The 288,358-nt window shown below is 37.6% G+C and overlaps 1 protein-coding gene across 2 annotated transcripts; it reads right to left on the bottom strand.

Annotated features, from left to right (window-relative positions):
- Positions 1-24,942: 24,942 nt before the first annotated feature.
- ARID5B (AT-rich interaction domain 5B) lies at positions 24,943-223,238 on the bottom strand. Of its 2 annotated transcripts, XM_075216337.1 has the most exons (10): positions 223,132-223,238; positions 222,605-222,859; positions 185,893-186,118; positions 145,713-145,943; positions 74,865-74,977; positions 73,007-73,226; positions 66,023-66,075; positions 62,778-62,875; positions 34,162-34,357; positions 24,943-28,596 (listed from the first exon to the last, which is right to left on the bottom strand). In XM_075216337.1, exons 1-10 carry the CDS (start codon positions 223,150-223,152, stop codon positions 26,434-26,436), a joined length of 3,576 nt encoding a protein of 1,191 aa, XP_075072438.1. In that variant the 5' UTR covers positions 223,153-223,238; the 3' UTR covers positions 24,943-26,433. The 2 variants fall into 2 exon arrangements, with proteins under 2 accessions (XP_075072438.1, XP_075072439.1); XM_075216338.1 differs by lacking the exons at positions 145,713-145,943; positions 185,893-186,118; positions 222,605-222,859; positions 223,132-223,238 and adding an exon at positions 80,213-80,317.
- Between the last annotated feature and the right edge of the window lie 65,120 nt (positions 223,239-288,358).

Consider the following 288,358-nt stretch of genomic DNA (forward strand, 5'->3'; position numbering starts at 1 on the left):
GCACCCTGTGGCCTATTTGAGCAGAAAACTGCTAAACCGGGAGGTGGGGTATGCCACAATTGGGAAGCAATGTTTGGCCATTGTTTGGGCAGTAAAAAAACTTCAACCTTATTTGCATGGATGACATTTTACTGTGGTGACTGATAATAATAATCCTTTTAAGTGACTACAACACACCTCAGGGGAAAATGGCAGATTGTTGCGCTGGAGCCTTGCCCTTCAAATTTAGCTGGAGCTCAATGAGCTTCAACTAGCGACAGGAAGGGGATGCTGCCCTGGGACCTGATCTCTCTCTCTCTGGTAGTATATTTGGCCAGGAGGGAGAGCCAGACCCCGGAGTCCAGTCCCTGGAAGTAAATTTGGGCGGGAGATTTAAAAGATAAATCTCTCGCCCCAGACAGACATTCACCAGGGGACAAGAGTGGGCTGAGCCCCCCTCTCCCTGGCAGTTCGTGGGTAGGGGGGGGAAGTATATTCCCCCCTGCCACTAGCAGCAATGTTAAAAGGTGTTAAACTCTGTTGATTCACGTGCAGGCTGCATGAATCAACCCAGATTGGTTAAAGGGACAGGAGGACAGATTACCTCCTGCTAAGACTAGTCTCCAAATGTGTATAAAAAAGGCACTGTTTTGTATTAAAAATTATTCTTTCTTCTGACCTCTTGATCACTGGTACCTTAAACTAGTGTGAACTGTCCTTTTTAGGACTACTGGAGCTAATGAAACATCACTTGCTTCAAAGACCTGCTTGACAACTTCTTCTATGCTGAACTCCCTGTGACCTATAGATGACCCAACTCTAATCTGTTCCTGGCTGTTCTGAGGTATGGACCCAGCTTTCCGGTACCACCTCTCTGCACGCTACCCAGCAGCTCTAGACAGTGTGATAGGCCAGGGGGGATCCATCCACAGCAACCCTGATCTATAGGAAGAGGTCAGGGGTATCATCCCAGGTGCACCAGCAAGGGGGTAAACTAGTAACAACAGTTGGACGTTCTTGGGCACCTTGAAGCCTTCTTTACAACTATTGATCCTTGTTATTTTTGGGATAAAGTTCATTGTCATGGCAAAGAGGGACTTTGAAATTAATTGCAATTCATCTGATCACTCTTCATGACATTCTGGAGTATATGCAAATTGCTATCATAAAAACAGAGAAAAATAATATTTGTGTCTCAAAACTTTTGGTCATGACTGTACTTATTGACTAATCTTTGCAGGCAACAATGTGTAAAGTTTTTAACAAATTATTCTCCTCTTCTGATTGTTGGAGGTGGTGTGACCACAGGGGCACAATGCTACATGTTTGATGGACATGTCCGGTTATTGTTCCCTATTGTGACAAGATTCACCGTCTCTTGAACAGCTCTTGAAGCCCCGGTTCCACAGGACCCATGGATATTTCGCTTATGTAAACCCCCAAGATATTGATAAGATATTTTCATATAACTGCCATCACCCCAGTAGTGACACAGATAGAAGTCCATATGTACTTGCTAAGCCCCCAGAATTCAGCCATTAGGAAAATTGATAACATTAACAGGATTAACGAAAATCATACTCCTAACAGATATTATATGTATCTCTCAAAGCCGATTGTCTGCTTTCCAGGGATATTGTGACTAGTAATTCCAGTACGTTCTAGAACATGTTGCCATAAATAAAAGTCACTTCCTGTAGTTGTGTGGCAGCTCCTGCACAAATTCCCACGTAAATAGCTTCATTCGCAATACCGGCTGTCTCTATGTTCATTACAGCAGCTCCCTTCAAAATATTGGCTGACTCTATGTTCCATACAGCAGCTCCCTTCACAATATGAGCTGTCTCTGTGTCTCACAAAATCAAGCTTCACAATATTAGCTGTATTTGTGTCTCACAGCAGCTCCCTTCATAATATTAGCTGTGTCTCACAGCAGCTCCCTTCACAATATTAGCTGTCTATGTGCCTCACAACAGCTCTTTTCACAATATTATCTGTCTTTGTGTCTCACAGTAGCTTCCTTCACAATATTAGCTATCTATTTGTGTCTTACAGCAACTTCCTTCACAATCTTAGTAATCTCTCTGTGCCTCACAGCAGCTGCTTTCAAATATTAGTTGTCTATATATACCCCAATACAGCACTCATCAAACTACAAGGAGATGCGTCTAACAAGCAGTTCAAGGCAGCAACAGTCAGTATACTGGAGCACAGCTCCCTTTACAATTCAACCCTTTAAAGCTATATTAACCTGCTGGCACTTTTACTGCAGGAAGTTGTTAAATGTAAGACTGAATCCAGGAATGGTAATGCAATAAAACAATCAATATTACCAACTGGAAGAACCTGTTAATAATAATCCCCTCAGAACAGGACATTACTGGTCAATAATACCTTGGCTAGTTTAAAGTCCCTCATTGTTGGCTCAGGCCTTCAACTCCCTCAGCCTGGGATTAGTCAAACTAATTTTATATTAATGTGCAAGAAACAGTAGAGCACAACAAAAGTCAAATATGACTTCTGGACCCAAAACAAAAATTTGAAGGGTTACAATCTGAACAGAGATTTGCTCCATCCTGGGGCAGATTCGGAACTTAAAGAGACCCTGGAAACTTTTGCGAAAGTGGTTTAATGTAGTAGGATGGGACAAACTGTATGTAGGAAGGATCAAATCTACCAAATGCGGAGCCATTTATGTGTTGCTGGGATGGGTGTGGCAAGCATGCAAAGGGCATGGCTATCTCTTTAGACAACACTAGGTCACTCTTCACACACTGGCAAGGTGGTATTTATCACTTTTATATGTGTACGTTCCTTCCCCCAACCTGTCCCAAAATTAAATCAATTAATAAATGTAATAATTAGGCAGATCTCCCAAACCAGCCCCAACATTTACATTTCTTGGTTAAAGTTCCCCCAATGAGCCTTAATATTAAATTATTAGCCCCACATTTGATGTTGAGGCCCCACATTGCATTAATATCCTTTATGGTATCTTAAAAGCTTCCAATAGCACCACATTAAGTTAATACTTCACATGTTTAATGAAGAGCCACACTAAACCATTAAAATGTCCATACCAGTCCCCAGGGCTGACCCCCAATAGGCCTGGACTGCTCATACCATGGTTCCTGACCTCCCCTTTCTTCCTAGGTTTAAAAAAATTAATTAATTCCTCAGGCATGACATCATGGGGGACCACCGGCCTCCCAGTATGGCCTATAGCCAATCTGAGCTGGCTCTGTCCTAAAACAATACTGATCTGACTCAAGTTCTTTAATTATGTAGATAATTGTTTTGTTCTTCACTGACTCTGAAAGATTAAATTAGTGTGCCACAAGGCTGAGCTTGCCTTGGTTGTTCTACATATTCTATGTGTTTAGGGCCTATAGTGGTTCCATAATCTGATATAGCTATTGTTATACCATTGTTGAGACAATTGAAAATAAAGAATAAGGATGAATGTTTAAACTGAATATGCATTTGTATATTGTAAACTATTTTATATGTAATCTGTGTTGCAATAAGATGTGAGCAAAGAGTATAAAATTATATACTGTAGAATATTTAATGTGGCAGATTGATCGCTCCACTTATTTTATTTAACGTTGATGTATAGACTAAATGCTGTAGTTTAAATGGAGCGACTTACAGTCTAACTCTACATAAACATCTTGCAGCTGTGGAATGTAAGCTTGGTGCTGATTCCAGGTATTTCATGTTGTTCTGCATAAGCATTTTATTATGATCTTATCTGCAATCTTTCATTTCTTTCACCACCTGTTTTGTACCATGGCTATCAATGATTAGTTTGACCTTCTGTAATATGACTGGAGGTACTATATACATGTTATCCATACAACTGTTTATGTTTTGGTAAGTTGCGGTTTATAGCCTATTTATAAGTCCTGATTCTGTATTCTGTATTTGAACATTCTAAATTAGGACATTGGGTGATGTTACTGAGACTAGACGTGTAGTTCTCAAAAAAGTTTATTTTTCAAAAAAGTTAGACATTGTTGCAACATCCACAGTACATTAAGATACAACGTTGTTATAAAGATTACTAAAAAATAAATAAATAAGAATGATCATTAGAAACTAGCTGCATGGTAGTTTTCTTAGATGCATACAGTCTGCCACCAAATAAATTAGACACTGGCAGGTCTAATGCTCTGAATTCCCTGTAGCAAAACATTAATTTGTTTCTTTCAATAGGTTGGTCTCCTTTGGTAACAGGACAGACCAGAGTTTACCAGCAAGAAAGAGGTAACAGCAGAAACCAGGTAATTGTGAGCAATTGTTTTATCAAATAGCTAACTCAGGGGCGTAACAGATGTTTGTGGACCCCATAGCAAAATCTTGTATCATCATCATCAACATTTATTTATATAGCGCCAGCAAATTCCGTAGCGCTTTACAATTGGGAACAAATATTAATAAGACAATACTGGGTAATACATACAGACAGAGAGGTAAGAGAACCCTGCTCGCAAGCTTACAATCTATAGGACAATGGGAGTTTGAAACACAAGGGCATGTGCTACATCATATTGCACAATGGACCAGCTAGAATGCAAAGGTAAAAGTATTGAGTGGGCTGTGTGTGTTGCAATGTTGGTCAGAGGGTTGTTATCTTGCGTTAACAGTGTAGAGGATGGTAATAGGGTAATCTAGGGAATTAAGATGGTGGTTGAGGAATATCATAACCTTGTCTGAAGAGGTGGGTTTTCAGTGAACGCTTGAAGGTTTGTATCCCCATGCACCAACCAATAGTGGAAACTCGCATATACACAAGGGGCTTTGACTACAAAGACGGGCCCTCTCAGCTGTGGACCCCATAGCAGCTGCACCCCCTGCATCTATGGTAGTTTCGTCTTTGAGCTACCTCATTGACCAATGGTGGGTGGTTTGTTTCCTGAACCATTGTACCAGCGGCAATTGCTTCAACATAATTATCCATATATGCCTGAGCTTTTCTTGCTCATTCATAGTCTCTTCCAGATGTCTTCCATGAAGATAATGTTTTCTAACTATATATAAAGAGTAAGCAGCATAACACATGATATAATAAAATACACAGCTCATTTGATGCCTAGCTCAATCAAGCTTTGCTTATAGAGCATCAGGCATGACAATGGATATATATTTGGTATTTAATGTTTTCTTTTTCCTCGCCTTGCTTTACAAATCGCATATTGTAATATAGTTTACATACTCCTTACTCAAAGCAGGAACAGCAAGTGACAACAATCCATTCTATTCCATTTAGTTTTGTTAACCTATAATTGAACTGATGTGATGTCACAGCAGCTAATTAAGTATATGTCAGATTAAACTCTACACTTCCTGTAGGTATTTTTTGTCCCATCAATAATTTTGATTGAAAAGATTTTACAAAGTAAATGGGGTACAGAAAATAGGAAGGAAGTTAGACATGGGGGGGGGATACAAGGGTAATACAGAGGTGGGGGCAGTGGCTCAGTGAGTAATATAACATATATGTATCCACAGATTGCAAGAACTGAAAATCTAAAGTAATGCAGAAAAAAGAGACATGTCGATTCCACAATGTAGTCACGTTAACCTTCTACGATGCATCAGTCATTGGGGGGGGGGGGGGAGTCCAGCAAAGCTAAGAGTGAGTGGGAGAAGAAGAGGAGGTTCCTCCAGTTGCACCTGCCCTCTCTGTGGTATACATATGCCACTTTAACCACTTCATGATAGGAGCCGAAGCAGAGGTGGAGTAAGTCTATCATCTCCATTTCAAAGCTGTGTTGGATTTTAGAGATGATTCTAGGCAAAGTAGGAGGGGCAGTAGATTTCCAATTTTGGGCTACCGCGGCCCTAGTTGCTATCAGAGTATGGAGCAGAAAGTAGTGATCATATTTAGGGACTGAGCTGGGATAGGGGTGAAGCAATGCACAGCCGGGTCAACAGTGCACCCCCCCCCCCCCAAGACTAGATATATAAAATTGAATATCTCCCGCCAGTGCGGTTGTTTGAGTGGGCATGCCTAAAAGACATGGAATACATCAGCTATTTGAGCGCATTGACGCCAACAAAAGTTTGTTTGGGAGGGCCAGATGACACGGAACCTAGCAGGGGTAAGATAGAGCCTATTAACTAAGTTAGCATGAATCTCAGTGTGGTTAATACACTTGGACATATGACGCAAGGTAGTGTAAATGGTCTCCCACTGCTGGGGGTAGAGTGGGAGATCAAAGTTCGACTCCCAATGTACTTGAGTGGGGGCCTTGGGCAGTAGAGTAAAAGTTTGGAGGTACTGATACCAGAAAGTTATCACCACCTATTAGGGCCTTTCATAAGTCTGTCCTCCTGTAGGTATTTACAAAAGAGTCCTTGATCCTAAATGCAAATAAACTTATATAACAGACAAAATGTAAGAATGTTTTTGATTTTAGTGTAGTTTTGCAAGGAATATATCAATACTGATTGTGTTTAATTTTAATTGCAGTACAGGTCTATAGGTGAAAATTAAATAAAATTTACACAGTGGAGGGGGGCTGGCTGGTTGGCAGACTTTAGCCTGGGGGACAAGCACACAGCACTGGCCCATAAATAGCGGCCCATCCTTAAAGGGTGGTTTTCGATACAATATATATTTATCAATATAAAAAGAGGCTATTTTACTGTTGCTTAATCCAGCGATACTTTATTACTATACTATTATATATATTTTTACATACCTGGCTAATTATAATGGGATTTATCAAAATGCAAAAAGCCTGCTTTAAAAACCTGATGTTTTTGCCAGCAAAAGGGCTTGTTTTTGCACTGTCCTATATACTAACAGGGTTATTAATTGTTTTAGGGTTAACCTAAGCCAAATAATATTAGGGATGGTACTGGGAGGAGTATAACACTAGGTGTCAATCTGACACCCTGGCCCAGAGCTGGATTAAGGCTCTGGGGGGGCTGGGCACTTTAGGGGGCCCCTATGATGTAACATGGTTATCATTGTAGACAAATACACAGGCAATACTGTGTGCACTACTGTTAGGTACACACAGTTCTGCCTTCACAAGCAGTACAGCGTAAAGCGGGACATACCTTCCAACTGTCCTAAATGAAACAGTCACCCAAATTCGGGATTGTCCCACCTGATTCAGGACAGTTAAAGACTGTCCTGGTCTCTCCTACTTGTCCTTGTCACTTTCACCACTTGTGGCTGCTGGTTGCTTTAGCTCATTTGCTGGTTGTCTGGATCCTGGAATGTTGGATGCCCTATTTGGAAAAAAAAATGGGTTCATAAAATTTAGAAAACTCCAACCAGCCCCGGTGTTAAATCAATAGGACCCCCATTTTATAATTAATTACAACTTTAAAATAATAATATTCACATTGCTAAATAGATCTATTTCCCTCCAACCAAACCCAACTTAAATTATCAGTATTCCCATTTAATATATAAACCTATTTCCCTCCCCTAAACAGCCCCAGTAGTAAATTAAATTGCACTTACGTTTAATAACCATTTTACACAACCATGACCGGCATTAAATAATTCATGTTCACATTTAATAAATAGTCATCCTCCCCAAAATCAGCCCCATATTCAATTAATAGCCCCCAAACCACCCCAGCATTAAAGGTCCCTAACCTTAAATTAATATGCCTCACTACTAAATTAAATAGTCCCACCATCACCCCACAAATAATTAGCCGACACCTGCATTTAAATAGTCTCCCTCCCCCTTCCCACACACACTACATTAACACACTGGCCCCCACTCTCTCTCACACACACACACACACTACATTAACACACTGGCCCCACTCTCACGTACACACTACATTGACACACTGGCCTCCAGTCACACTATATTAACACACCGGCCTCCACTCACACTAAATTAACACACTGGCCTCCATTCACACAATATTAACACACTGACCCCCACACTCACACGCACACTATATTGACACACTGGCTCCCACTCACTCTATATTGACACACTGGCACCCACTCACACTATATTGACACACTGGCCCTCGCACACACTCAGGGCCGGATTAAGGGGATGGAGGCCCCTGGGCTAAGGGGGCCTCCATTTCCCCATGAGGGCCCCCCCCCCCGTGATCTGAGCAGCTCCCCCGTTGATCAGAGCCTCCCCCAAGCGACTTACCTCCTTTCACGGCGCGCTGTACGCTCTTTACTGAGATCTCGTGAGAGTGAGACTCATGAGATCTCCTCAGTAAGGAGAATACAGCTGGTCAGGGAAGGACCGTAGTGAAATTGCTCAGCAGCAGTGATCGCGCCGGGGGCGCCCCCGTTCCCGACAGATTAATAATGTTGCTGAGCACTTTCAAGGGCCCCCTGGATGCCCGAGGCCCTTGGGCTGTAGCCTAGTTAGCCCTAGGGTTAATCCGGCCCTCACACACACTATACACACAGTCACACACAATTCCCCCCACACTTACCTTGTTCCCTCCGCGCGCTGTCTGCAGCACTTCTCACATGGGACAACACCTGTCATGTGGTGCACGTCCCATGTGACAGCTGCCTTTTCACTGATAGGCCACTTGTAGAAAGGGGGGGGGACAGATCAGCAGGATCTGCGGCCAACATGAAAGGTGGCTGGTCCCGGAGGAGGGGCCAGCCACCGGACAGTCCATTGGCCCAAAATAGGATATTGCAGTCCGGCCCGGCCCAGCCCGCCCCTGAGCTCCAATAAGGCAGGGACTGATATGAGTGAGTTCTCTGTACAGCGCTGCGGAATTAGTGGCGCTCTATAAATGTCTGATGATGATGATTGGTAAATATAAAACACACTTTTTTACTGTGATTCACTCTTATGTTTATATAACACTTTTATATATCTGCACATTTATTTTCTGTTCAAAGGAAATCACTTTCAAATAAATATGACTATTACATTGTACATTGTTTCAGTTTTATTTGATCAAATGTTAGTAAAATATGTTTGCTGACGTGTTGCCAATACACCACTTTTCTTAAGTAATCATTTGTCCTGTTCATGGTGTTACAGAGAATGGAATGTTACTTTTAATGCTTTTTCCCCAAAGCTGCAGTGTTGGGCCAACAAGTGGAAAGCCTCACACAGCTATCTCCTCTCTCTCTACGCATGTTCAGAATACCTCTGGAAATATTCAGCAAATGAAGACTGAAGTAAAAGGTAAATAACCTTGTTATAATTAATAGCTATGTTTTATTTACTTCTCAGGTATTTAAAACATATCTTGGTTTGAATGGGACGCCAGGTCCTATGTTTTCTTAAATAAGACATTTTTTATTGGGCAGCACAGTGGCCTAGTGGTTAGCACTTCTGCCTCATAGCACTAGGGTCATGAGTTCGATTCCCGACCATGGCCTTATCTGTGTGGAGTTTGTATGTTCTCCCTGTGTTTGCGTGGGTTTCCTCCGGGTGCTCCGGTTTCCTCCCACACTCCAAAAACATACTGGTAGGTTAATTGGCTGCTATCAAAATTGACCCTAGTATCTCCCTCTCTGTCTGTCTGTCTGTCTGTGTCTGTATGTGTGTGTGTGTCTATATTAGGGAATTTAGACTGTAAGCTCCAATGGGGCAGGGACTGATATGAGTGAGTTCTCTGTACAGCGCTGCGGAATTAGTGGCGCTATATAAATAAATGATGATGATGATGATGATGATGATATTGTACCAATAATTTCGCTCCCAATCCCTTTATTAAACCACATTTGAATACAATTGATATTTGGTTCAGTTTATTTACTTATTTTATAAAATTCTATTTAACTTTAATGTACCAATTTTACCACAGTGTCTATTTTTGGTTAGCATGCAAAAAAACACCCAAAAACAATTATTTACTTTTTTAAACACAGAGGGCCTGATTCAAAACCATGTTACAATGCAAGGGGTGCAAATTTGTTTTTTTTATTTCGGCTGTTTTTCATGTAGCACACAAATAATTGATAACTTATCTGTACACTGAAATTTAAAGTTCATCTAGACAATGCCCTACCCCGACTATAAATCACATTTTAAATTTACCTCCCCCTCCAATGCAACATGGTTTTGCCAATTTGCAAATTTATTCATTTTTTTTTGCTTTACTTTCCTTAATGAATCAGGCCCAGGAAGTCTAACACCCCAGGATGAACATATGTCCAGGATATGATTTTTATTTTTTATTTTTTTAAATAATAACATTTATGTGACGCTAATATGTGACTTTGGGTTATATTTACTAAACTGCGGGTTTGAAAAAGTGGAGATGTTGCCTATAGCAACCAATCAGATTCTAGCTGTCATTTTGTAGAATGCACTAAATAAATGAAAGCTAGAATCTGATTGGTTGCTATAGGCAACATCTCCACTTTTCCAAACCAGAAGTTTAGTAAATCTAGCCCTTTGTCTTATGCCAAATACATACTTAACAGGTCAGCAGGCTAGAGTAGCGTAAGGCAACCACAGCAAATTGTAGTGTTTATTAAATCACCTTGCAACTTTTTGAACATTTTAAAGATAAACATGCCTCAAACCATTAATAAAGCAGGCCGCAATGGATCGTTAGATTAGGATTTACAATTACTTATTTTGCTGAAGTCATAAATTGCCTTTCAAAGTTCACTTTGAATATAATTGGTAAAATGTTTTCTTATTACTGTAACATAGGTTAAAGGATCACTAAGGACTTCAGCAAAAGCAGGCTAAACGAGGCTGGCTGCAGTGTAGATACCTGCCATCAGCCCAAGGGAGTGCAGCCTATCGGGAACATTTTAAAGGAAAAAAAAAAAATGCAAGTAGCCCACTATGGGACCGGGTTATTATTTGCTACCTTCTGGTAAGCAGGATATAAGGAGAGGGGTTGGTCCAAAAGTGACCAACTTCTTTAAATCACAACATTGTCAGAAATAAAACAGTGCCCCCTTGTGGTGATATTGTAAAATGCTGGTCTGGCACTACCTAAGACTTGAAGGAAACAAGTACTAAATCACATAATTTATAATATATATATATATATATATATATATATATATATATATATATATATATATATATTACTAGATAAATCAATAAAGAAACACCAGAGACAGGTTCATAGCAATGTTTTATTAAATATTACAGTGGATCAAAAAGTACAAAATATCTTTTTGTCTGCTGTGTGACTGGGGACACTTCTCGCACATCGGAGTATCAAAAGCAATTGGATAAGTACAATTTGGAAAACATACAAAAATTGAGTGTCAGCGGTTGGCTCAGCTTTTTTCTGTCATGGGAAGTGATGAGACTGGCGCAAGGTTACTGAATAATCTTTCATCTTAAAATGGAAATCAGACCTATAACATTAGTGACCCACTATACTATGTACAGATATTCACCTTACACTGCTTTTAAGCTACATAACAAAATGATACAATATTTACAGCATATTATTGGTTTTAATTTTTTTTAAAAATATACACAACCAGCAATATATGAACAGACGTCTTTAAATCTAAGTAAGAAACACATGTACAGTAAAGTCTCTTTTGTAAGTGCTTGCAGAAAGTAAAACTTGTAATTCCAATTGTACAAAATGAGGATTTACTGGACAAAACACAAAATGGAAAATAAAATTTAAAGGGACATTATATATATATATATATATATATATATATATATATATATATATATATATATATATAAATACACACACACACATACACACATACACACACACACACATACACATACTTGCTCTACACTGGGAATAAGGAACCAGTGACAATCTAGTAGTATTAACTACAACTTTCAGAATGAGCATACTCGGCGTTGATGGCCCATATCTAGAGAGGCACAAATTTCGAAAACAGTACATTTTTGCAAACTACACAGCTATTCTTGTTAATATTGCATCGTCCCCAAAAAAATGGCTGCATCCACTGCGTTTAGGTAACATGCACTCATTAGACTGCCATGAATGTGTGTGTAAGCCATAGACAGACACTTATGTATAGTTTGTCTCTGTGTGCCTGCATACACACACATGTACATATACAATGCCACATACAGTGCCGTAACTAGACATTTTAGTGCCCTGGGCGAGACAAGGCACCGGCGCCCCCCATCTAAGTGGGAGTGGCATTTTACAAGTGGGTGTGGCCAACCTAATGTGGGGGTGTGGCTAGCACCTTACTGAAATAACTCTGTTACACATATTTGCAAATGCATGAGATATATATATATATATATATATATATATATATATATATATATATATATATATATATATATATATATATATATATATATATATATATATAGACCAATGGGACACCCCAGTCCCCATTGAGTATTATGGGGACTGCTGGATTGTGCGATAATTTGCTTAATGAGGAAGATATCTCCGATATCTCCTGTTAGACTTTTGTTAAATGGCCACATTACTTAAAAATGTCTAAGCCATTCAGAAAAATCCATTTCGCATAGTTTAGGGCTCTGTGATTGTACAATTCATTATCCTTTATTGGATATTAATTACATATTACTTCAAATGTTTGGTTAAATTCAACTTACATAATGTACAATTCTGTCCAGAAAAAAACCATACATAAAACACAATTGTATACATTTATAAATCTCTGTAATATTATGCACCACATGTAATGAAAGTTATTTCTTATCAGTGTTCAGCACTTAGGCAAACATGTGAAATGGTTAAAAGATGATAACCAGTTAAAATTCACAAAGCTTCTATTTATAAACAATGTCCTGAATGAACATTCCTCCTAATGTTTGTAAATCCTGAATATTGGCATAGGTGTCCAGGAATAGTGGAAACGTTCACTTACAGTTAGTGGCAGTATATCCCTTTCCGTGTCCGGTTTCTATCTGCAGAGCTTGTTACCTCTCCTATATAAATTGGAGGGTGATTAACTCCTGGATCTGGCGTGACTGCAGCATTCCATCCAGCTTCTGAAAGGGACTAATACACACGGACGTCATGAGAGAGAGAGATTAACTTTCCACAGTGGAACGCATGTGCGTTCCACCGACAGGAAGTTCGGCATTTGGAACGCTTTGCGTTCCAAATGCCGAACTTCCTGTCGGTGGAACACACATGCGTTCCACTGCGGAAAGTTAATCTCTCTCTCTCTCTCATGATGTCCGTGTGTGGACGGTAAAAAGGCAGAAGATAGGGCTAGGTAGCGGGCGGCTGCTGCGCCCACTTGGGCTTGCGCCCGGGGCGACGGCACCGTCCGCACCACCCTAGTTACGGCTCTGGCCACATACATACAGTATATAATAAACACATACAAAACAAACATATATTACAAATAACAGAAAAGGGCGCGGTTTCATGTTGGAAGCAAAAGCCTAAATACAGACTATATCACTTTTATATTATGTGCTAGAACAACACATGGATAAAGCAAACATGAACAGCTATGGTACACTAGATGTGCTCAGGGCAAAAGTCAGTACTCATTAACGACACAACTGTACACAAGAATGAGTGGACATTTATAATTCTGAGTAATGAGCATCAGTATACAGGGTACTGTACTTTTAAAAGAGGTCATGCTTAATTTGTTTATTAAGGAGGTTGAAATATATTTGGTTTACCGTACTTTAGAACTTGATATTGTTTTGAGATAAAGTGTTTGCTTTTGCAAAATATATTTTTAGCCAGTTGTGTGACCACGTCTTAGCTGGGTATGTATTTCCGAGGACATCAGCTGTTCTCTGCTGTTTGTGATTTAAGTTCACTGAACACAAACTGTTCCCAATCTTGCCAGAGGTTATAAGAATGTTTTATCTTGCAACCTTGAGAACTCATAATGAATGACTAACGCCGCAGAATTTTGTGTTACAACATTTCTTGGAAGAGAACGTGCTCCATAGATTTATGAAGATTGCCAATTAGACTCCAGAGTGTAAGGTGGTTTTTTTTTCACTTCAAACAACAATGCTTTAATTGCACAAAAAAGACTTGTGCAATTCGGTTTTAAATCCTCTTGAACTCTCACAATTCAAACAAAGCCCCTTTTAAAACATTTTTTTTTTAAATCTGCTCTTAGCTAAGCAAGAATTCAACTGTCTTTTTGAAATGTATCCAAGATTCCTGTAAGCCGTCTTTAAACAAATAATGCAGTGGGGGTTGATGGCAGTAGTGTTCATTTAGAAGTCTGTCTATCCGCTGCCTGCTTTGAAAACACTTTTAGTAGAATCAATAATTTACAAAGAAACATTTTGAAAAATGAAACATAATGATTTTGAAGTGAATAGGATTTGCTGCATGACACTGCCTAATGCTGATTAAAACTAGGGGGCTTGCTTTTAATGTGAGATGTAAACTTAACATTTTATTGATGAGACAGCAAATGTTTTAAAATTCAGTTGAGCTGCTGTATACAATCACATCCTTGTCTAGTGATGTTCTAGTCCTTAATATATGTGTGTGTGTGTGTGTGTGTATGTGTATGTATGTATATATATATATATATATATATATATATATATATATATATATATGCATTTATACATAGATACATGGATATCAAAGTTGCCTACTCTCCCAGAATGTCCGGGAGATGCCCAAATTTTTGGGACTAACGGGAGAGCAGGGAAACCTTCCGCAACCTGTCCTCTTCATTGGTGAAGTGGGTGGAGGTGGGGCTAAATGCGTCATCCTGTGATAGCCTGAAATTTGGCAAAGGTTAGCAGGGTGGGGCCTAATGATGCAATTCGCAAGGCCATGCCCCCATGACTGAGCACCCTTCCGAAGATCTTGTTGGCAAGTATGATAGATATATATATATATATATATATATATATATATATATATAAAATCTAGAAATGTAGATTTAGTTATTCATTTAGCAATATTGTACAGGCGTCAATTTTTAGACAGAGGTCATTAAAGTCTTACCATTAATTTCAAGTGTTGCTCCATGAATGAGCAAATAATAATTATATTATGTTTTCCTACTGTCTTCAGCTAGGTTACGCAATCACCTTTTATCAAAGGCAAGAACATATTTTGCGCACTCGTTACTGGTCGGACCATAATCATGTAACAATAGGTCCCATTCACCCATCAGTAACTTGCTAGTGTGATGTTTGTTACTTTGTATTGTGTTTGAACCTGAACCAGGTGTGTGTACCTATACTGTCAGTTTTGATCCAGTATGCTTAGAGGAGTCTTAAAGGGTTTTCCTCCTTCAGAAAACGTTAATTGATTAGCTTGTTCGCATTCTCCTGCACATTGTCATTTCAAAGGGCAAGGAAAGGCTGCCTAATGACATGGATACATGGCCAAAAGCCCTTAATGGAGGCTAGAAAGGAATAAAAACAATGTATTTTGTAATACGGTAGTTACAAGTGGACATGAAGAAGCCAATAATGTAACGTTAATACCTGCAGATAACCTTTGAGTGCCAATTTGCAGATGAATGAAATGTGAAATTGCTCTACAAGAAATAGTGAATAACATTCAAAACTTCCTCCTGACATGACAGGCAATAGATCTGCTTAATTAGAAGATATTTATCTAGGCACTTTGAAACCAAATTCTATTTTTTTTAAGGATGTTTACAAATGAGTTACATTTACAATGGTTGATTCTTTTCGTAAACAGATCACCTGGGCTGTAGTTGAAATGGCTGCTGTAACTGAGGATAGAGAGAGCATGAGGATTTACACACATAGATTCTCTCTCCATTTATTTTCAGCCATGAGTACAGATAATCAGTTTATTTAAGTGATCAATGTGCAAAGTTTCAATCCAGTCCACTAGATGATTGCATTTCTATAAGGGTCAGCAGCTCAAGTGCACAAACCAAATACAAACAAGATTTGGCCCAATCATTCTGTTGCCTGAGATAGCAACTTACACATATGATCACATATCTCATACATCATGATAGACAAATTTGAACACTTTACTCATTATAAGATCAACAAGTAGAAACCACCGATTTAAAACCCTACATTTGTTGCTTTAGACAACTGCCCCAATTGGCGTCATTATAGGCACCCCGTGTTTACAACAATATATTTGCAATATTTTGGACCCGCTCTAGTTGTTTCTTTTGCCATGTGATATGATGGTTGATACCTAAAATTATTATCATTTATTTATATATCGCCACTAATTCCGCAGCGCTGTACAGAGAACTCACTCACATCAGTCCCTGCCCCATTGGGGCTTACAGTCTAAATTCCCTAACACAGACAGACAGACAGACAGACAGGCACACAGACAGGCACACAGACTAGGGTCAATTTTGTTAGCGGCCAATTAACCTACCAGTATGTTTTTGGAGTGTAGGAGGAAACCGGAGCACCGGGAGGAAACCCACGCAAACACGGGGAGAACATACAAACTCCTCACATATAAGGCCATGGACGGGAATTGAACTCATGACCCCAGTGCTGTAAGGCAAAAGTGCTAACCACCTCTATGGTATTCCTGGCATAAGTTAGATTTAGTAGCAAGAAAGAAAAAAAAAAAAAATTCACAACTATCCATAACGCTGACTTTGATGTAAGTTTAATATAATGGGAAGATTATACTGTATGAGGAGGAAAGCACAAGATGAACAAACACTTGTCACCTACAGCTGGTGGAGCCAGTCATTTTGTGGGTTAATCCAAAATTTATAAGAATGCAAACTACCAATACACTGTTGACCAGAGACGTATGAATATTGGTTCTGCTTCAAGGCTACAGTGCCACAGTGATTTCACAGGTTCCTAGTGAATTTTGTTGGCGTTGAGTTTATATGTTCACCGCATTAAGAAAGACATTTACTACACATTAGGACCGAAGGTGGGTGAAAAGATTTAAAACATGTGCCCGGTCCCAATGATCTAGTGGCACAATGGTCCATGAACCAGAAATGTATTACTGCTTAAAGGGCAGCTCAACCTGCAGTCACGATAGTATCTGATTTATTTCAATACGATTTTCCTTGGATATGGCAACAGCAAAATGTGTGCTATGCATTGGATACAACAGTATCTACATAGATTTATTTACATAGGACAATAGATTGAACTGAAAAACATTTTTGTCTGAATGTGAAATCGCTCTTTAATGTTTAACGAGTGTAGGAATAGACCCAAGAATTTAGTTTCACGAAAGACTGGTCTATACATTTATGATGTGCAAACCGTCTTCCAAATTCACTATAACTGTTAGTTTGACTCTCTCAACTTTGCTATTACCAAATAAAGTGATTAGTAGAGTGCAGATGCAGCAGTTTTATCTTATAATTGATGGATGTAATGGTGCGTATTTTTGCAAACTCTGTAATAGAGTACAAAGTGTGTAACTACATTGGTAGTTTCTTTATCTGTTAAAACTACAACCATTTCTGTCAACCCTTCTGTCAAGCATCAATGCCTTCTGATTGACTGTAATGTATGAAACACAGAGTATAATGTCAGTAAAATAATTTTAAGAAGAGGTAACAGAAAAGAATTAACATTATTGTAAGATACACTTTATACCCTTTCACACAGAGGGATGCACCTGGGAATAACCCAGCTCGTATGTCTGCGTGAATGGGGCGACCCTGGTCAATGACCTTGGTCGCGACCAGAGTTATTCCCATGTGGGAGCCGGATACGCTGCCAATTGAAAGGTGTTCCCAGGTTATTAGACCTGGGTTCAGTTAAAAGCCGCTCATTAGAGGTTCTCAACTTGAAAATACAGGGCAGACATGGGATATACCCGGGACCAAAGTGTGGTGTAAATGGTTGCAACATTGCTTGAAACTGTGTTCATTACCCTGTGTGTGACCTTGGATTTTGGTGAGAAAGGGGTTGTAGAAGCAGATAGATGGTTTTATGAAAGGTTTAAAGCAGGCCTGTCCAACCTGCGGCCCTCCAGATGTTGTGAAACTACAAGTCCCAGCATGCCCTTCCAGCTATCAACAGGTTGTCTACTGGCAAAGCATGCTGGGGCTTGTAGTTTCACAACACCTGGAGGGCCGCAGGTTGGACAGGCCTGCTTTAAAGGAAAGTTGCCTATTGCAGGTTATTACATGATTGTCGCACTAAACTACATGTATCTGTTGAATTTGCCAATGTCTAAAGTAGTTAACTGAGAATTTAAAGTGCTATAGGTAATAGTGGTGCTCAACTTTTTTATTTTAAATCAATGACCCAAAGGGTAAGCGTCCCATTAACCTTGTACCCCACAAGAGTTGACACACAATAGAAATGATTGTATATCAAGCAATCACTGGTATAAAAAAATAACAAATGGTTGTATCCTATAGATTCTAATTATTAACCATGATCTGGCAATGTGCAATCAGTGTGTATCATCTACCCACCTGTTCCGCAAGTTCAGACTGACTGGATCGGACCCGATAAGACGATGTTTGGTAGTGATGGTCATTACATGCCCAGACATGCAGTAATTTGCAGGCACTTGGAGCTAACACTCCCACATTGGCCATCTAAATTGCTGCGAGTATAGGCAGAAAGGCTGTGAGGCTAATACACTAGAAATTGAGTCAGCAAAGATAAACTGAGATTCTTTTTACCAGTGCATACACTTTCTATGTTATTATGTGCAGCCTGTTCACTACAGCTATATAAAGTGCTTGTACACACATAGCCAGGATGAGATTATCTCTCTCAGTAAATAGGATATTTTGATTTTGAATGAAAATGATGAAATGCTTCATCTGTTCTGCATTAATCGGTTTATATATGAAACCATGTTTTGTTTTATTTCCCATTATTGGAATGTTCTGACTTTTCTGTAAATGTTATTGAGACAATGGAAGAGAGGCTTTGGTTCATTGGAGGCAGCCAGTCAGTAAGCCACTGATGTAACCAGGACTGTAAGTAGTTATATGGCAGTGCCTCTTTCATTTTTAATAAATGCTCTCACTATTCACATACCCAAACAGATGTGAGTTGTGAGTGTTTAGACCTTGAGCAAAGAGCAGCCAATCAGGTTTTAGCTTACAGAACTCTGATTGCACTAGAATATTAAAAGCAGATATTTAATTGGGTTACAGCATATCATTGCACTTTGCTATTTAATAAGCCCCATAGACATAGAGAAATTATTTTTTTCTTGAAATATTGCTATTCGTTCAGTGATGGCCCATATCGATTTCAGTGCAGTCGCCTAGAGAAGGGACTTACTTTCAGTACACGTTTGAGCCCAGAGTGTCGCATGAGCTGACTGGATGGCTGCCAGGGGGAGGGATTGCAAATTTTAGCCCAGGGGACATGACCTGACTCAGCAGCCTATTTGAATGGGAAAAAAAATGCAGGTGACCCAGCTCAAGTCAGCCCACTATGGGACCGGCCCGGTGGGCAGTTGCCTCCCTGCCCCCCTGTCCATCCTCTGCCCCTCATGGCTACCACAGTATTTTGTCTGTGCTGTTATTTAGTCTACTGAAGTGTAAATGGTGACTTTGTACAATGTATACTGATGTTTTTACCTCATGAATTAGACCTCAGTCTAATAACTTAAAAAAAACAAAAAACTAACATAACTCTACATACCTGCAAACCGATTTTACACTACACAAGAAACCAATACATGATGTTAAATTTGCCTTTAATTTTTTATTCTCTACAAAACTCTTGTAATTTCTAAAATATCACGTATTCCTATAGAATGTGCTTAGTGTGGTTTTATTTTTCAAATATTTACATCAAAATGATTAGAGCACAAAGGAACTGGTTTATTAATATATTTCTAGCTAGCGATATGGAAGTACTTACATTTGTTTTCATTTGAATAAAAAATAATTCATGGCAGTTTATATTATGCACGCAGCTAAATTTGCTTGCCCACTGAGAAAGATAATCAAGCTGTTTTATATATTACATCTTATGTGAACAGCTTTATGGCTTTGTTAAGCTTGAGTACAGCTTTGTGTTTTTTTATGTTTAACCAGGCTATTAAAAAAATGAATACGCAATGTAATTTAAATCTTTGGATTACTTCAGTCTAAAAATATATATTAGCCCCCTATAGCTTCTGTTGTAATGTTTTATTCTTAAAGAGCACCTGTCACCTACTGGCAGCCATTTTGTGAGATGAACCAATATTTATTAGTATATAGAGCCTATCAATTCACTATAAACCAGTGAAACATCACAGAGTAATATTAATAAAGCCTCATAACACCTTATTTTGGCATGAGAATGAAATGATAGTATGTAAGTTACTTTAAGTAAATACATGTCACAGAAGAATACACCAATCTGGATCACATAGTAAACACACATTTTTACTAGCATGTTTGATCTTTTTCAAACCATCACGACTGGAAGAGCCAAACCTCAATTAATTTGTAAACGAGTGTAGAAAATAAAAGCATTAACCTTATTAAAGGTTTTATAGCCGAGAGAAAATATGCATTGTTTCAACAAGCTTATCCTTGGGACCAGTTAGTAACGTGTCAGCAATTATATTTGTGGAAGGGGATTAAAATATATAAAAAAAATGTACTGGGCTCTTAGCCGTGAACATTAATTGCTGACAAAACAAGGACTATATTTTAAATAAGGACTCTGAATTTTGCTTTAATGCACAAAGGAGCCCTTTCATTGGGGGAGACTGTCTTTGCTAATGAATTATTGTTTATAATCTTTAAATGGCAGTGTCAGAATACAAAGACCAGTTATGATAGAAAGAAACGTAAAGAACAGAGGCTAAAATAGTTACTAAGGTGTCCATGTATAGTGACCACGCGTACAGCCTCAAGACTTATGTCAGTTCACTATGAACTTGTAGCCCGACTGTTTTATACTAATGAAAACTGATTTAATACACAAAATGGCTGCAGACACTGTGTGTGTGCACAACGGGTGTACACTGTGTACACTGTGTGCGAGCGCGCAGCGGGTGTACACCGTGTGCGTGCACGAGCGCGCAGCGGGTGTACACTGTGTGCGTGCACGAGCGCGCAGCGGGTGTACACCGTGCACCAGCGCGCGACGGGTGTACACCGTGTGCGAGCGCGCGACGGGTGTACACCGTGTGTGCGCGCGAGCACACTGCGTGTGCGCAACGGGTGTTGAGTGTGTGTGTGTGTGTGCCTGCGCGCAACGGGTGTACACTGTGTGTGCGTGCGCGCAACGGGTGTACACTGTGTGTGTGCGTGTGCAACGGGTGTACACTGTGTGTGCGCGCGCAGCGCGCGCAACGGGTGTACAGTGTGTGTGTGTGCACGTGCACAACGGGTGTACACTGTGTGTGTGCACGTGCACAACGGGTGTACACTGTGTGTGTGCACGTGCACAACGGGTGTACACTGTGTGTGTGCGAGCGCGCACAACGGGTGTACAATGTGTGTGCGTGCATGCAACGGGTGTACACTGTGCGCGCGCAATGGGTATACTTTTACAAGTGGGGAAAAAAATTACATTTGCTGGTGCTAACAAAGATACTAAACCAGCACCATACCAAAACAACAGATATAATCACTATAAATAAATTAAAAATAATATTGTTTTATTGAAACAATATAAAGATGTATATTTTGATGTAATATATTGTCCTGCATTCAGAAACAAATGTTACATTTTAATTCACAATAACAATTGGACAAGGAAGCCAGTGAGCCCCATCTTGTAAACAATTAAATGAACATCCAGGAACCGTGGGTCCTAATTAATGGCTCATGTTAATAAATCACGAGTTTAGTTATAACAGCTTAAAGAGCAAGTACTGTCCATTGTTGGCCACTAATAGACAACAAAGCCTTTGTATCTACTGAGCTACATAATATATCTCAATGTATTAATCACCTTTGTGCAGACACATTCTTCATATGAAAATATGCTTATGACAGCAGAAAGTGTCTGTATTGTATCTTGCAGAAGCCTGTGTACAAGTGACCGGCAGCATAAGTGCTCTATGTATGGTCATTTGTGTCACTGAAAGCTTAAGTCAACATCTAATATACTTATCATGCACACTCATCCCCTACTCCCTCCACCGGGTGCAGGGCATTTTTCGGGCTGCACCCACCTTGCTGAATGCCCTCTAGCACGACGTTCCTCTAGCCTCCAAACCTTTAAACGTGTCCCGAAAACTCACCTCTTCAGACGAGCGTATCAAATCCCCAAACTACCCTCCTAACCTGCATAGGGTACTCTACCCTATTACCATCCCTCTACACAGTTCACACAAAGTTACATGTGTTCACCTTCTGTGCTCAAACAAACCTCTGACACCCAGATTACATTTTCTGTGTGAATGGAACACTTAACCCCACAACGTACTTTTTACCCTTACAATCTGGCTGCACCAATATACAATATGTATCATTTAAGCTCACATATCAAACTCCTATTGTCCTATAGATTGTAAGCATGCGAGCAGGGCCCTCTTACCTCATTTGATTACCAGGTTTGTTTCTAATTGTACAGCACTACAGAATAAGCTGGTGCTATATTAATAAATGTTAATGATAATAATAATCATCATGTGATAGCAGCGCTCTGCCATCACTGTGGTGATCCATACAATGTGATTTTAGAGATGGTGGAAGGAAGTATACTAGTTACATCTTAAAAGATCTGTATTGGAATGTAAGGGTAAAGCTGAGCAGTGAATGTTACCAACATGCATTATACATGAATAAACTACTTGTATATAGTTCATACTTGCCTACTCTCCCGGAATTCCTGGGAGGCTCCCGAATTTTGGGGAGTCCGCCCGAAACAGTAAGCAAACCTCCGGGATTCACCGAAATTCACGCCATTGAATGGTTGGGGTGGGGCTTAATCGCATCATTAAGGCCCACCCCCGCTATTCAATGCCGTGAATGTCGGCATTTTATAGTGGGGCGGAGCTATGGTTGTCACCACTCCCCCTCCTACTCCCTGTCACATGACTTCTCCCCCGGGATCCCCCAGGGGAGAAGCTTTGAAAGTTGGCATGCGGCATGTGCGGTATTGTTGCTGGTGTGTAATCTGATTCTTGTGTTGCACAATACTACACAGATGGTAATGTAGATTTGTACATGAATACACAGGCAAGGATGTTATACACAAACATGTACAACTGTACAAATAACACACAGAAATAGCACATTGTCTGGTTGGCAGGTATTTCCTGTATTCTGTAAATATAGACAGCCACATTCTTGTTCAGTAAATATGTCCAATATAAAAATCTGCTGATTATAATAAGCCTTGGGGCACAAGACTGTACAATGTGCTTTGATTAAAGTATATTTTGAGTCAATTATGTACATCTATCATTTTTCATTCACCTCTCCTGACAACAGGTCAATGATATGAACAGGTACTTACAAGGCTATTTAGCAAAGTGTTCTTTTTACCTGTTTAACAGTAGTTATTGTTCTCATCTCAAACAGTATGTTTGCTACATGGTTCAAGCTCAAATAGAAAAAGCCCCTCTGTGACACAACCTGTACTACTCTTCCCTACCACTAGGGGGGGGGGGGGGTGTTTATAATGAAGCCAGTTGAGAGGACAGGAAGGTGAGTGAGATGTCAAGTATTGTGAATGTTCTTACAGCAAACGTTGAGTGGTTTCTACAAGATCATATAATGAATAAAGTTGCACGATTTGACTTGTATATTGTACACAAAGGGGGTACTGTATCCCTACTATTGATTACATGCTTATTCGTACTATATTAGATTTTAATCTCCTTTGGGCAGATCCATCTTTACCTTCTGTTTCATGTCATTTATTCGTATCCAGATCCCCTCAAAGTACAGCACTGTGTAATATGTCAGCGCTTTATAGATAAAGGGTAATAATACTAATACTGTAAATCACCAGGGGCCTTTCCTAATTTTAAGTATTGCGCAGTAAGCCTGAGGACTACTGTGCACCCTTAAGTCATCCACTGTGATAAATCGTGTTATATAGTACATGGATGAAGATCTCTGCCGTCTTGGTCCATTGTCCACAATAAAGCAGATAGCAAAAAGGCAGAAACTGTTCAGACCAACCTCCATGTGAATGGGATTTAATGCACCAGGGACCTGATTTATTAAGGATCTTAACTTGAGAAACTTCTTATTTCAGTCTCCTGGACAAAACCATGTTACAATGCAAGGGGTGCAAATTAGAGTTTCTGTTTTTTCATGTAGCACACAAATATCATCTTTAAATTTCGGTGTACAAATAAGCTATCAAGTATTTGTGTGCTACATGAAAAAACAGTCAGTATTTAACTTATGTGCAAAACAGAATACTAATTTGCACCCCTTGCATTGTAACATGGTTTTGTCCAGGAGACTGAAATGAGAAGTTTCTCAAGTTAAGATCCTTAGTGAATCAGGCCCCAGATCTTTAACAGGGCGCAATGGTGCTAAGGAGCCCTAATTAACAGATGGCAGTAACAGGGTTTCTAACAATGAATATGGAAATTATCTTGCTACTGACAATTTCAAAAATAATAATTAAAGCAGAATTCCGTCAACATTTGTTTTTTTTGTAATTAATCCCCTCCACCTGGCAACACGTAAATCCACTGGGCACCCATGCTCATAACTTCAGGTGATGATTCTCCAGGGCTAGCAGCCTGGATAAGTACGAATGTCAAGTGTAGTGTAAGATTGTCAGCCGTTAGTGAATTGGACAAGCTGTGTTTATACTATATTCATGTCAGTGGTCTTCCATTCCATGTCATTAACTGTGAAATCCTGCTCATAGTCAACTTGTTATGGAAGGAACCTTTGTAAATGTATACAAGTAATACATGTCCTTAAAAACCCTTAAGTGTACAAATATATATTTATCAATCTTAAATGTGCAGTATTTGTACCAAACGGTGGCAGAAGTCCACAGCTGTTACATTCTGACTCAGGAAGGCGTACTTGTAAATTTGTACATTTCCAGACTTACTAAAGTAGAAGGGAATTGTGTACAGAACAATTTTGTGCACATGATAAACAATTTCATAAATAGAATTCGGAATGATTTGACTGCTCTTCCAGACAGAAATGTCCTGTAGTGGAGGGAAAAGATTAAAAATGCACCATTTTAACTTTCATATCACTGTATTTAAACTCCTAAAACAACATTGAGTGTACATACTAATATTGATGACAGAATCACAACAGGAGTAGTGCACTACAGCCACACATAGACAAGAGAGCATTTGGAAGTGTTCTAGCCATATACACATTGGAGATCGTTTTGACGGCTGGACCAATCAATATGAATGAGAATGTAGCCTAACAAATCACTAGGAACTCGTGATATCACGTGGACATGAGGCACTAATTGTCTAATGCTTCTTCCATATTATTAATTCTACCAAGTTATCAGTACTTCTAACCACTTGGTAGGCTGCATTTTCCTTAATACGTACTTGCCATCTTTAAACACCTCCCTTCCAGGAGATCCTAGTTGGGAGGTCAAGTGGTAAGTGCAGGGGGGATATGGCACTGCAAATTCAGTCACTTTGGAAAATGTTATTACGTCACGCTATTGCGTTGTAAGGGCAACAATAGATGCGAATAGCGTCATTGAAGCCCCTGTTCCACACTCTTCATTAGGAAGTGAGCAGTATGCGGAAGAAAGGCCTGCTCTCAGTGGCGGAACTACCATTGGTACAACAGGTGCAGTGCTCCAGGGACAATGGGGCCACTGCACGGGGAATTAGCGAGCTGTGAGCCCTGGGTTCCCTTCTCCCCGCCTCCCTGCACCGGAGCCCACAGCTCGCTAGTTCTACCTTTGCCTGCTCTCACATGGGGTATGGGAGATCCTACCCAAGTATGGATTAATATTTGTTTAGCTCCCAAGGATGGCTGCCTCCAGGGTGCAGGTATGCTTTTAATTTGTGTCTGTAAACAACAGGATGAAAATAAATAAAAGCTGCTTGTTAAGGTATAAATCTAAACACGCACTCAATCAACCTCTCAACATGGCCTTGCAGTTAACACATAATTGTTTAATACAAAAAAAAAAGATAAAAAAAAGCACGGAAATCAACTGAAAGATTAATCCATATAAATTAGGTGAACAGACAGTGACACTGGAACTTTTAAGAGCAGATATGTACAGTCGATTGAACAGTGTTTACCTTTCCACCATTAATAGTGTTAAAATTTCTTAAATTGATTGACTTGTTACTATACATTGCATTGATTGAACCTTTAACAGTAAAAAAAAAACATAAAGCAAAAGCATTTTCTCCAGAGTGAACATAAGTTCCAATATTTCAACCTACGACATTCCAGCCTCTTTATGGCCAACTTTCCCACACGTGTGCAACACACTAGGTTCTTTAGATTTATCGATGATGTTAAAATCGTGTTGTGCAAATGTCAACTGTTCCCATTACAAAAATTGTGAGCGACTCCAGCCAAAGTGGGATCTGAAATCCATTGTTCTTACCTCTAACATATTACTTTACAGTTATAGTGTGGCTCACACAGTAGACAAGGGTATTGTATGCAGTATATTGTGCTAGGCAAGGAATGTAGCTAAAGTATTAACATTTTGCTTGTAGTCACAGGGAAATTGCTTAAAGTTTTGTGCTAGGGTGTACAGATGACAGCTGGGAGGATGGAAAAGGGGACTGTGGATTCATAGCAGTTAAAGGATAAAGGTTGTTGTGTAGGAGGTCACCATAAGAAGATCCTACAGGGGCAGCTGAAGCCAAATGTCTGTACAGATGCTGGGAGTTAGTAGAGTTAGTTAGATATTGTCTTTGCATCATCAAGGAATGGAGGGCTAAGGGTTGCATTAGTGGTGAAAGCACACTCTGGTTTTTCAAGTACTGCAGTTGATGAGAATAGGCAGCTGGTATGCGCGCGCTTAGCCCACTACATAAACCTCCATGGTAGATCCCGGGAAAGATTGGTGTTGAAAGTGGATACTTGTGGCTCTCCATCATACCACCAGGGTGAATGTCATGCAGTGACTTGCTGCTTTCACCCTCTTGACCAGCAAATGTCTCTTTCCCAGGCATCTCCTTTGGTACATTTAGAGGAGACACAGCTCGTACTTTTTTCTCACAGATAGAACTGTCCATATCATCTAGGTTTCTTTTCAAAGATCGTGAGGTCCCAAAGTTCTGAGGATTGGCTTTACCAATTGTAATAGGATGGACCGTGCTTTCCATCTTTCTTAAATTATCAAGTCTTACGTTATGAGTCTTAACGGGCCTGTGAGCTGACTCTGTATGTCTCTTTGATACCGGTATCGTCATCGGTGAAACTCTACAGGCTTTTGGGTTACAGTCTATGCCCATCTTTTTGTTATTTGGGACGTGAAATGGGCTTTGATGAGTTTTGCTTTCTTGCTGTAATAAGTGATGAGACAGGTTCGTTCCTGGCATTTTTGCAGTGTGCTTGTGCATAGATTTGGGAAGGCTCAAATCGGTTGGCTGGTCGTCCATGTTATCAGAGACATTTTGTTTTTCGTGTTGGTGCAATGAGTGGTGGTAGTGAAGTTTCTCTTGATGTTTGTGTGGAGAAGACACATTTTCAGTTTCTCTAAACATTTCCCGAGCGTGATATTTGGATGAATGTTCGTTATGAAGATGATGTTCCGTTTGCCTGTAAAGCCTGTGCAGGTGAGGTGATGAGTAGAACTCGGCCAAGAAGCTGGGCACATTGGAGTGCTGTGCAGTTCTCTTCTCGGCCATTTGCTCTTTGCATTCAAGCATACTGGACTTCAAGGAGTACGACTCGGCCAGCACATTCTGATGGTGCTTTGCAAAGTCGCAGCGGTAAGAATCTGCTTTGCTTAATGCATTGCTTTTGTAAACTTCGTTCATGTTCTTTTTGTCATCTGGAGCTTTTTGCTTAAAGCTCTGAACATGTTGTATGACAGAAGGTCTGTTTACCGCCACTGTTTCGGAGCTGCCTGACTGATGCGTTTGTACTAAAGGTGGAGAGATTTCGGTTTTGGAGTTTGATTTTTTTTTGCTAATTAAGGGTGGTGGCGACCCATAAGGGGGGTAACCTCCAGAAGCCCCGCTGACCTGTGACAAAAGCTTCTTTTTAGCCAACGGTGACATAATTCCTGGGTTTCCCCTTGAATAAAGCAGAGGCGTATAACTGAATGACGATTCTTCGTTAGAAGAGGATGACATATCCTTCTCCTTCAACATGTCAAGTGTCTGCACCAAATACACTTTGGGAGTCTGATTCAGTGCATTTTGTAAAACGTTGCTGTCCAGAGGATTGTTCAGGTCCTCTGGGACCAGTGGGTCCACCTTAACAGTACAGTTTGCAATATAATCTGGAATATCTGGAATTTTTTCATCTTCCACGTGGATTTCATGCTGCAGTTGCACTTGAATTGTGGGAAACACATTGTAATGTCCTTCACCTGCTTCCCTTTCCGATGTGTCTAGCAGTTCTTGTTTGCTTTGCTCTTGTTTTATTATTGTTGAGTTTTCTATGTGAGTTTGTGGTTGTTCATCTGCTGGACTGGAATTAATCTCCTTTATTACATGGGTGAGTGGGTCAGTGGGAATAGGTTCCGAGTGCATTTTATCATCTTCTTTCAGGTGGCACGTGTTAGGAGCTGCCTCCTCCGGTTCTTCTGTTTCCAGAGGTGGAGACTGTCTGACGTCTGTCAGGTCAGAGCAATCTACAGATGGCTTGGTCTCCTCGGAATCGTAGACGACAGACACACTTTTCTCATCTACTTCCAGATGAGTCTCGTCTAATGAAACCTAAAAAAACACAGACTGTTTTAGTATTTATTCTTTAAACAGACACTTAATATCAGGCCTGAATGAAAGGAAGTGTCCGCCTTTTAAGAACTGCAAGTAAAATAAGTTTAGAATCATTCTGCACCAATAATCAATTACCTTACCATTTGGCAATTGTCTACTCAATGCAGCATCTCTGTTGAAATAGTTTCCCTCATTATTGAAACAACCGTAGACTGCGTGCCGGGCAGATTGAATCAAGTTCAGGCTGCTCCACATTGTCACATGCTAGTTGACGGTTTCATCGTTATTACCACGGTTAGTGTTGGAACAGTTCATCAAAGTATTATGCGGCTCACAGCATACACTTCTGACACTCAGGGATAATATTTTAACAGCGTGGAGACAAAATTGTAACTAACACACTGTTACTGCCAGGTAGGTGATTATTAGGGGCTGATTCAATTCCTCACAATGTCCGTCAGACCCTTGTGCGATGTGTTTCCGCTGAATGTTGAGTACCATAAATACCGCTGATTTTTCCTCATACCTAGTAGAGGTGCATGCAAAAATCAGCACAGTTTAGGCTACTGTAATACTCAGAAGTGTGCGCGGTCGCACATTGTGTGAATCGTCTACTGGACCTCATGCTGACTTGAATTCTCCCCCCTTGCAACACAATGGACTAATTTGTTGTGTTGAAACAGTGAACATGTTCTGAAAATAAACCAGGAATTTCTCTTAATGATCACATTTGCAAATGTTTATTTTTAAATAGGTCTGTGCACCAGAGGACAAGTGACTGAACAGGCATTTATAAAATAGAGAATTTCGATATATTATGCTTCTGTTAACGATAAGCTAAATCCATGAAATTGGACTTCATCTTGCATAAGCTATGCAAAGAAGAAAGTAAAATATTCCTTTGCACTCTAAGGACCTGAGTCGTTAAGGAAAGTAAAGCATGAAAAAGGAGTAACTTTGCACCTGGATGAAATCATGTTGCATTGGAGGGGGAGGTAAATCTAAAATGTGGGGACAGATTTATAGTTGGGATAGTGCATGCTCTAGATAATTTTTAAATTTCAGTGTAAAAATAAAGTGTAAAAATCAAGTATGTGCGCTACATGAAAAAAACAGCCAGTATTTAACTTATGTGCAAAATAATAAACTAATTTGCATCCCTTGCATTGTAACATGGTTTGCCCAGGACCTTACTCTTTTGCTTTGCTTTCCTTAATGACTCGGGCCCTAAATATCCCATACTGTTGGTGAGCATTTTCTGATAATCTTTTACTAAAAATGTTAACACTGAGGTAAGTCCATGTGGGTTAATAATGGAAAAGGAGTCCAAGGGCTAGATTTACTAAGCTGCGGGTTTTGAAAAAGTGGAGATGTTGCCTATAGCAACCAATCAGATTCTAGCTGTCATTTTGTAGAAGGTACTAAATAAATGAAAGCTAGAATCTGATTGGTTGCTATAGGCAACATCCCCACTTTTTCAATCCCGCAGCTTAGTAAATCTAGCCCCTTTGTTCAGTCTGCAGGGTTGGCAATAATTTTCCTTTTGATTTGAATCCATATCATGCAGCTATTTTTATTAAATCAATTCAGTGTTCACAATTCACTCTATTATGTTGTCTAGTAACCCTAACGACCTTAAGGGTCAGTGGCATGTTCAGCCCGTGATACTGCAGACTGAGGAATGAATAATAGATTATGTTATTCGCTTGTGAGAAAGACGTATTTTTTAAACATTGTGTGAAATCTTCTCTCTTGGTAGATAACAGGCATTGAGGTAACAAAGAAATATATTATCTAAATGCTGTACTGCTGATCATTACTTTAAGGTGACTATAAAGAGACTAATGATTGAAGATGTTTTGAAGCTGGCTTTCCGTAGTCTATCTGTATTTGGTTTTCAATAGTTACAGGGTTTTATTGAAGTCCTATTCAGTGTGTTTTTTTTTTTCATTCCTAATAACAGCTCTTTTCAGCTAGAATGCCATCATTAGTTGTTTAATAAGTATTGCTCTATCAGTGGTCTCCTGAGCTTATTCCATTACATGAAAATTCCAGACAGATGAGAAAAGCTGGAGAAAGAGGGAGCTGAATTAAATAAGATTTTAAAAAATTCCATCATTTGTTTATATTCATTAACTGCTTTCTTGACTTCTCAAACCGGTGTACTTTGTACCAAATAGGAATATATAAAAAATATATATATATATATATATATATATATATATATATATATATACACATATATATAGATTTTTTTGTAAGAAAAGAGGTGCCGGAACTCATATCACATAGTCAATCACTGTACACACACTCACACACGTTAGTTGTGTAACGAAACATAACGGTCGCCGCCCGCAGTAAACTCTCAGTGCGCAACCAATCACAAGCTGAGCAGCGCCACAAGCCGAGCAGCGCCATCACAACCAGCGTGGACGAAGTACGCATGCACCGGACTCGACACACAAGCAGCCCGCATGCACCGTTTTAGTGATTTTGCCGCCAACCTGCTGCGCTCGACAGGGAGATTCAAGTCCACGTGGACCAAACATCCAATGTTCACAAGTTACTTTTAAAACTTGGAAAATCCATTGAAAAAAGGTAGTCAGTTCCAGTGTGTTATATTACAAAAAAAAGCACTGTATACATAATATATATATATATATATATATATATATATATACACATACATATATACACACATACACACATATATATATATATATATACATACATATATACACACATACACACACATATATATATATATATATATATATATATATATATATATATATATATATATATATATATACACATATACATACAAACACACATACATACAAACATACATATATATACACATATACATACAAACACACATACATGCACACTCATACATACACACACACACACACACACACACTTCAATTTGGAACGGAATAGCACTCATGTATAGCCAGTAATAACAATGTACTGACCCATGTACATGGCAGACTATCTTGCGAAAAACTTAGTGTATTGAAAATAGGAGTTTTGTGAAATGACTGATAATCATTTGTGCTACAAAAAAAAATGTGGAGGACCTAATAGACCGGTTATATTTTCCTATTATACTTTTGTACATTTCTTTCTGCACTGTACCGCTCAGATTGTATTGGTACACTTTTATTTCAGAAACTCAATGGAACTCCATGGAAAAGGTTTTTAAGTGCAAATTGACATTTTTGAATTTGAAGAACAAATGCGCTTGTTGTGCTACTTAACCTGAGACGATTCATCTCCGCTGCTCCAAGCTGTCATTATTTACTATACATCAACAATAATTCTCAGATGTTTCTTTCAGAACTCAAGAATGGCCTAGTTAAAGCTGACTTTCCAAAAAATATGCAGACTTCAGAGTAAAGAATGCTGCACTTATGGATTACATCTGTATTCAATGTTCTACCAACAAAATATGTGCCTCTGTTAAGATAACATCCTACACTAAGTACAAACATTCTGAAATTCGTTTCAGAGAAGAAACTATTCACAAACATGCACACAATCTCCCTCCTTTGTGATGTGTATAGTCCTATTCATTGGTCTCAAAATGACACTACGAGCAAGTTAGTAATAATAGCATTAAAATCAGAAACGCCATCTTCCTTCAATGTTCAACAGGAAAAATAACTCTAATTAAATGCATGTTTTAATGTTTTCCTGAGCTATATATTTAAAATATATAAGATGGCCATAATGTATATTACTGATTATCTTTTTTTTTTCCCTTTAAATTTTTTTGGTGGAGGGGGGCGGTGCAGAAAGATGAGGGTTGTTAGTTCTGTTCAGTAGAAGACCAAGTGACCTGATGCCAAGCCATGGGTGACAATGTACGTCTGATTGGCAGGCATGGGTCTAATCCAGTGATGGCTAACCTGTGACTCTCCAGGTGTTGTGAAACTACAAGCCCCAGCATGCTTTGCCAGTAGATAACTAGCTAATAGCTGGCAAGGCATGCTGGGGTCTGTAGTTTCACAACACGTGGCGTGTCACAGGTTAGCTATAACTGGTCTAATCGATTCGGTTCAAAAGACAACTCTAAATACAGTTTGATAACATGTTTTATAAAATGTTATCTAAATTTTTTTAAATAACATTTAATAAAACATGGCCCTTCTGGAGGATATGAATGATACTTATTATGATGTACTGTATTAACAATCACTATTGCAGTCTAAAAGGAGGTTTAATAAATTGGAGTAATATCTCTCCAGTCTGTAACAATGCAAATATAGATATGGTGTAATATACTAAAGTAGAAAATGATAAAATCTAGCAATGCATATAACCGATTGTATGCAATTGCCAGCAAAATAATTTGCATAACTAAATTCTATGTAAATATATATATATATACCAAGTGCAAAATTAAGATTTTTAGTCCGGGTCCCCATTGATCTGTCATGTACACTGACAGTCAGTGCAGCCTACACAGCTAATTATTATTATATCCAATAACAGGTCCATTATACTGTGGCACAATTACAAGCGTTTTCTCACCTTTTTATGAACAACGCTAAACTAAGCTCAATGCTAAATGTTTTCCTTTATAAAGCTGCATTACCCTTTGCACCCTGTCTTCTTCATCTACACTATACGATGAGTAATGTTCAACCGCACGGCTATTATTCATAAAATGTACATTATACATCGCACAAAAACCACACAATGAAATGTCATTTTTCGGTCAAACATAATGATTAAAGCTAAATCCCAATAATACAGACTTGTCTCTTCTTGTTTAAGTGTTACAGTACTCAAAATACTACAGAACAAAGACTCCAAAATGTTGCGTCTCCTCTTGACCCACAAAAATATCTAACACGATTCTATAGAGGACGGAAAAACATTTGGTTGGTGTAGTGAAACCTTTACATACACCAAATTAAAAAAATTGTTGTAAATATAATAAATTGGATATAATTCCACACAGTTCACAAATAAAATAGCCTCCGAGGTTGGAGAGGCCTCTGTTTTGTTAAATCCTTGAGTATTAATTATAATATTTATTTCTACACAACACACGGCCTTTGTACCACTTATACCCATTGTGGGAAGCTTCTCCATTGTTGTTTTGGTTTTTTAGTGCTTTTTTATTGAATATGACCATCTGCTCTGCCCTTGATAGAGCCTTGTTTGTTTTTGCTTTTTTTCTTTCATCCAGAAATATCCTAAAGTTCCCATTTGGGAATGTCGGAAGCTATGCCAAGGTGGCATCCATGCTTGTTGTTCCTTATAACATTAAGTACAGCTTCCTGTTGGAAAACATCAAAGGTGTTCAGACAACTAGATCTCCGCCAAGGAACTGTGGGAGGCCACCTTTACTGTTAAGTTACTTAAACGCAGGATTCATTTTTAATGATAACTAAAGATATATATAAATATCTAATGTCAAATATATAGCATTATATACAGTCTGAGTGATCTACTCTTGAATCAAATTAATGCATGGTAAAATGTCCACTTCAATAATTACCCTGAATATTTATTAAGAAAATAGGTTATGAAGAAATCACAGGTTACCTCCGTATCCTCGGCTTTTACGGACATATCTCTCTCCTTCTTCGTCTTCTGGCCTTCGTGTTTAGAGCGTTTTGTGCTACACAGTTTGGTTTTTATCTCTACCTCTGGGGAATTGGTATCTGGTTTCCGAGGCTTCACTGGCGGTAGCGGTTTGTCCTCCTCTCCTTTGATAAACCTTTCGTAGGGCAGGATTAATCTGAATGGTGAAGAAGAACAAATTAGTTGCTCGGTTTCAAATTCATCTTCCAGAGTGATATTAAAAATGTACTTCAGATACTTGAACCCACAAAATGACATCAGGATGTTAGTTTTCCAGCTTGTGTAAAGAAAGCAATATTGGGAATATTACAGGAAGCAACTTTTGAGAACTACATTCAAATATTCTCCAACAATATTATTAAAATATGCATTACACCCAAACAACAATAATAATAATAATAATAATTGTATTTTGGAGACATATCTTGACATCACTACGTTTTGTGGATGGTAAAATACACTTCTTGATTGTGATTCGCCTTTTGGTTAATTAACCCTTTTTGTGGAATTAAACACTGTCTCGCTGCACCCCTTGACCAAGTCGTATCAGGCTGAGGAGAGTACACATATAGAGCCTGATTCATTAAGGAAAGTTAAGCAAAAGTAAGCAAGTAAGGCAAAACCATGTTGCATTGGAGGGGGAGGTAAATTTTAAATTTGATGGCAGATTTATAGTTGGGGTAGGGCATGTCCTACATCAACCTTAAATTTCAGTGTACAAATAAGCTATCAAATATTTGTGTGCTACATGAAAAAACAGACAGTTTTTTCCTTATGTGCAACATAATAAACTCATTTGCACCCCTTGCATTGCAACATGGTTTTGTCCAGAAAACTTGAGTAAGAAAACCTACTCAATTTTTTGCTTAACTTTCCTTAATGAATCAGGCCCATAGATCCTATTCTATTATTTGGAGATATTTGTTGGTATAACAATAATATCTATCTAGCAATATCTACCATTATTCTTATCCATAAAAACTATTACATTTGACAAGAGACATGTTCTCTTACATCTGTAACCAAAGCATGAGCAATTACAAACATTAAAACTTTTAATTGCAATGCGATTTTTTTTTTTTTTTTTCAGGCCAAAGCACCTCAAATTTCTTTACAAAAAAATGACACATCAAACAATGTACGTTTTAATAATCTGGTTTCCAGTCATAGCTTAGCTTTTGATCTTAAAGGAGAACATAACTGTGTTATAATTAGAAGAGATGGATTATATTACAATCTTGGTTTTCAACTTCAATGATGAAGTTATTTTTTTTTTTCCTTCTTCCAAATGCATTTGGCATGATTAATGACTCCCTGTCGGATTAATGCACAACTCAGCAACTTCAAAATATGGGGACTCTTACAGAGAACATTTTGTTGTTTTAAAGACAAATTAATTTAGTGGAACCAAAGCTTTTTGTTATATATATATATATATATATATATGTATTCGGTTACTATGGAAGAATGTTTTTACTTGGAGAGACAATTGTTTTTAACAATTGTAGCTCAAGTGTTGAATAACGCAGACTTTTATTATTTTTTGAGAACAGGCTAAAGGTAGTGTTTGATTTGTAAAAAAAAATCCCAATGTTTCAGAGAAACGCCACCAGTGTGACAAAAATATGATCTTAGAATTCCGTTCGCTGGAAATAAAATTCATTTACATCATGGTCTGACATCGTATGTGCAGAAAAACATGAATAATGTTCTGAAGCCCCAGGATTGGCCGTCAGCCAGTAACGAAGCTAAACAGAGCCCATGGGGAATATTCATCCTCAGATCCCATTACAAACAGAGTTTAAACATGTTACAGCTGCTGAAACTGTAAACTGCTCCCTCAATGAGGACTTTCCAAAATAATATATGGTTGCCAAATACCTGCCTCCCGCTGTAATATTACAGTTAATGTTTACATAATAAAGAGAAAGGGAAAAAAAAAAAATCAGACTGTGGCAGGTTTAACATTGCTGTGGCCAGATAAATAGCAATAATGCAATCTAAGGGGCCGTTTCAAGTGCGGGAGCATACATAACCAATACATCGCTTCTACATGTTCTCACGGAGAGGTGGATGCTTATAATACACATCAGGATGGAATGGAGGAGGCCAAAGAGTATTCACTCTCTATGATTGGCTCCTATAAATCATGTGATCTATTCTTCCATGCCCTTTGTGGTAAGTGCCAAGAATCTATCTGGCCTTCTCTGTGCCCATCCTTAATTCAATTATTTCATTGTGCAATGTATCCAGTACAAGTATGAATTGACCCTAAAAGGGAATAGGGAGAATTGTTTATTTTTTTTTAAAAAAAAAAGTAGTTAAAAAAACATGACATCAGCCCCAGCCACATTTCCTATCCCCCATGACTGTGGCCCTTTGGTTGTGGGAACAACCACATCTGATAGATGTTGTGATCAAAACAGTTATTTCTCAGTAAGCTATGAAGAGGTCTGTTTGTCATAATAATTAGTCCACAGGACGGAAATCTTCTATGATCATTTAAATTGCCAGAACAATTCAAATCCATATATGTGGATCTAGTATGCAAACAAATATGGTTCACTGTGAAGAATAATTTATGCCTAGATGTGTGTTACAGAGTCTTTATATGAAATATATGTGAAAATAATCCTGAAAAGCAGGATAGTGTTGTCTTCTTGAAATATTGTGGCATTAAAAATAAAGCTAGCTTCTGAGAACCTTTTCCCATCATTGACTTGTGATTTATGTGACACATAAATGAGACAACCATGAAAATAAACTAAAATATCCCTTACTACCCCCAAGTAGTAGAACAAAATGGAACTCTGGGATGTCCATGAATTTGGAAACACCAATACCTGTAGAGTTATATTATTGTTCTGCAAAGCATTGTCTGCTGTGAGCCTGAAGGATCATGGGAGCCAAGGTCATTGGTTCCAGGCATGACAAACCTGTGATTTTACTACTGGGTAGAGGGATTTCCATGGGGCAGTAACTTTTTTTATTTTACTGATATCTTCTATCTCCTGTGTCAGACAGGGACTCGTAGCCAAAAAAAACAACTAAGCACAATTTGTTAACTCTATATGAAAATAAATATTATATTAACAAAATGGCACAATTAATGTACATTCTGATTAAACGGCATTACAGGATCATGACCATTGGGCATATTGAGCAGCACAGAACATTTTCGGTCTCATTAGGGTTCTAAATGATAGCGTCACGCAAGAAAATACTTCACCCCGTTCATCTTCCTAAATGTTTAAATTCCATTGTAATGTAAGTGGATTTTTGCAATCCTAATTATCAGCTTAATAGGATAACTCAACTTAATGTGCCTTTTCATCTCCTGGCATTCATTTTCAATATTTTAATGCATGTATTTCATCAGAGAAAATATTCAACAACTCCTCTATATTAAATAATGATAGCAGTTAGTGACCCTGAAGTAATGTTACTGACCACACACTGGTACAGCTTGGAAAGTAAGTTGGATCAGATAATATGTGGCTGTGATACACAATTCGTGTATGTTCCAGTCATTTCTCATTCAGATAACTGTCCCTCTGCATCATTATTTAGCTAGATGCTAATAGGGTCCCTCTATCCCGTTCTACCAAACATGGAACAGTTCCTGAAGCAGAAAAACATTTTCATTTTGAGCTTCTTTTTTTTTTTTCACTGAGCTCAGCAGTTGGCAGCAAGACAGCAGCAGAAATACATTTCACACAGCTGGTCAAAGGCCTAGAGCCAAGAGCTGGAAATGTGGAATTAAATGTTTCTTGTATCTAAAAAGAGCCATGACTAAGGTAAAGCTGAATGAAAACACAATACTTCCATGTTTATGTTCTTAGTTCAGTATATCGCACAATAAAGGATTATAGACATGTTATTTAGTATGTAAACACACTATGGTCAAAATCATTTCCTGCCTTGTTAATATTACAAATCCTAAGATTATTGGGAATGCTGCGTTTATAAATATGTAATAAATCCAATAGTCTGTATTTTTTAATTGTAACAACAAACTCTCTCGTTGGGATTTCTGTGCCTCTCATTAACAGCTTTCTACCTTTGTACCTTTACAAAATGCAGACATCATCATCATTTATTTATATAGCACCACTGATTCCACAGCGCTGTACAGAGAACTCACTCACATCAGTCCCTGCCCCATTGGAGCTTACAGTCTAAATTCCCTAACACACACACAGACAGACAGACATAAAGAGAGACTAGGGTCAATTTTGAGAGCAGCCAATTAACCTACCAGTATGTTTTTGGAGTGTGGGAGGAAACCGGAGCACCTGGAGGAAACCCATGCAAACACGGGGAGAACATACAAACTCCACACAGATAAGGCCATGGTCAGGAATTGAACTCATGACGCCAGTGCTGTGAGGCAGAAGTGCTAACCACTTGGCCACCGTGCTGACATCATGGAGGAAGTGTGGTCTGCGGTGACATCACAACTGTAACTACATCTACCGTCAAGCAATGTATGCAATACTGCAGCAAGAAACGGTATGATCACCAAGATGGCTATAGCTTGATTCCACCAGCTAGTGTCTGAATCCTGTCTGCACAGAGCTAACATTTGTAAAGAAGGTAACACAGAATGTAAGTTGGATGGATGAGCCACAAAGGCCGAAGTCTGCATAATAGGGTGCATTATTCACAGCTCAACAAGATCACTCCACAGTGCCAGGCAGTGTCGTGCATTTCAAACTAAATTTCAGAGATACTTTGTTGAATAGGCAAATATACATGTTTGGGCCAAATAGATTTAATGAAATCTGCTCGTTTGAAAGTGGAAGTTTCCTTTAAAGGATAACTCCACCCAAAATGAACCCTGCCGATACCAATCACTGGGTGCCCCAACTCCTCTCGAAGCTTTGCCACAGGCCAAGCGGATTTCATTTCTCCTCCAACACAAACTTCTTATTCATGTGGAAAGAGACCTGTTCTTGAGGTTCAGCTTTATGAAAGCAATACCTATAATTACCAGTAGGGGCACTGTAGGTCACTGCTATCTATGATGAGCTCATTGCTTACTCATAGGGGGGGGATTCAATTGGCCGCGTTACTGACGAAAGTAACACCACCTAGGCACTATTATGCTACTACGGTAAAGTGTGCATTATTACATCTACTACGGTAATAGTGCGCATTATAACATCTACTACGGTAATAGTGCGCATTATTACAGCTACTATGGTAATAGTGTGCATTATTACAGCTACTACGGTAATAGTGCGTATTATTACAGCTACTACGGTAATAGTGTGCATTATTACAGCTACTACGGTAATAGTGCGCATTATTACAGCTACTACGGTAATAGTTGGCAATATTAGTGTTAGTACAGTAATTTTTAACACTGATTTTTGCTCCCTGAGCCGTGAGCAGAAATTACCGTTAACGGTATTTGAGCGCAAACCATGTTACTTTCAGCAGTAATGCAGCCAACTGAATCCCTCCCATAGATGGAGATACTCTTGTAGCAGTGCAACTAAAACACTTCTAATTTAGCTTACATGTGAAATAGTAAACAGTATATATGATGAGCTGACTACTAGCCAATAGTCCAACAGGTAATGGTTTAAAAGTAATGCAATATTAGATAAAGCTAATATTAATATTTCTTTGTAAAATAAAGTAAAAAATAGTATACACTATATAAACACAGACATGTTCTAATAAAATAGGATTACACCTTTAAATGTCATATACTCTCATTCTTTGCAAGGTTTTATTCAGATTAATACAGTACACTGTTCCATTAATAATAAAGAACATACATATTTACTGCGCTGCCCCAGGGAGTACATGGAATTCTAAAACGACATGAACAATAGCCATCTCAGAAAGGTCTCTGCAATTTTCTCTAAAAGTTTATTTTTTCTTCAGCCATCCTAGTAACGGTGCAACACAAATGCCCAAAGGATGTGATCTTATCATTTGATTATAAGGGAGGTTGTATTTTCTGGTTACTCTTAACAACACAAGAGTGATTCTTAATGGATTTCTGGTAAGTTCATGCTGCAACACTAAAGACTCGGAAAAGGGGATCGTAAACCCCCCTCCTCCATGTATGAACACTTAATGAGGGCTACATTTAATGAACAAGCAAGAAAAAATATTTTGGGATTGTAATATAAGAAAAGTAGGATGGGAATACAGTGTAGTAGCACTAATACATATACTCTAATTGTGAGGTGGATTAGCCAATGACTACTTGATGTTAGCTGTGATCGTAATAGTGATATCATAACCGCCAAAAGGCTCATTATATGATGGCAGAAAGGGGTGTGGCAACACCAACATGGCCATGATTGGGTGGATCCTGGCAAGGCTTAGGCAGACCATGGGGTGGGGGCTCATTTTGTTTTCATATATGTAACATAAAAGAACATACTACTCTATGTGAATGTGTACATAGAGTAGTATGTTACCTCCTGTCTCCATACCTGTTCTTATGCTCCGTCTTTACTGCATTAGCCTGCCTGGAGTTTCTGAAGTATTGGTATTTTTTTGGTTTATTGTTCAGTAATGTTTCACCCTGTATAGTCTACTGTTTGTGCTGTGTACGGCTCTGCGGAACTCTTGTGGCGCCTAACAAATAAAGGATAATAATAATATATAATAATAATATTTACTATTCCTATATTATCCCACATCCCAACTTTTAGATGGCCCAAATTGGGACTGTGTGTGTGTATCCTTTGAAAGTTTCCAATGGAACTGTTCCCATTGTCACTAGTGCTTCAGAACAATTTAGTCAGTGGGCAAAGAACACCACAGACACCAACGCTGCCACAGAAAACCAAAACTAGTCACTGAAGCATCACTGTAGTAATGTTCGCTCAATAAAAAGGTAAGAACGAAAAATAAATCCCATCCTATGATTCATTTTGAAAATCTAAATGTAGAAGTGACATGACATGAAAGCACTTGTATGACACATTTTCCGAATGAACATTTAAACAAATCACAGATGGGCTTAGTGATGTGATTTTAGCCTCCGTTAATTCTGTGAATCCCATCAGTGTAACACATCTTAAAATTGTCTTCCAAAGTACATACATAAAGACCATGCTTCCAAATATTCCTGACTGCACATACATTTGGGACATTTTAGACTACTTCCCTGAACCACCCAACGCTGTATCACTAAATCAAAGCTTCATAACCCCCATTCAGCAGTGAAAATCGGAAGTAGGCAAACATAACAGGTGTCTCTGTCCATTGACTAAATACATTTAAAACAAATAAAATGAGCTGGAGTTACTGGTACAAACTGCACTGAAACCACAGCACCCAATCAGCCTCGTGCTTGCATCAGACAGATGAAAGCAAACAGCAAATTGATTGCCATAGATTTAGTGCTGATTTGCACCCTTGAGCGATGTTAGCAAATGAGTTAACAAGAACAAAGGAAAGATTTTCTGTATGCAACATTGCAAATAGTGTGTCTGTGTTGTATGTAACAATACAATGTGTCTTCTCACTTGTCTGTCTGTTACAGTAATAAAGTGACGGACATAGTAAACATTACTGCATTCATACTGGGAATGTTGGATGTTACAGGCGTGGTCACACTATACGGTGTATGGTCATATCACATTGGGGTGTGTCACATCCAACTGGGGGCGGAAGCACTGGACCAGCCTGACTTTGAAGATGTACAATTTTCTATTGTTCTGGAATTCCTGGGATAATCCCCTTAAATACGGTTTGTCCTACCTAAATCGGGACAGTTGGGATATATGCATTATATATGTTTTTGCTTTTCTCTAAATTGATCATAAAAAAAATTAAAGCTACAGATATGGGCAAACTTGAAAAATATAACCCAGCACCAAAGTTATGTTTATTCCCACTTTTATTTGTCTGCCTCTGATCCAAAGGGGTAACAATGGGTTTTCTACTTACAGTGGTCAGGACCAGTGTCATATTAGTAGGTCTTAGTAGAGCACCATTGTAGCAGCCTATTGGATCATGTAAATAGCACAAAATTAAGAATGGTCACTTCAGAGCGTCCCCAAATCTGCAAAATATGGGTAAATTTATATTTGGAAAAAAAAATGCTCACCTTGAGTTCCCCCCACTCCCCCCAAACTCACCCCAGGATGAGTATGTAAAAATACAGTGTAAACCGGGAACAAAGATATATAGTTGTTTAGTGATGACAAATTATCTTTGTTGAAAAAATAAGCTACTAGTGAAGGATTTCAAAGTGAAAATAACCCCCAAAAAATAAAAATACTAACACATATACTAAGCTAAGTACTAATACTAAGGTAATCTTAATCCGTGACAGCAAGCAAATCGGCCAAAAAAAATAATAATGTGATAATACAAACACTGGAGAAATATATTTTTACTACCATCATAACTGAATTTCTATATTGAAGTCGAGACATATATTTTTAGTTTTCGGAATATATTAGTAGCTGGCCTTGATGAAGTATTCTCTGTGTGCACTAATGAGTTATGTCAAGTGATCAGTTTTTCAGAAAGGATAATGTCATTTTTGAAGCTTGTATCAAAAGCCGGAATTAAGATTTATAAAATTGAGCATCTCATAGATCCAGAGTATATATATGTTATAAAGAAAATATTCTATTCATGTACAGCAGTTATATCCTTTTATTTTCTTTAATACCGTAATATGAGATTAACATTAGAGAGGAAAAAAAGAAGTTGAAAACAGTAGGTGGTTCAACTTCCTCCCCCCCTCTGGCGACAAAGCTTCTACTTAAATTACTTCAGTTTCTGCTCGTGGAAAGTCTGTTTGAAGCATAGGCCTGTTTCAATCAATAAAAGTAAAGCAAATTAACAATTCGCCAAGTCATTTCACATATCAATAGTTATGTTTTCATATTAATACTTGGGAAATGTATTTTTCCTTGCTGAACTAACACTGACTCATACCACAATTCATCTACATAGAAACATGTTTCAGACACTGCTCTGAAATTAAATAAAGGTGCAGAGAGAATACAGGCTTTAGTTTTCCAGTAGAATTTATGAAAATCCAATGCACGGCTTCAGCAAAGGTCATACATCTATTACAGTAAGTAATCTGGACTCCTGCCAGTGGGTCTAGGAAAGACGGAGGAGGACAATTTTACATTTGCAAATTGTAAAACTCACAAGGGATATCATTTCTTTCTCAATCAAAATCACAGTATTAGAAAAAAGGTTATTTTCAGGAAAATTTTATTTTATGGCAAGATCACACATGTCCTTCAAAACACTTATGCACAATATTTATTTTAATCAGTAACACTGCTTATTATTTTGCTAGTCAAAGGAGAAATATACTGTGTATATATTCAAACGTGTATTTAATATATTCTTCTATTAATGGTCAGAAAACCTATGTGCAGAGTCTGCAAAAATGTGACTTATTGTTAATTTCCTTGTTCCTTTCCTTTACCTTTAGGAGTATTATTGAGAGCTCTTGTAATGCTTACTGCTGTCAAACCTATTGTAAAAAATTAAATATTGTATTATTGGGACCATTGTCGTATTCAGGAATAAGAGCTGTACATATGTTATACATGTACAGCTATTACAGTGTGGATATCTTTATCACATCTTGTTGCTCCCATTGTGGGTAAGAAGTTGAGCTACAACTTGAATGGATGATATAATATCTGCTGTTTCTCCATGAAAGGTGTCTGCCTGCTATTCTGCCCTCCTGCTGGGGAGATGTGTCATTAATAATAGAGGCACATATTGAGAAATACTTCACTTCATTGAGTTGTATTTCCTTTGTATAACCTACAGGCATTATTGTTATTATTTCAATTTTGAAAAGATCTCCAAAAGTGGACACCCACCCGCCACATCGAGCTTTGGTATAGGTTGTCTACTCCCTCTATCTCTGGTACCACATTATAAAGGAATTGCAAGAGCTTCCACCGCTAGTGGACTAAGCCCAGTGTTAGAACTTCCACTACTATGGCCCACTATGGGGGCCAGAGGTCAAAGGGAGTGCTGGCAATGACAGTCCAGTTCCCCCAGACCCATCACCTTGTTCTTCTGAGCATATGTGCCTTGGTTGGGCATTACTGGGACTATCCAAGTTTTCCCTAGGGATGCAGTGTTTCCAGCCTGACTAAACCCATCCCAGAAAATCGGTCTGCTAGAACAGGAAGTGAGACATGGACCTGGCACCTGACTGGATGGCTGTGATTCCTGCCGAATAAGGCCACAGTCACTACAAACCAAATTCCAGGAATATTAATTTCCTACTCACTCTCCTCTGTCAATATCAAGGCTTATCCTCTAAAGCCTCTCACTGACTATCGTGTGTGTTCAGATAGTGGTGGCAGTCCTGTGTGAAAGGGGACTATCCAGAGAGGACAAGTGGTCAAAAAAGAAAGTAGGTCTAAACCACATACAGAATTAAACTAGTAGACATCTGCTTGAAGATTATAAAAGGTAATTTGCAAAGTTAAAACAAATCTTTCTATATAAATAGAGAATAAGGGGTATATTTACTGATCTGTTTTTGAAAGTGGAGATGTTGCCTAAGCAACCAATCAGATTCTTGCTGTCATGTATTTAGTACATTCCACAAAATGACAGATGGAATCTCATTGGTTGCTATAGACAACATCTCCACTTTTTCAAACACTTGTATCATCATTTATAGATATTTTTAGTCCGGTTATAAAATCAAATGAAATGATACAAAGTTCTACGAAACAATAAAACAGGATCGTGGGAAGCGTACACACTAATAACAGTCGTCTATCATTTAATTGGCACGATAATTGGGTGAACAACCTGTAGTGTGTACCCAGCTTAAGTTGCATTATATCCTTCAGGAAGAACTGAGCACACAATATATAGGTTGTTTGTACCTTTCATTTGTGTACGCAACTTGCCAAACAGGTTTTTTTGAGTACATTTCTTCTTGTTCTTTTTTTGTGTGAAAAACAATTGGGAAACAGTTGGGCAGGGATCTTCAGAAGTAAGTCATTTAATAGCTTGTTTAATAGAAGTCATTTGGAGGTCACTTATCTGTATTACAGTGCTTTAATGTAGTAATCGTTACCAAATGATTCACCAAGCAATCCTTTAAGCCCGGCTATCGGATGAAACATTTTTTTCACTATATTTGACTTTGCAACACATTCTGCAATGCAATTTTACTGAAATAAATTAGCTCAGATAACCTGTAGCACTCCATTATTCCCATTCTGGAATCAGTAGTTCCACAACAGCTGGATGCCTACCTCTGTTAAACATTTTAAAATAGCACATTAGTAAAGGAACTATCATTTAGAGGATGACTTGCAATGATACTTGTATTTAGGAGAGTTGCGGCATTACGTGTTTTTCCAAATGTTGCATTCTCCATTCATTGACTGTTAGTGCCAGTGGATGCACTGGGAAAAACTAGGAGACCTGGGGGTAAATGTATCAATCTGCGCGTTCTGCAAGTCGCCGGTATTCGGCAACTTTGCAGGGCAGATTTACAAGTTTTGCCTGTAAAAACATTCCGTTTTAAATCTGCCCTGCAATGTTCCTGAATATCAGATACATTTATTCCCTGATGTTTTGTATTTGCAATTTTTAATGCAAAAAGAAGCCAAAAAAAAAACAAACAAAAAAACAGTGGGTAGAAGTCCTTAGGTTAAGAGTTTTCATTATAAGCTGTTACAATGTGTCTTCTTTTTGCTTAAATTTCGTAGGGCAGAGCGCGTTACCTTTGCACACGTAACTCCTACAATCGCTTTTCAAAGTTATCATACGGCTAATAAATTGAGACATACAAAAGGCAGCAGTATTTATGTGTTTACGTTTATTTATATAGCGCCAGCATATTCCTTTGCACTTTAAAACCTGATAGTAATAAATGCACATAAACCTAAGATATCGCCTTGTATATAATGTCAATTTTATCATTCAGTGACAGCTAACAAGATCAATCATCCACCATGACAGTTCCTTTGTTTTCATAGTCAGTACATAAAAAGCCATAAGATTTATTGTTCTTTAACCAATTTCATATATTCCAGGGTTCCAAAGAGAGCAGATAGTGTATTTTTCACCAGTCAGCATCACGTTCTGCTCTTTATAACTGACTGATTACGGTTTCTCAGAGTCACTTAAATCCTGGTTCACATTATTTTGCCAAACAAACTGTAAGCTTTAGAGTCACAAACACACACTTGGGTGTGTATTTCCCACACTGTAACATATATATGAATGCAGAAAAAGAATAACTGAATGCCTTGCATTCGTGGCATATTCAGATAAGAGGCCTGCTGGTGGTATAAGTATCATACAGATCATATTACAACACAAGTAAAACCTCTGTCCATGAGGTTTAATGGATATCAAATGTTCCACTAAAGTCCTACATCATTATTATTATTATATTATTATTATTATTATTATTATATTATTATTATTAAATCAGTATATTGAAATGAACAAGTGCACTATTTTAATTATATTAGCCCATGACCAGTCCACCCCAAGAAGTATTTGTGGTCACTAGGTTGAGTGACCAATCTAGTCTTGCTGCTTCACAGAGCCCATACTGCTGATGTCTCTCATTGCTACTTATTATCACCATTATCCAAGGTTGGGCAGCATGGTGGCTTAGTGGTTAGCACTTCTGCCTTACAGCACTGGGGTCATGAGTTCAATTCCCGACCATGGCCTTATCTGTGTGGAGCTTGTATGTTCTCCCCGCGTTTGCGTGGGTTTCCTCCAGTTTCCTCTCACACTCCAAAGACATACTGATAGGTTAATTGGCTGCTATCAAATTGACACTAGTCTTTGTGTGTGTGTGTGTTAGGGAATTTAGACTGCAAGCTCCAATGGGGCAGGGACTGATGTGAGTGAGTTCTCTGTACAGCGCTGCGGAATTAGTGGCGCTATATAAATAAATTGTGGTGATGATGATGGTTCACTATTTTGAAACTCTACTGTTATCCCTGTATTATTATGTATACTGCATTCATTGTTGAGGGTAAATAATTTTCAAGAAGAATAAAAGTAAAAAGAAATAATGCAAAAAGGTCTCGCAACTCAGACATGTTTTAGATCGCTGTACATACCACCACCTGTATGATTATTGACATAACAAGCAGATCAGCGCACGGCATAAGACGACAATTCAACCAGGATAACTGACCAGTATAATGGGTTCTACAACTCAACAGACGATTCACACTTATTACCCACTGTGAGCAGAGTCTGCATTTCTTTTTGTATTATGGCTACGCTTTGTACAACGTTTTAGAACATGTTGACGCTACATTAAGAGGACATTACAGTGGAGAAAACAATAAAATTACAAAGCTAATCGGGCAGAATAAAACATTTGTCTGCTATGTGTTATTCAATTGTTATTACATGGTAATTCCAAGCAAGCACTGTTTTATTGTTCCATGGTAATATAATAACATGACTGTTGGAGGGCTCTGTTCCAATCTAGGCTATGGCTAAAATGTTATTTGTTCTCAGCTGAGCAAACACGGCGGCTTTCACTTATTCATAAATAAATAGCATTTATAGCAAAAATAACTCGAACTCAATTATATTATTATAATACTTGATTTTTATAGCACCAACATTTTCCATAGACTTGAACAAATGGGGAACAAAGTCAAAATAACCCCCAATATTATATATTAGGCTCAATATTTGATGACAGTCAGAGCACTGATACACCTGTATGTAACCAGGGCTAAGGTGGACGGGACAAGAACATGTATCAGATAATCTGTATGTTCACAACAGTGTAACAGAGTATTTCAGGAGATAAGAGAGTTTGTTAAAGATATGGAGAAAGATTAACGTGGCAAAAACATCTATACGAAGCAAACCGCCACAACCAAATTTTTAAATGAGGATATAGTGTAACGTTACAGTCTGTTACAGAAATGATTGTGTCTTGAATGTAAGTCAAGACTCTAAAGAATGTGATTAATTAGCAATAGTCATCTGAGGTTTTTTCTTATTTTTATTTTTTATAACTTGCTCACATATTTTCAATAATCCCTTTGTTGTAGCATCTGTTGCTCCCTTTAATTGTAAACATGTTTGTGCAATGGTATGCATGGGAGTAGGGTTACTCAATGGTAATGAAGAAGTCCAGAGAACAAAATGAAATAAATTATAATAATAAACCTTGCGTCAAAACGGAACGATGCTAGACACAGATATTTTCATCACAGATTTTATTTCCACGGTTCGGGAAGAGAGTGATAAAAGTGCACATCTCGCTACAGGCAGCAATCTTGTAGACTAATATAATATTGGTGGGAATACGACCTGTCCGATTGGTGGGAAGTAGTGACATCACTGTGACACAAAGTGATTGGACAGGCTGCATTCTCAGCGGTATTGGTTGGGCTGCCTCCATTGTATGCAGGCGACTGCTCCATTTTCATGTCCTCTAACAGAAAGCAATTTTTCTCAGGTAAAGGTGACCACGTGTTAGTCTTATCAAGCTTGCATCAACACTAGTACAGGTGTAAACTAATAGATGGCACTTTATTTGTTTTCTGGTGGTAAATAATGATAACGACATGCCAGGAAAGAGGTGGCACCTTGTTAGAGAAATGCGTGGGGTTGGACAGACTATGGAGACATTTAAGTGACATTCTGTATACTGAAGTATACACATCTGTACTGCGCACAAGGGTGTAAAACAAATACCATAAACTGACACTTAAACAATGATTTATTTTTTAATCGGTCAGGGTAACGTGTAACATTTTCCTTTTATCAATGGAAACCTTTACCTATCTGGATGCCCAACCTACATAACAGCCTACCTGAAGGTTTTATACTATTTGTAGAACATGTATTACACTGAGAGTTAGAGAATGATGTATCGTATTTTAGAAGTAACTGCCTCCTATGTAGCAGCTGCCATAACATATTGATATTCATAAAACGTGACCAGATACAAACAAATCACAATGGATTATGGGATGTCATTGCGGGAGATCTTCTCTCTGCTATGGATCACTGTACAAACACACGTTCCATAAAATAAATACTGCATCTTTCATTGACCTTTTCAGATGATGATGTGCTTTTAAATGCAACATTTTAGGTTAAGAAAATGTATCATCTGTACACGTGTCTTACTCTTCAAAAATGTATAACTATCATAGCAGCAAGATAATGTAAATGATTGGACAGCACAACCCACTAGAAGCTAGTTCTTTATTCAACCTAGTTCATAGTTCAAAGATGTACAGGCCACATGTGCGACCTATCCGGTCCACGCACATTCGCCCTGGTCTGGATGGCAGGGCTCTCCCTAATGGAATCTGTGGGCAACACAATCTATCCAAGAGCACTGTACCCCTCTGGTCTTTCTCTCTTGGCCCAGTAGGTTTCTATTAGGGCAACAAGCACCTTGTACTTTGTCTTCTCAGTAACAGAGTATTAGACTGGTTAATTAACACATCTTGTGGCCTCCCTGTAGCATAATGTACCATGTACTTAATGAGCGCTCCCATAGGCCAGCATTGTATTTTACAGAGCGTTAATGCTGCTGACTGCTGGATATAACGTCAAAATGTATGTAAAGCACTAGCTTGGGGGTCGTTCTAGGTAGCACCTATCTCCTCCCCCTGTAAACCTGTAATGGCGCCCCCCACTGCCGCTTCCAGTGTTAGTAGGCAGGAGGTTGGGTGCGGCGTCCTCGGAGTGGGGGTGCGGCGCTTGGCTGTGACATCATAATATTAATATCTTTTACAAGTTTAGTACATAAACCTATCATTGGCAAAATATTATAAAATATAGATAAGTAAAAATTTAAAAGACTGAAGAATAGGTGATTAAAATGTGAGAAATCATTTCTAAACTTTAAATTTTTTTATTAATAAATGAATGTGATTTTTAACAATTAATAGTAATGAATTTGGGTGAATTTGGGTGTGCCCCTAAATAAGAGAACCCTTTTTTCTTTTTCCTTTAATAAATGTATTGTTTTAAATGTACCTTAATGTGTCTGCCAACATGAATTTACTGTACAGTAAATATGTGGGAGACGTAAATACTGACTGTATATTATCCATTCTGCTCAGGGGGAGGCAACAAACTGCTACCTTTTATATTTATTAGACAACAAGGCTTATAGATTATTCTGAGAAAGCGCAAAAGGATAATATATACTCTGGACAAAAGTATTCGGACACTTGACCATTACACCAACAGGGACTGGAATGACATTGTATTCAAATACATATACTTTAATACGGAGTTGGTCCCCTTTTGCAGTGATAACAGCTTCCACTCTTCTTGGAAGGTTTCCACAAGATGTTGGAGTATTTCTGTGGGAATTTGTGCCCATTCATTCTGTAGAGCATTTATGAGGTCAGGCACTGATGTAGGACAAGAAGGCCTGGCTCGCCATCTCAGTTCCAGTTCATCCCAAAGGTGTTCAATGGGGTTGAGGACAGGGCTTTGTGTGGGCCAGTCAAGTTCTTCCACACCGAACTCCTCAAACCAGTGCACAAAGAAAGGACTACAGTCATGGTGGAATAGAAAAGGGCCTTCCCCAAACTGTTGCCGCAAAGTTGGCAGCATAGCATTGTCCAAAATGACTTGGTATGCTGAAACATTAAGATTGCCCCTCACTGGAGATAAGAGGCTTAGCCCAAACCCTGAAAAACAGCCCCTTACCATTATTCCTTCTCCACCAAACTTCACAGTTGGCATAATGCTTAATGCTGTCAGGCAGGTAACGTTCTCCCGGCATCCGCCAAACCTAGACTCACCCATCTGACTGCCAAAAAGAGAAGTGTGATTCGTCACTCCACAGAACGTGTCCACTGCTCCACAGTCCAGTGTCGGTGTACTTTACACCACTCCATCCGACGCTTGGCATTGGTCTTGGTGATGTGAGGCTTGCATGCAGCTGTTCGGCCATGGAGACCCATTCCATTAAGTTTACGCTACACAGTTTTTGTACTTACATTAATGACAGTGGAAGTTCGAAACTCTTCAGTTATGGAATCAGCAGAGCGTTGCCGACTTTTACGCACAATGTGTCTTACTTAGCAGTCGTTGAACCCGCTCTGTAATTTTACGTGCTCTTCTGCTTCGTGGCTCTGGAGCAGGGTATGACACTGAATACATTATTTTTTATGAGGAGCTGCAGCTGTTGGTCAGAATAATGGCAGTAGATTGGCATAGTGGTTAGCATTGTTGCTTTACATCACAGGATCCTTAGGTATGTTGTACACCATGGTGTAGAGTTTTTTCTCCTAGTACCTTGTTTTCCTCCCATAGTAGTTGGCTAATTGGCCCTGCTGTGCGTGTGGTGTAGAAATTAAATTGTAAGCTCTACTGTGCAGAAACAGATGTCTTTTAATAAAATTATCTGACTGCACAACGCTGCAGAATATACTGGTGCTATATAAACAAAGGATGAAAATAATAGCAATAAAGACGTAGTGTGTTTGACATTTATGTTTGTGTGTGTCATGCACATATTAAGAGTATAATGTGTCAGATCTTGTTCCGTAAAAGAGGCAAGTAAAATGCTCCAATTGAAATGTTAAGTGTGTTCCTGTAGCATTTGGATAAAAAAATATAGTAAGCGAGAAAATATGTGCTGTTGTGTCATGGCATAAGGTTGTTATGTCTATAAATTAAAATATCCTGAAACCTGTGTTTCAACATTGGCAGAAAGAGTAAATTGCTTTAAGATCTACAAGTAAAACAAATTGAGCGCTTGCTAAATAGTCTAGGGGCTGTGTGTTACAGCTTTCCGAGGGTTCCAAGACATGAATGTAATCAGGGTTCCATGACGTGCTCTTACAAAAGCTTATAAAGTCATGTTTTGCTGAGACAAGCTGCCCGGAATGCATGGAAATAAAGGCTGTAGATTCACTTTTCAGTCTTCATGATGTCTTATTTCTTCTAACATTTTTATGGCAATTTCAAAACGCGTAGCAGTTTGATGTTAAGTTTTGGAGTGTATAATCAAAACCTGTATTTCTACTCAAAACTACAAAATACATGGTGTACGTGGTACCTTTATAATGGACCAATTTTTGTTTTTAAAAACAAAAAAAAACAAAAACATTTTATGACAAGCTTTTAAAGAGCTTAACTTTAGTTTTCAATATCTCAACGAATTTACATGTGGAATAGTAATATATTAAATTAGTTATGTTTTTGCCCCATGAAAAAAAACTTAAAGGGTTACAAAGTAAAATTCGTTGCTTAATTTGGAAACAGTCGCATGACTTAGGACGTAAAGTTATTCTGGAGCTAGAAAAGAAACCGGCATAATGAGGAACATCATATGGTCTATATTAGGTAATGATTTTGCATGGGGCGACAATGTAATCTGCATCTAAATGAAAAATAAATAGCTCAGTCATCACTAAAGTTATGAAGTTGATTTTAGAAGTTGAAATAACAGAAATTTAAACAAATCTCTAAAAACAATATTTTTCGTTTAAATAGTTTTGGTGCATGTTAAAGTCCAGCATAACACGTAATTACATCATACTATACATCAGAGACAATCTAGACCATTTAGTACATGGTGTGAGACATTAGCAAAGGAAAACCAGTGGTGCTGTAAACCGTATGATAATCAGACCACACAGGCCTTGACCTAGGGCTACAGTGATTAATCTTTCAATCAAAGGGTGGCACAGTGGCTAGCACTGCTGCCTCACAGTGTTGGGGTCATGGGTCTACATCGAGATTTAAGAGTAGATGTATCAAACCTTTTAATAAGGAGAAGTGAGGGTGTTGCCCACAGCATCCTATCAGATTCTATCTGTCTACCATCTATCTAGTACATTCTAGAAGATGATAGGTAGAATCTGAATGGTTGCTATGGGCAACACCCCCACCTTTTAGAATGTTTGATACATCTACCCTCTAGAATTTATACAGTACAGGATTTAGACCGTGTTCCAATGGGAAAGGGACTGATGTGAATTATTAAATATCATCTGTAAAAGTGCTGTAAAGTATAGTGCAATATAAATAAAGGATAATCTATGTTAATATTTTTATTTTGTAGAGAAATAATCATTTACATAGTAAAAACATTTAAGCATTATTTGTGGTTGAATTATTTCCATTTATACATTTATTTTTAAAGAGGGAACGCAGTGTGGGTTAGGAAGTTGCCTAGGGGAGAATATAATGAAATCCAGGCCTGATCATAATCGGTACTAAAGCAAATATCTGCATGTATTACCTGCCACATATAAAGGACATTTCTATTTAATATATAAGATCAATTTACAGAGTACATCCCGACAATTGAAATGCCCAAAGAGGGGAAACTTACACCATTAATACATTCACACAGGACTAGACCGACCAATAGCCAGAGAATTAGAATGTTCACAGCAAAAGTTAGCAGACGCCCACCGTAATAAAATATTTAATAAGTTGTCACAGAGCTGTCCAACTGATGGCCTGTGGGCCAGATGTAGTCTTTCAAAGCATTTGGTGGCCTCCTTCCCTGAATGCTCCACAGACTCTGTTGGATGACATGATTTTATACTGCAGTCTTCATAGTAATACTTAGACATTACTGAATTACCAGATGAACATGCCTAAAACATGAAGTCATTGTTTATAAGAAAATGCTAAACAGCCAGGATACTATAAAAGCCTCTCTTCTGTATGAAAACAAACTCAGAACCAAAGATTGTTTAAAGATATGTTCTTACGTCTTGTCTCATCCTGACACGGACAGACATGTTTAGAATAAAGCCGGAGACATGACAAAGTCATTTCTGTAACAAAGTTGTGAACTGGCTAATTTGTTATATTTTGTGCATTAAGGTCCATTTTATTTTCTAAATCGCTTCAAACCAATCTCATTTCATTTGTAGATTCCAAATCATAACGTAAACAAAGGCGATCTATCTCTACATGTCTACTTTCCATCCATTCCATAAAAGGAATTAAGAGAAAATAAAACTAGATATATGAACTTGGTTTCATAGAGGCTCATTTTACACATAGTTTCATGTTTTTCTTACATTTGGATCCATTAACATTTTTGTTTTAAGCATTCTAATACTTTGGCTACAGATTGGTTTAGCCTTCTGAACATTCTAGAACATCGATTGGCCACAAGATATAGCCTCCCCGTGAGGCTAAATTGCTACACTAGGGGTTTAAGTTTGCCTTTGTCTGGATCACTGCAATTTGAGTATATGGAAGATTGAAGCCATATATTTTTCAGCTTAAGCATGTAACTATGACTATATCGGCCATCTTGTTGTAGCCCAGTAGTGACAGAGTTATGGTCACTATCAAAAGTGCCCTCATGTAAAGAAAATTGAGGGTGGGGTCTCTGGACAAACCCTTTAAGTAAATTCCTTTCAACAGATTCAATCTTAAGAATTAACACTTTATCCCAAGTGATAAACATTATAACCGATTCTTTTTATTTGACATCAAGACAATGTGTAATGTAGCATGATAAAACACAACTTAGTAAATATAGTTCAATGTCAACAATGCAGACTTTTCTCTTTTTCCCTCTCTCCCCACCATAAAAGTAATTAGAAAGAACATCTGTTCTAGATTTTGAAACAGACTTGTTTTAATTCTGTATTTAACAAGCCTCTTTAATCTACATATACTGATTCAAACCTTGTTGTTGGCTCGTCATTTTGAAGACATCCTTTCTTACATGCTTACAAATGGCCTCAAATGATAAATAATAGACACATCTTGTTTCTACAGAATAAAAATACTCAATATCATAGCAAGTGAGACACATAACTATAGTCGTCACATTATTGGACCCCGCAGCAGAGTTACAGTGATAGAGCGACTCCTAAGGGCTAGGCAGCAACTGACCAAATTTAGTAATTGTGGTTTCAAAAGATTCACAGGCCAAACCTACCACCATTTCCCTGCAATTAAAGTGCTCCCAGAAGTTTTAAACAAATCTCACTAATATATTACAATGGGGAAAGAATTACATAAATTGTAATCACACATGACATTTACAATAATGCATAGTATAATATTATTAAAATGTAACTTTTATATCTCTCTTTCTCTGTATGAGATTATATATATATATATATATATATATATATATATATATATATATATATATATATATATATACATAAATACATACATATACACACACACATATACACACAGACACACACTCTCCACATGCTGATCTAGATCATACTGTAGAACAGTCTACAAGAAATGCGGCTCTCAAGCTATGGCTATGACAACCAATCAGATTCTAGCTGTCATTTTGTAGACTGTACTAAATAAATGATAGCTAGAATCTGATTGGTTGCTATTGGCAACATCTCCACTTTTCCAAACCCGCAGCTTAATAAATTGACCCCTTAGTTGGTTGAATCTGAATTTGGAGATTTTATCCCCAAAATCAAATGCTGGGAGGTATACCTAACCACTAATGTTACTCCTGCACAGAAAATAACCTTGTTATAGTCTCCATAGACAAGACATTTCAGGTACTGATATTTATGAATTGAAAATGAAATGCAATATGACTTTTGTGAGATTCTTTGGTATAACATCAACAATGAACACAAAACAAAATTAATTTTATCTTGGTTAAGAAAGGAACATTGCAGCTCTCCATGTATTACTAAATGCAAATTGGAGACATAACTGCTTCCCAGACTGCGTGGGAAATCTTATAGAAAAATAACGTTAAAATGACATTTCTCTGTAAATTTTATTATCTCTTTCATGTATGCCTTTCACTATAGATCAGTGTATAGTTTCATCTTTAGAGAATGCTTGTTAAAACAGTTACAATTGCGAAATTATATGAGAAAAAACATCCAAACTTAACAAATAATACCAGTTGCATTTTTATTAGTTTCTCAGTATGATAGTAGCTAATACTTTAAGATGACCTTTACAAAAGATCTCCTAATAACTAGATGGTTTAAGCATGTGTGACTGCTTTATCACTGAAAGGTCAGACACTTAAGTACTTGGGTTACTTTAAAGCACTTTATTTTTTAATTCTACACACCCAATTGATGCATGCAATTTAAATGGAATAAGGATCACATAATGGAAGCCTTAATGAAAGGCATATTTAGATATTCAAGTGATTAGCTGATGGCATAAATGGTGGCATCACTTAACACAGCTCCAGGGGGAAAAGGGAAAATACAAGACAATGGCTAGCTACAGCCTTGAATTCTTTAGCATTTAAAACACATATGATAACCAGACATGCAATTGTACATCTAGGTGTCAAATATTACATCTGTAGCCAAGTACCAAGAGAAAATCAAGCTAACCTATCCTTATTGTAGCTGAACATAAAGTATCCGTAATATCACCATTGTATACTCTATATGCCAACTGCTAAACTATACAGCAAAATCAACAATATCACACCCTGTTCCTCAAGAAGAAATGAATGTAAAACAAACAGACAAATAAAGCTTTGCTTTGATCTTGAAAAAAAAACACTTGGCTCAATGTCAACTGTTAAAGGTCCTGGGATTTAGTAACCTACTCATGCAATATTGGGAAACACTATTGACATATGTTCTCATCCCACAGACCACGGTGCTATTACTGTCTGTGCTGATGTCTGCATACGGCAGTTCCAGATAGAGATACTGGGAATAAACCTGGATTGGTTAAAGGGCGGGAGGGGCTGGATTATTCCCTGCCAATTTATTTGTAAAAAGCAGTGCTGGAAATGGGGGTGTATACGGAGGTATGCCACACCGCCACTTCATCATCATCATCATCATCATTTCGTTATATAGCGCCAGCAAATTCCGTAGCGCTTTACAATTGGGAACAAACATTAATAAGACAATACTGGGTAATACATACAGACAGAGAGGTAAGAGGACCCTGCTCGCAAGCTTACAATCACTTCTCCTACTGCCTTCATTGTAACACTATCAAATTCCATTCCCTTACATTCCCATTACATTTCCCATTCCGCCACTTCTAAATTTCCACTTCCCCCGCTGGTATCAAGTTTATAAAAACCAACAGCAGAGCCCCATGTAAAATGTGCACATTCTTGTATTCCACCTGGATGTATTATCACTACCACACAGTGATGTTTGACAGCTCTCTAAACAGCTACTATTGAGCAATAAACACACATTTTACTATAATCTGCACAATATCTATTATCTGCTGATTCCTGTGATCTATAGACAAGCGCTAACCCTCTAATCCATTCCCCGGCTGCTGTCCTGTGTTGAACCCAGACCCAGAAGTCAATACTCAGCTACTCTTCAGTTCTGATCCAAAGTTAAAGGTCAGGAAGAACCATTTACAGTCATCAGCAAAGAGGAGCTGCAGCAGCAGCTATACCAAACACCCAGAAATAAGCATTTCCAGGTGCTTGTGAAGGAGCCTGGTGGTGGCAGGAGCTACTCTCCTAAACCTGGTGCACAACTGGCATTGGCAGTAGGCGAATGTGTGGTGGCTGAGTAACTTCTGTACGAGAAGTTAGCAAAGGCAGATTACTGACAGTGAAAGGATCCCCAAGACGAATCTATTAAACCACTGGCAGAGTGAGCCCATCATGTCACAGATGTTTGAACTATTTGAGCTAGTTTAAAATTCCATCATCCGCTCTGGTTCAACAACAAACACAAATTTTAGGTTGAAACAATGTTGAAAATTTCGAAATTCCTTTTCGGTTTAGCCATATGGTGTGTTCATCATGTATAATGGCTATACTGTTAACTGAAATCTAAAGTACACACTTGATGCTTAAGTTCGAAGTTTACAGCTCACCGTTAAAAGGACATTAAACTATCAAATGTATGAGTTCATTCATGCTCAAGTTTAACTGGCTATATTTTTATAAAAAAAAAAGAAAAAAAAATTATTATTCAAACCAAAATTATGGTCAAGTACAAAGTCGCTGTTTCCATGGAAAAACTTTGAAATACTATACAGTGTCGCCATGTAACCTGGAACATAACTGTGATTGGTTCCCTTATTCAATTTTAGCTCAAATTTTTACATTTTGGTCAAACTGAGTGTGGTGTACATTGGACAAAAAATTCCGGAACCCCTCTATGCAAGAATGCTTGGATACAAGACAGATCCTTTCAACTTGCAAATTGTCTATGTAGATTTTAAATATAACATCTGTGACCTGTGTTTTTTTGAACGATATACAGTAATTTGTCATAAGCTATATGAATTTCCTAAGTTTGCTAGATTTGATTATTTGAAGTAAAAAACGTGATTAACATTCCTATTGGCCAAACAGAACATTAATATGTCACTGTAGGTGGCTCACATATATAAATAAATGTATATATTATTTGGTGCCTTTGAATACAAAATCCATGTTATCTCTATTTTCAACCAGTGAGCTGCATCCAGTTAGAGTTGCATAGGCAAACCGAGAGCGGGTTTCCGAGTGCCTGGAAACCCCCTCCAAGCCTGGGGCACTGTATAAATGAGGTGGCTGCACCCTGCCCCCGCTTCACACGGCTCTGCATGAAAAGGGAGAGCTGCGTGCACCTAACAGTAGTGCACGCAGCATTGCCCATGTATATTATGGGCATAGGAAGAGTTGGAGAGCAGCCAAGCACGGTCTAAAATTATAGCCCCGCCCCCATGCATGCTGGTCACGCCCACTGGCAGCGTGGTGTGGAAACCCCCCTCTACAAATCCTGCGTTTGCCCCTGAGTTGTATGAATTCTGTTTGCAACTTCATCTCAAAATGTGAAAATGGCGGTGACTTATAATATCGGCTAGGTACTTGCCATCTCGATTCTGCATTCAATTAAACATATCCTAAAAATCAGAAGTGTTAGCATTCCATGAGGACAAGTGTTTAGAAATACTGCACAAGTTTACTAAAAAAAATATGCACTAAACTAAGGAGCCAATTTTGCATTGCTACCTATTGAATGTAATAATTTTAAAGTAGCTAAAAACAGGACTGAATAGGACCTACCTGGACAACAGCTTTGAAATATCCTTTGAACCAAACAATGGAAACTGTAATAGTAAATATATCTCTATAACTATGTTGCATAGGCGATTTAATATCTGACAGACTAAAAATGTTCACACTCACAGCAGGATACAAAATTCTATGCAAACTGCAGAGCCTACTGGCAGTGAAGCACTAAATTGACATCACTACAATGCTCAGATAGAAATGACTTGTTCATAGAAAATGTAATTTACATCAACCTCAGTTTGAGCCACAAAAGCATATTTTATAAAAGGTGATAAAACCTACACAACATCTTGTTCTAATAAAAATATTAGGTTGTATCTGCACATAAAACAACACAAACACAATAATAACAGACGTCTCTCACAGTCTGCATCTTCAGGCTTTATATAGTGCTGGGACTTCCTAAGGCACTGAGTAAACATACCTGTAATTAGTACAGTGACTATGGGACGTATATTTACCCTCTTTGGCATTTTATTAATATGGGAATTTTATTAATATGTACGGAGCTACAAAGATATTGTGGCGCTTTATAAATAAATTATAACAAAAAAAAAAATAATTGTTACCACTGATCAAATCAAAATACTAAGTAATGGTAAGTTTAAAACAAACAACCAAAGATTTTTATATATAATTACAAATAAAAAGGAGACAATATACCCTTGTTATAATACTTGATAGAAGCACTTTTAGCTGCAATAGCTACTGTGGGTCTATTAGGGCAGCATTGTACATCTGGATGCTGAAATATCAGGTTAGATAGGACATCTTGGTGAACAGCAATTTTAAAATTATTAACCCCATTAAGACACTTAATGGGGTTGACATCCTGACATTGCTGTATGTTTTGTATCATTTTCCTGCTAGAATATAAATCTGCTGACAAATTCTAGGTCATTTGCAGCAGATGATCCTTCAAGATTTCTCAATTTCTTGCTCCAACCACTTTGATCTCTATTTTGGCCAGTTTTCCAGTCTTTGACTCAGAGATACAAACCCACTGTATAATGTTCCTGCCACCAGGAAGAGTGTTCATGGCATGATGGCTAGTGTTGGACTTGTGACATAGTACCTAGTGCACAGCTGCCAAATGCTAAGGCCAAAAAGTTCACACTATCTCATCAGACCAAAGACTCTTGGTTTGTGAGCCACCCACATGCGTTCTGGCAAGTTCTGGGCAAGATTCCATCCAGTTCTCTTCAACAATGGATTTTTCCCACCCTCACATAATAAAATAATAGAGAGATATGTGAATTGCCTGTACTGTGGTTGTCCCAATGGACAGTTTCTCTTCCTTCAATCTCTGCTATAGAAGACTAACTCTCTCAGAGCTCTTGGTGGCCTCCTTAATAAGTGTGCGCTTCAAGGACATGCAGAGATCTGGAGGACAGCCTCCAAAAGTCAGTTGGGTATATTATATATATATATACACATACATATAAACACACACCATAAACTATGAACACGTCTTTCTCTTTTTTCAATTTTTTTCTACTTTTCATGCGTACCAGCTGTTTTCAGTCAAGAAGAAATGAATAGCTGTTTAAATTCTAATGTTAAGGTTCTATAAGTCACACGCATATAATTCTTTAGGATGTTTTCAGACATAAGTTTATTTTTAATGACCTGTGTGAAGCAACGCGACTTTCATTAAGAATTTGTGGATTGAACAAAACGTCAGCTATAAGCACCAGACTGTTTACATCGTGGTAGTACTGTGGTGTCTTCCGATCCTGCTATGTATTTTATATGATCAGGAGGACATTAAGGACAGAAGTACTTACAGTTTTGCAACACTACGAATTATAAAGTGGGTAATTTTATTACACAAAGCTGCATGAAAGCTTTAGTCACTGAGATATTTAAGGACATGCTTTTATTACCAATCCACAGCGCTGCCTTACGCCCCAAGTCTGCCGTACCTTTACAGTACATTATACAAATGTGGCTTTCTTACTAACAAAATGAGGAATAGGCACCGTTACTAAGTTTTACACGTAGAGGAAATAAAGACGTATAAACTGAGTCCACAATTTTGTGGAGCTTTGTGAAAAAAAAAAATCAAAAAATAAATAAATCTGGAGATCTATCAAAATGTGTCTAAAATATAGAATACGTAATAGTTACATGTTCAAAGGAACTTAACATTTGCAATGAATTTTAGAGCGGCATTTAAACAGTGAAACCGGATTCCATCAGTTCTAGAGGTACCTGCATTGCATTATTTTTTTCCACTACATCCTGAAATATAACCCACTTGGGTCTGTATGTAATTAAATGTAATAGTCATTGTGCATTAAAATGCACATTAAAAGAACTCATAAGAACAACTGCCAAATGTCTTGAGTCTTACAAGAAAATGTTTTAACAAAGACAAAACAAATAGGCTGTCCCATTATAACAAAATACTGTTAGAAAAGCCTTTTGTTCTGCTAATATTTTAACATTTGTTTTAATTGCTCAATCTGTTACATAGCGACATCTGAAATGTGTGTAATTCCCCCAGCAGGAAAGACGCAAAGTCTGCCGTACGCAATCTTCAATCCACGTCAAACAAATGTATATTGAAACAGTACAATCAAGAAAAATAAGAAAACAAATAAACTAATTAAACATATTATATATTAACATAACAAAATATATAACAATATAACTGTAAGAGCATGTTATTATTATTATTTATTATTAATCTCTACCAAAGCAACTGTACTGATTGCCAAAACAAATACTACTACTACAATCCTAAGTACAGCCGAACTCCAAAACACAATCCTATACTAGCCCATATATAATGTGACTAAGATTCCGCTTGCTGTTCAAGAACAAAGTGATCATTGCGGAAAAATTATCTCTTTCCACTAAAACAGAAATGAAAAGCCACACATAAAAGCGTAAATAAGATTCCAAAAACATTGGGTATGCCCTTCTATTTGATGCCTTCAACCACAGTCTGCATAAGTTATTGCTTCCCTGTGTCCCGATTTTTCCAGAACAGTTCCAACTTTTGCTACTTGAAACTTCAGCACAAAATATTCAAGCAGACCTATACATTGTACCTTACACTTGCAAAGCCTTCCACTGCTCCCAAACCAATGAATCAGCAATAGTTTATCCTTCTGATTTAGTTTGATCTTTGTACCTTAATATTTGTACCCATCCAGAGGCGGAACTAGTGAGCTGTGGGCCCCGATGCAGAGAGGAGAGAACCGGGGGCCCCAACCCTCTTCACCTGCCATGTAGTGGGCCCCATTATCTCTATGGGCCCCAGAGCAGGGAGAAGGGAACCGGGGGCCCCAACCCTCTTCACCTGCCATGTAGTGGGCCCCATTATCTCTATGGGCCCCAGAGGAGGGAACCGGAGGCCCCGACCCTCTTCACCTGCTATGCAGTGGGCCCCATTATCTCCATGGGCCCCGGTGCAGGGAGGTGGGGCGGAGGGAACCGGAGTCCCCGAACCTCCTCACCTGCCATGCAGTGCGCCCCATTATCTACATGGGCCCCGGTGCACGGCACCTGCCGCACCAATGGTAGTTCCGCCACTGTACCCATTTACTACTACAGCTTTCATATACATATTAGCATCTTTCACTTTTTATATGCCAATTATTATAGCACTTACCTTTCATAATGCCTACGTGTACATGTAGCAGCGCTAGTACTCCCCGGATTTCCACCTAATTCATCATAAATGTGTTTCCATTGCCTTCGAGCAGTAATCTATTCAAAAACAACAGGTACATTGACATCAATATTCATGCGTTCAGGAAAAATATTCTCTACAATATACTCTGCACACAATACATTTTACATTAGGCAAGAATAACGTTGTAAAATTAGCCATTTTTATAAAGCAAAACAGCATTGTATGATCCATAGATTCTGGGCTCTTAAAACAAATTATTGGTGGAAAGGTTATTAGGCTGCCCTACTTCCTCAAAGTCACAGAGGGGGTTTATTACACTTGAATACAGTTTCAGTCTCATGTTTTCAAGACAAAGAGTCTGATTTACACTTACTTCAGATTTGCAAGACGATAAATAAATTTAGCATTTCAGCTGCAGTTTTGAAATGTCAAAGGTAAATATCAGTCTTTACCCTGTCCCTGCCAACCATACATCTATTGCACAGCGTGCAGATATTTTCTGCATAGTGATCTGCAATCTGCACTACCCAGCGGTACAGCCCTCCCATTCTGTGCACTCGGGTGTACATGAAACAAGGTATTAGTGCATGGGCTATCCTCAGTTCCCGCATGGAACTGCCTCCCCAACAAAGAGAACCCCTGGGTATAAGGAGACAAGAACATGCTCCTTTTAACAGATCATGGATACCAAAAAAAGAAAAATCAAAATTAGAATTGTTTACATAGCACTCTTTTGCCCACTAGGTGGCAGTATTTTTTATTTTTGTCACATAGACCTATAAATACAAGGATGAGTCAAAAGTCATGCTGTTTATCCAGAGCGTAAAGTGCTTAATGTACGAAATGATGCAAGTGATATTGTTTTGTTGTTGTTGTTGCAGTATGCCGATACATTTACAAACTTGTCCATAATGCAATTTATCTGTATTGCAAGTCCATAAAAAAATATTGGTACATGCACACTTGCTAACATATGAATACATCAATACATCACTCACCAAAAACTGAACATGCTCCATTTTGGGCGCTTGTCAAGTTATCTCATGAGCAAGTGAGAAAGACTGGCTGAAAACTTATCGCAACAACAGATTCCTAATGACAACCTCCACTTCCAATGTGCATTGGATGCATTCACGGGGCGAAGATTTGAATTGACGCTGAAGTCTCTCTCCCACACGCAAGTGGAGCCCCTTTCTTATAGACAAGCCGGCACTTGCCAAATGTAAATAAATGCCCTGGATCCCACTGCATTTGTACTCCCGACTCTGCATACACTTCTAGTTTAGTGTGGCGCAGCTTGAGGCTAGCAGATTACACTATCTTAAAATTAAACAGAAATCTGTTCCGTTTAATCAAAGTAGAATCTGGAAAGAATTAGCGCTGACATGTCATCTCTGAGTGGTTGTTGTATCTGAACGCTGTACCATTGGGGAACACAAAAAAAAAAAAAAAAAGGATCTTAATCTTTTTTTGCCTTATCTAATGTTTTCTTGCTTCAAAGAACATAGTGTTCAGTCCATAACCATCAAAATGGATTTGCAAGCTAAATATAGAGCACTCTTGTCAGATAGCATTAGTTAATAAAAAGGAGTGCAGAGAATTTTCTGAATAACTGATATCTTCCTGTTTATGTGCTGGTGGCTTTCTACCCATTAAGCTATTTTACACTACAATTAAAGCAGATAAGTGAAAAACACAATTTCTTAATGGCCAATGCTGATTATGTTTTAAAGCTTTTAAACACATTCCACATTATTAGACATGAGCAGATGTCAGGTATTTTGCCAAGTGAAGTTCTCTTTGTATACACTCTTGGCTGCTTATAGGATAATAAGCTCTTTCTTAACATGGGAAAAAATTACAGACCCAACTAATTTCCTTGACGGGGAAGAGTTACATGTGTTTTCCACTTGTACTTTTTACGACAAGTTTACAATTCTTCTAAAGCTGGAATTAATCAGGCGTCTCTCCAAGACTGGTTCAATAAACCCCCAATGTGAATTGCTATTCTGAAATATTGTTTATTTAAGCTTTTTACTCCAAAAATTTGTTAAACAGGGAAAAGTTACATTTCACAATTCATTCCTCTAGCATTATCAAATGCTCTATTTTTTTCTAAGGTGTACTTTAGGCCAGAATTGCCTATTCAGTTCAGTAAGAATGCTCAACCTACTTGTATGATATATTATTAAATGTCTGTTTCATGGTATAATTCATATGGGGGACACGGATACCGATAGGAGGACAGCAGCATTACTTGTGTTGTATTGGGAAGCTTCACCAGAGCCCCCGACAAAGGCAACCGCAGGAGATACCCTTCGCCAGACTGGGGCTTTGCTAAATAGGGAGATGCCCCACTGATAGATAGACCCCTAGATCTCCTACATTTATTTTATTTATGGAACCTTTTAAATCAATAGTGGTACTTAAATTGGATCATAACAAAATCACCTGCATCTAGAGAGAGACCTAGGGGTATACTTACTAAAGTGCGGGTTTCAAAAAGTGGAGATGTTGCCTATAGCAACCAATCAGATTCTAGTTTTAATTTATTTAATGCATTCTACAAAATGACAGCTAGAATCTGATTGGTTGCTATATGCAACATCTCCACTTTTTCAAACCCGCAGTTTAGTAAATCTAGCCCCTAGTCTCTTGTATTAGTATGGTGTAAATGATAAAATATTAATTTTGCCCTCTAAGTTGATCCACCAATAAGGTAGAAACTTACACTTTGTAGCAAATTCCTCTCCTTCTACAATAGAGAATTTTTTTAATGAATTCCCTACATTTTACTGCCCCAGAACAACTTTTTGCCAGAGACATCTGTGAGGAGTTTGTATGTTCTCCCCGTGTTTGCGTGGGTTTCCTCCGGGTGCTCTGGTTTCCTCCCACACTCCAAAAACATACTGATGGGTTAATTGGCTGCTATTAAATTGACCTTAGACTCTCTCTGTCTGTGTGTGTGTTAGAGAATTTAGACTGTAAGCTCGAATGGAGCAGGGACTGATGTGAGCGAGTTCTCTGCTGCAAAATAGAGAGAGGATGATGATCTGCCTCTGTGGGCTTAGTTGTGTACCCACCCTTGTCTATACCTGGCCTTTGAGCAGATCCACCTCATAACCAACCTGTGTTCACTCCTATTGTGCAAGAGTTCTACAAAAGCTGAGACCACATAAACAGACCGTTGTTAATACAAGGAAAATATTCAAAACACTTACCGTTTCATATCCTCCCAGTTTTTGAGCAGCTTGAAACATAGTCCAAAGGTTAACTGTTAGAGGGACAATAAGTATTTAGATAAGCATTGCATTAACCAGCGTACGTCACACAAATGCAAACTGAACAATTGTTCATGCCAAACATGAAAAACATTGATGTGGCCACATTGTCAATCAGGGGAAAAAAATAGCTAGTTGGAGAAAATATTTAAAATGCACCAAAAAGAATGAATGGTTTCTATCTTACATTGCAAAACACAACTAAAAAACCCCAGCATCCTGTTTTAGCAACGAGCTAGAAAAACCTGTTCATGTATTAAAAAAATAAATAAAACAAAACAAAAAAGATTCAAAGTGAAATACAGGAAGTATTTTCCTGACTTGTGTAAAACGTCAGCTAGTTATACATGTATATTACTCTGAGAATCAGTATAATATGTACACGGTTAAGTACACTACACACAATATAACTTCATTATACACACATAAGAACAGTGCAAGTATTCTGTGTAAGTGGAAGCAGTTGATGTACATGGCATGGAGTGAATTCCTGGGGTATGCACAGGGGAATATAACCCAAGGCCAATCTATTAAATAATAATACAGGGCGATGAAAAATGCATTTATCATCAAGACGTGTCTGTATTCTGACCTGCTTCTGCCATGGATATTTTGTGATCATTTGTGGTTACTCATTTGTAATGTTTTTTTTCTCTCTCTTATAAACTCCACTTGCGTGTGAAAGTCTCAGTTTCAGCACTTTAAAGGCTATTGTTCTTCTTTAGATATTACAGGACATAAAGTGTGCTCTACATACTCCGCTCACTAACGGGTGCAAAGCTATACTGAAATTTCCTGTTCATTAGAGTGGAAAATGTAGGTACCAACACTTAGCACTTAGCACCCTGTTATAAATGATTATGATTAAGTGGAAGTTTCTGCACCAAATTTACAGTTCACACATATCATTAAACAATATTCCTCACCTCTTTTCCCCCTTTCCTATTTTTAGATATTGATGTAAAACCCTCAAGAGATATATTTCTTCAGCTTTTCTATAGTTATGGATATCCAATATGTTTTCTGCAAAGCTCATTTGTTTCACATTAATATTTTTAATATTTGAGCATATAACAATAAGCAATGATGTATTAATAAATAATTATATGATAAATATAATTTAATTTAGATTCTAATATATCCTATTTTCCAGGTTTCAGGTTATTATGTAAACAATTCTTTAGTGTTTTGTGCTCTTACATTGTGCTATGTTGAGTTTTGCTCGGTGCCAACATGTTTCACTGCGCCAAAATTTCTCAATAATAAAAAAAAAATTACAAAAATTGTATATATATATATATATATATATATATATATATATATGTTAACCCGTGCATGATACTCATGCATTCTAGTCAAATCAAGCTACTTAAGGTCTTAAAAAGGTTCTTGTTATGCATTTGGACCTAGCCCAGGCCTCCTCAGTGGAAGAGCGTTACTTCCCGACGCAAGCGGCCTTTTTAATGTGTGTTCATGAGGTAAAATTACCTCACGAAAATGAGTTTGACCCCTCAACTCGTAAATTTAGCCTTTACTACCCCTCCCACGGGGGGAAGGGGGGATGATGGAAGTTAACTGACTTGACTATTCTAATTTTTTTGTCAAATAATGTCAGTATACCAAATTTCAGGTCAATTGGATGAGCCCTTTCTGAGAAAATAGTTTTTTCCACACACACACACACACACACACTAACGCACGCCTCTACACATGTGTGTTCATGAGGTAAAATTACCTCACGAAAATGAGTTTGAGCCCTACCAAATTTCAGCCCTTTTTGAATTTTTTTCCCCACACACACTAAGAATTTAGTAGGTCAGTGTATAACTCTGCCCAGCAGGTGGCGCTGCAACTTGGGGTTTTTTTTCCACACACACAGACAGACGCCACTAAGCTTTTATATATATTATATATATACATATATATACATATATATATATATATATATATATATATATATATATATATATATATATATATAATCTATATATAAAAAGGAGTTTGTTTCTTTTCTATCTATCTATCTCTCTATAGTTAGATAGATAGATAGATAGATAGATATAAATATTATGGTTAGTTATTAACACACTCAGTTCTCAGTTACTTTCTTTCCATGTCCAAAACCATTCAACTGAATCTAGAACCATACTTTCTGAGGTGTTAAGTAGGAGACAGTCTATCCACTTTAAGTGCAATCACACCAAGCCATCAACTCACATCCTGTTTTATCAATGTTTCATAATAACCTGTGTGTCAAGAAAATAACCAATTCTTTTAAATACAACACTAGCTCTGTTACAGAGATATAGAAAATAGTGCTTGTTACATCATATACAGGAAGTGTGATTGTTACATCACCACCTTTATTCTAGGAACACTAGAACATTACTGTGTTTCACAAAGAGATTCTGTCCTGTTGTAAAACCTGTGGGATAAGTTCCCTAGACCAGTGGATCCCAAAGTTTCTCAGTTCGAGGCACCCTTAGGGTCTCCATAATTTTTCAAGGCACCCCTAAGCAGGGGCGGATCTAGAAAACTACTGTACCCGGGGCGATTTAGGTGGGGGGGGAGATTTAGGCCCCGCCCCTTTCTAACAGCTTAGGCTGCCGACGGCTGCACAGTATGTGCAGGTCCGTCCAGCCGTAACAGGCAGGGACAGTGTGCTGCCCGGCTGCTCTGATTGTGTTTTAAACACAATCAGAGCAGTCGGGCAGAACACTGTCCCTGCCTGTCATGGCTGGACGGACCTGCACATACTGTGCAGCCGTCGGCAGCAAGTGTCTGCTAGGGGGGGGGGGGGCGCCACTGTTCCAGAGTCTAGAATTCTCACAATATGAGAGGTTCTGGTACAAGATCGGATTATAAATGTATTCGTTTTAAGAAAATGTAATACATTTTTTTAACTTGTCAGATGCTTGCCATCTGGTTGTATTGAGCATCATGATCAACCCGATCGCCCCCCCCCCTGGATCCGCCACTGCCCCTAAGCCAAATATTTACTCTGCCTTGCTTACAAATGGCCCTGGCCAAGGCACCCCTGTAAGATTGCCACGGCACACAGTTTGGGAACCACTGCCCTAGACAGTGACTTCAGATGACAATATACTTGGCCAAACTCCCTACGTATGGTGGGGAAAAAGGATGAGATCTGCCTGATGTATATCCAGAAACATATTTGGATGATAACCCTTTATGGGTGGCGCTGACTAAGCAGATATATGGGAGATCTGATTGGAGTGCATCCCTTTGTTTCCTTCCTAAAAGACTACATCTGTCTAACTCTTGATACATTTACCTCCTGATGTCTATTCCCTCAATGAACATCATACTCGCATACAAAGGAAACATATATTCGGCAATATCCAAATGTATCAGTTTTTCATTACGTCAATATTTTACTTGCAAAGACGTTTACCAATTTTAATCATGAGCTTAAACAAACACCTATGGATTCCAACACAATTACAGTTTCTGCAATAAAAATGTCACACATAATATAATCTTTGCTCCCAGTATAATTGTTCTGCCTGATACATTATATTTTAAATGACCTCTTAGTATCTGGTGTACAATCTAGTGTTTATGTCACTAAGGGGTTTGTAAATGGATGTACAGAGATATAACTAAAGAAATAATGTAATCCGGTTATAATCAGGGGCCCTCATCCGCTTCCTAAATGAATGATACTTTTGGTTGGGTTGCTCGACCGGCTCGAAAAACGATCAAATTAAAAGCGGCTCCATAGCAGAGGATTTAAGACCTGTTTGCTTAATGTGCTTTTGTTTATAAAAAGTTCAAGAAAATGAAAATTAGAACATGCACCCTTCAAGACAAAACAGTTCTGAAAGCCTGGCTCAACCTCCCAATGTTTTTCAAATCCATTAACAGATTTGCTTAGGTCTTGATTTAATCTAAATCAATGCATAATGTGACAAAGCTGTTCGGAGCCCATTTATTGCTCTTCTATTTCAAACAGGCAGTTTTGAGACAAACATTGTAATCATCTGCAGTTATTCAAGTTTATCATGGCTGCCAGAGCTCAGCAGCAATCAGAGCCAATTAGGTATGTAAATTGTTATGTAAAACATGCAGGGGTGACATTCCTCATAAAAATAACACATGGTTTCAATACAGATGAAAAAAAAAATATATATCTCCAGCACATATTACAAATTTGAGGAAATGGCAAACGGTTTTAGTGTTGTTAAATAAAAGTACTGTTTTGATTGTTGTTAAGCATGTATGAAATTAGTCTCTCTTTGTTCGGATTACCCCACTATAGAACCAATCACTATAACTGCCCCTCTGACAAGATTATAATAGCCTCAAAGAATCGTGAAAGGGGCACTCAGCCTAGTCACAGAGTCTGAAATAATCTCATAACCCATGCTAATTAGACCAGACACATTAAAACGATAATCGTAAGAAGAATGATCACATAACCAATAGAGTTACAACAGCGTTGATCATCCACACAAAACAATTGCACAATGCCAATCACTTTTCTGACTATTTTACAATTTAGCTGAGCAGATATGTTCACGGGACAGTGTGAGAGGGGCAGCGACAGGACGGAGTGCAGGGGGGACGTTCCAATCGCCTCGCTGGTTCTTCCAGCAACGGAAGCTGGATAAGGGAGTACATTAAGTATAACAAACTCTTGTAAAAATCTCTTATATGCTTAGTGAGTACACCTGTTTCTTGGCTCACAAAAGTGAGCCACCAGGGGAGGCTCTAGGATTTTGTGGTCCCTAAGTAAAACAATTGGGGGCAAGGTGGCTCCTCCGAACCCCTTTACTTACAACATTGCCAAGGAATTTTACTGTACGTTGCTCAACTTGAAATGATACAACACACATACAAATATGTATTTTTTAAATAAAATACAATGATGTAAAAAAAATAAATTTAAATAGCTGCCGCAGCATTGGCGATTAAGCTTACAATTGTATTGGTGCCATCAGCTCATCCATCTATGTCCTCTACGCCCCCCCCTGTGATTAACCATGTACTACCATTCACTACAGGTCTCCCCAGCTTGCATAATGTCAGGGAGTCTCTCGATATTGATGCACATCCTTTTGATCTCAATATTTTCGCTAGACTTCAGGCTTGGCCACACCATCTCTTGAACTGGGCACATGGAGATTATTTTGCTTACCCAGAAAGCTGAAAGACAGAGTCAATATACACGAATGCCTGGAAGACTGGAAGAGCCAACGGACCAGATAATCTTACTATTCTGTCACAGTTTGGCGCCGTCAGATTTATGTCATTTTTTTCTCCTTTTAAAAATGCCGCCGGCATATTTCTTCTCCGGAAAAGTGTAGAAATTATTAATTGCGTATTTCCCACACCTGTATCTGGCACTTTCTAAAGAACAGTACTCATAAGCGTCTTAGCATTTTTTTTTTAGCATTCTTTTTAAATCGTAGTGAACAGAGAAGCACTTTAGGAACAGCTGAAGCTTCTAACGCACTCCAAACATATTGTCCATCTTAAAGGAACATCATCATAAAACATTACCTACTGGACTAAGATGTTTTGCACCATATTTTTATCCCCTTCAAATTAAAAGAAAGTAATCCAACAATAGAGCCATATAAACGGTATTGCGAGGCCGAACACTGTGATAATGGTTCCTCATGCTAATGTGGACAGAACAGTCAGATCTAGAAGCTGATGTAGACTCAGTATGTATAATAAAGAAGTGACCTTTCGGGAGTTCAATTGGTCACATCACAATTAGAAGCTGCTTATAACACATATATATCACCACTGGTATTATTTAACATTGTGCAAAGGGCAGACAAGCTGTGACCCATTACCCATAGCAACCTAATGCAGTTTTGAAAATTAAGGCAAACACATCCGTGTCTTTGTTATCTGCTATTTGTTACAGCACCTTATAAAACAAATTAGTTTATAACACATATCACACTCTATATGATTCATAGATACATAGTGGACAGTGCATAATACACATTATAACATGCATATATTACTACACACAGTCTGCACAAGGGCACAGGGAAGGTCTGTGGCCCTTGGATGACTGGACACAGAGATCCCGGGCTTGTCTCCCAACTTTCTGACACAGATAGGAGGGACACATTCCTCCATTGTGTCCCAGATCACAAATCAGCCGCTACTAACTGTCTTTCTGGATCACGGTCACCCACTGCGGTCCTGATACGGGTCCTACTACCGGGAGTCTGGGACTCTACGGGATGGAACTCGGCAGAGTCTGCTGGCTACAACCTAAATTTCACTGTGTGGAAAGGTGGCAGCTGCCTGAGGGCTCCCCAGGACCAACTGGAAGCCCAAAGTCGCTGCTTACCTTGTTTATATGGGAGCTCTGCCCGTGTCAGCCATGATGGAGTAAGAGCCAGTGAAGGCAAAATAAGTCTAAATAAGATGATCACCTCACACAAACCAGGGTATTTGTTCCAAATTAGAACATGTATATTTAAGGGATAACGAAGCTTCTAGAAATAATGAGCTAGGCCATCAAATAACTTTATATTACGCACAAAGTGGTGCAGTTTGTGTCACTAAGGATTGCTGCATGCACAACATCTGGGGAGAACGATTCAACCCATCTACAGAACTGTATTCTGGTAGATCGATTCATCTTTAGCTATTGAAAATAAATCGTCATAGCAACAGGTTTAATCAGCAACATCTGAGGCCAACAACTTCAACAAGAGAACTCTGGAAGTACAGTCAGCGAGGACTATAATGCTGTATAGATACCGTACACTAAAGTCACACTTCTTACAACAGCTAATTACCAGGGTCCTCTCCAATTAGTCTCTTAGAGTCAGTCAGGTAAACAATATAGTTTATACAGTAGCACTGGATAAATATATATGTACTGTATCACACAAACCTATATAAATGCAATAGAGATTCTCTACTTACTTTGCTTAAAACCTAAATATGGTATCCTCTCAATAGGTGTTCTCCGCTCTTTCATATATTTATATAGCGCTACCAGGAACGCCTGCTCATCAGCTCGGCATTCCTCTGTCTTGGATCCATTTCCTGCAGCCGCCTTTGGTTTATCCTCAGTTGAGATTTTCCTGAAGTTGCCGTTGGCAGTCTTTGCTTTTGGTAAGGTTGTCTTTACTTCACATTTTACCTAGAAGAATAATGTGCATGTGAAGCTGTTGTTTTCCATTTCACAAATTAGACAATTTAATTACTCTGAGCATACACATAATACAAATGCGAAAGCAGAAATCCTGTTACAAAAATGAGGTGTGTATTTTTTTATTTAACATAAATCACTGTGGTAGGCTATTAGAATAATTTTGGTAATTAACATTTTTCCTTGTGTCTTCAGGCCACCATAAATAATTTCGAATTTTAGAATCCTCCAGAGTCATGGACTACCATAGCAACCACAGTCACAAGGCACATTATGTAGTGAGCAGAGAGGCTTTGGAATGTCCCTCTGATCTCTGTTTTGTGAACGGTAAAATCCTCCTTCTCTCCTTCTATTGTCACGACATGCTGTGAACCTGTGTGTGAATGGCAGCCATATTTTGCACCCTTGAGAGATTTAGAAAAGGAGATAATTATTTTTAAGAGGATGCTTAAAAGGTAATTAACTTGGTATTAAATGGAAAAATAAAAAAACCTTCTATGTGGGATTGCTGCTTTAAATAAATACATTTGTATTGCTCTAGAATATTTTACAATTCTCTGCAAGTCCCTGCAAAGGTCTAGTGTAGTCAATAATCACTGAAAACATAGTTTGACAATTGTCAGGTTGTTTGTTACAAGTTAACACCCAGCTTTGTTTTTTAATACACAATAAGAAAAGACAGCAGCACTACATGTTTCAGGTACAACACAGGTGATCCAGTCAGTGATTGCTGCCACTGCTTGCCAGGTGCTTGTTTTGTCAGAAGAAAATCTGTTCTTCAGCTTCTTATATTTCAGTACATTTTGTATTTATGATGAAGGCTTCCAGAAGAAGACGTAAATTATTCAGATTGCTAATGGGGTTGTTCACCAAGATCATCCCCTAGTTAATCTTTAAATATTTGTTCTGAAAATGAAACAGCAGAGCCGAGGCGACACTGGGGAATTACAGATGTTTGGAATGGGCTATTCAAAATATGAACAAAATTGCTCCTGTTTGGAGAGCAGTGTGCTTTATACCCTTTCTGTGGCATTATCCAAGGTCAGGTGACCTGTGGCTTTCGGAATGTTGCAGAACTCCAAGTATTATACCTTAAATGTAGTGTGATTTGTAGCATGCTGTGGCAGGCAGCGTGATTTGTACAATGTTCAGGTGCATTATATACTGTGCGACAGCCTGTGGCTCTCGGGCTAGCATGCTGAGACTTGTAGTTCCCCAACATCCAGAGATCCACGGCATGCATACGTTTGCACACAAACATAAATGCAGAGAATGCAACAAATTAGGCAGAAATGCAAAGATGAACCCCCTGTAAAACTCTTGTTGTTCCTGTAAGACTCAGTCGTTTTGTTTTGTTTCTTTTTTTTTTAAATGGAAAATCATTCCGGAAAGTTATTATGTCATCTGGAGCAGGCTAATACTACATGACATGAATGCAAGAACACTGTCCTACTTTCCGCTCAGTTTCTAAGACAAAATCAGTCTGGTGTCAAACTAACACTGCATTTTTACAAGAAAGGGGGAAAAAAAAAAAATCCTTTGTGCTAAAAATAGCTATCTCCATCTGAGACACTGGAACAATAAACAATCAAGAGGCAGCAGAAATGAAAGTGAGCTTTAAAAGATTACCTTGGCAACAGTTTTGCCATCACAAATATTGGAGGCATCTTTCACCCCGTTTACAGAATCTCTCCTCTGTGGGCATTGCTTCTTTTTGCGCGGTCTGCCTTTAAGGTTTGGGGCTGAAAAGAAATGCAAATCAATTAAAGTCAACTCCGAATAACAGCAATCATTCCTACTCCATTAAATATGTTGGATGTTAACGATGCCACTTGCCAAGCTATGCTTTATTAAATTATTTATTCGACTTATAAATCAACATGCCCAGGTAAATGAGAGAGTGCTGCGATCAAAGCAAATAAAAAATATAGCATTTGTGAAGCCGCAAATAGGACTCCGTCCCCTGTTACCACACAGATACTGCTTACACTCCCTATTGCAGACACTGACCAGCATGGTCAAAGACCAGGGGGGTGTAAATATATCAAGCTGCGAGTTTCTGGCGGGTGTGGAAAAGTGGAGGAGTGGCCTGTAGCCCCCAATCAGATTCTAGTTGTAATTCTGTAGAATGTACTAAATAAATAACTACAATCTGATTGGTTGCTATAGGCAACACCTCCACTTTTTTAAACCCGCCAGAAACTTGCAGCTTGATACATTTACTCCTGAGTGTTTCTCATAGCACCCCTGTGATCCCATTCCCACACCTCTGGGCAATAAAAGGAAAGGTACTTTGGTATCATAATGAAATAATAAGTTGGGCCTCTCCCATTCTGCTTCATTGTAAGTTCCTGTTATCATACTACATTATGCTCAGTTTCTCTTCCGTGAAGAATACTTTAACTAATACAAATAATTTGAACATGTTCCCAATCATCAGGGGAACATCAGAACGTGTGAAAGGCTTAATTAATCATGTGACATAAACCGTTGCAGTTATTTGCAGACGCTTGATTTAAACATAGTACCTTCCAGTATTTAAACAGAGTAAAATCAGGACAAAGTACGTGCTGCCTGGTCCATGCCTGGTCCACCTAAACAGTCTCCACCTATATCAGAACAAGCACAGACATATTGAGACTTCCACTTTCCTTTTTTCTCCACCCCCTTTTGGAGTCCAACAATTGGCATAGTCCTGCCAACATCCGGGCCATCGCTTGTTATGCTTAATTACATCATTTAACATAATACTTGTCAGTTTAAACAAACATTTGGGAAAACTGGTTCAAAAAGAAAAAAGGTGGTGTTGTCCGTAGCAACAACCCAGATGTGTGCTTTCATTTCCTAAACTGATTGGTTACTTCTATCAATGCCACCTTTTTCCTTTGCACCGGTTTTCAGAAATGTGCCCAGTTGTATCTGGTGTGCCTGCCTTCATCTGTAAGATAGCACAGGACATTTGGAGTAGAGAAGGTTTGTGTTGATAATTTCGTACATTATTATGAGGAACAGGAAGGCCATACAACAATAAGGACAACAGCTCTTTTCATTGGCATAGGCAAACCGAGGGGGGGGGGGTTCCTAGTGCCTGGAAACCCCCCTCCAAGCCTGTGGCACTGTATAATTGAGATGGCTGGACCCTGCTCCTGCTTCACACGGCTCTGCTTGAAAAGGGAGAGCTGCGTGCACCTAACAGTAGCGCACGCAGCAATGCCCATGCATACTATGGGGATAGGAAGAGTTAGAGAGCAGCCAAGCACTGGCTAAAATTATAGCCACGCCCCCATGCATGCTGGTCACGCCCACTGGCAGCGTGGTGTGGAAACCCCCCTCTACAAATCCTGCGTTTGCCCCTGATTGGGGGGGTAATAGCAAAGGTATGATTCATTAGATTTTGCAAGTGTTTCTATTCACAGACCAGTGCAATGGTGTGCTTTTCTCACAGTCACCAACATTTGTTCTGTTTGTGTTTTATCCTAATTATGGACATGTGTAGGTGTGTGAAGTACAAGCCCCTGATGCATTTCATGTCATGGGGCTCTTAATCTTTTTGGGGGACAAACTGCGTCAGCTCATTAAGTACTGTGATTCAACAGTACAACTACTGTGGCACGCCAAAATGTTTTCAAATTGGCAAGTGACAGTGTATTTAGCAAAAGGAACAAACACCATGAGAAAAGCAAAACTATACAAACTCAAAATGTGTCGCATGAAAAGCAATTATTATTATCAGATTACTAATAACGCTCTTTCTGGTACTGAGCAAATAATCAGCACAACTGGAGAACTACAAAGGATTTATCAGAAACTACATTAGGAATATGAGTTCATAACATACACTGGGCTGACTCACACCAGTAACATTTCATGTATGACTAATCATTTACTAGAAATAAGTTTGCTTGGAATAACTGATGTTGATTTATGGCTTTTACTGTATTACTAACAAAGTTTGCTACTGACAAAACTTTTTCTCCAGAAATTTTACATTGAGAAAAATGCGTAATGTACAGAAACGGATGAATAGTTAATTGAAAACCATTAACAGAATTAGAAACATCATCTCACGCCTGAAATGTTGGATGGTGAAAGAGAAACATCTTATGTGTGTTAACAACAAATAAACAAAACAAAACCCAAAACACACAATAACAGTCTTTTAGATACAAATTATCACCTAACTCGTATGTATGGGGTCATATATATGTCCATCAAGCAGGAACCAGGGTGGTATTTTAGGCCTACTAGTGTAAGCTGGGCAGGTGAAACTAACCTACCGATATAATTTAAGATCTTCTCAATAATCCCACCTAATTTATTTTTATAGCTTCTACCAACTAAAATACCCCCCCCCCCCATTTCATGTATAAATCTGCCCATGAAGATATAACCCCACCCATTTAATTTATAACCGCACCCACTAAAAGGTAACCATACCCATCTAATTTGTAACTCCGCCCACAGAAATATAACCTCACCCATTTCATTTAAAACTCCACCCACTAAGGCATTGCCCCACTTATTTCACTTGAAACTCTGCCCACTAATATAGACCACCACCTATCATATGTACAACTCTGCCCACTGTTGCAAACTCCCACCTGTCTGGTTTTATGTGAGGTTTCACTTTACACTGTCGGAATTCTTGTTCAGTCACCAAACTTTAGTCCTTATTAGGTTAAAATATAATGGAAGCAAATACTGCTCTATACTACTTTTAAATAGCTCTACCCAGGGTCAGGCTGGGCTGGTGTCGGTCCCATAGTTGGCTACGTTGGGCTGGGTCACTGGGCCACCCTTACTGATTATTCCTTTAAAATGTTCCTAATAAGCTGCTGAGTCGAGTCTTGCCCCCTGGGGTAAACTTTGCCAGTCCTCCCCTGACTCTACCAATGTCATTTATTGTGTAACTATGCTCATTAAAATCACAGACCTACCCATTTAACTTATAGCTCCGCCCACACTGGCACTAACATCATTTGTTTAATGAATAACTAAGTTCACTCTTTTTTCATTATAAAGTCAACTGCTGTATATCCATACTAAATATAAATCAAAATAATCCACTCCCAAAAATAATTTATCTGATCAGCAGCTGCTACATAACTCTTTATTTACTAATATCCACTCTATTTATCAATTTACAAGGAATCCATTTTTAACCTATTACCTTTTTAAATTTAAAAATAAAACCGCTCAATAAAGATATGTAAAATGTATTATAAACAATTCTGGTAATAGACAAAAACATGGGAGTATAAAAAATCCCCACAAAAAATAAATAAACCAGAGTGGATTACAGACACTTACGCTAAACAGCTATGTTCTAAAGCAGATGCGTATTAATTAGCACCAGTTAGAAAGGTCCAACATGTCAACTTGTGAATAGGATTTGCTATCCTCTATTTAAAAATAATAAATAGCCATCTACAACCAGAGGAACGTGCCTACATCACTATTTTATCTCATCAAATTGACAAATAAACCTGTGAAATTAAACTAATAATATTAATTAATGGATAATAAAGGAGGCATCATCATTTTGTAAATAGTTCACATGGCACCTATTAAAAAATAATTTCAAATAGATTGGTCTGTTTCTGACCTTGCATTGGCTAGGTGTCCCTTTGACCATTACATCCAGCTGTATCTATAACTATATCAACATCAGCCTGCAATGATTCCATTCTTATCTACAGGCGACTTTGACCAACTAAGCAGCAGTAACAACACTGCCCGTATCTGCGCAGTGCACAGATGACTGACAGCTAATTGTGATGTGCTTTACAACGAAAATACATTCATTACATGCAAATTGCTTCTATTGTGACTGGAAGCTACAGGGACCAGGGCTAAATACTGAATAACGCAAGCAGCAGTGGAGCCTATTCCTGGTTATTTACTATATACGCAAAACACATATTGCTTCCTTCCCTATTAATTGTTTACACTGCATATTATATAGGGATGGTTAAGGGTCATATTGAATGGGTTATGTCTCATTAACAAATATTGACAATTTCTGCAGAAAGTGTTCTTTTGCTTTGGATCCTGTATTATGGTTTGTTAATTATTAATTACTGATTAATTGTTAATTACTTCTTAAATATAAAAACTATTGTGCCCCGTTTTAAATGAAAGGGGAAATGTACATTGTATTGATTTACATCCCTCTCAATATCTGGCAGAGCCTCAGATGAGGACTAACAGTCATCACATATACATCCAACATGCAAGTTGATCTATCGTTTTATAGGCACCAGCAAATGCTGACGTATAAAGAGTGATTTTATCAAGCACTTCCGAAACGTTCATAACTGTACCATGTGCATCTCAGTCCTGCTTTTTGCAATATTTTCTTCCAGAAAAAGAAAAAACGATTACAGTAGATGAGTTCACACTATTAAATCACATTGCACACTACACATTAATACAAGTAACCGAGGTACAGCAAAAAAAAAAAAACTACAAGTGACAAATCAATCACTAGTTGGTGAACATATGACATATTGATTTAAAGGCTTATACTATTCTCTTGGTAGATACTATCCAACCCCCACCCTTCAAATAAGAGCGAAGCTGTCACAATTGAATCTACATCAGATCTATCGTCTCCCCTAATTGTTTTTCCACTTTAAATTTGTCACACAGAGAACTGGCAAAGCTTTTGACATGTTACATTTACATTTTAATCAGTCTGCAAATACTGTGCAATTTGGCACTCACTTAAAAAAATCCTACATTTGCAGAGATGCTTTCTCGTTCCTGTGTGTGAATTAACAGCGTCACATTTTCGGAAGATTGCAATGTCCCAGCATCTTGTCTATATAAACACACACAGCAACATTTACAGGAGAGAAAAAAAACCAAAACAGCCAGTCTGCTTAAAGTTTGCCCTCTGTATGCAGTTCAGAAACTAATAGACATAAAACATGCAAATTCAGATTAAAAAAAGATAAAAAAAAAATAGCAGTTACCCATTCCAGTCGGCTAGCATCTGTCTCATTTATATCAGTTCTCATGAATGCTACACTGCATTTGACTGCCTATTAAATCCCTGGAAGTCTCGACTTGGTGGGGATGTGAGCTTAACAGAAAATGAACACTGAGTATCTGCTGTGTGCTTACAACTCCCCTCCCCCTTAGCTACAGTACATTACTCATATAAACACAGACTACATTAGTGGCTAGGAGTGGAATGACTTTAACTGGCTGCCAGTTGGGGATGCACCACACCACCTTTTAAATGTAGTTTATGACATTTTGCCTTAATTGTTTTTTTTCTTCTTTTCTTTCTGTAGTGTTGTTGCCTTTGACCTATTGACAGCTCTCTGCACTTGACACAGTTTATTTTCTCTACAGCTGACATCAGGACAATCGGGCTATTACAAAACCAGGATGGAAACAAAAACAAAACCCCTTAACTCTTTGCATGCAAGCTGAAAGGAGACAAAAACCTGCTTTCTGCACTAGGCAAAAGCCAACAACCTGAATACAACTTTTGATGACTGGGAGACAAGAGTGTCTTTGACAAAAGGAATAATCCTGCCTATGTCTTCAATACTGTCTTGCTCAAACATCTGTCCCTACAGATTTATCTCTTACCCTTTCCATAAAACTATTTTTATTCATATTATTATTTATTGCCAAAGAGAAAGAAAGTACTTAATTCTAAGGCTTTGTTGCAGAATTTCAAATAGAAGGGACTTAAAAGTTGGGTTTTTAGGGATACATCTCCTCATTTCATCAGGTGTTTGTGAACATGACAGCTGTTTACACCATAATAGGGTTATGTTTAAAAGGAAAAAAAGAAAAGAAAATATAAATCTATATTTATTATACATATATGTGATCTTACAGCTGTCTTATAGCCTCTGGGTGGTGTAAATTGGTCATGCTACCAGCAGTGATATGGTAATGTACAGAGCCGTAACTTAGAATTCTAGCGCCCAGGGCGAGAAAGACAAATGCCGCCCCCCTAGCCCTCAATTTTAACCAAATTAACCTAAAATATTCCTAAATTGCGCCCCCTTCAGCGTTGCGCCCTGGCCGGTCGCTCCTGTCGCACAGCCCTAGTTACAGCCCTGGTAATGTACTATCAATGAAAGCACACCTGTTGTCTGCATTCATATGAACTGTGGTAGAACTGCCACCAATGAAGCTGCTATGGCTCAGAGGTAGCTGCAATCACTATGAAGCCCACATCGCACGCACGTTAGGTCAGCCTATGGCTATCTCCTATACAGCTTATTTACTAGCATTTATTTTAGATGCACTATGTGCCCTGAACCACAGCTAATAGACACTTGCTTCTATTTCTAACTTCCACTAGACAAATAATAGCCAATTGCTCTTTGGCTGCGGTGACTCAAAGCAATTTAACATCTAAATGTAATATTAGTAACTCAGCCCTGTAACGTGTAGGCATAGGGTGTCCATTCACAGTAGGAATGAGCGTTCTCTTAGTTAAAAGTTAGGTCTCTGCGTCTTAAATCATTTTTAAAGTGATGTTCCCCTTTAAATACATCCACTTAGCACTCCACCTAATCTGAGTGTTATAATAACTATTTTCTATTACTAATATTTGACAAGTCACAATTAATCTGAATAATAACTGAACCATTCACCATTGAGAGATGTATAGGTTGATGCATTTGGCATTCCATGTGTCTGTATCACCATGTTAGGTATAGAGCAGGACCTCACTGGTTAACATTACTGCTTAAATAAGTAATGGCGATAATTTTTTTAACAAAAGCTGCAAAATAGCAATGCACATACATAACCTTGAATGTGCATATTATATATAATGTCAAGTAAATTAAAACAACTCTAAAGCTTTTTCTGCTATCTTAACAAATTAAAAAACAAGACAGTAAGTCATTCCCCTTGTTAATACTTGGCAGAAGCACCTTTATCTGCAATTACAGCTGTGATTTAGTTTATTCCGCAGGCTTGTCCAATCTGTGGCTCTCCAGGTGTTGTGAAACTACAAGCCCCAGCATGCTTTGCCAGCAGACGGCCAGTCTATAGCTGGTAAGGTATGCTGGGGTATGTAGTGTCACAACACCCGAAGAGCCAAAGATTGGTCAGGTCTAATCTGGGTGGGCAGCATGGTTGGGTTAGTGGTAAGCACTTCTGCCTCACAGCGCTGGGGTCATGAGTTTGATTCCCAACCATGGCCTTATCTGTGTGTAGTTTGTATGTCCTCCCCATGTTTGCGTGGGTTTCCTCCCACATTCCAAAAACATACTTGGCTGCTATCAAATTGACCCAAGTCTCTGTCTGTGTGTGTATGTTAGGGAATTTAGACTGTAAGCCCAAATGGGGCAGGGTCTGATGCGAGTTCTCTGTACAGCGCTGCGGAATTAGTGGTGCTATATAAATAGATGATGATGACACTGACAATTATGTCTATTCTTCTCTGAGCTCCATCAGGTTGGGGATGAGGAACATTGCTGAACAATTTTCAAAACAATGTAGCTTTTGCTATATGGTTTGGGTGCTTGGCCTGCTGGAATATAAGGCATATTAGGCATGAGGGTCTCCGGCAAACTCTTTAGATGTCATGTGAGTTTTGTTTTTGTCACCGTCCCACAAAAGTGCAGATTTGAGAAATGTCCAGTGCCTATTGCTACCCCATGTCAGATCCTCACTGTGTCAGAGCTGCTATAGGCCCTTAGTTGCCTCCGTAGCAAGTGTCTCTCAGAGATGTTTTGGAGGAAGACCCGTTCTATCTAAGCAAATATATTTGTGCCATAGTCTCTGTATTTCTTTCTGACGGTGTTTACAATGCTTCAGGGGATACTAAAAGTATTTTTAAATCCTCTTATATCCTTCCGTCCTTTGGTGCTTTTCAATAAACAAAATTGTTCAGATTAGATGTGAGTGTTCTTTGATCTTTATGATGAAGCCATTATTCAAAAATGCACTAATTGACAGGTGGTGTATTTTATTTTGAAATCAATTAAAAAGATTTAATTTACACTTTAACTTTACACAGATAGACTAGAATCAGTTAATTATGTCACCTCTTCAAACAACTGATTGCTGTTAGCAAAGTGGGTGAATATTTACATCACCAATTATTGTCTATGTTTTATATGTAATTGAAAAAAACATGTTTACATTTATTTTTATTATGTATTTTGTGATGATCAGTAATAAGAATTCCCCAATACAGCCATAAAAATGTGAATAATTATATATGTGTGTGTGTAAAAGGAAAACACAGAGTGATAAATGAATAGCAAATAAATGTTACATTATTCATGTAATTTATATTAATAGTATAAGTCATGCTGCTCCCTGACCTAGTTTTTCCATTGATCTCTGCACTCCAGTGCAAATCTAATTAGGGACCACTGCCAAACTACTGAAATTCCATGATTACACAGAGGTCAAAGAGCACCTAGGAGTTTCAATTATTGTGGGAAAAATCATTTAATGACCCTTATATATTTGCAACTATTTTCTACGACACTGTCTGTACTGCAACATCTCCAAGTAGAATACGATGCTTAGAAAAAAAAAAGTCTGGACTGGAAGTCACCGTATGTACATGAAAGTTCTTATCGCGTTTATTTGCAAAGATGTTTGTGGTCATTGTGGTATAACAGTATTAATGTAACAGTACGCACACATGACATAAATGAAAAAAGTTATTACAGTCATAAAGGGACTTCAAGAAATCACTATACTGATAATTGCACTTCCTTTAGATTGTATGCTCTTGTTTAAGAGACTTATCACATTGCTAATGCTCTCTGAGAGTGTGCCCATAAAACCCCCCCCCAAAAAAAAAAACGGCTGTGGTTTGGCACAGTGTAGCGTGTTTTGGGCACATTGTTGACATGCACAAATTTGTAAACTTTTTTTGTTCTAAAAATATTATGATGTATGCTTTTGTGCTGAATACAAGCTGTCCTGTATATCTGATGCATTTTTGTTATCAATGTCTCCATTTGGGATTGTTCCACCAGCAGCACGGCGGCAAAGTGGTTAGCACTTCTGCCTCACAACACTGGGGTCATGAGTTCAATTCCTGACCATGACCTTATCTGTGTGAAGTTTGTATGTTCTCCCCGTGTTTGCGTGAGTTTCCTCCGGGTGCTCCGGTTTCCTCCCACACTCCAAAAACATACTAATATGGCTGCTATCAAATTGACCCTAGTCTCTCTCTCTCTGTCTGTGTGTATATGTTAGGAAATTTAGACTCTGACTGTCTGTGTGTGTGTCTGTCTGACTGTCTCTGTGTGTGTCTATGTTCTGTCTATCTGTCTGTGTGTGTCTCTGTCTGTGTGTGTGTGTTAGGAAATTTAGCCTGCAAGCCCCAATGGGGCAGGGACTGATGTGAATGAGTTCTCTGTACAGCGCTCCGGAATTAGTGGCGCTATATAAATAAATGGTGATGATGATCATATTTCTCTTTTTTTTCTTCTTCTACTGTCATTTTTTCAGTGCATGAAAAGTGGATGAGAAACAGAAAGAATAAAATAGACGGACTCCTATGATACCATTCTCGTTGAGGTGCAGGCATGATATAGTGAGTTTTGTTGAACACAGCATGCTGACTTCTACCGAGGAATTAAGTCCAGGTCAACGGACGACAAACACATTACAAACCACATGCGTTTTAGGTGCATTCACTAAAACACTTCAAACGCTGGAAATGTTCAGCAGAACACGTGTCTGAATAAACCTTTATGTCTCTGCATATTTGCATTTAGTTGTAATACAGCATGTATTGACCAGCTAAACACCAACGTGACATGTAGCCATTATGGAACAATGCAGACTATGTACATGAGATTACTGAGGGGAAACAATGGACTAAAGTAGGCATATGGTAAGGGAAAAGACATAGTGATGATAAAACAAGGAAATGTTTAAAATGAAATACATCTACAATAATAACAAACTAAAACGTATGAGTATGTTATTTATGTGCAGCGTAGAAGATATTTCAGAATCCTATGGCCATATTCAACCATCAGTTCATCCAAATATTTCCACACATCAGACGTTGGGCTGGCTACATTTAAGGATTTCTTTTGGGGGTTGGGTTTCATTTTGTATGGGAATATTGTGCATAGTTTTGCTAAAACAATAGGAGGCACGGTCATTACACGCATGTGCTTCATTGTGAAGGGAAAAGTGTCCATAACGGCATACTGAGAATACAAGTGCATACTTGCCTACTCTCCCGGAATTCCCGGGAGGCTCCAGAATTTCGGGGAGTCCTCCCGGACGAGTAGGCAAACCTCCGGATTCGCTGAAAATTCACGGCATTGAATGACAGGGGTGGGGCATAATGGTGTCATTAAGCCCCACCCCGCTATGGTGACCACGCCCCCTCCTACCTCCTGTCACATGACTTCTCCCCCGGGATCTTCCAGGAGAGAGGTTTTGAAAGTTGCCATGTATGTACAAGTGCAATCAGCGGCGTAAGTACCGAACTGTGACAAAATATTGCTGCAGGCCCCATAAATGTCTAGTTATGCCCTTGGTCATAGAGGTCCCACTGTCTCTGGGCCCTGAGGATGTTTGTGATAGCCTTGAACGAGTACACAGGAAGAACTTTGCATATAGAGGGCATATAATATTGACCATTCTCATACGGAACCCAAATTATATCTGTGAATTGGCTTTGTGATCCATGGTGTCATTTTGCTTTAAAATTATACTTATTTTATTATTCTTTTGTTGCAAATTAAGTATACTATCCTTTAATAAACCGTTTATAAGAAATTGTGAATGCAATATAATAATATTTAAACGTGAATGGCACGTGGTATATTATTTGGTAAAAGGTACAAAGAAGGTAATGGGGGGGGGGGGCACCTTAAAATGTTTGGCACTCCACGTTTTGTGTCCACACCATAAGTTTTAAGGATCATTTATGTTACAAATTGCACTTTCTTATGAAAGCAACCTGGGTTAATAAAGGTGCGAGCAAAAATTAGCAAAAGTTTCTGTGCTGTAATTGTCAACACTGCGCACAGTAATAATCCGCGCACACTTCTTACAGGACGGCGTTCCCAATTGTATCTGCCCCTATGGGTGGCTTTGAGTGTCAGCCAAATAGTAAGAGCCAGTGACTAAAAAGAGATATATATATATATATATAATACAAGCGTTTGCTATGCATTGTTTGAACGTATGTTGAAAAACGTAAGCAAGAACCCATATAGGATACATTGCGTTTATGTGTGCATTTCATATGTGACAAAACAGGAATTTATGTTGTGCATATATAAATGCTCATAACCAGATCTCATTGCGTTTATAATGCATTTCCATTAAGATGAAAGTAAGTTTTGAACTCCGTTGATGTTTGTCAGATGCACTGAAATGGAACAACAAACATTAAAAAAAATACTCTACAGCACAGCACAGGTTACCAGTATATAGGAACACAAATATACTCTCATTTGGCACAATGATTTTTATTTAGCCGTACACATGTGCTTAACTTTCATTAGAAATGTATCTTAAATGCGGAATTTTAACAACTGTGTGTGCTTAGCCTTAGGTCTAACACTCTCAAATTAAAGAGTAGACCGAGTGCTAATAGGTTTGTCAGACATTATTACAGTTATTAATAAGTTTGCATTAACATTCAATTCCATGGGGCAGAGATTAAATAAGTGTTTCATTGTATTAACTTTCCTTCACTAAAAAAGAAAAAAAAAAAGAAAGACAAAACAAAAACACAAAAAAAAACAACTGACCAAAGCCTGTGTTGCATTACATAGGTGGCATTACACAAGTAGCATACAATCATCACAAAGATGTAAAACAGTTTACAGTTTTCAAAGTGGCTATGCCCAACTATTGTATTTGGATATATGCAATCAATGGTAAATTAACTAAAGATGCTAGGATAAAAGGATACACCCAATCATGTTTTGTTATTCATAGCCTAGACTTGCTTATATGATTAGCAAAAATTATTTCATTTTGTATTGTCTCACAGGGTTTAAAATTTTGCAGAGAGCCCTAACAAGTTCCCCAGAAAGTAAACCAGTACAATAATGGGAGCTGTTTGTCAAGTAGTATTGCAACGAGAGACCAGACTACTATCTTTTCAAACTTACCTGATACATGTCTGAAATGTACAGCGCACAAGCAAATATGTGACAAACAAGCATATTTGCCTATTTTTCCACAGGAAGGCAGCAAAAAACCTAATATGCGAATCTTATTTTAAACTACATACTGCACTATGTTTATTAAAGAAAGTATACTTATAATATTTTATACGATTTTAACATATAAATATATAGGGGGTATTCAATTGACCGCGAGATTTTTTTTAAGACAATTCAATTTAACGTTTTTTTTTAATAATTTTGGAGCGGCCTAACTTTACCCACGATTCAATTCCATTTTTAACACTCTGTTTTTTTAATCAAACGGTCCTCTCGCGCTCCGGTAGAAGGTCTATTGAAAGTATAGGGTGTGCGAGAGGCAGCCACATTAAAAGCTTTTCAATTGTTTTTTAAAGCGGCGCGTTAAACAGGCCAATATGCGGATTTATCTCGTACCTCTTTGGGGTGTGCTAAAAATAAAAAACCTCTGAAAACTATTTGAAATCATGTAATAATGAGAAAGAAAAAGAAACTATGTTTATCACTAATGCCGGACATGTAAAAGTTGATTTTCTTGTGAAAAAATAATGAAAAAAAAACATTAAAAAAATAAAAAATAAAAATCAATAATTAAATATATTTATGTATGTTTTTGGTACAAATATGTTTGTACTTATGTGTTCTGACATGGTATAGATGATTCTATAGTAAAAAATAGTTAAATAAAAAAAATATGCTAAAGAAAGTACTGTAATGTAGTTATTATCAACTAGAATGGTTGTGTAATACAATAAAATGTATGAAAATGTATGCCAATCCTTTTTGTGTTATACATGACCGCGTTAAAACTCCCCTTCACTCCCCGAAAAACTCGCAAACAATGATTAACGTGTGAAGTTTTCACGCTGCGTTAACTAAAAACGGTCGGTATACCAGTTAAAAACCAGCGGGTGATTTATTTTTTTTAACGCGGCAGGAAAAAAAATATTCTTGTGGTCAATTGAATACCCCCCATAGACTATTCTTATAAACTGTACTGCACATATTATGTATGGTTAGCTTTATAAGTAAACTACTGTGATTAATATGCATATGGTAGCACATTAACAGCAGGATTAATCTATGGTGTCCCCAACATATTACAGATATCACCCAAACTCTACTAGTGAAAATATACTGGAAATTCAGAATACAGGGAAACATTTGTGAACGACTGTTAAACAATTGCTTTCTTTCACGTCTCAACAAACTATTTTTTTTGTTTGTACATTACACACAAAAACCAGCTTGTAGATTCTACTGTTCAAACACTAATCTGTTATTGTAATGTTGATGACTCAAGAGGTAATTGCAGTGTAAAGCCATTTACACATGGCTCCAAGTTTCTGATCTTTAACTTCTATTCTGTTTGACTTTCCTGCTAGAGCTGTTTATTGCCACATGGTATGAATACTTCAGCGCTCAGGTTATTAACTCCTGATGGACTGTCAAATGATCATTATCAACCACATGAAGTCTCTGGGAAGAGAAAACCTTATTTGGGCAAAAAAAAAAGTTGTTCTCTAGAGCATATGTTCTATACTTTCTTCCTGAAAAAAAAAATTAGTTTGGCTTTATTATTGGCTGTCAGTTTGGGCTCAAAGGGTTACATGTGTTACAGTTTCCAGGCAGTAAAAAATAACCTCCTTCCTTTAAACATTTAGACAATTTAAAAACATTTGCAGCTTGCTTAGCAGAAAACTCTCAGACGCCCTCTAGTGTGCAGCAACAGTACTGACAATCGCACAATATGATTTGTCTACAAATAATAGTTCTAGACCAAAAAGTATATATAAATATATGTGTGAGTGCATATATATATATATATATATATATATATATATATATATATATATATATATATATATATATATATACATATATATATACACACACATATGTACACATATGTATGCGTATATATACATATATATATACACGTATTTACATGTATATATACGTATTTATATGTGTGTGTGTGTATATATATATATATATATATATATATATATATATACACACACACACACATATACCCATAATACATTTACATATATATATATATATATATATATATATATATGTAAATGTATTATGGGTATATGTGTGTGTGTGTGTATATATATATATATATATATATATATATATATATATATATATATTATTTATATCTATATTGGCTTGAAGCGCTGCATAATTTTCAATGTCATTATTTGTTTCGATTTTTTGTTTTTTATTTAAAGGGAAGTGAAGAGAGAAATGCAGACCCTGCATGGTACTCATCAGCTGTCACAGCCAAGTTAAAATTTATAATGAAAAGAGAGACTCATAAAAGCTGTCTGCCTTAATATAGGATGTTTATTTGCATGCTTAATTTAGATCTGTGCATAAAATGGGCCTCGTCACACGTGTGATAATTCTAAGCAGTCAACGTACGCTCTTAAAGACTATTAAACATGCTTTGACACTGATAGTCCCAAAAAGAATGTCAGCGAATAGACCTGTACAATCTCCCTTTCTGACAAGCGCTCGCTTTGCGTCACTTTTAATTAGAACTAGCATTGTTTGTCAATGCCCATGTGTATGTGCTTTTATGGGACACTATAAAAGTTTAATGAAGACTGCTTAGAATGTCCTAATATGGAAACAAAACAGGATTTTGTACATTGCTTATGAATACATACTAGTAACTGCACAGAAAAACAAAACCATATGACTAATGCTAAAAAAAAAAGCAAGAAAAACAAAAACAAAACCTTTTCATTTAAGAGAAACATTATTTATGTTCTTTGCAAAATAGAAAATGTTCAGTTCTGCTTTGAAATGCCATAAAGAATATAGACATTCTTCTGCTAAATGCTTGTGTGATAAACAAACAGTTTATGTATTAAGAAAGCGATTGTAAAGCAGCAAACATCTTCAATGTATTGGATTGTGTAACACAATATATCATGATACAAAATATTCACGTTGCAAAACACCACATGGTAACATTTCCTCTCTAAAGACACCAGTTTTCCTTGTGACATATTTTACATGCCAAACTGATGTGTGTGAGAGAAGAATATTTACATTAAACCACAAAAAATAAACTGCTCTTAAGATTGTTTGAATTTTAAAAAAAGTCAACACAATTCCTTTCTAACACATACAATTTACACTTAATTATAGCAATGGAATTATTCTTAGTTTTGCTACTTTTATTTAGTCACTTAGTTTATTTTATCTGACGGCTACTAATAATATTGCAGAAAGGGGTTAAAATAAACTTCAAGCTGCGTTATTGCTGTGGCAGTGAGTACCCCACGCATTTCACCTTGTACTCCAATGAATTCTACATCAACCTGCTTTCAGAGGAAGGATGGTGTCGCTGGCCGCACTGTACTCCTGGTACATTCCCTACTATTACACATATAAAAGATACAGGTAGACTTACTCAGGATCATAGCTGCATGCCCAGGGCCGCCGAGAGGGGGGGGGAGCGGGTACTATTTACCCGGGCCCGGCCATGCCAGGGGGCCCGGACCGGGCCCCCACCGCTGAATTTTATTTTATTTTTTACACTTTTCTTTATTGCAATTTTTTTTTATTTTTGTCTTCTTTTTTTTTTTTTTTTTCCCGGGGAGGGGGGGGGGGGGGGGGGGGGGGCTTGGGGTGTCCGACCCGTCCGTTGGTGGGGGGAGCTAGATAGTTAAAAAAAAAAAAAATTTACATATTCACCTGATCGCGCCGCCCTCCCTCCTCTCTGCTCGTTTCACACTGACTGTCGGGCGTGACGTCATCAAGTCACGCCCGACAGTCAGTGAGGAACGTCGCAGAGGGGACCAAGCAAGAAGAAAGAAGAGAACACAGAAGAAAAGAAAGAAACTAACAAGTAAGTAAAGAACAGAGAGTCAAGGGAAGGAAAGTAGAAAGGGAGAGTGTGACAAAGAAGGGGGAGAGATGTACAGAATGAAAAAAAAAGTGGGGAAAGATGTACAGAATGAAAAAAAAAGTGGGGAGAGATGTACAGAATGAAAAAAAAGTGGGGAGAGATGTACAGAATGAAAAAAAAAGTGGGGAGAGATGTACAGAATGAAAAAAAAGCAGGGAGAGATGTACAGAATGAAAAAAAAGTGGGGAGAGATGTACAGAATGAAAAAAAAGTGGGAGAAATGTACAGAGTGAATAAAAAGGAGGGGAAGCAGCATGGAGGGCGCAGTGTGAACATAAGGGGGCACAGTGTAGTGATGAAGGGGCACAGTAATGTGCACAGGGGGCTTGTTGCAATGTAGTGAGTGTGAGGTAGATGGTGGCAAATTAATGGGTGCTATTTTGTTTGTAGGGTGATGGGGAGGCAATTTAATAGTGGGGACTTAATTTAAGATGGGGTGGTTTGGGGGCTATTGAATGTGGGGATGAGTTTGGGGAGAATGAGGTCTATTTATTAAATGTGACTATGAGTTATTTAATGGCAGTGATGGTTGCGGGAAATAGGTATTGCTGTTTGCAGGAAGGGAATAGGTTTATTTATTAAATGTGAATACTATTATTTTAATGTTGGGGCTGGAGGAATGCCTAATTATTAATTGTGGGTGCTATTGATTTAACGCCGGGGCTGGCTGTAATTTTCTAAGTGTAGCCATTTTTTTTTCCAAATAGGTCCTTCAACATTCCAGGATCCAGACAAGCCACAACTAAAGAAACCAGCAGCCACAGGTGGAGAAAGTGAGAAGAACAGGTAGGAGAGAGCAGCAGAGTGTGTGAAATGTTGTGATTCTAGTAGGGACAATACCAATTTTTGGTGAGTGTTGTGCCCAATGTTAGGTGCAGGCCAAGACTGAACTGTTTGTGTACACACTGCATTCTTTGTATACTACACTGTGGTGGTAGATGTCCTGAAAGTCAGGAGTGCTTGGACATATGTGACGCTCCGGCGAATTGAGTGCCTAGTGATTTTGATGTTAGCCACGCCCCCAAATGCCTAACTACAACTTTGAAAAAATTTTTTTGCATGCTCAACTATAAGGGGGGGCCCCACAAATTTGTTGTACCGGGGCCCTGAATTCCTCTTGGCAGCCCTGTGCATGCCATTATAAAAGAAAATCATATCCAAAATCACAGTCCTTAGGCTAGGTACACACAGGCCCGATGATTGCACAAAAAACCTCCAAATCAGCCAACATCCAACTAGTTGTTCAGATATCGTGTGAGTGTGTATAGTGACACCATGTTCTAAAGCCGTCCCAAAGTGCAGATCATGGCTTCATTTGGTTGGTCGTACTGTTTAATATTTTCCAACCAATCACCGACCCATCATGCAGTGTGTATGCTCTCATGCTCACAATCTCCATAGAGTTTACAGAGTCGTGTTCTTTTCAGCCGATGCTAGTGATGAATGTCCTGGTGAATAAGTAGAGAGTGTTGTAGAAGGAATAATTCATTTGTTCGTTCTGAGACAGAATGTTTTGTGTCAGAGTCACAGAAGCTAACGAAATTCGTTAGGAAATTTGGATAGCTATAACAAGGCAGTTTTAATCAGTGTGACAATGTGACAAGAATGAATGAATAACTATTGTGCGGTCATTCTCTGAAGACTAGAGAACCAGGTGAAGGACCAGATGAAGAGCACAGATCTGAAGGTAAATCGTGTAAGTGTGTATGTATGAATCGCCAGACTGATCAGACCTTCAGTCGTAGGTACAATCGTTTGTGATAACACGTCGGTCGGACAATTCTTCAGTGTGCACCTAGCCTAAGGTTTGTGTTTTTAGTTGTGGCACATTGGGGTTTTGCATGGTCTGGAGGATTAGATATTCTAATCTATAAATGAGACCCTGACCCTAATCCTAACACAAAGGCAGCAATAATCTGGAATTTAATCAGGTAACACTGGCCACTGATGAGGCAGCCTAGATTGTGTGCTGAGCATCTGTTCACTATTATATGGACATACCTCCCAACATTTAGTTTTTGAAACCATGGCACTGTGAGAAGGGGCTGCAGACACCTCAGTATGGGGGACGTGATCACCTCGCCCAGGGCGTACCCTACACTTCTGAAGAACTAGACTGCCCCCAAACCCTCTACCCTGGATGCACCCTTTCATTGCCATGACCACCACTGACCCACGTTCGGCATCTGCTCATCTTGGGAGCAGAACATTCCTCTCTACTTTCCCATCAGTCGGGACAAAAGCCCTGGCTGACGGGACAGTCTCCCCAGAATCCGGACTGTCCCATCTAAATCGCAGCAGTCCGGAGGTATGAACGGATTCCTCTGGGGTTGTCTGCGAAACTGTGTAAAATATATCTTTACCAGAGCTGGAACAGTACAGTGTTACGTAGATGACTAACCTCGCTAATAACAACGGCTCTCTCTGATGCAATGTCATACATCCAAAACCTAACAGTGCCTACAGATAGATAGATAGATAGACAGACAGACAGAGACAACCAACACAGGAATGAATCCTAGGCATTCAATTTGGTAAGTAAAAATAGCCTCCCTTCGTTATAAACAATGCACCTATAGAACAATGATAAAGAGAGTGAGCTTCTTATAAAGAGTGCCACCTGCCTCTCACAATAACATCCAAGAGAAAAGAGAACAATTTATAAGTAGCGCCAGTCTAAATCACCTATTATAAAAAGTGTATAGTGAAAATAGATAGATATATAGATAGACAGGTAGAGAGACAGACAGGCTCCACATTTGGATCTCAAAGTTGTCTGTCTAGCTCTTAAATTTATAATATCAACCATCCTGTCTATTATGTGTTAATGCTTTGTGTGGCGTTTGTACCTGTGTAGAGCAGCGCCCATTAACAGGGGTGACCTTCTGAGATAGAAGTCACTTTATAAATATTAACCTTTAAAACTCGACTTTGATTGGTCTTCTGTAATTTAAGTAAACTGGAGCCTACAGTTGTCAACCTTGCTCGACCCACCTGAAAAGGTCCCTCCATTAAGCTAAACCAATTCAATCTACATCCATTAAAATCACTGCTACCGAGTCAAATTACTTTTATCCCTAGCACTAAGGAATAATGGTTTGCTGGCTAGATCAGCTACTGAGCAATAAATGTTCCTGAGAGATCTTATCAAGATACAGCCATTTATTATATATACTGGGGGGGAGTGATGTCTGGGGTTGTTATATCAACATTTGTACCCCTGGGTGACTGGGAGCAACATAAGCACTGCTAGCGACAGCAAATCTTTAGTCAATCATCTCTAGCTATGAAAAAATACAGGATGCATTTACCTAATCAAGGAGTTTATTTATATAATATTCCCTTAGTCTTAGAAACATAGAATGCAGAGTATGCAAAATGTTTACTCAACATTTAGAGCTACAGATAATATTAAGCAATGGCTGGAAAACACAAACTCCTGAATTGAATGGCTTGACAACAACAGCTACAATATTAGGGAGATGAAGCAACAACAACAATTATTATTGTAGTGTAACTGCTGGAACTGCAAATACATGAGCCAACGGCCTTTTAATTCGAAGTGGTAGTTTCCATAGTATGTGAATTGCATATGTAACTGCCAGATGTGTCTGCGATCTCTATGTAAGCAAAGGCTGCCTTATAAAGAGCAGCTGTTCTATTGTTGAGCTTCTTTTGGACTATCCCATTAGCAATATTATTTGAATCTTCTTAAAGCAGACATGTAGCAATATTCAGCCTAGTCGGCTCACTGAGAACTAGTGATGCCACTCAGCCAGCTTTGGGCTCTTGTGTGGCGGTGACAGCAGATCCAGTATTAAATATTTTAAAACTGCTCCAGAACAAACAAAAAAAAATGCTCTATTCAAATAAAAGTATTCTTTCATTATGGATTCCTTGTTATATGGACTTCTTCATGCTTTGCATGGGGAATCTTACCTGCCAGCAATGGCACTGCTATTGCTTGTGGTGACCCCTTGATGTATAGGACAACAGGGCTTTTTATAGACACCATAATGCCATGTTGTAATGGTGTATGCTATATTAATAGGATTCACTTACCGCCCAAGGTAATTACGGTAATAGTAAGCCGGATTTCATCTCGCAGCTCCTTGAGCCGCGAGCTGAAATCCAGCGAGGAAAGAACCGTAATACCTGTATTTACACGCACTATTACCGTAATGACGGTAATAGTGCGTGCGGCACGTTAATTTTAGCTGTAACGCCAACAATTGAATATGCCCTAAAGAGTTTATGTTGGACCAATATAAGTAATGCCCAAGTTAATCATTATGAGAGGTTTGGCCACGCCCCTAAATTATCATGACAAGTACCCTGATACAGCATGACCACATCCACAATCTGCCACCTCTATTACATTAAATATAGGTCACACCCCCATTAAACATGGTGAGATGTGGGGGGGGGGGGAGGGGGCTGGCCCATTGTAACCCAGATTGTTGGAGGATATTGCATTGTTGCCAACATTTTGAAATTATTTCCTTGGACACTCTCGCTGAGCTACATGCAAGCCTATAAAGTGCGGGTCAGTCTCAGCAGACCTTGCGGCACTACAGCCCCCATCATGACATACTTATTGAGCTTCATTTTATTGTTATTTTTGGTGTTTTATATACTCTTCAATATTAATTCATCAGCAGCAGCTATTTATATAACGTCACTAATTCCACCTCACTGTACAGAGAACTCACTCACATCAGTCCCTGCCCCATTGGGGCTTACAGTCCAAATTCCCTAACACACACAGACAGACTAAATAGGGTCAATTTGATAGCAGCTAATCAACCTACCAGTATGTTTATGGAGTGTGGGAGGAAACCAGAGCACCTGAAGGAAACCCACGCAAACACAGGAAGAACATACAAACTCCACACATATACGGCCATGGTCAGGAATCAAACTCATGACCCCAGTGCTGTGAGGCAGAAGCATTTTGTAACATATAAAACCGAAACAGTAAGAGTAGATGATGAGAATTACATCAAATACACAAAATAACCATCATATGCGGTCAGTATTGAAAAATAGGGATGTTTCCTGAAACAAATATTTAAAACGAGGGGCTGTTCACTGGTCTTTGGTAATCCGTTACCAATAAGAACATTGCAGACCCCACAAGGCTTCAGGTAAATACATACAGCTATTGTCATCCTACAAGGGGACAAAGCTGCTCAATAAACACTGAGTTGAAACCTTCCAATATCATTGGGCAGCACAGTGGCCTAGTGGTTAGCACGTCTGCCTCACAGCACTGGGGTCATGAGTTCGATTCCCAACCATGGCCTTATCTGTGTGGAGTTTGTATGTTCTCCCTGTGTTTTTCGTGGGTTTCCTCCGGGTGCTCCGGTTTCCTCCCACACTCCAAAAACATACTGGTAGGTTAATTGGCTGCAATCAAAAATTGACCCTAGTCTCTCCCTCTCTTTCTGTCTGTCTGTGTGTGAGTGTGTGTCTATAGTAGGGAATTTAGACTGTAAGCTCCAATGGGGCAGGGACTGATGTGAATGAGTTCTCTGTACAGCGCTGCGGAATTAGTGGCGCTATATAAATAAATGATGATGATGAATATCATTGTTGAATTCCTTCCTATAACTGCGTGCCGATATAGATGAGTGAAGTGATACTGCTGTAGCATGGCATACCTCTCAGAGTTGAAAAATTGGGACCCCAATCCACTTCATTTTTCCCTTTTAGCCGCTGAAAATGGGGACTGTCAGATGAAAATGACTGTTGGGAGCATGGCATGGGTCAGTTACATATAATATTCGCCAAATACAAACATTACCAGCCCTTTCCTGTATTCCCTGTCCTAATGTACTAATTACAACAGTCACAACATAAAAGCTAATGATATATCGTATCCATTTAACCCAACTACGTTAAATAACTCTCCTTATTTCAGTCTTGGTAAGTGGAAGATTGTGTTTACCTTTTACTCTGCTGAAAAGGGGAAATTAAATATTTAACAGACCATCTGCAAATCATGTCCTCAAGTATCTCGGAATAAAAAGTAGTTTCTGCAGTTATTTTTAAAAGGACGGATTGTGTGATGCAGCTTATAAATACCACATTTCTCAGCACACTGCAATGCCATTTGTGCCTAAGAATCAATGCAATTACAGTGTTCATCTGTTTAGAAGAATGATTTATTGACGTGAATTCCAAGTCTTGTAACCGATACTGTAAATAAGATCAAGCCAAGAGTAGGGCATAGCTTTCAATTCCGAAGAAACAAAATTAGAAATAAGCATCGTGGAGCAGCGGTCTTCAGTTCAGATGAACATTTCTACCTTTTGTTTTGCATTTGGGTTTTAATCTTTTATGACTTTATTTTTTCATGACAAAGAATCTGGATTGTAGACACAACCTGATTGAGTAATGAAAGTATATAAAATGATCTTGTCTGGTAGTCGCTTATGTGTATGTAAAATATACCTTGAATGTTAAATTGTAAGAAGGGGTGGATATTAAGGAAACTTGGTGCGCAACTTAATCTGCAAAAAAGATGCTGTTACACCTAGCACTGAATTTCTGTTTCTAGAATAACAAGTTAGAATTTCATTGGTTCTACAGGATACAACATCTCATAGTTGTTCTTAAACATGTACTTGGTTGAGATAATTATATCAGCAGGGAAGAAACAACCAATGCTTTTAAAAAAATATTATTATATTAACTATATTAACTGAAACTAAGTTTTTTGAAGATACGTCTCGGTCACTAGTTGTGTTATCCCACAAGAAATGTATACAAAGCGTTGTACAGTGCAGTGTGGTGGCCAGGTAAACAGTACTTGTGTTATTTATTGCAGGCTAGTAAGCCAATAGCATAGGGACACTGATTGATCTGTTAGGCTGGGCACCCACACTACAGAAATTGTCTCCCGCTGTGTTATCTATTACGATTTTCCCAACCACTGATGGAAAAAAAAAAAAGTCCCGATCGTCACACAGATTCATGTGTACACACTATACACATTTTACACGATTTACCTTCAGATCTGTGCTCTTCATCTGTCATAACCATCGGCTGAAAAGATCCTGACTCTGCACACTGCATGCAGATTTATGGACACTGCTGATTGTGAGTGCATACACACTGCAGGATTGGAACGACATTGTTCCTTCTTTAAACAACATTTTTAGTCCGGTTTAAAATCGGATGAAACGGCACAAAGAACTTTGGAACGATAGTCGCTCATTGTCGCAGCGTACACACTAATGCGATATTGGGCAGAACAGTCGTTTATCGGGTGATTGACCCGATAAGTGACTGGAAACCCTATAGTGTGTACCCAGCCTAAGCTAACAATGGCGATTGTTAGTGACATTCTAGAAGGTAAATTGCCTTATTCTGCAGAATAAAAGAAAGGTATGGATTTGAAGTGTTCCACCTGCTTTTATGTTCAGATTGGGCTAAAGGTATTGAGATCTGCTGATTTTTGAGTAGTGCAATGTTGCATAATAAGGCACAAGTAGACATCACTTGATTAGCATGACTTAAACTGACAGTGAAACACATAGGATAAGGCGATTGTGTGCGGATCACATGCTTTCTCTGCCTGTTTCTAGTAAATAGTTTGTATCAAAGTACTGATGGGAGCTAGCAGACAGGAGGCCCTACAGATACCTTCACCACATCCAATACATTTATACTGCTCAATATAGAAAAGTTACACAGTACTATTTTATATGTTCTGTATAATGGAATATTGCCAAGTACCACTTCTCTTGTCCTGCATTCTGGATAGAATTATATATAGTGGTTCTATAGATCTGGATGCTGGAAGGAATTCTCTGAATCTGTTTTTATTCTGTACTAGCAAAAGTAATAGCATTCATTGAGGGAAATACAATTAGCCGTGAGGCGCTGCAATGTGGTGGTATCTCACAGCTATCTGAATCCCCCCCCCCCCCCCCATTGAATGCAGTTAAAAAATTCAATTGAGATATAAAAGTGTATAAGAAGGGGTGTGTAGTGTAAGGTATAATAGATGCTTGAAAGGTGTTTCTTAGTGCATAATAACTCATGTCTCCATTATTGCTTTATGGAGCCTGCCTGGCTAGATGTTCTGGGTTCAGTTCCAGTTCAATAAACAGCTAAGACCAATTTGCAGAGCCACGTCTGGTGCCTAGACCTACTGGCAGAGCCACGCCTGGCGCCTAGACCAACTGGCAGAGCCACTCATGGCACCGAGACCAATGGGCAGAGCCATGCCTGGCGCCTAGACCAATGGGCAGAGCCACGTCTGGCAAGACGACCAATGTGCAGAGCCACGTCTGGCAATAAGACCAATGTGCAGAGCCACGTCTGGCGCAAAGACCAATGTGCAGAGCCACACAATAAATTAATATGCAGACTACCAAACTCTCCAAACCCGGCCACTACACCATCAGCTCATAGTATCTCTCAGTCCCGGGGTACTTGGTTGCATTCCTCAAGAAAAAATCACAATGCATCGTATAATACTGAAAGCAGATATCTGCACATAGCAGTTCACACTGATCCTTACCCTCAGGAACTTCTAGCTGAGCTCAGCTTCAGCCTGAGTTAGCTCTAAAGATTTCATATTTCATTATGATTTTTCTTCATGGGATGTTAAGTGGTAAATTAGGATCTTATACTGCTGGGTAGGTAGAGCGAACTGATATCAATTACCAGCCAGATTTCACTTTTCAAAATGGTGCTGTGCTGGACAACTATTGGTTTAATAAATGCAGATGAATTTTATACTTGTGTATAAAGGTATAACTGTCCAATTGGAGAAACGTGGTAACGTGTAGCTAGGTAGAAGGGTCGATTTAGTGCTGCGGACACGGAGGTGGTTTAGAGACGTTCTTACTAACGGAACATGGACATATGTATATATACACAATTATAACATATTTATATATCGTATTGAACAACTAGCGCTGTAAGTATATATACACATATACAAATATTATATATATGACAGTTAGCAGCTCAGAGTCTGCATACATGTTGCAAGACAAATGTGCACTAGCCTATAGGAAAATCTCATACTTGCCCCTGCAAATAAGTCTATTGCCCTGAATGAAAACTAACCGATTCATGATATCCAGACATTACGTGGTCATGCTGTGAAATAATGCAGTATGAAGTCTTTCTACCTAGTACGGACACACCAGTTCTTGAATGGCTTTCTGTATATGCACAGAAGCGAGTTTTCATATTCCAGAATCGTTGAAATGAGTCATTACAGTTATAACTGCAAATGATAACTGCAAATTCTCTCCAAATGTAACAGAAAAGTGTCTCAAGATTCTAAGTGTTTATTTTTTACAGGAGATTTTTTTCATTTTGCTTCTCTGGCCAAGCTGTGTGAGAGAATAAAGCCTCAGAATGTCTTATTGCTTTGATTACACACATTTGCAGAGAACATTAAAGAAGATCATTTATTTAAAACGGTTTATTTTCATACCAAGCTGAACGTAAGCTGTATTCCCTATCACTCTTTTATCAAATAATCCCAAACGGCCAGGACAATATGTGACTATTAAATCAGAGCATTTGAAAAAGAACACTTGGAAAAGGATTTGTTTAAGTTTATTATTTGCTCTACCAGGGGCTTTGCCGTTAAAATCAAGAGGTATTTTACATAGGGGAATATTCCAGCCAACTATTGCCAGTAAAACAACAATTACAATCGTGTGGATAGAGTCTGTACTGCGGTAAGGAACTCAGAAGTAAGGCTATTATCTTGAAAAGACATTAAGACATACATCTGCTAAAGACATGACACTGGCTTGTTTCTATAAATGCATAGCAATGCCACATTGATAGACTACATCTTCAAACAGGACAAGTCTTTTAAACTTTAGCTATGGAAAATTCAGTCAAAAGATGATCACTATTGACCTGTGTTTGTGGTTATCTTCCAAATCTGCAAACAAGCCCCAGTAATCCAGAAGTGACCCGGACTTGCTGCATGACAAGATCCCATCAATGTCGGCCAGCTACTTGTGTGATCAAATTGAACAGTGAAAGACTGTAATGGCCCACATGTGGCCAGCTGTAGAGATAGCAGAGCTATAATTTATTAGGGTAGCCCAAAATGGTTGTATTCCACAAAATATCAAAACTGAATTATATAATGTCTTTGTTACAAGTTCCCCATAACTGGCCTGTGGCATATTGTAAATATTTTATATATATATATATATATATATATATATATATATATATATATATATATATATATTGGATGAAGTGGGAGATTACACAGTAATATATGCCATACCACCACCTCTCTTACTACTTTCATTGTAAACATATTGAATTCCATTCACTTACATATTCTATGCCGCCACCTTTTAATTTCCACTTTGTAACATCATCACCAGTTTTTTATATAGCGCCACTAATTCCGCAGCGCTGTACAGAGAACTCGCTCACATCAGTCCCTGCCCCATTGGAGCTTACAGTCTAAATTCCCTAACACACACACAGACTAGTGTCAATTTTATTAGCAGCCAATTGACCTACCAGTATGTTTTTGGAGTGTGGGAGAAAGCCGGGGGAACCCGGAGGAAACCCACGCAAACACGGGGAGAACATACAAACTGATATGGCCAGGAATAGAACTCATGACCCATTGCTGTGAGGCAGAAGTGCTAACTACTAAGCCACCACAATATTATATATATATATAGTCAAGGTGCCAGCTCTTTTTCAAATTTTCAAATTCCCATGTATACATCACCAGGGCAGTGAAAGACAAGGTGCCTCCTGGTGCAGTATTGCCATCTTTTGTGATTTCATCTCTAAAGAGAATCACGTACTATAAAACAGTGAAGTGATGCTCTTCCATATACTATGATGATTTGCTGTGTCTTCTATTCCTCAATTCCTCATACCAGAGGGTGAGGACATATAAGGGTGAGGACATATAATAAAGAGAACACACTATGATAAAATATTGTTTTTTTTCCTTCAATAAAACACCCGTGCACAAAGCACACTTATAATGTGGAGAAATCTGTTATAACACTCCCTTCTTCTATGTATAATTACACCAGTGAATGACTTATACAATTCCCAGATACCAGAACCATATTAAAAATGTGCATAAAACCATAAAACAAAATCTCTCCAACTCCCTTGAGTCAGCAGTGATTAATATATAGGTATCCTACGTACCAACATTCAAATTTAAATGGTCATATCAGAAGCCAAGATCTCTTTACAACCCAGAAGCCTTCTCTTCTTATCTGATCCTAAGATATAACAAATGTTTTCAGAGGAACAAAGTGAAGTCTTCTGATAGATGGGTAGATAAGCACAACCCAACGCGTTTCGTCCTTTTGAACTCTAGGACTTCTTCAGGGGGTAAATATATATATATATATATATATATATATATATATATATATATATATATATATATACATATATATATATATATACATATATATATATATATATATATATATATATATATATATATATATATATATATATATATATATATATATATATATATATATACACACAAACACACACACACACACACATATATATATATATATATATATATATATATATATGCACACACACACATATATATCTACACTGTACGTCATGTGTCCATGGCATCATGATATTTTAACAACCATAATTCTTTACTGTAAAAAAGTTGGCAGTGAAGTTTAGGCGCAATTGGATTCAGTATGGGAAGGTTGTTTGACAATGGTGGCCAGGGCAACATTAAACATTCTTTTTTCTACTTTTGTATGGTTGACTTACAGTGTCTCCAAGGGCTTTGAGCGGTCAGTAATTAAAACCTGTTCAGACCGACCTTTTAACTCCCTTTCCTTTCTAACCGACTTTCCTTAGTGCGGTGTTAATCATGAGCCATAACAATATTTGGTTAGTCCCCTCTCTAACCTTTAACACGCCAATATAAAGGAATTCTAGAGTGCATAAGTAATAAAAATAAAAATAAATAAAACACCCCCACGAACAGATCTATACTCCGGAAACTTCCGTATATCTGTGAATGTAATGGGTACACTTGTTATTCCTATATTTATAAACAGGTGAAAATCCACCCAACTCTGAAGGGCTAGACAACTACATGCCCAAAAGAGGACAAATGGATTTGTATATTATACTAAAATGAACTCACCCAAAACAAATGACTATTTTGTTATCATTGGCAAATGACTAACACACACATTCGATTTATCAAACAGATCCGAAAATGAATAAGATTATACTGTATTATACAAACCATTATATTAATGCCCAATAATTGGGTGGGCGGTTCTCTGTAGAAAACAATGTGCTGTAACCCATAGCAACCAGACTGTAGCATTTATTTTCTACATTGTAAAAATGACAGCATTTGATTGGTGGCTGTGGGCCTTATTTTGCACAATTATCTGTGTGTCAGTTTCATAAATGCCTCCTATTATGTAAGTCTATTGTTTCAGTATATGTATTATTTCAAAAGGTGTTATAGTAACATAACATTAATCAAGGAACCTATCCACTCATCATTTTCAGCAATTCGAGACATATATAACAGTTGACGAATTAAATACTTGAAATAGTAACGACTTTAGGTAACAAACAGCTGTTTTTAGAATATCTCTTTTACTCTGTTTCTTGTTTCCTAGAGAATAAATAATTCACTCTACAATCTGCAATTAGGTGGAAACAAAAAAAATCACACACACACACACACACACACACACACACAAAAACGTTTGGATCTCTTCAGCCAAAAATCCTGAAAGGAATAAAAATTCTGCATGCCATACAATTAACGTAATGGTTGAGTAAGCGGAATGTACTGCACAAAATGTACTTTTTCTCCTCTGAAGCAATTTTACATCTATGTAACCCTATCGGCTGGAAAAAGAACATCAATAAAATGCTAATGAGATCATATGTAAAATGCCCGGTAAAGAAGAGAGAATAGACTATAACTCCTGCAAGATCAATGAAAAGTGAGGTTTGGAAGAAGAAGAAGCCGGACTGAGCTGCAGCTACAAAAGATTCTCCTCTGTGTGTCATTCCACAAGTTTTAAGCAATGCTTTTATATTGATTGCAAGAAATAATACTGCATATAACATGGAGACAAAAGAAACAGTTCAATAAACATTCACAACACAATACATGGTGCATAATACACAATAATGTACTTTCAAGTTCAAGATGATTCACATCTGCTTCATTATTATCATTATTTATTTAGATATTCCACAGCACTTTACAATCGGGAAGAAACCCAGTAATAAAACTGGCATTAAGAAAAAGGTAACTTATCCTTACTGCGCCTAATTCATTAAGGATCTTAACTTGAGAAACATCTTATTTCAGTCTCCTGGACAAAACCATGTTACAATGCAAGGGGTGCAAATTAGCATTATGTTTTGCACATAAGGTAAATACTGACTGTTTTTTCATGTAGCACACACATATCAACTTTAAATTTCAGTGTACAAATAAGCTACCAAGTATTTGTGTGCTACATGAAAAAACAGTCAGTATTTAACTTATGTGCAAAACAGAATACTAATTTGCACCCCTTCCATTGTAACATGGTTTTGTCCAGGAGACTGAAATAAGAAGCTTTTCAAGTTAAGATCCTTAATGAATCAAGCCCACTATGTATATATTTTATACAATCATATGCTATATCATATTACATAGAATCTCCATTTTCCTTCCCTTCCTTGATAGGACATCCATAAATGCTGTGGACAGTCCTACAATGCTAGTCAATGACTGGAAATCAGCTAAATACTGATTAATCAGAGCCAGAAATGTCCAGTGATCTGCAACCAATACAATCATAGCTTTCCCCATACGCTTGTCAATGGGTTTTGGCCTCTAGCGTGACTTTATTACGTGAATATCAGTTTAAGAAAAAAACGGAAAGATTGTCAAACTAGAACCCAAAAACACAGTCTGATTTTCAGCGTTAGTCCACAGAGGTAAGCAGACAGAATGTTATTTTGCAGGAAAGAATCAGTTTCCCTTTTTAAATCATAGTTGCCAACATTGGCAGCTTGTGTCCCGGGAGGTCAGGGGGCGGGTGGGTGTGTGGGGGCGGGGCTTTAAGAATTGTGCCATTAGCCCCACCCCCAATGCTGTCACCACCCTTTTCAACCAATAAAACTAGGGGATGGGGCCACAATGACGCGTCCATGATGCCAATAAGCCCCGCCCCCTCTATTTACTTTTCCACAGCCGGTCGGGAATCGTGAGAATTGCCCTGTCTCCCGGGAGACCGACCCAGATTTCGGGAGTCTCCCAGATATCCCGGGAGAGTTGGCAAGTATGTTTTAAATGCAAATGTCATGCGCTGAAAAGGAAATGGTGTTAAGTGTCAATTTGGAGTTTATATTGCTATGCTACCCTTTAATTGAAAGTAGAGGACAATGACATCACTTAGAAGCAATTTTCCATCAAAATTGTACCTTTTTATACTGATAAAGTATGTTTAAAACAATGAGTTTTGCAAATCACTCTCTCACTTATAAATACAACAGTAAAATGCACGTGTGTATCTTCCCAGGCCTAAGAAGTGTTTAATGGCTTTTTGTATAGCCAATAATAATGACTATTTTTTCCCCCCATAATAATATCACCACTGGGGGCACCCTTCACTGTAATCAATAGATGTATATAGACAGAGACACCAGAATAACCTTAGTCCATGTGTTTTACCAAAATGTATAAGATGTTTAAATGAAACAAATCCAATGCATGTATCTGTGTATACACGGTGGTCATTCCCGATCAGGCTGTTTAGAAGAAAATAAATATATATATATATATATATATATATATATATATATATATATATATATACACACACACACACACACACACACATTGTGCTTACTGGCAATTTCAAGCCTACACTGCTAAGTGCTATTACACAGAGATGAAGTCATGTAGAAAAAAAAAATTAAAATATTAACTACAGCAGAAGATCCAGGAGGGAAATACAGTGTGCTTGTGTTCTACTTTAGAACCTTATATAACTATTCATTGTCTATTTCTCCTGGCTCCCATCCCAGAGCGCTCCATGCTTTGCTATACTAATTTTACAATAATAAACTGTTATACAAGCTTTGTGCAGTCATGCATAAAAAGAGGTTGTAGATTGTGTTACATCTGATCATTCCGCTAGCGACGACGCACCTTCAGAACATTAAACATTACCAGGTATACCTTTATTTTCAGCTCCAAATGTGTCCAGCGCTCAGAATAAATTTATTATTAGACTCCAACTAATGTTACTTCTGGCTTGTACAGTTTTGTGTCCATTAAGAGGGAGTTTTGTTTTTTTCCTCTGCTCAGAATTATGACTGGAAGTTGTAAAGTTACTGTACAAATAAGGCATTGTTAGCACAGCACATTAAAATACATTATGTGGAGGACAAAAGGTCTTTTCTGTGCAGGAAAGCCGACTAGAAAAACAGAAATTAGTAAAAGGGGTGTTCCCGGCTGTCTGAACAGTCATGATTGATTGTGTGATCTCATTTAACTTCTCTTGTGACTGAACCAACTTCATGTTAAAAAGATAATTAAAGCAGCTTTTTTTTTTTTTTCACTTCACTTTACTATAGCAACCAGAGACACAACCCCCCTTAAGATTATTTTAAAAGGACAAAACCATTCTGGAAAGAGAGTGAAATCATTTCTGGACTCCATGAACAAAACAGGGGGGGGGGGGGGGGGTTTCTGCATGTCATAAATAGGTACAAAGACATAAACAGGCGCTATAACTAACCAAACACAAGGGATAAAACCATTAGGATGAACTTGTTATTACATGTGCATTCTCTTTACAACTCATCACATCGCTGAGTCAATATTTTTCATGGTAAGTCATTTAAGACGTGCTAGAATAAAGAGCGACAATTTGCTTTCACTTATTGGAGTTGTCCAAGTCCAATGGCTTTATTGCTTTGTACATGTCCTTCCACTTCTTTTACGAAATACATTGTTGCTTCAACTACCTTCTGTGCTTTTCAGACATGTGTTTATACTATCAGAGATGTTTATTCTTGCTGCAACCGGATACACAACACATCGTTTGCTCTCTGCATTGCATGCAGTAATATCCACAGCTTTGTGTCATATAACAAGGGCTACACAAATAAACAACGCTGTCATTTGAGATGCTTAGTTTAACTAATTTAATTTTCTAGACCAGAAAGGGTATTATATAAAAACAACAGCAATGTGATGTTGGATAACCTAATGGAACCATAAGCCATAAAGTGAATTGAATCAATACATGCATCAGTCAGCTATCTTGACATGGTTATAGGATGGGGCTTATAATGAAAAGTAAGATGTTCAAAATTCAACAGCCCATTGGTGGTCCGAGTCTCAAACCTATAATAAATAGATGCCTATCAGACATCAGGGGGTAAATGTATCAAGCTGAGAGTTTTCTGGCAGGTTTGAAAAGTGGAGATGTTGCCTATAGCAACCAATCACATGCTAGCTATCATTTTGTAGAATGTACTAAATAAATGGTAGCTAGAATCGGATTGGTTTTTCAAACCCGCTGGAAACTCTCAGCTTGATACATTTACCCCCAGATGCGCAGCTACCATAGGGGGGTTCAAACGTTGCCCATACTTTCTGACTTTTATAACCTCGTCTCCAGGAGATCCCGGATGGGTATGCGGTAGTGGGCATGCTATGAAATGCAGAGATTCACGGCACTGCATTTATTCCCCGCCCCTTTGAGATCCCAACATCCAGATTCCTCCTGGAAATTCCAGGAAATTAGGCAAGTTTGCAATCCAAGGGGGGGGTTTAATTAACCGGAAAGTGTGTCACAGACGTTTCAGAGACACTTTGTGGTGGAGATTTTGACAGAAATCTCCCTTGATTTTGAATGGATATTTCTAATGTAATTGCCGGCAATTGCATTCCCCCCCCAAAAAATCTGTTGTGGATAATCGCACTACAATTGAAGTGAGGATAAAACAATTACCCTGTGATTTATATGAGCAGAGGGTCCCAATGTGATTCCACTGATAGATACAGGGCCTCCATTGCTCAGCACAGTCTGTTGTGCAAAATTATGATCGAGGGCAAAGTTTGAATCAATGTAGAGACTATCACGTTACGTTGGCTACGTGTCTCATTTATGGGTATCTGTTCTGCCACTTGGTATAAAATACATGGCTAAAATGCACTGAAGTTGAAAAGACAAATCAATGTGTTTAGTAAAAGTGACACGTACAAACCAGAAAATTAAAGTCGTCTTAAGTTGGAAAACCAGTTTATGGCAAATGTATATTATTTACATTACGTGGCATGTGTGTTCATATGGTTTCAGGCTGCTAAAATGACTAAACACAACTACTAGCAAAAAGCCCAATGATTATCTATACTGAAATCGCCACACTCAGGCCCGGCGCTTCTATTAGGCAACCTTAGGCAGTTGCCCAGGGCGCCGGGACCTGCAGGGCGCCACTGACTAGATTTTCTAATCTAGTCAGCGGTGTTTGGGTGAGGAAGAAAACTTTACAGGTACATCGGGACGCGAGCGCACGTTTGTGTCCCAGCCGAACAAACCGGAAGTTCGGCATTTGGAACGCAAGTTGCGTTCCAAATCACAGAAGACCCATTCCACGGGCTGGAGTCGGCGGTGCACCGCGTTCATTTGAAAGAAAAATCTTTTCATATAGGGCTCCTGCATGTAAAGATCCTGGACTGTCACCACCTTCATGAGGGACCTTTTTATCTTTTTTCATTTGTAAGTACTTCATTTATGTTTTACTATTATGGACCTTTTTATCACTTGTGCACGCACATTTTGGATTACCTATTTGGCATATATTTTATCCCGATGGAAGCTTTTCTTTTTTTGGACATTTGATTGGTATCTCTTTGGACTTTGCCTATGTAGTATTCCATCTATTACATTCCTTTTCTCTTTGTCTGCAGAAGATTTTGTATAGATTTTGTTATATTACTGTTTTTATTGTCACATATTACTTTTGGCCAATTAGGCAAATATATTAAATTAATTATTCATTAGTACCTTAATCAGAGGATTAATATATATTTCCACGCTCATTATTTCTACTGCATTGTCCCCCCCTTTTTTCTATTGTGTCATACTTTTGCCATGTCTTTCTAGCTTGTTTGCTTTGTTTTACCTTGCTGGGGAAATTTTGGAATGCGTCCCATACAGATCCACACTGGCAGCTCTATCAGCTCTATATATTACACATCTCAGAGCAACGTTGTTGTCCACTATCCCTCTTCTTACAGCGGTGTTTGGGACAGAGTACAGTGGCGGAGTGTCGCCTGCTGTTTTGGATTTTCTTTAAATGGATGCGCCCAGGCCGCACTCACTCATGATCACTGACGGGGGGGGGGGGGTCATCTTGAAATTTTGCCTAGGGCGCCGAGAACCCTAGCACCGGCCCTGGCCACACTGCTATAATAGTAACGCTATTTCATCACATGTGAGAAATAAGTCCATTTACAAAGACCGAACAACGATGGCACCGAGGTCAAGTGTTCCACGGTTTTATTAACGCAACTCGTTTTGGTTTGTGTTAACTAACTTACTATACAGCAATTTATATTATGTGACAACACAGAGAATATATTTTGAGTGTTGGTCTTGTGCTGTCTAGTTATACCCAGCAGAGTGTGTTGACATATTTATCATAACCCAGTCGGTAAACACGAAGAATCCACACATTCTGGTTGTTTTACCAATTAAGCGAGACATGATGTTTGGTGAAGATTAATCAGAGCGGATCCTTGTTTTACTTTACTTTCTTACACCAAGTAATAACATTACCACAAAACAAAATTATAGCGAAAAATACATATTTTTTTATAAACGAATATCCTCCAGTTGACAACAAGATAATTTGTAAATAAGGGTTAGAACACTTTTACAGTTACATACAGATACAAGACACAGCTTTCTACAGCCAGAGCTACCTGCATTCCTTTGTTTGTCTAATTAACTTCAACAGAGCTCGGCAGATAGCCAGTAGAGCTGCCCAGCTGCTGACACATAGGGGAAGATTTCATTGGCCATAATGTGCCGCCAGACATCACTCCACTGTCAGGCTGCGCACATTGTCGGCCATTAAGGTAAGGAATCACCTCTATGGGATGCGAGGAAAAACATGCGGAGATTCCATCCTTAACATCGGCGCGATATATGTCCATGGACTGTACCGGAGACACATTGTGCTGAACTTAATCTCCCTCATTGTTGCAACAATCAGACAAGATGCAGAAGAAGCACAAATACATTTATGTATTGCTTTTAATTTATTTATTTATTTTTTTACTATAAAGGCAACATAAGGAAAAAAATTGCTAAAATTATTCATGAAATTGATTGCAAAGTCATAAAGTACCTCGTTCTGCATACTCTGCCGGGAGTCCTCCTGGACGCTCATCAGAGAAGGCCGTGACAAACTGTGTCACATGACTCATTCTAAAAGTGCTAACAGTAGATGACAGATGCAGATTAAGATTAAAATTATAAAGCACTGAAGATTTAAAATTATTTAAGCAATTTAAGGTCATCTTGTGTACAACGTTATTCCAAACGACATAAATGCTACAATAGGGGATGGATTCTGTACAATCAAAACTGTGGAAAAGCTACACAGACACGAGAATAGGGTGTCAGAAACACGGAAGCGAAAGGCTGCTTGTTTCATCACTTTATCACATCTGTCAGCATAAAAAAATCCATCAATTTAAGTAATGGGCAATCCATCTATTTTTTCTATGAGGATTGGAACTGGAGTATAGCCACGTCAACACCTTGAGGATGTGCCTAGCACTTTTGAAGTGCCACTTTCACACCTGAAGGTGTTCCGATTGGGATGGCAGGACACAGCCTTCATATCGGGATGGTCACGCCTAAATCAGAACGGTTGAGAGATAAGGACACAGTAGACGTTTTGTACACTCAGTTCTGCGTCCATGGGGGCTGATGTCCGGCAGTACAACAAAAGCAGCATTGGGAGAATCCTGAAATCCTGGCATTGGTGAGGCTTGCAGTGTGTCTCAACTACTTACAACGGCTACCAAAACTTTACGGGTTTCTCTACAAACCATAAAACCTTAAAAATAAAGCTGTATATATAAATCTGTCTGTGGCTGGAATTAGTACTATACTATACTGTATTTCAGAGAGCTTTGTCAAAGTAATTGTAACATGTTTTGTTCTGGTAAAAGTCTATTGTGTGTTGTTAAGTCAGATTTTTTTTTATTTTCTTTTTTTAACTTCAATGTTCCACAATTTCCAGTTGTAAAGAGTAAAAATTCCACAATGAGGATTTATCGGAGATGGTTTCCAAGAGCAGTCTGGCACTGTACAAGCTTTACTAGTCCAGCTTCAGCAAATTCAAAAAGAAAAAACTCAACTATGGGTTATTAACATTCAGATTTTCATCAGGCAAATGACCATTCTATTAGCTTTATCAAGTAACATGCGATTTGTTTTTATGCAATTACACCGGCTCTATTGCATTTTCCCAAATCACAGAAGGAACTTTTGGTAAAAAAATAAAAATAAAGAAAAATCAGAGGCGGATATTTTGGCAAGGTAAAACATCCCCCCCAAAGAATAAATGGCCAATTTTTCCCGGCTTGTGTTCAGAATGTTTTCTTTAAGTCATACATGCTTGTAACGTTGATAATAGATGATCATATTAATATTTATTTTATCACTGTAATGGTTATGTCCTAATTAACATCTGAAAGCAAACATTTTAAAATGTCTCTACAACAGTTACTGATACTATCTGAGATGACTTCTGCACATGTAGAGGAGGACCTATCGCCTACACACAGTGAAGGCAGCCCACAGATGGTTCACAGTCTGACGAATACGGTACACTGAGAACAACTGGCTAATACATTGATAAACTGCGTTACATTAGTGATTTATCATAGAGATAAGCTACATGTTGAAAGCTACCGGCAGAATATTTGTCTCCTTCTGTATTTGGATGCAGAATTTCAGATATCTCAGAATTTGGCCTTAAGTCTTCTATGCGGAAATCCCTAATTATTTTAGTTTTACCTGGGCTGCAAAACTATTAAAGACCAATCACACTGCAGAACAAAATGAACTGCCACACTTGCCCCAGCACGTAGACTATATATACACCAAGAAATGCGGAATTTACAAATAAAGTGTGAAATGCCATTTTGTAGAATGGTGACGGAAAAGCGGAGTTGACTGTATCACCTGAACGTCGTCCCTCTGTGAAATGGCCTGTTCTGCCACGAAAATTCAATTTGCACAAAATTCCTCTGATACTTCCTTCATCTCTGGTCCATGTCACAGAATGGCTCCCTACTCCTGCCTAAAGTGTTGGCTGCCTCCTCTCGGTGTAGGTGACAGGTGCACTTCAGCTTTCATAACAGTGGCGGAACTACCATTGGTGCAGCAGGTGCGGTGCACCGGGGCCCATGGGGATAATGGGGCCCACTGCATGGCAGATACAGAGGGTCGGGGGCCCCGGTTCTCTCCTCCCCACCTCCCTGCACCGGGGCCCACAGCTGACTAGTTCCACATGTTCATATAGTACAAACCTACTGCCCACCCATGTCAAGAATGTTGGTAGTACCATTTGTTTCTAGCAAGACACGAGTTTTAAACAGAAAACCTGGATAATGCACTCTAGTGTATAATCTATTTATTTGCCTTTTCAAAAATCTATATTGAACCAACAAAGCACAGGGCCAGATATGACCCTACAAGAATTTTTTGAGACAGGTTATATGGAACCTGAAGACTAATATATGAAATTTTTAATGGCATCCGACTACAGATGTATATCCAACATTTGACGTAAAAACTTGCGAACACTATAAATTATAGTCTGATGTAAAATGATACTACATAAAGAGCAGCACAATCCTACCACTTACATTATATACACAAATACAAAATAAATGAAATTGTTTCCACTGAAATACGTATATACACCCATCTCTCTGTCATCTTCTTGTTAGTGGAAATTGAAATGCCTAATTTAAGTATCCGTTAGCCCACTTTCTGTCAAGCACATTGAATTATACAGTTATTGCAGTTATAGATTTGCTGTTATTTATCCTTGCGTGTGATTCTGTCGCAGAATTTACATTAAATCACTTTGTAAAGTGGCTCTTTAAGCAGCTGTAAGCTCTTTGCATAATGCCCAGTTGAGAGAAAGGCTAGGAGCAGTTAGAAACAAGCAACTTCCGATGGCTTATGATGTACACATTTGGTTTCTCAGATTGTCACAATGATCATCCTTCATTTTTGAAGCGCTGGCACATTATGCATCGCTGTACATTGAGAGGATTATGACACAAACAAAGTCCGTACAATGACATGAAACAGGAGTTAAAAGATGGCCCTGCCCAAATGAGCTTACAATCTAAATGGTGTTTGTTTAGTAGTCTTTAGATAATAGCACAAGGAATAAAAGGATGCATTAACTCCAGAACTTCTAGCATGTTTTTATCCTATTTAATGCTTACTGAATATATGAAAACTCATAATAAGGACACCAGAGCCACGTTTAGGGTTGGTGTTACTGTAAGCACTGTATATGAATTCACCTTAAATTACCGTATTTCTCCATGTATATGATGCTCCACTGTATAAGATGCACCTATATAAATCATGTGAAAATATTGAGGAGAAACATTATCCTCAATTTTTTCACAGAGTAATAGTGCAGCATATACAGAGGAGAGACAACGCTATAGTCAATTCTGCCTTATCCTGTCAGATGATTCCTCTGTCCAGTAAAGTCTTCTTTCTTCTGTCCGTCTGATCCTGATGCTGCAAAGCCGCTTAAGGTCCTCTTCGCGATGTCCGGATGTCCTTTCAGGACCTTGACAAGGACCTGAAAGGACATCCGGTCATCACTTTCCAGCATCAGGATCAGACGGACAGAAGAAAGAAGACTTTACCGGACAGAGGAGTCATCTGACAGGGTAAGTGCTACTACCCCTGTATAAGACGCACCCAGTTATTAGACCCAAAACTTTGGGGAAAAAGGTGCGTCTTATACATGGGGAAATACGGTAGTAACTGTGTGTCACCATGTTGGTCTTAGGATGTTTTATATGACCAGATCACCTTCCTCCACAGCTCAGCAGGCCCCTGCCTGTGCCATGGCATTGCCACGTGTAAGAATGCATTGCCACATGTGATGAGCGGTTTAAGTGCTGCAACCAAACTATGATCTCCTGCTTGGTGGAGTTATTGTTGGAGGAAACTGACTGCTTGCCCCACATGTAGAAAATTGCAGTCAATTGATCTGCGATCGATCACTGTTTTGTCTGGCACATTTAAATGAATGCACAGATATCACAATCTTGGAGTATGCCATCCTGCCAAGTGTTGCCTTTTGATGATGTTTTTCCCTTGAAGTTCCATGCTGACATCACCTTAAGCACTGATTGTCTTGGTCACTGAAGGTCTAGCTGAACGCACCCCAAATGTCACCCCTCTTCCAAAGTCATTGGGTTCTCCTCTTGCAGCCATGATAGCCATAGTTATAGGCGACCTATAAATCAACACTATATTTTCTAAATGTAAAAAATACATTAAACAAGCCAATGCACACAACAGAAAAGGGGTCATAAAATGGACAGTATTACATATCACTTTAATCAAAACTCATCAGTGGTGACTATTTTGTTCCAGTAATTTAGAAATATGCTGCAATCATTTTGTAATTAAACTGATATTATTGTAGTTACATAAATGAATGGTTTGCTTTTACAATTTTCCCATTAAATACAATTCTACTAATTCAAATACAAATAATTTGTCTATGTTTGCCTTGTATAATGGAAACTATACATTAAATGTAAAACAGCCATAGGAGTGGGTACAAAGACGGATGTTTCAATTAAATGCTGAGGATGGCTGCCAATTATCTATTTCCTGTAACAAACTTTAATGAGAAAATACTGCTCAAGTGGCTTTAAAGACCTAGATGAGCTGTACCGATGCAGTTATTGCACTCCTGAGCGTCATTTATAACATAAGTAGAAAATATCAAGTAAACAGAGCACTCCAAAATACACAATCAACTAATGTCTCTAAAGTTGTATTTAAAAGGTTTGTTAATAATTTAAAAATCCATTTATAACCTTATAAAGGTAAATATATATATATATATATATATCTCTATCACAGACAGGCACAACCATTAATATTAATATAAGTCCACCCACTTGCTCAAAAAGGCACAACCACTGGGTAGTGATAACAATCAATAAGAAGGGGACTCACAATATATATATATATATATTTATTATATCAGCCATGACTTTAAATCTACCTGTCTAATATTGTGTAGATCCTCTTCGGGCCGCCAAAACAGCTCTGACCCATCGAGGCATGGACTCGACCGCTGATGATGTTCTGTGTTATCTGGTACCAAGACGTTACCAGCAGATCCTTTAAGTTCTGTAAGTTGCAAGGTGGGGCCTCCATGGCTTGGACAGCACATCTCACAGATGCTCCATCAGATTGAGATCTGGGAAATTTGGAGGTCAAAACACCACCTTGAACCTTTGGTCATGTTCCTCAAACCATTCCTGGGCAATTTTTGCAGTGTAGCAGGGCACATTATCCTGCTGATAAAGGCCACTGCCATCAGGGAATACCATTGCCATGAAGGGGCGTACTCGGTCTGCAACATTGTTTAGGTAGGTGATACGTGTCAAAGTAACATCCACATGAATGCCAGGACCCGAGGTTTCCCAGCTGGACATTGTTCAGAGCATGTCACTGCCTTGGCCCACTTGCCTTCTTCCCATAGTGCATATTGGTGCCATCTCTTTCCAAAATAAACAATGCACACACACCCGGCTGTCCACATGATGTAAAAGAAAAGAAAACGTGATTCATCAGACCAGGACACCTTCTTCCATTGCTACATGTTCCAGTTCTGGCATTCACATGCCCATTGTAGGTACTTTCAGCTTAGACATAGGTCAGCATGGGCACGCGGCTGCATAGCCCTATACCCAGCAAGCTGCAATGCACTGTTTTTTGTGTCACCTCTCTATCAATTAACTTTTTCAGCAATTTGTGGTAAAGTAGCTTTTCTGTGGGATTGGACTAGACAGGCTAGCCTTCGACCATGAACACCCCACAAGACACCAAAGAGTCAAAGGTCAACTTAGCTTTAATTAGGGATGCCATTATTATAAAAAAAAAAGTATCTGTATATTATGGACTAAAAGGTTTGATCTAACAGGTAACAAGTATGTTCTTGAATCTGTCAACCTGGGCACACCTGCACAGCTAAATTTACTCAAACTTGTAACAATCTTGACTAGACATTGGCAGGAACCAAAATCAATTGTAGTAACAAAATTTGATCAGATACAATTTCAGGACATAACAATCTGTCAATAACAATGACATTGACTGACAGGAACCATTATACTCCTGCATGAAGGCCACATTGGCCACAGACCTGGCCATCTGGTGTTCATTGCATGAGACCGGCCTAATGAAATATGGAACAGCATCAATTGTCTCTTAATACCAATCTCGAGTCCCAGTATAGAAAGCAAAGCTCCTGATATTAAACATGTTAGTAGCTGCAGTTTTCATCTGTAACATACAAGGCCAGGCCTGGTCAACCTGTGGCACTCCAGGTGTTGTGAAACTACAAGTCCCAGCATAACCTGCCAGATAAACAGCTGGAGAGCCACAGCTTGGCCAGGCCTGTATTAGGCAGATGAGTTACTGGTCTATAAGGAGCTTTGTCCTATGGACTACATACTATAATAAGCTTCGTTGGCTAAATAGGGGAAAAACACATGTATGTAGCACAGAGTCATTTTGAAGTAAGTGATCCATTGAGACACAAAATACTATACAATTTATGTTGGGCTGCCAGTTGTTACTTGAGAGAGATAACCATAATAGTCTATGCTACATTTACTATACACATGTATTCCACAAGCATTTGCAAAGTAAAACTGCAATGTAAAACCTAGCATATCCATGTCCAGTTTGTCCACTATGTACACTAGGGTGACCAAATTGGTTGGATCAGCTTGCTTGGTGCTGAGGCTGAGACTGGATCACATGGGAATCCAGATGGCCGTACACAATGGCACATTGTATCCATTGGGCAAGCAGATTTTACACCAGTCCCAACTAGAGATGCTTAGGCTCGGTTCCCGGAAAACTGAACACACCCGAACTTAGCAGATCCGAGAACCGAGCTGAGCCGCACAGTACTTTTTATTTTTTAAAAAGTTCTGTACCACCAAGTTGATTGTGTGAGCAAAACAGGGAATGTGATGGAATTCCCCCCGCTGTAATGCTCTAACAATATTGGCGGCATTATCAGAAATCTCATATCCTCAGGAGAGTCCAAGCAGGATAAGCCATATTGATGATGAAGGTAAGGGGTGTAATTTGCAGGTGCTGGGATCTAGATGAGAGAAGGGAGGTAGATGATGCTGGACTGCTTGTTGTTATTTTATTAGCATAAGTTTCTGATTGTCCCAAGAGCTTTCCAAGAACTCGCTTCAAATGGGGTAACATTGATGAGGATCCTAGATGGTTAAGGTCCCTACCTCTACTGACTGTGGCTTTTAAAATGCTACAAATGGCTAGACAACTGTTGTCAGGATTTGGGTAAAAATAATTCCACACATAACAGGTGGATTTTTTGGTCTTATGCCTAGACATGACAATGGCCTTCTTCTTGTCACTGGCAAGAACTGCTGCAATTTGTATGAAAATAATATTGATGCAAATGACTTGAAATTGGTGTTATTGAGGTTAATAATAATGTAGGAACAAAAAAAGTGCAAAATTATGTGATTTTAGTAATTTTTCTAAAAAATACAGATCCAAAACCAAAACACACGAGGGCGGTTTTGCCAAAACCAAAACACGAAGTTAATCCAGATCCAAAACCAAAACCAGAACAGGGGGGTCAGGTGAACATCTCTAGTTCCAACTGACCAATCCCACAACTGGGCTGAAATGAATGGTAGTCGAAAACGCTGCTTGTATGGGTAGCTTAACACGAAGATGTAGAATATGTTAGGTATGGGCAGCACGGTGGCTTAGTGGTTAGCACCTCTGCCTTACAGCACTAGGTAGTCCTTGATACTGTGATTGTCCCTGAACATTAATGACCATTGTCATCTATGCATTGCTTAGGATCAGAAGACACTTTGGAATATTCAAATATAAAATCATTATTGGGCAACATGGTGGCTCAGTGGTTAGCAGTTCTGCCTCACAGCACTGGGGTCATGAGTTCAATTCCTGATCATGGCCTTATCTTCTGTAAGTTTCCTACGGGTGCTGTGGTTTCCTCCCACACTCCAAAAAAAAACCATACTGGTAGTTTAATTGGCTGCTAACAAAATTTACCCTATTCTGTATGTGTCTCTGTGTGTGTTAGGGAATTTAGACTGTAATCCCCAATGGGGCAGGGACTGATGTGAGTGAGTTCTCTGTACAGCGCTGCGGAATTAATGGCGCTATATAAGTAAATGGTGATGATGATGATGATGATGATGATGATATGTTTTCATGGAAACGTACACATTTTAACATTATAGTAAACCAATTTTTGATTGTATATTGTAAGACTGACTCGGTTTACTGAATGAATCCTCAAAATAGCATACCACATCCAAATATTTATCAGTTTGTGGTGGCTGTAAATTCCACTTCCATTTAAAAGAACAAAAAAAAACAATTGTTTGCATTAATGCAAATTTTGCCATCTGAAAAATATAACTTGAATTACATGAAGTTTTTTTCGCCTGGTTCTCCAGCTCAGTCACATCAATATCAGGGAATGTTTACAAAACTTTGACGACTAGTGCGCGCAAACTCTCCTAAACAAACAGATGCCTAGTGAGGTCTGAAATGTTCACATTCTCAAAGCTGCTTCTCAAACACTAAGTATTTCCCCATATGTTTCACATTTGAATTTCCCAACAAATGAATTACATGTTCAAAAAGGCAAATAACTGGGGCCAATATCTATCCACAGATTTTCTATCCAAATATGGAAAAATATCTGTGACACTAAAATTAAAGTCCCCCCTCTCCAATAAACAATATTTACACATATTATCAGTGGAAAAAAAACGTACAGCTAATTGTCATGAAAAGGCTTTACCCTTTATGAAATGTTACAAGGACTTCTAAGAGATTTTTAATTATATTGTAGCCGGAGTACAAGAGCAATACTGTAATGCATTTTGTTGCAGATTTATATAGATTCATGTGACAGACCCATGATCTTGGTTAAGTGACACAAACTGCTCATTAGCACACATCACAGCCAGGCATTAAATTAAAGCTTTGAAATGTTGCCAGCATGCAGGATCCAGCGAGCTGCACTCTGACCTTTGCACTCCCCATGCCAGTCTTGGTGGAATGTCTGACATTTCAAGGTTTTATTTCTTTACCTTTCATTTAAAAGATCAAATACACTAATCAACATTTATGAGACTGGCCATAATGTTAACGTGCTTACATGTACTTCTGTCATAGTCCTCCTTATCAGCTGTATAATGCACAAATGTTAGTAGCACTTGTGTATAATAATTATTTCAAGGGTGAGTTTCAATTTCACCAATTCTGTGTTTGTTTCAAATGTTTACACGTTAAACGGAAAAATGTGTCCATTGCTGAGCCATGGGGGCTAATGCGGAGTGGGACATGTTACATATGATATAATACTGACATATTACGCAGTGCTGAGGGGACCATGACATGACACAAATAACTGACATATAATGACATTAAACAAAAGTGGGGGGCACCAAGAAGGCAAATATTTTGGAAATGGAGGAGAATTCTGGAGAATCTCCTCACTTCTAGGGTGCAGAGTTTCAGCATTTCTCCCTTATTAGCCTATATAACCTAGTGTGATTACTTTTAGGAGAATCATGTTTTAAAACTAAAAACCCTAAAACATATTTAATGAAAACATGTCCCTTGGGGCAATCAGCAGCATATAACAGAGTGCATGTGGACCTGTGCATAACTTCACACTGCAGTGTAGTATATATTACAAAATGTGCCCCCCCCCCTTTATATAATACTGCTGTCTGCAGTAATTGTAATACTAGTTTTACGCATTAATTCATTTGTCTAAAAAACTGAGTCCTGTTACAAACAAGAAATACATTTGGGTTCATTTACAAACATTGCATTTCCCTCAAAATCTGCAAACAATGCAATTTAAATGGCCATTTTAACATACCACGTGTTGCAAGTGTCCTAATGTGTGTGCAGTGCAGTAAGTGCCATTGGCTTTAAGTGACATATTCACTTTAATTGCGGTTGCACACATTTTCTTGTACTATGGTTCCTCAACATGGCGGAGTTCTGGGGTGCGAAGAGATATCCGCAATGTAAACCATACTTGCCAACATTTCTTTTTCTTTTTCCGGGAGATGCCGGCTGGGACGTGGGCGTTTCCGGGTGGCGGGGCTGCGAAATCGCGTCATTTTGGCCCCGCCCCCGTGACGGAATGACGCAAATCGCGTCATTTTACAGCGGGGGCGGGGCTAAACGCCGCGATTCCGGGTGAATCGCGGCGTTTAAACTAAATTTTTCCCCCTTCCTATCAGGGAGATTGCCACACTCGTCCGGGAGACTCTCGCAAAATGCGGGAGTCTCCCGGACAATCCGGGAGAGTTGGCAAGTATGATGTAAACATTGCCGCGGAGTGCCTTCGTGACCGCTCCAGAGGCACTCCGTGGCTAATTGAATATACCCCTAATTGTCTAACTAGTACTTGACAGATAAAAGCTTGCTGCCGACTGGTTTTTGTGGTTCAGTGCAATATTAGCATATTATAGCCCTATTGATATGGCTCACCCTGAATCACATAGAATTGACTAATGAACGGATTTCAGTTCATCCACCTCACACTGTATTTCAAACAGTATCTGATGTAACATTCTAATTCAACCTCAATGTTAACAATCCCAGATAATACACAATATTTAAAAACATTACTTTATGTATTCCCTATATTGTGTTTACTTCATTTTACCCTTTCCTGTAAAGTTATGCATGTTTAAAGTGGTTTTTTTCTCTCCCTAACATTGCAATACATTGATTACAGCACATTACAATTTAATACAATGGAATACTAACCAACAATGCTAATCCATTCAAATGGGCACTTTGCCTGATAGATCATGCTCACAGTTACTCAACTAATGCTCTCGGAACATTCATCTGGATAACTCATGTTCAATACACAGACTGGGGTTTGGATGACTCATATCTGCAATGAGTTCCACATTGTGTATGCACATCTTTCAGTCTCCTTTCTGGATCTATCACCACACCAATGAACTGTAAAAGGTTAAATGGCATGGACTTGTAACTTCCAATATTGTTTTATGCTTTGTGCTTAGTTCCTCATATGTTAGGTCACATGCATGTTTATTTTTCACAGCGCTGTGAAGAAGGTAGGGGGGGGGGGGATAGATGGCCCTCACTGCTACTGCAATCTTTACTCTAATAAAATTAATCATTACTCAGAGGCCATTGATTGAATGTTAGCTTTCCTGAAACAATGCAATAATACAAACATTGTAAGAGAAAGTGAAAATACAGGGATTCAATTCATAGTGACACCAGGCTGCTGAAGAACAGGGACTGCTTTGCTATCATTATTCAAATTGGTTAAATATACATAGTGTCAATAGGCTGGTTATTATAATTAAAGGGGGACCTAGAGGTCTTTTTCCTGAACATGATATTTTAATAATTAACTGAAAACTCCATGCAGTTGGGGCAGTATTTTAATTATTTTGTATATATTCTAGAGGAACAACACTACAATTTCTGGGTGCCTGGCCAAACAGCCAATAGAAATATAGAATTTGACAATAAAAAATAACCTATAGGTCCGTATAGCCCGGCCTTGTTATGGGGATGCAGAGAGGGTTCTTTCTGAATATTTTCAAAAGTCTTAACATCAGCCAAATGTTTGTCCCATGCGTTCCTGAATTTCTTAATTGTACATGTCCCCAACCACAACTGCTGGGTCTATTCCATGGATCTGTCACCCTTTCTGAGAAAAACTAGTCCTACTTTAACTTGATGTGTACGTGCTTACATCCTGTTTTACTGTAGATGTTAAGTTCATCACTTGATGTTGATTTTAGAATTAAAGTGTAAATAAAACACCTCTATGATTTGAAACCAGCGGTCTGTGCAAAAAGTTTTCCAATCAAATTGTATCTTGCTAGAAACCAATACAAACGTATCCTACTTTCAGTCACACGCCTTTTGCAGTGTTCTTCCAATTCAGCCTGGAAAAAAAACTAGCCTCATATTACATTGTAACACATTTCTTGCAGGAGAGACATTAACATATGCAACTCTAAATAACTTGCTTTAGTTCCCCTTTAAGGAAATCTATTAAAATTACTATCCAGTTCTGTCTAGTTACAAACATGATGAGGGAACAAGAAACTGTATACATTATAGTTGTGTATTCACTCTCAATCTGCTTGGCACATACCATACTTCCTTTTCAAGTTAACAAATGTTCTGTAAAAACTGCACAATAAAGACAAAGTGACACTTGACACAAAAATAAAATAACATGTTCAAGGCTGTAGTATTATTATTATTATTATTATTATTATTATTAATTATAATTTTTTAATCACCATCATTTATTAATATACATCCATCATATTACGCAGTGCTGTACAGAGAATAGTAATCATTCACCCGCCCCCACCCCATTAGGGCTTACAATCTAAATTCTGCACCACACACATACAGACTGATGTCAATTTTGTCAGCAGCCAATGGACCATGGGAGGAAACCAAAGCACCCGAAGGAAACCCACGCAAACACGGGGACAACATACAAACTGCACACAGATAGTGCCCTGATCTTCATCCAACCCATGAAACCAGTGTAGTGAGGCAGCAATACTAGCCAGTGTGCTGCCACTTTTCCACTAGAAAAATAAATAAATATGGAGTTTGTACCAAAGAAAGCTTAGATTTACTATACCAAAAAAGCATATCTCAAGGACAAAAGAAGTAACCAATAGTTTAATCGAAGCCCCGACCCTAGGTATTAAATATTGCTCCCACTGACTATACGAACGACCGGTTGTTACAGGAAACCAATTCGAAAAATTCAGAACTTCAAGGACTACATTTCTGAAAATGGATGTAAATATAATTTCCTAGAAAGTCCTTGAGCACATAACTGCTTTTAGGTCATTTGGAGCTTGATTCATAACTTGCTTACTTAATTTGACATAGGAATCACTGCAAGAAAACCACAGATGGAATATAATTATACTTACTGCACTCAATGTCTGTCATTTGGTTTTCTCCAACAGGCGTTTATGCAGGAATTTTAGGGAAAGTCATGACCATGTACTCTCACGGCTACAGACTGGTGCCTGAAGAAGTTTATCTATGGCCTCTATATATATATTTTTTTTATTATCCAGCCTGCAAGCACATTGTTATGGGTTATTGGACCCGTAATCCTTTTGCAGGACTGTAGTCTGGTTGCAAACATGCCGGGTAGAAGGGGTAAAAACATCACTTCAAAGTAAATCATCATTATCTATTTATTTATATAGCGCCACCAATTCTGCAGCGCTGTACAGAGAACTCACATCAGTCCCTGATCCATTGGAGCTTACATTCTTACTCCCCTAACACATACACAGACAGATCGAGAGAGACTAAGGGCAATTTGATAGCAGCCAATTAACCTACTACGGCTACTGTGGGACCACCCTTTTATTAGTTTAAACTTTCCGTTCCCGTTCATTTATGTCTTCAACAAGCCAGGACAGTGAGGGGTTTTAGGGACTTGTTGTCACTATCACATATTTAAATGTCTTTATTACACTGATTTAAGGGTACCAGGAAGGTGTAAAGGCATACTTGCCAACTCTCCCAGTCCAGTCCAGGAATACGGGTCGGTCTCCCGGACTCCCGGAAGAGCAGGCAAGTCTCCCGCATCCCGCAATTACCTGGCCAAAATAACGCAATTTGTGGTGAATCACTTCATTTTGGCCCCGCCCTCCGAGACAAAACATAATTTCCGTCACGGGGGTGGGGCCAAAATAACGCGATTGGCCCCCTCCCGTTTTCTAGTCACACCCCCTGTCCGGGATCTCCCGGACGTCACTGTCTTAAAGTAGGCAAATATGTGTAAAAGGTGAGCTATAGAATGTCTAGGCCGAGGCCTGAGTTTCTAACTTTCTCCAAGGACATGTAAAAACAGGCACTTCTGTGCAGGTAAAAAGGTCTGCAGTCACCCACACACCAGCAGGGAACACCTTCATAAATGTGACCACCTAACACTTTGAATCCCTTAAATATCTTATCTTGCAAAACAACATTTTGTTTAGTATGTGGGCCCACAATGAGGTGTCCAAGAGAACCTAGCTTGCACCTAGTTATCTACACCCCGATCTTCTCAGCTCCTCGCATCCGATGACGCTAAATTTTGTACCCCAAAGACACCACCATCTTGGACGCAAACCCAATCCATATGCGCCACATTCTTGCACAAATAGGCGAGAGACGTCACAGATCTTCAATGGTGTAGAGAGCCCAGTTTTACACTGTCGCACATGGCCATTTGTGCTGCATATATATCTTCAAACACTCAAATAAAATACTGGAGATACATAAAGTAATAAAAAATAACAAAGGATGGACATTTTAAATATTAGGTAGGTATAAAGTTAGTGATATAGGACAAACCACTGTATTTCTGTCTCAAATAAAACACACATATACATACACAATACCTGTTATTTCATGCATCTGGATGTTCAAACATTATTTATATTTACATGAAATGTCAGCTGGAATTCACTTGTGAAAAATACATAAATACATAGTTTGCCCCCAGTTTAATTTATTAAAATAAAATTTTGTTGGAAATGCACCAAATCAGTTCAGTGCCACTATAATACATGCTCTGACAAAATTGCCATTATGAAAAATTACATTTGTTTTTATTGACGGAGCCTCGTGTACAGACATGTTGCATGACTTGGTATATATGTAATACCATTAAACCAGTCTTGACAGGTCCCCCTAAAGCAGAATGTGCTTTGTGACTACATGAAGGGCGTTATCTCTGCAGAACTACAAAGCCATGTATTAACTCAGCGTATCTAACACTGTTATAACATATGATACAAGTTAAACAATCTTTTGAAAATTAAGAACCAGACGCTACCACAGAGGGTGGAGAAAGTGGAGCTAATGGGATCTTTCACGTAAATTAAAATGACATAAAACTTATTTAATTAAACAAAATGTCATACTTGTAAAAAAAAATGTGTTAGCGGATGTCGTGTTAATTGTTATTAAAATGTAAAAATAACAAGCACAAAGATATCTTTTAAAAATGAGTGGTGGTTATACAGAAATAGTCACATAAAGATTACTGGCCTGATTCATTAAAGTACTTAAATTAAGAAGTTTCTTATTTCAGTCTCCTGGACAAAACCATGTTACAATGCAAGGGGTGAAAATTAGTATTCTGTTTTGCACATAAATACTGACTGTTTTTTCATGTAACACACAAATACTTGATAGCTTATTTGTACACTGAAATTTTAAGTTGATATTTGTGTTCTACATAAAAAAACAGTCAGTATTTAACTTATATCCCATTCATACTGCACCAAAATCCTGGGTTTTTCCCGGGGCAAGCTCAAACGACCCGGGTCTTGGTGCAGTATGAATGGTACAAGTGAAAAATCCCGGGTCTAAAAAGCCTTCAACCTGGGACTTATGGAGGGGTAATTCCCGGGTCGGAGCAGACTTGTGCAGTATGAATGGGGTCAACCCGGGAAATTCCCGGGTCCGAGGTGCAGTATGAAGGGTGTTTCTGAGCTAGGATGCTCCGAGACCCTGCAAAAATCCGGCTTCAAAAACCCGGGATATTGCAGGGGCGCAGTATGGAAGTGGTATTATGTGCAAAACAGAATACTAATTTTCACCCCTTGCATTGCAACATGGTTTTGTCAAGGAGACTGAAATAAGAAACTTCTTAATTTAAGTACCTTAATGAATCAAGCCCTACATCTTCCCACCTTATATTATCAACTTTTTTTTTAACAGATTACAGAGCTCCTGGGTACTTTAGGCAAGGAAACAGTTAACCTACGAATAAACAATTTTAATGAATAGTGCAAGAACTTATCCTTCCCTGTGCCAACATTCCTAAAGCCAGTACAATGGAAACGAGAAGTGGTTTATGTTAGAATATAGCTGCATAGTTATTCATAATTCCACTGAAAAGAGAGCAAAAACATTGTAATATTTTCCAATGACTGTTTATCATGAGTTATGTCAACCTATGTTTAAATTAATTTTTTTTACCTTAATGCTGATAGAAGCCGGTATAATATACAGCAGTGGCAGATGTTTAGCCATTAAGTATAGGCTTTAACAAATGACATGCAAAGTATATGAGCTCGGAATCTGCCTGTAAATGTGAATAACCTTTATGTAGGAATAGGGAAACTAGTCTAAGTATTTAAAGTGCACCTGTCACCATAAAATTTACTTTTTAAGGGTCTTTAGCTCTTGTATCAGGAAGGAGGAAGATCCAGCGGCATTCTAGGAATTTAAAAAGAAAGATTACCCCTGGACACACTTGTTTAAAGAAAATAATAATGAAAAAAAAAATTCACCCAAAAAACGAAATCAGACTAAAGTGTGTATATTGTAATTGAGAGATATTAAGTAAATAGGTAATTGTAGCTTTAGAGGAGAATCAGATATTCAAGTAAAAGGTAGGAATACACTGAAAATTTGTTAAAATTGTAATATTTTAGATACTAACAATTTGAAGATTCTGACTATTAGTTTTGGAGTGTGATAGTCAGGCGCGGGCTGGCAGAGTTCAGCCCGGGGGGCGCCCAGGCGGCCGCATCACATGACACGTGATTAGGCCGCGTCATTGGACACGGCCTCTACCCGTGTCATGTGGTAAAAATCAGCCGAAATTGCCTCCCCCCCGGCCCTAACAGCAGTGAAAATGAGCAGCCCGGGGGACTGATGCCCCCCTGCCTCCCGGGCCAGCCCGTCCCTGGTGATAGTAAAGTGAACTGCTCTTTCTTTTTGTAGTATTATTCTATGTAACCAACAATTTGTATAGGACGAAAAAGTCCATATACTTGCCAGCACTTCCACTAGGCAAACCTAGGCGGCCTTACATGTGAAACTGCGGGCTGCTGCTCCACCATGTTTGTAATGGCTGAGGGTGTGGCGCTTGGCTATGATGTCACAGCCCAGGGCCATACTTTAGGTACGAATCAGGGGTGTGGGCATTTGTGCCAGTTTCCAAGGAGGAAGGGGGAGCTAGGGGTCTCACACCACCAATGCCCAGTATATATCTATTACTATGACCACGATCACACACGTTGCTAACGTCCATACTGTACCATTTTGTTTAAATGTTTACACGTTACAGATATACACTTACCGCCCATCCCAAAATCATTCAGATATGCCACAAACCTCAGAAGGTAGACCCATATAATTGGTTTCATTGGATGCTATGTATAGTAACAATTATAGGATTCTCATTCTACTATTCCATGGCAGGTACAAGTCGGCTCTGAGCCACTTTAAAGCATTGAGAATTTTTTAATAAACTAGCCCTAGTTGTGGCTATAAATCAATGTTGCTCAAATATCTCCAATCAGACCATAAAATATCTAAATTATGTAACATTAGAAACATTTATGTTTCCAATATGTTCAATTAAGTGAACAGATCTATACAGTCTGCGTTGTGTACACAACACATCTCTTTAGACTTTTATTTAAATTGTACTTTCATTTAATTTGCACTTGCAGTGTATTTAGAAATAATACAATAATATTTACTAATGATCATCTATTACAGTTGCTGCCAATACTGGGTTCTCATAATATGACCAGTTAAGCAATCATCATCATTTAATTACTTATATAGTGCCACTAATTCCACAGCGCTGTACAGGGAACGCACTCACATCAATCCCTGCCCCAATAGAGATTACAGTCTAAATTCCCTAACATACACACACACACACACACAGACAGACTAGTGTCAATTTGATAGCAGCCAATTAACCTACTAGTATATTTCTGGATTATAACTCACACAGACATGGGGAGAACATACAAACTCCACACAGATAAGGCCATGGTCGAGAATTGAACTCATGACCCCAGTGCTGTGAGGCAGAACTGCTAACCACTGAGCCACCGTGATGTCCAATAATGATTTTATATTTCAATATTCCAAAGTGTCTTCTGATCCTAAGCAATGCATAGATGACAACGTTCACTGATGCTCAGGGACAATCACAGTTTCAAACACTACTTGGAAATTATTTGAAAATGCACCTTATATTTGTACAAATGAACGAATAAGTTGTTTTAAATAGAGAACTCTTACTTCCTCACATGCTTTAATTTTTGCTATAGGAAATGGGGAAGTTATCTATGTGAATAAACTTTATTTTTTTCATACTTCTCTATTGTTAGATACCACAGGCAACACCAATATTTGTGCCTTTTAAAATATTGCTTTTATTTTTCATATCAAAGTCAACATTTCACCCATTAAAGTCTCATATCTGTCCATCTATCTAATAATATATTGAGCTTAATTTTATTAACATGTCTACAGATATAAATAAGGTATAATTATTTTAAGACAGTTTTTGGTAGGTAAAAACAGGGGCAATGGAGCTTACTCATGTTCACTTGGTTTATTGTAGTATTATTTTACATTGTAAAACTGACTTTTATGTTTGTGTTAAATATTAAAACCAGGGGGTATATTTACTAAACTTCGGGTTTGAAAAAGTGGAGATGTTGACTATAGCAACCAATCAGATTCTAGCTGTCATTTTGTAGAATGTACTAAATAAATGATAACTGGAATCTGATTGGTTGCTACAGGCAACATCTACACTATTTCAAATCCGACGTTTAGTAAATATTCCCCCAAAGGTTTAGCTCTTAAAGTGTTTTGTGTCAAAATTTTTTTTTTTTTTTTTTAAATGTCACTGGGAAAGAGGAACACATTAGAAATGCTTATCAGTTTTACACATTCATGCTTTAATTTCTCTGCCGTTAAATCCACCGGATCTGAAGAGGCGCTAGAGATAAGCTACTCTTTTCAAATTTCCATTTTTTAAGTACCAAGAAAATTCACACGTTTTTCAATATCACTATATTTTCATAATGTATAAAAAAAAATACTGAATAGTGTTGGTAATCAATTGCATCAGTAAAATGGGCAAACACCAATAAATCATTCCTACGAGTCATCCATTATCTTTATCCCTTGCTATATTGTACATATATTAACTAGTACTTATGCTTTTCATTACCTATACTGCTCAAGGTGCTATGTAGTACCTTCTGGCTCTGTTTTCCTATTTCAGACATTAATGCACAGTCGAGTGTTGGAGGCATCTCAAGAATTTCCTTACAACTCTGCCTGACCTCTGCAACTAAAAATTTCATCTATATATGTGCAGATTGCATCTCGCTTCCAAAACATTCTTCACAAAAAGCTTTATTTTTTTTTTATTTTTTTTTACCACTGTAAATGGAAATATTATGCAACAATTTAGGAACGTGGAATTGCTACAAATATTTACATTTTTGGTAATAGATTGTTCATTTCAATTGAAGATAATGATCAACCTGTCTGGAAGATCGCAATCTACACTTCTCTACTTGCTCTTGTGTAAGAGCTTATACTACTTTCAGATTGGTAAAAGAGACAAAGGCACCAATTGTTAATGTTGAGGTTTATTTATTTTGCCAACAGCATAACACAACATAGAATTTATCACACACAGATTCAAACTAAGGTAAACCATAGATCCCAACTGTTCTGATTAGTGGACTTCAAAGCAGGCAGCGTTTACATGCAAGTGGGTGGAGCTCTGTTGAAAGTGGGCATTTCTTGGCAGATCATGCTAATTTTGCATAGATAAATGTTGGGAGTTATGGGTAAACTAAGCTTACTATCTAATTATGGGTAGGATAATGGAACACCGTATCACACCATGTAACCCCAAAACCACTGTGATGCCCAGTAATGACCATTTTAAATATGTAGCATCATTAGTGGACATGTGGGCGGATGACCACCGTCGGCCTGTCCGACTGGATCTTCTCCACTTCAGCCGAGCATTTGCAGGGCCAATTCCAACAGTAATCACTCAGACCAAGCAACAGCATAGCGATTTATGTGGTCAGCTTACAGATTAGTGTCCTTGAAATAAGGAAATGAGGATAGTACTGCATAGGCAAACTGAGGAGGGGGGGGGGGGTTCCTAGTGCCTGGAAACCCCCCATCCAAGCCTGGGGCACTGTATAATTGAGGTGGCTGGACCCTGCCTCCGCTTCACAAAGAAAAGAGAAAGCTGGATGCACCTAGCAGTAGTCCACGCAGCATTGCCCATGTATATTATGGGGATAGGGAGAGTTGGAGAGCAGTCAAGCAATCTCTAAAATTATAGCTACGCCCCCATGCATGCTGGTCACACCCCCTGGCGGCGTGGTGTGGAAACCCCCCTCTGCAAATCCTGCGTTTGCCCGTGTACTGAAGTCTTCATTGTCTACTATAAGCCATTGAGTAGGGAATTGTGATGCACACATTGACATCCCTTTTATTTTTTTTGCTGTTGTTAATGTGATGGATACAATACATTATATATATATATATATATATATATATATATATATATATATATATATATATATATATATATATATATATATATATATATATATATATATACATATATATATTTTTTTTAAATAGATGCATGTTTTTCACTTCTACCTTTACAGGTCTCGAGAGTTGAAGCTGAACACTTATCTTAGTACCTCTTCCTTATTTTGACTAATACTGGGCTCTAAAATGAAAAATCCCTGGAACTCAAGAACTAAAATAAAAAAAAAAAAAGTTTACTTTCAGAATATAGTAACGTTGATAAATGTACTTCCAGTAGATTATCAGACTGTAAGAAACTTCCGAAAGTCTTTGGTGGAAGTTATATTTCATATGCAAGACTCCCAGTAAGCCTATTGAAAGAACCTGTATGGAACCGTATGAACTCCGAAACGGGTGTTAACAGAGAACAATAGCTTTAATCTGCATTGCAGCGGTAAACACAATGTCCACAATTTCTTGTACAGTGAAGCTATAGGAACTTTTATATTTTGAAATATTACAAAATGCCCTTTTATATGGTATCAATTTATATTTTAGGTTTAGCAGACTTTTAGATGCAAGATGACTTTTAGCAAGCTGATTATATTAAAATAAATAGTGAATGTAGATCAGTGATAGGCAGCAGGCCTTCTCCACCAGCTTTTTCCTGCTTTGTCAATTTTTTTTTTGTTAAAGCTTGTAACACTTGCTAAAAATGCCTGCTGACATATTAGTATAGCTAGGTGTATCTTTTGGATAAGGTGCCCATCACTGATGCAGATGCACACAGCACAACGCCCCGTTTCTGGCTGTAAAGGGGTTAAAGCACATTGCTGACGTTATCTGTGAATTGTTTTGTCAAAGGGCACAGATATTTCATGTGCGGCAATGAGTGACAGAATGCAAAAAACTTGCAAATATTTATTTTTAGCTGTATGGGAATAGAAGCAATTAAGAGCAGAAATGTTAAAACTGAAGGACTCACTTAACAGAAGCAATTATATTAGTCATACAAACAAGGCAGTTCTGTCTTCTAACCCCCCAATACCAGCTCCACAGAGCGCACCGCTCACATTTAAAGAAGATTCAAAGTATTATTTGTCAGCAGGCAAAATTGATTGTTAAGCGTGGCACCTGGGATTCATTAATAATTTGCTTTACTGTGGAACAGAAAAAGCATCATGGAAATATCCCATCAGGAATTCCAGACGTTTCCCCTAAACCTTTTCTTTTGTTTAAGCCCATTTCACAATAAACTATTTTAATTTATTAACATATGACTGACGTTTATGTGTATGCATGTCTGTAGATTATATCTGTGCGTCTACCACGTCCGTTGAAAGCCATGATCTGACACATATGGTGTATGAAAATGTATAGTGCAACTTTTATGAGGTAAATGTTGTATTGAAAATGATGCCGTTTTTCATCTGATAGGAGATGGCTATGAGATAGGTACAAGACGTAACAGCTTTTAGTGTAAAGAAACCTAGTGAAAGAACTGAATCTAGATTCTAACTCTTGTGCTGCAAGTTCCATGTTATTCTATGTCCTATATTATTCATGTTTGTCATTTGGAACATACAAAACTGCATTAAAATGTAACATTAGAGAGCGGACATGAGCTGACATTAAGTGGGCACCAGGACGCAAAATTACATTTTTCTTATGGCGGTCAAATCACTTTACAAACCGATCGGGCAAGAATTACAGGTCTTTCTAAAATTTGGAACATACTTAAAAGGCTAGTTACCCAAACAAGCAACATTTATATTACCACAAGAGCATATAAACCACTCACTCATAATAAAACATAAAACAAAATGGTCTGAGCAGACATACGTCACTTATCTATAAAAAAATACTCAAAGCTGTCACCGTTCGAAATCAATATGTTTGACATTTGAAAATATCTTTACAGTGTTTTCATGAAACTTTTCTAAAAAAAACAATAAATCTTAAAGGCCAAGCCTTGTAACCAAGTAAAACAACATAGAGGATCAGCAAAAGTCCCACATTGCCCTGGTCAAATTTAAGAAAAAGTCCATCAAAGGGCTTGGGGATATATTTACTAAACTGCGGGTTTGAAAAAGTGGAGATGTTGCCTATAGCAACCAATCAGATTCTAGTTATTTATTTAGTACATTCTACAAAATGACAGCTAGAATCTGATTGGTTGCTATAGGCAACATCTACACTTTTTCAAACCCGCAGTTTAGTTAATATACCCCTTGGACTTTTGGTGGCAGACTTGTGGACACGTGATGATCATCAACAGATGAAGCCATTTGACAAAAGAATAAGCATTTTAGGGCACTTCGGCTAATGACACGGCCTTTCAGCTCAGATGCTAATAGCAATCAGTGGTTACCAGATGGCACAGATCTGGCCAGCGTAAAAGTTTTCAACATAATTGGCCAAACAATTTAAAATGTACGGCCCCAAAGTGATCATACTGAACGTGGAATTTGAGGAGAAGAGAAAAATCTGACTGATCAATGTCCTCATGGTATTCTGATGATCTTGAAATAAACAGTATAGTGCACTTAGACATTTAGGGGCATATTCAATTACGATACGCGGCCGCACGGGTCCCGGTACCGCAACATCGTGGATTTCTGTGCGCACAGAAATCCGCGATATTGCGCTACCGTAATGCCGCTTTATATACGCAGCTGCGCGTAATCGTGGCCGAAAATCGTAATTGAATATGCCCCTTAGGCTGAACAACCAGATTCATGGTGAAATGGTGGGTAAAGTTAAATCAGAGAAACCTTCTGCAAACAGGACAAATGACCAGATCTGTACAATGTGTGCTTATATTTACACTTCAGTTAAGCCACTTTCAGAATGTAGAAATAATATAGATGTCGGCTGATGAGCACAACTGTGAATTATTACACCATAATTAATACACCGTTCAACAAGCAGCAAATGGAAAGCCCAGGTAGGAGTCAGACTAGAAAACATCTCAATAACTCCTTTAATTTGGAAACATTTTCCATTTATTTTATTACCACTACTCTTGTTTACATTTTCTGACATTCCTTACCAGTGATTTGCCACCTAGAACAAGACATTAGAGGCCATCTGCTAAAAACTACAATATTACAATAAACCGGTCCTGTTATTCACTTTGATAAAAGTACAAACCTTACATCAATGTCTCCCGACAGCTGTCATTCTGTGCGGGTTTGGGCACTTACAAAGGTGGACTTATTCTGCATTCAGTCTTAAAAAAAAAACATTTGCCTGAAATTGTAAAACTTTTTTTTTTTAAATGCAACACAGAAGAGAAAACAAAAATACTAAAAGGTATGACCTTTAAATATACCCCTCATATAATGCAGGGGCACTGAAATGCCCACGGGTGAGGGCTGCCCATCTTCCCTGAGTGAGGGCATATTTCAAATAGTTCACAATACCCTTCAAATTATATTCTATTATTTCAAAACTGTATCCTACTCTCTGATCTGTTTACCTAACTGATTTACCATGTTCTGTTGTGTAAACAAAACTCACTGACCTTTAAAAATCAGGTCAGTGTATTACTTAATCCAAAGAACTCAGAAGAAATTTAAATATAGATAAACACACTGGCACACAATGACATAAACATGTGCCTGTCCTTTACTGGATGTCTTTTGTATAATTTGTTTATGGCTAATGTAAGAACCGCATTTGAATGTACTAACCACATTTTAACACTTTTCATTCTGACATTATAATAAGAACATACAAAAAGCTTTTCTTTGTTTTGTTTTCTTGCTTGCAGTTAAGATGATAAGACTGACATTTGTTGTCTGTCATCATCTCTTCCACTTAGTTGAATGCTGTATATTGTGCTTTGTTTCAGTGATGTACAGCTGCACACATACTGTATTAATGCATACATATTTACAGTACTAAATGAAGTACTGAGCTGCTGTTCTGTGTTCCAGAATGGCATTCCCCCTAGAAGGAGAAGTATGTCAGCATATAAATCTGTCAGAATTGTGTAGATGATTTGTGTGAGCAGACTTATCTCTCTGTGCTCTTATGTGTATAATGAGAAGTATTGTTACAATATTACAAATATGATGCCTCTAATGAACAATAATAACCAATAGCCCGATGAGCATACTTGCCAACTCTTCCTCGTTGGCTTCAGGGAGATCCCGGGAGAGGTGGGCGTGTGGGGGTGGGGCTTGACGACGTGTACCATTTTGGCTCCATCCCTAAACGATTGTCACAATTGTGGCCAATTACAGGGGCTAACAATGATGCAATATTTGCATCATTAAGCCCGCCCCACGCCACTTATCTATTGCAGGGGCGAGAACCGGGAGGTTGCCCTACTCTACTGGGAGGTCTACCAGAAATGTGGGAGTCTCCCGGACATTCCAGGAGAGTAGGCAACTATGCTTTAAAGAAAAGCAGCTAATGAATCTCTAGAGGCTGAAGTGTCTTTTACATTTCTGTCTCCATTTCTGAAGTCATGTTGTCTTACCTGTCAGTCTTTGATTAAATCTTAGTCTCCATGAAAATGGCCACCTGCAGAGGCATTGATACATGGACATAGGACACAATTTCTGAACGGTGTCATCCTGCCACAGATGGCGAAGCCAACCACGTCTTGTACTGGCTCAGCATCAGGGAGAATGCCAGACTCTTCAGGGAGTGAGGGAGATCACCCCTATTTCAGGGAGTCTCCCTGACATTCAGGGAGAGTTGGCCAGTATGCCGATGAGTGCTCCTTTGAGTAACATGTCAAAATAATCACCTCCCCAATTGTACTCCCAACATGTTCCCCCATAGACAGCTGGCTCACCCCTAAAAATTGTTTGCAGAGTGAATAGCTTGCTATACTGGAACTTATAATCCTGCTGATATCAGTGGAATGATGCAGTATAAGGGGTAGGGTGTCGTTTGTATGATTTTTACATTTTATTTTATACAATAAATCTTTTTTTATACCTTTCATATGTATTTTACATATGTAGACAGGCCTGAAGATGTGTTTTACAGCCAGAATGTCATTAAAAAGAAAGAAAAAAAGTAAATGTGTACGGGAAATACTATGTACATCAGAATCTACTTTCCAATCACATGTCTCTATCTAGTCTTATATAACCATTTAACCAATATACCTCCATACAGCATCACATACATACAGACAGCCAATAAGCCACATATAGCAAAGACACAGCCATACTGCTTCACACGCTGGTCTGGGCCTACACAGACAAGATGCCCATATAGTTTCAATATGCCTCATACAGCAGATGGAAACATACAAGACTGTCATACAGCTTTCTGTCAGACACCCTCCCCCAAGCCCCAAACTGTACTCCCCCAATCCAGTACGGAAGCAGTGTCAGTACCACCTTCCTGTTTCTGCCTCTACATATTTAAAAAATGACTGGGTGACAGGAGGGCTTGTCTTTATAAGAGATTCAGCTTGGCCAATAGGCTTGCTGGTTCTCAAAAGAAATAAAAGTGATTGACAAGTTCACCACGTGAATCTCCCTGACCACTGTGAGAGATGTCAGGTATGCATAGATAATTTATGATAAACATTACATGTTCTCATGAAATGTTTAAATGCAATGTTGACCTTGACAATAAATGTATAATATGGTTTGATTAACAAAGCACTGCACTAAGTGTGGGAACAGAAAAGGACATTGCTTATTTCAGTGGGAACTCCGAGTTACCAGACTTTTATTAATTTATCCGTAGTCAACTGCGTGATCTGCTCCCAAACTACCAATTACACTAAAAGCTTTAATGTCACTCGTATGTCAGCATGAACTTCTCAGGCTAAGGGGCCACATTCATGCATTGTTACTATATTGGAAAACATCAAGTAAAAATAGTGATTAGCAAAAAATATAGTTCTTGCATTTTTGTGTGTAAAATAACAAACTTTGCAATTTATTTAAGAAGAAAACTTCAATATATTGTATTGCCTTCATTGTTTTGTTATGTCCCTTGTTATTTATACAGCTTGACTACTTGTTGTAAGAACGTACTACAGTCAATTCACACTTGCCGACTTTTCTTTACCTCCTCTCCGGTAGATGTCGTAAGGGAGGGTCAAGTGGCAATTGCAGGAGTACATGACCCCACCTCTGGTACTGTGCAGAGGGGTGCAGGGCCATGATGACAGAATTTGCAAAAAATCACATAAGCAAGGCCACTGCCCAAATCACAAGTGGGCGGCGTACAGGAGAATGGCTCTCGCTCCCAGTAGAACTCTATGAAATTTCTCGACACTCTGGTAGAGTAGATATAACTCAAGTCGACTCAAGATTTGTAGTGTTCTAATAAAGATTCTGAATCTTTGCTTTTGTCAGAGACCCAAATCATATATTAGTCATATCTGACAGTGTCATAATTAGAGGCCAAAGAGCCCTGCTGCACATTCTGGGCCTAGGCAACCCTCCGCCAGCACTTTACTATTATGGATAGGTGTGGAAGGAATGATATGAAAAGTCCCCAGCAAGAACACCTCTTCAGCTCTGCAACAGGCCCTGTCAGCAAGTGATTTCAGAAGCCCCTTCCCTGATATCTGACTAAGTATTGTAGATTAAAAAAAGTAATGTAGCATTCTACTGCATTTGGTAAACCAAATGGACCCCATTAAGTTGTAGAGCTACTAAACATAAAGAAGTGTACATGCATTTTTTAAATGATTCGGCGTTCGCAACACATGTCAAATGGACGTCTGTCCCCACGCACAGTTCAAAACTGGGAGCATATATCACTGATTTGATGAAGAATACAATGTACTGTGCCGAAAAACTCAATATTTCTAAGAGCATGTTCAACATAGAGCACATCTTAGCTTGACTTACTTAAGAAATATTATTAAGGCAGCCATGCTTTTGAAATAGGAAACTGGGGCATGTTATCCCACATATATAGCCTTACATCCTTGTAATTATACAGATGCAAATTAATTCCCAATCTATGTATATCAGGGAGCCTAAATTCTGGGGAAATAACTATGTCATGTCCCAAAATTCCAGTGGCAAAGCCAGTGCAGTCCTGAGAAAATAAGAAGACGTGACTGTCTCATATATGGTGCAAATTCCAAAGAAAAATAACTACTTCACCAGTGATTAAAGTGAGAGTTGCTTTATATGCTACAAAGGTTGGTAACCTATATTGTTTTCCATCGGATTAATAGACTTGTTGAAAAATCTCTCACACTTGACAGATATCACCAGCTTAGAGCCTGCAGACAGTTTGCAGACGTATACATGGCAGACATGATCCAAGCCTGGCTATTAAAACATCTATTTAACATACTATGCTTCTGCTAATAACATTCTCAAATCTCTCATGACACCAGCTATCACTAAATCAAAGTGATTGATGAATGAGTGCTAAGAAACACATGTCAAATGCTGCTCTTAATATCAGAGAAATAACACAATATCCACTTGCCCATTACTGAATAACCCTTAAGGGTAGTCTGATTTTTAAAGTACCTGTCCCCTTGCACAACCTGAAGGTGGCCATTTTGTGGGCTGCCCCAATATACAGATGATCATTTCTCCAGGAGCTTCACCTTGTGTCTTAGGCCTCAGTGAGGAAATTAGTTCCCATTGAATTGATAGACTGCATTTCCACTAGTATTTGTGCAGCGCACATAATTGCTGTCTCAATGGAATGATTTAGAACTCATAAATGTCCCAGTGATAAATGTTTGTATAATTTTAATAACTCAAATCAGAACTATTATAATAAAATATGTCAGCTGCATGTCTACATGATCAAGCGTCGGAACAGTAGCCTGTGACAGGAGCGGTGCTATGATGTAAGGAGGAGGAGCCAATCAGTAAACCACAAAATCATACTTGCTGCCTTCCAGAATATCCGGGAGACTCACTAATTTTTGGAAGTTCTCCTGAAAGTGTAGGCCACCCCTTCGGATCACACTCCATCTTCATGCAAAGTGATGGTGCAATTTGCTGCAAACTACACCATGGCCCCACCCCTGCCAGGAAATTATGCAAGTCGCACTATTGCAGAGCGGGGTGAGGGCCTTGAGGATGTGACGTCTCGCCACATCCCCGCATTCGCTCCTTGGACCTCCCCTCCAGAAGGTGCAAATATACACTGCTCAGCAGAGGCAGAGTGCAACTGAAAGGCACCATACGTCACATTAAAGTACAGAATGAGGATGATTGTGACCAGCTCAGAGCTGGTACAAAAATTAAGTCCTTTTGTGGGGTGGAAATGGCCATGTACCCCTGTGCCAGCAAGGAACGCTTATAACAATTCACGCCGTGTCTACGGCGTAGACACTACTGTGTCTACACCGTACTTTGCAAAGAACGTCTCCACTCTGTCCGACTTCTCATCTTCACCAGTGTAAAGTTCTGGTTCTCCGAAAAATGTCACCACCTTGCTCTGAGAATCTATGTGCTTTGGCAGAAATTTGGGCGCACGGCACTAACAAAAAGAATTTTGAGTTTCATCCTGTCGTTTTTGTGATTCATTATGTCCACCTTTGGACAAGCAAGCGCATTAAAAAGTAACAACAAAATGTAACCATTGTCTAAATCAGCATTATGTGATGTCTTCGAGAACACAATTCCTGCAAAAATATCAGCAATTTGCCTTGCATCATTTTTTACATTTTAACTCAATACCAGTGATCGTAATCCTATTTAGGATTATAGAAAACTCTAAGATTCAAGTGTACCGACCGGCATGAATAATAAAAATCAAATGGTTAGAAAAAGCCAGTCACTTTCATTTAAATCTATATATAGGAATATTAAATACAGCCTCCACCTGCAAGAAGCTAGATAATGGATCCAAGAACAATTGACAAACAGCTCAAAAACTGTGACTAAAGAAAACTTCAGATGCATTTGACAAAATGATTTCAGGGAAAAAAAAACTTATACCTTATATCAGAAACTTTAACAAAGATACTTCAGATCAACTTTAGTTTTCCAGCCAGTGATGTATTTGTCTGGAACAGTTGACCAAACACTAAACTTACATTAAATAGATAAGGACTTTCATCCACATTGCTGACTGTACACTTATGGTAAGTACTGAAGCTTTTAACGGCTCCAAATGTGCAATAACAAAAACTCCACCATTGCAGAACTAAACAGTTGGACATTTCAAAGCATGAAATATTGCTCTGTACTTGTGTCATAGTGCAATAGTACTTGGCAATCTCATACTAAAAGTCATTTCCCACAAACAGATGGTTTACAGGGTGAGCGGAGCCAGAAGTGTGGTCTATTTATTCCACAGACCTAGAGAGAACAATGTCCAGTTGTGTCCCAGGTGTCACAAATAGAAGCCGGACAATCACCATGCTGACACTGGAATTTTATGTGGCCACATCCTGCAGGATCTATACACAAGTAGAGCAGACCTAAGGGGTTATACACCTAGCTGTCAAATATCCGCTTTTATCATTGAGACTTTACCCTGAGTTATTAAATGTTCTAAACCATTGTGTGTCTGGTGTTTTGGGCCAACTTTTATTATCTCCTCTTCAGGATGTTAGGTGGCAACTGCTGGAGGTGGCTTGGGACGCAACTGCGTCCCAGTGGCCTTTCCTCCTGCTTTGTAATGCAGAGATTCATCCCTAGCAGGGGGAGGGGCGTGATGATGTGAATAGAGTCATTAAGCCCCGCCTCCCCAGGGATCCGGAAGGGTGCCTGCTCTTCTGGGAGTCCGGGAGGACTCCCCGGAATTTGGGAGCCTCCCAGACATTCTGTGAGAAGTGGCAAGTAAAGTGTTGGGTAAAAACATAAATATAAATAATAACATTGGTCTGAGAGGGTTTGCTGTGCTTTGTATTCATATATGTTTCTATATATTCCTTGTAAATCAGATTATTCTATGTATATCTAACATATAATAAGCCCCTCCCCATCCAGCAAAACTCCACCCACAAATGTATATTTTCTTTATTAAGGCCTGCCCCCTTGGTGGTCCACGCATCGGGATGTCCTGCCAAAAATCAGTACGGTTGAGTGCTATGCTTTAAACATCCACCAAAAACGGATCCTTCAAAATAGAATATTAAGTTGAACCAATTAGTGGACAAAGATGCCAAATTTCACATTCATTCGTCACCTTGTTTGCAAGGAACGTTCCTGACCCCACAGAGTTAAATTTCAACAGCTTCCTCATTATTTTTCTTTGCTCTTTGCAAAGCATTTACAAAATGCTTAAATTCTTCTGATCTCTTTACAAATCCTTTGGATAAATATCAGTCTTTTAATAATACAGGCATTGCCTGTTCCATTCTGATGCTGCTAAGGTTAATCTTTCATCACTTTACACATATGAAAGCAACTGGCTCGATACTTACACAACCTGTTTTTTTTTTGTTTTTTTGTTTTTTTAAACAAAGACTTACGACATTTAATAGTGGCGATTGTGAAATGAGGTAGATTTTCATTCTGCTTTCAAATTTCAAACCTCATTATAACGGGTAAAGTGCGCTGGGCGGCGCTAGTGTAATGAAATTAGGATGATACTGGCGAAACAGTGCCCTGTCCAACATAAAGAGATTGGTATATGCGAGCGTGGCAGAACTTCTCTCTTCTCACTTTAGCTTTCTCCTGTAAGTCGGTGCCCGATTTAGCGTACCAAGATCGCTGATATGGGCGCTGGATGTTACTCAGACTGTTCAGTACAGAAATCGCCATTCTGGGCGCTCTGCTTACCGAACCCTCTCCCGGATGAATGTTGGTAGAAGGGAATTCCTCTCCACCCCCCCCATTTTATTTTATTTTCAATTTACCACAATATACTGATGTTTAAATATTTTTCTTTTAAAAACATATTGGCCTGGAGATAGTCCCTCTTTAAATCCTGTCTGGGAAGGGCAAAAAGTGAAATAAAATACTGAACCACAAACTAAACAAAAAAAAAATGGATAGACGAAGCAAAAGGGGATATGAAAATCCCTCACTGCATATAGTAAATGAAATATTTCTTAAATTAGAAGGCATGTTGCTATATAAACTTCCCCTGTTATTATACACACAAATCAATTTTACAGTAGATATTATATCATTTATGCAATTACATCGTTCAAGAAAAATATACTAGCAGCCAGCGCCTTAATTATTAACCTGAAAATAGTCTTTTCTTTACATAAATATGTTTTTATATAATTAAACTAGTTTTACTAAAAACAATCAGGAACTAACAGGATATATATGTAAACCATGTTAAAGTGTTTTATAGGGTTGGCTCCCAATATCATTACACACAAGCATTATGTAATATGAAAACGTGTCAATAATGAAATCAATACTATAGTGTCCAAATAACACGATACAGCCGTGTATATGTACATTGTGTAGTGTCTACTGTATACTGACCACTCTTATTTTTCTACCGACAGAAAAATGTTAATTTTTTGTGATCGGACACAGCCTATTATAAAAAAAAAAAACAACTGGTCCCATAACATGTAAGAATATGTGTTTTGTTCTGTACAAACTGATCTAGGAGTTTTCAAATTGAAATATTCTTATACACCAGGACTTAAAAAAAAGCAGCTACAGAAGACGATTATTACGAGTAGGTGTTGAGAAACAAAATGAGAAACAAATGTGGTTTTGAAACAGTCATTTTGTGAAAGGAATTATTCATGCCTAAAGTATGCAGAAACAGTTATTCTAAGTAATTTACCAGTAAATAAAAAGGACATTGGTATTTGCATTTCAAAGCTTCAGACAGAAGTTTCACAATACTGTAAACAATATTTTTGCCATTAACAGCAATATGGTTGTGCAGGCCAGTGAAATGAGATGTTCTTACCAGTAAATACTATGTAAATATGTTTCCTATTTGATTATTACAAGGAGGAAGGCTGCAGTCGCATTATGTAGAAATGAATTACGAAACTAACAATGCTGATGGAATAGGTTTTTGTACAGTACGTATTTAGCAGTTTAAAATAAAATTCCGAATGCTATTGCTTTAGGCAGCTGAGGGACTGTAAATAAATGTGATATTTAATTGAAGGAGCAAAAATATAACAATATTTATTTATTTTTATTTATTTTTAAAACAGACCAGACTTGCTTGTGTGTACTTGTAAACATACTTAACATTATATTTTGAGTACACTCCCACCCACCTGTTTCTCACAAGATATTGACAAAATAAAACAAAGACATGTGCAATGATTTTGGGGCATGACCAAGCCAGATTGTGGGCGTTACTTCATGGATTTGGGGAGGAAGAGAATCATCCTCATCATCAACATTTATTTATATAGCGCCAGAAGATTCCGTAGCGCTTTACAATTGGGAACAAACATTAATAAGACAATACTTGGTAATACATACAGACAGAGAGGTAAGAGAACCCTGCTCGCAAGCTTACAATCTATAGGACAATGGGAGTTTAAAACACAAGGACATGTGCTACATCATATTGCACAATGGACCAGCTAAAATGCAAAGGTAAAAGTATTGAGTGGGCTGTGTGTGTGGCAATGTTGGTCAGAGGGTTGTTGTCTTATGTTAGCTGTGTAGAGGATGGTAATAGGGTGACCTAGGGAGATTAAGATGGTGGTTGAGGAATATCATAACCTTGTCTGAAGAGGTGGGTTTTCAGTGAACGCTTGAAGGTTTGAAGACTAGAGGAATGTCTTACTGTGAGAGGGAGGGAATTCCACAAAGTGGGTGCAGCCCACTTTGGGAGAATGGCCCAATGTGTTGGGATTTGCTGGTAGATACACTCTAGGTAAGTGCCTCTTATCCACAATTGAGCTCTTTAGTAAAACCTTTGCACATGGCGTGAATATTTATTCTATACCTGATGCTGAATGGGGGCTCCCTACAGATCGTACAGTATATCATACAGTATGTACCCTATGTATTATTTTAAACAAGCTGGAATGGACTACATTCTGAGTGATTATCAGTATATAAAGGTGAATCTGTATAACTCTCCGTGAGATATATATATATATATACACACACATATATACATACATATATACACACACATTTTCCAATAGTCTCTTCTGTAGGCACAGTCCATCTTTAGGACTAATCTTTTCTTACCCTAAATTGTCCCTCTTTTGGGTAGTATCCTTCAGGTTCCTTTAGATGTGGGGAATCCTTTACAAATATTTAGATTTAGTGATATAAAAATTCACTTTGGTATACAAATAAAAAAAAAAAATTCTCTGGGAAACTGGGATAATGTGAGAATTGTCCTTGTTAGGAACGTGGGAAAAGCATCCACTGGAAAAGTGGTTAATGATACTACATAAGAAAAACACATTTTGATGTCCTTAATTGACAATATAGAAACCTATAACATTAGTCCCCTATTTATTTAATAAATGTAACAAATCGCATGAACTGCAAACTGAACAATCTGCTTCATAAATCTCTGTGCAGGTTGTCAAAGTGGTCAAAATGCAGGTGACAAATTGCACTACTTAAAACTCCCGTATGTATAGGTAATGTATTAACCAGCCCTAAGGAGGAAGTAGGTTCTTACAAGTGTTCAAAACATCCACTATATTTTGCTGCGTTCAGGAAAAACACATCTGTAACACCATACATGTTCATTATGGCAATTATATTCAATTATATTAAGAACAATATATTGTGATATAATGCGCACACATGTTGCTTATACACACACACACAGTATTTCATCAAACAGACAAAACAAGCAAGAATATATGATATTAAACTAATTAGCTGTTATCAGTCCAGATATTCCAAACAACTAACTTAAAATAATAACTTGGAAGTCATACACACTGCATAAAAAACAATAAAAAATAACAATCATGATAATAAATTATATGGTTTTATAACTGGATATAAGAATACATTTAAGATTTGCAAATATAAAAACCCATCATATTTTAATCGCAGGTAATATAGATACAAAAAAAAAAAAAAGCCTCCTATAAATAGATTTTATAAAATCATTTGGCATTCATACATTATTCCACTACTAATTATTATGAGAATTAGCATGCAAGATATAATCATGTTTCAGCTATGCAAGGGCATGTTGTACTAGCTCATGCTCAGGGGAATCAATATGTTCAAATCATATTCTCTAACAGAGCATGTGTTCCAATGTATTGTGAAGAAGCGGAACATATCAACCAAACGTTTTGGTCTGCAAAATAAGAACATTTAATTCTTATGGATAGTTTGCTTTAATATAAACTGTATTATAATATACATGGAGTAACTGGAGGGTTTATACTTCACTAAGTCTACCAAGCGCTATGTCAATCCGCTGCAGCAAGATGCTATGTTAGGAGGGAGACATTTCTCTAACTGAAGAAGCAGAATGTAATAGTTTCCTTTATATAGAGGCCGGGCCAGTGATAGCAGAGTGACGCAGATAACGGGTGTCTTTTTCTTTTTGTGACCTGTATCACTTACTAACTGGACACTGCTCTGAGTCTAAAGGTTTACTTTTAAACAGAGCTGCAGTGGAATATTAGCTCAACACTGCAGGATCTATTTTACCTTCATGCTTTCAAATTTGGGTATTAATAATCCTTTAAATCATTCCATATCTAAAGATAGTCTACGTACTCCATGCACTCGGGTCTAAGAAACATTATTACATAGTGACTTACCGAATTCATCACATATACTTTCATTATCGATAAGAGTTGGGTGATCGAACGTGTCCCGACAGTAAAGGATCTTTGTGTTCTTGTTGATGATGGGAATACCACCCAGTGCCTGAACAAACTGGTCTGCCAAGACCGAGGAAGGTTTGGCTTGGATACGTTTTAGGATGGAACGATATCGGCAATACTGGGGGTAACTCAACACCATCACGTTTCCGTCATTTTCATCTTCTCCTGCAATCAAAGACAGATCATTTTAGAACCCTGAGTGCTAATAACCACACTTACTGCTATTGTTACATTCCTACAACAATAACTATTAGTTGGGAAGAATTGTTTCTACCTCCAATATACATATACTGTGCGAACATTTACTACAGAATACTGTTCCACAAGTAACAAAAGGGGGCTGTTTTCTGTAGCAACCAGACATTTGGCTTCATGTACTACACAATACTAAACAAATTACAGTTAATACCCGATAGGTTTCAAAGGGCACCATCATCCTTTCTGTACGGTTACCTGAAATGTCCCTCTGTACGAGCGTTCGTACTATCTACAGCCACCATCTTCCTTCTTTGGGGTCAACATGGACAGTGCAAAACGGGGAATTTTAACATTACATTTTCAGGTTATATTGATTTCCACAAATTATTGTCTTCAATTGCTTTAACAGCAAATTCAAAACACTTATCCCTCTTTATATTATTTTACCAATTCCTATTAAGGATAGGAAATAATAATAAAGCAGTCAATGGTTATAGACTATGGGCCTGAGTCTTTAAGGAAAGTAAGGCAAAAAGAAAGGAGTAAATGTTCTCCGGGACAAACCATGTTACAATGCCAGGGGTTCAAATTAGTTTATTATTTTGCACATAGGTTGAATACTGGCTGTTTCCTCATGTTGCACACAAATACTTAATAGCTTTATTTTTACACTGAAATGTAAAGTTGATCTAGGTCATGCCCTACCCAAACTATAAATCTGTCTCCACATTTTACATTTACTTCCCCCTCCAATGCAACATGGTTTTGCCAAGGTGCAAAGTTACTCCTTTTTTATGCTTTAATCTCCTTAATGACTCAGGCTCCATGTGTGCAACCTGGATGTGGTAATAGATGCTGATTAGAAGCTCAATCATTTGGTGCCGAATACCATGTAACACTGTTTGATCCACAGCCATATAACTATTACTATTATAACAACCTTGCATTGCACATGCTGTACAGTAGTATTTCTCACTTTCACAGATGTGGATAGGATTCTCATAGATTGTATCAGGAACAAAAATATTCTCCACATAGACTAAACTGCTTCACTTGGTTTTTAGTCACAATTTAGGGACTTAAAACAACAACAACAATTCTATCCTGTAAATGGTATACTTGCAAGATTATTATTATCGTAATCTGTAGAATGCCACCATGATGCTCCGGTTTCCTCCCACACTCCAAAAACATACTGGTAGGTTAATTGGCTGCTAAAAAATTGACCCTAGTCTGTCTGTATCTGTGTGTGTGTGTTAGGGAATTTAGACTGTAAGCCCCAATGGGGCAGGGACTGATGTGAGGGAGTTCTCTGTACAGCGCTGCGGAATTAGTGGCACTATATAAATAAATGGTGATGATGATGATGATGCAAAGCGCTGTACAGAAAATATTTAATCATTGACATCAGTCCCTCCCCCATTGGAGCTTACAGTATAAATTCTCTACAACAAATACACGCACATGTCCATTCCGTCAGCAGCCAATTAACCTACCAGTATGTTTTAGAACATATATTTGGGAAGGACTCTTCAAAAAAAATAATATAGACAACATTGCTGGTCTGTAATGGAAAACAAACATTTCTCAATGACTATGTCTATGGGCATTCATTCAACAAAGTCTAAAAACAGTTTTGTCGATCTTTGATGGGTCCACCAACTAAATGCATGATGCTGGTTGGCTGGATTAAAGAACTGGGTTGCTGTAAATGTCAAAGGGGGGGGGGGGGGGGGAAGCTGTGACATGAGCCCCAAATAAAAGTGTATAGAGCACAATATCAGCATAGAATATTAAGAGACTGTGGAGTTAGACCAGAAGTCTGTTGGTAGATGGGCTGCGGGTCACATTAGACATCCCACATTGTGTTTAAAACAATAAGGTCCTTAAAAAAAAAAAAAAAAAATTACGTTAGAATGCTACACAAAGAAAACAGGTGCAGAAGGGGACCTGTGTTCTATCAAGGAAGGAAATAAAGTCTAAATGTAATTGTGCTTTCAGGTTCAAAGCTAATTCAACACTGACATTTTTTATCTAGTTCACTGTGAATGCTGTTACAGAAAAAATATATGAAATGAAGTCTTTTATTTAACTTTGCATCTTGGCACTGCCATTTAATGTTTGATGAGATTGAAAAACATTGCTCATTCTTGAAAACAGAATGTTCTCTTTTTCCAGAATTCCAAGTAACAATCCAAAAATATGAAATAAAACATGATGTAAATGTACACAGCAGATGTGTTAGACTCATGTATATCTAAGACCTTCAGGCATAACACATTAACTTCATTCATTTTCCAAACTATGGTCTATAAAGATTGTATTTATTGTGGGGTTTAAAGCTACTGTTATGTGTAATAAAACAAATTAAAGCTTATTTTCAGAACAATATAGATTTATAGATCTCATCTGGAATAAAACATGGAAGCTGTCATACTTCGTTATAAATTCACTCCTTGGAAATGCTCTACAAAGATTTTACAATTTTTCATGTTAATGTCACCACTGGGTGGCACTGTATAGGGAGTGACACATCAATATACCCTGCTGAATAATCCACAACAGGGATGAACATTGGATTTTCTCAGATGTGGTTGAACTTTTGCCTTTCAACAAAATATTCAGATTCTGAGTGCTTGCACACAAATTCAAAACATCTATAGCAAATTTTAATACGCTTCCCTGGAATAGTCTACTTGTCAACAGTCATGCAAAGAGGAGACAATACAAGTGCTCGTGCAGTACTAGAAATGCCAGTGCTAGACTTAACCATACAAATCCTAACAAAGACAGCGACGATAACATATTGATTTTAATATAGTATCAAAAGTAACTCAGCCACAGGCCTCTCACTTCCAAAACAAATAAATAACTAGATTAAGGACTCAAAATTCCATATGAATCTGATGCGTCACAGAATTAGAAAAATTGGTCAGGTCATTTAGATGTGAATCACTTCTGGTTATTTTATAAGTCAAAATCCAATTCACATAAATAACTGACACAATAGTGTAGCAAGGACAACTCGTACAAAAATGATATTTTAAAGGATTAATTTAGAAAAGTAATATCTGTTGGTGAAGTGTGTATATCCCAGTAATGCTACTTTGCACAATATTACATTAAAGGACACACAGCACAATTAAAATATTTGCAACAGAATTATAAATATTATGTAACAAAGTTTCTTATGAATATTACTGGTAAAACTTTTTGCTCTAAATTACTTTTCAAACATATTCCCTTTTGGGCCCCATAGGTATAAAGATATACCTAAAAAGTCAAATCATCATCCATAGGAAAATTGTTTCCCTCCCCCATTGTATCTATAAGGAACTCTGGCTTTTCAAACATTTAAATGATCAACAGCCAGGAAATTTTTCCTTCTCTTTTATAAGATTTTTACACAAGTACTGTTTTATAGTATATACTGGTTTATATTACATATTGCAACATATATAACCTCTGATCTTTAGGTCTCTCTACTGATCTCATTTTCACTGCTGACTCCAAGCCTTCGGGCAAATTAATCACATCTTCGCAATAAGCTTCTGTCCACAAAGTTTTAATACACAATTGTACAAAGTTAACAGTTAAATCATACAATGTTCTACAACTCCCAGAATGCAAATATTGTATCATATAAACATCATAAGAAAATAAAACATGAGTACTATAGAGTTGATATAGATTCCTTTGAATCTGATACACTTAGACAAATTGCTATATGAACAATGTATATTACTTTCAATTAATTTACTATTAAAGCAGCAATCCCAAGAAAATGAGGTGTTTTTTTTTGTTTGTTTTTTTAAACATTAATCACTGTGACAGGCTAGAAGAAGAATGTTGGTAATTACCATTTCCCTTCTTTTTTGTTCCCTTCAGTCTGCTATTGATTATTCTTTATCCCAGACTACCAAGGCAACCACAGTCAAGTGGCACAAGAAGTAGTGAGCAGAGAGGCTTTGAAATGTCCCTCTGAGCTCTCTGACATTCACCTCCCCTCCCAGCACATAACATGCTGAGAGCCGTGAGTCTGTGTAGCAGACTAGTAGTGTCTGGCAGAAGTGTTTGTTTGCCAACCAGAGAGCTTTCGGATAGGAGATAATGATTTTTAGGAGGATAGCTTAGAAAAAAGAAAAATCATGTCTAATTAAATGGTACCTAATTTGCTATTTAAAGAAAAAATTAACACTTTGATTTTGGGCAAATTATCTGGGCTTATGGGAAGAAAGGCTTGCAATTGGCTGCTGCCTTTACTGTAATATATTTTGTGGTTAGTGGTTATTTCAGTTTGAAGCTGAATACATACAATACAATTACAACATTAAGTGTAACCTTATCACCAGGTCTATACTAGCCAAAATGGTGTTAACCCTGTTTACTATTGAATTAAGAAGTTAATTTCCAATGAATATTAGTACAGTCATCAAAATGATATTGTCCACTGTGTGTGAGAATAATGTGTGCACTTTAAACAATTATTTCCAAAAGATATTTCTTATTAGTTGCAAATATTTAAGGAAAAATTGTTTTTAAACAACCTTTAATTGTAGCCTGTAATATTGCTCCAACTATTGCACACATTGGACCAGAGTCATTAAGGGGAGCAAAGCAAAACAAAGGAGTAACTTTGCACCTTGGCAAAACCATGTTGCATTGGAAGGGGGAGGTCAATTTAAAATGTGGGGACAGATTTATAGTTGAGGTAGGGCATGCCCTAGGTCAACTTTAAATTTCAGTGTAAAAATAAAGTTATCAAGTATATTTGTGTGCTACATGACAAAAAAAGTCAGTATTTTTTTACGTACAAAATAATAAACTAATTTGCACCTCTTACATTGTAACATGGTTTTGTCCAGGATCAAATGTACTCTTTTTTTGCCTTGCTCTCCTTAATGAATCAGGCCCATTAGGTTTACACAAAAAACATGACTTAACTTTGAATTCAAATCCAATCTGCTGTAAGAAATTATCTTACCAGGCATACTCTCAATATTCAAGGAAAAAAACAGATGTCCACATTACACCTTCAAGAACTGAAGCTATAAGGTTGTTTTTTTGGCATCTTTACTCTACTAATAATAAGTTTGGTTCAAATATTTAGCATACCTTGCAGAAGTAACTAGATAAATGCGTACGTATGCAATGTGTCCAAAAACAACTTCTAGATTTCAGAATAAATAATTTTATGGTTCTTCCGGAACAATAAAATTGGAATTTAGAACTTCAGTAAGCATAGAAAGTATGTTGTCAAAATTCATGATTGCATATTGCGGTATGGGCACTATTAGGCAGTATTAGAAATGATCTATAATTACAAATGTGAACATCTGTGTTATCAGATACAATCAGTCTTGTATCAGGTGTGGTATATTTATTGTTTTTTCATTTGTTTGTTTTTTATAATTAACTTTTTGCTGGTTAAGAATACTAGTTCAATTATAGATTTAGGTTATAAAAGCCCTAATAAGATACACTCCTGTCACACAAAAAAAATTGCATCCAAGGCAGAGATTACAGCAGAGCTTTGTCATATCCCATGACAACCAACATATAAATCAGTGGCTGATGATATAAATGTATCTCTGAAAAGCACAGATGTTAGACAATGAGAAAGCAATGTATTTGGTAAAAGTTTCAGGAGGGCATGACACACCAATAAATTAAAGTTATCTGACATTGGAAATACCATGAACTATCATATAATGATATTATATAATATAATGAGCCTGATCTGTATATAACGCTGTAAACCGATAGGATGTTAAATACAGAGGGGGCGGGGGTGTCGGGCTCCATAGCAACATACAGGTAGGCCTGGTAATCCTGTTCTCGATTCCCAATGCAGCAGAACTTTTCTGCTTGAGCATGTGTGCTCAGAACGGGGGCCTGAGTGGAGAGTGATGACCTTAGCAGTGGCTGCCAGGCCCTTCTCATCTCCGGGCCCTATAGTGCTTTAAACAAAAAAAACAAAACAAAAAACACCACACTGTGTGTATATATATATATATATATATATATATATATATATATATATATATATATATATATATTATATATATATATATATATATATATATATATATCATTAGTATTGTATTTTTGATACCTATTTACAGATTTGTGACTGAATGATGATGTAATAAAACCTATATGAGATTTGTTGTTTTGGAATAATGACATCAAACGTTTGCTTACCCTTATGTACTGAACACAACACAGCTCAGGAACACAAGGATTCTTTGAAGCTAAATGGAAAAATTATGCATGTTCTTTCCTGTACCTAATTACCTCAACTTCACAATCTGCCAAATATTTTGCCCTTTAGTTTTCTTAATCGTATTAGTGCGAATGTATTTGAATGCCAATCGAAACAAACATTTAATGATTTCAGCACAAAAGATCCTTGAGATGCATTAAAAATGCTGGACGAAACAATAGGTCTTCATTCTCCTCAAAGGAAACGTCCAGGTATTTGTAGGAACAAGAATTAGTTCGCTTGAGTTAGGAAACTAAACGCCTTGTTTAAAGTGTATTTAAGGAATATGGTGTCAATACAAAGTTCTCTTGAACTGATTTATATTGCCTTTAGTTTATTGCATTAGACATTCCATTCTCTAAGCTTTTTACTTTCTTAGTGCTCATAGCAACTGTGAAAAAAAAAAACCTTAAGCAGCTGTCGATGATCAAGTTTTAACATTTACAGATAATTATAATACAATTTTAAATTTAAAAAAAAATATGGTGTAATCTTAAATATAGAAATAGCTACTCGATATTTTGGACAACCATAAATGTTATATTAAAAGAGTAAAAGGCTTATCTCCGAAGCACGGAGACTTCTTCCTCACTTTCCAATATACTGAATATATTTTGTTTGATATAACATGTATCCTTTTTCACTGTTAATTCTTTTTTGACCGTTAATAAACACTTGTTTAAAAAAAAAAAAAAAAAAAAAGAGTAAAAGGCAATAAAAAAAAGATAGAAAATGTGAATTTCAAACTAAGGGGAAAAAAAGTCTTGTTATAATTACTAAGCCTGTAAAGGGCAAAATAAAAATGTGAAATCCATTTCAGAGAGGTTAATTCTCACATTTTTCTAGGGTGCTTCACCAGCAGTTACACAATCATTTCTGGTTTAATTACAAAAACTATGGAAATGCAAGATAAAGAGGGAAGTGAGGTTCTATTATAAACTGGTCAGGATTTCTTGAAAGGCCACCAAGACCTGGTTCACAATTCCAAGGGGCATCGGCTGGTCACTTAGACCAGCATTTTATTTTTTTAGATTATTTATTTATTTCTGATTTATATATTAATTATACTGGCCTACTCTCCCCAAACGTCCAAGAAACTCCCAAATTTCGGGCAGTCACCCCAGACTCCCGGGAGAGCAGGCCGCCCTCCTGGATCCCGTATCTGCTTTTTGTAAAGAGGGTGGTGGCAACGCCTCGATGACGTGATTTGTGTCATCAGGCCTGGGCGGGTCCTGGCATTGTAAATTACATCATCATGGCTCCATCGCCCAACGGTGGGCAAGGCCATAATGGCACGAATCCCAGCACGGCTTCGTTGGGCGAGGCCGTAATGGCACGAATCCCAGCACGGCTTAGTGGTTAGTACGTCCGCCTCACAGCGCTGGGGTCATGAGTTAATTCCCGACCATGGCCTTATCTGTGTGGAGTTTGTATGTTCTCCCCGTGTTTGTGTGGGTTTCCTCTGGGTGCTCCGGTTTCCTCCCACACTCCAAAAACATACTGGTAGGTTAATTGGCTGCTAACAATTTGACCCTAGTCTAGTGTCTGTGTGTGTGTGTTAGGGAATTTAGACTGTAAGCCCCAATGGGGCAGGGACTGATGTGAGTGAGTTCTCTGTACAGTGCTACGGAATTAGTGGTGCTATATAAATAGATGATGATGATGATCCCCATACTTGCACTTTGGCCCTCCTCTCCAGGATCTCCCTGCGGGGATGTCCAAGGATTAGGCAAGTAGGATATTATTAACTATTTACATTTAAACACTTAAAAATTTATGGGGAACCAATTGGCCAAGAGGTGACGCGATGTGTCTCCGGAGCAGTCCGTGAAAACATACCACAAAGGAATTTTTACTAAATTTTAAACCGTATTGGACGTCAAGGTGCGCTGCCGGCCATCATGGTGATCTCATGGCCAACTGAATTTCCCCCATAAACATGGGATAGATCAAATAGGGCTGAATATTTTCCATGTGTTGATTTTATTTATTTTAAATAGTATGTTTTGTAGGATGGAACCATGGAGCACTGCAGTGGTAGAAGCAGTGTATGGGGACAGATATAAGGTGTGGGGAAGGGGAGCAGGAATAAATGGTCAAGAGGGATGGGAGGAACACATGTAAATTAGTTGCCACAGCTTTTAATTACTTAGTCTTGTGAGATACATCACCTATGTTTCTTTAGAGGTACATGAAATTGCTTAATTAAAAAGTGTTTTTAAAAAATAAATTAAAAAAAAGTCAAGTGACTCAAGGTAATAGTATCATAAAGATTTGTTTAGCTAATGAACCAAATACATGAACATGTCATATTCAATATAACAGTCATTTGATAAATAATTTAATATAGCAATAGTTAAAACTAAGCTCACAACAGGGTAACACTAATTAAAAAATGCAATTACAGGAATATACTGAATTAAGAGTTTAGGCTTTAATTTACTTTTAATTAAAATGTATAATAGGTAATTGATATCCTTATATTGATTTGTCTATTTAGGTTTTGCTCAGTCTCTGCAGGAAATAAGCACAATGAAGAGTAGACTATATCTCTTCTTTCCTCTGCATTATAGAACAGTCACCGTGTTCTGGTCTCATTAGCTAGCCATCAATTCATACTTCAGCCACTTCTAAACAAATATTTTTTTCCTTATAGTTAGGAAGTCCCTGCCACCCGAGTGGTACTATATGTGCACAAAAATGTGAAGCGTCTGTATTATAGAATAGAGCACTCATTCACCTTGCAGAAAATAATTGGGAAGTGGGTAAGCAGAATAAGACAGGTGGGTTGTGGGGCTCTTGCTTATCTTAATTCAGTGCTGTAATTTAGTGCATATAACAATATATTGAACCTATGCTCACAGCCAGTTGGTCTTACTGGCTCACTAATTATTATTTTTATTATTATTATTTAATAATAATAATAATAATAATAATAATAATAATAATTATTATTTTATATAGCCAGCATATGCCATAGTGCTTTACAATTGGGAACAAACATGGTAATAAAATGAGACTGGGTATTAACAGACAGAGAGGTAAGAAGGCTCTGCTCGGAACTTACAATCTATAGAACATTAGGCATCTGATATGCGAGCGTATGTGCCACATGTTATATATCGGTCTAGCCAGATTGCAAGACTAAAAAGTGAGCTGTGGGACCAAGTGGTACAGGGGCCGGAGGGTCACCCAAGTGGGGACAGAGAAACACACAGGTCCTGGGTGAACTGTGTACAGGGTCTACAATCAAGCAGGGCAGCCTAGGGAGGCCGGGAGGGTAGTTTGGGAATTCTACAGACCTGCATGACTGTGCCATCAGGTAATGTCTGAAGGCTGGGATGCCAGAGGAAGGTCTTGATTAGAGAGGGAGGGCGTTCCATATATTAGATGCGATCCCCCCAAAAAGTCATGTAATAAGGAGTGTGAGCATGTGATAAGTGCGGACGAGAAATACAGATCGGAGGGATGTAGATACATGAAACAAGCCATGAGATATACATCTGTGCAGTGTTGTCCATGGCCCTGCCTGTTAACAGAAGTACTCTATTATGGATTCGGCAGAACACAGGCTACCAATGTAGGGACTGATAGAGCGGACCAACAGTAGATAAACGTTATACAAGGAGAATTAGGGGTATATTTAAGAAAGCACGGTAGTGCACTATCGTGCACTTACCGTGTAAATTAGGCCAGGATGTGCTCTACGCAAATTTATTAAAGGTGCATCGCAGCAGATATCATTGATATCTGCTGCTTTGCACTCCTGATCGTTTTTGCGAGCAGTCACCATTCAACAGAATGGTGACTGCTCCTGGCCGCAATCTAACAAGTCCCAAAAAAATGATTTTTTTTCGGGAACTTGTTGTGTTAATGTACCAGCTGAGGCTGGCATACATCATCCGAAATGCTGGTAAAACTTCTGTTCTTCGGTATGTCCAGCTCTGCTTCGGAGAGCAGAGCTGGACAGCGCATGCGCAGGGAGTGATCTTGTGATCCCTCCCTGTCACAGCCTCAAGCTCTCCGGACGGCACATGCGCAGTAGCATGAAGAGGAGAAAGTACACTGAAGAGGAGGAGATCCGGAGACAGCGCGACCGAAGAGGGGGGGGTGAGTATGGTTTTTTTTATCACAGAAACAGCAGTTTTTCGGAACTGTATCTGTGTTCCATTTTTAATAAATTTGAGAAATACATCAATCCTTATCCATGCGTTAAGGATTGATAAGTATTTCTCGTTTTGTCCGATACATGATAAATGTGCCCCTTAGTCTAGCGGCTTCACTCAAAATAAAATGTAGGCGTTAAAGTCTGGTTAGGGTGAGATCAGTAAGGAGGGAATTATAAAACAGTCAATGCTGGAGACTATAAGTGAACGAGTCAAAGTCCCTGCAGTGCTCCACGCAAGAGACACGCCATGTCTGGAAATGTTTCCCAGATTCATGCAAATGATTCGGACAGAAATTGGCTGCCGGGAATAAAGGGCAGTGCCCAGCTAAAGACAACACCTTGGCAGCGAAAACGATTTCCCCAACAGGACTCAGGAAAATAAGTAGTATTGTGCTTAGGCTGCAGGACGTCACGGCTGCCGACTCACCATGATGTGCTACTTACACACTTCTTCCATACTAGGTGATGATAGAATGTATTAACACCCGGCTAACACTCCAGCGGTCAGCACACTTTAATATCACTTGTAAAATCCAAGTTATCGGAGGGCTCACTGACCGCTACACCAAACGCTCATGCTCATTCATATGTTAGTAAACATTAAACGGCAAGGGGTCTAAAATAATTCATAACGTATTTTATATGCATTGAAATTAGCTGTGAACTTTGAAAGCAGAATGTTGTGCTGTCCAAGGGCCTCTCGTCATTATCTCTTTGGACAGAAAGTTGGCAGCCGTCTGCTGAAAAGGATAAAGAGGAGAAGTCTGATTTTCCCCATAGATAGTTTGATAAATCAGGCAACTTAAATGGGAACTAATCACAGCACAATTCTCAAGTAGACTGCATAAAACAAGATGTATGTGTGCAATATCTTCAAATAGTAACTCTTTCTGATAGTGGATACAGTGGACAAAAAAAAAAAAAGCACATTATTGTGTTTTTGCAGTTTCCTCACACTTCTACTGCAATTGAAATCCACCTTCATTTATCTAGCTCTGATTATTATCTTAAAAGGTTATTTCATTGCATTTTCCACAGCCAACTCTCCAACCACACAGCAGATCAACAGAAGTTTATACAACTCCCCCATTTTTCACCACACAAACAGTTTAGTTTTTTTCTCAAGAGTTGGCCAATGTAATTCAGAAACAGTTACTGCAAACAGACTTTATATCATAACAAAAGGAGGAAATGACCTCTAAAAAGAACACAAAGCTTTTTGAGGGAAAATATTGCTTCAAATTCAAGCATTTATTTAAAATGATGAAAGCTTTTTGCATCTCATTTTTCATCCCAGTTGATTCTTTTCTTACTGGCTCATAGACGCTAGCTCTCCATAGTGACAAGCGAGTAAACGACACTACACGGAGATGTTTGGGACATATTTAAAAGAACGTCCTTTGCCTTTGCCAAGAGGAATGGACTTGTCCAGTGTGTTGAGAGCACATTCATACTTTGCAGATGAGCAATTTCCTAAACCTGGGAAGAGGTAACTACCGTAATACCGTCAACTATGTCATTATCGAACTCCATAACATTATTTGACCCTAGTCGCTGTCTCTCCCTGTCTGTGTGTGTGTCTGTGTGTATGTTAGGGAATTTAGACTGTAAGCTCCAATGGAGCTGGGACTGATGTGAGTGAATTCTCTGTACAGCGCTGCGGAATTAGTGGCGCTATATAAATAAATGGTGATGATGATGATATATTTATTATATACACACACATACATATATACAGACATACATACAATAGATGTGTGTGTGTGTATATATATATATATATATATATATATATATATATATATTTATTTATATTTGTGTGTGGTTTTTTTTCTTACAATGTTTCATATATACTAAATAATTCTATATATACTATTATCCCCTCCCCCCTACAAAAAGCACAACCTGGCGCAACTAGCCATGCAAATATTACAAAATATAGAATATGCTATAAAGCTAAGCCTGCTGGTCATTTTCCTTTCATCCTTTATTAAAGAGGAACCTCACTCAGAATAGTATAAAGGAACCCCTTCCTCCCCGACTAGCAATGGTCAAGTTACAGCCCTTCAATACATCAGTAGCCGCTTCTTTTAGAGAGCACAGAGCGTTAGGTTGGGCATCCAACACATGAGAACTGTCGAAAAGATATTGGCACATGTGAATTTCTGGCAGGAGAAACGACCATTAGACAAGTGACACAAGTTGGGTCCCAGTCACCCAAGCCCTGCGGACCTACTAGTCCGTCAGAGAGAGCAACATTTTATTTCCGGGAAGAGTTCTTTAATAAAAAGTGTAAGCATACTGCTCTTCGTAGAGTAATAAAAACCAGCAGAATATAGAAGTAGGAAAATGTATTCACATTCTTTTAGATAGATTCTCTAAAGAGCAACCACAGTCAGACTTTACCTTAGCAAGGCAGCCACACTGAGCTACTCTTTAAAGAATTTGAATACACACAAAAAATAAATAAATAGATAAGAGGAAATATATCACACGTACAGCTATTCCGGATCAGGTGGTTTCGCTCTGAGTTTACAAGAGGTAACGCAAAAACGGTGTGGGAACCACAGATCTAAGAAAGAGAAAGAACCAGCGCAAACTCTTCTAACAAGGATCTTAACTGAACGTGCCACAGACCATCAAATAAAAACATGCAGTGACGTAAATGACACAACAGTATTGTGCTGCTGTGGTTATTTTGAGAAATGGTTTGTACTGTAAGTCAGCTGGTACAGACCGCTCCCCCCCCCCCACTGTCTCCCTTATGAAAAATTTAGAAATTCACTATGAAATCAACGAAACAGAGGAAAAAACAAATAAATCTAAATGTCAGTGTGTGTAATAAAGCGATATTTTCCTGGCCTCATGCCAACGCTAGAACTTGCCAGATGAATGTGGTACAACAATCAACATTTTATACTATATTAAATAATTCCTCCAGGGCTTTAGGTATGCAGAAGTATTAAAAAAAAAAAAAAAGAAGAAGTTACACTAGTCGTTAAAGATATGTTTACTTTGCAGGCATTCCTACTGAAAATTGCTTAAACACATTAACAAGTCAAACTCTGTAATATGTAACACCTCTGTTGCAAAGCACTCAAAGGGGGTATATTTACTAAACTGCAGGTTTGAAACAGTGGAGATGTTGCCTATAGCAACCAATCAGATTCTAGCTGTCATTTCGTACACTGTACTAAATAAATAACTAGAATCTGACTGGTTGCTATAGGCAACATCTCCACTTCTTCAAAGCCGCAGCTTAGTAAATATATCCCAAGGTGTATGTCAAGCACACAATATGCAATATGGTCTATTTAATCAAACTGCACATAAATTATTATCATAATTTCATTCTTTGGGCATACTTACCAACCTTTCGTAAGTTCCTTCCGGGAGGATCCTAGGCAGGGGGGCGTGGTTGGTGGGTGGGAGGGGAGGGGCGCGGTAATTTGCGTCATTTTGGCTCCGTCATTTTGACGATTTTGTCGCGGAGGGCGGGGCCAAAATGACACGAATCGCGTCATTTTGAGGAGCAGATGCCATATGCGGGATATTTGCCTGCTCTCCCGGGAATTTCAGGAGTCTCCCAGACATTCCGGGAGAGTTGCCAAGTATGTCTTTGGGGGGGAATTCAATTGGCCGCATTATGGGTAAAAGTAACGCGGCCTGCGCATTATTACCGTTATCACGATAATAATGCGCTTAAATTACCTTTATTACGGTAATTTCAACGCCGGCTGAGCTGCGAGCAGAAGTCTGGGTTAAAACTAACGTAATAACCGTAATAGTTTTAAACGCCACGCTAATTTGGGGGGGAATTGAATTCCCCCCATATAGCGATAATCATAATGAGAGAGAGAGAGATAAATTATGGGGAGACATATATTACCCAATAAATTAAAGTCAACTGGATTTAAAAATAAAACCTTTAAACACGGATTACTGATTCTGATTCCCAATAGACAGTCGTACAAATCAAGGTTAGTGAAAGAGCAACTATTCAATTATGGATTTTGTAGCACTATTTTTACCATCCATGTTTCACCCAGCACGCCATCTGTTTAATTCTTTCAACTAGCCTATTATTTGTGCCACTAAAATGTGCATACGCAGACAATTCAAACTTAGAAGGCTGTATACTGTTTTATGTTGCTTTATTTTAGATTTTAAACATTTTTTCATTCAACGTACATATCTGTTTTTGTATGGTCGTAGCTTTGGAAACATAATTTTTTTTTTTCAAAATCAAAACATACTGTGGTTCTTTGCTTGTAACAAATACTACCTGTTTTCCTAGGAAAAGCATTGTTCAAAAGTTATGTTCATATTTGTAGCAAATAAATTGGATGTACTGTAGTATCTTCTACCAACATGCAGGTGTCGCTACTGCTAAGGAGAAGCTTAAAATAAAATAACTTGAATTAAATAAGGTAATATGTACAGCTACGTTCGGTTGCACACACAACATACAAGTTAAAGGGATATATTTACTAAACTGCTGGTTTGAAAAAGTGGATATGTTGCCTATAGCAACCAATCAGATTCTAGCTCTCATTTATTTAGTACATTGTACAAAATGACAGCTAGAATCTAATTGGTTGCTATAGGCAACACCTCCACATTTTCAAACCCGCAGTTTAGTAAATATACCCCAAAGTGTCTTGAATCCCGCAATTCTTGTGCTTGTTTAAATTTACGTAAATGGCAAAGTACAAATTTTTTTTAATCTGTTTCTGCTCTTACGCCTTCATATTAGCACCATTGCTGGTTACCTACATTTCAATGAATCCTATTCAAAATCATAATAAATTAAAATATATGCACATAACACAGACTCCTTCTAAGCACATTCTCTCTCTGCTTTGCAACCCCTCTCCACACTCTGCCCCCTAGTGGCACACTGCGTTACCAGCTTCCAGTTCTTTATTCTTGCTGGCATCAAAATTCATCAATAAAGCCAAAGTTTACCATTTTTAAGCCTAAATTCAGTGGCAACGCTGAATGGTCTCCCCTGCTGTCTGCACAATTTTATCTCGTATTTACCACAACTGGTTACAGTGTAGTGTTTCTCTGATTGTGACGTTATCATGCCACCTGTCCTATAACTTTGCTGTGGGTTGACGTTTTGAAAATCTGTATAGAAAGAAGACTTTATATTTTTCATCCCTGTGGAATGTAGGGGTAAGGGGGAAACAATGCAAAGTAGCCAAAAGCTACATTGCACCGGTGACCGAGTCTTCATTTCGGCTAAGTAATATAAATACTCATCATCGTTGATTTACAAGGTGCCACTCTTTAAATAAAGATTGGGGAACAGGGCAAGACGAGTTGTTGCATCAAGATTATATCATTGTGTTGTTTAAAAGATGAAGTGTAGTAAATAATTTCAAAGGAATGATTGTATGAAGAAAGCTGACTAATTCTGTTAGCAGGCAATAGGAATGTACAAGTTTTGATAGGCCATGACTGTTATAGTGTATAATGTGTGAAGAATGCTACAATTTCTGCATTGTGGTCTTTCAAAGCCATTAAGCAATAGTAATACTAGCTTCTCTTGAATGCAGTATTTCCTGTAAGAAGAACAAAGCTATAAATATTTCATTTTTTTTCACAGCTATAAGTGTAACCCAGTGACTTTAGGAGAATTAGATACATGGAAAAGATATTTCCTAATGTAAAGTTATGAATGTAAAAGGTTAATGTTTTCCTGACTGTTGCTAAACCCCCCCCTCCCCCAGGGTGGACTGTCATCATAAGGGATGGCAAGGGGCCTAATCTGGTATAGACACTACTAGGGCATCTACATGAGTTCCATTTCTACTTTAATCTGTAGTTACCATCTCCTTATTTCAACTATGTAGTGACGTCATTATTTAAATTTGAATGACAGACTACATAAATACTTTGGACCTCATTTAGAGTCGGACGCAAAGTCTGTGTAAGAAGTGTAGGAGTGGGAGTGTGCCGCAGCTTGGTAGGGTATTACGAGTTGCAAGCAACCCCAGTTGTGTCCCACTCATAATACCCTATGGAGCTGCGAGCAGTTCCTGCAGCCAGCTAACGCTTGCCCCACCTAATTCCTGCCGCACAGTTTTAGCCCTGTTTTGACGCGTGTTGCGCCTGCGCCTCACTGCAACTAGGATGTATTTACATGGTCACACCTTCAAGCTGTCGCAAGCATTAATTACGTCCAAGATGCAGGCGGATTTGGTGCTTTCTGCACATGCATGGTAGTGTTTTTTGGTTAGATGCGCCTAAAATGGACTTTGCGTCCGACTCTAAATGAGGTCCTTTATGTGCTGCACATGGATATTATATTAAAGCATACCGTCTCTAGCAGGGAGGTGTGTATCCATCTTTTTATTGGCTGGACCCTGCCCCCGCTGCACACGGCTCTGCATGAAAAGGGAGAGCTGCGTGCACTTAACAGTAGGGCATGCAGCATTGCCCATGAATCTTATGGGGATAGGAAGAGTTAAAAAGCAGCCAAGCACTGTCTAAAATTATAGCCACACCATGCATGCTGGTCCCGCCCACTGGCGGCGTGGTGTGGAATGCCCCCTCTACGAATCCTGTGTTTGCCCCTGTTAATGTTGATTGAACATTACTCTGGATGCATTTCAAGTCATGTGTACTTTAATTATTATTTAGTAAAAATAAGGTTCATCCTACCAAATTACCCACTCAAATTAGACTTTAATAGGTTCCAAACTTGAATGGAGCTTTATAATATGTATTAATGTGTTGTTATGGTAAGCTCTGATGTTCTACCTACAATAAGAAGCATAATAATCTAGCCTGTAATTGTCACAATTGCCAGTGAATCCTGTATTGATTACTGCAGCTGAAAGTAGCATTTGATTTAAAACGCAGAAAAAAATATAATTCAAATATATGTAGAGTTGTCACACTTACACAAGAGTGCTTATTAAAATCATGTTGAAAAGTATTTCTTATTCTTACAGGTTAACTTCTGGTGTAAACAGACAGATAATATATACCTGGCATGACTGAACATGTGTCATTCTGCAGGACAAGTAAATGCAATGTAATTATACCTTACCATATCTCTAGAATGTAATCGTTCTTCCATAGCATTCCCCATTTCCAATTTACCACAGCAACTTATAATCTGAAGATTTAGCAAGTTATAACTTTCACTCAACAGTATTAGAGTTTAAAAATATAGGTAAAAAGAAAACCATCCACCCGATTTATTTTGGCAAGATTTTATCTATGTGCATTCACACAGTCTTCAGTGAGACACCACTAAACTTTCATAGTTAAGTTTGTCGAATCTAAATCAGATTGTTCACCTGTAAGTGTCAGTCTATTAGTTATGAGCTCATCAGCTGGAGAGAATTAAATACACTGCATGGTTTGAGTGTACAATAAACTCTGCTTTATTAGTTACAAGTTCCTATCTATATAGCAAAAATGACGTATTACAGAAAGGCTAAGCTCCAATGGGGCAGGGACTGATGGTAATGAGTTCTCTGTACAACGCTGCGGAATTAGTGGCGCTATATAAATAAATGGTGATGATGATGATTGGAATTCAATGGGACATTACCACCTCTACTTTTGAAGTGATAGATGGCAATTAACAAATTAACACCTGTACTTACTTATCTTTAATCATCTTGCTGGCTGTCATGGGCAACCAGCAAAAAACTCATGTACATCAATTACTTTTGCAATCGGTTACCTCCCCAGCCTTGTCATCTCCAATGTCAGTGTATTCACACTGCTAGTGCAAATCCCTATTTAACCTCCTCAGCATCAAATACCCGATGTTGGTTTCCTTGCTGGTATCCTAACTCTAACTTGAAAAGTACACGAGGTAGCAGGGGCTTGTATTACCACAAATAATGTTACGGAGTTAGATAATGACGTAGAAACTTGGAAAAATGTTACGAATTGTAGAGATATCCGTTGATGAATAAAATACTACTACTACTATAAAGGATTAGCGTAACAGTTTTTCATTCTAAAATCAGTTCTGTATTTGTTGGTTCCTCTATGGGGCTTTAGTTGAGCAGTACTAGCAAACACAGTACTAAATATTACGATTCTAATCATTGAATTAATGAATCTGTGTTTGGAGTGCATACAGTTCATAGAGCGTTATTGTGACAGGCGTTCCTATATCCAGTCTTGCTAACCTAAGAGTATAAGACGGTACATATAATTGCACTGACATTTAATCATAGTAAACATAACTATATATTTTATATAACAGGAATGGGGCATAGTGTTTTAATTAGCAAAATTAGTCCACCTTGTTATTTTTTCTAGCAACAAGTCCTAGATTTCTGAAAAGGTTTCACAGGTCCCGGCCCAGGGAGGTAAGATGACAGACAGTTTAAGCAGACCCTTTTTTTTTTTACAATCTTATTGCATTTTCTTCCTAGGTAGGTCTGCCAATATAAAAAGGAAACTATGATCATTTTAATTAATAGTTGAATGCATAATATTAATTATTGTATTACAGTTTATGAGACATGGAGACATTGAGTTCTAGGCTAATGAAGAGTGGCTATACTTAAAATCCAACAGCTTCACATAACACTAGTAGCAAAGAAAAGGCATTTATTGCCATTAATAAATGTAAAGAAAATCTATTATTACGCTAAATAGTATACCTGAAAGACGAGAAGTTTTATACTTCATCAAACTCGTCCAACATATTGCCTGTCCTAATCTTCATAGAAAGCAGTACTGCTCCTTCATCTTACATACTTCAGAAACAGGGAAATCCATATTTTGTGAGATTGAGTGGCTAAATAACTATCCTGCACAGTCTGCAGATTGGTTTGTTCATAGGGGAGTGCAGAGCCAATGACATTGATGTGACAGTAAGCTGACATGCAATCCTCTGCCGTGTAACCTTTTTGTCCTACATATGAATTCAGCTTTCTTTAATGGTGGTATAAAGCAAGTGCTCAATACTACGTCACTTAACAGGTAAAAGAACTGCAAAGGAACAATACACTGAATATACGTTACATTTAGGGGCATATTTAATTCTTTGAAGTCCCCACAGCGTTAAAACTTTTACCGTTATTACGGTAATAGTAAGCTGGATTTCAGGTCGCAGCTCCCTGAGCCGCGAGCTGAAATCCAGCTAGAAAACTGCCGTAATAACGGTATTTACGGGCACTATTACCGTAATGACGCAATGCGAGTGCCATGAGATTTTTGGCATTTTCGCCAACAATTGAATATGTCCCTCTGACTTATACATATATTTAGGACACTTGATTTTGGGGTTTAACGGTCTATTAATGCTTTCACTGCCTATGATGTAGATCCTAGCCATGGCTTGTGCCATATTTAAGAGGCCAGTGATGTAAAATCTAAGTCACCTGGCATCCACTTCTGCAGACTATGGTTCCAAAAGATAGCTTATCTGTCCCCAGCCAAAAAAATAAAATAATATAAAGTTCACTTTGGTATCAATAAATTTATTCCAGACAAAATCGACAAAAAAAAAGAAGCTTAAAACCGGTGTGGAATCTTGAGGTGCAAAATTGGGAAGGGCACCTGGCAGCGTAAGGGTTAAGGAGCACAGCTGGATATTCACAAAAGTACAAAGAAAACATATACAGTCAATTTAAAAACACGTGATACCTATCCAGCAAACAAACGATAAAAGCGCTTTTGTTTCTATTCAAGAAGATTCAACAAAACCTCTATAATACTCCAACATTTATATTAGAGTATTATTTGCCCCACAGCTACAGCAAAGCAGAATCTCTATTCTGAAGAATAAGCAACACAAAACTGACAAAACACTAAATAAAAACGTGATTATACATGTGGTGGTTTTCATTATGGCTTCTCCTTGCATCATGACTCACCTATAGCATTTAAAACTACTTATTGTGTAACTTGTATTTCCTTTTTACCAAAGGGCATTTATGCATTCCAAGGCTTTGTATGTAAGCATGAATTTTAATGAATACATGAGATCAACCACTATTTTTTCCATAGCTATGATGGCTGAGAATCTCATTTGTAAAATGATTTAACATCAAGATGCTAAAAAAAACAAGGAAGAAAGAGAGAAAAAAAAACTGCAGCCACTAGCAATCATTTCCTTTTATTTAGGGGTGGTGGGGTGTCGACAGGAAGGGAGAGATGGAGGATTGATGGTGGGCAAGAAGTGTATAGATAATCACTGCCAATATTTGTGATATTTCACTGCAACACATTAGCGATTACAAGATGTATAAAATATGCATTTTACACAGCTTGTCTTCTAAACCCATGTCAGGAATGTGACTATTTGTCTTTACAGAGCTAAATGTTAAACCACTGTAACATGTCACAAACTAGACCTAAGGAACAGGAGATAGCATAAAATGATCTTTATTGTAATTAATGTAGAGGTACTAAAGCTAGGGAAACACTATGTGATGTTTTACTGCGCCCGTTGATCTGTTAGGCTGTCATACGTCCGATTTGCACTCCAGGTAATTTTATATATCTATATAATATAAATGAATGTATGTGTATTGTAAAAATAATGCACCATCTACTGCAAATTAATAGTTTCTGAAGTTTGTTTTCCCACAATTAGAAAAACTATTCATAAATATAAACATTGCCCACCCTTTTTCCATACTGCCCATGGTAACTATGTGTTGTTGTATTGTGTACACAAAGGCATACTTGCCAATTCTCCCGGAATGTCCTTGAGACTCCCGCATTTTGCGCGAGTCTCTCTCCCAGGAGTCCGTGTGTGGCAATCTCCCGTATCTACCCACCTCCTAGTGAAGTGGGCAGAATTGGGTCCAAAACGCCGCGATTCACTGTGAATTGCAGCGTTTGGCTCCACCCCCTTCTGTAAAATGACGCATTTGTGTCATTACGTCATGGGGGCAGGTCCAAAATTACGTGAATTTTGGAGCCCCAAGCCCCGCCCCCCCCCCCTGCCATCAGGCCCACCTCTCCCGGCAGGCTCCCGGAAGCCAACTTCAGAAAGTTGGTAAGTATGCACAAAGGTTGGCTACCCTCTGGCGTTAGGAAACCGCCACTGACATTGCATGATAAATGGGATTGTGCTTGACACGTGGTGGTAACCAGCGCCTGCACTTGTGGTTGGGGGTAGGTCAATAAAAAACAATCTATTGATCCACTTGTATTCACTTGTGGGGAGCTCCATTTAATAGAGTGGACAGCACCTAAAAGTTGCCGTCACCCCTCCACTGACAGCAGACAAGTGGGTATGAGGTCACGCCATTCTTTTAAAAAAACATTAATAAATTCATGAGTTTTGTCGACAAAGGGCCCAAATTAGGATTTTAATTTTGATTATCCATATCCAAATCCTGCTCTTATATATTACAATTTATCAAAATCCTGATTCAGTACATCCATGATAATTCATAGATACGATGCAGGCAAACATTTGGTTAAGAGCAACTCTCTTTTTTAAAAGTTAAAGGGTGATGACAGGTTTCATTAATTAAATAGAATTCAGACTTCACAAATTCTTTACTGATCTATTTTGCAGATAAAAGTCATGAAAAAAATTCTCTGTACGAGGGGACGTTTTATTATAAGCAGCTGTGAGCGCCGGTCTAAAACGTAGCATTTAAAAAAAAAAAATCTCCCTTCTGCTTTTGTTGTTACTTTTGTTAAAGTCATCGTGTGTTTAGCATGGACAGATTGAAGGTTTAATCTCCGTGCAGCAAGGGATGTATAAAAATGTTGTAGTAGTATAAAATGTAAAATGGTTTGTAATGTGAATCATCAACTTCCAAGTAGAGTTTTCAGAATTTGTTTAGTACAAAATTGGGTGTGTATTTCAGCTGCCTTACATTTGGAAACCTTTATTTATAGTGCAGGTTAAATTCATAACTCAGAGTGCTGTTTCAGGCAAAGGAATGGACACACAATAAAACTATTCATTTCTCTTAAAGGTCACACTTGGAAAAGCACACAATATTTTGTTGCTTACCAACTAAGCTGTTATCCCATTGCTAATATAAAAAGAAAATAAAACATTAAAGCCAGACCTCTTGCATATATTTCTGCGGCAAATAAAAGAGGCTAATTTAAAGAACAATTACAAGGTAAGCAATCACAGACTGCAGATACAATATCTGCAGTCTGTGATTTGGAATGTATATATATATATATATATATATATATATATATATATATACACACATCTGTATACATGTATATGTATACATATACACACACATTATATATGGGACTAGCTGCGTGGCGATATAAATGCCCATATATGTATACAAAACAAAAGACAGTTGTTGTCCTCGCTTATACTTAACACTGCATATCTGTGTGTATCTAGCAAAATGAAAACATGAGGTCTTGGTTCATTTTTTGATCAAGACATTTAAGCCTGCATCCCAGCGTCAAGAGCACCTCATTATATGCAGCTCCTATACTAACTGGTCGGTAATTGAACTCATGACCCCAATGCTGTGAGGCAGAAGTGCTAACCACTTAGCCAACCATGCTACCCAACACACACACACACAGAGACACAGTGGTTGAGGTGGAGATATATACGGTGCTATGCCATACTGCCACTGCTTTCATTGTAAACTATTAAATTCCATTCCAATTACATTTTTCATGCTGCCACTTCTAAATTTCCACTTTTATCATTCACACACACAAACACACACACACACACACTGACTGTTATGCATTACATTACAGAACACTTTCACAATGAGTCTTGTGACATCAGTATTCTCCAAATGCAAGTTATATTTTACAGTTGTGACAACACTACTCACCATTTATAAGGCTATATTTTACAAGAGACATATTCATCCCCCATTTGTAATATTTATCTATATATCCAGAAATGTTCTACTGCCCTACATGCTGCCGAAACTCTGTACCCTACGAGCAGGGTCAGCGGACTATGGTAAGCCTGGCCACAGGGCGCTACGCTTGCCGGGATTGGAATAAGGGCAGTGGTATGGGAGAGCTGAACATAGGGCCTTTAAACTCCAGTAGCTCTGGTGCTGGAGCTTAACCATTTATATTACAATTATATTCCCATAAGGCATGCAAACTGAAAAATTCAAAGTGGTAAGAAAAATATAGAAAAAGGCACTTTAAATCCTTATACCCACTTACATTTATTTAATGCGTTACTAGCGGTTTAACACTAGTACAACACACGTTGGTCTGACAATAAAGCCCATTGTTTTTAATTTTAACATTACTATAACAACTTTCCCTCTTTCCTAGCATTCTGGTGTGTTGCGTTTCTCCAAACGCAACGCTAATGAAACCGCTAGTAACAGCAATATAGCATGAAATCCAGCTCCCTAAATACAAAAAGAGCTTTTTGAAAGTATCCTCTGTCCATTAATATCACTGTCATTTATTTTGTTCAATAACAACTGTCTTAATAATGGCTGTAATTATATTTGCACTAGTAACAAAGGATAATAATTTTTTTTGCACATAATTAACCTAACATCTTGACCTGCAAGCAACAAGAATTTACATCTATGTAGTCTATGAACATATAATTTTGTTTGTACGATACACAGTAGCTGCTACATAAAAGCATTCTTAACTGCAGTGTCTGCTCCTAATTGTAACATCGGACTGCATTCTGCAGCAGATAACAGAATGAACAAAGAGCTTTTATATTAACCTTGGAATAGTGAGTGTATGAAGCTATTTGATATTGATGCTTCAAATTTTACATTGTATAATGGAGAAACCAATTATGATAATAAATACACATATACATAAAAGAGAGCTATTAGTAAATGGTATTGTTATTTTTATTTATACTCATAGTACACCCACACCAAACATTGCTACATTAAAATAACACATCTATGTAATTATTTTCTTTAAAAAAAAAAGCAATTTTACAAGTATGTTTAGCATTTACTAAAACAAATATATTTTCTTTCATCCATAGAGAAGGGGAAAAAAAAGATAATGAAATGAGAATCGCACCTAGGACTAGATTTACTAAACTGAGGGTTTGAAAAAGTGGAGATGTTGCCTATAGCAACCAATCAGATTCTAGCTGTCATTTATTTAGTGCACTCTACAAAATGACAGCTAGAATATGATTGGTTGCCATAGGCAACATCTCCACCTTTTTCAAACCCGCAGTTTAGTAAATATACCCCCTAGAGTCTAATTATATTTTTATGCCACAATTTATGGCCCTAACCCTCACGGTTTCCCATCAACTTATATGGAAATAATTTACAAACACCATCACTTAAACAAAATATTTGTACCGGAAACATAACTTTCAAGAAAGCAACAGCACAAATAAATGACACAGTAGAAGTGGCAATACTCAGTATATAATATAAAATAACACAGTAGTGTTTTTAGTTTGTTAGTCTGACACCTCTAGACTCCAGCCACCACAGCCAAGGGCCTTGTAATGTTCCCACACTTGAGTAAAACAAAAACTAATCAAAATATGAACTAATTTCAGAGATCTCCTAGTCTCGTGTGAGGTTTGAATAACTAAGTAGTACTCTATCTAATAACCTTACTTTGGTGAGAAATGTGGAATGGTGGAGAAAAGCTAGAACACTTGTGAGTGCTTGTTATATTCCAAATACGGGAAACGTCTGCTTTGTGGAGTACCTCACATACCTGTATCAGCCCCGGGCTACGGGTCTATATCAGAACATGGCACTACCTACTAAAAACAATGAGTGGACCAAGGGGCATCTGTGAGTCTATGCTTTGGTCATTGGGTTTATAAAACATTATATGGGCTTGTACAGCCACAGTACAATGACCCACAGACCACCTATTTCGGTCTTCTTAGGACTCCTCAAGTGCAGGATAACGCATTCAAAAGAACAGCGAACAATCTTCAGACCAAACATAAGATATCTTATAAAATAGATACAAATTTATAGCAGAAACTCAATAGAAATGTAAGAATATTCATAAGTATTATCGATTACTAAAACAAATAAACAACAAAAATCTATATCTATATGGCATATTAGGTGAAAGTATGCCAACTGTTCATAGCAAATTTATCACAAAGTAATAAGCGTTTCACCGAGTAGAGCTTAATTCATTGATAGGAGTAAGCCAGTCTTTGTCTCTCATTATTGCTATGCATTAAGGCATCTAAAATACAATTCTGTAATTTTATATCCATGCATACACATATATATACCCATACATACACTATATATATATATATATATATATATATATATATATATATATATATATATATATATATATATATATATATATACATACACATATATATACACACACATATATATATACACACACACACACACATCTATATTTAACTTTAGGGAACTTTGGAATGTATACACATATACATACATATAAACATACACACACACATCTATATCTATATCTAACTTTAGGGAACTTTGGAATGTATGCTTTTATCATGTGCTTTCTGGGTATATAAAATAGATCAGTCATTCTGGCACCTCAAACTGGAACAAGTTATCATAAGATGCCATGTTTTATAAATTAAATAGTGTGGGAAATGTACAAATGGACTTAGAACAATAACAAATGCTAAAATGGAAATCCTTTGCAGAACGCAAAAAGGATATTCTCATTTCTGTGTGCAGATGTTGCCAAGAAGGGAAAGGATTAGGCCTGTATATTGTGAAAACAATCTGTTGTCTGGACTACACAAGTTTAATGTTGAACATCTTGATATATAATTAGCAAAGTAAAAAAATGACAATATTTGTCTGTACAATGCATTAGATGAGACACTAAGAACTTCCAAGACTCTCAAAAGTGCCTGGTTGGTGTTTTTCCCACCTGCAACTAGGGTGCAGGGTATGGAATATATAAATATTCGGGTGGAAAGGTTGCAAAGTTATACAATTTTTCAGGATTCCAATTTGATGGCGAGGGATACTTACAGCCAATAGGAAGCATTGGAAACAGCTAGGGACAGTTTTGAAGATATTCTTTTGGTAAATCATAACCCTAGTTATGACATGAAGAAAAATGACAGATGACATTTAAAAATAGAACATTTTTGTATCCACTAGATGCTAAATTTATAACTCAGAATTTTGCTATTTAGATTTCTTGTACCAGTGATTTAGGAGACATGCAGTTCCTGGTCTGTGCCTCGGATTTAAATACAACAGACACAAATTGTTGCATGTAACAGAACTGAGAACCTGGATGCTTATTTGTTTATTCCTTACATGAAACAGGTCTTCAATGTGTTAATTATGGAAACTGGTGATGTCCAATTATTATTTTCATGGAATTATAACACACAATATTTAGCCAATAAAAAGCCACAGTAATACACCCGCAAAGATGCTGAAAAGGCATTATCTTGTTTAAAATTATATATATATATATATATATATATATATACACATATATATATATTTATTTTTATTTTTTTTTATTTATTTTTTTTATTTTTTTTTTATTTTCATAGTTTGCTCACATACAATCCTAAATACATACCGCAGCCGCGTTGAAATATTTGCTATTCTTGTGACTGCTGTAACTTTGCCTTTAAGGGCAAAGGAAAATTGTTTCACACAAAGCACAAAAGCTAACAAGGTTTTATGCCAAACTAAGTTCACACATAAATCAGTGCTCTTTCCATTTCATTTTTTTTGTGTGTGTCTGACAACAAACTAATAAGAAGCAAACGGAACAGCAACAACGCCACACTGTCAATATATTCATATATCACTGTGAAATGTACACTCTAGTGACTTAATGTACTGTACTAAAACTTTAGTGCCATCTAAACTTCCCATCCAAAGACGTGCCTAGTACACTCCAGAGCTATTATTGGGAAACTAAATATAAATTCAGTTGTAATTGTTGTGTCACTAAGGTCATTGAAAACTAGCTGGGAGTGTGTAAACAAGAATGAATCACAGGATTGCTTTACGTTGCCCCTTTCTAACTTCAAAACAAAAACAAAAACACATCCTGCAGTGTTTATGCTGCTGGTATTGGCCTGGTCTGTTACATTACTACTGCTGTTATGGTCTGCAGTACCATTTACACCTGGGCAGATGTGTTACCATGTCGCGGGGAACACTCTAAGAACCTGTTGTGTGCACACACCTGTTAAGTGGGTGATTATGGAGTTACCGCATCGACTGAGTTAACGAGTGCAATTGTGGTTTGAAAAGCCTTGGTGTAATGTTAAGAAGTATTTTTAACATACATAACTAGTTATATTGTGGGTTATAATGTATGGTGAAGCAAAGACAGAGATTCAAGGATCCCATTTACCTAGGAAGGAGCATTTTAATGACAGCATTATCATCTCTCCCAAGTGAAAAAGGTTCCACTGTGACCCTATTTTCTGTTTTTTATAACTACATAGTGCCCTGTGTGGGGGTCCTCTGAGTGCTCGGTATCCTCTCAGAGTCCAAAAATATACTGGCAGGTGAGTGTGTGTTGTAGAGAATTAAGACCATAGTTGCCTACTCTCCCAGGAATGTCCGAGAGACTCCCAAATTTGTTGGGAGTTCTCCCAGACTCCCAGGAGAGCAGGGCAACCATCCGCCTCCTGCCCACTTCGCTAATGAAGTGGGGACGGGGCTTAGCAACGCGATTCACCGCAAATCACCTCATAATGGCCCCACCCCCTGCTGCTATATGCTGTAAATGGCGATGTTTCACTGAGGGGGCGGAGCTCAATGACACGATTCGCTTGGCCGCAACCCCAGGACTCTGCAACAAGAAATCTCCAAAGTTGTCAAGTATCATTAAGACTGTAAGCTCCACTGGGTTAGGGAGTGATGTCAATAATTAAATATTTGCTATAAAGCATTGCGTAATACGGTGAAGCTATATCAAAATTAATAATAATTTTTATTATTATGATTATTATTATTAACTTCAGTAGTTGCAAGTGAATAGGGAACAGTATGCATGACTTTCCTAAATAACATTTTATGACACAAAACCTTGTTTCCTTATAAACAACGCTTAATGAACTTATGTGCATCAAATATTGCAAACGTGTTTTAAAACATGGCAAAAAGTACTAAATGTGCCAAAAATCTATAGCAAACAAAAAGCAAACCTCATACATAGGCAATGGTATGCCCATAACATAATGTGATTTATTCAGCAGATATTTTGCTGACCTGCTCTAGGAAGAATGGAAAGTGGGCCCACTCTGTTATTTCGCTCACCAGGCTGATGCCGCTGGGTGAACAGGCCTTTGTAGTAAATGATCCATTACATTGTCAACCTGTGCAGTCATTTGAGTGTACTGGACCTGTCCTTAGCATATATACGGACAGAATGATCAGCTGAATATAATGGATAGCTCGTGCCCTGTGGTACTAAGGTGGATTACAAACTATTGCGTCTCTTCCAAACAAAAAAAAGTCTTCCTCCTAAACATTTCTCTGCCATAGAGCTTTTATTTAAAACGTCTGATGGTATCCACCCCCTAGGTAAAACAGAACATAATAAATAAGAAAATAAATAAAAAGTGCGTAAACAAAAATATTTTTTTTTTTTTAGACATCCCAATAGAATTTTATGACGGCATCCAGGATCATGAGTCACTGTAAACCTCACAGCACACATTAAACATTATTAAGTCTAGACAAGATTGTTCTGAGAATGTGTAGACACAAGAAATAAAGCCATCGCTTGGGGGATTTAATATATCATTCTTTTGTAATATAATCAGTACTGTTCATTTAAAACAAAGATGTGAAATTATTGCCCAAGCCTTAACTGCAATGGTTTTTGGTAAGACATTTATAGACTATGGGCAAACAGGAAATGTTCAACCTACTCGTCACTGGTATTATTGTTAAACCATGAAGTTTAACAAATGATAAAACTCCCTTTAGAACTCCTTTTTTGGAAAGGAAAAAAAAAGCAGCCTAAGTAGGGAAATGTGCTTTTCCTGGCTATTAAATCATACACGTTATGTTTTAGTAAATTAGACAGCGATTCACATTTCAGAGCTCTTGGCACTGCTTGTGAAGCACATGGCAAACGTATGAATATGTATAAAGAGGGAAAGAAATCAATTGATTAACTTATCATTTCCCTACTCGGGCTGCTTTATTCGTAGAATTGGCCAATCCTTTGTATTGGAAGAACACATTGTGAAATAACTGAACAGTATGTGGCATTGTGTATAAAGTATTCGAAGTAAACAAACAATCACCAAAAATAATAATCAAGCACAACCCTTGTTTAATATATACCAAAGCAGGGTATAGCATGAATATATGTAATTGAAGGACCCTTATGTAATCAAATTAACATTAGCATATTTATAAAATAGATATACTTAAAAGGAAATGAGCCGCAGTCTTAGACGATATGACAGGATAATGACTGCACTGTTGATGGGCGGTTATTTCATTTGATGGTCTTGTGATCTGTTGGGAGTTTGTGAAAAAGTCACAAAGGCCCTGGCCTAAGGCAGCAGAACTGCTATGGCGGCCTCTTGATTTTATCTTACAAAACATTTTTTGGTTTCTTAATTTTCCACTGACAATTTGCAATTCAGCACCTTTTATTAATTTTATTTCTAAATTGTTATATTATAAAGGTATCAGTGGTTCTGGTGGAGGTGATGGAGTGGACAGGCTTAGACTCAAATGTCTATTGGTACCAGAATAAAAATATATATATAAAAATAAAAAAACAAACAAAAACAGAGTATACAAAGGTCTAAGTACAGGTAAAAAAAATACACAATGTTTGTTACAAATGAGTAAATGATTGGGGGACAGGAAAAGCTGGGGGGGTGCAAAACATCTAAATGTAGGCCTGCTTGTGATAAAGAAACTCTCGACAGGATCTGGGGCTTGCTGCAGCACTATGGATGAGATTATATATATTATATATACATATACACACACACACTTACAAAGAATTGCCCCTTCCTACAGCTACCAAGGCAAATAGTCAGGAGTTGGTGTCACGTTTTAGGTAGACAAACATTGAGGGGGGACTATTTTTTAGAATATTGCTCTAAATATTGTGTGGACAGGCATTGTGACATTTGCTTTTACACCCGAGAATGATTACCAATTAATATCAATTAATCACGTTGTGAAATAATTCTATATCTCCCTTTTGCATCAATGTTCATTTGTATGTGACCCTCCAATGTATTCCTCTTCTATGGGAATATACTGGTGCTATAGATAATGTATTATAAAATATCGGTCAACAAAAATTAGAAAGACACCTCACACAGAGTTTTAGGAAAGCACGAGAAATTGAAATGACTGCCAGAACACGCTGAGACCTGTAGTTCTACAGAAGCTGGTTGTCTATGCCAGCTGTACAGACCTTACATAAAACAAAGTACTTTCAGCTGAACAATTTGAAGCTCACAACTACCAACAAATCAGAATTTTGGGACCTAGCTTTCTGGCATCTGATCTGCAGATAGATTATTGCCATTAACCCTGCAATATAGCAAAGAAAACATTTTTACCATTAAACGTGAATATTCAGAGCTAAATATAACTAATTACCGATGTATCACAAACCCGCACAGAGTCTTCACTTAATCCTTAGCTATGATGTACTACTTACTGTTCATTGAAACAAATTCAACTTAAAGTTTCCAGCCATCTTTATGTATCACTTAGAAAATAATTCATGTTCATAGCAGGAAATATTCCAGCTATAGTAACAAGGAATAAATTAAATTTGCCTATATGGACAGGCACATACTTGAAAATAATTAACAAGGCATTACACATTCACATCTGAATCGTACTGAACCATAATCTTAAACTTCTTCATATTGCATTGATTTCAATTTCCAAGGTTACTTATTAAGGGATACATTCCATAATACCACTCTCATGATTATACACATGAAGTCTTTGCATGTTGTTGTAGACAGTTCTTATACATATTAATCCTTCTGCAGCCATGGGTCTGAGCCAATCTAACACCTCAAGAGGCCACAATATTTTTTGCAGTGGTTTCATTTTTTTTTAGTCCACACAAACAAATGTTATATTGTTTTATTTCTGATCAAAATCGGCCTTTTCTTTGGTGTCCATTATTGAGTAAATAGAAATTTATGGGCATCCATAAAGATTGAACAAATCTATATTTTATTTGATAAGATGAGATAGCAAATTGCCAAATATTTGTACCTTACCCAAGGTTTGTTGTGTGTTTTGGAATATAATAAAATCAATAAACAGTTTTGTATAATAATTCATAGTTGTTTTTTTAACACATGATTTTTGGATTTAGCATGTATTTTATATGTCGCAGACACACAGGTCTAAATATATGGGCATTTATATTACTACAAATCTGGTACCATATATAATATTGGATATACCGAGCGCAGGCTTATTGCCGAGCAGCTGGTACCATATACAATATTGGATATACCAATCGTGGGTTTCTTTTTTCTGCTTTTGTCTCAAAATATTGGCTTATGTTGTCATAGCAGCTGTCCATCAAGCCTATGTAAGGCTCATTTGGCTGTGGCACATGTAAGCCCCTATACCTGGGAGGTGAGTGCATCTGATTTAACTGTATTTTAATGGTGTTTAAAGCATATAGGTTAGTATAGGAGCTGCATATAATGAGGTGCTCTTGACGCTGGGATGCAGGCTTAATCGTTTTGATCAAAATATGAACCAAGACCTCATGTTTTCATTTTGCTAGATACACACAGATATGCAGTGTTAAGTATAAGCGAGGACAACAACTGTCTTTTGTTTTGTATACATATATGGGCATTTATATCGCCACGCAGCTAGTCCCATATATAATGTGGGATATACCGAACAAGGTCTTATTGCCACGCAGCTGGTACTGTATAAAATATGGGTGGGCAACACAGTGGCGTAGTGGTTAGCAATTCTGTCTTACAGCACTGGGGTCATGAGTTCAATTCCCGACCATGGCCTTATCTGTGAGGAGTTTGTATTCTCTCCCCGTGCTTGCGTGGTTTTCCTCCGGGTGCTCCGGTTTCCTCCCACACTCCAAAAACATACTGGTAGGTTAATTGGCTGCTAACAATTTGTCCGTAGTGTATCTGTCTCTATCTGTGTGTTAGGGAATTTACTGTAAGCCCCAATGGGGCAGGGACTGATGTGAGCGAGTTCTCTGTACAGTGCTGCGGAATTAGTGGCGCTATATAAATAAATAGTGATGGTGATGATGATGATGATGAACCGAGCGCAGGCTTGTTTTTTCTGTTTTCTACTGTAGGCTATATACAATGTTCTACCACTAGGGGTCCTGTGAAAGAGAATATCTGGGTTTCACATCCCTCTCACGCAGGAAACAATGGTGTTTACCGACAACACTGGATAGCGATCCCTATGAAATTTTATTAGGTCATTATCATTATTTTTATAATAATAATAATAATAATAATAATAATAATTAAAAAAACCATAAACCTGTCCAGGCAAAAACCCAGTCCCCATTTACATTGGGTGCTTTCCAGAAAATAAACAAAATCTTCCATAAATGTATGATTACAATCTAGATGGATATTTATAGGAAATAAAAGAAGAAATGTATTATGAAGCCCTTCAACTGTACAATCCGTATATAAAATGTAGGATTTTACCTAGAAATCACCCTGATTTTATCTATGTCTTTTCCATAAACAATATAAATAATTGGTCTGGTTGAGACATTTTAACTCAATCTTACTGAATATACATAAATTGCTCTTGCAGATATATATTTTGTGTGACTGTCAATGATGCCATAAACTTTACTAATTACAGATACAGATTTGCTTAACTCAGTACTCCAAATAAATCTATTTTCTAGCAACAATGCTAGAAACGGTGAACAATTGAAATCTTAGTCCCCGTAATCTCAAGAAACATTCTCAAGATCCAGAGTAAACCCATTTCTTTGGAAAAAATGTAAATCAAACATCACTAAAAGCAAATAGCAATGTATTCACATTTCTGTCAAAACTAGGTTGAGGTTAAATGCTGAACTTCAAATATTGATTTTTCCTTGATGTCTCTTATTGACACTTTCACTACCTTTCTATAAACAGAGGGGAAAAAAACGACTCAAATTTTCCCTGATCCACCCTATCTCTACGATATTTATAATCAATGAATTCTAAAACTGCTGATGAGGAATAAAGTTTACTTCCAGAAAACAAAAAAGAACAAACGAACCCCAAAAAAAAGAACCACACAGAGTTTATTGCTTTAAATATATTGGAGAATTTAGTGATAATACAAAATATATGAAAGAAGGTTGATATACGGCTGATGACAAGGCTATTACAGGCACAGCTTGCTTCTATTCTCACTAGGGAGTAGCAGAAATGTTTGGTTGGGTTTTTAGCGTACAGCATTCTTTTAGTATTAGAACCTAACTTCTTAATTGGTAAATAGAATACTCCTGTAGTTCTCTAGGCAATAAAATAAAAGCTATTATTGTGGCCCATGGGAATCAAGAATCCTAGCAGGTTTTTTTTGACAACAGCCAAGCAACACATGTTGCATGATGAATAGAACAGGATTGAGATATAGATATAGATATATATATATATATATATATATATATATATATATATATATATATATATACATACATACATATATACACATACATATATACACACACATATATATATATATATATATATAGATCGATCTATCTATACACACACACATACATGTAATATATACACAAACATACTTCTATAGATCGATCTGTCTATACACACACACACACACACACATATATATAAATATATTTGAAACCATTGAGCTGAAGGAAGCCTCTCTATTTTGTGCATTCTTGCCATAGTACAAACATGCAGCACAAGAATATATGCAGAAAGGGGGAAGCGCACTACGGATGTAGATAGGTGAAAGCAGCGGAATATCAGGATAGTCCAACCTGAGATAGTACGAATATAAATAATATTCTGCGCTAGACCTAAATAGTGAAATATTTCACTATTTAGGTCTAGCGCAGAATATTATTTATATGCAGCACAAGAAAACTGCCACAAATGTTTCGGAGGACCCACTTGCACCCCATCCTCCTCAAACACTGAAGCATGGTAACATGATCTCACAACTGCTAATCTTGAAGCAACAGCACAGATTGTAGGGTAAAAGATCAATCATTGACTAAAGGAAAGGAAATGAATAAAAACAAAATCAGACAGCTTTTAAGGTGTTTTTAGATAGGAATGTTGCTTTCCTGCCAAGATGTGTACTAAAAGTATGTTCAGTTCAGTTGCTCGAGAAGGAAAAACATATCCGCATTATAACTGAATACAGTAAGCGTTGCTGCAACAAATGAAAGAAGTCTTTATTTTGTCAAGTATGTTAAAAAATGAAGTATGACATCTCATTCGGACAGCCATCAATCTACAAAGTCCCTTATGGGGACTACAACCTGGAGTTCGGCCTCAATGAGCTGGGACAGGTTTACTGTGCAATTGGGCTACGGACATACTAGACGAGGTGCTGCTTGGGCCAAACTGGTAAATGACGACTCTCACTAAGCTTTGTTAGTGCAGTTGTAAGATGACCACACACAGGCCAATCATCTTCCAATCACATTCTCCAATAATAACATTGTGCTATGCCTTATATAATAAAGGTGTTGGCATTCTGGAGAGTCTTACTTTAGGAATCCTGAAACGTTAGAAAACACGCACACTACTTCCCATCCAGGAACAGTATAGAACGTAAAAAACAAACAAACAAACAAAAACACAAATAACTGAAGTCTACGCTTATTTTAAAATAACCCGCAAATTGATAAGATTTGCAAATAATTGACATTGTGCCTCATCTCTTAGCGAGGTCACTAGCTTCCAGTGAATTGACTGGCTGAAAATGGTTTTACAAAATATGTTCCTCCACTGCCTATAGGTTATAGGTACATCTTAATAACTCTAAGTATCCCCCCAGGATTCTTATTAATTCACACTATCAATATGGAAGCTTGCTTATTAGGGTGTATTTACAGTCGTCAGAGGGGAAAAATGGTGCACTAATAAAGTGTCCTTATATTGACACCCAATATTATAAACACTTGCAGCTATAACGTGTACTAACATAGGACAGGGCGGTCCATGTAGGTAAGTATGAAATATAACAGAGCATACCGAAGATGGGATGTTAAGACAGGGGATGGGTCATAAAAAAAAAAAAATCTTGGCCCACATCTGTGGCACCTGCCTCTAGGCCGTCATATGATATCACGCACAACAGCAGAGGGTCATGGATAACCATTGCAAAGCATCTAGCCCTTTAAGTACACTGCAATGTACATCACTAAATGGGTTAAATCAACAAGTAGTGCAAGCTCTCAGGTTCAGTCCAACAGTTGTTTAATGATGCCGTCCACTTAATGATTTAGCTTCATCTGTATCAGTATTTCTAAGAGCAGTGTCTCCAGCTGACAGCACAATGCTTTATCTTTTGCCTTCTACGTCTAAACAAACCAAAGCAGAGACTGTAGATGCCGTCGGTGCATTGTCTGAGTTATACTGCTTACCAAGCAAATCCTTTGCCCATTTACTCAAACCACATGCAATGCAATGTTCTCATAAAGACATTATCAAGCATCTCAGAATCAGTGTGAAACAGGTCCATGTAAATAAATGAAAATAAACGTGTCATTGTGCAGTAACCATTTTTTTTTGCTTCTATCAATTATGTAACTTGGCACAGATGTGATAATTCACCTTTATTTTTTTATGAGGTACTAAAATATACTCCTTTCCACAGTTATATATACACATCCTGCCACTAAACCATCTGTCAAACAGCATGGCTTTTGGGCATTCATTATTTGTCCTTCAGATTGTTATAGCTTTGATACTAATTTGTCCTAACAAATGGATTGACAAAAACCATACTGGTAGGGTATTTTATTACACGAAAATGGCAGTTCCAGATCATCATCATCATCATCATGTATTTATATAGCACCACTGATTCCGCAGCGCTGTACAGAGAACTCATTCACATCAGTCCCTGCCCCATTGGAGCTTACAGTCTAAATTCCCTAACACACACACACAGACAGACAGAGACTAGGGTCAATTTTGAAATCAACCAATTAACCTACTAGTATGTTTTTGGAGTGTGGGAGGAAACCGGAGCACCCGGAGGAAATCCACGTAAACACGGGGAGAACAAATAAACTCTACACAGATAAGGCAATGGTTGGGAATTGAACTCATGACCCTAGCGCTGTGAGGCAGAAGTGCTAACCACTTAGCCACCATCAGATCCGCATTCACTGAGAGTACAGCCAATACAAAAATCACCAATTCAGCAACGTCTATAACCAAACAACATTATATATTTTTTACTTTCCTAGAGCTTTTTTTTTTTTTTACTGTGTCTGCAATTATAACATTCACCGTGGCAACCTTGCTTTAAGGGAAATATTAAATTAATACAAAATGATTCACTATCTTGTTCATTCCTCATGAAAAAAAAAACATTTGACATGAGAATATAATAAAATAATAAATGTAGACATTTTTGGGAAATGCATGCTTTTCTCATAGGTTATATTGAAAAGCTTACTACATTTAAATGTGCAGCAGAATAAATAATATTTGTAGCCTTGAGACTGAAAACTAATGTCTTATGACTTTAAAGTAAGCCCAGACATTTTGTGGGGTGAACCAATAAGCAGCCCATCAATTCAATTTAGGTGCTAGTGACATCACTGAAGCACAAAGTGTCATATTCTCAGGAGTACTGGTTCAGCGTACAAAATGGCTGCCTCCAGTCTGTAGGTATACATTAGGAATGAGTGAATTCTACCATTGACACACACTGTGCAAATTATAGTATTGTGTGCAAAGGGTTAGATTGATTTGCACTATAGAAAAATGTTCGGTCAAGTGAAAACAGTGGAAAATTGTCTTTATCATCGGTCTGGGGACAAAAAAATTGGCACATGAAAGTTCAAGGGTTTAAGACCTTAACATATATAGCTTAGAGAAAAAACTACAGGGAATTATGACTGAACAGTGTTTTTTTCCAGAAGTCTATTCCCTTTGAAATGTTCTGATAAATGTAGAGTACAAAATCTGAAGTTAGAAGCTAACTGCAAAGGTAAAATAAATAAGCTATTTTACCAAATGGGAGATAGATGTATTAGTAGCGGCCTCTCCAGAGACTTGGTAAAAAAATAAAAAATATTATAAAAATAAACTACTGGCTTGTCTACTGTTAACCTTTACAAACACATCAGAGGAAGTACCCCCACTGCTACCCGATACAAGCCAACAGACTGCCCTGTTAAAAGAAGAAACTTAAGAGCTAGAGATGAAATTGGGCAAGGGATTGAAAGTTCTGTACATGGGAGGTTTGAACTGACTGTGGCATCTGATTGGACAAGTATAGATTGTGACCAATTAGGTGGTGCATTCAATAAATACCGCCTTCCCAGGAAAGGCGGAACATACCTCCTGTCCAGCTCTGGTATATCAAGTAGTGGTGGGTGTTCAGGGGTAGGTCCCTATACACATACAATGGTCAAAGTGGGCTGGTATACTTATCTTCTTCAACACACACATACGTACACACTTAATGGACTGGAAAAGTAGGACTACACCCAAAACAATGCTAAATTTCAACCAAAAATGGCATTTCACATGACAAAGCTTTAATGGTGCACTGTAGAAGAAAACTATTGCCGTATAATGGACAGACTATCGATATTTAGAATAAAACTGCCGTTTTAATAACCTAAACATAGAACATTATCTATTGACCGCCTCTAAAGCTTTCAATAACATAGTTAACCTGTAGAAGTACACTTCCTTGGCTTAAACAACCACCAAAGAATACAAATGTAGTCAGCCTGTAATGACATATTTATGGGGCAATAAAGCTTACACTGCTGCTTTCCTGCTTCACTTAAAGGGACACTGTAAAAGAAGCAGTTCGAGAAAATAATTTGAATTGTATTAAAACTATTGCCAGATGAATAACAACAAAATTCCTTTATGTTAAGCGGTTAATGTTTACACTACTTTGCTGCTAAAGCTCTGCAGAAAAAAAAAAAGAAAAAAAGATTAAAAAAATATTATTAATTCAGCCTTTTCTCTACTATTTGCCAACTTTGCATGTTTCGTGATCACAGATGCTACCTAGTTTCTATACAAAACATGCATATACAGAGATTTCTGGTAAGCAAAAGCATTAATCAGGTTGACACACATTATGCTACTGTTTCGTGCCTTCTAAAAAAAAAAAAATTATGAAGACGAAAAACATTAAACATTTCATTTAGCAGCTTTTACAGATTGAATTTCTGGACATTTTATATACATACATCCAACACAGCAGCAGCACCATATATTATTATTGTAAAGAAGCAAGAATCATTTTTAAATGTGTAAAGTCTCTCATCTTTGTTTCCAATGCATTGTTTTAATCCAAAACAAACAACTTAACAAAAATAAAATAGTCATGTTTGGGTTGCTGTTCGAAACCAGAAGTAATAGTATATACAGTTTACACAAAACAGTCCTAATTTACTGTGGACCAAAAAAAAATCAGGTATGGGAACAAATTGTGTCTTGGTTGGTGGATTGGTCCTGAGTGGACCATATGTGAAGCCATATTTGTCCAGATTTGCGAAAATAAAATAAAATAAAATAAAAAAATCAGAAAGGTTTGTATGTATAAAAGTGCCAATGTTGTATAAGAAGTCCTAAAGCACATTTTTATTCATTACAGTATTAGGCTTATATCTGGAAATAAATGGAAAATGTAGGCTTTGATATTTAAAGCAACAATCCTGTGAAAAAAATGTATAAGATAAATAAAGTGTGGTAGGCTATAAGAAGTATCTTTGTCATTACCATTTCCTTGGTTTCTTTCTTCAGGCTGCTATTAATGATAAATACTTCTGTAAGGTTTGCAGTGTCATGTGACTACCATGGCAACCACAGTCATGTGACACGATGCAGTGAGCAGAGAGGCTTTGAATCGCCCCTAAGTTAAATCTGTGCACTGTAAAATCCACCCCATCTTTCTCCCCCCTCTGCCATCACATGATATGATGAGAGCTGTAAGTTTGTGTGTGTGTGTGACTGGCAGCCATATCTGTCTGCCCTCCTGAGAGATTTGTAAAAGGAAATAATGATTTATAAAAGGACGGATAAGATGCATTCTTAAAACGTTTTTAACTTCCTATTGAAAGAAGACAGAATATAAGACTATTGCTGCTTTAAAAAAACATGACACATCTTCCATCACAGGGGTTTCAAAACATCTTCTCGGGTATTTCCGATCATGTGTATATTTCTATCCTCAAACGGCATGTGACACAACAAAATGGCTGCTTCCAGTGTGTAGGCAAGAGGTTCAATTTGAATGTTCAAGTAGACTTTCCATATTAATGAATGGTTTGTAATCTATAATTTGGGTAGCACATCAAAATGCAAGATATCTTTGGACATTTTCATTAATAAATAATAGCATAATTACCCAATTCAGTCTTTTCTTTGAAGACGTCCTTGAAGTTGAGCCCGCTATTTAATGTGGATTGTCTGTATTTCAACACACAATCTTTTTGACCATTTTTCCCCAGTTCTTTCAGCTTTAAGGGTAATGCTCGGAGTCCACACTTCCATTTTGAAAAATTTGACTGTGCCCATTTCACCAAGTCTTCAAGTTTGACAATTACTTTTTCTGAAACTGCAATCACTTCATCCTGTAACAAAATATAAATGATATTAATTTAGACATATCTAAAACTTTAGGCCATAAGTAGGGTCTAAATAAGTTAAAAAAATCATTTGAACACTGTGGGAAAATATGTAAAAGGGGTAACTCCAAAATATATATTTCAACAATGTTTCTAATAAAAATATATAATTTATTTAGAATGTAAAGAAGAAAAAACTAGTTATAAACACAAACAACAAAACAAAACCTATAAACACATTTTGTCCATATTATTCACCAAACATGTATACTATATTGTGTCCTCAGACAATACAAGACATCAGCATTTAGGAGGAATGTTGACCATTAGCAGAGGCAGAGCGCTTTGCAGTTATAGTAAGAAGACATCTAGCATAAAATAAATTGTACAATGTTCTCTATCTGACCTGAAGGGGTTGAGCTTGAAAATAAAATCTGCTTCTCTTTTGTATGAACAAAGAACACAAATATAATTGTAATAGGCTCATTGTCACTCTGTGGACTTATTCAAACTATATGGAAAACCCAGATGAGAAATCATGCACAGATAGAGAGAATTTTATGTGGATTTATCTCTGCAGTGACAAACTCATGCTGCAATATATATTATATATATTTTATTTATCTATTTATTTAAAGGCATATAATGCAAAAGTAAAGTTACAGGTGCCCATACATGGACAGATCCAGCCGCTCAACCTGAGCTGAATGGCTACGACTAATTTGACCGCAAATGTGTCCTCCGCAGCACCTATAGTTGCCAAATAGAAAACGCTGATTCCAATTGCTTACGGCTGGGAACGACGATAGAGGTAACCACTCGGGGCAAACACAAGATTTGCAGAGGGGGTTTTCCAGACCATGATGCCAGTGGGCGTGACCAGCATGCATGGGGGCGTGGTTATAATTTTAGACAGTGCTTGGCTTCTCTCAAACTCTCCCTATCCCATAATATACAGGGGCAATGCTGCGTGCACTACTGTTAGGTGCACGCAGCTCTCTCTTTTTGAGCAGAGCCATGTGAAGTGGGGGCAGGGTCCAGTCACCTCAATTATACAGTGCCCCAGGCCTGGAGGGGGGGGGTTTCCACGCACTAGAAAACCCACCCCTCGGTTTGCCTATGCCTGTCTACCACCAACAACATTCTCTTTTTTTTCTTTTTTATTGAATCATACTAAAGCGGTTTTTACTCTTCAGAGAACTCCTCAGCGTTCAAGAGAGGACAGGAACAGGACAGAACTCTGCGCTTACACCACTTGCTACGTGAATATAAATAGCGCCAGGTCCCTAGGCTTATCATACAGGAGCTCACAAAGTGCAATCTGTCCCTACACTAAGCCCAGTGTATTACTATTAATGCTACCTCTTATCCTTCTACAGCAATATGACAAAAAAAAAAAATAATAATAAAAAAAAATAAAAAATCTTACAGCTACCCACAAGTCCCTTTTTTATGTAGCATAATAATCTGCTGATAAAAAACTAACATGGAATGACTGAAAAAAACAACAAAGCAAAGAAAAGATGTTGAATAAAAATGCATCCCTGGAATACTAAAATTCCGCTGTGTAACAGTTCAGCTATTTCACATCCCGAGCACTGGAAGGGATGCATGGTAAATGAAGACTTTTAGGTCCATTTAGGAGCAAATGTAACTTGTCACGATGAGATGACTAATGGTTTGCTGATCTTTACAGAAATGAAGTAAAGTTAATAGAAATTTTTGAAACTCTGACTCATCTAAGAAAAGGCTCTTGTTTAGAACGTGTTTTCTTGCTTTTTTTGGATAGAAAATATTGACTTAAGCTTTTGTACTAAAATAAAATAAAAGCATGCAGTAATTGCACAGAAACCATCATAGGCTGATGCACATTTTCTAGTTTCCCAACAAACACACTGGAGATGTAAGTGAAGGACGGATTATTTTTCTATTCCAGATGTCCAAATAGATGACATTGGCACATTTTTTGAGGTGGAACCGCCAACTGGAAGCTCTCACAGAAGCTAAATAAATAACTTCTTAAAATAGTTATGTTTGTGGCGCTGTATTTTTGGGAATTGAAGGATGTTCCTGTAGTAGATTACATAAATCAGAAACTAAACTTTGTATACACCCCAAGAACTGTTGGCACATAATGGACAGCTTGGAGTACATAATTTCACTATCTTAGGGTAGATGGACAACTTAGTATGCCTTTTAGACAAGTCCACATAGACGCATGGCAGAGATACAGGGGCGGTTGGATTACCCTTTAGCAACTATTTTACCATTTTTTATTTTATGTATTCTTTCCAGCATAAACAGTCAATTAACATTTTAATTATGCAGAAGAGGAGACCTGGCCAGCCTGTGTTTCTCCAGGTGCTGGGATAGCTGGCAAGGTATGATGGACATGTAGAGGCATATTTAATAAGCTTCCAGGATCGCGGCTACCTCCTTCAGGATACCGCTACACCGCAGATTTTCCTTCGCACACCATAGGGTTGGGAAGAAAAATCTGCGATGTGGCGCTACCGTAATTGCACTTTATGTGCGTAGCCGCGATCCGGGAAGCTAAATGAATACGCATCGCAGTGTCACAACACCTGGAAAGTCACAGGTTATCCAGAACCAAAACTAAAAGAATAGAAACATAAAGGAACAAAAATCCAATAAGACCATAATTATGTTCATATACAACTTTTTTTTCAGTTTTAAAAACACCTGAAAAACTGGTTCAATATCCTTCAAAAAAACCATTGTTAGGTATGTCCGATAAAAATAAATCGCTAAATCAGTATAAAACTGTGCGACTACAAAACCGGCTAGCCTTTGTTTGCCAACAACAAATTAGGCTAGGTACACACTGGTCCGACGATTGCATGAAAAACCTCCAATCAGCCGACATCCGACCGTTTGGTCAGATATAGTGTGAGTGTGTATAGTGACACAATGATCTAAAGTCATCCCAAAGTGTTGATCATCGTTTCATTTGGTTGGTCGTACTGTTTAATATTTTCCTACCAATCACCTAACGATCATGCAGTGTGTATGCCCTCATGTTCACAATCTTCATAGAGTTTACAGAGTCGTGTTCTTTTCAGCCAATGCTTGCGATGAATGTCCCGGTGAATAAGTAGAGAGTGTTGTAGAAGGAATAATTCATTTGTTCGTTCTGAGCCAGAATGTTTCGTTTCAGAGTCACAGAAGCTAGCAAACTTTATTAGGACATGTGGATAACTATAACAAGGTGGTTTTAACCAGTTTGACAATAATGAATGAATGAATATTGTGCTGCAATTCTCTAATGACTAGAGGACCAGAGGAAGAGCACAGATCTGAAGGTAAATTGTGTCAGTGTGTATGGATGAATCGCCAGACTGATCAGACCTTCAGTTGTAGGTGTAGGTACAAACGTTTGAGAGAACACGTCGGTCGGAAAATTCTTCAGTGTGTACCTAGCCTTATTGTTACTAGTAGTAGGAGAGTGATTTGTTTTACTCAAACTTTAGCAGAATGCCTTCTTGATGTATGTACATGTGCAGCAGACTTTAGTTCCAACTCTGCAATGCACTACTGTGCATATTATATAGACTGTTAAAGTTATAGCGCATTCCTTACTTAATGACCCTGCTGAGCTAAATACTTGAAAAAAATGAATGTTCCACCTTGATCTATACCCAAAGGTATTGCATTCATTTAAGCATTATGAATAAAGGACCTTTTTTGCCAATATTGCCATTTTGTATTAATAACAGTGACACAAAAATATGAACTATATCGATACATTCAGTAGAAATCTCAATATTGCTCCTTTCTAGATAACACCATACAATGGTAAAGGTCATTTTTTTTCCCCCATATAGACTGAAGGGACACTGATAGCAGCGTTGCATCCCATTTTGAAAGGCAGAATGTTTCATTTTAAAAAAAATCAAAGTTAAAATCAAATTGTACAGCTGTGAGTGCCATAGAAAGATAAACTGAAGCTAAAACAAATCTTATAGCTTTTACAGGGAATTTCTATATAGATTTTCCCTCCTGCCACCTGTTGTAATTTAAGCAGAGTACAAAGTGTTTAGAAACACACTATAGAAATAATTGGCAGTTGACCTTTACTCTGAATTCAAAGCTCATGAACACAGTTGGATAGTGTGAAATTTCATTAGCATGATTTAAAGGAACAGTTTCAAATAGTAGATTTAAAAATGAAAAATCATTTTTAACAGCTCGGAAATAAATGCACCATGTTCAAATTCTAATTTTATTATTTACTCCACCGCTTACTTGTAGACTTTTTTTTCTGTTTTGTGGGTCATCATCATAAACATTTATTTATATAGCGCCAGCAAATTCCGCATCGCTTTACAATCGGGTACAAGTACATTACTAACAATATTGGGTGGTACAGACAGATAGAGTGTTCACACTGCAGCTAGATCCTGTACACTTGCTGGACAGCTTCCGTTTATAAACAAGGGGTTAAATGCAAGTGGTACGGAAGGTGCTTTTCTATTGCTATCATGATCAAACCACCCTCTAGCTATTCAATTCAGTGTTGTGAACCACATGCACCGATACATGAACGTACTATATTTTGACCCTGCACCCAAAAAGCTCTAAGTACAGATAATTACATATATTTTTGGCTTGTGACAATTACATCAAGGATTTGTTCTATCGTTTGGGGATAATAGCATATTGTTTTCTCAAATTACATAAAAAGAGCTGGCATGTCACACACTACATCAGCACCTTTGGTATAATATCCTTGAGCTTAATGCTAACCTGAGCTGCAGTGTGTACACACACAATTTTCCCATTTGTCCTTTGAAGTGTTTAAGTGTTAGACCACCGTACAGTAATTTACACAGGGACCAGGGCGACAGGGAGCATGCCAACTATATGTGTGTGTGTGTGTGTGTGTGTGTCAATGTCTTGATGTGGAGGTTTATAGACAGACCAAAATAAAAGTATGCGATCTAAAGGAGAATATCTAAAACCAGGTGACGCCAACACTAAAAAGGAAAAACTGTGCAATGGGCACAACAGCCCAGTAAATGAAAAGGTCAACCAACGCTGCTGAACTGGGTCCAAGAAACTGAACATGCCAGGAAGTCAGTTTCCCATCCCACCAAAACTAACAAAGCAGAAATCACAGCCAAGTGGTATTTCAAGTTTAGGTCTGATTTTCACACTTCAAAACAAGTCGCCTCATGGTAACGCAGAGTCAGTAACAAAATGCAAAATAAGCATCAGAGTCTTTGGTTCACCTTTCTTGGAGGGACAGTGGATTATTTAATGTCACATTGATATTACCAAAAGCTCATGAAAACAACTGGAGACCTTTAAACCTTCAGAACTCCACTGCAGCCATCATCAGCACAGAACATTCACAAGAAATGCACAGCTATCTCTGATAATGTCCCATTACACAAATAAAACATGTGACACACTTATACATCCAGCATATGTAAGGCTGTGAGAATGTCATACAAAACCACACTCGTATAGCTGCTTCAATTCTTAAGTAAAGGTCCAAGCAGACTCCTGAAAAACTATTTTCATATTATTAACTAAAACAGTCAACATATTCTGTATTTGGTCTCTAGTGTTTAATGTACATATGTCCCTGGACTTCTATACAGTCAAAGATATTAATATTACCAAAAGTTCAGTTTGTTAATTGATAGGTAACCAACATACCCTAAATGAATTATTATATACTTCATATACCGATGCCTCAAAATATCCTTATCACTTATTTTGACTGGATTAATGGGGAGATTTAACAGATTTAGAAACAAACCAAAAGAAAAACAAACACTGGTAAAAGTATAATCTGAACACATAACGTTGCTGGCCCCTGAATAGCGGTGCCCTAGGCTCGGGTCTGATTAGGCTCTTGCAGTAAATACAACCTTCATATATCCTGGCCATCTTTAATTCAGTTCTAGTACAGCTCACATATCATCCCTAAGGCCTGTTCACTTTTTATGACTTTGAGCCCGTTCACATGATTAGAAAACATGTGGACTAAGCTAGATTTACGAGTTTATTAATCAGCTTGTAGTACATGTGAATGTCTGCCTGTTATAACTAATGCATATCTTTTAGGAGTGCACATTCAGGCAATACATCCAATTGTGGTTCATCAAGCATGAATGATGCAAACTAAGGATCTCCAAAAGCAAAAAATATTTAATAATTTCTTATTGTCACCTTTCTTTATGACACAGTGGGAGCCACAGATTATTCACCATTACTGCCTAGGTGGTGAACGATCTGTGTTGAAGTTCCAGAGAGTTTGTCCAAATAACGAAATAGGACAAATGATCGCTCACAGACCACATGTACCCTTGCCCTCCAGGTACAATTTTGATGCAAGATAAAGTAGGTGTCGCAACTGCAATTGAAAATGAGGCTTAGTGATGGGAGAAAATATACCAGATCATTAATATATACATCAAATACAATATTGCTAAATACTTTGAAAAAAATAATCATGTTCCACCAACATCCATCAAAATGTCACATCGACTAAACTTCAACAATAAATATTTGAATGGAGTGGCAGGGAGGCTTAGACTTAGTAAGTACTTCTTTTAAGTGGGTTTTCTTTCTTATCAGTTCTCAAAAGATATTGCAACACCAGAGCAAATAAATTAAACAATGTCCTATATTTTTTTTTATTTTTTATTTTTTAAATCTGATTCAAATTCAATTTAAATTCTTGGTAAACAATTCATAAGCATAAATTGTTTCTCAATCTCCTAAGAATAAATGACCTAACTTTCGAAATAGTAGTCACAGCCGCTTTGTCAATTATTTTTCATCTATCAACTCCTGTTACATTAAGGTGCAATTATTGGCGATTGTCCCGTGATGTCATAAATTCATAGTGAATCGATTGGCTCCATTCAAATACTGATTCAGCACAAAAATGCCTGGCTCCTCTGGGTGTAGTCTAAGGGGGGAATTCAATTAGGCACATTACTGTAAAAAGTAATGCGTCCTGCGTACTATTACCGATATTAATAATAATATCGTAATAGTGCACATAATTACCGTTAATACGGTAATTTCAACGTCTGCTTTGTGCTCCTGAGCCTTGAACAAAAATCTGTGTTAAAATTACCGTATTAGCGGTAATACACTTAGCGCAGCATTACTCTGGGTGGGGAATTTAATTCCTCCCTAAGCGTATAAACGTAAAATAAAGCTCACATTTGAATAAGGTTACTACTGGTGTGGACTGTATTTCACCAAGACTACAATAGATAAGACTACTGACCTTTACCCACCTAGATCAACATTAGAACCTTCACCCCACAAACATAGAATAAAAACACTTTATTTGGATTTTGGAAAATACAGACTTGAATATCATATGCAGCGCGGTGGGGTAGTGGTTAGCATTTCTGCCTCACAGTAGTGGGGTCATGTGTTTGATTCCCGACCATGGCCTTATCTGTGTGGAGTTTGTATATTCTCCCTGTGTTTGCGTGTGTTTCCTCTGGGTGCTCAGGTTTCCTCCCACACTCCAAAAACATACTAATAGGTTAATTGACTGCTATCAAACCCTAGTCTAGTGTGTGTGTGTGTGTGTATGTTAGGGGATTTAGAATGTAAGCTCCAATGGGGCAGGGACTGATGTGAGCGAGTTCTCTGTACAGCGCTGCAGAATCAGTGGCGCTATATAAATAAATGGAGATGATATCATAGAATTAAAATACACATATATTATTAACTAATGGATTGAAAGTTTTACACATGCAAATCATTAATTACTGTAATAGTTAATGATGCAATTTTATTATCTAAGACGTGTGGTGGAAGTAGGGGTGCATACGGTGGTACGCCGTACCGCTGCGTCTCCTATTTTCTTCAATGGAAATTTATCAGATTCCATATTACTATACACTGCAATTTATGTCATCGGCAGCTAATAGTGGATTGGAGTATAATGCTTAGCGTTGGCATGTTGTGAACGCTGGTCAGCAACATTGCACAAAACCTACAGCACAATTATGTTCAACAAGACATCTGTCATGTTAACCATGGTGATGAATTTTCTTTCCAGATATATGGCTGTATGCAAACAAATATTCTGTTTAATGTTAACATAGCAACTGAAAAAATGTGTCTTTAGCAACCTTAAAAACTGTAATATTTAAAGAACAGTATGCTTTTATGTCAAGTGATTAAGCTCAAACATATAAAGTATGTCCATAATCTAGAATTTACAAGCAACCCCCTTTAGGAACGCAATAATCTTGATAATGTTAGATGATATCCGTTCTTTCACAGAAAACTGACCCTGCCTCTTTTACACAAGCAAAATGACAATGATCTGAACCTGGATGTATCAGCCTGGCATCATTATGGTGTTGGAGAACAAATAGATGGTCAATAAATAAAAACTGTAGCACTAAAAATGATAAGCTGACCTTGCCCTATAAATATATAGACTCAATTGCTTTAACATTTAATACAATGTTAATGTCAATTTACCATGACTCATATTTTGAAGGCCGTGAAGCTGAGCTCATGCCATTGAAAGGTGTGAAAGAAAGGCTTTTAGTTGGACAACAACACAAATTTTAGTAAGGGCTTTTTGGACAGCTACGTAAGAACACTTAAGTTACAGTACAAATGTGTTCTAGTTACTTATATAAATGTGCACATACCTAGGAAAACCCTAGGGTGTAAACAAGTGGTTTATAGGAGTTTGGAATCCTGTGAAAGATGAATTGTTGTCAAAAAGAACTAGCTGGTGCACTTAATAATGGGACACTGAATTCAGGATCCAAAATAGAGAGTTATTAGTCATGACTTCCTGTAAGCTACAGGCAATGCAATAATAACACCACAAGTATAAAAACCTGTTTTGGATGGGCCACCCGAAATCCAGTGTAATATTTGGGGGAACCAATTTGATTGTGGTGGATGCAGTATAACAAGTACTTAAAAAGTCTTGAAAGACTATTATAGCAGATAGGCAGATTATAGCAAGCTATTAGTTTTGACTTTTAAGAGGATATGCAGACCCAATGTCTGCTTTTAACTGGAGCTAGTTCTGGTAAAGTGTCGAAACATATCAAGCCCTTATAATTCAATGAACAACATGGTACGTTCACTCTCAAAATACTTTCTTTTAGGTTTTGAAACCTAGATTTATGTTCACTCCTTTTTTCCATGCATATGCAATGTGTCATGATCTATCTATCGTACCATAAATTATCATGACAGCAAGGGAGTTTAAATATTTCAGACCTGCATTCTGCTGCAAAATAATTTGCTGTTTAAATGTAGTTTATACAACTTACTACACAAAAAAAGAGCCCTAATTATGTGCAGAGTTTCAAAACCATATTGTGCTGATCCTCAAATGATAGAATTATTAATATATTGAAAGTTAGTTACAGACAATGGGGCCTGATTCGTTAAGGAACTTAAATTAAGAAGTTTCTTATTTAAGTCTCCTGGACAAAACCATGTTACAATGCAAGGGGTGCAAAATAGTTTTCTGTGTTGCACATAAGTTAAATACTGACTGTTTTTTCATGTAGCACACAAATATCAACTTTAAATTTCAGTGTACAAATAAGCTATAAAGTATTTGTGTGTTACATGAAAAAACAGTCAGTATTTAACTTATGTGCAAAACAGAAAACTAATTTGCACCCCTTGCATTGTAACATGGTTTTATCCAGGAGAGTGAAATAAGAAACTTCTTAATTTAAGTTCCTTAATGAATCAGGCCCAAGATCTCTGATGTGGGGATTCTGAGTGCATGTGTTCATCATTTTAAAACATTGCAAGTAGGATAATGCATATGTTCTCTTCTCTATGTAGCAAAGCCACCATAGTGTTACAATGTTTCATTAACAGGAACATGGACAGGCTGAGAGGCTGGCTCAGCACATGGAATGCTTTCTTAAGTCACTTGGCAACCAAGTTAATCGTTTGGTTTCTCCCATGCTGGAAACACTCTTACAGGCAGGATTATAATATCTCTATTTTTATTGGCATCCTGCTCCAATTTCCACATGAAGAAACAATAAAGCCATATTGTTCGCTGCCCCATTCAAAAGATGGTATCTAAATACATATACAAATTTGCTTAAAAGCTAGAGGGTTATAAGATATCAGTAGAACAAATAACGTATTTATTCTTTAGCAGAATATTCCTATGTGTTGCACTTTTTCTAGAAAATGCTCTATTATACTGAGCCGCAGATATGTGGGCGGTTTCCAGGTTGAACTCTCAAAAGGACTATGGTAACCAACAGTGACATGTATTTTGTGTGATCTAAAAAACTAGCTAGATTCTCACAATCAAATGGTTTCCTTTATCAAAAGAGCATGATGCTATTTATCATAGACACACTGGGGCTCCCTCAAACAGACACCATCCTTTTACACATTTCCTGCAACTGCAGATCCATACAACAGTCATAACCCCCTAGTCCCGTACACGAACACAACAATATAAAATGCTTTTCAGGTAAAGCCACCCACATGAATTATCAATGATATTACAGTGATGCTAATGGAAATCCAACAGAATAATACAACATTTGAGTATACCGATATCTTAAAGAGAATTCCCTCATCACAAGAGCTAAAAGTGCCGCAACCCATAACAGCCAAAGTCTTGACTTCGATAATCAAAGTTGCACTATGCTGATCACAAGTATATACTTAATTAGCTATGGTACATTTGCGATCTGTGAACAGTACATTAAAGACCTCATTTAGAGTCCGACGCAAAGTCAGTTTAAGAAGTGTAGGAGTGGGAGTGTGCCGCAGCTTGGTAAGGTATTACGAGTAGCAAGCAACCCCATTTGCGTCCCACTCTTAATACCCTATGGAGCTGCGAGCAGTTCCTGCAGCTAGCTAACGCTTACGCCACGTATTTCCTGCCGCACAGCTTTAGCCCTGTTTTGACGTGTGTTGCGTCTGCACCTCACTGCGACTAGGATGTATTTACATGGTCACACCTTCACAATTCCGCGTTCTTCCCATTCTCTCGTAGTGAGTCGCAAGCTGTTGCAAGTGTTAATTGCGTCCAAGATGCAGGTGGATTTGGTGCTTTTTGCACATGCGTGATAGTGTTTCTTTGTTGGATGCGCCTAAAATGGACTTTGCGTCCGACTCTAAATGAGGTCCTATGTCTTTAAGGAAGAATTACAACTTGACAAAAACATATTTAATTTAAATTAAGTATGACCTACAAATACAGGCAACTTTAGCAGCTAGCTCTTATAAAAGATCCCCTTGGCTATAAAGACAATATATAGCATTCACTCTGCTGATAACAAAGTTACTTTAACCCCTGGATCATTCATCATTCCATAATGTTATTTGATGGGAGCAGAATACCTACTTATGGCTTTAAATGTTTATTGTTTAAGGTTCAAGTCAGTGACTAAACCTGTTAAAAGACAACTTTTTAAACGATAAAAAGGTGTATCATAATAAAAGAACAATAGGCAGTTGTTTCCCATGAACTTCAACCAAAATGTTGAACCCTATGGAACACATTTATACAATAAATAAACTGTCCATTCATAGACAGTTCAAGACAAGAGTTGAAGGCATCAGCCGTACCGTATGCAAAAGGATGCAACCCTAGAAACACAAGCATCAAGCAACAAGAATGAGAAGTATGTGACTGCTGATAATATCAAGGAGTTGATTCAATTGTCTTAAGCAAGAATGTGCCAAGAACAGAGGAGGAAATTGTAGAGAACAGGCTTTAATAGAACTTACTGGTTTACTTCTTAAAATAAGAAGAAGAAGAAAAAAAAAAAAAAAAAGTACTGTGTGTTTGTTACTATACATTTAACTTTTTGGCTAGCTTGTATTATTTTTTTGTTATATCAACAGAGGAATAATTTAATAAGGCTTAATATCAAGGCACACAATTATTTGTATGGTATAACTTTGAAACTGGTTGCTGTGACAACCGTATTTTGACATTTATAGCCGGGCAGACTTGCTGTGCCAGTGTTTTACTATCTAGAGGACAATTATCAGAATGTACAAGAAATATCATCCTGAAAATTCATAAACATTGCAACTCTTAAAGTGTTATACAGAAATCTAAATTTTAAAAATAAACACAAAACCAAAGCACTTAACTATGCATGCTTGATATAAATGTCTTCTGCTGACAATTACTGTGACATTTAATAAAACAAAAAAGGAGTCCACCTTTAGATTAATTTAATGGCCTGTGCCTGGCCACTTACAATTGTTTTTCTGTACATAGGATACAATTTCAATCCATGGAGAATGCTTTGGCCTACCCATTGGCAACAAAAATAAAACAAATACTTCCTGATACAAAAAGACTTGGCTGAAAAGCGCACAAGAAAGTTAGAAATAATACAAAAAAGTTTATAACATAAATTTCAGTTGGCCGCGTACAAAACAGTCCATTAAAATGATCAAAAGATGGATAGCATCTAAAAGCACAAGCTTAAAACACTATTTATCAAAACATTCAAAAGTATGCAAGAAGGTATGAAGATAATTATAGGACAATAAGTAGAAAGCAACAACATTTTATGGAGTGCTGGAAGATTAGTAAAGTAATTAAGTGAACGGACATTACATACAAAAACTCAAGATATTTTAATTAAAACAAATTAAAAAAAATTATCAATGAAAGTAAAGTTGACTATAAATGAGTCAATCCTGATCCTCAAACGGTTATTGATCAATTTGTTCACATACTTGGGTGACCAAAATTTCAGCCAATACATGCTGAAATACTAGGCCAATTACTCAATATGGGCTGCAACGTTACAGCATGTAATGTGTATTCTGCAATCTTGTATCACTTTTAAATACATGCATGTGTAATATGAAATAGTCACTGTTTGTGTGCTTACCCAATAGTCAATTCATCTAACAAATGTATCACCTTTCTTTAATATTAGCAAATTAAACTCTTTAACGTAAAGTAACTGTCCCTATGAACACTTTCAGTACACTCCAAAAAAGGTCATTCTGAAAACATTCAAATGATGCAATTTCCTAGCACAGCTTTATAAATCTTATCGGTTAATAGGAGTGTAAAGTTTTACATGACATCAAAACTAAATTACAGTCCAATTTAATTCATGTACGTTTTCATAGGAAATAGGTGGGATGTTGAGTAATAAGAAATTTAAGCAACATAAACTGATTCAGTTGAGTTAAGAGACTAAACGATGATGTGAGTAGTCTGAAAAACACTTTGTAAAACAAACAATACTGTAAAATTAAAGTGGAATATTTCACATTAACGATGTAGGTTATGAGGCTTTTCAGCATTAATAAAAATAATAAAATGTAGCACCTATCTAAATAATAGGTTTATGAATTTATTTCAGATGCTTATATGACATAAGAATGTATATGGGAATTGCATAATTTAGAAGTCGCTTTCTTAGGTTCCAAGTCTTAATGATCAGTTACGATTTGCACTAGAGAAGCCATATAAGTTGACAAGAACAAAGTTACAGGAACCCAAGTGTGGTCCAAGAATCTGTTTGCATGGTCCCCTGATTTTCAGATCTTCTATTCATTGTATTGAGAACCACCTTTTGTGAGATTCTAGAACAATGTTACGCTTACACTTGGGGTCCCAGTTAAAAAAATTAATTGAACCATTGGACTAAACAAATAGGAACCAAATATGTGCAAATAAAAATGTGCTGGCAGGTGTAATGCTATATAAAAATATACTATATATTGCAGTCTAAGAAGATAGGCTTGTCTAGTGGAGACCTCAAAAAAACTTGGACTGTAGAATCAGACAATCTGGGCAACATTTGGACAGCTCAGCACTAGCTCAGTGCTGACTATGTGTTTCCATGAAAGGGACCAAATTACTGTTATAACATGTTCACGGGTATCCTACATATATGAAGTCTATGGAGCTTCTTAGACAGTTTGGAGAATTGCATCTGGTCTGTGGGTTTGCAGTTGGACATCCCTGCACGAAGCTTTATTAGCTCTATACCTTGTCTCCAACCCCCAATATAAACAGATCACTAATCATAATACAATTAATATTCATTTTAAAAAAATCTATTTCATTACATCGTAACCTACAAAGTACACAGAATAACGCTGGCTACACATGCTGCAATATCGGCAGCGATATCAGACAATTGGCGGGCTATTGCAGGGTCTAAGGCCCATAAATGTGGTCAATGCCTGCTAATAATTTAATTAATATACATAGGATCCCTATCTGGTATGAGTAGAAATGCAAGGTGAAGATGAACGCTATTGGCCTGTGGCTTCAAAGTGCACCAGAAGAGATCTGAGAGCTTGGCCCTAATGGCTGATTGGCTGGATCTAATTAAATGCACCCCCCCCCCCCCCCAAGTGTGTGGCCAAATTGGACATCGATTCTTTGACACGGGACTCAGAAGCAAGATCAGCCCACGTGTGGCTGCCTTAAGAGCTGCTGAGAATTTCACCCAAAGAACAGAACAAAAGACACAGGGGTATATTTACTACACTGCGGGTGTGAAAAAGTGGAGATGTGTCCTATAGCAACCAATCAGATTCTAGCTGCAATTTTGTAGAATGCACTAAATAAATGATAACTAGAAGCTGATTGGTTGCTATAGGCAACATGTCCACTTTTTCACACCCGCAGTTTAGTAAATATACCCCATAGTGTTGTGAAACATAAATATCATCATAGACAACCCTGAAACTCGGGGACAGTAGGTAGTAGCTCCATACTAATGGAAATACCAAGCAACACGCTTACAGAGGTTTACTTGAAAATATAAATGAATGTCTCATCACTGCTTGTCCATGTCATGTACAATGTGTGACATTAAAAAGTAAAAGGCGTATGGAGGGCACAATAATAGCCATTCTCTTCTCACAATGCAGGAGAGATACGTATTCTTGTTAACCAGGCTTCACACCTATCACTTTGAATGTAACAGTTACACATAAGGCTTGGTAGAGGCAAAGCAATCAGTTCTGATTTGCATAATGCATATATTCCACAGGATCAAGGAGAAAAAAAAAAAAAAAGGAATTTCAATAACCCACATTCATATTTGTCTTCAGCTGGCTAATGGTGGAGGTGATTCATCTTATGCTAAAAGCTTCATGGAAAAAAAAAAAAATCTAAATATTCTCTTTTATGCAAACTTCACCTTCCTACAAACATATGATTTCGATACGCTTCCAGTGCATACACATTTATTTTTTAACCTTCCTTTCAGCAATTTGTATAATTATCCATGTGTCTGCAATACTCAATATCAGATTAAAATTTCTTTTAATATCTTTCAAAACAACTTGTATCAAAGTGGTTGGTGCACAGATTTCTATTAGGAATTAACCACCATATGTGCTGGATGTGCAATATATTATTCATAAGCACTATATTTAACCACCATAAAATGTCACAATAAATTAAATAAAAAGTGAATCGCTTGGTATGAATAACAGTTCATGGTAATTAGACTGTGCAAATGAAACTAAATTCCAGAACGTACTTGCAAACACTATACATAGTCGATTAAATGACAAGAACCACAAAAATTAGGCTGACTTAACCAACAGCAGCTCCAGAGTCAATAAAAAGAGAAATAAATCCCCTAAACCACGCAGCATTATCTAAGGAGCGCACAATGCGACACAATAGCAATACTAGCATGTCAGTAGCCCATAAAGAGAAAAAAAAACAGTACTACAAGCACATTAGGAGCCCGTAAAGAGACACAGCAGCACTACTAGCATCTCAGAGGCCAGCAAAAGGCACTAAGACAGACTCCAAGGGCTAGATTTACTAAACTGCAGGTTTGGAAAAGTGGAGATGTTGCCTATAGCAACCAATCAGATTCTAGCTTTCATTTATTTAGTGCATTTTACAAAATGACAGCTAGAATCTGATTGGTTGCTATTGGCAACATGTCCACTTTTTCAAATCCGCAGTTTAGTAAATATACCCCCAAGACCTTGACACAAGGGGGAGCAGTAGAAGACCCCACCATCTCCCAAACCTTCACTTGTAGAGAATCCAAATAAATGGAGGAGAAATCATCCAGTAAACTCTGCTGCAACACAAAGGCACCCGATCGCAGCCACAAATGTTACTGGGTATGGTGTCATTGGAACTATTGGATTCTATTCCCATACCCATATACATGCTTCTAATAGCAGAAACTATACTTGCAACACAGAAAGCATTTGCTGTTGGTTTTAAGAGGTGGAGTATTTTACCTATGTAAGGATGTTATTTTTCCTATAATTTTACTTAACAGAAGAATATTCCAATTCATTTGGAGTTTTCACAAATTAAATAGAACCTGGATTTATTTCCAAGGAATTGGTTGTGTTAATTTTAGACACCCACATTTAACAGTTGACTAAAACAATTAACAGCAACAGCAAAAGAAAAAAGCCCACAAAAAACAAAAAAAAGTTAAGAAACATTCAACAAGTGTACAATGTTATAAAACAGGGCCATGCCATTATGTGTAAAAAAGAAAAATAATGTTAACCGTGTAAGGAAGGGAGGTAAAAAAGACCACCCAGTCGGTAATATAATGTATATAGCACAATAACAACGAAAATAATTTAATCCATTGTTCAGAATACTCCAGCCTGATAAGACCTTTAATCAATTAAGTCTACGAGTCAATAAAACTACTATTTCCAACTTATGGCAGTAATTTATAGGGGAGAATTCAATTCCCCGTGTTGTTCTAAAGAACAACATGGGCCGCGCTCAATTACCGTTACTACAATAATTTTAAAGCAGATTTATAAGTTTATATTACTGTAGTAATGGTAATAATGTGCAGCAATTACCATAGTAACGGTAATTGTGCGCAGCCCCCATAGAATATTAGCTCTCGCGGGCAGGGTCCTCTCTACCCAAGGTATCTTGTCTGTCTACTGTCCGTCTCCCTCGTATGTCTAGTCTTTTGTAACATTCTGTGCGAGTCCTTAGAGTTTTACTAACACGGATCTAAACTACCCCCCCCCCCCCAACCATTCCAATTTTGGTAGGACGGCTCTGTCCAGATCGCTCGGAAAGTTAGGGCAGAGTCTGTCCACAGCGGTGATCGGGCGGAAAGAACAGGGCAGCCTAGTACTTCAAAAATGCTAGGTGCGCCCTTGCGGTGTGGCTAAGCTCTCAGCCTGCCATGGCCACGCTTCGGTCCACTGCCGGAGAGACAGCGTTGGGAGGTATGCGCATATGTGCTACTTATGCCTAGCTGCAGAACCTATTTGTGATTTTGCTTACTGTATTTGTTATGTCCTATCTGTATTTGTGCCACTGTCCGGGGCTACGGAATCTGTGACACCTTATAAATAAATAAGAATACATGAATTTGGGAAACAGTATGTGGCAGCGCTGCATTTCCATGCCTTGCTGTAGTTATTTTCCACTACATTTATTTACTACTGCAACAAATACTAGATGTATTACCACCAATTAAATTCCAACAAGATTAATGATGCTCATAAAAGCAATTAGTTTTAGTGGCCGCTGTAAAGAGTGTCATATGAAAAGATGCATTCAAGCAACTTGCTTCACTGGCAGCGACTACGTATAGAGGAGTCACTTTGAAGTTTACCTAAAGCTCATGAACATGTAATAGAACTCACAATGCCAAACCTGAAACAAACCTCTAACTATGGATGGATATAAACACAAAGAAGCTACAGAACAGAAAAGGGCCATCATTTAATGCAGAACAGATTTAAGATGCAGCATTGGACAGTCGCTTCTAAAAACATTTGTATGCAAAATGTATTTACCCCTGCAGATAAAACATAACAAAAAGTATTAAACGCCTTCTGCAATTAATTATTTAAAACTAAAATTAGGACACTGCAAATTCAGATAAAATGAGAACACTTCTTATTTAGATGGTGAACTTACTCCATAAACAAGCAATGAGACTCTGTTCAATAACATCTATACATGTTTTCATAGGAGCTGCAATACTGTGCACAAAGTCAACAGGTCAATGAAAAGAATGCACGGGTTTATTTACATACTGACTATAGTATATATATATATATAAAAATAATCACTACGCTAAAATCCAGATTCCTGTACAGTAACACTGGCTCCACATGGGGTTTGCCGTTTGGTGCTTAGGCAAAGTGAATTAGGGACATGATTGAAAAATGTTAAATATTTGGGGAATATCACACTAATATCGGAACAATCTGTCAATGTGGTCATTGATACTGGCCACTTTAAAACATACATGCCAACTCTCCCGGAATCCCGGGAGAGCTGGCAATTCTCCCGCATCTGCTGGCATGGAGGGGTGTATGGGTGGAAGGGGGACGGCCCGTCGCGATTCGCGTCATTTTGGCCCCGCCCCAGAGACGTAATGCCTGCTTTGGGTCTTTTTACCACTGTAAAAAGATCACAAACAGGCATATATCACTGGGGGGCGGGGCCAAAATGATGCAAATTACAAAGTCAACCCCCTTCTGTCCTCCCTTCACACCCCTCTTCAGTGATCTCCCGGAGGGAGCCTGTCAAAAGTAGGTAAGTATGGTTTAAAATAAAGTTGTTCTTTCAATAAAAACGTAACAGTCCAAAAAAGCAGTTTTCTTCAGTTGTTTAAAGAACGTTTTTTTTAACCTTCTGTTCTTGCCTTGACTATAACCCTTCTTGGAAATTTAATTTTGGGTGACTTATTGGAAAAGACTTCGCTCTATGGATTCCATCTTGAAGAGTGCTTTAAGGGTGACACTGAATTAGAAATTTGATACGTTTGGATAAATAAGTGTAATTATCTGAATTTCTTTAGACAAGCAACAGCAATGAGCAAATTTCTGAGCATAATATTTTACTTGCAACCAGTGAAACAAGTCAATAATCAGTCAATAGGCTCATAAAGCCATGACCAAATGGATATCAACGCAGCATTTCACATAATAACTCAGATCTTGCAGGATTTGAAGCGCTTTATGTTGAACATGTTTACTTTATCCTGTCCAGATGCTTTGATTAGAGATTAAAAAAAAAAAAAAGCTTTAATAACGAGTCATGTTTCAGTGATTTCCAGCAGACTATTAGAACATAAAAATTAGGTTAGCTGCATGAATTTCAAAGTGGATGAGCCTAGACACCCATTGAGATTTTAAAAACATATTTAAAGATTCTCTCTGCTGTGATGTTATAAGCATCCAAAATGTAGATGTAGAGCTGATCTGTTCTAAGGCATAATTCACGGATGGAACAAGAAAGTTGTTTATATGCTGTCAGGAAGGTAGTGTTTTTCCCCAGCATTTCAGACACATATATTTATATATATATTGCTATCGCAACATTGGCTATGTGAGCTAACACTTTGCTGATTATAATCCCCTTGAAATGCCATGGCGACTTCATTAAAGACACTGAACAAATTACTTGAGAACAATGAAACTCTTTATAAAAGTACATCAACAATAATCCCCCAAAAAATTGCTGAGGTCTCCTCTTGTAGTAATGTTGGCCACTAATTCCAGGCAACAACAGCATCCAGCTTTTCCCTTCATGGGATTAGACATGTTATATGCAGAGCTAAAATATGCAGGACCAACACCACCCCTGGGAGGGGAGTAACCTTGATGGCACCCCCAACCCCCTCTGGCTTTGAGACCCCACCCTCACCGCTTACCTGAGCAGGCAGCAGGTGGGGACAGCATTCTCCGGTCCTCTGAGTGTGGTGCTGACATCATAATAAAGCGCCACACTCTACCTTAACACCGAGCAGCAGCAGTTTCACATGTAAGAAGCTGGGAGCTGCTCTTCCTTCATATCAGCGGATGGTGCTTTGTCTAGCGGCATTAAAAACACTGGATGAGTAACATTATGTGTTCAGTATGTTAGATGCCCTAGGTAACCTCCTAGCAGGGGCAAATGCAGGATTTGTGGAGGGGGGGTTCCACACCACGCCACCAGTGGGCGTGACCAGCATGCATGGGTGGTGTGGCTATAATTTTAGACAGTGCTTAGCTGCTCTCCAACTCTTCTCATCCCCATAATATACACGGCAATGCTGCGTGGATACTGTTAGGTGCACGCAGCTCTCCATTTTCAAGCAGAGCTGTGTGAAGTGGGAACAGGGTCCAGCCACCTCAAGTATACAGTGCCACAGGCTTAGAATGGGGGTTTCCAGGCAATAGGAAACCCCCCTCCCCCCTCGGTTTGCCTATGCCTATGTTCATCTGATGGTAATACTGGCCCTTATCACATGTAATTTTGCTATGGATACACGTGATCAATCACTTTACTAGAACCAGACCAATGGAATAATTGAATGAAGTGATTGATCTTCATGTCACACAACATATGCACCACTCTGGCACAGGATATGCTGACAGAATGGAGGAGTGGAAGCCTCTGCAGTTAAACAGCTGTAAATAACAAAAAGTTAAAAAATACGCCTGCAGCTATATAATTGTGTCTGCTCAACCTGTCCAACTGGGGGCCCTCAACAGCACTTCTTCAACATCCTCTATTATATATCCTCACTTTTTAATGGGATCTGTCTGGCAAGTATGTAATTACAGTGTTTCAGGTGCATCCAATGAAAGGCCCGGACTGCACTGTGGATGTCCTCCAACATTCCAACCATCCTTTCCATAACAGAGATTCCCACATAATGATTTATCAAAAATCTCAACATCGAAAGTAAGGGGACTTTATGTCTTTGGTGGTCACTTCTTAGAAAACGGGGAATAAATACAGCAGATAAAACACGTAATATAACGGAAGGTATCAAAAGTATAACATTATGGGACTATGCTGGGAGCCTCAGAGCTTTCAAATTTTGGATGAATAAAAAAAAAAAAATTTCCTCCCACAGTAGGAGTCCAGCAGACTATGATATGCAAGGTAGGAGCTCCATGAGGATCAAGCCTAGGAAATGGTCCATAGACAATATGAATCAATTTAATGTACACAAAACTGATTTAGTATGTATGTATATATATACATACACACATGTATGTGTATATATATATATATATATATATATATATAGTGGCCTGCCTGTACGAGATCAGTAGCTGTCAGGGAGTGCTGGCCCCTATAGTGTCTGTAGGTATGTGTAGAATTATATCTATCTATATCTAGGTATATATATATATATATATATATATATATATATATATATATATATATATATATATATATATATATATATATATATATATATATATATATATATATATATATATATATATATATCTAGATCTCTCTATATATCTATCTATCCAGCCATCCAACACACACACACACACACACACACACACACACACACACACACGCATGTTATAACTGATGATTTAAATTTTCTATCTTGCAAACAGAGTGATAGAGATTTAGTACAATTTTAAATATATTCATCTTCCGTATATTGAAGAAAATCATGTAGCCACCTCCCGCTATCAAAAACAAACAGATTTCCAAAAACGGAAAAAAAATTATTACATTTAATTAAAAAAAAAAAAAAAGTTACTCATTGAGAAGTAGGAGGAAGCAAAATAGTATAACATACAGAAGTTGTAAAATACTTGAACTATTTTCACACAAACAAGGCGTGGCACTGTAAAAATGTCCAGTGGCTAAATAGCTATAAATTAGCTAAAGTGATACAAAGTATCTGTTGTTTACAACAGCCTTTTGAAATTAAATGCTAGAAAATATATGCTGCTCTCTCTAGGATTTTTTTGTGTTTTGCTTTTCTATTCAGAATAGTACTTTTCTCTCACTTTGAGTGACAGTTCTACAGCAGATAGAAAGTGAAGCCAAAGTGAAATACTTGTTTTGTCTAAATAAGTGTGTAACCTACACACAGAAGAGACACCCAATACCTCACATGTCACTGCTCAAAATTGACAGGTGTAGACATGCCCCAAATCCACCAAAACCCCTTCAAGTTTATCAACGTCCCACACAAGGTATGCACATCATCATTTAATTGGTTGCTATGGGTTACAGCACATATGCACCAGGTCATTCATGGTGAATGACAAAACAGATCAAACCACCTTTCACAATATAATATTCTGAACATGACACAGAAACCCACGATACTCTGAATATGTAGTGAAAATGCATCTAAATACAACATTTTGAGTCATTGGATCTTTTAAACTATGTATATTAAAATATATATTGTTATCCATTTATTATACATTTTGTAAGAAAAAAAAATGACCCCCTCCCAATTGCATTTTTACTGTATTTTAAAAGTGATACTAGTTTTAGGCTCAAAACCAGTTTCATAATTTGGCCTTTTATATTCTACAAAAAAATAAATTTAAAAGAAAAACCGAGTCATTCACATTACGCACCATTACATTTCAATAATTACCTGTTACATCATATTTACTTTCCCAATACATTTGGAAATTACCCATAATTTGACATGTTTGAACTAAAATGCTCCCCGCAGCCTGAGCAGCCACAAAACCATGCAATGGACAGAAAACCATATTGTTCTATACTACCCTCTCCTGTTATACCTGATCCCCTCCACGGACTCCCTATATCTGCCATCTGTTTTCCCTCCCTTTAGGACAGGCCTGTCCAACCTGCGGCCCTCCAGATGTTGTCAAACTACAAGTCCCAGCATGCCCTTCCAACTATCAACAGGTTGTCTACTGGCAAACCATGCTGGGACTTGTAGTTGAAACACCTGGAGGGCCGCAGGTTGGACAGGCCTGCTTTAGGATGTAAGCTCTTACGAGCAGGCCCCTCTTCCCTCCTGTCTCTATACCTACTCTTCTGTTCCAACTTCACTGGAGTAGATATGCTTGGAGCTTTACGAGTCCTAGTATTTTGAATTTATTGTTCTGTAATGTTTAACCCTGTATGGTTCATTGTTTGTATTCTGTACTGCGCTGCGGAAATCTTGTGGCGCCCTATAAAGGATAACAATACTAATAATAATAATAATAATAATATTAATATTGGTCAAGCCTCATGAACATGAGCTATTAAGTGTCCCAGCGTCATATGTGGTTCCTGGCAAAATGATAGAGTGAGTTTACATGAAAACTGGTTCAGCGCATGAAATGGCTGCCTCCTCTGTGCGTACAGGTGCTTTTAATTTATAGTTAATGCCTTATGTTCCCACATGGTTTCTGGTGTCATTTTTTTCACTGGGAGTTTAAAATTCAACATCCCAATACCCTCACTTTTCTAAATGGCAAAAAAAAACCACAACTTTTTTGTCATTTAATGAAGATATGAGCAAAACTACTACTTTAAGTCAAAATAAATAAATAAAATACCACAATTTACATAAAAATTACAGCAGGCAGAATAACCTGAACTTTGGGCTGCGCTCAGATTACCTTCACTACACTGCTTCCTGGGTCATGTGTGGAATTTTTATGGTCATGACACATTTGTACACCTGCTTTTCAGTCTATATTAAACATGTGGCCTTGGCATAAAACAGCATAACGCTATACAACAAAACAATGAAATTGGTTATATTATATCTGCCTTATGTGGTACATTGTACAACAGGAAGACACACACACACACACACACACACACACACACACACACACACACACCAATCATCTTTCCTCTGCATATAGCTGTTACACATACAAATACTCCTATCTTAGATTACAATCTATTACTGTCTTGCAGTATATCAGTATATCATTGTACATATCTTACTCACAAGCAGAGAAAAGTACATACATACTTATCAATAATCATTTACCAACTTTTTTTTTTTACTGTAAATAATTCGGGTCATGTACTTTTACCTTTGCATTACTGTGTGAATTCAGAACTGACGTGTCAAGCAACAAGGATTATAATCATTTCCTTACCGTTGATAGCGGAAAGTAAAGAAAAAAATGCACTTAGACTTATACAGCCTTTAACGCAGCATATTTTTGTAACTGGCACAATATACTCCATACTGTAGATATAAGTATTTTAGAATTTCTAGAGGCGTTCCTTTACCATAATAAGGCACAAAGCCATAGCAATATATTTATTATATTCGTTATATCAGTTTTGGCAGTCCTCCAGGACTTTCTGCGACTCTAAACTTCCCTAAGAGGTTCCAAACATGTTTTTTGGGAATCCTGCCAATATATATATATATATATACACACACATACACACACATACATACATACATATACACACACACACACATTATATATATATATATATTTACAACATATACAACGATGCCTTTGCTGTGCAAAATAAGACAGACCTTATAGAGAGGTCATAAATGCATTTTCAGGATTTTCTCCAATCATGTTGATGCCTGCAAATCACCCATTAGTATTGTCTAAATGGATTTATGCCTATGAATATCGACTTTTCAACCATTAAGATCTTCGTGTTTGATTTCATCCTTCCCGGCTGTGGATCACACAGCATTTTTACGCGTTATCAATGCAACAGTCATAAGATCAAACCATGAAGAATGTTTCAGCCAGAAGGTTTTCCCATCAGATACCTTAGAAATAGTGCAGATCTCGGCAGCCAATATTACTTGTGTCAAGCAGAGAAGCAATTTACTAGGATACACCAATCCCAGGCAGTATGCACGCTTCAACTCCATACAGTAATTACTTTCTTCTCTTCAAGAGAGAATACATATTTATAGCCTTTTAAACTAATGTATACATGTTCTGTGTTAGTTTTCTCAATGTATACTAATAATGTGTGTATATACACACACACACACACACATATATATATATATATATATATATATATATATATATATATATATATATATATATATATATATATATATATATATATATGGTGTGTGTGTATATACACACATTATTAGTATATTATACACACACACACATCTCAATCACAAGAGAGTATAATGCACAGGACACAAGTACTCTCTGGCTGATATTGGCTAAGTTATTAAAATAAACAGCCCACTCCCCCCACATTTTAAAGGCTCCAATATTTTAGGGGAAAAAATGAAAATTAAAAAAAGGCCACGTTGTTACTCTACCCCGGCACCTTGGAGCACGAACATGGACGCGTGCCAAACATTAAGGTCACTGGAATGGTGCCATATAAAATCACCGCTTTCCTGACCTTCTGAAAATATTTAGTCACAAAATTATATATATATATATATATATATATATATATATATATATATATATATATATATATATTCTTTAATTAATAAGTCTTAAATCTTTTTAACCAATTTGAATAAGGTAGCAGCAATATCGTTATTCCAAAGTGCAACTTATCTCAAACAAACAGTGTCACGTGGGAAAAAACCAGAGAAGCAAAAGTGCCGGTGACTCACGCAGTGTCAGAGAGGAGCTGACACAGGTAATAACTCTGGCTTTGAACTGTGTGCGGGCGCCTGTTTTGCATATCTACTTTTGTTTTGAGTATAAGCAGTTGTTTTATCACTCCAGGGAACATAGTGTAAAAGGAAAACTCCATCTATATAGATTTTTTATTTAGGGGCGGTTAAATGCGCAAAATAGTCCCTAAAGGTCTATTTTGCAAATATTACCTCCTATCTATAACAATTTGCTATATAAACTCTCTAGTAGCATGTATAGAGGACTCACCTCTCCTGCAATCTCCAGTGGGATGGCTGTACCAAGTCCTCTGTTTACTGCTGTCCAAACCTGATGATGTCCCAAACAGAGGGGACCAACCTGAGACAGAGGACAGCCCATCCACCAAAGATGGGGGCAGCTCCAGGAAAGCTAAGTATTATATATACTCTGTTAGATAGGACCTGGTAGTCATTTAAAGTCTATAAGATGACTTGAACTTAGAAATTATATGAACTTAGCCTTTAAAGTGCACACATTACCTATACACTGAAGGCAGCCATTTATCATCATCACCATTTATTTATATAGCGCCACTAATTCCGCAGTGCTGTACAGAGAACTCACTCACATCAGTCCCTGTCCCATTGGAGCTTACAGTCTAAATTTCCTAACACACAAACACAGACTAGGGTCAATTTAATATCAGCCAATCAACCTACTAGTATGTTTTTGGAGTGTGGGAGGAAACCGGAGCACCCGGAGGAAACCCACAAAAACACAAGGAAAACATACAAACTCCACACAGATAAGGCCAAGGTCGGGAATTGAACTCATGACCCCAGTGCTGTGAGGCAGAAGTGCTAACCACTAATCCACCATGCGGCCCATTTAATATTCATGAGAATGCACTGGAGAGGACCACAAGATAACTATCTGTATTCTATACATTGCAATAGTTCTTAGTGCAAGACTACATTTTCATGGATGCTGTTTTTGCCCACAATATGTCTGCCTCTATTGTGTCCAAGATATTAAAAGGTTATCCCATAGTAATGTCAATTATTCAGACATTTTCTATGACCGCTTGCCCACTGGGGGCAATGTTCTACTAGAATCTGTGGCTAATATAGTATTTTATCAAAAATCAGCTATATGTTAATCATACAAAACATACAGATGACTGAGGGCTATGTCTGTGTTAAAAGAACTAAACCCATAGGCGTTGCTGAAAAATAAAGTGAAAATAAACCCTGCTTAAAATGGCATCTGTTCTGTTAAAATCAAATTCACTATCCAGTTATCATCAGCCTATGCAGAGAAAGAGGAATTTTATTTTTCAGTTGGTTTAATTATATTGAAAATAAAAAGGACCGTTCCAAAGACAAATCTTTGAATACATTTTTAAAGAAAATAGGGACAATTGTCACCTCTGCTGTCCAGCCCCTTCAAATGATTACCTCTACTCTATGTACAAAAAGGAGAGACTTTAGGAATTCATACACACTATAGAATACATTATGTGTTGTGCGAATAATAATTCATTGTCTTCCAAATAAAATTTGCTGTATAAATATACAATATGTAAAGCATTGTTCTACATATGTCACCCAGCGACCAAGTTAGAGATATTGCAGGAGCACAATGCATGGATTTTTCAATAAGTGAGGTTCAGCGTGACAGAATTATGATGTACCTTTCCCAGAGTGAGCATTATTGAAAAAGGTACAATCTACATATTTTCACTCTCCAGAGCAATATAGTCATTATGTTTAGGGGACTTGCAGCATAAAAGAGCCAATTTATCTCACATGAGCTGAGAAATACTACTTAGTAACTAAGCAACTGAAGGCAAAATATGTTCTCATTAATTCACTCTTATGCTTATTTAAAAGACACAATTAGAAAATTTTTACTTTCCAGTCTGCATAACATAGGGTTAGATTACAATATTTATTCTGAAAGACTAGTTAAGTGTCACTGGCTATTTTAGCTACAGTAAAGGGTGGGGGACTTTCCACTGCATGTTCTACCTGTTCAGTCATATGCATCTAGTACACGAAATATAGAGAAGTGTCAAACATCGTCAAACGTCAGTCATTAGTAAGCGCTAAACTACCAGCCAGTCCAACGCTCCACCGGTTGGGTTATGAAACCTGTGGTCTGCCCCACTCCGCCAACATGCATACAAAGTATCCATCAGTCATTCTCCTGGAAAAGTTTACCAAACGACAAAATACAATGAGACAGTATTGTGGTATTCAATTAAAATGGTCACCTGTTAAATGCACAAAGTGGAATTTGACAAAATGACACATTTATGTGGAGGTGCCGTGTCGTGAGAGATACAAATTAAGTCTTGTTCCAGACTCCAGCACCTGTATTAGCTTCCATTACTTGCGTCAGTAGTGGGATTTTTTTTTTTGTTATTAAAAGTCACCAAATTTCGTAAAGACGAGCTGCCCTAATTTTAATGTCTGAATCCAAAATCAGCCACAAATAAATGGAAAAAATAAACAAACCTAATTTTAAAATATAAGTGACTAACTGGATCCGCTCACCAGGCAAAGTGAATTTTCTATTCAATGTTTCGGGATATCATGGTGTCCCTCTGGGGTAAATTTATCAAGCTACGGGTTTGAAAAAGTGAAGATGTTGCCTATAGCAACCAGATTCTAGTTATCATTTATTTAGTACATTCTACAAAATGACAGCTAGAATCTGATTGGTTGCTATAGGCAACATCTCTACTTTTTCAAACCAGCAGCTTCATTAATTTACCTCTATGAGTCAGAAATACCCCAAAAAATATATACCTTTTCTTTTTCCAATCATAAGAGGATGTTACAGATGTTTTTGATGCATGCATGTGATGTTTGCAAACCATTATTACAGGAGCCATTTTGCCATCCATAGTCAGGCAAAAAGTACTTAATTAAGTTTTATTTTACATGTTCCACAGAATTTTGTGTGGATTATTGTTTATTTATATAGTGCCACCATATTATGTAGCGCTGTACAGAGAATAGTTATCAGTCACATAATTCGCTGCCCCACTGCGAGTACACACACTAGGGGTCCATTTTAGTCAGTAGCCAATTAACCTACAAGTATGTGTTTGGATTGTGGGATGAAACTGGAATGCAAACTTTGAGAGAACATACAAACTCCACAGAGATAAGACACTAGACGGGAAATCTAACTCATGACCCCAACGTTGGGAGACAGCAATGCGAACCAAAGTGTCACCTCATGGACTTAATTAAATGTCCATGTTTAAGATCTACATTGGCAAGATACAATATATGTTTAAAGTCACACTTCAAAATCACAACAGTGCTATTAAATTAGATATTGAAAACATTTTGAAGATTGGGATCAGCTATTATTTTGTGCGACATAAAACACCAGCCGCATGAATTAAGGGAGATAGACAGACAGCAACAGATGAAAAAAATTACTTCCCATAGAAGCATACTGGATATACACATTGCAATCACCGCAACCAAAAGGACTCAATAAACTATACTCTTTATCTTGCCTCGTGGATTGATTTTTTTTCTTAAATTGCAGCAATTTTCTTGTTCTTCTCAATTTAAATCTAAGGTTAGTGCTCAAAACATTAGCACTTGTCCTTTGATTGCTAACATTTACATTTGGTCTTTCTTGGATTACTTATTTACATTCATACAGGTTAAAACCTACAAAATTCAGTGTGAACACGTGATCTTTTCTCCTTGACTTCCATTGACCTCTAAAACCATTAAGTGTGTACTTTCATTCAGGTCCACACTTCCTTATATGAATGAGTTGTTGCATTAGCTGTCTTGTTATGATGATGTGCCCCAATGCCCGGTCTAGCAAACTTATTATTGTGGCCATGTGACATTATTCTGTTTTAATATTGGCTATGTTGTATCAATTCTTCTGTGATGTCATAAAGTAAATGTGCCAACAATTTGATTCTATCTAAAACTTTCTACAGTTTTCCCTAGGACATGTTGTACGTAGATATTTTAATCATGTGCTTTTATCATTTTTAATGGAGCACATCAATTGGAATCTCCTACTTGTACAAACGTCTCCTGGATCACAAGTTGTTTAATTTTTCTTTATATATTAAATAATATAAATACAGTTTGGATATGTTATGTTGTGGGAATTTTCACAAAGGGATGCTGGGATGTCCAAAAATATTGAATAAAATTTAGTTTGCATTGGTATGTGGTGTAGGTTTGTTATGGTTTACAGTTAAGGTGGTATCTTGCCCATTTCTACACAGTTTATATCTTTTAAATATAACCATGTTACAACTGGCCGGTAATGGTTTTTTTTATGTTTACGTACTGAAGCTTTTTTTTCACTCTAGTAATCATACATGCCTTCCAATGGATCATATTGAGCTAGTTTTAATTGAAATAACATGAATTAAAGGACTAAGTGGTAATTTTACTAAAGCTTTCTAAAAGAAAAACTGGAGGTGTGTCCTATAGTAACCCATTAGATTCTAACTATCATGTTCTAGAATGTACTAGATAAATGATAGCTAGAATCTGATTGGTTGCTGTGGGCAACACCTCCACTTTTCCTTTTAGAAAGCTTTAGTAAATCCACCTCTAAATATCTTTTAGCATCAATATTTATCTTTGGATGTCTCCAATTGCCATATTTTTAGTTTCTGAACTTAAATGCAGTACCCAGGGGCTGCCATTGTAATCAGATCACACTAATACTATTTATGAATGGATTCGACGACTTAAGAACTCGTCCTAAATTCACACATACACAGCAAAGCAACAATGCCACTATTTTCCCCCCAAAAAAATGGTAGAATGCTTTCTACGAATAACCAAATAATCATTGTTTGAAGACATTAAAAAAACTCTTCTTTTACTTGTCAAAACAACCATAAAATAACCACTACATCTATATAAACTATATTTATCGCATGTTTTCCCTTCAATACATAACATACTTCCCTCCTTTACATATTGCCCCTCTGGGGAGGTCCAAGGGGCAAGTGCACCACAGCCCCGCCCCCTCGGTGCAATGCTAAAAGAAACAAGAACATAAAGGGAAGGAGATAAAACAACTATTCTACTTCAGACATGAGCAATATATAGTTACTGATAATAAAAAGGCCTGACAAAAATAATATATTTTAAAAACATATAAACAAAGAGCTATCAAAATGAAATATACTATGAAGGAAGATGAACACAGACAATAACTTTAATTATTGTACCACAAATTGTACATATATAAAACGATCCTTTTGAGGATTGAAGAGAGTTTGTAATAAGTGGGAACCTTACTAGAACAAATGGGAGATTCCCAAACTACACTTCCTCAGACCAATATGCAAATGAGCCATGCCAAAGAAGAACAGACTTCTGGGTAATAGCCCTTCTTTTGGGATGGCTAATATGAATATTATGTGTGAGAAAAAAAAAAACAGTGTCATACATCTTAGTTTATTTGGCATAGTGCCATTTCCTAAAACTGCTTCTAGTTAAAAGGCCATTGGACAATTTACACACAATATGTTCTACCACCCAAGATTTTACAATGTAACAAACTTACTAAATAACTATCTACTGTATGATGCTGCAACAATTTACAAATAACCTTTATAAAACATAATAAATGTTAATGGCAATATAAATACCTATCTGTCCCTGTTCTAAGTACACAGAGCTGTAAAAGTTCATAAGAATCGCATTACTAAGAAGTGATTTGTTATATTCGAAAAACACATATGGCAATCACAGCAAAAGTAAAGTATGACTGGCAGACGCCCCTTGTACTGTACTGCCCACATTGAGAGATCACCATGGCCGATTCCGGACACTGAAGACTGTACAAGTGATCTATGTAAGTATATTATACTTATCTATCGATTTCACATGTATGAAAAAAAAAAAATCTTACAGGGATATTTAATGTATATGTTTGCATTTTCAGCTTTAGATCCTCTTTAAACTGTCATATGTCTCTCACAGACAAAAATAAAATAAAAAAAACACATAGCTAATCAGTGCTAATAGTAGAGACGGGGGCAATGAGAACAACCAGATTACATACAGAAACCACAAAGCAATTTCTAGTGCTTAATGCTGCTATCAATTTCAGGCCCTAGGCACTTGCCTAGGTTGCCTTGTTGGTAATATGAGCATAGACAAATAATCAGAGACATGGTAATAATATACGGTTAACTATACGAGAGCCTCTTCATTAGAGAAAGGAAAACCTACTAAACAACTGCAGAATTTCAACACAACAGAATAAACCCAAAACATAAAAATAAAGCACAACATACAACAAGATCAACAAGATATGAATACAAAAGAAACAGTCATCACACAGCAGGCTCAAGTTACCAGAGAATCATCCAATGGACCCAAAACCCACGTAAGCCGCATATTATACCTGTTATAATAAAAAAAACAAAAAAATAAAAAAAACACTTACAAACATTGGAATGTTAATTTCAACTTCTACTTAATCTCTCAGTCAAAATCATTCCCATAACTTTGTACTGCACTTAGAGGATGAATTTAAATTTTACTTCCTACTAATGCAGGCTGTATAGGTGAGGCCCTAAAGGGGTTCTGTCCCTTGGTGTTTGTGCCACTGGAATCTACCCCCAAAAGATCTAACCCTAGACCTTACATTACCTGCAAAGTAACCTCAAGCAAAAAAAACACAACAAAAAACCCCTTGCACAGTAATAAGATGTATTAGTGGAAATGTAAAGAAAAACAGATATACCGTTTCTAGTCATCACCGGCATGCTTCAGCTTATTGCTACCTAGGATACAGTTGCAAGAGACCCAAATGGTGTGCGTTCTCCATAATGATATCATAGCCTTGCGCCCAAAAATGCCTTAAAGTTTCACTGCCTGTTGGTTGTTGCTCCATTCAGATCCCATCCCCAACACTGTTAAAAGTATAATGTGCTATTCTACTCAATTCACTTTTGTGTGCTAATAATCCTTTTCAAGTGCTTAATTAATCATTTTTGTCTACATCAATAACCACTTATTGAATTACAATCTGATTGCGGTAGGTTACATATGGTGACCTGTGTTTTTACATATCTACCCCCAAAGATTTAATAGCTCTACCACTTTCAGAAAAAAACTGGGTTGCTTCTATGTTTTATTGATGCTTAGTTTATAAAGCTATTGTATAGTAAAGCAAAGTGACCATCCCTCCATGTTACGACATTTTGGTACCAGGGGGCACTGTTTCATTTCTGTCTATGGAAGTTATTTAATTACATGTAAGCAACAGATAGTGGCTAAAAACAAACATGAAAGGAGATAAAGTCCCTTTGCAATAAAGCAATACATGTTACTGAAAATTCATAAAACATACTAGTAGGTTAATTGGCTGCTATCAAAATTGACCTTAGTCTCTTTCTCTGTCTGTCTGTCTGTGTGTGTTAGGGAATTTAGACTGTAAGCTCCAATGGGGCAGGAACTGATGTGAATGAGTTCACTGTACAGCGCTACGGAATTAGTGGCGCTATATAAATAAATGGTGATGATGTTGATGATGAGTCATAGAAGAAAAAAGTAAAAATAAGTGAAATTTAAAAATGTATTATATTTAAACCCACAATCGACAAATGGGTCTCATATAGCGAATCCCAACCAGGACTTTAGCACAAAAAGACATTTATAAATCATATAAGCTGTATACACACACAAAAAGTCATGACAAGACATAAACTGGCCATTATAAGTAGCCATTTGTCACAAAACATAACATCGCCTGTGTTAGATCACTATAGCTTATGTTACCTATAAAAACATAAGCACACAACAATGCCAATACATGAATGAAAAACCTTTTTGACATATTACACAATGCTTTGCAGGTTTTAGCAATGAATGAGCTCATATATCATTCACGCCGATAGGTTATAGGGTAATTATTGTTCCCAAGACTACATAAACTGCCAAGCTAAATTCAAACTTATATAAGGCCGAGAATAAACACTTACAATGTAAGCTAAAGCAGAAATTGGCAGACTGCAGCAACATATGCCAGGTTACTTATTAATATTTTATTACACTTATAATTAAACAATGTACACCACGAATCAACAGTAATTTATGTAAAGGCGTTGGGATTGTCATTGTTCACACAAAAACATAATACAGTTTCCTCCTACTCCATTGCTTTTTGTCTTAGATTGTAAGCTCTTTGGGCGTGATTTTAAGAACTGTGTCGCAGAGCTTGCTGTGCAAGACGTTAGCACAATTATTATTATTAAACAGAGTTTGTGTTTGAACAACAGCTTACTGTAGAGATCAGCAGTAGCTATTCTTAAATCAATATTATCTTCAGTAACTATGTTAATAATAACAATACCTGCTGCAGAGTTACAAATAAATATTTTTATACCAAAATAATGTTAAAGACACATCCATGGAACCATAAAAAAGCACCAACGAAATCTCTAATCAGAAATTATAGCCCTAATAAAATGACTTCATCTATCAAGGACAATCAACAACAAAACATAAAAGATTATTATGGCTAAATGAGGCAAAAGTACAGGGACCCCCTTATCAAAGCAAACATGACCTCCAAAATAATTCCTGGGATTAACACTTATTAAACAGAAAGAGGGGGGATTAGTACAAATAAGTAAATATTTTTGAAACTGAAAAAAAAAAAAAAAAGTATTCAAAATCTGCAGAATGATTTTAAAATCAATAATAAATGCCTGAGAATGTATATAAACAAGTTAATGGAACAAGTGAAAACAACGTGTATTTTAACATAGGAGTGTTATGTTGCCCTCTCTAGGTTCTGGCTCTCAGTGCTGGTTTCTGTAGGCTTACTGCCAATGAAGTAACACTGTATTCTATTGCTTCTGCTATCCTGCTAATGAATGACTAACTCAGGCCAGAGGGGAAATGACATCACCAGGGTGTAAAACAGAACTGCATTAGGAAACTTTCTACCTGTTTCAATTATTTATCAATATTATCTTGTACAACATAACTCGACCATTGCATAATTTCTCAAAACGTCATTACCTCCCCAGAAAAATTATTTAATGCTGTCAAACCAGTTACTGCAAATCATTCATGCATACACACACAAACACACAGAGGAGGAAATTAAATTTGCCAGTTGGAAAAAAACAAACAATTAAATAAAACAAAATATGTTTCATATAAATATGTTTGACTGCATTAAGGTTTATGGAGGGGAAATAAAAATATGTAAAATTTAATTGTGCAAGAAAAAATATAAACATATGCCAACGCCCTGTAGTCAAAAAAGCCCAATCATAATCTATTTATAGCATACAATTAAATCTACCAATTGTTCAACTATTAAAATGAGATCTCAAAACTGCATTGTCTAAAACTGTTTTCAGCTTGTTATTGATGCTGCTCAGGCACTAATAAAAAGGCTGAGTCATTTCCTTTAAGTGGCAAGAGAACATGGATGATATTCATACTCGTTTCTTGATATTTAATCCTTCCCCTTTTTCCAGATCACAAACCATGTTGAAGTAATAAATTTGAAAAGCAAATAATAAGTACTAGCGAGGGGGAGGCAGATGAGGGGGGTAGACAGCTGCACAGGAAAGTTAGACAGGGGGAGGGGACAAGATCAGATCTTGGCAGAAGTGAGGTCAACCTGTTAATGTTTTTTGGGTTGTTTTATTTTTGTTTTTTTAAACAACCTTTTTTTTTACAAGTTGCAGAATGTCAACTTAATATTGTTGACATGAACAGACATATACACACATAAAAAAAACTTGGGCAATGAAAAACAAAGCAATCATCTGAGCATAGGGGGGCAGCCAAGCACAGCTTAGAATACTGAAGCCATTTAAAACATGTAATATTAAACTGCAATGTAACACTAGCTTTAAATAAAGGCAAGACAAAACTGCAGTTAAGCCCATTAGGTGATAGGCTGACTTAAGCAAACAGCAATCTTAAAAATAGGATGACTTCTATTTAGCCTTTAGACAAGTGATCTAAAACTGGATAAGCAGAGTCCACTGGAACAATGATGTTTATATGATTTAACATGCAATCTATTCCCTTAAATATAGTGCTTGTACATGTACACTATAAATATAGTCCAGCAGTAACGTATTGCAGCCATTTGAGTACAATAAACCAACATAATTGCAGTGCTACTTGAAATTACAGATCAGAAAAAAATACATTGTAAACAGATCATGCTTTGATGATTTGGGCTATTATCTGAAAAATGTCAACTGTAAATCAAACATTTTTGCGGCTATGGTTGGGGGGGGGGGGAGTAGGGGGTTGCAATTCTAGATATTAAAAAAATAATAAAAAAATCAAAATCACTGCATTGTGCATTTTTGTCTGTTGTCAGCACATCAGGAGTTAATTTATGACATGATGGCAATTAGTCATAAATACCTTCCAATGAAACGATCGTTTTAATAAATAATCTAAAACCATCATTGTTAAGGATTAGGCAGTTAATGCATAACGTGTTTGTGCTAGTTAAAGACTGATTTTTTTTTTTTCTCTCAATCCGCCCAAGCAGATCTGCAAGTTATTTTGAATGTATTTATTCAGGTACCTGTCATTTATCACTTTATTCAACACGTCTTTGCCAGCAAAATAGCTTTTGATCTCACTCAGCCTCCATTTCGTAATTTCCTCCCTCTTAAAACATATCAAACACAGTACTGAGATGGGAACAATATCATGCACTGCAATAATAAACCAGTGGGACTGTAATGGATGCAATCAGCAATAAAACACACACAGCCATATGACTGATACCAAACAAGAATATTAAGCCTTTTTTTACAGCTACAAAATGCAGAAATCACATTAGCTGGGTTATTAATAGGGCTGTCAATCAAGGGAGGAGAAACAAAACATGAACTATAAAAAAAATAAAAAAATAGCACACAATTCAATTATATATCGATGTGTCTGATGTGATCACATCACCCCAGGGTGCCTGATCTTGACATGATGATCAGCAATTGTGATCCCACCAAACAGCTGGAAGCACCATCACATTACGAGAACTCTTTACAAAACATACAGTACTGCAGCTTCCTAATGCTGACACACAGTGTGGATCTCGCCCATACAGCAACACGATCGCGGCAGCAGGAACAGTAGCAAAGGGGACAAGAGCTATAATAAAAAGGGGTTCGGTCACCTCGCCATGGTCGCTATTTCTACCCAGGGGAGTATCTTCTGGAAGGAAATAAAGTTTGGAGCTTGATAAAAGTTGCTTGCTAGTTCTCTCTTCCCACAACAGCTGGAGCTCCGCTATGCAAATCGGATCCTCTGGCTTGCATCTGACTAAGAAAAAGTCGCCAAGGGACAAAATTCTTGGTCTGTCTTCAAGGTGGAACTGAAAAGCCTTGTAGAAAATGTAAGGTCCGTGTAGACCACAGGGTGAGCCGACCCACTGCAGGAAAAAAAAATGAAATAAAGAGGATAAATACAGTGCAGGAGAGAGACAAGAACGGCCAGAGTCAAACATTACCCCTAGAGAGGATACATTGTATCAGCAGAGGAATGTGACAATAGGATAAATCATAATATTTTTTTTTTTTTAAGTCCATAAGGTAAAAGTTTGGCTGAAAGTTGCTTGGGTGTTGTTATTAGGGTGAGGGGGTGCCCAGTTGCCCCCCTACAGGGGGCAGGAGAAGGCAGTGATACAGGAGCAGATAATAATACCTTGAGTGAGTTGGGCTCCATCTCGACGTTCTGAATTGATTGAACTCAACATTCTCTCCAAACTTGTTGGCTTCAATGGATTGTATCAGGTCCTGGCAGGGCGCAGCCACAGCGCTGCGGCTTCTCAATATAAAACCGCCAGTCCGCGGCGTAGAAGCGTTAAAAATAACAGCAAATACACCCTAATATTTCTAAACATCCCCAATTTCGCCCACGTGATAAAAGAAAAAGCGCAGCGATATCACCCGCAATAAGGAAAATAGAGGAGCATCGCGTTGCTCTCCGGGAAGGAGGAAGCGGAGGAAAAAATAGGATTTAAAGGTGATTTAAAAATGACAGAGGGGCATTATATAGTGACATGTGGTCATACAAATACGGGGGGATGGGGAAAAGTATTCATGTGGGAAACGTTTTTTTTTAAAGACGCAAATAGCTTTGTACTGTACTACCGAGCAGCCAGGACCTACGTGTATATGTATAATATAAAGAACATTTCCTGCAGAGATTCAGGGGCGCTCTTCTTTCTAATGCTCTTTAGCAGATCGCTTTTATTAGACATGCAGATTCGTTTGATCATTAAATTACACTCCTTCACTGCCATATTTTGCTTTTTTTTTTTTCCCTTTTTTCTCTTTACAATCTGTTAAATTAACGATCGCTGCTTGTGTGCACAGAGAAGAAGGAGGAGAGGAGGGAGGAGTGTTTTATTATATAAACATATAAATATTAATGCACTTGTGTGCTTTGAGGGCAGGAAAAATAGACTCAACTGGGGGGGGGGGAGAGAAGAAAAGCAAAGATCACGCGATCTGCAAACAATATTGAACGGGCATCTTGCCTTTAAAAGGGAATACGACAATAAACGATGCACGACTAATCGATACTTGTTAGCAAGTAGATAATCTGCTCTGAAATGGGAAATTTGAAGGACTGGATTTGTACTGCTCTAATATAATAACTACTGATACGATAGTTATTTATAATTGATATATATATATATATATATATATATATATATATATATATATATATATATATATATATATATATATATATATATTGTATCTAGTATGTATATATGTAGTGTATTTATAATATGTAGACAGTGTGTGCTGCATTTCAGTAGGTATAGAGGTGTTTCTATTGTATTAGATTACATGTACTGTAATAGACGAGGAAATAAACTACATGCTTGGATGCGAAGGCAGAAGAAAACTGGTAGAAAGGAGGAACCTGGAGACAATCTGCGGGTGTATAGATGCTGCAGAGGTCCTTGCCAAATTTGCTATGCTGGCAACACCTGGTGGTAATTAACTAGTATTACTAATATTATATGTTAATAACAGCCATCAATAGCAGCAGTTTTTATTTCACCAGACACTCATGACCTCTTGGTTTGAATTGTTCATTTTATGTCATTTTCTTATAGATATGACTTCATCTCTATGGGCCAAATTAAGATTTATGAGAGCCTTTTCTAAGTCTTAACTGCACTTTTCATTTCTGCATTGTTAGTACATAATCTATGTGTTGCCTATCCATAGGCTTACATGTCCTCCACCCAACTAGCCTATGCCCCACATGCACAATTCCTTTGTAGTCTGTGTCCCACATGCCCCGTTTTCTCCTGGCTGTAACATACATGCCCCATCTTCACCAGCCTGTGCCCCATATGCCACATTCTCACTAGCCTATGCCCACAAACAGGTCTACTCCCTTGCCTGTACCAAACATGTCCCGCTATTCACCAATTTATGCCCTATATACCCCCCTTTCTCACTTGCTGTTGCCCCACATGCCTTCTTCCTCACCTGCTAATTCTGTACCATGTGACTGGAGTCACATCACATAGTGATTTCTTGGACATCAGAACGTTAATAGAAGGGGAACCTAGAAGCTGTCGTAGCTACAGCAGAGGGGATGGATAGACACAAAGTTCCTGCACCTGAAATAAGTAGCGGAACAGTCTTCTGCTGCGTTCCTGGTCCACTCATACCTTGATGGGGACCCATGGTGTGTGGGGCCCTGGTGCTAGTAACTCAGTTGCCCTGCTTTTAAAATGCCGCTGCTCTATAGTATGCTGCGAAGTATATTACTATTTTATAAAAGATAATGATTAACTTGATGCTAATAAGCGGCAAGCTCAGTGCCTGTGTAATACAATATTTTCTTTACAAGTGAAGTGGGAGTTAGAGGTGGGTGGAATATAATGTCATATTTTTAAACAGTCATTTGATTATTGTAACTGTTTCACTTTCAGACCCTTGGGGAGCAGAAGTGTTAAGTTCACATCACAAATACATATTTTTATATTCATTATTTTCATTGCTCTTCCTCTTTTTAGGCTTGATTCATTAAGGCACGCAAAACAAACATAAAATGTGTCTTTTAAAAAACAAATGTAAATTGGGCATACGCATGTCCGTGTCCAACTCGGAGCGCACCTGAAAATACGTCTCTTGTTGAATATGGGGATTAGTACCTTCTACTAACATACAAAGCCATCAACAACACTGTCCCAACATATATCTCCTCACTTGTCTCAAAATCTCTCCTAACTCGACACCTCCGTTCTGCGTCTCTTGTCCACACTCATTCCCAGTTACAGGACTTTTTTTAGGCTGAACCCACTTTGTGGATTTCCCTCCCTCACACAATAAGACTTTCCTCTAGTCTTCATAACTTCAAGCATTCCCTGAAAACCCCCCTCTTCATTCTTGCTTATAATATTCCTCAACCACCATCTTAACCTCCCTAGGTTACTGTATTATCACCATTTACACAGTTCACACAAGACAGCAACCCTCTGACCCCCTGACCAATATTACTGTGTGCCTGGATCATATAGCCCACTAAGCATGTTTTACCTTTGCAATCTGGCTGGACCAATATGTAATATGTAGCACTTAACCTCATATTTTTCATAACCTCATTAACCTCAAACTCCCATTGTCCCATAAATTGCAAGCTTGTGAGCAGGGCCCTCTTACCTCTCTGTCTGTCTGTATTACCCAGTATTGTTTTATTACTGTGTTTGTTGCCAATTGTAAAGTGCTACGGAATTTGCTGGCGCTATATACATAAATGTTGATGATAGATACGCTCTGCTCTAACAGACAATACACTGCAGGATATACATACACACATATGTCCCAACAAAACACACAGAAAATAAAATAAAAGTATTCAATGAGTGTCATCTGTTAATAATATAGGGCTTGATTTATTAAGGATCTTAACTTTAGAAACTTCTTTTTTCATTCTCCTGGACAAAACCATGTTACAATGCAAGGGGTGCAAATTAGTATTCTGTTTTGCACATAAGTTAAATACTGACTGTTTTTTTCATGCAGCACACAAATACTTGATAGCTTATTTGTACACTGACATTTAAAGTTGATATTTGTGTGCTACATGAAACAACAGTCAGTATTTAACTTATGTGCAAAACAGAATACTAATTTGCACCCCTTGCATTGTAACATGGTTTTGTCCAGGAGACTTAAATAAGAAGTTTCTCAAGTTAAGATCGTTAATGATTCAGGCCCATAGTCTTTAGTGACAAAATTGATTTTAAAAAAATAAATAAATTGAGTCCAAAACATTGTTTGTACATAAAATGCATTTCTACAGTTGCTCCTGATTCCAAACCCATGTTCTAACGTGCATCCACAGCCGTCATCACTATCACTCAGCACTTACACCTGACCTGTAGCTTTTTGGATGTACACACAGGCTGGAATTCTATGTGCCTCTGTGCATGCTGAAAAGTAGCATACACAAAATACTAGACTCGCAAACCTGAAAAAATTGATGAAAACCAGAGTGTTGGCTAATAGAAAAAATGACGCTGAAATGAGCAGTTATATGTCAGTACTCAGTTGATTTAATAAGGGAGGTAGGGTTAAAGGGGCATAGGCAGCATAGACTTTAGAGTGTAAAGTAATGTGCACTTGACACAGTTCCCTATGTTTAAAAGTGTAGAAAATAAGGCAATGTATTTCACCATCATTTTGTTCCTTTTAAATTACTTTAGGTTCTATATCTGATACTGAGAATATATATTTTAGACATAATTATTGCCATCTGGTCCATCTAGTGCTCAATATGTACACGTTCTCCAACCTAGATCATTTCACCTACCAGTCACCTTTGTTGAAATGAGAGCTTAGAGTCCCATCCACTGCAGAAGGTCAGGAGGGCAGATGATGTTGCCATAAGAAATCTTCTGCCCTAGGAAAAATATAACAACCCCAGTGCATACATATAGATATATTCATGTACACCCATATAAGTATATTGTAATATACTTATATCATTATCATTTATTTATATAGCGCCACTAATTCCGCATCGCTGTACAGAGAACTCATTCAAATCAGTCCCTGCCCCACTGGAGCTTACAGTCTAATGCCCTAATATAGACACACACACACACACACACACACACACACACACACACACACACACACACACACACACACACACACACACACACACACACACAGACATATAAAGCATTATTCATTCATTCTATGCTAGTCTCACCATTCTGAGATGGTGGAAACAGGAGAAGGACTTCGTTGGTACTTGTACCGCCGCAATCCTTGTGAAATAGGGCGGAAGCTTTCACAAGTGAGACCCAGCAGATCTCATCACTGACAATCACATTGCTATCGATGGTGGTGATCTCTTGATGTATAGGGAAAAACCCTACCTCTAGGAAAAACACCTATTGTTGCTTATTAATGGGGCTTTTTTGCCTTATAATAAATAGACCTATATTTAAAAATTTTATAGATTGTAAGGACATTATAGCAATGTACACAGAGTTAAACAGACTTTACAACTGTTCTCATCAGGCTTGTAACCAAAGAGATACAGCTTGCTGCTTCCTGGTAGATTGTGGGGATAAACAAACTGGATCTCTCTCCAATGTGGAGGAACAAAGAGTTAGCACAGAACGATTTCCAGCTCTTCCTTTATAACTGAGGTAAAAGCAGCAATTCCCTGGCCCAATTTTCAAAATTGAGAAGCAGCATGGTGGCTAAGTGGTTAGCACTTCTGCCTTACAGCACTGGGGTCATGAGTTCAATTCCTGACCATGGCCTTATCTGTGAGGAGTTTGTATGTTCTCCCCGTGTTTGCGTGGGTTTCCTCCGGGTGCTCTGGTTTCCTCCCACACTCCAAAAACATACTGGTAGGTTAATTGGCTGCTAACAAATTGACCCTAGTCTGTGTGTCTGTCTGTCTCTGTGTGTGTGTATGTTAGGGAACTTAGACTGAAGCCCTAATGGGGCAGGGACTAATGTGAGTGAGTTCTCTGTACAGCGCTGCGGAATTAGTGGCGCTATGTAAATAAATGGTAATAATAATAATAAACAGAATCAATGAGAAATAAATGGATGATGCTGGTCAATTAGGCTTCATTCAATGCTTTATCGTCTTCCCTTTAAACCTAGTTGAGGTAGTCTTCAAGGTAACTCTTTTCAACTAATGCTCCGATAGTACGTTCATTTAGCATTATTAATTCATTTAATATTAGAAATAAACTTTGCTCAAAGTAATCCCTTGTAAGCCAGCAATGGTAGGGGAAGTAAAGCATTAGTCAGATACCAGTATATTGCATACTGATTGTAATATGGGCCTATGTACCAAGGACAATTAGGAAACAAAACAAAATATAGAGCACTTGTTAGTGGCGGCACCATCTTTTGTTTAAGTTGTCAGTTAACCTCCTTTCATTCTCTGAGCTACATGGGGTATATTCATCAGAGGAGGGACGGAACTGAATAGACCTTGCTGAACCTTCTGTACCAAGGCTGTCCAACTGGTGGCCCTTCAATGCTTTTCTTTTGTTGTGGCCCACACATCCCTGATGACTCTATTGTATGAAATCATTTTTTAATGGTGTTCAGTCAACCTGCATTGTAATGGTTACATATATGAAGAACTCCATGTGTAAATATATGGATGGCATTGTTCTATAGGCTCTCCAGATGCCAAATTGTAGGCATCTATTTTCAATAACCAACCCTTTTTGGTGTATTATTTCCATTAGCTCTGAATTCATGCTTTACCTACTGTGACTTACATATAGGCCAAATAAAGTTTATTGGTCAACATAAATTATTAGACCATCACCATTTAGTGCCACGTAATCCCCAGTCATATATTTAAAGTATTAAATCCACATAGTATGAACACATATTTACAGAACCAACCTCTAAAGATATATCAATCAAAATTGTAAATACAGAAAAACCATTTAAAGGAGATACAGATTCTTTACTACCAACATTACTGAGGAGAACATGAGTTATCTTTAGCTGTCTCTAAAGCTCTCCCCAGGTATGCGATCCATTCTACAGCAATGCACCAAACTGATGGCCAATTGGGCGTCACATGTGGATCAGCTGATGGCCACCTATATTACTGCAGACATTTACCTATATAATATTCACTACTATGCAAACAAATCTGATCAGATCAGATTAGTATGCTGAGCAGATGAAATTGCTTTGACAAAACATCAATGACCAACTTTGATTGAGACCAAATTGGCTTGTGTGAGACCAGCTTAATGCAAGATTTATTTTCGAACATATTTAAGGAATTTTATTGCTTCTCATATGCTCCTAAGGCAGACCTAGGGGTAGATGTATCAAATTTCTAAAAAGGAAAAGAGGTGGTGTTTCCTATAGCAACCAATCAGATTCTAGGTATCATTTTTCTAGTACATTCTAGAAAATGATAGCAAGATTCTGATTGGTTGATATGGGCAACACCATAACTTTTCCTGTTTAGAAGGTTTGATAAATCCCACCCTTAAAGTGTTTTTTTATTCACTTTAATAGGATTCTAAAGAAAACAACTGATAAGAGTATTAGAATTATTATTTTTATTTATTATATTTTTTGTTTTAAAAAACGCTAATCACTTTTTATAAATTGAGGAAAAATGATTTCTGAGAAGAGATAGATCACCTAGTGGCCTATCTTGGGACTATTGTCTGGGCATAAACTGACTCCAGTTAAAACAGAACAATCAAGCCTCAGAACTCCTTAATTATAATACTTGGTTAAAATTAAGGAGTTATGATGCTTGATTGCTCTGTTTTAACCAGTCCCTGCCCCAGTAGACCGTATATATATATATATATATATATATATATATATATATATATGAGAGATAACTGTAGCGCCAGGAGGAAACCCACAGAAATACATAGAGAACATACAAACTCCACACAGAAATTGTCTGAATCGAACCCATGACCCCAGTGCTGTGAGTCAGCAGTGCTAACCACTGTGCCACAGTGTTGCCCATAATTACTGTCCATAGTTCATACACAGCTTCAGAGAACAGACACAGAAAATATAGCAATGTCAAGAAAGTCCAACCGAGAAGAAGAGGAGTTTTCTTACAATGACCTAGTGCTGCTCAACAAGTTATGCCGACATAATATCAGTCAATGCGTTTCTTCATTTATAACAAAATACATTGTGACTTAGTAGATGGAATTCCATTTTTTCTACTAAATAATTCAAGGATTAATATGTTGTAGTTATGGGAGGGAATGAGTTTAGGGGTTTTCAGGAGGAACGCCATCTCAATAATAGTTTCAAACAGAAAATCCATTCTTGAAAGTAGTTAAATCCTGAAATGAAGCTGTTGAAAAGCAGGGGCATGAACCATGAGACAATAAAAAAGCTTTTAGATGTGTATATTTATTGTTCTTGAGCCCTGGAGCATTAAGGGGTTTGCATGAAGCAGGGATATTATGCAAACACTGGGAAACTTAAGAACATTAGGACATTGGAAATGAACAAAAAAGCAATGAAAAGGCAGATCAGAGGGAAGCATTTTTTCTTTACTTTTAAATCATACTGATAATTTATTTAGCAGATTTAGTGAATAATGGTGTCTTCAAATTCTTCTTCCTGAGCACATCTTGCATGATCTCAGAAAAACATGCAATATCTATTGAGAACATGCAGTATAAGGTATGAAAGATGAAACCAAAACTGTAATAGAATTACAGGATGTTGAAATTATTACTCATAAGCTTTTTTTTTTTTAACACTTACAACATTTCACCTCCAGTCATAAGATCTGATACATCCAGGAGTACTTCAATGAACATTAATATTCTCATGATTGACTTTCTTCCCCGAGACAGAGGGGACAGAGGACACTATTGCAGAACAGACTGAGATATTTATTTTTGAATATATTTTCAATAACGTTTTGGCATTTGGCTGGGTTGTTACAAACGCTCGATATCTGAGCCACATTTCTCAATGAGCAGAAGACAAGATCTAGCTTGTCTCTCACAACATGGAGAGATAATCAAAAGAAAATGACAGAGCATCAAATTACTGAAAGGAATAAATCCCTGAGATTGAAAAGAGCAGCCTCCCCCCCTTTGCTTGCCACAATTATAATAATTGTCAAGGGGGAGGGCAAATGTAGTATAAGTTTATATGGTAAAAATAATTATCCAAAATTGATTATATTTATTAGGACACTTAACACGTTTATATATTAGGATGAAGCATTTTATTTATAATTAAAAGTAAATCTAAGCATATATGTTTACTCTACATATCTAAAATATTTTTGTTAAGGGTTTCTCTAGTTTCTATGAGTAGCAGTTTGTAGAGCCTACCGTTCAGTACAGCTGCCATTATTTGTCTTCCCTTTGCTATACTTTGTTTATATCCTCCCAGAACACTTCTGACAATCTTTTTGAGGTGTAATAATGATCTTACAACCTAATGGATTGGCCGAATGATAATGTCATTAGGAGGTGTGATAAGGATAAGAATATCACAGGGGGTAGGCACTGAGATAACAAATAAAATGTCCTAAGTTTGCAAATAGCCTGCAAAGATTGGTAACAAAAATGTCTAGCAAACATTTCCCCCATAAGCTAGGCACAATTAAGCAATGGAAATATTTGAGAATACAGTCCCTTTAAATGGCACTTATATCCAGTGGAAACAGATAAATTGCCTATTATCCACAAGGTCTGACTTTTGTGCATGAAGTACAGGTTCATAGTAAATTGATTCATGCCTCCACTATGTGAGGGTGACAGATCATCATCAGCAGCTATTTATATAGCGCTACTAATTCCGCAGCGCTGTACAGAGGACTCACTCTCATCAGTCCCTGCCCCATTGGAGCTTACAGTCTAAATTCCCTAACACACACACACACACACACACAGACCAAGATCAGTTTAATAGCAGACAATTAACCGACTAGTATGTATTTGGAGTGTGGGAGGAAACCCACACAAACATACAAATGCCACACAGATAAAGCCATGGTTGGAAATCGAACTCATGACCCCAGCCAAAAATGCTAACCACTAAGCCACCGTGCTGCCCATGATCCACTACAATAGACCCAAAGTGTCAACTTTAACTAACTTTTTACTTGGTTAGATATACTCTTTAGCAGAATGTATCTAACACTATTTGGATCTAAACAATCTCATCAGTGGGAGGGGGGGACAAATGCAGTCCTCATCTACCTCTGGCCCCCACCTCAATGTCATCTGCTGATGTCAGTGGTTTTAAAATAAGCTCAGTGTGACGTAGGACAGGGAATTCTATTTAGTTTGACCTTCGGCTCTATTAAGACTAGTTTATTGAACAGAAAAGTCCACAAAAGATATCTTTTAAACATGCAAAATTCAAGCACAACAGAAAGCCCCCAAACTAAAACAGATGATTAAAAAGTGGTGATGATATCGCATTTGAATCACAGGATACAGAATATAGCCTAACAACACTGCAGATATAATTGTACCAAGCAATGCACATAGATATAAACAACACATTTTACAGCGTATATGCATACATGCCCTTTAATTATTTTCAAGATATCCCTGTTGTTTCTATACTTGATGCATATTGATTGGTGTCTCATTTATTCAGTGCTCTAAATGATGTGTACTAAAGGACTTGAATGTGTGTATTCTTAAGAGATGACATTCCACAGTTAATCAGTCGCTTTACTGTTCAACAACTGCAGAAACATTAATGCAGAAAAAAACCCAATTGAAAGCCTCGGGGTATGTCCATAAGTAGATACAGTATTATGCCATTTTTTCAATGCGTAGCATTTTTTCTTCAGCAGTCAGGAATCTTTTTATTTGAAGCTCTTGTCTCAAAATGTCTTTTAAAGACTTTATGTATAAATGGAAACATTGTGTCAGTGTAAGCTATGCTGAGATATACAGAGCTGCATGCTGTGTTATCAGTCCTTTTAACAAAAATGTTCTTTTTTTTGTGTGATGGTAACAATTGTAGCATGACTGCTTAATATATTTGGACATCTGTGGCAAGCAATTAAATTTATAGATTTTTGCACCTAAGATAAATTACCTCTATCTTGATGGGATTTCAAGGTGATTGTTATTAGACAGCATACAGTTTAGCATTTGCTCACATCCAGCAACAACACACAGTGAGGAATCTCATTATACATACAGTATATACAATATAGCACCTCAAGGTATTTTAAATAAACATCAAGGGTGCCTTATAAGGCTGGGTACACACTATAGAATTTTCTGACTGATGTGTTATCTACAATGATTATACCAACGACTGAAAAAAAATAAAGTCCTGATCAGCATGCTGATTAATGCGTAGACACTATACATGTTTTAAAAGATCCTGACGGTGAGTGCATACACACTGCAGGATTGGAACAAAATTGGAACGAGATTTATAGTTCTGCTGACCAATCACATGAAACGATGATCAGTACTTTGGAACGACTATCGTTCATTGTTTAAGCGTACACACCAATGTGATATTGGCTTGAACGGTCCTTTATCGCTTACCTGACCAAATAGTCGGCTGAAAAACCTGTAGTGTGTAACCAGCCTAAGTAAATTGATGTGAGGTTACATAACATTGTACAGACAGCACATGGCTATGGTACAACTATTGGCAGCCAATCAGGTATTTCAATTGATTTGTTTAGGGCAAGTTACACTTATGAAAGCAAATGCCTGATAGGTGGGCCCTTCAAATAGTTTGAGTTATACCTCGAACTGTGCCCTTCCCCTATCCTAAGGATCAATAGATTTATTTCAGAATTTAACATATCGCTAGAGCACTTGACAATCCTATTGCAGCCCACTCTGATATTTCACATTGTGAAGCCCTCTTGCTTGGATGCCTCGGCAGAGATGTACCCCCAATCTGTCATTGATCATCATCATTATCATCATCGACATTTATTTATATAAATTAAATTTATATAAATTCCGTAGCGCTTTACAATTGGGAACAAACATTAATAAGACAATACTGGGTAATACATACAGACAGAGAGGTAAGAGAACCCTGCTCGCAAGCTTACAATCTATAGGGCAATGGGAGTTTGAAACACAAGGGCATGTGCTACATCATATTGCACAATGGACCAGCTAGAATGCAAAGGTAAAAGTACTGAGTGGGCTGTGTGTGTGGCAATGTTGGTCAGAGGGTTGTTGTTTTATGTTAGCTGTGTAGAGGGTGGTAATAGGGTAATCTAGGGAAATTAAGATGGTGGTTAAGGAATATCATAAGCTTGCCTGAAGAGGTGGGTTTTCAGTGAATGCTTGAAGGTTTGAAGACTAGAGGAAAGTGTTACTGTGCGAGGGAGGGAATTCCACAAAGTGGGTGCAGCCCGGAAAAAGTCCTGTAACCGAGAATGGGAGGATGTGATGAAAGTCGAGGAGAGACGCAGATCTTGTGCAGAAAGGAGGTGTCGAGTTGGGAGATATTTTGAGACAAGTGAGGAAATGTATGTCGGTGCAATTTTGTTGATGGCCTTGTATGTTAGTAGAAGAATTTTATACTGGATTTGTTGAAATACAGGCAGCCAATGTAGAGACTGACAGAGTGGCTCATTAGAGGAAGAACGGTTTGCAAGGAAAATCAATCTAGCCGCTGCGTGCAAAATAGATTGTAGAGGTTCAAGTCTGACTTTGGGAAGACCAGTAAGGAGGGAATTGCAATAGTCGATGCGGGAGATGATGAGTGTATGAATTAATGTTTTTGCGGTGTCTTGTGTCAGATATGTGCGTATTCTGGAAATGTTCTTTAGGTGTATGTAACATGATTTAGATATAGAGTTGATGTGGACAATGTTTGTGTATGAGGGGGGAAACGGACGTTCCCATGTTGCCAACACCTATGCGGTGCAGGTCCCTTGCGACCCGTCATGCTTGCAACCTCTGTGACTGTAGTAATTATGCTACATTGTCTTTTATTTACACTGTATGATTACAAACCCCCTGCTTTCATGTCTTATTTATTTAGTAACACATGTTATTCTCATCTGAAAACCTGTATTTATGTAACTGAATTTTTAAACCCTATTTTCCAAATGAACGTTTAAAAAATGTGCACAACACTGTGCCATGTGGGCAGCACTTGGAGAAGTTGGGATACTCAGATACCCAGAATCCCCCATGATCCACTGAAAAGCCTCTGTCTTCTTATGTGGCTATCTAAACATACATGGCTACCACTGAAATATAAATCCCACGTTTAAACATGCATTCGACATCCCACCCACTGTGAACGTGGCTTGTATGATAGAGCGAGATGATGGGGAGGTGGGGATTGAGTACCATTCATTTTCTATTTACTATTCACATAGAATCCCTGAATTGTAAATGTTTTTCTCAAGAAATTTGAAAAAAAGTGTTTGGTCAGGAAGGGGTTAAATGACCACGAATATTAAAATACAATTTGCATTTTATTATAAAATTGCTTTTTAAATATACAAAAGCTTTTTTGAGCATAGCAGAAGATTTTTGAGATTAGTTTTTCCTTAATGGGGAAGCGTAGTTCCTGTGCACACCACACTTCATGTCAGTAAATCTACTGATATAAAAATCTGAGTCTATAATGAATATTAAAAGGAAGAAGAATAGTTTGCAGTGAGTAGATAACAAGGTCACTTACAATTTAAAATGTAACATGTTACCAAATAATGAAATTGATCTTTTTGCACGCTGCCCCCGGTGGATTCTTGACATACTGCAGTATATTTTTTTGCCTTAACATGTGTCCCTATTATCTCACTGCTGTCTCCAGACCAAGCAAATTAATAACAGAGCAAGCAAACCTTTGCTGGGTAGATCATTTCTCTTTTAAATCCCGAATCAGATGGCATAGTTAATACACCCCTCCTTTAAATTCAACATCTTATTGGACTTTTCTTTTATTGCCTGCTATTAAGCACCTGTAATTTATCTACTGCAAATAGCAAATATCTATACAAAAAAAGTTTCAATTAAGATAAGTACATTTTGTATTGAAACAGTTCTTTGAAGTAATGTAGTTAATAGCCTGTTTGATTTTTGCTTGTGAGAGAGTAATAACGTGTATTCAGGCTCCATCAATCACCAAGCAGATGTAAGACATCAGACACTGACACCCAGGGGAAAAAGAGGCAACTCCTGCAGAGTGGGGTCTCCAGTAATGCAAAGTAAATACTCATAAACAGATTGAGTAGAGAAAGCAAGGCAATCAGTTAAGGGAAGTTACGTCCTTGAGAACAGCAGCTTCATTTGCCTATAAAAGCTCATTACTGTATACAGAATGTGCAGCAATAATTATCTGTATTGTTTATTTATTAACTTCTCTGAATTATTGTACGTGCTAATGTAGTCGGCTGCAGTCCTTGGCATGTTGCCAAGCCTAGGTTATACTGAAGACTGAATACTTCATGAAAATGCTGAAATATCATATGTATGTCAGTCATATAAATAACCATTATGTAGTACTGTAAGAAGAGGCCTCCAAACTGTCAAATATGGAAATATTAGTCGCACTCATATTTACGTATAATTAGGTGTCTGCCTAGCTGTTCAGAAGCTAAGTCTATACCTAATTATATGTATATATATATATATATATATATATATATCTCTATATATATATATATATCTCTATATATATATATATATATATATATATATATATATATATATATATATTAGGCTTGGTGCTCCAGGTTTACCCTTCTGATACAGAATACCTTAAATTCCTAGCATTCTGTATAATAGATTAATAGATCCCATCTTTGTGTTGTGCCTGTTTATATATTTATACTGTTTACACACATATACTTATTTATTTTTAAGGAAGGAGGGTACTCACCAGTCTTTAAAATTCTACAATGTTTACTTATGTATTATATATTGTCACTTCAATTCTTGAGGACAACTAATATACTTACAAAGTATACATCATTCCAGTTAGTATTCTTATAAAGTATACATCATTCCAGTTAGTATTCTTATAAAGTATACATCATTCCAGCTAATATTCTTATAAAGTTTACATCATTCCAGCTAAAATTCTTATAAAGTATACATCATTCCAGTTAGTATTCTTATAAAGTATACATCATTCCAGCTAATATTCTTATAAAGTTTACATCATTCCAGCTAATATTCTTATAAAGTATCCATCATACCAGTTAATATTCTCATAAAGTGTACATCACTCCAGCTAATATTCTTATAAAGTACAGATCATTCCAGCTAAAATTCTTATAAAGTTTACATCATTCCAGCTAATATTCTTATAAAGTATCCATCATTCCAGTTAGTATTCTTATAAAGTATCCATCATTCCAGTTAGGATTCTTATAAAGTATCCATCATTCCAGTTAGTATTCTTATAAAGTATACATCATTCCAGTTAGTATTCTTATAAAGTGTAGATCCTTCCAGCTAATATTCTCATAAAGTATATATCATTTCAGCTAATATTCTTATAAAGTATGCATCATTCCAGTTAGTATTGCTATAAAGTATACATCATTCCAGTTATCATTCTTATAAAGTATACATCATTCCATTTAAGTATTCTTATAAAGTATCCATCATACCAGTTAGTATTCTCATAAAGTATATGATCATTCCAGCTAATATTCTTATAAAGTACACATCATTCCAGCTAATATTCTTATAAAGTTTACATCATTCCAGATGATATTCTTATAAAGGATTCATCATTCCAGTTAGTATTCTTATAAAGTATCCATCATTCCAGTTACTATTCTCATAAAGTATACATCATTCCAACTAATATTCTTATAAAGTATACATCATTCCAGTTAGTATTCTTAGAAAGTATACATCATTCCAGCTAAAATTTTATAATGTATACATCATTCCAATTAGTATTCTTATAAAGTATACATCATTCCATCTAATATTCTTATAAAGTATCTATCATTCCAGCTAATATTCTTATAAAGTATATATCATTCCAGTTAGCATTGTTATAAAGTATACATCATTCCAGTTAGTATTCTTATAAAGTATACATCATTCCAGTTAGTATTCTTATAAAGTATACATCATTCCAGCTAATATTCTTATAAAGTATACATAATTCCAGCTAATATTCTTATAAAGTATATATCATTCCAGTTAGCATTCTTATAAAGAATCCATCATTCCAGTTAGTATTCTTATAAAGTATCCATCATTCCAGCTAATATTCTTATAAAGAATCCATCATTCCAGTTAGTATTCTTATAAAGTATCCATCATTTCAGTTAGTATTCTTAAAAAGTATACATCATTCCAGCTAATATTCTTATAAAGTATATATCATTCCAGTTAGCATTGTTATAAAGTATACATCATTCCAGTTAGCATTCTTATAAAGAATCCATCATTCCAGTTAGTATTCTTATAAAGTATACATCATTCCAGTTAGTATTCTTATAAAGTATCCATCTTTCCAGCTAATATTCTTATAAAGTATATATCATTCCAGTTAGCATTGTTATAAAGTATCCATCATTCCAGCTAATATTCTTATAAAGAATCCATCATTCCAGTTAGTATTCTTATAAAGTATCCATCATTTCAATTAGTATTCTTAAAAAGTATACATCATTCCAGCTAATATTCTTATAAAGTATATATCATTCCAGTTAGCATTGTTATAAAGTATACATCATTCCAGTTAGCATTCTTATAAAGAATCCATCATTCCAGTTAGTATTCTTATAAAGTATACATCATTCCAGTTAGTATTCTTATAAAGTATCCATCATTCCAGCTAATATTCTTATAAAGTATATATCATTCCAGTTAGCAATGTTATAAAGTATACATCATTCCTGCTAATTTTCTTATAAAGTGTACATCATTCCAGATAATATTCTTATAAAGTACTAAAAGCCAATATGTCTCCAGCAAGACACAATACCATGAAAGTACAAGGCACAGATGTATTTAGAAAACATTAAATCCCATATCATTCCTAAAGAAGCAGTTTTGACCTTGACTACAATATGCTTCATGCTTTAGTTTTTTAGTCAGCAGTTTATCTGCTAATTGCTACAGACTACTGCATGTGGTTTGAATCAGGAATTGCAGTCTCCTTCTTTCATTGGTGACTGAAATCCTTGATAACGACAAAGAATGTAAGCTATTTTTTTTCTCGTGGTAAGAACCACTTATTTTACTGACAACATGGAGGATAGGAGAGGGGGGCAAATTGTCCAGTAACACTGAAATCAGCATGTCATTCTGCTGGATAGTGTGTGTTTTGAAGACATAAATATTTTATTTTGTAAGAGCTAAATGCAAAATATCATTCATAAACGACCTTCATTATTGCATTTTCATTTTGAGTACACATTTCATTGTTCCATTATTGATGTAAATAATACTGAGCACCACAAAAATTGCCTAGTGTTGTGAAATGCGAATATAATAAATCTTTTCACATTGCTGAATAAATAACAGACAAGTACATATGGGAACACTGAACAGTAAACATCTGTATCATTTTTAGTGTCTGCCTCTTATAAAACAGATCTAATTTCAAAATTCCTAATATGTGAGTTGTGTCTCATTTCAGTGGCAAGAACACACATAAACACACACCTACTACAAGTAATATAAACATATTTAAAGGACACTCCAATAACAAGAATACGTTTTGCATTCTATGCTTTTCTATATAGGGTAGGAGCCTGTTATCAGTGTAACAAAAATAACACTAATTAAATGATTTTTCTCTAACAACTGTACACAGTAACTAGCTTGATTATACTCCCCCCCAACATACTAGTAGGTTAATTGGCTGCTGCTAAATAGACCTGAATCTCATGCAGTCTGTTTGTGTGTGTGTCAGGGAATTTAGACTGTAAGCTTCTATGGGGCAGGGACTGATGTGAGTGAGTTCTCTGTACAGCGCAGTAAAGGCTGAATTAGTGGCGCTATATAAATAGCTGACGATGACAGAGGCGGACCTAGGGCTAGATTTACTAAGCTGCGGATTTGAAAAAGTGGGGATGTTGCCTATAGCAACCAATCATTCTCGCTTTCATTTATTTACTGCTTTCTACAAAATGACAGCTATAGGCAACATCCCCACTTTTTCAAACCCGCAGCTTAGTAAATCTAGCCCCATGACTTTATTTTTAGGGCAGGCGATTTGACATAGTCACGCCCCTGACCCCTAATGCCGATTGGTTGGTCCCGGTTAACCTTTTCCCTGGTCCTGATTGGCCGCGCCCCTTGTGTAGTTTTGATCGGTGTATTGGCTGCAATTTACAGATATGTCTGTGCTGCTAGGGGATGGGGTGGGGCAATTGCCCAATCGCCCTCCAGCCTGAATCCGCCACTGGATGTTGATGATGATGATGATTGGATTTTTTCTCTTTTCACTCAACTAGCCTAGCACTGGCTACCAGGAGCATATACAAAACTATCAAGTTATTAATTGTGCTGCAAATATCCATTATTTGACATACAGCCAAACTGTTAAGCTATAGTTATAACAGCTGCAGCATCAAAATAAAACTGTTATATTGAGAAGCTGGTTCAGCATGTTTTTCAAGCAATATAGATAGCAGATAGGCCCACCTTAAGGAGGAACTGTCAGCTGTAAGAGAGGTCCTATCTTGTTAACACACAATGTCTGTTTGGAACAGTAAAAAAAAAGGATTAAATACTTTTTTTCTACACATGAAAATGTGTTTAACTATCTAGTTAAAGCATTGTTAATACTAGAAAATGAGATGTTTACATATTAAAGGGATATAATGTTCTAAGTCACAAATCATTATCTATAAGTGCTTAACTTATGACTGATATTTAAATTTTAACAGCGGGTATAAAGCTGGATACACACTACAGGTTTTTCAGCCGACTATTGGGTCAATCAAGCGATATACGACTGTTAAGGCCAATATCACATTAGTGTGTACACTTCCAAAGTATCAATCTCATTTCATTTGTTCAGCAAAAATATAAATCTTGTTCCAATGTCTTCCAATTCTGCAGTGTGTATGCACTCACCATCAGGATCTCCATAGAGTTTACAGACTCATAAGCTTTTCAGTTATAACATCTGAAGGGCACAAATTAAGGGTAAATCTTGTAAAACCTGTAGTGTGCAGGGGCAAACGCAGGATTTGTAGAGGGGGGTTTCCACACCACGCCACCAGTGGGCTTGACCATCATGTATGGGGGCGTGGCTATAATATAAGACAGTGCTTGGTTGCTCTCCAACTCCTTCTATCCCTATAATATACATGGGCAATGCTGCATGCACTACTTAGGTGCACGTAGCTCTACCTTTTCAAGCAGAGCTATGTGAAGCGGGAGCAGAGTCCAGCCAGCTCAATTATACAGTGCCCCAGGCTTGGAGGGGGGTTTCCAGGCAACAGGAACCCCCCTCATTTTTCCTATTGTGTGTAACCAGCCTAAGGCCTACATTCTGGACCAACGTTGTGGGAGTTTGTTATTCTCGTCACCAAGCAGCAGGGGCATGGTCTTGATGACGCAATCCACTGCAAATCACGCCATCATGGTGGGATTCAGATGAGATGGGATAGGAGTCAAGTATGTAAGGAACTATGTAAAGTAGACCTCCATATGAAGTTAATGTAGATCCCTGTTTTTTTATTTCACTGACTATAAAAGTTCCTCTATTAGCAAAAGTCTGGTGTACCGATAAAAATTCAGTCCCCCTTCAAGAAATACAGTCACATATAAAAAATATGGTATCTTAACAACTAACATAGTGGCAGTGGTCTCAGAGACACTCACCGCTATCTTCCCCTACCCCAACAGGCTGGAGAGATGTACATATCAGTGTGCTCAATACCTTAGACTGGGTCCACACTACACTGTTTTCAGCCGATTATTGGGCTTAACTCCCAATAAATGACTGTTTGGCCCGATATTGCATCAGTGTCTACACTGCAGCGATGAGCGATTATCGTTCCAAAGTATATCCTATCATTTAATTGGATTTTTAAACCGGGCTAAAAATCTCGTTCAACGTCGGAACGATGTACTTCCAATTCCGCACTCACAACCAGCAGTGTCCATATATCTCTATGGAGTGTGCAGAGTCACAGTCTTTTCAGCAGATGGCTATGACAGATGAAGAGCACAGATCTGACCGTAAATGTTTTTACCATGTTTAGTGTGTACACATGAATGTTTGTAAAATTGTTATTGATATGGCATCAGGAGAACTTTTGTATAGTGTGTACCCAGCCTTAGGGGGGTATTCAATTGTTAGCGAGTTCCGCTAAATACTCGCGCTCTAAAAATATTACCGTTAATACCGTTAATAGCTCAGGAGCTGCGAGCTGAAATCCAGTGAGTAAATTACCGTATTAACGTTTTTTTACGCGCAGGATTACCGTATTAATGGTAATATTTTTTGAGCGCGAGTATTTAGCGGAACTTGCTAACAATTGAATATTAGTGTTTTAGGAACATGGATTTAATGGTGCAGTAGGGAAATGTCACTGTTATTGAATTACTGGAGGTGATGATGAGAATCCTAGGCAGTAGGGTCCCTTGTTCTTCTAGTTTGCACAATGGTGGTGCTAGACTATATTTTAATGGGATGAACAGTTATCAAAACTGGTGCACAGGTAACTGTAGAAAAATAGTACTGCAACCCATAGCAGCAAGTCCCATGATAGCTGACTTTTATGTGGTACAGTTTAGATAATTAAAGCAAAAATCTGATTGGTTGCTGTAGGTTACATCACTTTTCTACTTTCTTTTTTTTTTTTAAGGAATGTCCCTTGTTATGTTTCTGTAATATTTAAATATACTGTATATGGAACTTTGCTAGCAGCCATTTAATTTGAAAACCCTAGTTATGAATGCAATATACGTTCCGTGAATGTTAAAGGAGCAAAAACTAAAGTCTAGCCATCTATGTTTTAATATAGAATTTGCAAGACATATTTTGCAGGTTCAAGTAAATGAGAATAATTGCTGTATTACAAGATTATGTGTATGCATAGATTTTCAACCTTTAGTAAACGAACCCCTAATGGCCTTTTGCAAAGCTGAGCAGAAAAACTGAAATTGATTTATCACGAGAAAATAACTCCTTCTGAAACCCACTGAATATTCCGCTTTGATAAATCCGGTGCAGCCTTTCTGCACTATTTTCTCCCTCCTGGATTTACAGCTGAAAGACTTTGATACATGAACTGCTAAGGAGAAACAACACACAATTGATGATGTTCCTGTCAATTTGATGGCAAGATAGCCTTTTATAAAATATGGTATGATTAATAGACTCCTATGTATTTTCCCATGGCATAGCATTTTTATCAAAGATGTAGAGACCGAAAAATTGCCACTTAAAATAAAAATATTATTTTAATATTGCGCCATTTGTGATCATGGTATGTGTGATAAATCCCATCGACTCAGATTACTATATGCATAAGTTCTGTGTGTATGTAAAATAAACTTTGGTATTGTACCTTTATTTCAGAAAGAAGACCGTGGATACATAGATAATGTCTGGCAATTTCCTAGATAATCCTAATAATCAGATAGGATGTATTTGATGCACTAATACGTTATTTGTTTGGCCCGATAATCGGCTGAAAACATTGTGTGGAAGTTGAATAAGTTGGATGAAGTCGTTCTAAATTAACAAATATCAATTGTAATAGTTTTCCATGCGATTGTGATTAGTACGTTACGTCATAACAGGGTTAATAATGCAATCGCACAGGTAAACAACACAAACACTTACATTGACACTAAGGGCTAGATTTACTAAGCTGTGGGTTTTAAAAAGTGGAGATGTTGCCTATAGCAACCAATCAGATTCTAGCTTTCATTTATTTAGTACTTTCTACAAAATGACAGCTAGAATCTGATTGGTTGCTCTAGGCAACATCTCCACTTTTTCAAACCCGCACCTTAGTAATTCTAGGCCTTACATTTTGTAAACAGTGCACATTTATTAAAGTTCCAATCCACATTCATTTATCAGTAAGTGTATAGAGATTATTTATACCTAGATAATACTGCAAGGTAACTATGGTTCAGGTTCACAGAAATGTGTGGAGTTTGGTCTCATATTAATCTATATTTTACCAGCAGAAATCCGATATTACTTATGTAGTGTTCGCACCTTGTGAACACTAGTTATAAGTAAATTAACAAAGGTGGCTTTTAAAGAAGTGCATCCAATTCATTCGGACTCCAAGTTGCCACCATATAATAATACTCGTCACTATGTGTTAAAAAATAGACATTTTAATAAACATTAAAACACATAGAAACATAAGTATAAAGGAAACAGTGTATAAAAATACCAATTAGGAACCAGGACATCATTTGTGATCCCACTTCTCCTATTGTAGTGCACGTAGGAGGAAGTTTTTATTGATCAGTTTTCAATCCCGCAGTTGTTTCAATGACTACTTTATAAAGTCTAGAGCAATATAGCTATCATTCATTTGAGCAAAAAATCAATTGCACGTATTAATGAAAAAACATAAATGCCACCATCCAGTATGTTTTTAATTAAGCCCGTTCCATTCAAGGTCTGTGTAGCGTGTGATGGCGGTGTATATCCGCTGCTGTTATACACTAATTCAACTACTTTAGCTTTCAGAATTTCTGGCTTCTATAGAGGGAAATTTTACTGATCAGTTATCAACCGCAATTATATCAATGGCTATTTCGGAAGTCTAGAACAATATAGTTCTCATTCAAAGGTCAATTGCACAATTATATCAATGGCTATTTCGGAAGTCTACAACAATGTAGTTCTCATTCAAAGGTCAACTGCACATATTAATAGAACATAAATTACCACCATCCGGTCGGTTCTTAATTAAGCCCGTTCCATTCAGGATCTGTGTACCACGTGTTGGCGGATCTACACATGTATGCCAATATACCTGTAATGCCCAAGTCTTCACCTACCAAGCAGAGAAAGGTTTATAATTAGGCAACATAATAGGTGTCTCCTTAACTATGGCATCAATACTACTATAGATACCCATTTCATCACTATTTTACCACACTCATCTAAAAAGTTCCCTATACATTTAAATGATAATAACACCAACCTTACAACAAACCAACATAGTTTTAGAAGTAACCCAACCAACTAGAGGATGCTATTGGCATCTTGTTTCTTTACCGTTGGACACCTACGCATGGCCCTGCCAACAAATGGGAAGATCTGTTATATCTTGAAACATGTACAGATTCATACTTGTGGATGTTACCCAAAGGACAGGTAATACACAAAATATTCAAGATTCTTCCAAGTGAGGATAGCACGTCTATCCTCCCTGCTGTTTGTAAGGTAAAAACTTTTCGACTGCTAAGGGTTTATTTTAGGTTAATCAAACTTTTCACAAGGAAATGAATAACAAGTGAGTGACTGCTTATTAGGTTAATGGATATTTCACCTCTTGTGAAACCGTAAAAATCAATGCTGATAAATTACCTACTTCATATTGTGTATTACATGTTCTCTACAGTTGCACTCACATAACCCCATACATATTACAATATGCTAATAATATGTTATTCTAAGAGGTGAAAATATAAAGGTTCTGCATGGTTGAGGCCCTAAGGTGGGCACCAGACCCTTATATATTGAGCATGGCTTGATTAATATTGAATAAAGAAAATAGTTCATCTGACTTTAATCTCTTACAGTTACCTATGACCGCCATCTGTAAAAAAATAAATAAAAAATGTTCTTCTCCTTAAATCTTCCCATGAATAGTTTTCATTATACTTTTCATTACAGCAATCAGCCTTTTTAAAAGAGCTGCCTGAAACTAAGAAGCTACTTTTCAGCTATAAAATTCAAATGACATTTTCCAAGCTGTGAGTTGGTTGAAAGTAAAGAGATGTTTACCTAGAATTTTGGCTGGTGACTGATTGCTTTTCTGGAAACAGTTTTAAACAATCTTAAAATATTTTCTGAAATGTAAATATGTGTATTGCATTATATTCCCCAAATTATTCTGTTCATATGTACAGCAGATCAATAATTGAGATCAGTTATTAGTCCACAATATGACTTGATAAATGCAAATGCTCATTAATTTTAATGTGCAGTAAAACTGATGGACTGTTGTGTGCAGTACAATTGTATTAGTCTATTGTATAAATCTCACAGTAAGGGTCACTGGGACAATGGCTTATCCTTACATTTAATCACACAGATATTACTCACAGACAAATGCACCATAGCTACAAGTATTGGATGGATTAAAGAATGATTTTTGTATATTTTTTGAGTTGGGTTTAGCATACTTTTATCCCTTCTAAAAACATTGAGTCCCAATGATTATGAAAGTGGTAGAGGCATCTTAGAGGGGATACATATAATATTTATGATGATTGGCAGGAGGACTTCATAGGCAGACCGAGGGGGGGGGTCCTAGTGCCTGGAAACCCCTCTCCCAACCTGGGGTACTGTATGCTTGAAGTGGCTGAACCCTGCCGCGGGACCAGCCACTTTGCAGCTTGTGTGCAGATCGTTTCTGTCTGCACTGTTCACAGCCATCTCTCCCAAAAAGTATTGAAAGCAGCAAGAACAGGTAGGAGAGAGCCAGACAGTCTGTCATCTGTTCTGACACACTCAATCAGGACTTTGTCCTGATTGTAGGGACAGTTGGGAGGTATATCTCGCTTCACACGGCTCTTCACACGGCTCTGCTCGAAAAGGGAGAGCTGTGTGCCCCTAACAGTAGTGCAGGCAGCATTGCCCGTGGATATGATGGGGATAAGAAGAATTGGAGAGTAGCCAAGCACTGTCTAAAATTATAATCACGCCTCAAAGCATGCTGGCCACACCCACTGGCGGTGTGACATGGAAACCCCTCTCTACAAATCCTGTGTTTGCCCCTGGACTTGGCAACGGTGGGATCAAGTTAGCTGAAGAGTGCATCCCAGGTTTGGATGTGAATGTCACGTGATCGATTCACCTCCTACCCCAGAACAGGTTTTGGGTCATGTATGTTGCAGGGGTGAGGGTTGAGACCTCGTCAGAAAATAGGGCAGCCTGTTGCCATGACGATTACAACAGCGTTTGTCATAGTATTCTATTTATCACTGTTCTGTCAGGACAATGCAACCTGAACAGCTTGTTATGTTGCCCGAGTCCATACCCTAAAGCAGTGGTTCCCAACCGGTGGTACGCATACCCCTGGCGGTACGTGCAGGGAGGTTCAAGGGTACAGCAAAAATAATAAGTAATGGCGTCTGACTGACCCTTCCCGCTCTGTTATTAACATCTGGTGACCTGGTCTAAACTTTTTGTAAACACAGAGAACCAAGACGCGGCTGCGGCTCTCTGCACCTGCGCTGTTAAGTTGTTGCCGTTCAGTCATGTGAGATCATGTGGGATCATGACTGAACCACCCATGGAGGAGGAACTGCCGACGTCCAGCCGCCCAGAGGAGCTGCACAAAGGATGCAGGAGCCATTGTTGAGCATGTAAGTAAAGCACACAGGCTGTAATTTCAACAAAAATGGATGAAGGGATAGGCATGAGGGATGGCTGAGACAGGAGGCATGAGCGATGGCTGAGACAGGAGGCATGAGGGATGGCTGAGACAGGAGGCATGAGGGATGGCTGAGACAGGAGGCATGAGGGATGGCTGAGACAGGAGGTATTGGGGATGGCTGAGAAAGGAGGCATGAGGGATGGCTGAGACAGGAGGCATGAGGGATGGCTGAGACAGGAGGCATGAGGGATGGCTGAGACAGGAGGCATGAGGGATGGCTGAGACAGGAGGTATTGGGGATGGCTGAGAAAGGAGGCATGAGGGATGGCTGAGACAGGTGGCATGAGGGATGGCTGAGGCATGAGACATGAGGGATGGCTGAGACAGGAGGCATGAGGGATGGCTGAGACAGGAGACATGAGGGATGGCTGAGACAGGAGGCATGAGGGATGGCTGAGACAGGAGGCATGAGGGATGGCTGAGACAGGAGACATGATGGATGGCTGAGACATGAGACATGAGGGATGGCTGAGACAGGAGGCATGAGGGATGGCTGAGACAGGAGGCATGAGGGATGGCCGAGACATGAGACATGAGGGATGGCTGAGACAGGAGACATGAGGGATGGCTGAGACATGAGACATGAGGGATGGCTGAGACATGAGACATGAGGGATGGCTGAGACAGGAGGCATGAGGGATGGCTGAGACATGAGACATGAGGGATGGCTGAGACAGGAGGCATGAGGGATGGCCGAGACATGAGACATGAGTAATGGTTTAGACAGGTGGGATAAAGGATGGCTGAGACATGAGACATGAGGGATGGCTGAGACAGGAGACATGAGGGATGGCTGAGACAGGAGGCATGAGGGATGGCTGAGACATGAGACATGAGGGATGGCTGAGACAGGAGGCATGATGGATGGCTGAGACAGGAGGCATGAGGGATGGCTGAGACAGGAGACATGAGGGATGGCTGAGACATGAGACATGAGGGATGGCTGAGACAGGAGGCATGAGGGATGGATGAGACATGAGGGATGGCTGAGACAGGAGACATGAGGGATGGCTGAGACATGAGACATGAGGGATGGCTGAGACATGAGACATGAGGGATGGCTGAGACATGAGACATGAGGGATGGCTGAGACATGAGACATGAGGGATGGCTGAGACATGAGACATGAGGGATGGCTGAGACAGGAGGCATGAGGGATGGCTGAGACATGAGACATGAGGGATGGCTGAGACAGGAGGCATGAGGGATGGCTGAGACAGGAGACATGAGGGATGGCTGAGACATGAGACATGAGTAATGGCTCAGACAGGTGGGATAAAGGATGGCTGAGACATGAGACATGAGGGATAGCTGAGACATGAGACATGAGGGATGGCTGAGACAGGAGGCATGAGGGATTGCTGAGACATGAGGTATGAGGGATGGCTGAGACATAAAGTATGATGGATGACTGAGACATGAGAATTGACGGTTTGCCAAGACATGAGACATGAGACACAAGGGATGACTGAGACAGGAGGCATGAGGGATTGCTGAGACATGAGGTATGAGGGATGGCTGAGACAGGAGACATGAGGGATGGCTGAGACAGAAGGCATGAGGGATGGCTGAGACATGAGACATAAGGGATGGCTGAGACATGAGACATGAGGGATGGCTGAGACATGAGACATGAGGGATGGCTGAGACATGAGACATGAGGGATGGCTGAGACATGAGGGATGGCTGAGACAGGAGGCATGAGGGATGGCTGAGACATGAGACATGAGGGATGGCTGAGACATGAGACATGAGTAATGGCTCAGACAGGTGGGATAAAGGATGGCTGAGACATGAGACATGAGGGATGGCTGAGACATGAGACATGAGGGATGGCTGATACAGGAGGCATGAGGGATTGCTGAGACATGATGTATGAGGGATGGCTGAGAAATAAGGTATGATGGATGGCTGAGACATGAGAATTGACTGTTTGCCAAGACATGAGACATGAGGCATGAAGGATGGCTGCGACATGAGGTATGAGGCATGAAGAATGGCTGATCTCACTAACAATGTTTCAATTGGGTACTGATCTGTAGAACAGTTATTAGAGACTTTTCAGGTAAGACAAATAAATATTATTATCAATAATAAATTAAACATATGTGAAATACTTGTGTTATGAATATTATAAAATTAAATCTATGGTTTGTACTTTTAGTGTAGTAATTTTCTTTTTCCAACTTATTTCCTCATTTACTCTATTATACATTAAGACAGGCAGTGAACAAAAGTGTCAGTATTTAAAAACAGCTATTTAAAAACAAAGGATACAATTCTTAGAAATGGTTTCAAAAGGGGTACACAAGTTGAAAAAGCTTGGGAACCACTGCTCTAAAGTATAAAAGGCTTAGGAAATACTGCCTAGTAATAGTGTAGAAATACAAGTACCGCAAAAGAGGTTAATCAATATTTCATGTTTTAACTTCTATTAGTGTCCTCAGTTGGCTTGATGTGACAAAACAAACAGAACACACCTTAGAATCATATGAACATGCTGTACATTATTGCTCTACGTGCCAGTTATTTTCACTAGTGACTCCCACGCAGTCCTAAATCTTCAACTATGATAATAACCTCAAAACCTGTCCATATTTTGTTAAATGAAGGATACTTTGAAAGTTAAAAAAACAAACAAAATGCCAACAAAAGTAACACACACACAACAAATATAAAAGAGGAAGGAACCTGATAACTCAGTCAGCACGTTTGCTGCATGTTCTCTAATTTTAATGCTTGATTTTCTTGTTTTGCAAATGTTAAGAACTTAAAAATGCATTGCAGACTGTTTAAAATAATACATTTCCTTTATAAGGAAGAGATTATAATAATGACCATGTAAATCACCATATACATGTTCAAATGCCTTTATAACTCTTAAAATGTAACCTGGAGTACAGCAACAAATACAAATACGGAGGGCATGTTTTAAAGTTGGACATGAGTCCAATTTTGGGCTGCAAAAATTCACTTTGTTTTACTGCTTATGCGCAGTAAAGTAAGTTGGAATTTAGAGTTAAGGGTAACTTGCTCTTGTGGGCTTCTAAACCTGGAGAGGCATGCAAACAAATTATGTACAGTAAGTGCATGCACACCTAAGTGTTTTTGCAGGTACTATTCCCTTCGGAAATTCTACCCATGCTGATCAGGCTGGATGCATATTTGCAGTGCATTTTGAGTGCTATGTACAGTTTGTTTAGATACATGCAACTCAAATTCACATGTTAGGTTGCACATTTGCAGCTGTAAATTTGTGCTTAGGTTTGGGCTTATATTATAATTCAGGCCTAAAAGGCTGAATTACAATATAATATTCACACTGTGAGGAAGAAGAACTGCAAACCAGCTGTAAGTAGAAATGACCTAATCAATTTGCCAAAAACTGGTTTTATATGAACGACTAATGATTCTTACTAAACAGATTAATGCACAAATTTTCCAAATAACTTGACATTTTGTTTCCTGGACATTTTGCAGAATGGCAATACAGAAGCCATCTTGGAAGTATTATAATTGTATATTTGAAATGAGAACATAGTTTCAGACTGACCAGTGTTCAAAAACTTATAGGAGAAGTAATTTTACAGTCATTTGGGACCAAATTAATAAGTGATCATTAAGATTATGTTTTTCATCCGCTTCACAAGTAGTGCAGTCAGGATGTTGTACCCATCTGACACCTATATAGCGCATGGTAATCTAGGGACATTTGATCTATAAGCCAGGTGACTTAGTTCATTGAAGCTTTAGAGAATGCTATATCACTGGGTCAGACTTCAAAAGTTCCCAACACATGGGTCTGTGTATTACTGAGCTGGATATTATACCTGAGCTTTATGAAAGGTGTATGCTGACTAAATATTCCCATCATGCTCTCTTCCACTACCTATCAGCGGGTTGCCATGTTAGTGGCTAAGTGTTTACTATACAGACAGACCCTGTCTGCAATGCAGAAATGCTCTGTGGGCCTCATGCCAGTAATTGGACACAAGTCCATCTGCGTAGCGCAAAATACACATTTCTCTACTGTGCATGCACACAAAAAAGTTTGCTTCTGTATGTAGAGTCGGACGATTCTTGTGTCTATGACTCCTTGCGCTTATAGAGGCAGATCAGGGGGGGAAAGGGGCATGCAAGCATAGGCCAAGTACAGCAATGGCATGTTCGAGTACGTGCGACCTATGTAGTCTTGGCTGCCAGTCAGGAAACATATGTGTTTTGGTTGCTCTATCCCGGTGTACGATACAAACTCATCATGAGATGCGTCTGACCTCTTTGTCTGTTTTACCCAGTTTGTTTATTAGTTTACTATGTTTGTAAAGCGCTACGGAATATGTTGGCACTATATAAATAAATGATGATGATGATGATGATACAATACAGAATGTGTCTTTTGTTTTGCGTAAATTGTCTGCGTTTCAGATTGCAATTGTATCTAACTCTACAATACGCTCCTGTGTGCTGATTGGTGGAGCCATGGGCTGTAGCAGTCACAGTAACTCAAATGACTGCATTAGGAGGTTTATTGGTCCTTTAAGCCTGTATAAAATACTGTACCTATTTATAAATTTCATGTGTATAAATAGATAGATCTTACTAGGAGATTTTTAACGTTTTCAGTCTTATTCCACTTTAATCAGCAGAAACATAATGGTCCAATCTCTTCCAAGTCAGCAGTGATGCCCAGTTGCAGAATGATCATGAATAAAGCAAACACGTTAGCTTGCCCTTATCAAACCAAGCATCGCTGACACTTTCTATCACTCAGCAGAGCAAAACATAGCGTGTGTTAATGTACTGTAAATCTTCATTAAAATCTCCCTTTAATTGTGAAATTTGCTAATCAGTTAATTTTTCGCATAGCATTAAAAAAAGTTCTGATTTCACAGCAAATCTGAACTGAGTTTGCCTAAAATGTCTGTGTAGTGTTTGTATTATCCTATTCTCTTACAATAATATCTTATTATTTGTTAGTGGGCATGATGTTACTGAACATCTATAGAAAATCAAGTAAGATAAGATGAGAATTACCCTACATAAAAGGAGGGTGAGGAGATCCCGCTACCTATACTAATCCCATGTCTTGCCCATATTCATATAAGAGGAGGATGAATAAGTCATGGAAAACCTTATTCATTTATTGTTTATTTATACAGTGCCAATCATATTACGCAGCCAGGGGCGGGCTGGCCCGGGGTCAGGGGGGCAACGCTGGGTCAGACGGCTATTAGGGCCGGGCAGTAGGCCGACCGGCCGCCCTTCGGATGCAAAAAACATAGTTATCCCCCCGCGGCCACATCTGATGACATCAAATGCAGCCGTGTCAGCGCACAGGCGGCCGCATCACATGACAGGGGATGCGGCCGCGTCATCAATGACACGGCTGCATCCCCTGTCATATGATGCGGCCGCCTGTGTGCCCCCCGGCCATCCCTCTCCCAGCCCGCGCCTGTACGCAGCACTGTACAGAGAACGTCTAGTGATTCACATCAGACCCTGCCCCACTGGAGCTTACAATCTAATTTCCCTACCATGCACGCACACAAACTAGGTTCCAATATGTCAGAAGCCAATTAACCTACCAGTATTTTTTTAGACTATGGGAGGATACTGCAGCACTTGCAGAGAACCCACACAAACATGGGGAGAACATACAAACTCCACACAGATAGGGCCTTGGTCGGAATTGAAATCATGACCTTCAGAGCTATGAGGCATTAATGCTAACCACTCTGCCACCATGCTGCCTAAAAAAACTCACACAGAAATACTGTCACAGCAGCTTAAGCACAGGGGTGAGACACAGCATTGCAATATGGGAGAGAGTCTAGCAATGCTGGTCCACCCTCCCCATGACCCAAACCGCCCTTCTGAGAATGAGCAGGACCTGAGCATGCTCCTGCACTGGCCCCATGCATGGTCAGAAGAGGCCCAAGCTGTGCTCTATGGTGTATGTTTGGCTCATGTACAGTGAATCCCAAAACGTGCTTACTAATATTAGACATGTACGTTTTCTCCTGGACAAAACCATATTACAATACAAGGGGTGCAAATTAGTTTATTATTTTGTACATATCTTAAATACTGGCTGTTTTTTCATGTAGCACACAAATATGTGATAACTTTATTTGTACACTGAAATTTAAAGTTGATCTAGGACATGCCCTACCCAACTATAGACCTGTCCCCACATTTTATATTTACATCCCCCTCCAATGCAACATGGTTTGGCCAGGTGCAAAGTTACTCCTTTTTTATGCTTTACCTTCCTTAATGAATCAGGCCCATAATGTATATTTTGACATTAAAGGCCAAGGACACAACTTATGTGACACATAATTTGTTTTTATTAAAAAAATTGACAAAAAAAATAAATATTTTTTTAGCGCAAGTCTCTACAGATAATAAAATATTTGCTATAGGAAATGGGAAACTACTGGTAAGTAAATAAAGATACAATAGTGAAAAATATATTAGGGAACAATGCCACAATGAGGCAATAAAAGATAGATCACCACATGTGAGTGAACGCTTGTATGTTGAGTGTCATAGAAGACGTTTTAATAGTTCTAAAGCTCTATTGCTCTAACAAACAAAGGGGAGCCGAGGATAAATCACTCCACCTGAGTTAATTTTCTTTCAAAGTCAAGATTAACAGACTATAAAAGTACCTACAGTTACTGGATATTTGTTTTCAGAAGTAGATAGTACACATGGTAACCACAAACGTGACAGTTTGCACAATTTCTTTTGTCTTTCTTGTTATTTGTCACATCTGAAACGAAACAGCAGGTTTAGAATTCTTTATGCTTGAATTAGAAAAACAAAGGCACTAGATGTTGACCTTTACATACACATTTCAGATCACTAGCATTGTAACATATTTCTTGTAAGACTTTTGCTTGTGCTAAACAAGAAAAAATACCACTCAACAAGCTTTATTTCCATATATAGAAACTAAAACTTGACAAAAACATAAATGCATTGTTTAATTGTGCTTAGTACAGGAGTTATGTATACTAGTGTTAAGTGCGTATTGTCGCTAACCAATAATGATTGTCGAATCTCGATTTGTGTTTTCAACGTACAAAGATTTATTCTCAAAAGGTAGCAGAATATATTCAAGCAAAGTAATAGTAAGTACAGCCGTTACTTATCGCAGGCGCTCTGGATCCAGTGTACAGTCATTCAATCCTGAAGTCTGGGGACAAGATGTCTGAACACTAGATGAGGAGCTGCTGCTTATATGCACACAGAAATACAGTAAAACAATGCAGATGGTATAGTTTGCTTCTATTGGTCCAGGTTTCAGGAAGGTCCAAGGGGTTGTCAATCATTGGCTAGTTTAAGCTCAGGAATCCAAAGGAGGGGGTCATCTCTCCAGGGGGTGAGCTCTGATCTTCCCACCAAGATTACTCAGTCATAATAGTCCATAATTCCTTAACATTAATAACTTGCGTATGCACTCTGCGATTCCTTCGCAGAGTGAACCGGACAGTCGCAAATGCGAAGGGGATAAGTATGATACCACACATGACTAGATTCCTTCAACATGTATCCTTTGTTTTACTGATATGCATATAACTTATAATATTACATATAAATACTACTATATTTCGACATAAATGACTATGTGTTGCACCTACCATTACTGTGTACTATTTTACAAGTGTGCGTGTTTGTGCGAATGTATGTAAAAGACTAAATACTGTTGTTGCCACGTGTTGCAACTGCGTACGCCCTTCCACGCCATAGCGTGCCCTTTCACGCCGTAGCGTACCGTACGCATCTTTTCAGACAAAGACAACCAAGTTTGCTCGATTTTAATCGAAATGACTTTATCCAATATGCTGACTTCGACACTAGATATAGATTTACGCTTATTTATATATTATTTATATAGGCTATAATTAAACTTAGGAGTTTATGACTGACTCCTCTATGCCTGCTATCTGGTATATTTTACCAGAAATGCCCCAATTACATCATACCGTGACTCCCATTATATTAGACCACTCCCTCATGCACTATGCCCTTCAACTGAATGAAATTTTTACTTAGTATTTTAAACTTATTCATTTAGTTTTTATGATACACTTCATTTACTTGCTGTGAACATACATCCTCTGCATGCACTGGGGGCAATGCCTGTATTTGAAATAAATAAACTTATTTAACACAAAAACATGAAAAAAATTCTATAGATAGAATACTAATAATTCTAATACTACCACCTGAAAAAAGTCAAGGGTATAAAGGAAAATTACTTTCCCCACAAAGCACATATTATTACACTGTCAAATTCGAAACATTTTAAGGGGCCTATTCAATTCTGCATCGTTATTGTGGGAATAACGCTGCGCTAAATGTATTACCGTTAATACTATAATTTTATCCCAGATTTTTGCTTGTGCCCCCAAGGGCTGTGTCCAAAAGTTAGCGTTAAAATTACCTGACTATTGGTATTACTGTGCACTATTACCGTAGTAACAGTAATAGTGCACATGGCGTGTTAATCCTGGAATAACGCGGTTGAATTGAATCGGCCACTAAGAATGCACTCAATATTATCAATAAATAAATATTAAAGGGAGTAACCATTCTAATTTTTATATTTTTTCACTATGTGAAAAAGGTTAATAATATATAGTTTTTTTAGTTCATGGTCTTTGTTTTTGTAATCTTTATTTGTTTTAAAAATGACAGTGTGATGTTATTTGCTCTCCTAAGGTTTGGTTGCTCAATTGCTATGCATTTTCTTAGTGATTAGCCTAAATATAGATCTATAAGTAAATAGTGTATGATTGTTGCATGCTTTGTTAAGGCTTTTATGGAAATATTACGTCTAGTTTTTTTTAAGTGGTTATAGTTTTATTTATAGCTAACTAGAAATATGAATGTCTCTCCCACAGCTTGGTTTGCAAGATGAGTCACAGTATTGGGCCAATAGATATGTTTCTGGCCAGTTTAAATCTTTTACTACTGGTCCAGACCAAGAAAAGTAGTTTAAAATATGATTTAAACAGGCTTGGATTTAAATATTGCACCCCCCAGTGGCCACCTTTCCTGTATGCCCCATTTCCACATGTTGCCATAACACTCTATGGGGGGAATTTAATCCTCCCGCAGTACCGCAGCGTAAAAACTATTAACGTTATTACGGTAATATTATCCCGGCACTCGAGCTGCGAACAAAAAGCCGGCGTTAAAAGTACCGTAATACCGGTAATAGTGCGCAGGCTGCGTTACTTTTTCAAGTAACGCGGCCAATTGAATTCTCCCCTATGGTTCCACCCCCTAATGTATCCAATCTATATAAAGTATATATGACTCATTTAACCCTAATTTAGCCCTTGGTTAAATGCGTATGATATTCGAATAGGTTATTAAAATATAATATCATTTCATTCAACAACTAGATTTTGAGTTCACAACCAGATCAGATTTGCACTTATTCTGCCGACCTTGTATGTCCGTGTTTTATGTAGGCTCTGTTTTCCCCACTGTCCGGTAGTGTGGGCTTCTTGGCATATTACAAATAAACAATACTAAAGAGAGTCCGCCCTCTGAAATTTTGCTGCCGTAGGCCCAGGGCTATGTATGCAAATCCACCCTTGACTTTAAGGTTATTAATATGTTACTTATTACAACTGCTTACGTTTTGCTGTTTTTGGACTTCTTTAAATACATTTTTTCCGGTTTAGAATAACATTTTAAAAGACAGTGTTGTCCATAAATAACAGTGGAATTTGCAGAAACTTACAATTTTACAAAATGTTGCACCCATCTCTAAATTTGTATTTAGTTATTAATACTTTGATTTGTATAAGGATATGTGATTTTTACCATGTATGCACATAAAGTAAAATGCATGATAGATTTCATTATTGCCCAGATATTAGAGTAAGTCAATATGAAGTGTATACTTTCCTTTAATCAGCTATATTAAACTCTGTGAAAGCTTCATGACATTAATGAATTCATTTGCTAATATGATGGATACATTGCAGCTAAGAGTTATCTGGCTGCTGACCTGAAATGGTGCTAACAAAAGGGGGATAAATATTAGCACGGTAACAAGTCTATTAGATAAGTAAAAGAAATTACTTTGTTGTTACAGGTCTTAGCCTTTGAAACGACCTCTAGTGTTTAACGCATGAGTAATCTGTGCTCAGTGTTGTATTTTGAATTTTCTATTAAGAAAGGCAGATAAGCAAAGTTAGTACTGTAACGGAGTTTCAAGGACCAATTAAATACTGCATTATTGTTATAAAAAAAATTATAAAAAAAATGAAATAACTATTTACGGATTATATTATATTAATAATAATAATAATAATAATAATAATAATAATAATATACATTTTGTATATATAATTACATTGGATAAATATAAAGTTAGGATTGGCATATCTGAAAATTTGTTCTTAAATAAAATAAACAATTAATTTATACTATCTAAGTAGATAGTCATAAGTGAGTCTCCTTTTGCTAACAGTGTTTTATTTATATTGAATCTTTATTATTGAGGTAGCAGGGGTAGTGGCTGCTATACAGTTCTGTAGCAGAGGGGCCCTTTGGGCTGTTATCCAATATTAAATTCAGGAAGTGCAAAGCAGCACAGCAGACTGCAAGAGGTGCGCTGATGTCCTGGTAAGGTAAGTGAGAGGAGAGAATAGATTGATGGGGGATATAGTAAGATGTGTCCCTCCCTTCAAACTCTAGGGGCTCCTTCAAATGTAAAAATATTAAATTATAGGTAGAGCCCTGGCAATAACTTGTAGCACTAACTTTTTAATTGTGACACTCAAATGAGGGTAATATACAGTGGATATAAAAAGTCTAAACACCCTTACTGAAATTGCAGTTGTTTCATCATCATCATCATCATCATCATCATCATTTATTTATATAGTGCCAGCAAATTCTGTAGCGCTTTACAATTGGGATGTTTGTGATGTAAAGCTTGAAATCACATTCAAAATCACGTTTAAGGTTAATTAACCAGCAATGAAAGTGGTTTCGATTAGCCACAAATAAAGAGTAGCTGTTCCTGTAATAATACCTTGCAGTTTTCTTGGTTGCATCCTACTGGGATAGTCATGGTCCGCAAGGAGCTTTTTAAAACAGTTACGGTTTCTCATTGTTGAAAAGCACCAATCAGGAGAGGGGGTTTAAAATGATTTCAAAGGCATTACACGTAGCATGGATCACTGTTAAGACTATCATCAATACGTGGAGAAAATGTGGCATAAAAGGGACATTGCCAAGATCAGTTCGCACCTCCAAAGTTGATCACAGGACAGGGAGAAAACTGATCAGGGAGGCCACCAAGAGGCTTGCAAGCAACAGTAAATAGGCCACAGGAATTTCTGGTAGGAACTGGTCATTCTCTGCATGTGACAATCTCTTGGATTCTGCCCATGTCTGGGCTATGAGGTAGGGTGGCAAGAAGGTAAAGAACATCTAAGCCCATCTAAATTTTACCAAAAATGCATACACCCCAAACCATGTGGAAAATGCATTATTGTCTGATGAGACCAGGGCTGAACTTTTTATCTTTAATTCTAAAAGATATGTGTGGCGCAAAAACAACAACACAGCTCAACACCCAAAGAACACTATACCAACTATGAAGCATGGTGGTGGCAACATCATGGTTTGGGGCTGCCTCTCTTCATCTGGGGCAGGGTCTCTAGTCAGGATAAAGGGCATAATGAATATCTCCAAATATCAAGATATTTTGTCATGAAACCTGCTGACCTCTGTCAGAAAGTTGGGGGTGAAACGGAATTTCATCTTCCAACATGAAAATGATCTAAAGCACACATAGAAGTCAGCCAATGAGTGGCTTCAGAAATAGAAGACCAAAGTCATGGAATGACCCAGACCTGATTCCCATTGAAACCTGTGGAATGACCTACAGAGGAGATCCTCTAGCAATTCCATGTACCTTGAACTTTTTTACATGGAAGATTCCGATAGAATTGTACAGCCCAGGTGTGCGGAATTGCTATAGACTTATACAAAAAGACGATAATAACAGTAAATTACTAGTTTCAGGATGTGCACACTAATGCCACCATGTATTGTAGGTTTTTTATTTTCACGTCTTCTATCTAAACAAATTCTATTTGTTTTTAACTTGCATTATTTTGGTTGCAAGTTCACATTAATGGTGGAAAAGGGTCAGTCACGATTTATCTTGATTTCAGGCTTTACATCACAAAAACCTGCAATTTAATAATGGTGTATAGACTTTTTATACACACTGTATTGTGTAGGCGACTGTTTTGTCTGATTGAAAAAAGTTTCAATAGTGATGCTATATTTTTTCTGGCTTTGTCCATATTCAATTTGTTTAACATTTGAAATGCTTAAGTGCCCATACAGCAATTCATTTGTACAAGTAAAAAAAAGATGCATTCATGAAAAGCCATCAAAGATTGAGTGCCAGCAATACAAAGCTCTCTATATTCTCACTCTATAAATAAAAATATAAAGCCAAAGTCATTTATCATTTTCTCAGAATTCTTTTCCTCACTTCAGAATTGCTGATCTGAAGTATTATTTACTACATGTGTTATTATGTGGAGTTTTTATTTTCTGTTTGTCAGGGTATTCTGTGGGTAGGAAAATACCAGCCCTCTTTTCAACCACTTTTGTTTAATAAGGTCTAAATAAATTAAAATATGTATACATTTAGTGAAAATAAATTCTATTTAAACGTTCTATAAAAGTATTTTTTTAAAAATATATTTTTAAAAATAAATAAATTCCCCAACTGAAAATGTAATTTCTAATATTAAAGGGGTTTTCTACTTTAATATGGCTTTAATTAATTTTCTTATAAGAGCCATCCTTCAACTTTAACTAACCAATTTGTTTTTCCTCTGTAGCTTCATTCTGTGATTGCCAACCATATCTGTATACAGTCCAACAGGCTTATTTTTGTCGCCCTGGAATACTACAGAAATATGTAATGAAAATATCAGAGTACAGCTGTGTTGTCTCCAAGGGCAAAAGAAGTAACTCATTCTTATTGTATACATACATGGATGAAAAGCCAGCAGGATATAAACAAGCTATGTGACAGGGGGCGGAACACTACATGATAAACCTGGGTGGGAGCACAGTAATGCTCACCACTGGTCCTAGTACCAGCTGCCCTCCCTGCACCCATGGTAGTTCCAACACTTCTAGATAGTAAAAGTTTCAAGAGGGTATATTCAAGTCAATAAATCATCGAAATATTCACAACCTTTTGATTGCATGTTGTTTGAATAATGTCACATATAAAAGGTGTTCCTTGAGAACTGAGATTTCAGGTGATATGTATGAAAATTCAGTTTGTGAAAATAGTATTATGGACTCTCACATTTGCCTCGCTTTAGTAATTACTATGACAGAACTTAGCAGATGGCCATCACTCTTGTTAATGTGTGAACATTGTTTCTATAATGTATACTAAACTTAGGGCTGCAAAGAGGCTGATATATTTAAATGTTCTTTTTCAACTGTAACATAGCAGAAATAATTTGGCCTGGTGGCTAACACTTCTGCCTCACAGCACTTGGGTCATAAGTTCGATTCCCGACCATGGCCTTATCTGTGTGGAGTTTGTATGTTCTCCCCGTGTTTGCGTGGGTTTCCTCCAGGTGCTCTGGTTTCCTCCCACACTCCAAAAACATACTGATAGGTTAATTGACTGCTATCAAAATTGACCCTAGTCTGTGCGTCTGTCTGTGTGTGTGTGTTAGGGAATTTAGACTGCAAGCTCCAATAGGGACTGATGTGAGTGAGTTCTCTGTACAGCGCTGAGGAATTAGTGGCGCTATATAAATAACTGATGATGATGATGGTGATAATTTGCAAATAATAGTATCATCAGTTGGGGGTTGCGAAAAAATTGTTTAGGGGTCTTTTAAGATCTATGGGCCTGATTTATGTTCGGACGTTTGTCCATTTGCGCAGCGTATTTTACGTGAAATAGGTCTGCGCATGCCCAGAAATGGACATTATTTAAATAAACGTAATTGCATGCAATTCATGTCTGAACGTAAATGACACTTATGACTCCCTACGACTTGAGAGGTGGACTGTGGGAGGGATGGGGCGGACTAACGAAGGTCATGCACTGGAAGGGCGTTCTGATGCAGATATGGTTGATTCAAGTCCTGTGTTTGCTACAAGTATGCTTGTTTACAGCTGTGTCTTCTGTACCCACTACAGGGCAGGTGTAAATGTCGACTGATTGTGATGACAGTCACAGCAGAGTATTTGAATTAAAATGTACACGTATATGTGCCACTAGCTGTCACAGAACAACTGTATGCAACTAAGATACACTGTATGAATTTATGTACAATATGCATTGAAAGCATCTTTATGTAAATAATGCAAAAAATACTTTTAAAAACTTTTTGGGGAAAAATAAATATTTATATAAATGATTATACTATTAAGAGTTATTTTATTTTATGATCACACATTTATGCTTTCTGATATGTCCTTGTATTGTACATGTGCGTATACTGCAGTCTGTTCTGTGTGTCTACGTGTGGCAAGTACTGTTTCGGCAGAGCGTACTTACACCCAGATTCAAATCATAACATATCTAGAGATACACTTGGATTTGAAAACAGTTGAAACTATACCCAAGTTCCATTCTCTTTTTAAAAAAAACAACTTACGTACCAAGCTCTATGTGTTTTCAGAATTAAGTTTAATTGATGTTTTAACACAAATGTAGTATATTATTATATTTCCATCATAAAAATTACAATATTTGTTTAAAGCGTGGCTAAATCCACCAACTGGCTCTATGACGAATGTAAAGTGTAATCTCACATAGATATTTCAGTGGAGCTGTCAGTTTGTTTTAAGCGTTGTTTAAGTATTTCTCTACTTTCCTTCACAAGTAACAAAAGCTATCTGAAAAAAGGATACTGAAATCATACCAAAAAGCTGAAATAGCAAAGCATAGTATGTCATTTATTTTTCTTCAAACGTGCTAATATATACTGTATATAGTCATGGCCATTTAAGTGTAAATCCACCAATTTGAACAGAGCATTTGTTACCTTGGAAACTACAAACTTAGGTGTTAACTCTGTCATCATTCCTTTTATTCTACAGTGATAGAAGGTAAAGAAGTTCCACCTCCTAAGAAGCTTTTTAAGTATAAATTCCAGCAAAAGGTTTGGACAAAAAAAGTATGTTTGACAAGTGTAGTAGCCAGTAGCTGTCCTGTTGCAGAATAAACATGGTTATAATTATATCCCCTTTTGAAGCCTTGTGGTAAGATTTGTTGTATAATGGCTGGTACTGGCATCTGAAACCACATATAGCAATGCAGCAATATAAGTGCTTATTATAAGGATTGTGCACTGCCATTTTTGCTAATCACAGTACTGATGAAAACCCAGTCCTATTCTCTTCTGTAAAAACAAGAACGGCCCAGGGGGCAATTAAAAAACACAAATGTGTGTGTGACAAAGTCACTGGAGTACTTCTGACTGCAAGAGGTATATGTCCCAGACTTTCTGTTTTACCTACATTGAATCCCCAGGAAAATGTATGTTTTTTAGCAGCTGTGAGCTGTTGTAGGACTTTAGGCATGTGGAAAAGCCAGAATAGGGTCCTGGGGTTCATGGATTCAGAGAGAGGGTGGGCTCCATTCATTAGGCTTGTTAGCCAGGTCTTCCAGGTTACCAGTGAAGCTGCTGGTCAGGGGCAGGCTGGTTTGGGGGGCAGGGGGGCATCAGCCCACTGGGCCGGTCCCACAGTGGGCTACCTTGGTCTGGGTCACTGGGCCACCTGCATTTTTTTTCCTTTAAATTGTTCCCATTAGGCTGCCGAGATGAGTCTTGCCCCCTGGGCTAAAATTTGCCAGCCCTCCCCTGCTGCTGGTAAATAGGAGCTGCACCTGATTGGTGCCAGTAAAAGGCTACTGTTGAGCTCAGTCATTCTCTCAGAGCTGAGGAATAGATTGGATGCTTCTTGAGAGAATTCGCTAGTGGTGAGCCATTATCTATATGTTTGGTATGTGTAGGGGACATAAGGTCTTTCACAGGAGAGAGGGTCTTCCAGAATGTTTAGTTAGTGCCTGTACATGAACTGCCTTTTATTTATGTTTTGTTTGTTTAAATATGCTTAATAAAACTGGCTGAGGTCTGTTGCACCGAAAACCCTGGACTTATGAGACTTTATTTCTACTGTTCATCTATCCCAGGAGATGGCCCCTGTTCCCCCCACGCGGACACAGAGTGTCATTTGTAACTGTATTAGAGTTTTTAAGATTTTAATATATTTAAAAAATGCAGCACTTGAGAAAGCCGCCACGTTTGCCCCTTTGCTTTTAGGGGCAACCAATATCAGCTGACCCTAATTTCAGATGTTTGCCCCTCTTGCTGTGGTACCCTCCTCAGGAAAAAGGTGATATTATGATGAAATAAGGAGCAGACTGCTCTTTGTCATCTGTTTCTGCCCTAGTGTTGAACCTCTGTGTCGTTTCCACAATCCCAGACCTAGGTAGGAGGGCAGAATATAATCCCACCTAAATTAAATATTAATCCTTCTGACTCTACTGGTGAGGTGGCGAGGTCTTTTAATCCTAGCATTATTGTATACTTTGAACCAGCAGACAAAGAGTGTCACATACGTTGACTACAATGAGCCTACAGCTTTGTTTCATTTTAATACTATAGTATTAGCTGGGTTCAAAGTATTATATCAGATGGCGACATGTATCTATCTGCAACAACTTGCCATTTTAACAATGTATATTTACCTTAACACTCCATAAATACATATGGGCATTTATAAGCCATCAGTGACCTTTATTATAATACTAATATGGGGGACACCCATACTAATTAATAAGTTTAGAATATTCAGTGGTTTTGTTGTACTGTAGTTGCTATGCAATTGAAAATGTGAATCCTCTGTCATATGATTGTCATAATGTAGGACCTTGTTTGGATTGAATCATTAAGTTCTAAAAAAAACTATATTGTTGTATATAAATATATTATACTACACATTCCAAGTGGTGCAATATAGTTTTTAGTTCCATGATTTAACCTTACATAATGACATGCGCACTTCTCCTTTAATAACAACTGTACGAATGTGCAGTGTGTTTTTTTTTGTATTTTTTTTTATGGTATTTTTTTTTAAAACTACCTGTGATTTTTTTTATTCTAAATTTCCTTTACAGGGTCTGCTTTATCAAATAGAGTTCAGAATTTGTAACTATTTAACTATTCTCAAATACTTTCTTGAAGGAGCAGTAAACGCCAGATATGAAACACAAAGATAAAATAGTCTGTTCAGTGTTAACCTGACATTCCACGGCTGTATTATATCCTCACTCCATGACTAAGCACAGCAAAGTGATTAACATTACACCCTCACAGTCAGGGCCATCTTAACAACACTATGGGCCCTCGGGAAAATCAGTGCACTTGGACCGCTACCTACACAACCACTCACAGGAATAAAAATGTAAATAATCAATAAAATTAAGTTTATATCTATTGGTACTTGCAACAAAAATCAGTGTTTTAACATTAAAAAAACATGCTGTACAGCTGTGCCTTGATACATGGATGAATAGATTTTATTTCTATTGGGCCCTGCCTATGGGGCCCCCGGGTAACTGCCCAGAGTGCCCAGGGGGAGAGACGGCCCTGCTCACAGTGCTGGAGCCATGGCTTCACATCCAATATCTGTGCGGTGTTTGTATTTTCTGCCCATGGGTTTCTTCTGGGTGCTCTGGTTTCATCCCACTACTGGAAGGTTAATTGGCTCCATGACAAATCTGACCCTAGTGTGTTTTTGTGTAATAAACAATTTAGACTGTAAGCCTACTGGGATAAGGACTGATGTGGATGAAATAAATAGTACACTATGAATAAAAGTTTAATAATAATAAATATTACTGAATGCTACTCCATAATTTAAGACTAATTATTAAGCCATAAACCATACGGGAATGGCTTTTTCCATATAGTTTAGGTATTTTTAAGTAACATTTTTTTTTATCAAGTGCCTAATGTAGGAGATATCATAGATATCTCCTGCTTTAGGCTAAGTATTGCATTAAACTGCAGTCCCAATAATGCACATAGTGCTTTTTTGCAAAGCAAGACTGTCAAGAGATCAGTCACTCTCTGTCTGCTGTATTAGATAAGCACTTTCCTGCTACCATGACAACCTGCTGCAGTAGAATGCAAGAGATTATGGTGGTCTTATTTAGCTAATTATAAACACTGCAGTTATTTCACGTATAGTATTCGGCTCAGGTATGCACAGCGTTTGATATATATTACTGTCAAATAGCGACTTTACTTGCTCTTTAAGCTGAGCTAGTGGATGGCTACAGTATTTAAAAGCAATACACATATTCTGCTTTTTTCTCATTGTCATTGTAAACAATTATATTGATATAATCTGTGTGCACACAGTACATGTACATGGAGCCTGCGTTATTAATGAAGCAAAAATTAAATTGTGACCATGCAAGCAATAACATTTATTATGTTAGGATTATTATTGCTAAGTTTAATTGTTGCTTAAATGTGTTTGCAAAAATCAGGAAAAACAAAGGCACTATGCAGCCTTATCTCATTTATTCTTTACATATAATACCTTAAATCCAGCTTAGCATTTCAAGTGCTAATACGGTTTATTGGTATTTTTCTTTCTTTATAGCATAATAACAGAATGTTTTTATTGTAATTTGAAAACAAAATGCATGTATTCTTTATTTCACTGTTGATATGTTTATTCTCCTAATACATTGCATTTTGGTAACCTGGATATTGTTGCTTAGTTTTAGTCGACCGCTATCATACAGCGTTTCCACAGTCACATCCTTGGAAATATATGTATGGTATAAATAGTGAAATGTATAGAATTTCTTAAAGGTTCCCTATAAATAAACAATGAGTGATAGGATGTACTTGACATTTTCTTCCTTATTTTTGTGTTCTAGTTTGTGTATTCGGGCTTATCTGGACAAACAAACAAATTAAATTAGCCTGGAGAAATAATATGACATATCAACACATATGGAATGTATTAAATGCATTATTCAATACATTCTCCTGTATTATACTGAAACAGTACATAGTCTGAAAATAGCTGGTTCAAAAGTTACTAATAATTTGAACACTAGGGGGTATATTTACTAAACTGCGGGTTAAACTGGAGATGTTGACTATAGCAACCAATCAGATTCTAGTTATCATTTATTTAGTACATTCTACAAAATGACAGCTAGAATCTGATTGGTTGCTATAGGCAACATCTACACTTTTGCAAACCCGCAGTTTAGTAAATATACCACTAGGGGTGCTGTTGAAATTGAATCTATAACAGATTTAATTTTATCATGACTAAACTAACAATATGCCAATCACTACTCATGATGCATGTAAGTGTGTATAAATGTGTATCAAAATGGAAACATAATTATATAGCAGTTCATTCATTTCTAAAAAGAAAAAAAACCCCATGGAAATAAATCCTAATTATAATTTGGTATATAATTCCACTTAAAAATACCTGTCATGCATGGCTGGAAAGGGACACTCCGCCTTTTCAGCTGAATAATTGCTCAAAGCATTTTAAGTCAATTAACCTAGAAGTATCTTTACAGTGCAAGTCACCTGTAACACTTCCCCTTTCTCTCGTTGTGATGTCTCTGTTGCCTAAGGTCAAAAGGAAGCTGGTTCTTTAGATGGCACAAGCAATTTGAATTTGGCAATATGAGCTCATTCGATCGCCCAGAAGAGATCAAGATCAGGAATTAATGGTTCTATTTCTGTACAATTACGTTAATAGGCAATTGAAACACAAACATTACTATCCAATCACGGCATACATTAAAATTTTGATCTAACCTACCAGGAAAAAACATTTATAGTTATTACTAGTCTTTAATTGCATGGCAACACATACTTCAATCAGCACAAATCCAATAACTTTCGGATGAAAATTTTTCAGCAGACTACCAGATTATTGGCCATTCATTGGACCAATTTATATCTATACAGGTTTAAAAACTATGGGGTTGAAATGTGTATGAAGAGCTTCACACTACTCAATACCTGAAAAGGAAGGTAAATAAAAATGGTTTTATTTACAAAAAAAATGCTAATTTCAGATGTGGACCTAGCGAGTTGTTGGCCCTGATGCTGGGAAGCGGGGAGCAGGGAAGCGGGGCCCACAGCTTGCTAGTTCCCTGCGAGTGGGCCCCGTTATTTCCATGGGCCCTGCTGCACCAATGGTAGTTCCGTCAATGGCTCATTTGCTTTATCTGAAATTATTAAGTCTCTAGCATACCATAAATAATTATCTTTTTGCCCATATAATCCAAGTAGGTTACTATGTACGGTGTGCCACCAAGCAACTTATGAATATGGCCCCGTTTATTGAGAAATAGTCCTCAATCTGAGGACTAAGGTATTTGATTTTTATTGAAAACCGTGAAGTTCTCTTGATCTGAAATAATCAAATCCATAAAAATAAGTAATAAAATAAAAAATTATTATTATTATAAAAAAAATCCCTACAATACCTTGTTCTTTGCATTGGCATAGTGTTCAGTGTGAGATTCTATTAAGTGGACTTTCCTCTGATATCTAAAGATTCTTTTCCACTGGTCTATGATTGCTTGATATTTTCAGACCTCAATTGAGAGTCTATATAAAAGACTCTACTTTGAAAATTTCTCTGTGAACACTGTTGCCTGGAGATGTTGCCTATATCAGATTCTAGTTATCATTTATTTAGAACATTCTACATTCTACCCTGTATATTTAGTCCATCTTTTCTTATGTACTATGTCAGAAGAGATTTTTTTAACATTGTAAAACACATTGACTGGTGACATACATCTGCACTTGTGCAAGGTCGACAACTGACCTAAAAGTGGTAGGGAGTGCCATGAGACTAAATACAAATTATTATCCTGTTGCTTAGTCTAATACCTGCACAGCCAGATCTATCTGTTAAATTGCTCACAGATCTGGCCATTTGGTAATCAGGCTGAACAACCAACCACATTGCTCTGTGTGTTGCCAGCTTTAGCATCAATGTTGCTGCTTCAGCGCGCTTAGTCACTGAGCCACTCCTGCGTGAGATTTAACAGATTGCAGTTAATCAAATTGTCACAGCGATCAATGATTTCTATGGCTATTCTGCCATACACAATGAATACATATGAATGTAGGCTTGAAATGCGTCTACCCACAAAGTGTAAAAGTATCCTTATACTTTATGCATAGGCATTAAGCAATTTTCAGAGAACTCACACATTTAGATAGTTTTAGCATTTAAACTTTTGCAGGGATTTACGTGAGAGGTCTGATTACCTAAGGCAATTTACAAAAATATGTAGCAGTTCACTCTTTTAAGCAATGATGTCTCCTCTACTGCTAGGTTATATGAAGAAAAACAGTGCTGTATATAAATATTTCTGTTATTCAGTGACAGATGGGCTTGTAATGCATGGTTTAGTAATACATTGCATGCCCCTGAGGCACTGAGCAGCTTAAAGCCAAGATCCACCTTAATCATATCAATGGGTTCATTAGAATCATGCTTTTCATGTAATTAATTTACCTCAACATTTGTTCGTCAGACTATAGTTTGTATAGTAACTTTTTGATTTTTACCAAGTAGGTTTATAATTCAAGAATTGAAATCCATTTCTGTTTATTTTTGAATATTTGCAATAAGATGCATGATAAATAGAATACCATTACAGAGGCAAACTGAGGGGGGGGGGGGGGGGGGTTCCTCGTGCGTGGAAACCCCCCACCCAAGCCTGGGGCACTGTATAATTGAGGTGCCTGGACCCTGCCCCCGCTTCACCCGGCTCTGCTTGAAAAGGGAGAGCTGCGTGCACCTAACAGTAGTGCACGCAGCATTGCCCATGTATATTATGGGGATAGGAAGAGTTGGAGAGCAGCCAAGCACTGTCTAAAATTATAGCCACGCCCCCATGCATGCTGGTCATGCCCATTGGCGGCATGGTGGGGAAACCTCTACAAATCCTGCGTTTGCCCCTGCATTATATGCAAACTCAGCCCAAGAAAGGGAATTTGCATTGTCTAACTTGTGCTTAAAGGTGTAACACCTAACATGCTATTCCTGGTTCGCTATGTAAGCCCATTGGTTTGGAAGTAATTGGCACCACACAAGTTTGTACCTAGGTTACTGCGGAATGATTACAAAATTTAGAAATTAATTGTGAGCCTGTTCAGAGAATATAGGGGAATCTACCAAAGCATGATTTTCATAAATAATGATTTAAATCTCCATTTTGGTAATTTACATGGTGATTTTTAAATCACCAAATCAATTAAAGAGAAATTGCAATAGAAATCACACATTTTTCAAACTTCCTAAAAAATGAAAATAAAAAAATCTCCGATCTCTGCATTGTTACATATAGAACAGAGGTAAATGAATAATCTGTATAGAAAATTTCCACCGGAGAGCTTGAAAAATTAATTTGTGATTTTATATGGGACTTTATACTGATTTTGATAAATTTAAAACTAGCTTAAAAAATGTACTTTTAGTAGATTCACCTATACATTTTCAGGAACCCCTTGTATTTTCATGACATGATTAATAAGAAGAAGTTGTCTATTGTTTGCACCAAAGGAACCTGTGAGAGAGAAACAAAACAAACCACTTTTCTAAATCGACAGTCATCTGAATACCTGAATTGGCCAGGGATAGAGCTACAGTAAGATCTATGGAAAAATGAGTCCATTGCTAGAATGGAATGGGGAAAGGAAGCTGTTAAAGGTCTTGACATTTGTTTGAAGACATGCCACCAAGCTGACCTGCTAAGAAACTGAATTGTCTTTCAGACACCTGGGGGTAAATGTATCAAACTGCAAGTTTTTGGCGGGTTTGAAAAGTGGAGGTATTGCTTATAGCAACCAATCAGTTTCTAGTTATAATTTAGTAGAATGTACTAAATAAATGATAACTAAAATATGATTGGGTGCTATAGGCAACATCTCTGCTTTTCAACCCCACCGGAAACTCGTAGCTTGATACATTTATCAAGAGGGCATTTGGGAGAAATATGCACAGAAATATATTTCATTGGAGACAGAGGATCGCTTCAGGTTCAAATTAAAAGTTGGTTTCACGTGAACCTTACTAGCCCTGGTTTCTTCAGTAGCCACCAGAATGAAATCTTCCTGGCCATCTGGGTCAGAATTCTAAGATAATCCCCCATAGTTTGCGCTGGTCTTCAGTCCTTGGTATTACAGTTTTAGGCTGGCGATACTACTATGATAAACAACTGTCATCAGACTCCAAGCAAGTTGTGCTTACATGTACTTAGTTGTTCCCTGAATTTATGTGCACATTAAAGTTGTATCTACAAGGAATTCAGGGTACTACACATACAAAAACATAGGGATAAAACAGGCTCTAAGTTCTGAGAAACAAAGGTGAGGTCAATGCCATGACTAGTATTGCAACGGATAGGCAGATGCAGCATCAAATCTGTATCCAGAAGCAAGACCAGAGTCAATCCAAGGATGCCAACAATATTACTGAGTACTGAAAGAACATCTGGGAAAAATCCATAATCCAAATCCAAAGCCAAAGGCAGGCAGATAACAGGGTCAATGCTCAAGATGCTACACAAGTAAGAGTGCAGCCATAAAACCTATTATGATTAGGTGTACAGTGTGTGTTCTGGACATATATAAGTGCATAATGCCTGTCCATTGGTCATTCGTTGCCCATTTCAGATGCCCTGCTGTCAGGAAGCTTGCCAGTCAGTTGTGGCCAGCCAGACAGGCTCACCGGAGCCAGCTAGTGAGCACCTGCACCAGCAGGGATGCTGCCTACCACCCACACATATGTTCTGTATATTTGTAGTGCTCAGCAGTGACCTCAAAGTATCTCAAAGTAATACTATTTTTATGTTAAATACGTGCTTGATCTGATTTATTTCCATATTTGATGCAAACAAGTAAAAGGACAGAAATGCACACAGTAAATAGAAAATAAGTAGATTGTACCAAATGACAGTGATATACTAGTAGACAATATAATGTTAAATAGGTCCACTCAGTCCCCAAACAAATTACCTTTTGAGCTTCATTCAGATTGTCTATGCACTCAATGCACTCAAGAATCTGTGTAGCTATTTGTTCTGAAGACGTTTCATATTGGAATGTAGAACAAAGACAATAAAGCAATACAACTAGATATGATAACCAGCTCATATAGACAATTTAATCTGAAATAAACATTGTAAAGTGAGAAATATATCATTACCTTTATACCTGTATATGGTTTTTGGGTTAAAGATCAGCAAGTCGATTTGCTCTAATCTACCATCTAACACTTGCTGATTAAAATGATTCCCATTGAATCACTGGTCAAAAAGTCCAACTTGTGATTTGTATCCAGTCAATGCACTTTTAATAAGTTGTTTTCATGACGTCATTCTAGGTGTATAAGCCATATTGAAACCCTTAATGAGTGCTACATTTCCACTTCAACTACTATATATATACTGTTTACTCCATATAAAACAAGCTTCACACACAAAAATGTCACGTTATAATGACAGTCCTGACGATCCCTCACTCCTATGAGTAAACCTCCAGTGTGATGTATACATTTTGTAGAGTATGTACCTTTTATTTTAGCCATCTACCTTACATGCATCTATACTTTGCAGAGGCATCTTCAGTGATCGGAATGTACTCATGACCCTTGAAATGCGTTGGGTTGTATAGGTAGATGCACTAAAGCAAAAGCAAACCTGTTTAGGTGTCCTTCCAATGCATGTTGTAAATGAGGTCCATTGATTTCAACTCCATAGACAGAGAAAAAAATAATTAATTAAAAAAAATATGTCAATTTACCATAGTAATATTGTTTACAACAATTTAATATTTAAAAGTCCCGAACACAAATACCTTTCATCAATAAGGATAGCTTACTTTCTAGAAGCTCATTTTTTGGAGAATAAATATATCCTGATTTTTTCTAATGTTACATTAAAATTGTGAAGCAGTGGGCAACCACTGTGTTATCTTTCTATGCTATTAACTCTCTGAGCCACTACCCTAAGAACAAGTTACCAGTCCACCTTCCAGATTAAAAGGGGTATTTACTATAGCCCATAAATTTCATCAGAGTGGCAGATCCTAGTCCTCCTAAATGCAGGAAAATCTTAGTTTTATTCTCTGAGATTGTATGAAGTAGAAGTGCTGGTAAAATGCACACATTATAGATTGAGATTTAAAAATTATTGGATAACTACAAAAAATTAAATCATATTTTCCAATTGATAGGACGATTGGAAAACTTACTTTTATTTTCTGTAACATTAGCGATAGTACATGGGAGCCAAAAAACAATACAAGCATGTCCTTTGTCCTTGCCTTAGCAGAGTGTTACCGCAAAGCTTCCCTGTAGAATAATGTACTATGTCCTTTGAAATCCATTATATTTTACAGTGTTAACGCTTCTGAATGCTTTAGGCAACATCCAAATAAAGGCAAAGCAAAGAATTGTCAGTGTTTTTACAAGTCCATTCGCTAACTTTATTTTCTGGACTATCAGAATCAAAGAATGTTTTGTAAGTTTCAAGGGTGGGCATTAAATGTTTAAAATTAACATCTGTGTGTATGAAGCCTAAGAGCTCTTATCCTCTGGTGTTTAGTTGCTGAGCCTTACTTACCTTTTTTGTATAAGGGCAAAGCATTCATACACCTGTAAAGTCAAACATTTTCTATTTTATGTGTCCATAATCATTTGCGCTCATACATACATCTGCATGCATTTGTGTTAGAGTGTGTCTTTTTGGACACTACGTGCTCCATTTTTGTGTGTTCAAAGCACACCACACTTTTTAAAAGTCCAATGTCCTCTAGGGGAACACATTGTGGAAATAAACACTACAGGTTAAAATGAGCAGCTGCGCTAACATTATATTGTATTTATGTCAATGGAATTGTGTGCTACATGTGGAAAGTTCATGGAAATGAATAGGCCATTGACATGAATGGGCCATTATCAAGAACTGGGCTCCCCAGATTGTTTGTTTCTTTTTCCCAGGTAAATAGAGTTTCATATAATCTCTTTTTACGATTGAAGCAAGGAGATCCAGGAACTCCCCACATCTCATTGTGACTTATGTGGGATACTGCTTTTGATTGGCTGAGTGGTTGAGGGAAGTCCAAGTTCCTTGTTCCCATTCATCCTGGAGTGGGGCTCTGAGTGAAGCAGTTTTCGTCATTCTTTGTGGGGTGTTTATTATGACAAGAAGAAGATTCTCCTGTGGATTACAATGCGAAAAATTCCTGTAGGTTATAATTAAGGAACACTTCCTTTGGATTACAAGTAAAATATTTTTGGATTATAATCTTTTCCGCATGGATTGCAATTTAAGAAGAATGATTTATTTATTAAAATGTATACAATGCCATTATACTTTGCAGTGCTTTATAATTGGGAACAAACACATTAATTAAACAAGAATAGGTATTAACCAACAGACAAAGATTTAAGAGGGTCCTCCTATTACATTACAAATTAAGGACATTTTGCATCTATTACAAGAAAGATTCCCTTGATCACAAAGTTGTCCTTTGGATTACAAGAAGGATTACAATTTGTTTACAAGAAAAAGATCCCTTTGGAATATAGTAAGAATATATTTTTATTAATAAATTGTGAAAAAATGTTTGGGTTTTTATTTAAATAAAAGTGTATTTAACTATAATGTGTTTAATGTCTTTCTTTTACTTACATTTTATAACTATTATAGTATAATGGGACCACTAAGTTCTCACTCAATTTTCCTCATTACCACAGTCCCTGCAGCTCACGGGGCTGATAATCTTTGGGAGGAGGGTCATGCTAAATTACTACAGGTCAACTACCCCCTCAAAGCTTGTTCCTCCCCTGATTTAGCGGGAACCAGTCCAGGCTTTCAAATGCTGTGGCTGGTTAAGAAATTTTGACTATGATGCTCATTTTTTTATTTTTCTATTTCTTTAATGTATGGAGCTTCTCGGGTTCATTATTTTCAATGGATTTTCTACATGTAACATATGCATTAGAAACCCCATTATAAAGAATTGGCCATTGAAATAAATGAGTAAGTTCTGTTGCTTGCATATTGGAAGCATTCTCAAATGCAGCCAGTGCATATCAACCACAGGTAAACTATGTATCAGACACATTCACAAATGCATAGTGTTTTTATGTGTTTTACATGTGGCTTCACTTGCGTCCCTTATAGTTGGAAAACGATCATTTCTCTTCAGCACTTATGACTAGAGCAACAATCCCACATAGAACAATTTGTTCTATAAATAGCAAGCTAAGTCATTTTAAAGCTTACCTCTAATTTTTTCATTTATCTTAGCTATCCAGCTAGAAATCATTATCTCAATGCAGACAGAGATCAAAGGGGCGTTCCAGAGCCTCTCTGCTCATAACATCATGTGCCATATGACTGTGGTTGCCATGGTAGTCCAGAATTATAAATCATTAACAGCAGTCTGAAGAAGAAAAACTGGGGTAAATGACAAATCTAAAATAAAAATATTTTTCTCATAGTCTGCCAGTGATTTATATTAAAAAACACACATAATTTTTCTCATTGGATTACTGCTAAATTCTGGCTGCCTGCCAAGCTGTACTGTAGAAATATAGAGAAGGGGATAATGTGACAACCTGAATTGATACATATGAGCTTAATTCATATAAATAGAATGTATTAAAAACACTTTAATATATGCTTATTTTCTCTACCTGAAGACAGCAGAACAGTTAATTACAATAAATTGCAAATGAGCTTATCAATTAGTGGGGTGTGGAATCAAAAGTTCAGATTTCCTTTTAAATTCAGTTCGTAAATGCTCATGGATTGAATGCTATCCAACATGAATATTTGTTGGTTTGCATGCAGAAAGAGCTTTTCTCTAAAAATGTGTGTGTATAATTTTGGATTACTATTATTTATGTATATGTATATATACACACACACACACACACACACACACACACACACACACACACGCCCACACATAACATACTGAGCATGTAATAAGCAATAAGATACTCCTTTTGGTAGAGTATTTCCATTCTTGAGGGTACAAGTTTGGTGCAACAATACGCAATGCTTCTGATTGGCTGGTTGTATATTGACATCCCCAGCTAATAGTACTTCATTCATTAGGGTGACGGCTAAATTAAAAGAAGTCGTGGGCATCAATTGCATTACTTAATTGACATTTCCATTTGGACTGCTACAGGAAAGAAGATTCCTATTTGATTTTCAAAGGGGGTAAATGTCAGATGTGGAGGAGTTTGTATTTCATTAATTTTTGTAATGAAAATACAACACTGTGTAGCTGCATCTCTACAATATTGTGGGGTATAAGTATACACATTTGTTACATTGACATATGTCATCTTCACATGTACTTGTGGGCCTGATCCATGCTGCATTTTAAAAAGAGCACAGAACATGGGCGTAGTTCTGACCGTGTACAATTCAAAGCAGATCTCAAGATACGTTTCAGTTTGAATCTGGGTGAATCTGGGTGTAAGTACACATAAAGGGTACTTGCCTTACATAGATAGACAGAACAGACTACAGTATACTCTAGCAGAAGTCACAGCTGAACACATAAAAAACAAATTATATTATTAAAAAAAATGAACAACTCTTACCAGTGTAATCATTAATAAAAATATGGATTTTAAAAATATATATTTTATATATATTTTTTTATTCAACATTAAACATATAAATAAAGATGCTTTTAATGCGTACTGTACATACAATGCCTTTTTATAGTCTATCTTACTTGCATAGACATATTCTGTGTTCAATAAAAAGGAAACTATGGTATAATTATAGCCCACCTCCAAATGCTGCCCAGACATATAAAATGTATACCACTAATCCCAGCAATACTGTGTAAGAATAAATATACGTACAATGGCGCTCATGGAAGCACAGAAGGTAGTTAATGATGATCTTCTTAAGAATTTTGGTATAACAGATGTAAGTACATGTAAAACACAAAAAAATATATGACCTAATATAGTGTAATATTTTGTCACGTACACGCTCCCAGCTGCCGTGAATTTGGGTGTTTGCTGTATGAGGTCACACGATTACAGCCCGCAGTCTATCTCTCTACCTATCAAACAGGTTATATACCTACTGAATCGCCCCCAAAGAGAGCTCACACCTCACACACTTCAGGTTTTCCACCAACTATTGAATACGGGCAATAGGACCCCAATACACTGTCCTACACTGGCACACAAGGCTTCTAGCTGCTCACAGACTTGCAAGACCCACACCAGCGAAAAAAGGGTTAACTCTTCACACCTCCAGACTGTTGCACAAATGTAAATGCAAGCACACACTAAGCTTGTTAATAAAATGTATCAACAAATCACACACTGGCATTCAAAGGGTTAACTTGGTCGAGCTATGTCTTCTTAACAGGCTAATGGATTCGTTAGAGTATCAAGGACGCAACATATTAAATGATAGATTTAATATACAAAAGTACAGGGCAAAGAGAATATTTAACTGCACCAAGTGTACCACTCACAACCTCCTCCACTTATATAGTTCCCCCTAACTCCAACATGATAGAGATATTTATTGAGGAGGGGTGCACCCGGTCATATAATTGGGTAACCTTATTCAACAAGAAGAAAAGAAAATGACCTTAAGGGGCACTCATGAATGGAAATAAACAACATATATATTTGCATTATATTGATATGTTGGTGATATTAAAATCACTCTTTATTGTGTATAAATTTAGAACGTACTTCTAATAGCGAAATATTTAAAATTTGTAATTGGAAACATACATTGATAAATACATAAATCAGTTAAAATAGACAATATTTTATTGTCTAGCCGCGAAGCTACTCTGATGTTCTCGTGTGATAATTAATAAATATTTTCATACAACCGCATTCACGGTATGACAATCAACTCCAATTGAATACTGACACTAAATATGTATCTCCTATGTATGATCTGGAGATTAGCACCCCTACTAGTGGGCTATTAATAGGTTAAATCTGACGGGGATTAATTTCCTTCTCATAAACCCTTAAGCCCTTTTAATAAAACGGTATTGCTACAAATAGAAAGTGTGCCTCAATATTCAGATGTAATGCTATTATGGACTCCTATGGTCTGGGATCTAGCCTGTCTCACAGTACTGCAGTCTAACTGTCTGCTGCAGTACTAGGAACTGCTGAGATAGTGGGCACCGCTAGCTAGTACCTAAAGCTGTAATTGAACTTGCTAACTATATTGTTAGAGGTGATAATAAATATAATAACAATAGGAGTTGCAGAGTAGCGAGCGCGGCGTCCGCCGACGCGCGTTTCGCTAGTAGCTTTAACAAGGCAAGACGAGATTTCAGCTCAACAGGATATTTAAGGAGAAGAGCCCTCCCCCTTAATGACGCTTTGCCTAGCAACGTTTATAGCAACCATCAGGTTGCGAGATTGAACTCCGGATACTGGAGTTAAAGAAACTCCCCCTTATGACAGCTTCCTTGGCAACGTTATAGCAACCACTCGGTTGTTGCTTGCCATCTCATTTTAATGATAAATCTTCAGATATAAAATACCTTTTCCTGCATAAGTACAATAGAATAACCGGGTATAGTATATGACACTTGATTTGGATAATGATTTTAATAGTATAACACGTCAATCACGTATTTATTATAATAATATTAAATATATATATAAAGCGCTGGACTTGTAAATAACAGCTTTTGTACTCAAGGTTGAAGGTAAGTAATAGTATTTAATTATTGAAGTTAGTCACTACTGTATTTGATTATTGCATCTATTAATCTTATAATCCTTGATACCAAAGTAAATAAATTTCTCACTTATTTATTTAATGGTAAAATCATATTAGCACTATATTATTATAATAAATACGTGATTGACGTGTTATACTATTAAAATCATTATCCAAATCAAGTGTCATATACTATACCCGGTTATTCTATTGTACTTATGCAGGAAAAGGTATTTTATATCTGAAGATTTATCATTAAAATGAGATGGCAAGCAACAACCGAGTGGTTGCTATAACGTTGCCAAGGAAGCTGTCATAAGGGGGAGTTTCTTTAACTCCAGTATCCGGAGTTCAATCTCGCAACCTGATGGTTGCTATAAACGTTGCTAGGCAAAGCGTCATTAAGGGGGAGGGCTCTTCTCCTTAAATATCCTGTTGAGCTGAAATCTCGTCTTGCCTTGTTAAAGCTACTAGCGAAACGCGCGTCGGCGGACGCCGCGCTCGCTACTCTGCAACTCCTATTGTTATTATATTTATTATCACCTCTAACAATATAGTTAGCAAGTTCAATTACAGCTTTAGGTACTAGCTAGCGGTGCCCACTATCTCAGCAGTTCCTAGTACTGCAGCAGACAGTTAGACTGCAGTACTGTGAGACAGGCTAGATCCCAGACCATAGGAGTCCATAATAGCATTACATCTGAATATTGAGGCACACTTTCTATTTGTAGCAATACCGTTTTATTAAAAGGGCTTAAGGGTTTATGAGAAGGAAATTAATCCCCGTCAGATTTAACCTATTAATAGCCCACTATTAGGGGTGCTAATCTCCAGATCATACATAGGAGATACATATTTAGTGTCAGTATTCAATTGGAGTTGATTGTCATACCGTGAATGCGGTTGTATGAAAATATTTATTAATTATCACACGAGAACATCAGAGTAGCTTCGCGGCTAGACAATAAAATATTGTCTATTTTAACTGATTTATGTATTTATCAATGTATGTTTCCAATTACAAATTTTAAATATTTCGCTATTAGAAGTACGTTCTAAATTTATACACAATAAAGAGTAATTTTAATATCACCAACATATCAATATAATGCAAATATATATGTTGTTTATTTCCATTCATGAGTGCCCCTTAAGGTCATTTTCTTTTCTTCTTGTTGAATAAAAGTACAGGGCATTCAGATGTAAAAATTATTTAATAAACAATTAATAGATTGACATAACATACACAAGCAAAACAGTTTAAAATAAAAAGGATTAGATTCAGAGTATAAGTTACACTGAAGTGGTATATTCTGGCCAAGAGAAATTGGCTTGGAAGATGGACAGCTTATCAATGTGAATTGATTCCCCAAAGTCTGACAATTTGCTGTACCTGGTCTTGGCCTTTTAAAGACACTTCCACACCTCTTCCTACCCCCAGGGGGTTGTGGCCTGTGACGCTTTTTTCAATCACCATTTGCATGTTGCCTAATTTACTAACCAGTTCTACTATGTGACCTAACACTTCTGTGGAATGTCATACAGATACAATTTTATCATTAATACATCCCATATGAACTGGTCCATCTTTTGATATCAAACATGCCCAGACACATTGTAATCGTAGAGCTTATACTCATTTCCTTAACTTCTCTGTGGGGCAGAATTCTGAATTTGACATATGAGTTGCCCTTCATTCTGCTATGGAGGAATATGTGGTTGATCACTACTTTCTTGAGTTTAAGTTACATATTTTAAAACTGAATTTGTCTATATAAAGTATAGCCAAGTTAGCAGATGGGCACTGTGATCCAGACACCATGCTGAGCAGTCCCTAAAAGTCTTTTCAGATGCCAAACTCCATCCCAGGCCAGTCTATATCTCACAGCAGGTGCTCTTTGAAGCTGCCACAGATGACACATTTTTATCTTCTCACACTGGAGTGTGCAAAGCCATCAAATCAAATTACGATTTTAGGCCTTATCTCCCACAATTATGTGATGGGTTAACCCTTATAAATAACTGTAAGTTTTCTCTGTTCACAACATATTTAAATAAAGAAAATGTGTTTCACCACCAAGAATAGGCCTAAGAATTCCCAATAGGATGATAGATGTTCCAATTCATATACTGTAGGTGAATAGAAGTAGGCACACTCTTCAACCACGTGTCCTGTATCACACACTTTCAACATATATGCTTTTAAGAGGTTTTCTTTCTTGTTTGCGTTGTATACTAACTGAATCCTGTATTCCACTTCAAATATGAGCAGCAATCAAGATGGAAAAACTTTATAGTGTATTACCACTTTAATAAATATTATTCTCACAAAACATAGATAAAAATATTAAATGACCCCATACAAAATATCCCTATTGAAAGGGAGGGTACCCCTACCAGAAATCCGGATTTCACAGGCACATAAAGAGTTCTGAATCATTTAGATGTAATACATGGTTCTTCCTCCAACGAGTGAGTCCAGCCTGGATAAATGTCCAACTGTATCTAGCCAAAGTGTTTCCACTCCTTACTAGAGTCTTTCTCTAGGCAAAATGTATCCCTTCATTACTCAAACAAGGTTTTTATATCCGACTAGTCCAAACACAACATTACGCCGCTCTAGTTGCGATCTGCCGAGTCCAGAAGTAGGCATATCACATTGAGGCTTGGATATGCTTGTGATGTCCTAACTTCAAGAGGAGGCTTGGATAGGTGTCAGAATGTGTCAAAAACTGATAGCTTACTTTCTTCTTGTTCATTCCCTATGTCTTGATTGGTATTTGTCAAACTAATTTTCAAACTTCTTTTCAAACTTTTTCTATTGTTCATGTATGTTATTTTCTTAGTGTGGCTCCCGCACTATTTTCCCATCTATTTTTTGGTCTATATTTTGGTTCTAGTTTAATTATGGCCTTTGCCAATTTCGTTCTCCTCAATCTAAAAAAGATGGAGAGCCTAAATGGTTAAGTTTACTTCTTCCAATACCAAGAGTTCTCAATCTGTTGTGTAAAGGAATTTCAAACTTTCCTGATAGATCTCTATTTCTATCATAACCTTCGGATTTCCTATATTTTCTAATTCGTTTTTTGCAAGGATTAGGTGAATTTCTCTTTCTTTTATCAAAGGAAAAATTTGAATGGGTCTTTATTACACAGTTTAGCAAAGATCATAAAAGAATGTAGAATATCTTTTATAAACATAGGAAATTACTGAAGAAGGATGAGGTTATAGGTCAGAAGATAAACCTGTGATTATCTATAAAAAGCACCAAATTTAAGGGATAAATTAGTTAAGAGTATGTACCAGAAACCATCAATAGACCCATTAGAACAAAGGGTTTTCATCAATGTGGTGTATGTATTCCCTGTAGAACATGTATCTCTGATAGAAGTAAGATCAGTGAATTTATGGCTAAAGAGAAGTTATACAAATAGAACAATTCATCACATGTCATATGAATTTTGTCAAATATGTGGTTGAATGTAGTTGTGGTTTAATGTATGTAGGACGTACTTCATGTCCTCTAAAGGTTCGTATTAGAGAACATATATCAAATATTAAGAAAGGTTTGGCCACTCATTCTCTTTCTCTCCATTTTAAGAATGTAAATTTTTGTAATGCTTAACATATTAAAAATGTTTGGGCCATTCAACGAATAGATTATCAAAGGAGAAATAGGAATATGGATATTAGGTTAGCCAAGGCAGAGGTGCATTAGATATACAAACTTAGTACTGTTGTTCCAGTAGGTCTGAATTCTGATTTTGAACTCAAATAGTTTCTTTAAGATATTTTGGGTGAAAAATGAATACCTCTTTCTTTTTATTCCTCTTTCTATCCGTATGCTTTCATCTTTGTGTCCATATTCTCTGAGTCTATGTCCCATACAGGACTGAGGGAATATGCATAATGGAAGGAACTTGCATCTATGAACTATGAAGTGGGACGTCTTATCATTTCATTGATATTTGTACATTAATATATGTATTAGATATATGTTTATGAAGGCATTTTAAATGTTGTTTTGGATTAGTAAAGATGTATTTGTATTAGCAATGAAGTTGGATCATGTAATATGATAAGGTTTATTCCTGAAGTATCTCATACTACTGTGAATTATTTTGATATATTGATAGTTAACATTTTGTTATTAGAACAGTATTTGTGTTATATTAAAGTTATGTAAATATCGGCACCTTTACTATAAAGCCTCGTTCTGACACCTCTCCAAGCCTCATCTTGAAGTTAGGACATCACAAGCATATCCAAGCATCGATGTGATATGTCTACTTCTGGACTCAGCAAATCGCAACTAGAGCGGCGGTATGTTGTGATTGGACTAGTCGGATATAAAAACCTTGTTTGAGTAATGAAGGGATACATTTTGCCTAGAAAAAGACTCTAGTAAGGAGTGGAAACGCTTTGGCTAGATACAGTTGGACCATTATCCAGGCCGGACTCACTGGTTGGAGGAAGAACCATGTATTACATCTAAATGATTCAGAACTGTTTATATGCCTGTGAAATCCGGATTTCTGGTAGGGGTTCCCTCCCTTTTAATAGGGATATTTTGTATGTGATCATTTTATATTTTTATCTATGTTTTGTAAGAATAATTTTTATTAAAGTGGTAATACACTAGAAAGTTTTCTATATTTTATATGCACTGATCCTATGGGAGTGAAGATTTGATTATCCCTACTGATGTTCATATTTGAAGTGGAATACAGGATTGAGATAGTATACAACGCAAACAAGTTAGAAAACCTCTTGTAGGCGTATATGTTGAAAGTGTGTGATACAGGACACGTGGTTGAAGAGTGTGCCGACTTCTATTCAGCTATATGAATTGGAACATATCATCCTATTGGGAATTCTTAGGTCTATTCTTGGTGGTGAAGGACATTTTCTTTATTTAAATATTACACCAAATTAGGTCATATATTTTTTGTGTTTTACATGTACCTATATCTGTTATACGAAAATTCATAAGAAGATCATCGTTAACCACCCTCTGTGTTTCCAGCAGCGTCATTGTACGTATATTTATTCTTACACATGTTCTGTGTTATCTAGTGGCATACATACATGTAGTTTTGAAAGCAAAGACGATGCTGTGACAATCATCACTATCAGTTGGCACTTACACCTGCTCTGAAGTTGGTACAAATGTTACAACTGAAACTACGCATACTAACCTGGGCCTGATTCAGCCACATCAGTGGCAGAACGAACTTGGCACACCCTTAATGTATATTGCCTACATCCTCTGTGCCTTCTCTTCCCTGCTCCTACCCGGCAAGTCATAGGCTGGCATAAGTGTCATTTACATTCAGACATCTGATCACGCGCAGAGCTATTTCAGGCAAGATAAGCTATGCAAATAAACTATGAATCAGGCCCATTTTTTCTTGTATTTTTCTTTCCCTACACATATTCGGTGTGCAAATGCATCCAACTCGACATGAGACCTTATGTATGTACATATGTTTGTATGTAACTGTGTGCTCCCCCTGACATCAATCTAGTGTCATTTATCAACCATGATGATTGACACCAAAACAATCCCTGCTTCATCGTTCACTAGGGTTTCTGGAATGAAGGGTGATTAATCTCCAAAACCTCTGTGATTAAGACCTTATCTAAGATATCTAAAACAAGGAGTTCCTGAAAGTTTTATATATATAGTTAGGATATTTACTAGTAGTTCTTTTAAGCTTTTAGACATCAGCTTGCACTTTACACTCTTACTTTAAGATTTAAACGCAGAGAATGCAGAGAATGCTGATAGACAAATGAAATCATCACATTCTTTATGTTGCTTACTTGTATAGTTTAAGTGTTTATACTGTTAAATACAATTATTCCATTCTACTACACATGACTCATGCTTATATCAGAAGTACAGGCCTTGCACAGCACTCCAGCTTCACAATTATTCAAAATAATTGATGTGATTTAGCCACAAAGGAAAGAACATTAACCAAGCCAAGTAGTAATAATGTTTGCGTCATTCTCACTAAATAACCTCTCATGAAGAGCTAGGCCAAAATATACTAGTATTTTCATGGTGTTCATTATGGTACTGAATCTAAAATTAATATAAGTTTTGTGAACTATTTTCAGCCATCAACACGACAACAAATGTAATGGTAATATTTCTAAGAAGGAATCCGTATCTATATAAAAGCTAAAGTGTTTGCTCAGTCTTAAAAGGATCCTTTAAGATTATTAAATACAACTAAAACCTTATAGAATTGACAGTGAATCAGGTTAAAGGGAACCATTGGATTTGGGGGCTCAGGGTAAGCAACTTCTTTTCCCAGATTAAAGACTCTGCTCTCTATGATTATATTTATATTTAAGCACATACTGTTTCTGATATTGTGAGGGCATTATCGTAATGTTATCTGAGATCAAATTTTGCAGATATAAATGAAAATAACATTTAGAAAATAACTGATACAACAGACTTGCAAGATCTGGGGAGCGAATCCCTTTAAACTAGCAAAGATAGATTGCCACATTGTCATTCTGTAGTTATTAATTATGATATATTTAGATGTGTGATAATATTTATTTCCATTGCTGGTAGCTCTCTTGGTAACATGATGACATTAGCTGTAATGCATGTGTTTGTGTTAGTCCAGTCTATGTTTTTTAATGTTACTCTTTTGATCAAACCTTCATGGTCGTAGGCATTCACCCCTCCCCCACAAGTTTCTAATGTTTATTAAAAAGACATAATGGGGTAGATTTACTAAAACTTCTAAAAAAGATAAGTGGCCTATAGCAATGAAGCACGCAAGTATCTAATATATTCTAGAAAAGGATAGCTAGAATCTTATTGGTTGCTATGGGCAACACCTCCACTCTTCCTTTCTAGACGTTTTAATAAATCTACCTGTAAGCTTTCTTGGTCACATTAACTGCCCACCTTATATTAAGGATGTGCTGGTCTAAATTGTAATTTTGTAGAAATAATTATTTTTATAATAAATCATTGTTACGTCTATTAATAAAATAATACAAACAACTACTAGAGTCAAAAACACTGTTGGATACTTTCATAGCCCAATCACAATGACACAGGTTATCATATGTTCCCATACATATCAGAACATGCTTATCTTTGGAGTTGTCCAGTTTTGGACAACACCCAATCTCTCTGCAGAAATTGGGTGTGGCCACCCCTCTGGCACCCCATCCGTTACCTGAAGTTGTTGCGCTCTGCATACCACATAGCAGACGGCTCATTTAGTCCTCTTAAATAGAGCTCAATATAGTGTTTCAATTGCACTGTGGACTCCACTGTGAAAATATGAATCCTGAATCCTCATAACAGGAGGGGTCCTGGGTGAAAGAGCCCCATGATTTGTTACAATGAAGGGGGGACAGGAACATGATATAATGTATGCACCAAAGGTCACACATACATTTTGGAGAATTTAATGAAATGGTTTCTATCCCAGTGTCAATCTTTCTTTTAACTATAACAATGTACAATCGTTAATGCAAGTAAATGTTTTGGAATGGCCCCTCCCCCAAACTCTTACTAATGTTGGGAGTTTGGAACAGATAAATCTGTCATCAGCGTATTGTCAAAATGGGCGCGTGGGACATTAAATTTACAAAACCTCTTTCTGTGCAAGAGATTCTGGCGTATATTATTTGAATAAAGAGAAAGCCATTTGTTTTCAATCTTCAGGTGCATAAATCTAGATGTCTCTAAAAAGTACATTATAGCTTTCAAAATCAACTGTACTCTGTGTGTGGCTGGAATTTAAATTCCAGTTTAATAATAGCTGTGCTTTTTGGCCTCAGGTCAAATAGTATTGTTTATATGAAAGTTTAGCAACCTTATCTGCAGAAAAGAAATCTGAGAAATGTTGTAATATTTTAGCATTCTGCTTTAGACAATGTGGCTTTTGCAGACAAAAATAATGTTTCAAACCCTACATATTGTCAGGTGCGAAAGCATATTTCCTGTATATATTTGTAGAGGCTGATATATGTACAGAGAGGAAAGAAAATTGTTGCATTAAAAATTCACATTGCTATAGATCAACAAATGTAGAATGTGTGCTTATAGGTCATAAATATTATTTTTAAGTATATTGTATATGATGTAATACAAAACAAAGCTATATTCCTTTCAAACAGTTGACTGTATAACACATTATATTGCTTACGGTGTATGTTAAGCAGTTCTATTTTGTTTCACAGTGTTATTTGAAGACTGATATTCACTTACTTTGGATGTCTCTGTGCATTTAGTAAAGACACTGGGCCAAATTCACATCTTTTTTTTCTTATTACCAAAATGATCTTTAAAATGATCTAATTGCAGTCAAATTCACAAAACTTTAATTTTATGTCTTGGAATCTTACTGAATTTGCTTTAATGTTGAGGTTAACATTTGATTGTTTTTAAAATGTCCATTAATAACAGTATAAAGAAACAAACTTTTAAACATAACATTCAACAAACAAAAATAAAAACATGAAGCCACACCCACTCTTTAATCTCTTTCTGCCCTTTGTACATTTATATTAGTGGTGGTTGGGTCTTGGGTTGAGCAGATGTAAATGCAAATCTGCTCACTATAGCAGCTGCACATTCTGTGACTCATATTTCATTAATGATGACACAGTGGCTTATGCATGCTTCTTTACTGTTGAACTGCTGGAAACACACAATGAAAGATTCTCACGCCAATATATATAATATAAAAACAAGATCTGATGTATCCCTCCACCGGATACACAGACTAGGGACTACATACACCACACATTTCATATGTGGGATTTTGTTGCCAATAACAGCCTCCGGTTTGTTCCTGGCCACCAGATTCCTGGGCACAGTGCTCCAAGTAAGGCAACAACCACCACTGCAGTAGTGCTGGCAATGTGGGCAGGGCTGCCAACAGGAATTCAGGGCCCCGTTACAGCAACTTCATGGGGCCCCCCCTATAGTTGAGCATGGCAAATAGGTAGGAGGGGGTCATACAATTGGAGGGAGTGGCTGGCAATCATTGCGCTAGGACACCCTCCTACAGAAAAAACCTGCATTGCTGTGTACACCATTGGCAGAAGTGTGTAGTGTCCACTCGCCGGAGCGTGACATATGTCCCAGCAGTCCTGACTTTCAGGACAGCGGGACAGTGACCTCATAGTGCCTCTTATTTGAGCCCTCATAGTAGAGGCCCAGTTAATACTATGGTAAATACTCCTGCCCACAATTCATAACATACCACATAATAGAGTCCCCAGTTCATATTATACCACAGTAATGCCCCCAATTAATTTTATGCCACACATAGGTGTTCCCAGTCATATTATGCCTCACATAAGTGCCCCCAATTCACATTCCCAGGGGGGAATACAATGGAAGAGGCCCATCAGAGGGGGTGTGGCCAGCCACTAGAGAGATGTAACCAAACCACCAGAGAGGGTGTGGTAAGCTTACAAAGG

The sequence above is a fragment of the Mixophyes fleayi genome, chromosome 6, assembly GCF_038048845.1.
Source record: "Mixophyes fleayi isolate aMixFle1 chromosome 6, aMixFle1.hap1, whole genome shotgun sequence".
In the NCBI taxonomy this organism is placed as follows: domain Eukaryota; kingdom Metazoa; phylum Chordata; class Amphibia; order Anura; family Limnodynastidae; genus Mixophyes; species Mixophyes fleayi.

Coding starts and splice junctions, on each gene's coding strand:
- ARID5B (XM_075216337.1), bottom strand. CDS start 223,152: ATGGAGCCCAACTCACTCAAG. Junction 66,076..73,006: donor ATATTTAGGTTTTAAGCAAA/GTAAGTAGAGAA, acceptor TCCCTCTAACAG/TTAACCTTTGGACTATGTTT. Junction 34,358..62,777: donor ACACGTAGGCATTATGAAAG/GTAAGTGCTATA, acceptor TTCACCATTCAG/ATTAATCCTGCCCTACGAAA.